This window comes from Nyctibius grandis, chromosome 11 (genome assembly GCF_013368605.1).
Source record: "Nyctibius grandis isolate bNycGra1 chromosome 11, bNycGra1.pri, whole genome shotgun sequence".
Classification (NCBI taxonomy): domain Eukaryota; kingdom Metazoa; phylum Chordata; class Aves; order Nyctibiiformes; family Nyctibiidae; genus Nyctibius; species Nyctibius grandis.
In genome coordinates, this window is record NC_090668.1 from 13857476 (window position 1) to 14112356 (window position 254881).

Sequence of the window (254881 nt, forward strand, 5' to 3'; positions counted from 1 at the left end):
TGATGAAAAAAAGGATGAGAAAAGGACACACTTTTAATGAAAAGTCAAAATTCACCTGTAGTAGGTTAACCTTTTATTTTGCATTGACAATATGCAATGTTTGTATGTTTGTATCTTTAACTTTAAATGACTTCTTCCAGCCATCCTTTTCTCCCTTCAGACTAATATATTAATCTGTTTTGAACAGCAAAGAAGTGTGGATTTTGAATATGTGGTCACTACAAGTCACATCTAGGAAATAAATTTGTATTGACTTAAATAGTCAAACTACACTTAGTCCCTGTATGGATTCAGAATGAAAGTGACCTTAGATTATCCATGCACAACTTTGATTTAACTAAGTCATTCTCCATTTACAGCTTGATCTGAGTTAACACTTCCATTAGGGACACACCTGGAGAAATGCTAAACGTTCATAAAATACGAACTGGATTCCACATGACCTTCTATGCATAGATTAAGAAAGGAGACTGGACTAGTTTTTGAGAGGTTATTTGCTTCTTCTCTTTACTCCTCAATAGGCTCAACCATATAGAATTATTTTTGAAAAATGTTTGAGTGGTTTATGAGGGTCTCCAGTGATGGACACTCCAAGTAATCTCTTCCAGCGTTAAACTATATTTACCACGAGAAAACTATTTATAATGTTGTGGTGGGTTGACCTTGCTGGAAGTCAGATGCCCACCAAGCTGTTCTATCACTCCCCTCCTCAGCAGGACCGGGGGAGGAGAAAATAAGATGGAAAAAACCTCATGGGTCAAGATAAAGGCAGTTTAATAAAGCAAAAGCCACACACACAGGCAAAGGAAAACAAAAGATTTATTCTCTACTTCCCATCAGCAGGTGATGTCTAGCCCCTTCCCAGGAAGTAGGGCTTCAGTACACGTAGGAGTTGCTCTGGAAGACAAATGTCGTAATAAAGAATGCCCCCATCTCCTCCTCCTTTCTCTTAGCTTTTATTGCTGAGCAGACATCCTGTGGTATGGAATATCCCTTTGGTCAGTTTGGGTCAGCTGTCTTGGCTCTGTCCCCACCCAAGATCTTGCCTGCCCCCCAGCCTCCTGGTGAGGGTGGAATGTTGGAGAGACAGCTTGGATGCTGTGCGAGCACGGGTGTGTTATCAACACCTTTGTAGCTACCAATACAAAGCACAGCCCTGTGAGGGCTGCTATGGGGAAAATTAACTCTATCTCAGCCAGACCCAATACAAATGTCCAACTAAATCTTGCTGCAGTTGAAGTCACATACCACTTGGCCTTTTCGCTATAAGCAAAGAGAACAATTTAATTCTTGTATCTCCCTCCTTAGTCTCGTTTTCAGTATCTAAGACAACCCCAGACTGTTCAGTCAGCCTTGCCTCGTAGATCTTGTTTTCTGCACCTCTTATTATCCTGGCTCTTTGCTTTCTTCTTTTGCTTTGAATCTGTCTTGGAAGTGCCTCAAGCTGGATGCAGCATCCCAAGCAGGGCCTCTCTGTGCCAATTAGACTGGCAGGATTGGTTGATAAGTCTTATGGGTTAAAGTCCTCTTCGTACATCCCATTATGATACTTGATTTTTCAGTATCAGGAGATGTCAACTTGCATTCATTGTGTTATCCAGTATAACAGAGGTGTCCTACCTCTGTTCCCAATGTGATAGCTTTCCTGCATGCGTCATTATTGAACTTCATTCTCTCACTACCCAAGATTTTGTTTCCAATCTTCTGTTTGAACTTGAATTGCAATTAATTTCTAGTGTTCTTGTAGCTTCTCTTACTCAATGTAATCTGCTAGTATTAATAAAGTTTATAGTACATTATCTGGGTCACCAATGAAACTGATGAGCAATATAGGCCCTGGGAAGCCCTTTGTGAAACCCTACTAAACACTGCATTGCTGTTTGAACAATCCATAGCCATTTCCAACAAAACTTGCCTCCACCACATTAAAGTTTCATCTAGTTAAGTTTCCCTAATTTGCATGGGGAAGTGTCAGACGCCTTAATGCGAGGAGGCATCTGGAACTTCAGCCACCTTCACCCACTTCCCCACGCGGTCTGTTTCCTTTCGTTAAAGGAAATACGATTGCATGAAACCCTTGTTCTTAACTGTGAATTCATGTCTAGCTACTCAGTTTCTTTTGAGTGCTTATTTTAGATGATTTCTCAGGTAATTATTGATTAGACAGAATAATTATATAGCTTGTATTCTGTCCTCCCCTTACTCCTATTTAAATGCAGAAAAATGGCCAAGCTATCAGTCTCCTGGAAACCCATTAATTTTTCTACAGGTTCCTATATAGATGACCACTAATTAGAGATTGCTTCAGTCAGTTCTCTAAACCCTCAAGGACAATTTTTCATCAAAGTTGAAAATATTTACCAGATAAGGAAAAAAATAACCGATTCAAGGATTCCGTAAACCAATCTTCCCTTATTCCAGCTTGAGGTTATACTCCGTTTGTTATACTAGCTATCTTGATCATGCCAGACTAAACAAAAGAAACATTAAATCATTTGGTCTTTACAAGGTTTGTTCAATAATTTTCAGTAATGATTCTGTGCCCCTTTGTCTTCATGATCTGCTTTAGATGCACATCCTTAAAAAATTGACCTCGTTTCTATATGCTGCTTTCTTGTGTTTGAGGCCATTGAAGAACTTGCGCTTTTCCTGAGGTTCTTAATTTACTTCCCATCATCCTTCCTCTGCACTGTATAGTTTACACTTGTTCCCTTAAAGAAATAATTTCATTAAGGAACTGCTGAATCCTCAAAACTCTGTTTTCCCTCACATTAATTTCCTAAGAGATTTGAAAGAAATTCCTGAAGTTTGCATTCTTGTCTGCTGTCACTGCTTTGTTGTTCTGCTTCAACACCTATCAACTTCATCATTTTTATGATCATTCTTCTATGTGTTGCTCTGTTTTTAACACCTTCAGACCATTTCTTTCTGCTTTTGCTAGAAGCAAATGTGGCACACCCACTGTTATCACTGCTTTTTCTATCATTAGGAAAAAAATACTCGCTAGTGCCTTCTATGATTTTCCTGTGCAATCTGGCCTGCTGAATCCCTTCCTGATGGAGAGATATGCGCATGCCTTGTGTGCCCTACTACTACACAATCCTGGTCTCTGCACGAATCTCTCGGACGCTCAAAAAGAAATGCTTCCAACTACTGGTGTGAGGGGCTTTTAGTAAAATTCAACTGTGGCAAAATAGTTGACTTTACAGCTTCTGTTTTGATTCTGACCTGTCTCAGTCTGTCTTCTGGACCTTAAACACACAAAGCCTGTCCTTGCCCATCCTTCCTGAGCTGTGCTCAGGCAGGTTTACCACGCATGCAAGGTCTGCAGGGTGGAGAGCACGTGCTGGCCCCCAGCCAGAGGGCAGGGTGAACGCAGGCGATGCACCGCAGTGGGAGGGCTGGAGGTCAAAATCGTGGGAAAGCAGTGTAAGGTAATAGGAAAAGACGTTTTGAATAGGAAAAGTGGGAGTATACATTAATTTAACTGAGTATTAAGCAAAACCTATACCTTATTGTTCACATCACCTGGATATTTAGGGACCCCTAAAGATTTATTAATGGTGATCTATTTACACCTCTCCTTTACGTTCTTAAAGTCTAAGAGAGTCAGAGGGAGGTTATTGTTCTGCCAAGAACCAGAGAGTGGAAAGTAGATGGGGAGGGAAGAAAATACTCTATGTAACTTGATACCATCCTGTTAAGAACGACCAAGACCTCCTATCCTGTCAGCTGGTGTCTGGGATTCAAAAAAGCTCAATTAGAGCTGCTGAGGACTCCGCTCCTCCTGTTTTGATGCGTGAAAGCAGCCAAAAAGATCTGGCTTTAGCCAGGCAGCAAAGGTCTTTTTTTTCCCTTTACCCCGACGTCGGGCCGGGGAGGCCGCGCAGGCCAGCCTGCAGGAGCAGCACACGGCGGGGCCGTGGCGGGGCCCCAGCTGGCTCCCGGGGTGCCGCCAGCCAGGCGCCGGGGCTGTGTGGCCGGGCGTCGGCCTCGGCAAGCTGCACCCGCGCTGCCTGCTGGAGCTCGGCCATCCGCCGCTGCTGCGGGCTGGTGCCTGTAAACGGCGGTGCCTCCGCACCGTGAGCGAGGGCCCTTTGCCCCGCAGAGGAGCGGCCGGGCCCGCCGCGCCACCAACGCCCTACGCACGGCCCGCCGGACTGCCCCTCCCGTCGTGCCCGGCGGCGGACGTGACGTCAGGGAGCGGGGACGGAAGCGGCTCGTGGGCCGCGCCGCCGGGGAGGCTGTCCTGCCAGCGGCCGCCATCTTGTGCGGGAGGTGGTGGCAGCGCTGCGCTGAGAAGCCGCGGTCGCGCCTCCCTCTCCCGCCGTCCGGCTGCCGCGGCGCCATGTCTGCAGAGAGTCCCGAGCCCGCCTCGGCCGAGGAGCAGAAGGAGGCCCGCGGGGCTTCCCCCGCCTCGGCCGAGGAGCAGAAGGTGGGTGGCCGGGAGCCCCTGCGCAGCCCCGCCGAGGAGCAGAAGGAGGCCCGCGGGGCTTCTCCCGCCTCCATCTGCAGGCTGAGGCGGAGCGGGGGCGCCGCGGCCGGGCCTCTCCTTCCCTCAGCCGGGGGAGCCTCGTGGGCCGCTGCGGCCCTTAAAGCAGCGTCTCCCGGGCCTGGCCGCCCTCCTCGCCGCGGCCGGAGCCCCCTCAGCGCGGTGGCCCTCGTCGGGGAGGAGCCCCGGCCCTTCCGCGGCCGCGCTGGGGGGCAGGGGGAGCCGGGCGGCTCTCCCCAGCCGCCCGCCACCGGCGGCTCGGGCGGGACGGGGCCCGGGGCCTGCGGCGGGAGCGGCGCCGCGCTGCAGGCCGGGGCGGCTGGGAAGGCGCGGGCCGTGCTGCCCGTGGCTGGCGGAGGCTGGAGGCGGAGAAGCGGCACCACCATGTTGGCTTCTGCACTTGGGCATTTTTATTCTCTGGTAAATCGTTGGCGTGCCCGGGGCGGGCTAATGGCGCTTCCTCGCTCCCTAGAGCGGCCTCGGCCCCGCTCTCCGCCGGGGGCTCCGCCTGCCAGCGCGCCTGGGGGAAGGGATTTCAGCTCACAGTCGTAGCGGCTGGAGACCAGCGATAATCCGGTGGCTGAACTTTTGTTTCACTTGTAGAAATTTTTCAGCTTTTATGTAATATATTTAGGAGGAAAAATCAAAACACAGTGGCTGTGGCCTGTTTTAGTTAAGGCTTTTAGAAAGAATAACTGGCGGGGTTATCTTGTGATGGCACTATTATGTCATCTCTGTAACTAAAAATTGTATAGTTTTTTAAGTGGGATTTGGCTTCACAGATGCCTGTATGCCGTTAGCAGTTTCCCTCTGTTGGTTGTGACTAAGAAGCCGTTTGTGTTTTAGTCTTGTCACTACTGTATGGACTCAGTTGCAATCACCACGGCTGTTTCTGATAGGGAGCAGTTACGAAACACAAGTACTGCTTGGAAGGACACTAAAAGAAAAAGCTTAATCTATCTACCTCAGCTGTTAAGTTTTTGTTTAATAATTTACAATTTGTAATATGAGTTAGTCATACAAGTAGAGCTTTGGGGGTTAATACAGAATGATACCTTCTCAATAGGTGCAGTAATCAGAACCAGTTTCAACGGCAGGTCTGTAATCTACTCCTAGACGCGTGTGTTCTGCAGCTCGACTTTACATTTGTGTTAGGTAGACCACTGAAGGGATACCGTTCCTGTTCAAAGCATATAAAAATAAATCCCTGGCCTATGCAGCACTCCTAGAATAGCTCTGTAATAAGAGCGTAATAAAACATGTGGTAGCAAGTTTATTGTGATGCCTTCTAGTGTGTTCTGATGAAGTGAGGTGACTGGGGCTGATTTTGCTAACTGAGTTTCAGACTGAAGTCTTGAAATGCAGTGCTTAGGCACTGTTTTGAAAAATTACCCTTTATTTGAGAGACGGGAGTCCCTTACTGTTGTGCTAATTTAGTTTTAATCTGATGAGGTGTTCAAGACAAATTAATAACGTCAATAAAATAAAACTTTGTTTTCCGCGAGTTTATATCCTGTTAGGACACTGATATTGCCATATTAACCTTCACTAAAACTGTTTGTCTGGGTGAGCAAAATTGAACATTGACTCAGTTAATGCTTAGCTCTGAAATACTTATATGAACAACCCATTTTGCGGTACCTACTCATATGTATGCTTAAAAACCATGAAGCCCCTAAATGAACTTTCAGGCAGTGTTTTCATGATCAGTCCTCTTTTCTAAACTTTTCTAACATGCTGTAAGAAGCTCGTGCATGTGTTAGGCAAGAAAGGTGTTAAGTGAGTGATGTAAATTGAAAACTTGCCAAAGACCAGCGTTTCCTGTTCTCCGTGTGAGAACCCAGGATACTGGCAGGGGGAAGTTCAGCAACAAAGAAACTTTAGACATTAGTGAATGTATCCTTGGTTGACTGACTCTCTTTTTGCCTTAAAAGCCTATATTTTTCAGGAAGCTGTTAGAGGTTGTGCTTTTAGTTTCTGGACTGGCTTTTGCCACATCAGTTTGCTGTAGAGTTGTGCTGTTGTCATGTTTTTTTTCCATATTCTGCTTTACATTTTGTCTGATATCTTTTGCTAAAGAGGATGAGCTCTTCATACCAGAGTTTGAAAAGTCAGATGGCTCCTTTTTTTTAGCCATGCTGTTCAGTTGTCCAACAGATATGAAACTTTACCCTGCTAGTACCTCTGTAAAGATTAAAAGCAAAAGTTATCTTTAAATGAGTTAGGTAACTACTGCCTTCCTGGTAGATCCTTTTAATGAAGTAAGCAGCCTTCATTAGCTGTGTCAGATTCCTGTAGAGAACTAAAATTGTAACTTTTGTGTGGTTGTCACTAGGAAGAAGAGCGTGGTGTATCTTGATTTCCGCCTCCCCCAATCATTTATTAGTCACTTTGTTGTTGCTTCTGTAACTTAAGGGAGAATGTTGTAAACGTATAAATGGCCTTGCTGGCTTGGGTTAAAAGCCTTTGTGGCTCAACACATCTACAAGAGTCCACAGAAGAATATAAGGTCAGGACATGCATGCAGTGATCTTCCCCAGAAAACTATCCCAGGTCTCAGCAGTCCGTGGTTTAAAAACAAGCCTCCTGAGCTGCAAATGAACACATCGAGTTGCTTTCTGAATCGATCTAAATTCTTGGCACCTGCTGTATACTTTGGCAAGGAGTTCTGCAGCTTAACTATATTTTATATGAAGAACTGTTGTCTTAAGTATTTTTTGAACCTGCCAGCAGCTGGTTTTGTTTGACTTTTAGGCAGGAAGGAATAATTGCCATTGAAATCAGGAGGACCTCACATTCATCTGTGACTAAGGTTTCATAACCACTTAGAGCTGCTTAGGCAGCCCCTTCACACTCTTTTCCATCTGTGTCATAATCCTTTTGCCCCAAGTCTTTGTATTGAAATTCTTTAATTCATCTTACGTAGTTTTTTGAGTCTTACTTGTTCTTGGTCATCAAGAGTAAGTGACCATAGTCTGTATCCTCTTCAGCTGCATTGATGCATAGCACAGTATTTTGTGTTTTGATTGCCTGCTGTGCGATGATTTGTCAGCCCTGTGAGTTTGCATAAATGTCTCCTTTGATGCACCATGAATACATATTTATGTAAGCTATTTGTTGTTGGCCCTCTGTTCTTAAAAACTATCTCCTTTTGGTTAGTATTGGCAAAACATGCCCCCTCAAATGCTTTGTCTGTTGGCTCAACAGTGAGTACCCAGTGATTCAGCATTAGATGTTGAAAGTGTTTAGCTGAAAAGATTGCTTTTGAGAAAATCCAGTCAGTGTCAGCAGGGTAATAAAGCACAACAGGAAGAACAGCAGCTGAAGAATGATCTTTATAACACATGAAAACTGTGGTCTTGGCTAGTATGGTATTATATAGTGAGAAATAGTATAGTTCTATGCTCAGTAATGTCAGGGAAACTTTGCCTTTTATACTTAATTTTATTTTGCATTGTATTGCCTAGTTGTGTTTTCATTGGTTCCAGTCCTCATAGAAGTTTCTCTTAAACTGTTAAGAGAATTTCTATCTTTCCTTGATAGAACTGTTAATTCAGATTCCCACTGTATTGTGAAAAGCTGTCTTTGAGATGTCTTGTCCTAATGGAACAACTAGACAATGTTATATTCTAAATCTGTTGTTATAACCTTTGCTTCTGAGGTTTCTTACCAGAAAGATGTTGAATATTATAGAACTTTGAGCTTTTATAAGAGATATAGGAAAGCACTACGGTAGGCTAGTGTGGTGGCTCTAGTTCTTTGGCAGTTATGGCTTGAGGAGCTCCCAGCTGCTTGTGTTTCTCTGCCCTCCCTGCTGCTGTGCTAACATACCTGTTTGTGCAGCTGCTTGGTGGTCGAGACTGTGGAAACTGATCCAAATGAAACACAGCCCAATGAGGGGAAAAAGAAAAGGTTATCTTCTGTTGAGTTAATTTCTGTAACCCATTCATGTGGAGTACACGCAGTCATGCTGACTAATGCAATGCAAAGGATTATGACACAGATGGAAAAGAGTTTGAAGGGGCTGCCTAAGCAGCTCTAAGTGGTTATGAAACCTTAATCGCAGTTGAACATGAGGCCCTCCTGATTTCAGTGGCAATTTTTCTTTCCTGCCTAAAAGTCTTTCTGTGACTTCAGATGATAATAACAATTAAAGAACTACTGAAATCAAATATCTGTATCAGTATATATTTTCCCTGAACTTGCAATGGTTTGCATGCAAAAAAAAAAAAATATGGCCTTGGCCAAATACTGGAAAGTAGCAAAACAAGAATTTTGAATTGAAGATATTTTAGAAATGATCTAATAGAAGAAATTGTACTTCATGCATCAAGTGGCTACCTGGACCGGAACAGATGAATGTAAAGTAGAGGTCATTGTTGAAAGACTGGATGTACAAATTGATGTTTTTTCCAAATGAGTATCTTCAAATGATTGCTTTGAGCATCCATATTTTACAGTATACTCATAACAGAGGCAATTTATTTTACACAAATGCACTATCCGACTGTCTTCATCCTCATAATTTTAGGATAATTATAGGCATGTATAGAGAAATACAGTATTTTTGCTATTAATATGATAGCAGGCATGTTTTTGAGACTGAGCTACTTTAACACTGTTTCACAGTGAATATCAACATGTTAGTTACAGCAGTCATACAAACTAGACCGTGGCAATGCAAGTTCTAGTCTGTCTGTGCAACTTCATGATCAAACAGGGACAGTTGAAAAAAAAAGAGTCCTGTGGCTCTTGCCCAGCTTTCAACATTTGTTCTTAGTGGAACCCTTGTTTTGACCAAAAAATGTTTTTTATTTGTTTGGTTTTTTTTTTTTCCAAATGGAATAATTTAATTTTAGTATAGACTACTTTTATGTGAAAAAGAAATACATTGGTTAGATTCAAACACACCTTCAGGAAAGGCTTCTAAGATGGGTGGCTAAACTCCCGCAGTTGCTGTCAGTATTCGAGAGAGAATGTATGGAAATGTCTATTCAAATAATGGATATGTTCATCTCGTAGCAGCAATTGGCATGTTGGTGAATTACCTGCAAAAGTATTCTGCATAAATAGTTCATTATTGTATATTTCATTTACAGTATTGCTAATTGTCTTTCAGGAAATGGAGGATAAGGTGATCAGCCCAGAAAAAGTTGAAGAAGCAAAATTGAAAGCAAGATATCCTCATCTGGGCCAGAAGCCAGGAGGCTCAGACTTCTTGAGGAAGAGGCTTCAAAAAGGAGTGAGTTCTTTATTGTCCACAGGGTATGGACAAGAAATTCCAGAATTTCTGTATCTGTGATTTTTTTTCTTTTTTTTTCCACTCCACAGGCCTTTGCATGAGTAAGAGTCCTAAGAAACTTAAACTTTGTGAAAGCACAAGGAAGAGAAATTTGTTTCCACAAAACACGTGCCAAATTGTCAGGTTAGATATTTACAGCATCAATGACTCAACTGCACTTTAAAAAAAAAAAATTAAACTTAGAAGCTGTCTCAGTGCTGCTGTGATAGACTTCATAAAAACCATGGAAGTGAACACTGAGGGTCAAAACCTCATCCCTGTTTTGTACTGATCTTAATTTGCCCATTCTTATGTCCCCAAAACGTATGTCCACTCTTATTATCCGTGTTTTTAGCACACGAAAGCTTAGTGTCTGCTGTGTTACACCAGACACCATCTGACATCAGCAGCTTGAGAGTGGTGGTGTAATTCTGGATATACACCCTAACCAAAAATTAATGATAGAAGATTGAAGAGTGAGTTAGTATTTCAATGTTGTTTCACATTTAACCAGTGTCCCTTATTTTCTTAGTTATTCAGCTGGTTATATTTTAGTTTAATTATTCATGAAGTGATTACGTAATGCCTTTCAGGCATACTAGAACTCTATTCTTAGAATAATCTTAGTATATCACTGTTTCTGATGGTGGTTTCATTGCTGTCACGCTGTTTGTTTTTTTTTTTTACTATTGTCTAGGCCCTTTGAGTGCATGCAATGATTCCAAGTATAAATCCTTTTCAAACCAGCTGTTGGAGTTCAGTGCTGATCTAATTCTGTGCTATCTGGTAACATATCCTGGGAGTTGTTACTGTTGGCAGGTTTTTTGGATAAGCTTTCTCTCATAAATTGGAGCATATGCAGCATAGTTAATGGTTGCTGGGTATGGGCAGGTGGTAGATTAGCTGACTCCTTGTGTGAGTTATGCTGTTATGTGGTCAAAGGCAGCCTAAATGAGACTTCAGTGGGTTCAGTGTACGTGTAGACACAGAAGGGAGAAGTGTATATTGTGATAATTCAGGAAAACAGACCAGCACCTGCTCCCTAAGGATTGATGGCCATAGAAGGAATTACGACTGCTTGCACTCAGTGCAAATGTGAGGAAAACGCATCACCAACAATAACAATCTGTACAATATCTTCATCTTGATTATAGCACTATTTAATGCAAAGGTTGTTGCAGTCTGTATTTTCAAATTTAAGCAGAGTTAGACCAGTGGGCATCTTAATTGACTAAGTGTTTGGGATTTTGCTACTTTGATGAAAGATGGCATAAAGTTGTGAATTCCAATTCGTAATCTGCCTTCTTCAGTTCTCCACTCCTAATGTGGTGGTAATAACTTGTTTTCATTTTATTTTTTATTATTTTTGTCTAGTGTGCTCAGTGTCTTAAATGAGGAAGCATCTTTACTTGATATAGATGCCTGGTGTGCTTCGGGCTGCCTGGACTGCTGAAGTTTAACATAGAGTGAGGATAGTGAGTATGCTTTCAGATAGTGTTTTTGACATGAAGACACCTGGACAGACATAGTCAGTTTGAAAGGGATGATCAAATACAGGCCATCTAGGAGAAGCCAGAGTAAATCAGAGAAAAATACAGGAGTAAGTTAAAGGAAGAAATGGACTCGTACTCTAATGCATGAAAGATGGTAGGTTTTTTCAGATATTTTTCTAAATGTGTGTGGTCAACTGTAGCCCAGATTTTCTTCAATTTTGCAACTAGGACATGCTCAGCCCATTGATGTTTGCTCTCGAGAAATGTTCTGCGTTGGGTGCACACACCATTATTAGCACACTTTCTCCAGAATAATAGGAGATGAGAACCATGCTATGCCATGCTCCTGTAGAGGGATTCTATTTGGAGCTCTTACATGGACGGAAATATATATCTGTTAACAGCCGTAACACATCTAAAGACTGAGCAATTCTGTTATTACCTAGTTGCTGTTTAAAAGTTTCTTTTGGTTTCTTCAGTCTTGAAGGGCAAAATATGAAAGGCTTTTTCCAAATCAGATTATGTTATAACTTGAGGCCTAGTCTGCAGATGCAGTGCTAGAACATTGTGCTGTAAATAGGGATTACACCATCAAAAGGATTGAACTGGGAAGGTTTACGAATAAAAGTGTGTGGGTCAGATGTACTACTGACTGTATGGGAAAACCAGATTTCGTAACTTTAAGGCTCTGGCAGGGAACACTTAAAGCCTTCTTCAGGAGGCCTTACATAAACAACCTCCCCCCCTTAGGTAAAGGCCTGTTAAGTCAGGTGTTCAAATTACTTCTCTCTAACAACTGCTGCTACAGAACATTTTGCAGCTGGTTAGTAATAATGCAAAAGAAAGACCATGGTAGTAATATGCTGCCTGGAAGCACTTAAACATAGTGGTAGTGATGGCTGTTGTTCAACTGACTGAGGAATAAGCCTATATAAAGCTAACTAGGGAGTGTTCTCTTCAGAGATGATTATGATTGTAAGCACCATTTGCTAGTGTAAGTCTTTGTCCTGAATCTAATTTTTTTGGCCTCATATGACAATCTGTTCAAAATCATGGGTTACCAATACCTTAACAGTAGACCTCATAGTAAGATGTGAACAAAATACAACTTCTCCTGCAAAATGTGTCAATGAGCAGTTGAAGACTTGACTAGATAACTTAGTATCTGACAACAAAAAAAACCTGTTAAATGTAATACTAATAAAAATTTGCTGAAATATTAGGGAACCCTGTTTTAGAAGTTCAAACTTAATGTACTCACTTTTGTATTCAGAAGAAACCTGGAGCGTGTGATAAGAATTACCTTCACACGGTGCTTTTCAGAAGGACTACACAGTAGATTTGACTTTACTAAATAATTGGTTTGGGAAATTTAGGGATTATAGTTTACTGTTTTAATGTATGCAGATAAGAGGTTTTCTTGTTAGCATGCAGTTTCATGCTACTTTGATCTTCTGGTATGATAGAGCAGGCTCTGTTCTCCAGCTTTAGTTCATGCATTGTTTGGTTACTTTGCGTAGCAGAACTTGTTCACTGCAACAAAATTCACAAACCCCAAGGTTTCACCTGTGGGAGACCAGAGCTCTTGGGAAAACCAGGGCAAAAATAGTATTCAAGTATGGTGTGAATTTATTGGTACATGTAGAACCTTAACTGTATACTTACCTAATGTTAAAGAGTTTAGCTATGTGTGCTTAATAGTCTTGATAAGATTTTTTTGTTTTGAAGTGACATAGAGCTACCTTGCCAAATCGGGAAGATTTTATAACTGTTTTTAAAATTTTAAAGAATCTATTTAACCACGTAAATCAGTGTGTGCATCTGATAAAATTTCAGGCTTTTAAATATATATGTGTTTTGTCTTCTAGCAAAAATACTTTGATTCTGGTGATTACAACATGGCTAAAGCAAAGATGAAGAATAAGCAACTGCCTACTGCAGCTCCTGACAAGACAGAAGTCACTGGTGACCATATTCCTACTCCACAGGATCTTCCACAGCGGAAACCATCTCTTGTTGCTAGCAAGCTGGCTGGCTGACGAGAACAGCTGAACTGCATGATTATTCTCATTCCTGTTATTTCTCCTGAATAGTTATTTCTCACCCTCACATCCCCCTTTTTCTTTCTTACACTAAGTCATGAGACTGACAGCTTTGCAGGTAGCGATAGCATGTGCTGCTATTGTAAGAGAGTACTGTTAAGAGTAAAACGTGTAGTATTTGGACTAGTTGAGAACAATGCACTGATTAAAAAGGACAAGTTTGGTTAGAGCAATGTAATCTACTTGAAAATGTACATATTGCCCATTTCCTAGTGTAGGACTGTTTCCAGCAAGTGACATCGCAAGTTTTACAACTTCTAATGTTTCTGCTTTTGTTATTTCATCTTAATTACAGCATATTTGTATTTAATATAACCTCCAGTTGTGTTGGGTTTTTCTTCTGTGTTTGGATTTGTTGTCTAAAGTAGAGGTTTAGATCACAAGTTGCTAGATGGTAAAGCATGTATAAAAACAAAGACAGGGCTCTGATTGAATTTTGTTTCTGCTTTTGAACTTGAACGGCCTTAAACCTGTTTCAGCTTTAACAATAGAGTTTTTACTTGGGCAATATTTGCCCATTCTGGTGTAACTCTTGTGAATCTAGTGCTTATTGACAACTGCCTGTTGAAGCTGGTATTCTTTTCAGTTCCGTAGCTTAGGACACACTTTTGTTGGAAGATGTGAATGAAGTGTGCATGTGCATAGACTGTTGAATTCACTCTTGTGCCATTTTTGTAAATACGATAGTTTTGCACAACCTTTTGCAAACGTCTATTAGTTTTACATTTTAAAAAGCAGATAATGTGCCAATCAAAGCACAAGTGATTCTGTATCTTTCAAAGTCTTGTCCTGAAACTAAGAGCCCAGAATCTTGCTACTGAAAGTACAAATTGAATACCTGAAATTTGTGAAACACTTATATTTACACTTGACTCAGCTTTATGCTTGCGCAGTTGTATATTGTTTCGCAACAACGTCCAGCATTCAAATATAAATCTGGAATTTGTACCTGTATTTGGAGGCAAAATGCTCTGTCTGATGACATGGGGAGATGGCTAAATGTACTGTTCTGGAGAGTTTCCTGTGTGGCAAACTCCAAATCTAGGCTTGCTAGGGTTTGATATGCAATTGTCTTTGGGCTATTTTAGACTTCTGGAAGTGGAAGGGTGTAATTTTTTTTCTTTCTTGGGCTCCTGAAGTGGCAGTAAACTAACTCATTTTCTCTTTGTTATACAGCAGCCTCTCATTGGCTTTGGCGAGACAAAGAACTGGAAGTGGTATTTATGTAGTGACCTATTGAGAAATAGGTAACTTCATGTCAGAAAGTAGGAATGAACTCCAGTTCATCTTTATGATGCAGGTCGTAAGTACTAGATTGCCAAAATATGTAGTTGATATTAGACAGGTAACTTGATGCATTTAAAAGCATGTTTATTTAATGAAATCAGAATATTAAAAATGCAGTATGATCCATAATTAATTGATTTTAATATAGGTAACCACAGCCTTGATATTCTTAGGGAGTATAAGAAACTCTTTACAAAGATCAGTTTACTGAATAATTTTTTTCTTTAAAGAAATGGTTCCCAAACAGCTTATTAAAAACAAAGCACCAATGTGGGTATTATAAGAGAAAACACTCTTAAAGATGCATATTTTTAGAAGGATGTGCTTTGTGTTGACATATTCAGAAAGGTCTTAAAAGGTAAAGGACTGCTAGTCAAAAAGAATACTGGCCCATATTTTCTGCAATGCTCTCTGCTAAAGGCAAACATAAGAAAATGATCAAGAGAAAATGAAAAATCTTAATTTGTTTCTGTTTTGATCAGAACACGAGCAAAGTCAGTGGCTATGTATTGTCTTCAGAGAAGTCATTACAGATAATTTCAAAATTGCTAACCTGATGCTTTTCAAGTCTGTATAGCCCTTTTCTAGTCATTAAATGGGCTCTGTCAAGCATGTCTATAATACTAGTGGAGGATAAGGAATAAAGAATTTGTGAGTTTTGCAGAACAGGTTGAAGAGGAGGACTTACTTGACTTCTTTAAGTGAGAAATTAGGCTGGGAGAGTAGGAAAGAAACTAGATATATTGAAGCAAACTGCTTTTTATAGATGTTTGTCCTAAGGTGAAAATCCCTCTTTATTTTTGTATGTATAAATGAAATTGAAACTTAATGATAGGAGTGGGCCTGAAACAAATTTTGAACAATTGAAGGTGATGTGCTGTGTATTGTCTGGTGCCGCTATTCTGTAGCTCGCACAAGGTGAGCTTTCTTGATGTTTGGGAAGGTCTAAAAAAAATAGCCATTTAAATTTAAACATTCCACTCACTTAGCTACAACTACACTTGTCCTGCTGGTTGGACAAGATGAGCTCTTCTGATACTCACTCGGTGGCTTGCAGTTCTTAAGATTACTACAAATTCAGCTATGAATATGTTACCCATGTGTATATTTCAAGTACTGTAATACTCACTAGGTCAATGACTGATTATGAGCCTTGGCATCTGACAGACCCCAGTAGCAGGCACAACTATTTTGATTCTATACACTGTATAAAACTTAAGTCCAATAATCACTTAACAGTGAATCAGACATGACTGCAAATCGATGCTTACTTTCAGCTTACTCCAGCAAGATAACTCAGCTATCCATACTTATGTACATAATGTATTATATGAGTTTTACCATTTGATAATTACCTTTTTCAAAGAAAACCTGTCCACACTGTAGACTGGCAGTTCCTTTCATATCTTGCCTTTAAAGATAGACGGTGTTTAGTTATTAGAGTAGTACTCATGTAGGCTTATAATAGCAGATAGCACCAACATTTTATTCGAGATAGTTAAGTGGATTAATTACAACTTCACAGGTATGTCCCCAAATCTGTAGCACCAAAGGCTTCCCTCTCATTGTTCTTGATGTAGTAGGACAGTGTGTGTATAAAGGCCACAGGAGTACATTTTGTTGGACATATTTACACCCAGTCAAGATGTTAAGGTGATGAAAATGTCGATTGTTCTTTACAAACTTACACATTGTATAGTATACAGAATAAATTGATCTACTTAGTTTTTATTGCAATGTGGAGATTTGTCTTGTCTTTACTGTGGTTTCCTAAAAGATACTGCATACTTCGGTATTCTCTGTGGAAAATTTCTAAAACCTAAATCTTGCTACTCTGTATCATTGAAAATATGACTGGGCTTTGGTTTCTAGTATGTTAGACTACAGAATTACTTTAATGTAATCACATTTATATATATTTCAGTGCTTATTTTTCTAATAAGACAATTAAAGCTTATTGTTTGAAAACTCCGTAACAGATGATTGTTTTGGTCCCTTGCACTGAGTGAAGGGGATTTCTGGGAAGTAGCTTGGCACATCGAAGTTCGTATTGCTATAGACTGTGTTGGCCTGAATCTGGTAACATTTACAAGAAATCAGGATGCTAGAAAAATTCCAACTAATTTCCTATTCAGACTGTGACTTAGGTGCTGATCTTTGCATAACTTCGAGATCCAGGTGGTATATTTACACAATTAGCTCTGTCACCAAGGTCATAGTAACACCCTCTATACTCTGCATCTCTAACAAACTGAGGAGAAGAATGTCCAATTTAAGTACCATCATTCAAATACCACTCTGAGGCAGTGCAAAGGCTGCATTAACACTGGCGTTAGGAACCTAAAGTAACTCCTCTGAATCTCGGTATGGGGAGTTGTATCAATCTTCTGTCAAAGACAAACCACTTAAAGACAGGCTTATTGCCCAAATCTGTTTCTAATTACAGCTGTGACAGGTATGGTCACACAGACCTTCGCTCAGAGAAGCTTTGCATTAGGTGGCTGTGCTTGCAGAACATGACCACGTTATTCAGGAGGGAGGCAAGACTGCAGTAACTTGTTTATTGGATGCCTGGGGGGCTTTCTGTCAGGTTGGGAAGGACAGACTGGGGGACATTCAAGCAGGATGAAGGTTTTTTGTTTGTTTTTTTTTTAACTTAGAGTTGGGCTGAATGTGTGGTTTGATTATTCCTGCATTAGTACAAGTAAGCCATCCTCTTTCAGGATTCGTGTCTTTTGCTTTTTCATCAAAATTTCTGTCATCTATAGATCCAGAGTAATTTGAAATCTCAAAAGTTCTATGCATATTATAAAGCACTTATTCCCATTAAATATTTATCTTGAAAATGTTTCTGGAGTACTAGCACAGAGGCAAACAGCCTTGAGCTCAACTGATGTGCTTGAAAAACCTTTAGTTTAGGGGCAGATGACTAAATTATCCCTGTCTTTCTCAGGCAGTACATCTTTGCTACAACAAAATGTGGCTTGATATATGTTAATGATAAATATTCTTGTGTATTTATAGCAGGTGCAGAAGTCTGTTTACTTACTGCTTTAGAAAACACTGACAAAGCTGCTGCTGATTTCAGGTGGATGATTATTTCACTTTGATTTAAAATGGGAAGATGAAGTACTTTTTGTTTCTGACTTTGGCTAAATTTAACAACAGATTTCAGTTGGGTTTAGTTTTTTTTACCTTATTGCAGAACAGTGTTCTACCTCTTATTAAAGAGGAATATGCTTGGATAATCTGTCAAATTCCTTTGATAATGTTACAGAATAACCAGGTGACTGTCATTGACACTCCTGGCACAGGGAGTTTCCACAGAGACTGGATTCAGCCCCTGCTGGTACTTCTGTCTGTGTTAGTATGGTAGGGTTGTTTCCTTACTGGGTTTGAGGGAAAAACAACTAAGAGTCTTCCTTGAGAAACGGGATTTGGATTTTTCAATGCACAGCATTTTCTAGGAGTTGAATTATATGGCTGAAATTACAAGAATGCTTAAATGCAAGAATGGGTGATGGTTTTTATACTGTTGGAAAAAAATCTGCTAATATATTGAAAAGCAAATACATATGTGATTGTTGTAGAGACAAGAGATCTTCCTAGTATAGGTATAGATGGATCAAGGCAAGCTTTCTGCATGGGAATTCTATCATGTAGGTTAAGAATTCGTTGTGTCTTGTCTTTTCTGTAAGCCCAAAAAACCTGGAAGTAAATCCAAAGTGTTACGGGGAGAATACGTGCATGGTACATGATTTTATAGCTCTATGTATCACATTACATTTCAGAGTTCTTAACTGGTAACTGTTCAGTCAGTATGGGCTGAAACCAGCTCTTGTTTGTTTTCTACAGCTGAAAGTTACAGGCCTAATCCTTGTAGTGTGAGAATATAGGAAAGGGTAGGAGGAGGATTTTAGCCTATGAATTCCTCCATCAGCTTTGTGTTTCCAGTGAAGGCCATTTGGAGTTAAACTGATGGTCAGTGCTGAATGTATAAATGTTTTTCTGAAGGAGTGGATAGGCCTATCCACTGCCACATAAACCATCTCATATTCCTTATTGTTACCACTATGTATTATTTCTGTGTCTCTAATGATTTCCCTTTTTTGTTTGGCCAACAGAGAATCCACCACTCCATTGTGGTACAGCAAGACAACAACAGAATAGGAAGGCCTAATTGAGAAGGGAATTCTTCTGCCACAGTTGAACAGATCATGGATGTAAACAGAACATAGATGTAAGAAAAAAGATAGGACAGATGCTTTGTAGTCATTTGTGGAAAAAAAAATACATAAACTAATCTCAATTCATAGAAGGATTATTTTCTTTTTTTTTTTTTGATTTGGTTGAAATTCAGTATAAAATTCTGCATGTGGACTGTGTCAGCTATATCAGCCATATATTGTCAGCTGGAATACCCTGAGATATATGCTCTGAAATAAATGCCATAAATGATCTTTTTGAAAAGATGCTGTGCAAGATATGAGATGACATTTAAAATCTTGCCAGCAAATGTTTGATGCAGGAGACGCATGTAAAGGTAATAATTAAGTAGTCAGTCTAGATAGTTACAAACAGGTTGTTTCTTGGCAACTTTCAGTGCTCCCAATTCCTATCCTTAACAACAGATTTGAAATCCTGGTTTATGCAAATTGTGTCAAATCATAGCATATTTTGGACTCAGATATCTATTTTTTGCTGGGGCTTATAATTACATTTGGCTCCTGAGCTCCAGCTGTGAATGGCTGCTACAGTAATCCACAGTCCAGGGGAACTCCTGAAATGAGTGTCTTTGAATTTAGTATAGATATCATCCTGAAGAAAGGGTATTAAATATTGGATATAAAGCAGCACATGGTCAGAGGGGAGGTTCAGGTCCCTTCTGAAAAAAAAACTCTGAGATTTCTGTGGTTCATACACCCAGATTCTTAGATTAAGCCTGTTAAAGGCAGATGATCACACTCTTAAATGAACCCCAAATCACTTTTGTGTTACACATGAAAGATGACTCGTAGCTTTCGTACAGATCTCTCTGTTTTGCCGTAGTGTACACAGGAAGAGCAGCTGTGAAAATTTCTTAGCCAAAAACTTTACCCCTGACCTGGACAGCAATTCTCAGGAACCAGTTCTGGGCTTCTTGTAGGATTGAGAGCAGATGTCCAGTTCTGCTGATGGGAGTGAGCCTCCTTGGCACGGGACTGTAACAGTCATCGTGGTTGATAATCCTTGACATACTGGCAGAACATGGGAAGGAAGGTATTTTTAAAATTCAGTTCTCATTGGAGTTTCGACTATGAACACTCCCAGCAAAATCAAGGATTTTTTTAACCTCTTCTGAATTTACTAACCTTAGTTTACTAGCTGTGAAGACCGTGTATCTGTGCCTAATGCAAACAACTCCAGGTAAGGCTCCATATTTTCTTCTTAACTATTTTTCATTTGTGCTTGCTACTTTCTCTGTCTCCTTCAGATAGCAGCAGTAAAGGACAGCTAGATTATAGCATTATTATACATATTATATATACATTTTCTCTGTAGAACAGGTTTGTCTGTTTCTTTGACAGTCACAGCACGTTTCAGGGGGAGTACAGTTACGATCCAGTGAATACAGAGCTGTCATCTAAACAGCTGAGTTTTGTAGAGATGATACCACTTAAAAAGTCAAAGCACTTTGGTGGAGAGTGTGGCAGAGATAACTGTTTCAAACTTGTTTTGTGTTTTGGACCACTTGGACTGGTAGGATGCATTCCTGAGGTGAAAAAGGAAAATACAGAAACATAGTAATAGCTTCAGTTCTGCTGTCAAAAGAACTCTTGCTGTAATGTGAGCTGTAAAAACATCCATTAATGATTCATAAAGCAATGAGGTGCCATCTCAAGACCTAGCCAGAACATGGATTATGCTTTTCGTTCCATTTTGACATGGACATTAAACTTTTCAAAGATGTGTACCTTCATTTCTCGGTGAGAACTGGACTTGCTTGTCAAAGGAAACGTTTTGGGCCCAGTTCTCTTCAGTGTTTTCAGTAGTGGTTTCAGTGCTAAAGATGCAATGAAGCTGCAAGAGGTTGTAAACTATTTGAATGATAGGATCAGAATCAGAGAGAGAGAACAAAAAATGGAAAAGTTGGCCCATGAGAAATACAGGCAGAAACACACAATGGGAATAACTGGGTAGGCAGTAGGGTGGCAGCCAGGCACACCGAGGCTGCAGCAGGCTGTGACCCAGGTGTAAATCCAGTAAGGGGAGGCTGCTGCGCGGAGGGCTCACCTCCTGTTTGTGTTAAGGGGAGAGCTGCCAGTGAGGGGAAGGGATCGTTGCCCTGTACCTGGCGCTGGTGATGCCCGGGCTGCAGAGCCTGCGGGTTTGGGAACTGCACCTCGGGTAGGGCACGGGCTGGGAAGCAACACAAATTATAAATGTCCCCGATGAAGAAACGAGTAATTTTTTCGGTCTAGGGGAGGGGGGGGGGGGGGAAAGGATCAGGAAAGCGGGGAGGAATACCGATTCTTGCAGAAAGCGGGAGGCCGCTGTGGGGCCGTGCCGGGGCGGGAGGAGGTGCGGGCAGAGCCGGGGCTGGCGGCGGGAGGCGGACAGCCGCGGCGGGGCTCTCGCAGCCCCGCTTGTCGGTCCTCCGCCCTCAGTAAAACCCGTGCCGCCACCCTCGGGGGGTCCGGCAGCGCGGAGAGGGGAGCGGTCAGCGCCTGGGTCCGACGCCGGTGGCCCCGGGGCAGCGGCCTGCCCGCCGGTGGGAGGCATCGCGCCGCCACGCGCCGCTCCCACAATGCACAGAGCGGGGCAGCCCCGCCGCCCGCCAGGTAGCAACATGGCGCGCCGCGCCCGGGCCGCCGCCTGAGCATCCTCCCTCCCTCCCTCCGTCCTCCGCCTCCCGCCGCCGGGCTGCCGCAGACGGGCCGCCCGCCCGCGCCCTGCGCCATGGCAGCCTCCGAGCTCTACACGAAGGTAGGGCGGCGGCAGCGCGGCCGGGGGCGGCCGGGCCGCGGGGCGGGCGAGGCGCCGGGGGTGAGGCTGAGCGCGGCCCGGGCGGGCATCCCCGCTCCCAGCGCCGAGCTGAGGGAGGGAGGGAGAGCGCGGGCAGGGGCCGACGCTGCCCCCCGCGGCAGTCGCCCCGGCGGCTCTTCCCAAGATGGACCCGCATCCCGACGGGGCGCGGGGGCAGGTCCCCGCCGGGGGTGAGTCACGGCCCCGCCGCCCCCCGGAGAGGCTCTGCCGGGCGGCGGGGAGGCAGCGCCGCTGCGGCGGCGTCCGCCCGCAGAGCACCGCAGGGGAACCGGCCGTGCCGCCCTTCCCGGCGTGGGCACCGCGGACCTGCCGGGAGCGGGCGGCCGGGGCGGCTCGGCCAGCGCGGCCGTGATGCGCCGGTCCTGGGAGGAAGCGCCTTGGGTTAGAACTGCCGTTCCGGGCGGGTCCGGTTGTCTCCTTCAGAAATACCGTCCCGTTCCTTGTGGAAAAACACCTTCTGCAGCATAGACGCTTCGATATTAGACTAACCTTTTTTGGTGGCACTGCACCTTTAGATTATATTTATTATTTTGGCAGTCGTTCAGAAGCCCTGCAGTCAGCAATGATGTGGTGCGTGACTCTCATATGCTTTTTAAACAGACATTTTTCTAATCTTTTAGTCTTGTGTGTTAGTATCTCATCAGCTTCTACCCGGAAACAGTTACTGCCCTCCACATCTTGATGATGGCAAAGCCTGCAAATCGAGAGCTGTGGAAATGATTGTTTTATCCACTAGCAATGCATCGTTTTCGTTGCTCTGCCTTGATCTAGTGCAAAAATCTGAAAAAAATGAGAGACCACAGGTTTTTAAGGGCAGAAGGGGTCACTGGGGTCACCAGAACTGCGCACCACAGTACAACACAGCAAACTCCAAATACTTCTTTCAAAAAACTTGCACGGTCAAAGTGTGTTTTATTGAAAGCCATGCCATCTCGATCCTTGAGCCACTTTATGATATACTCTGAAATTATCCCCTCTTTGTGTGAGGACAGGAAGGAAAGGAAACAGCCTTTTTGTTTTGTCGTGAATAGTTCACCTTATTTATAGAGTTTTCCCACTTGGATATGGTGGACAGCACGTTGACTGTGCATCAGTACAAATTAAGCTGGACAGTTCTTTCAATAGGCTTGACCATCTCCGAATAATATATTTGTGTAGGAGAGATTGAATGTGAGGAAGTGAGGTGCATGCCTGCACCTGCTAAGGAATGCTAAATGCATTAGTTGATATGAGGCATCTTGGTGTCTTGTGTCATAGAAGAGTATCTCTGTTAACTGTCATTGCAAAAAGGGATGAAAATCAGTGTTCTGATCAAGAGAGTAGTGGTACTGTGGAGTTGTTCCCAGGTGCCCGATAGACTTCCTCTGTGTAAGCAGTTATTTTGGAAAGATATTCTTGATTTATCTCTCTGTGGGTCTTCTTATGGAATTAAAATGTCTCGTAAAAAGTTGATCAGAAATACTTTTTTTTTTTTTAATTTCCAACCCTGTCTGACCTTGAATTCACTTCCTTGAGTGGTTAAGTCCTTTGGTCAGAAGCTGCCCCAAAAATGTGGGTGTCCTGTTGTCTTGGGATGCGTTACAGTGGAAAGCTCAGGGCCCCTTGTAGTTCCTGAGGAAGGCATGGCTCTAAATAGTCTGCCAGGACAGGAAAGCTGCTGGGTGTTCAAGAGAGACTGTCTCTGCTGTCTTCCCTCTCTGCTCGCTTTTTCCCCACATAAAGCCACCATGCTGTTTATATCATGTTCAGTATCTCATCCTTAATTAAGTGACATAAATAATGGATTTAAGGTCATAGCACACAGAGGTAAAAAGAGCAAACACGAAGTCAAGTGCAGGGGTGATCCTCCAGTAGGGACTCGCTGGGTGACAAGGCCAGCAAGATGGCTTCAGTGCATTACTCTCACACCACAGGCTGTTCTTTTCCTCTTTAGAGCCGTATGTAGGCACAGAAAGAGCGACTTTCACATCTTTTTTTATACTGGCAGGCAGAGTCAGGGTCGTTGTTCAGGACAGCTGCTTAAAGTACCAGAGCTCCCAGGATAGCATCAACACTTAACGTATGGTATTGGCATAGATATTTCAGTGGCAAGCAGGGAAGGGTATGAATTTGCAGCACATCGTTGCTGAGTCTGCGTGTGCTGTGTGTGTCTTGAAGCAAAGTACCTGGCAGCTCCCATACCCTATCCTACTGGAAACCCACATCCCACCTTGCCCGAGTGGTTCAGGTAGCTGTGTTCATGTGAGTTACTTGGAACAACAGTTGGTAAAATTATGTTAATGACTGGATGACCAGTGTTGCAGAGAAGTTGTCAGCATCTCTTCAAATGTTGTCTGAGAATGGGAGAAGTAGACTTCTTTCCAGCTATTGTTTGTGGAAGTGGGGCTCTCTGCTGTATGCTTCACTGTGTCCAGTTTTGCTAACATGCACTGGTAAGCCTTCAAATTTGGTTTCTTTGCATGCCAGCGTAAAAACAGCACCCACTGTCCCAACAACATGTGCCATCTTGAAATAGCATAAAGGAACTCTTACTTTCCTAAGCTAAATTAATTTTGTTAGAAACCAGTGATACACATTTTTGAAGAAGTGTGCCACTCCTATGAAAATCCTATTCCTTTGATTCATCCAGGTGTATATCTAAACTCGGTGACTGAATAGACAGCCTCATTGTTGCGCATGGCTGTAGTCAATCTGGAAATTTGGATTTAAATTAAAGGACTGGCTCTAGCACACTCACAAGCTGGTTGTGAACAATGGGCTTGAACCATGCCAGCCTTTGTATTCCTGTGCCCAGTAACGCTGCAAATACAGACTCTGCTTGAAGGTATTAGCTTCAATTTTGGGGTGCAGCAGTTTAAAACTGCTCCATGGGTTATATCCCAGGCATTCTTATTTACAAATATTATGACTATGAGCTCTGTTTAACTTGTTCTGTTGGACATCTATCAATGGCAGGTTGGTGGTCCTGCTGTAAGATCGTTTCTGAAAGTTTTGGTTCTTTGACTTTGGAAACAAACTTAGGAGAATCTTGATGTGTTTTCTGAATCACTGTAGCCATGCCGAGCAGTGCTTGGATGTCATTGATCAGCATTTCAGTAACTGTTTACCAGCAACAGATAGATACCTACTTCTGCTGACCCATAAAATTGACAGGGACAATCTAGGCCACGCATCGGCTTTTGCTAAGTGTAATCTGCTTTCCTTGGAAATTAAGAACAAGTGAGAATGCTTTGCCTAGACCTGGAACTCATCTGACTTCTCTGCACTGGCCGAACTGCCATGTTTCATGTTAGACATCACCTTTGTGAGTTTCAGGTGTGTAAAACCAAGCCCCAGCATGTGCTCTCATTGCCTGTAGATGGAAATTAACAGAGCAGGTCAGACACTGTGTTTATGCCACCTCTTTTAAAGTCAGAGTGAAGAGTTGACATCATTCAGTCATTTTTGTTCTCCATTTCCATCCTTTTTTTCCCTGGGTCTGAGTTGTTTCTCTCACGCTGTGCTTTCCTAGAGCATGCTTTGCCCTCCTGGGATTTCTGTTTCAGTTTTGTATGGCTGTGTGCAATGCCCTTATTTATTTATTTATTCATTCAATCAGACATTCATTTATTTTTATTCCTACTGCTACCAATATGTTCCTCCCTTTCCAGTATCTTTGAGATGAGGGGCAGCTAGCTCCAGCTAGTTTGTACCTAACTTAAGGGCCTAATCCAGTTTCAGTTAAAGTGAGTAGAAATATTCCTTTGAACATAGAGGAATCAGTAAACAGTTTTTGCTGGAGAGCACAGTCTGGGCAAGCTGAACTCGGTAGCTGACCTTCAGTCCTGCCGCTCTCTCCTTGAAGTGGTTCAGTTTGAGGGTTTATAAGTAGCAAATTGAGTTAGGAAAGTGTCAGAGGGAACTGCATAGAACAAAAAACTGCTTGTGCAGTCCCCAGCGTCGCAAGGAGCCCTTTCTTGCTTTCCTGTGGCTGTCTGCAGGCAGCTGCCTCGGGTTTGAAGCCAGGGTGTTACAAGGCTTGGTCTTCCCCTTCAGTTGTGCTGGGTCCTTGCAAGCAAAAATAGCAAAAGGCAGATTCTGACCAGGTTATGGCTCTTCTTGGGTACGTTAACAGTACATGGGGAAGGAAATACAGCAAAAAAACAACCTGAGCATAAGAGAGAAAAATATGATTGTATTTCTGAATTTCCGTGCTTTTCTTGTGTGGGCTTTTCTTGGGGGTCAAAAAAAATCTGCCTTAATGATATAATCTTCTATGTTGCTGTTCAAACTATTGCATGTGACATAAGTGTTTTCTAAACACTAAACAGTAACCAGTTGTCTTAGTAGATCGCTGCTTTGTTCTTCCAGAGCTGTGCTGCCTAGTAATGCAGAGATGGGAGTCATTCATCTCCATGCACAACTTGTGAGTCCCGCTCTGCTTCTGGGTTGGACCCGAGCGGTTCAGAGCAGAGAGGCTGTTGCAGAAATCAAATGTTTATTGTCAAGCAATTACATCTGCAAATGACAGTGAGCCTTTACAGTGTATTTTATAACTGTACCTCTGCCTTCTGTCTTCTAAAAATCTAATACAGCAGCAGAAGAGGGGATGTTTCAGTTGCTTCTCTGCTTCAGGGACCTGCTGTGTCACTGGAATAAATGTGATGGCAGCTGTGCACCAACTTTATTCCTATTGCCTGTAAACTGAAGGTGCTGGAGATATAATTACCCAACAGCCTAACAGTACTTGGTTTAACTTAACCTTGACATTTTCTTATGTTTTTGTAAAAAAAAAAAAGTTTCCTGTAGTGGAGTGCCAAGCACAGCAGCCTAAGAAACTGAAGACACTCTTAGCTTTCTAACGGCAGTTTTGCTACATGTCAGCAATCTGTCATTCTTGTTAAAAGGAACTGTGAGCCTTGGGAAGCACGACAAGGGATGGTTTGAGTCGGAGCCCAGTCTGTGCCAGAGCTGCTCCCCTGGGCGCCGAGTGTGTCCGGAGGAGGAAGCGATACCACCCTGGGCAGGGCGGTGGGGCCGGAGGGATAGCAAGCTCTTTGTGAAAGCTTCTCAGAAGTTTTTGGGAGGGTGTATCCTGTAGGCCTAATGAAACACTGGAAGTGTAGCGTCATTGGGAGCCACTTTTGGGGGAGAGGAGATCATAGCTTTATATTGATCTTTTTCCCTTTTTTTTTTTTTTCTGTAAACTTAATCTTAAAATTTGCGTGAATTCTTTGTTACATGTAAAGAATAATTCTGAAGCTCCCATTTATAACAATTGGTCTTATTTATTTAATTATTTGAGTATCATGTTAAAACACTTACCTAATAATATTGTTGGATTATGTGGGATACCCCCCCAACTGTTATCAGCACTCCTTGCAGCGTAATAATGTCTGTATATTGAGCTGCCACTGGTTATTGGCAGTCTGTTTCTACTGCAGTGATTTTATAGCATGTGCCAGATGGCTTAGGTAATGGTTTAGTATTATTTTTTCAGATAAATGAATGAGCAGATAAAGTGCTGTCAAGCTCCTGCCATGTCAGGAAATGCGTACAGTGACCACCGTTACTTTTGGTGAGCCACAGAGCTCCAGGCTGAGTTGGAAGGGATAGGCAGCCGGTCAGGCAGACATTTCTGCCTCTTAGGGTCTCCTCGTGAGGCCTTTTGGAGTCTAATCCTCTGTGTGTTCTCATAACAAAGTAATTTGTCTCTCTCTTTAATGAGACTCATTGTTTAATGTCTGTAGGACTAAAGAAAGCATATTTGTTATTGAAATTTGTGTATTGAACCAGTTGAATTGGAGGAAGTCACAGAAACGTCCAGTATCACAAGGTTTCGCTGTTTCGGAATGGTCTATTTTTTAATAGGATTTAAAAAAAGCAAGAGGGGATAGTAAGGTTAATCGTAGATGGTGTTTCTGCTGTGAGGGAAAAGCAGCGTGCAGCAGGCAAGTCTGCTGTCCCGTGGGTACCAGTGGAATGGTGCTGGGATTTCTGGCAAGTCAGAACAGCCCCTGCAGCAGACCTCGGAGGAGCCAGCCACTTGGGGTGTCCTATGGGGGCGTTCACTGAATTTGGATTTTGTTACTTGAAAACACAAAACATACACAAAACAAATATTTAAGTATTTGAAGTCTTGCTGATATTCCTGTAGTCTTGACACCTGCGTGTATATGTGAGCATACGTATGGACATGGCCAGCTGGAAAGGCAAAGCCTTGTCCAGAGCCTCTCTTGAGTGGGGTGGTCACGGGCAGCCTGTTTTGCTGGGATGTTGCAGAATTTGGGCTTTCTGTGCTTTGTCCCTGTGGTCCAGCCCCACTCCTTGCCTGCTGCTATCTGGAGGCATATTCGCTGGGGGAAGACGACGGACCCAGTTTCACTTTGTGCTCTGAAGCAGCAAGAGCCCCTCTGATAAGAGCCAGTGGTTTGTTTTATGCCTCTTGATTAAAGTCAGCTTAGCTTGGCTTGCATATGTGAAGTTAGGGACAAGCAGAGTCTGAACTCCTTTACTTGGTGTGTTTTCTTTTCGTGTGCTTGAAGGTGGAGAGGTTATCTCTGATCTAACTTAGTGCTCGCTGTAGTGGAGCGGTGTTTACTGCTGCGTGTATCGTGCTTGACTCTGATAGTGAGTGTTTGTACAGTTCGGCCCAGGGCCAAGAAACGGCGTTTGGGCAAGGCTATTCTTGCTGCTTCGTTAGCAAACTACTCGAATGAGTTGAAGCAGCAGCACACACCTTCTGCTCCTCTTCTCTGCTGCTGAAATAGCAAGGAAGAACTTCATATTTTCCCTTAATAATAGATGGTCCTTGTGGCAGAAAGTATGGTGTTGGGATCAGAATAAACCCATGGTTCTTGGAAATTTTCATCATGTCTGTGACTTTGACTTTTTCTTCTTCCATCAGACTATATCTTTTTGCTCAACTTATAGTCATAGACCATAACCCCACTCATGATACACCACAACAGGTGTATGTTTTCGTTTTGGGGATGATGCTCCAAAGAGTTTGAGTAAATGATTTAAATATGTACAAAACTTTTAAGTAAGTAGAAATGCATTAGGCACAAAATGAGACCTGTTATCTAAAGGTCATGGGAGATAGAGAAAATTCAGACTGTGTTAAATTCAAAGGCCTTTGTACAGTAACTTTTTCCTTTTGTTGGCTTTACTTTTAAGCTGCATCCAAGATGGAGAGTTGTATGATTGCATTGCTAAGCCCTCGTTTACCAACGCTATTAGCAAGGCTTTTAGTGACTTTCCTGGCAGAGAACAACACTTTCATACCCATGCCAGTGCTGCGCTCTTTGCCACCCTTTGCTTAGGACTGCATCATTTCCTCCTCGTTCTCAGTGTTGCTTGGCTTTGCTTAACCCTGGGTTTGCTTAAGCCTGATCCTGCAAAGGATTATTCTGTGTGAGTAATCACATTGCTTAATTTTATGCTTTGAAATCAAGTGTGTAGATCTGAAAGATTGGGCCTTGATTCTCTATTTCTTCTTATTGCAGGGAAATAACTTTGCTGTGATATACCTGCTCAGAGTAATTTGTGCAGGGAAACAAATGAAAACATAACCTAGGGATGGCATCTTGTCAGGTTCTTTGTGTTAAGCTCTGTGACTGTGGTGTTGCAGTAAGTTAGGACCTGTCTACTTAAAACCCAATTTTAATATTTACTAGCAAGAGTATATTTTCAGGAGTAGCTTCTGCTTTCAGGACCCCCACCACCTCGGGGAGATAGTGGTTCCACCCATCTTTTAGCACAGCTCACTTTCTCAGCTTGCTACAGGCAGTAGCCTAATGTGAAATACTGTGTGAGATGGATAACCCGAACTGCCCAGCGCTGCACAAATGTGAAAAGCACCAGTTATCGAGCTGATGATCTTGATGATTTTGGGGTCTTCCTGTTCCTGGCCATTCGGGTCATAACCCGTGCCTTTTCTGTCACAATATAGCTGCTTTGCTGCCTGCTCTCAGTTAATAGCAGTATTTAGTAGTTTTATTTCTATATATCTTTGTCTATTTGTATAAAAATAAAATGAAGAGATCAGGGCTGGCTAAAAGGTTTGTGATTTTGGGGAGTTTTTGTGTGGTTTTTTTTTCTTTTTAAAAAGAGGATAAGTACTTGGTCCGATTACATTAGAGAGTGCCGCCCTTGCTGAATCTTGGGCATTAAGCAGCTGGAAGGTAAGCACAGGAAACATTAGGCACTACTGATAAAGTTTAAAGACTTCACTCCTACTGAATGTCTGTGGATTGCAGATATTGACCCAACTTCAATGTGAGTATCTGAGTTTTAATGCAAATTCTGAAGAAAAGTGGATTACTGACAAAAGCAGAGATCTTGTGTCTTTACACCATCTGTTCTTCTCAGTGGCATGGATTTAATTTCTTTGGCCTGTTAATCAGGGACAATAGCAAGAATTGTCACAGATCTTTCCCTGAACAATAACGACACGGAGGTACTCAAGGCTGGGGTAAAGCTTCTTAAAACGTTAAGGGAGAAGAAGGTACAAACCTAACATCAAATAAGCTAGTGTGAATGAGAAGTCACCGTGCTGATGAACGGTCTGAGGGAGCAGTATGAGATTAAACTGGAGGAGAAGCAGTCAGGAATGCAGAATGCAGCTGTGCCTGAAGGGTCGTCTTTGAGTCTGTTACCTCCATGCTGTTTGGTGAAAGTTGTGGTTATTTTCTGAACATCTTGAAAGCTGTTGCATTTCCCTCATTGCTCATCAAGTCTTCATTTTTGCCTTTTAACCCTGCTTCGGGTGTGGCTGTAGGTAAGGCTGGCAGGGTAATTCACATAGGATAAAAGCTGTACCGGCAACTAGCAAGAGAAGTGGCTTGTTGAGTTTATTTAGCTCTTAGGAGACAGTGGGATGGTTGAGAGCAGGCTCTTCCAGGCTGCTCACACTGTGGTCTGATGAGAGCCCTTGCTTAAAATGAAATGTAAAGGCTAAAGCAACATTGCTTTGAAGAGCTATCATTGTGTCTTTATAGTAGTTAACACAGGGGGAAATACGACGTGTGACTTGTGTTGAGTTTCCTAAGACTGCTGCATGGTTAGATGTAAACCGCACATTTCTAGCTTGACAGTCCTAAGTGTGGAAGAACAGAGACTTCTCATCTCAGTAACTTTCATACCTATAAGGACTCTTTTTTGTAAAGGGATATGAAAAATGGTGAAGTCTTGCTGCAGGTACCGACAGTGTCTTTGAGTTCTTCCATTTGATTATCACAAGACAAGAGAATTTTGCGATTACTTTGTGATTTACAGGAGGACACTCTTGCTCTTTGTAGAGCCAGAGAACTAAACTAAAAATACTATGAGTTGGTCTAACAATGCGGGAATTCATTGCCCCAACATGGCTTGTCACACGTTACTCTCTGCAGACTCCATGGGTTATTCATAAGTATCTTTAAAGCAGATGACCTCAGTTGTTTTGCTGAGGAAACCAGAGAGAGAGATTCCCAAGTTGCCTTATGAGTTAGTGTACACCAGTACATGAAATATGGAAATATTTTCCCTGGAGATTGAGCCTATTTTGCCTGGAGAGGAAACACCAACTGCCTCTGAAAGTGCTGAAAGTCTGTGTTACGAGAGATACGGGATGGAAATAGATGGTTTAGACTATATGTACGTTAAAGTAAGTAGAATATATTTGGTTGTTTTCTTGGTTTTAACATAGGTGAAGGCTGTATAGCCAAGCATATAATAGCTTATTAGTTATAATAGTTTATTAATAAAGGTTTAAAGTAAGTAGGGTTTTGACTTATGATCTGGAGATATATAAAGAAGACTCTTTCAAACATGCCAGACAATAATTTCATTGTTCAGGACATTGTCTCTCTTAGAAGAATCTTATATGAGGAGAAGTGTTTGCAGAAGTTGTTAGAATTTGGTATCAAAGTCCACTTGTTCCTTATGACAGTCTTATGTATTGGAAATACAAAGGCAATATAAACTTTTTGCAAACAATCAAATAGATAACGCTTGTAGAGAAAAGAAGTGGAATAGTTTCTCTAAGGCTAAATATGGTATACAATTTCCAGCTGGTGTGAAAGGTTTTAATTTCACTCCCCTCTCCAACACAGAGGTGTTTTCCATAATTTCTCATGCTCATCAAGGTTAGAATTGCATTAATGAAATGGGCCGGACCAGGCAGCTCCCGGGTCCCGGCGGTGCTCGCAGCCAGCGCAGCCCCGCTGCACCCATCGGCTCCTGTGCGTGCTCTTCACTTGGGGGGTTTACCAGAGCAGGGCTGAAGATCGCAGGGGAAGAAACGCAGCCGCTCTCACCGGAGAGTTTCTGAGAGCAACACTGTGGCCGTTAACCCTAGTTCTGCTTTCACAGCTTCCCCCGACACTTGTGGAGGCTCTTTGGGACGTTTAACTCTGCTCGCTGGTTTTAATTTAGAGCTTGCCAGGTCATTCATACTGTTTCTGGTTTCCTTGCACGGGGACTTGCTGTTAATTTCCCATGAAAAAATGGTGTGACTAAATATAGCTTCATTAGATGTGCTTCACTGATGTCAGGTTGCTCTTACAATATGGCAGAAAGGTGTCTATGGTGTGGACTTGACCATAACGACAGATCTATGTTCTGGGTTAGCCGAGTGAAACTACTTTTCCCTGAATAACTCAAGCTAAGTCAGTGAAAGCGCTGTTTTAATGATGTAACTACATCTCAGCCTGGGGCTTCTGTGTCATTTTAACAAAAAAAAAAAACAGTTAATTTTGGATTTGTAGAACCTCAGGCAGATATTTTACTTTGTGTGACTTTTTTTGGGGTCTAGGATTAAGTAAAAACAGAAGAATGCTGTTTGGGCTTGAGCTCAACTTTACAGAAAGATACTCAGAAAAGTACAACCTATCTACTATTAGTTTATGCCAAATATCTTCCCTTTCATTTTTAACTTTAAATTAAGCTTCCACAGTTAAGTCAGCAATTGTCCATACTCCAGATATTTTACAAATATCAGAAAATTTAGCCTTGTTTCACCTCTGTGAGCTAGGTGATCAGGTATGGCTCCACTGCTTTTTTTCTCAATAACTTCTTGTTTCAAACTCCAGTGCTGTAGCACGGCACGGCGCAGTGCATCTGTCTGATCAATACAGCCCTTTGTTCTCCCTTCCTGCCTAAGCAAGTGCTAGATACACCACATCATCTCACGGCAGTGATGCAGATGGCTCTATGCTGAAGCAGAGACACTGAGACAAAAGACAACGCTTCCTCTTTCTGCGTGTATGAACCCGAGATGAACAACCAGCTGCAGCCAGTGCTATGAGCCCCTTCTGTCCCTCAGCAAAACTTGGGCTGTGCTGTGTGTTGCGAGATGTGATTCCATTGTCCTGCCTGTTATGGGTGAGGTTTCTAGAAACTTTGGGGAAAATAATTTTAAAAAGCTTCTGTAAGATCGTAAATCCATTTAAGAACTAGAGAAGATGAAATAAACATTTCATTGTGTGACATCAGCATGTAAAAACATGTAAGAAACATGAAGGTCTTGACTGAATTTGTACCAGTGGTCTGGAAATAATACTTATTTCAGCATTTAGTTAATTATGCTGTGAAGTCTATATTATGACTTGCATCATCTTAGTGTTAAAACAGAATCCTACTACCACTTGTTTCATTTGGCCTCATAGTATTTGTTTTCTTGGATCTTAAATTCAGGTACCCATAAAGTTAATCATGACATATTGAATGTTGTTTTGTGTTTTCCTTAAGTATTGGAGCTTTTTTTTATTTTTGAATTGGAGTGTTTTTGTAATATACCGACCACATATACTGTAAGCACACAGCATGAAATCATGCATCCTTTTCCTAATATTCTTTCTTCAGTGCAACATGTCTCATTAGCTTAATATTCAGAGGATGGCTATAGTTGTTTCATTGGCCCTTAAATTTCTTGTGGCCACTTTTCTACAACTCTTGTAACATGTTTTTCAGGTTGGATGAATTAGGTGTCTTAAGGCAGGCTTATAATTAACTTTTCTTTTTGAAATCACTAGCGTATAATTCAGTGGTAGCCTTCATATTGCTGGTACGGATCAATGCAATACAGCGTATGCCTCTCTGTGTAGGTGTGACCCCAAATGAAGTTTTACATGAGTCAGAATATTTTCCTGTCGCTCAGTCAGGGGTAGGCGTCACACTTCTGCTCGATGTTTTTGCTGATCTTATTGTAGTTATTCAGCTGTTCTGTGTCTCAAGAAGTGACCAAACCATTGGTGGTTTTGATCTAGCTGTAATTGCCATCTTTTTTGAAGGTCTGTGAAGTACAACAGGAGCTGACAAATGCCGTTCCTGCCTGCAGCAGCTTAGGGGGGTGAATGGGCAACATTTTGATAGCTAAAGTATTGTCTGGGTGAATAATGACTGAGTATAGACCAGGTCTGTCTCCCTCTGTGTGACATTTTGAAGAGAAGGTCAAGTACAATCAACATAAAATGTAGAAAGCTATGTTTTTCAAGATGAAGAAAATTTGCAACTTTTAAACACTTCACGTGTGTTAACTCCTTAAAAATGTTTCTTATAAAAATCATATCAACTACGACCTGGGAATATAACTGTTCTTTGATAGATTTGGTAGCTTAAAGTAAAACACTGAGTTTTCTGGCCTTGATGTCAGGCCCAGTGCACAGTTTTGCAGGGTAATCATTTTCTATGAACTTCAGTGGAAAAGTTGCTAATAATTGTAATATTTAAAGAAATAAAAAAATTAATTTTCTGTTTGCTGATCATATTTGTCTGTAGTAGCATGTATATATACCCTGTCTTTGGGATTTAGCTTTTTTTGCATCACTTTGAAGGAAGGTGAAGTTTCAGGTAAATGTAAGTCAACGTTTTCCCAGTGGCTGAAGACGTAAATCGTGCTGCAGTCATTCTTTGTGGGGTGCTGATAGTTTTTGATTCTACCTTGTACAATAAAAGCGTGTTTGACCAACGACATGCAAGTTGTTTTTGGTGTTACAAGTCACCAGGCCCTAAATAAGAAAGAATGCTTTATAAAAATGCTTAAAAGAAAGAAAAAAAGCCCTGAACTTTTATATCCTTAGGATGCAAATGTAGTGGATATTTATACAGTAGATGAAATACTCAAGTAGAACAGATTTTTTTCCATTGAGCTGCGATTCAAGTAGTTTCCTTGTGTGTGGCAAAGGATACCATGCCTTATGTTCCTAACCTTGAGTGTCGCAGGCACCGTGACCCAAATCTGCAAACCCAGTGTCAGTAGCGTGCAAGCTCGTAGTGGTGGTGTTTTAGGGTGTAGCTCAGAGCCTGGGTCACCACTGTCCCCTGGACGCTGTTTGGGAGCTCTGTGTGCGGCCGGTCAGGGAGTTCCCACGAGTCAGAGCTTTATGTGATAACATGCGGCTTTTGATCTTCCTATTAGGGAAGCTAACTATAGGAGATTATTTTTCAGATAAAACATTAATACAAAGTGTCACGTACATTTTCCCCGCTATATATTATGATATAAATGTCTTTTTAAATTAATACTTTTCAAATATCTGGCCTTAAACTGTACAAGAGGTTTATAAATGGCTGTTGCTGAGCAGCAAGACAAAAAATACGCTCCATGCCCAAAGAATGCTACTGCCTTTAAGAAAATCAATACTTTTTGTTTTGATTCTGTTGCAAAGTTAATGATGCCATTTCCCTCAGGCTGTAAGAAAAATTTAGACGAGTCGGTCAGAGGTTGTGCAGTATCTTGCTTGTCATGGAAATGCTCTGCTTTCCGATCCTCCCTGGTTAGATGGCATTTTTATGAAAGGAGAGTAAAGTCTTGTCTTTCTTTTCAAACTGCAACTGGCAGTAGCACTTTGTTAATAGAAATGCAGGTCTTCCTTGGGACTGCCTGTGTATCGTAGGACACATGGCAGAAATTCTAGTGGTTTCAGCAGTGGAAGAAATGGGACCTCCTCCCGCCTCGTGTGTGAGTGATCAGGATCTCTTTGTCGGGGACCCAGGTTGGTCAAGCTAAGACTTGTGTTCAACCTGTTACTCACCTGGCCATGCATCTGCTTATGTTGTTAATATAAAAACTAAACTTTTCTGTTTCAGGTGTTTCTAGGCTTAGTATTATCATCCATGGTGGTGGCACTGTGAACCAACTATAGGGGAAAACATAAAGCTGAAAGGAAATTATTCTAATAGCATCAAATTATGTTTTCAGACCAACCCCATCCAAGGAAATCACACACCTTGGAAATCCTTTTCTACTAAGTTTTAGTTTTGCATAGATAAGTTCTACACTTGGGCAGTGTGAACTTTTATGACTGTTCTCTGTTTTGTTGTTATAGCATGGACACTTGTCTTCTTCCAGCCTAACAATGCAGCCTGCTCTCTCCAGGTGGCCATGTTCAGTTAGCAACAAGTTCACGTTGAATGATTTTGGTCAAATTTAGCTTTGACTTTCACCAGCTGTTGCTGTTCCATCGGCTCCTTCAGCTAGTGCTGCCAGAATTGACAGTATCTCTTTGACCCAGACATTAACAAGCTGCTTTATTCCTACCCAAACACAAGGTCATTCTTGAAAGAGAGAGGGGCAATGTCTCTTGTAAGTTTTTCGTGGTTAACACCTGAAAGACTGTGGTTTTGGGGCTGTCTGTAAATAAATAAATAGGTGATCTCTGCTGAAGTGAAAATCAAACAAGTTCACTTGTATGGGTGGATCTTGCTGAGAAATTAGGGACAGTTTTTTATGAGTTGAAGTTGCCTTTTTCTTTTAGGATGTACATAATTTCACGAACTCTTTCAGCTCTTATCAAAAGAGCTGTTAAGCTGGGAAGATAGCTGTATCTCCTTCTGCAGTATTTGTGATTGTGCAATGGAAGTAGAAAACTATTTGACTGCTGAGCTGCTTGCACTGGTAATTCCATTCTGTCAGCAATGTCAATTAGTACTTCAAGAGGTTAATATCTCAGAAGAGAGGCTTTGTGAGTCATATGGTCTCATTTGGTAGATAATTATTATAGTCTGCTGATTTTTTCATGTGATCTAAGATGAAATCATGAGGTATGAGAGAATACTGCAATTTCCTATTATATTTTGTTATTATGTAGAATTGTGGTAATACAGCTAGCTTTCTGACCCACCAGTAAAAAATTAAAACTTCTCCCTGTATTTTTTTCTGCTGTTGAACTCTTCTAGAGTCACTATATAGATATCACTAAGCATTGCCTTCAGCAGCCCAACTTGTCCTGCCTTGAACAAAGTGGGGCGATTCCACACTCCCATGTGACTTTGGAGATGGTGGCGTTTTTTATGTTAGTCTGTGAGGCTGGAAGAGAGTCTAGGCAAGAAAGTGAGTTTTGAAATAGTCCTGTCAATGTGTCTTTCAGTATTTGTTTTCCTTCTGAATTTAAGGGTCTCTCATCTGTGTGCCTTATATTTTCATTCTGATTTTTTTTTAAACTAGTTTTGGGCTTGGCATGACATGAAAGGTGGCAATATTTTCCTAAAATTTCATTCCCTGCCTTTCCTTGAGTAAATTGTACTGTTACTTCCCCTTTCAGCAGGTTTATTCTGGTGGTTCAAAGTTTGCATTGAACTATTACAAAGAGTAACATATTCACTGATCATAATCAGGCACAATTTCACTAAAGTTCATTTGATTCTTGCCGTAATTTTTATTGTCATTTTAGTGCATTTTTAGGCTAGAATTTCCTTCCCGTTTTAGAAGGCTAATTTGTAAATCAGTGTCGCTAGAAGTTTATTGTATTTTAGTCTTATTTTAATGCAGTCATCAACTTGATTTTATACACTAGTAAGTAAAGAGGCATGAATAGTAGAGGTACTAGAGTAAGGTATTTCCCAAGAGAGACCCTTGGTCCTGTTTCTACCAGCGGTCGTGGTGCTTTGTTTTCTGCTGTAGGGTTGGATCCCACTAAAGGCCAGACAGCAATGGGCTTTTAACTTCAACTGATTATATAAAAGATAGAATGAAGATCTGATTTTGCAAATCATTCTGCTAAATTAATGAGGTGAGAATGTTGTGAAATGATTCAGTGCTTATATTTAGGAACAGCTCTCTCTTTCCTCCCACCTGTTCTTTTTACCAGGTGTTTTCTTTGGCAGGGATTTAAGGCTAGGCAATGATGGTAGAGATGAGAAGCTACAGCTTAGTGCTGGTGGGATGACTTTAATATCTGTAGGGTTATGTCATGTGGAAGGTTCAGCTGTCTGTAGTAACCCAGTTTCTATGGTGATCTGTTTTCTGCTTTCTTTTTCCCTTCTCTAGACAGTATAAAATGTACAGTTTCAGCTGAATAAATTAAAGGTGCCTATTTCACACTGGCATAGATCACATAGAAACTGCTACGCAGCGTTTGCTGCCTGAAGTTAACAGCGTTTGTGTCTTACAAGGCTGCTGCCTTTTTTACATCAGGAAACTTTTCATTGTGTAGCCTAGAGGAAACCAGCCTGCTAACCTGTTTTGCCAGACAGTATTTAAATGCTTTCCTCTTTCGTATTACGTTTACTTTGCTTTCTGTTAATTCACGTGATGAGAGGGAAGCAATATCCCATCAGAAATATTGAGGATGGGGAACTGTGGCTTTAGCTGGGGCGGGGGTGTGGAGAAAGGTCATAGAAACTGGGCAAAGTCTGGTAGGCATTTTGTTTTCAGCTGTGTAGCATCTTTGTGTTGAACTAGAAATTTCCCTGCTTTCTGTTAGGGTTTTGATTTTTTTTTTTTTTTAAGAGTTCTGCGAATAGGTGTGTTGGGATAAGTTTGGATATATATGCGTTTGTGAAGTTTCACAGGGAATCCTTTGTTTAAAAACCAAGTGGAAAGGAGAGAAGACATTACTCCTGAGCACGCTACTTTATTCTAATACTGCACCTCTATTGTCACATCCTGGTTAATTATTTTGGAAATATTCTGTAATTTTGTAGTTTCTGTAGGTTGGTACTTGCATCAACACATATACTTGTTAGCACACACCTTAATTTTAACTCAGACATAGTTTCTTCACTTGCGGGCTGTGGACACTGCAGTGCTGAGCACAAATAACCCAAGTGCCCCAACCATGGCTTCTGCTGCTAATTTCCCAGCTGCTCCATTGCCTTTTTGTTGGCCTCCATTGCTGCTATATACAGTGCTCTGTGAATGGCAACAGCCCATGCTGAAGGATTGTTTTGGGGATCTTTCATTTTTCAAATGATTCATCCATATTCTTATATTTGGGGTGAGTGGGGAAGAGGGTATGTGCTCCAGGAGTAATACTGCACTTCTGTACTGAAAACAATAGCAAACATATATGACACTAATAAAGCTCGAAGGAAAAAAATAAAAAAACCCACAACCAGATATCTACTACAGAGAGCAAAGTTTCTCGTGTTTGTACAAAGTAGGTTCTTAGGGCTGGCATGAACATCCGATGAAGAAAGACCAGGTGTGGGAGCATCACGTATTCTGTAGTGGGAACAGTGAAAGTGAATTTTTAATTCTTTATATCATTGTTTTTCTCCTTTCACTCAGTAGAGGGAATTGGTTTGCATGTATGGCATAAGCTTTTCAGGAGTTCAGGAGCTGTTTAGATGGAGGCAGCAGCAGTGCTTTAAAGGCTGCCATGTGTTAAAGGTAAAAGCCATTGATTTAGGCTGTTGTAAGTTACTCGCGTGCACTCTTCTTGAGAAGCTTCCCTGGCGTGGGAAGCAAATTGCTTTGTGAAGTTTGAAGTAATTCCAAGCGCAGAGCTTCCTTGGCAGCCTCCAGCTAGGAAGGGTGTGTATCCCTCTCCTGGGCCAGGGGCTGGGCTCCTCGGGTCTCGCTCCCCAACCTGCTGCCTTTGCTGAACACATTTTATCATTTCCTGTCTTGCAACAAGAAGGCAATAGAAAGTTTGGTCTTTCAAAAAAATCCCTAACAGAAAAAGCATTTGTCATTTTAAGTAGTGAGAAAACTGGGTTAATAAGGGGGGGGAAGCTTCAGCATTCTTTAAGGCAGAAGATGCTATAAAAAAACAAGTTGTGTAAGATCAGGTGATGAAGCTGTATGAGCAAATGTGCAGTTTTCTCTGCCATCAAATGCTGTGCTTTGGCAAATACATTGCAGTTATTTTGAAATAATTTAGTGGATTGAGAATATTTTGCAACATGGCTGCACCTCTAAAACCAAGCGGCTACTTTGGTTTCAAAGGTGATGGGTGTGGGATGACCTCAGTGCTCTTTAGGCATTGCAAGAGTATCAGTTCAGAAGTTTTAATACATTCAAAATATTATAACCTTTTCCTAGTGTTACTCAAGAGCTGTTTTCATATGCATGTATTTGCATGTACATGCAACTGTATAAGTAACTATATAGTTTCCATATACTTTTAATTGATTCTTGAGCATGAGATAACCATTAAATCTGGCTTCACTCATTTAAAAATATGAATATTCTTTCTGTTTTTCAAAACAAGTCATATCTTTATTCTGGACTGCTTTTATGAATAAAGTTTGGGTGAAAATGGTCATTAACTGGAATACTAGATTTTTGTTTTTTATTATTTGGAAGCCTTTTCAACCAGATCTTTCCAGATTTTTTTCTTTTGGCATTCTGGAGATAATGCGTTTTAAACTTGCCCTATTTGCAACTACAAAGGAAAGATCTTTTAATGCTTGACATCAGGTAGCTTTGCCTGAATTAACACAGATGTGCCAAAGTGTTCACTTAGGGGAAAAAAAAGCTATATAATGTGATGTTGCAAATTCATTTAGAATCTGCTCAGAAGAGTTTCTCCAAGTAATTTTTTTGATAGTTTGATCTCTCTGAAAATACTTTTTTTTTCTTTGTAGATTTTCAGCATTGCATGTATACCTTGGAACATTATTTTGCATGGAAAATACCCTTTTCTTTCCATGTAGGCAATAAAATTAACCTTGTAGCCTTTTATCAATAGATAGAACAACTTATTAACCTAAGATGTACTAATTAACTTCTCTTGCTTGAGGGTTTGGCTGTTAAACATGTATTTAAAAAATAAAAAAAAAGCTTTTGGTGTCATGTATGTTGATGATTTAACTATGTTGTAACAAAAAGTCACTGATCTTTTGCTGTTGTTTTTGTATTGCAGTATGCCAGGGTCTGGATCCCTGATCCAGAGGAGGTCTGGAAGTCAGCAGAACTTCTCAAAGATTATAAACCTGGAGATAAGGTCCTCCAACTTCGACTTGAAGAGGGCAAGGTAGGTCTACATATAGTTTGTAAGCTGATTGTTCTTGCTCTTGACCATACATATAAAATAGCTTCTAAATAAAATATTTTTCTTGAATGCATCTCAGTCTTTGACTCACTCACATTTCTTATATGGCAAGCTGAGTACAACCTTTTTAATGTGACAAGATTAATCCTTGTCCGCCCCCTGCCATATTCCAGGCTGTGTGGTGATGCTGCACACTTGAGTATTGCATGTAGCAGAATGGGGGTGTTTGCCAATGAAGTCACATTGTGTGGGGGCAAGAGAATAGCAGGTAAATAAAGTAATTTTAAATCTAGAAAGAGATGCAATTAAAACATCTACATTAGAGATTAATTTATATTTGCAAAAATTGCAAGTAGCGTTTTTTTGAGTTTGTGTGTTCTTCATGGCGTTCTGCCAACGTTCTTGTGTTGTATTATTGTGTGTGAAGCTGGCGATAGACTGATGGGAATCTGCTTCCTCTGTCTGTTCAGCTCAAGAGGAAAATAATATGAAAAACTAATGAGATTTATGATATAACATATTTTGTTTTATTTAGTAAAAAGATTTGGCAGCAAAAGAAAGGGGTTTTCTTAAGTAATACTTTAAAAAGAAGATGTCTCTTTATGGTTGCCTGTTGCATATAGAAAACCCTTTTGGGAAATTTTAAATGATGTTTTTGGACAAAGAACTGCTCCCTCAAATCACCAGATAATTTAAATCTTGCGTTGTGTTTTTGTAACTTGGGCATGTTTTGCTGGGAAGAATGGCCGGAGGGACTGAATGAGGAAATCTAAGCACCAGCTCTTTCAGCATGTGTTTCCATTTGATTTTCAGGACCTAGAATATTGCCTAGATCCGAAGACCAAGGAACTCCCGCCCTTGCGAAACCCTGACATACTTGTTGGTGAAAATGACCTCACGGCGCTCAGTTATCTTCATGAACCTGCTGTTTTACACAACCTCAAAGTTCGATTTATAGACTCTAAACTAATCTATACCTATTGTGGCAAGTACTGTCTTTTCATACTATAATCTTTACAGGGAATGCTGTAGACAGGAAAAGGAAAGTTGAGTATTGATATGCGTGCTTTTAACTTGAAATCATTTAATGATAGGACATGTTGGGCAGTTCTTACAAAAGTCCCTGTGTTTGGTCATTAAGTGCATCAAATAGACTTGAAAGTATTAAGGTTCAGAGAAAATTGGCTTTGTTTTGTATCCCTCTAGCTTCCCAACAGACTGTTTATAAAACGTGTATTCAGCAATTTTAGCTTGCCAATGAGATTCCTGGCTGGTTGGTGTTCCCCTTAGGCTTGCTGAGATAGGCATGGGCTGGAGGAGAGCTTCATACAGTGCAGATGCAGGAGGCTACCTGTGTGGTTTGGTGGATTTATTGCCTACCTTTGCATTGAGCTCCTCTATCTCTGTACGGAAGATACCAGTTATTTTCTTTTTCATGTTTCCAATCAGTGCCGCTACAGGAGGGAATTTGTAACAGTGCGTGAGCCAATGCTTGTCTGTTCACAGTTATGAACAGTCTTGATTTTAAAAATACCATTGAACTCACAGTAGAGGTTACCCAAAGTTGTAATTGCCTGTGATATTTTCAAATGGCCAGAATGGGGGAAGTTACTTTAATGATCACGTCGTCATAGGTTCAAAATTGCAGCCGAGTGGTCTAGTTTAAAGAAACATTGTGAGATAGTTTAGGCTTAAAATTTAGATTTCATGCTTCTGGGCTTTTTTCTGTATGTGCATGTGTTTCTTTTAAGTCTGTGTTTAGTCAAAATACATTGCTAACTTTTAATATAACCTGTCAATATAAAAAGCTTTGTTAATTTTTCAAATATTCAAATACATACTTTGGATATTGTGTTAGTGCATAAGAAACAGTTTAAGTCATTGGTCGATTTTTTACATTTTAAGCAGAGTAAAATAAAACATGATGATGTGATTGCTAGAAACCAGATATTGACAATTTCCTTAATTGTCTGATTAAGGTAAAGACACATTCTTCCAGTAGGTGTAGTCAAATTAACATTTGCATATTTATTGTAGCTCAGTTTATGCCAGAAGAAAACATGCCCCGTGATTTCTTTTTAAATATGCAATTTAACTTTGTCTCTAATCAGGCTTTTGTAGGGCAGCCCCAATTCTGGGTATCTCATGCCAGAGTATATTGAGCATTCTTGATGTCATCATATATTAGACTTGCTGTTTATAATTTCATTGTACTTTGTGCTACTTCACAAACTATAGAGTAGGGAAGTCATGTTGCAAGGTGGCCCTTGACAGATATCAGCTAGTCATGACTTGCAGGTGTCTGAAGCAGGAATGTGTGTTTTGGAGCTGAAGGCCTTGTCCTGTCCTGGTCTGCATATGGAATATGCCAAGGGTCAGATTTTCCCCTTCTGGTCACTGTTACAGCTCCACTCATAGTGATGGGTATGGAGAGCGAAGGCAACCAGCACATTAAACATGTTGTGGTGGGCAGACTGGAGGCATTAATGTCCTGCCACATTTTGCTCACTCCGGCTATTCCTAATCCATGAATGCTCAGCAGAGTGCATCTGCTCCCAGACACTCTCAGCAGTGTCCAGACCACGGGGGACTGAATCAGACTTTGCCTCCCTCTGCTTGCAGCCAGCTTTCATTCTTGTAGGAGGGGCAGATGATTCATACCCACATCTCATCCCATCGTGCAGTCAGAGCATGACTAGAGGCACAGAATAATTTAGGTTGGAAGGGACCTCTGGAAGTCTTCAGTGGAGCTCCCGACTTAAAACAGGTCTGACTAGATCAGGTTGCTCAGAGCTTGGACCAGTCAAAGTATCTGAGTATTTGAGTATCTCCAGCGATGGAGATATCACAGCCTCTCTAGGCAACCCCTGCTGAGGGTGCATGTTCTGGTCCCGGCACTGGGAAACCACCTCAGTTCCCCCAGTTCAGACATCGTCTGCATTTCTGTCCCTAGTGTCCCCACAGCAAAGCTCTTGATGGGAGAGAGTTTTGTGAAAGGGCTTTTGTGCAACTGGAGTCTCATGGCCTGAGCCTGTAAGGGGTTTTCAGTGTGAGTTTCATGGTCCCGTGCCTACTGATACCGCCATACTCCTCCCATAAGACAGCCTGCCCGGTTTGCATTTCGTCTGCTTGCAAACATGCTCTGTGTTTAGCGTAGTTTAAGAGGCTTTCAAAAGGAATGTGCTGTATGCTAGTTTTGTTTTGCTGTGTTTGGTGCAGCTTTAGTTGTGGGTTTGGCTGGTTTTATATTTTCTCATAGGGCTGGAAGACCTTTAGCTCTTCGTGGAATGGGTCTGCCAAAGGGCCTGGGAATGGCAGAGCTTGGTCGGCTGTTTTGCTTCCAAACGAGTCTCGAGTGATGATTCTGGGAACTGCGTGTGGGTTTATTAGAAACATATGGATCCAGTAGCATGGGGGGTTCCTGGTGGTCAAAGTGCAGGTGAAGGAGGTTTAACGCTGCCTGGTGGAATACCTGAGGAATGCAGCATGCTGTGAATTTATTGGCTTGGGATGTAGGCATGTGTACGTTACGTTATAAGCTAAGGAAAATGAAGTTGGCTTGTTGGCCTTTAAAAACCTGATCCTTCGGCCACGGATGTTCACCTTTCAAACTGCTCTATCAGTTCCCGTCCTGAGTACAAGTTACTTCCCTTCTGCAAAGATTATTGCCTCAGAGCTCTGCCTGAGGAAGGAGTTGTATTTGCCTCCTTAATCTGATTCACACATTAGCCAGGTTAGTTTGAATACCCCGTGAAGGTAGTTTGAGCTAACCCAGCTGATTTAGCCCAAAGGAGATTAAAAACACTTTAATCCACCAGAAGAATTATGATAACATTATTCTCAACCAACAGAACTAGAACTGGGATGGATGGATGTCCACAGCCCTAGAAATTAATTCAACCATGCTGTCCTTAGTGTAATATGTCAAATGGATATTAGATTCTTTAAAATTTCACTTTGAAGTAATCCAGACTTTTAAACAGAAAACCTCTTGATTTCTTAATTTCAAGTCAGCTTTTCAACAGCAATTCAGAGGTGATTTATAACTTTGCTTTACTGTTGGGAATATGCAATGAAGAATTAATGAAGGAAGTTGAAAAGTTAAAAAGGAAAATTTGAATGCTTGCATGGAAAAACTGGTATGGCTGTGATGAAAACTCAGTGAATACTGCTGGTTAGTTCAGATGTATAACGTACTGCCTGCCTGCTAATTTAAATCAATAAATTATTTATCCAGTTTGTCCATAGATGGGTGACTAAGTTCAAGATAAAAGAATTAGCTAAGAAGAATGGCAAAAAGACCAGCCAGAGTTCAATTTAGTGTAGTTGCAGGAACAAAAACACACAGAAATTTGATTTGGGGAGGCCCATGATATTTCTTAAAACAGCAACATGATTTCGTGGAGATAAAGAGAAGTTATATATAAATTAATCTGGATTATAGTCCTGTGAGACAGGCTGATTTAAAAGTTTTATAGAAGGCGTATCATTCCTAACTCACTTGTTTTGGATATTTCCAGATGGTAGTTGGTTGCTGTTTTTGCAGATTGCTACTGAAGTTAAGTGTTTTAATATGCTGGAGACTTGTCACGGGGCTGCTTGTTTTGAATTGAAGGGTTTATTTTTGCCAGTGTAGCCAAAAGCAGGAGGGAATTGTCTGCAGCCTTGCACAGCTTTTTTTTACTGTCTCTTTGATTAGACTTGCAAGCCTGGGAGGCTTGGCTTGGCGGCGCAGCCTTACTTAACTTTTTAGTACTTTTCACAGTTACAAAGGACGGATGTTGAAAACTGACACCAAGAATATTCCTCGAGTCTGCTGGTACTGAGGTCCCTTCCCCTCCCTAACCCACCTCTTATCTTTTGGCTCATCACTACAGCATTAGAACTTAGCATAAATTTTTAAAGTGACTTTTCACTCGAGCTCCTGAGTCATTTCAGGGAAGTCATGGCTGATGGAAAAACACTGACTCTACTTACATGGGCGTGTCTAGACATACAACTTGCCATATATTTGAGGAAGTAGATCGAGGTCTCTCACATCTCTTCATGAAAGATATTCTATTGTTGTTTAATGTTTTTACTATGGTTTGTGCTTGATCTATAAATGCATGACAGGATTTAGAAATGGGATGATGCTCCCAGCAGCTGTGCCAGACTATAGAATGCTTTCACTTCTCCCAGCTTTTCCATGGAACATTCCTTAGACAGACGTCACAACACTAATCTGCGTGAAGCAGAGGGCTCGGATCTGCATTGAGGAAGTGTATGCGTGTGTGTGTGAATTTCTGAGTAAATTCGGAAGTGAGTTGAGTGCTATGGAAATGCTTCTGGTGCAGGATCTTCAGGGATGGTTTGTCCGGAGAGCGTGTGCAGCATGCTTGCTGTGGTCGCTATGCAGCCATCTGCACCTGCATTGTCACTTTTAGGCACCAAAACATGTATGTAAGAAGAAATTCTATTTTTAAAATGGCCACAGTTAAAATTAGAGTTTTGGTTTTTTTCCCCCTTATCACGTTGCCAAGGTGGGGAGGAATTGTCCTGTCAAGAGAGCACAGTTTGCCTGACATGGCTGGGTCTCACGGGGCAGCGATCAGTATTTTCACCCCTGCACAGAGCAGATAAGTGTTCCCTACCCATTGTAAATGCTGCAGGAGAGAAAGGTATAAGTAATCTTTGTCAAATCATCCCTGTGAGCAGAGCAATCCTCATTTCTCATGAAAAAGAAAATTGTACCAAAAGCATTTGAGATCTCACTTTGTGGCTAGGAAGGATGTACAGGGTAAGACTAGGTTTTCCTGTGCAGGGAGAGTAAAAGGATGGCATGAGTTTAGAAATGCTGTAGTAATGAGTGGTATTAAAAAAGGCAGATATGTGTTTAATTGGGATAGAAAAACTAGGAAATGGAAAGTGTGAGTGGTTATACACACAGATGTACAAGATGAAGGTTTTATGGTGCCTTCTCGAGTTGTAATTACTTAATTTCCTGACATGACTGTGTGCCACTGTGTATCAGCCCTGTGAAATAGGTCTACATGGGGGTTTTTTTGATCCCTTTGAGCAGAAGGTTGTCCTGCCTGACTGGTAGAGATGCCCTGGTATCCAAGTTACACCGTGACTCTATTTTGTTGCTTGTTACAAAAACCGAAGATGTTATTTCTGGGCACAGCATAATGGCCAAAGGGTTAACACACTTCACATATCCAAACTGACAGCCAGCGAGGCCATGTAGTAGTTATAATTCACAAATCACATTATAATTTGTAATTCACAGTAAAACACAGAGAAGTACAATGCATATTCATTGGTGCACTGAACAGGCTTTATTTGAAGTCGACACACTCTGAATCTGGTTGTTTTGTGCATGCTAGCTTTAGAAAAGGAAAAAGTGTTTCCTAAAGCAGGGTAGAAGTTTTTGTACACAACAGTGTGGTCAGAATAAATATCTGTTGAAGTTGGTAATATCAGATTCTTATTCTTCTCTAGTTAATATTTTTAGGCTAGAACAATAGTTGGTGTTAAAGACATTTTTTGATGTATTTTGAAACAACTATTAATAATTCCTTTTGTTTCATTTCCTTTGTAGGTATCGTCTTAGTGGCCATAAATCCTTATGAACAACTGCCTATCTATGGCGAAGATATCATCAATGCGTACAGTGGCCAAAATATGGGGGATATGGATCCGCATATCTTTGCGGTGGCTGAAGAAGCATATAAGCAGATGGCCAGGTTTGTTGACCATGAGTCTTGAATTAATTGTTTTTCTAAAAGGAATGAGACTTAAAATTTCTGGCTGATGGCCTTCCCTTTAATTTATAGCTCATGAAATATTTTGCAAGATCTGTCATTTATCTAGTGTTTTAGTACATTTCACAAGAGGATAAGTTGCCTAAGTTAGTGAACAGTAAAGCATTATGAATGCCATGGAGATCATGGCCCCTGACAGGTAATAGGAATAACCACAGATCTCATAGTATTTAGGTCTAAAATTAGCCCAGTACTTTATAAGATGTTTTGTTTTGATTAGCAACATGTGGAGATATTTTTTAATCATCAGTGGAGTTTTAAAGAGAAAATTGCCACATTCTTAACTGTTTCATATTTATATGTGATACTGACAACAGAAAAAACATCGCTTGGCTCATGAGTGCTATTATAGGCTCCTAGTCATGTTGATAAAGTCCCAGCTACGTAATCTGCCTGTGGCTGTTGATTAGAATTAAGAGGGAGCAGAGGGATGATGGCACAGAGTGCCTGAAAATGGTGTCTCTAAGGACACTGTAACAGCTGCACAGGAAATCCTCATTTCTTTAAATGTTGCATGAAAATGAACTTGTCACCCAAGGGGAGTGGTTATTAGAAACTTCTTCCCCTTCACCCCAAGAACCTGCCAATTTGAGAAGCTTTTGAAATATTTTGTTTCTAGGATAAAGATCTTTTGGGCTACTGTGTGGTCTTTGCCTAGCAAGGTGGTCCCTGGTATCCTCACTGGTTAGCTGTGAGCTATTGATACAGTTTTCCTTGTTGACAATACAGCCCATGATCAAATAAATCAAGTAAAACAGTGGCAGATCTCTGGATTAATTGCGATGGCCCTCAAGCTGTACTGCAGAAGGGGGAGGCAAGGGGAGAATGGGTTGAAAATGAGAAGACGTTCATCTTTGAAATTAGATATCTGTTCATTTAAGAATCCATATGAGAGCTAGAATGAATAAAATGCTCTGTACGCTGTGAAGTTAGTCAGCTGTGTACATGAATATGGTGATTCATGATACCCACGTAATAGATAATTTCAAAAGAAAACGGAACGGTACAGTGTGACAGTTCATGACTTAGGGTAATTTCGAAATACCCAATGTTTGGAAAATACCCTGCATTTGCACTGGTGAATGGCAGAGGTATTTGCCTTACTTCCTTTCTGCTAAAAAAATAGACGTAATCTGGTATGGGAATTTAAAGGCAAAACTGTGTTACGACAGTCACATCTGCATTGTGGCTCTTTCAACCTAGCTCGCTGTTGTTTTACAGATCTAGAACACTATTACTTTAAACAGGCTTGCTACTCAAGTCCCTCTAAAAGCTCTACAAAATAAGAACTTTTTAGCCATATTTTATGTCTGAGGCACGGCACAGTGACCTGCAATTACGTGTCAGTGATGGATATAATCCAAATTCCCATAATTTTTATTTTTAATTTTAAGCAGTGAAGTAAGAGGTTGGAGGGGGATCTCTCACCACTCTCCGGAGCGGGCTTACCTCTTACCTGTGTTGAAATTTCAAATTGCCGCATCGCCTGTATTCTGCGTGCTTGTTAGCTGAAGCGTGTGCGGTGGAGATCTCTATCTGCCACCATCTGCATTCTCTGCCATCAGAGGAAGACTCAGAGGGCTGAGATTTTGGCTAGAATTTCCGATGTGGTTTTTCCGTTTTGTGTTAATTGCCTGCTCTTCAGCTCTTGCTGTGCCCTCCAGCAATTCTGCTGTCCTGAAGAACAACAAATAAGATGTGGGAGAAGTTCCTTTTTGAAACAAATGATGAGAAATTATATATGCATGGAAGCGATCTTAAATAATCCTTTTGCATTAATTAATTCATTCCTTTGTGTGTCTACAACATGTTATAAACAATTTGTTATTCTTTTATGAATAACTGACAGTACTTTCGTAGGTGCCAGATGAAATCTGAGCACGCAATGAAAATGAAAAAAAATCCTCTACACTGAAGTAACAATTTCATTGTTTATTTAGTTTCCTGATGTTTATTTCCTTTTTTCTCTATTTATTTTTTTTGGTTTGTTTGTTTTTAAGAACTTTTTCTGTCATTTGGACATATACTGGGTTTGCTCATTGAATTTCGCTTTCTAATGCTGTTTCCAATTCCTTAATCAGTTGTCCTGCACTTTAACTTCAGTAATGTTTTCTACACTCTGAACAAATCAAAAAATGTGCAGATTTACATTTCTGCAGCTGGTTATTTAAAAATGAAAATCAGATTGTCTGTGACTATTTCATTAACGCTTTAATAATTGCATTAAATATTCATATGGCATTAATCTGCATTTATGCATGTAACTGGTGAGATTTATTTTTCTGTTGTTTCTAATATTTCCTAACTCCATGTTTAAACGATCACTGGAATAATTAGTCGTGATGCTCCTATCCATAAGGCTTCAGTGAGCTCTACTAAATATTTATTCCTTAGGTCTTCTTGTTAATTTGCAATTTAATGATTTAACTTTGTTCTTGCCAGCTTTTTTACTTCATCTGCTGTGGCTGAGAAACTCTTTCCATGCGCATGGTTGTAACTAAATGATCTCTGTGGTCATCTTCAGCCGTGGAAAATCCCCGTGACAACACTCAGAAAAGCTGGTGATTGTACACTAGATATTTGCATTGCGTCTTCAGAAAAAATACAGTGCAAGAATGTTGACTGCTGGAATGACAGGGATGGAGCTCCCATCCGGCTTGTGCAGGAAAAGTGAGATTCAGCAACTGCTTGGGGTTAAGTGCAGTATGAAGCAGCACATAAAGATACTTTTGCATGTGGCATTTTCTGCAGAGAGAGGGGCAAATGATGTGGTATGTGTGGGCTGTGAAGTGGTGTGCCTGTTTGGGCATCCATTATTTCCTCTTTCAACAGCAGTTCTGTCCCCGGTTTCCAGTGGAGAGTTAGTGAAAAGGAATACGGCTTGTCTTTACCCATAGGTGACAATGAAATAAGCGATGACTGTTTGCTCCGTAGCTGCTTGTCCTTTTCAGCACAGGAAAAAGTGCACAGCTCTTTTAAGACTAATCTCATTTTGGATTATTATTTCTTTTCTTTATTTTTTCCTTTTTTCCCCCCACCTCTCTGCCCTCCGCTTCTGTTTCTCCCTTCTCATCTGTATATTTGTGCCTTTTTCCTTTTCTGTCTCCAACTCCTACAGCTCCTCTGCACTGACCGACCGCTTCATTTCCAACACCTTTCCTGCTCTGTGCCCAAAATAAGCAGTGAACTAGTTTTACAACTACACTTAAATTGTGTTAGACTTAGGGTTACGTACGCCTCGTACTTACCAATGACTTCATTGGTTTGGGTTGTATGATCCTCCAGACCTCAGGTGTAATGGTTCCAGTGCAGATCTCTTCCTCTCTTTGAGCAGGAGGAGATCCACCTGTGAGCGTGTCCCAGCGGGAGGGAGCAGGGTCGGTTGGATGGGGATCTGGCCAACGGGCTCCCCTCTGCCTCAGGGCTTTCATGCAGAGAGGTGTGGGGGCTGCTGTGGTTCTGTAGGAACAGCTGTAAAGAGTTGTGCTTTTGGAAAGAGCTGGCACCTGCACTCAGAGGTCTCTGTCTTCTCCCGGAGAGGCAGTGTGTTGTTCATGGACAGCTTGCTTCATTTGGGCAAACGTATACAGGTTTGGGACAATGTTTAAGGCAGACAAATGATTTAAAAGGAGGGAAATTATTATTGAAGAACTGATTTTTGTCTCATAAATATAAACCATAGTGTCAGCATGTAGGTGTTAGCATGCATTGAGCCCTTTGGACTACAAAGCATACCACTTTTGTAAGTCAGCATTTCCAATTTATTAACAAAAAAAAAAGTTCAGTCTTCATGGTCTCGTGGCAACTATGAAAATTGAGGCAAAGCATCAGTTGGCCAGTATTTGGTTTTTTTTGTGGTTGTGGTTTTTTTTTTTTTTGAAAGCATTACAACTTCAGTAGGAATCAGCCATCAGCAGGTACAGCTCATTTTTTTTGTAATATTCAGTAGAAGCCTCCATTTTTAACTGTACGGTTTGCAATAAGAGGAGATGTTGATGATTATACTCTTGAAACTGTTAAGAATTGCATTAATGTATGAGACTTATGATTATCAGTTTCCTAACATCAGGGAAAGAAGTTCTAAATCACTCTTACACAGGATCGCTTCGCCTGCCTAGTAAGGGTATATTGCAGTAATTAAGATAATGTATTTTGTTTTATCAGCACTTTGTTGATCTGATTTGTCCATTCTACTTGTGGTTAATGACAGATACAGCAGAGTTCAGTGCTTTTCAATTTAATAAATTAACTTGGAGATTTACTTCTGATGAATTAGTAAACTTGTCTAGCAAAGTGAAAGTAACGTTTGCAAACAGAATTACATACTGGTGAGATCCCTATAAAACTCAATGTGTACCAGGACAGAAAGCAACGGTGTTTAAAGCGTCAGTCTCCAAAGTTTTGCTTTTTTCTGTTTGGACAAAGTATAATGATTTATTCAATGTTAGTGTGTCTCTTTTTCATTAAATTACCTTTAATAAGCAGGCTGCCTCTCTGTTTTGTCAGATTTTCAGCATGTGTCTGATGGCTCTCAGCTACAGGAAGGTTTTTTTCTATCACTTTTTCTTCAAAAGGAGTTTGGTGAGCTGCTGAGTGGGTGTTTTGAAAGCACCTTGACTGACAGTCTCCAGTTATCCCAGGCATCCCAAGATGATGTCCTCTTATAAAAACGCACGTTTGATCAGCTGCTGCTTTGCTTCCAAGTGTCTGATAAATGGCTACTCTCTTCTCCCCTGGCAGAAGTTGGGAGGGGGATGATTAACAACCCATCACGGATCTGCATCCAGTTATGAAATGAGAGCCTGCTGTGGTGGGCATGATACAAACGTACAAGGGCCTTCTTTGGTTTATGGCTTTGACATATGACTTTTTAAATGAAATATGTACCTTGAAAAGATGATACTCTGGGGGCTCTGTTGTTAAAATTAGAATGAAAAGGGAAATGGTTCTTTCTGGTGAGAACAGATGATTTTGCAATAGTCTCTTATACTTTGGGTCTGACATTTTATGATGTTATGGGTACAAGACAGCAGATGGGCTAATCCACTTGATGTAACATCAGGGACCTACTTGCCTGAGCAGTGATTATTTTTAGGCAACAAAAGGGTTAAGCATGGTCATAGCTGGAAGCTAGAGTTCATGTAAGGTGTCCTGCTGGTAGCTAAGCAATGAGCTTTCCTAAACTGTTGCGGGAGTGACCTCTGACTAATCCCTAGATAAATCAGTTGCATAGTGCTGGCTCATCTTTGTCTGCTCTGGAGTGCAATCTGTCATGATTTTGCAGCATGTGCTGACCTCAGTTTTCTTCATTTGTATGTGTCGAGAGATGTTACTGTCAATTCATTATCTTTTCACCTTTTGCTGTTTTTACAATCAAGAGCTGTGTTTCCTGGATACAATTAAAATGGCAAGTGGTGCGATTTGTTAATTTAAAAAAAAGTATATCTGCCGGTTTTGAGAGTATTGCAGAACGTTTTTACCAAGCTGCTGTTGAAGAGAACCAAAAGATGCTTAAGAACTTGAGGTGTTTCAGAGTGGCTGAGTTTGCAGCTGGATCGGACTCAAGAGAATTCAGGTTATGTGTAATAGTAATATCTCACCTTCGTTTGGCACTTGCATGAGCAGATCTCTAAGTCCTCTACAGAAGGGATGAGTATCATTATTTCCGTTTTATAAGTTGAAACAGATGTGGGGAGTGGGAGAGCAACTTTGGTGAGTTCACCAAGGTGGCAAAAGCAGGGCACAGAGCCCCTGAATCGGAAGTCCTGATCCAGTGTCTGATGACTTGATCACACCATCTTGACAGTAAAATATGTGAGAATAGAGTGTGTAATTGATAGTGCAGCAGTTAAATGGTTTCCCAGTAACATACTTCCAAAGCTAATTTGTTTTCAATATACAAAAATTAACATGCTATATTTTGCATGCCTCCGTTTCCTGCAGCATTAAGGGGTGTCTGTGCCAGGTAACATATATTGCATAATAACGTTTGCTTTCATGGAAGGCTTCATGCTTTCCAGGTGCTTTACAAGCATTCACCAAAGTCTGTCTCCTCTAATCCTGGTATATCAATTTCTGCTTGTTTAGAAGACAGGAAAGGCAGAGATGGTGTTCTGTGGCCATGCCTGGATCAGCCCAGAGTTGGTCCCAGGCGTTGAGCTTCCAGTCCCTGGTCCTGTGCTCAGAACATCCTCTTTTCTCTAGCAGCTAAAGAAGATGTCAGTGAGAAATGCTGTTAGGCTTAAAAAACCGGTTACACTGGAAATATATTTAGAAATGTGGTTAAAGAACATGGTTTGTTTCATGCCTATTAAAAATAAATGATTTGACAAAGAATTAATTTAGTGCTTAGTCGGGAGCAATTGTTATGACTCAAGGTGCAGCTGAACATGTCTCTGAGTTGTTAATGCGTGGAGTCTGTGAAGACTGGGATGTGTCAGGTCAGAGCATGTTAAATCCAGATAGTCAAAATAAACCGATAGCTACAGGGTGTGCAGGTGGAACAGACCAAGAAATGTGGCTGCTGTTCTGTGCAAGAAGTGACTCTTGCTCCTGGAGCATAGCACTAGGAACTCGCTGCTTCTTTGCTTTTCCCGCACACCCCCCCACCCCGATCACATCGCCACAGAAAGGTTCAAAGCACTTTAGTCTCTAATAATAATCCTTAGCGCTTACCTAGCACTTTGCACATTCTGGGTGTTTTATGAAAGTTACCTTGTTAATCCACACAACAGCCCTTTGAGGGTGGAAAAAAAATTATCTGTGTCAGGCCACACCTTTTGGGATGTGCCAATACAAGTGGATTTGGAGGCTTCGGCACTGGGAATGCTGGGGTGACGTGGCTCTGTGGGGAGGGAGGGGCTGTGCCCGCTGTGCAAAGGAGCACTGCAAGGAGGAAACTTTAAAAATGAGGGAAAAGGGTTTCCTGCAGTACAGGGGAAGGTAGAGCGCTGGGGTGGCATTTATCGGTGCTGCCTGGTTGCAGGGGAGACTTCTCCAGAGGAAGGTGACCTCCCAGGAGAGGGGCTCAGCAGCTACGTAAAGGGGGTGGAAAGGTGTGCTTGCGTTATGTGGGCTATAGGAAGCAGCTGGGAAGTAAGAGGACAAAATGGGGATGCTTTCCCATGTTAAGGAGGCCAAGAGCCAAATCCAGAAGCAGGGGATAACGGAACTTATTTAGGGATGCAGATAACTTTGTGATTAAAATAGTTTGTTCAGAAGGTTGAGGAAGGGCAAGATACTGCCTTCTGCCCTCGATGAGAGAGGTCACAGGAAGGCTAGCCAGACCTGGCTGCTGCTGTTTTCGATCGGTCCGAGAGCATTAGAAAACTGCTGAATGAATTCTTGTTTATTTATTTATTGAACAGTTAAATTGCTTCTACTCAAAAAGCAAATTCTGGGTTTGTAGAGTTGCCAGTTTTTATAATGGCTTCTAGCAGATGCTGCGCACCCTGGGCTGAGTTTCAAAGGCCTTTGTGCTGAACAGGTGCTGCTAAACACGTCCAGCCTTGTTTGCTGCCACACAACGCTGCGCTTCGGCAAAGGTGACGCTAAATACATTGCACTGACTCAAGTTAAGCCTTCCGAGGCTGGTGGTTTTACAGCTGCCTTTCATTTTAGGGTAAGTGTAAAGAGCAATTTTGGTCTTTTCTAAAAGAAAATAACTGTAACAACAGAAGCATCACACAAAAGTGGAGCACAATTGCCCAAAGAGTGGACCTGGGACTTGCCCTGACAGGGGACTGGAGAGGCAGGTCTTGGGGAGAGAGCAGGCTGTGAGCTCTGCAAAAAAAAATCCTTGTGTCTCTCCAAAATGATGTTTCGTGCTGAAAAAAGAAGAGTGTTCTAGGAAAAAAAAAAAAACGGACATATTTTGGTTTCAAGTTTACAATCACTGGTATTTTTAGGAAACACAGTGTTTATTTCAACATTTATTGAAGTCAGACCTATTTAGTGAGCCTTCGATGAGGTGTGGAAAATCTTATCGTTTCATCTTACACCACACGTTTGTCCTGCTGCTGCTTTATTCTTTTCCCTGTGTTCATCTGCTATGCACCCTCTTTCCTATGTCAGAAGAGGCCCAGTCCCGTGAGGACAGCGCTCCCTTTAGCCTGCTGGGGCTGGCCGCCTGCGGCTGGCAAGTTCCCTCCTAAATTTCTTACTAAGTTAATCAAGCTGCTTTCTGTGAAGCTCACAAAACATTCGATACTACAGAGAACTCAATTAACTTTATATTGATACCTGATGAAAGCTGATGGATTTCACAAGAAAGAAGTTTAAAATCTTTTGTCGGTAATTATTGCAAAACTGAATAAGCTGTTTGGAATGGGTGGAGTATTAGATGTATTTCTCTATTCCTATAACATCAATACTTCTAAGTTATTTGGGAACATCGATAAAGCAATTACAATGATATTTAGCACTTCCACACTGCTTTTATTTTCAGTGCATTGTGTAAACTCCTTTTATTTCATCTTATCAATGAGGAAGTTACTTGGTAAAATTTTTTGTGCTTTTGTTTTTGTCATAGCTGCCTCATGGGGGGAAACTGATCTTTACTAAACAGATTTATTTAGTCATGCTCTCAGATACAAAGATGTATGAATGTTCCGACTGTAGATACTGCAGGTTATTTTGGTCATATGCTGTCACAAATATGCAACTGGGATGCTGAGAGACTGATTGCAAAAAATAGGATGCTTACTTAGGTCAGAGTTATGTTGGCATTGCTGGAGACCCTTGATCATGTCAGCTGCATGTATGTACGTGTATCCTTGCACAGTTTGCAAATCTGCTTTATAGTGTAGGGCGTAAAACATGTCACTTAGCTTAAACTAGGTTTGTATTGGTCCCTGGTTAATCCTGTGGCTCTCAAAGTAACTGCAGCTAATGGCAGGTACAGCAAGATTTCAGACACGCCAGCCTTGCAGCATGAGTCCTATCTGACCTTTCAGCAGTGTCATTAGTTTTTAAGTTATTTTCTTGGCTTGGTCTTCCTGCTGCTGTAATTCAGCTGTAGGATGGCATATCACTGAGTTCCAATTCTGTCTTTGATGGGCACAGTGCACATTGATGTTAGTGGTGATTACGTGTCTACACAGAGAACAGGATCTGTCCCAAATGTTCCCTGAGTCACAGGTTCCTTCCCTGGGAGTTTCCGTCAGGTTCTTTGATCATTCAAAATTCACTGTTTTGAAAATGTAAAGCAATTTCAGGCTTAAAAGTCTACCTTATTACCACGGAACTGCCGTAGAGGAACAGCAGTGAGGTAAAGCAGACCAGATTATCACTGCTAGATTAAATAAAAGCTATTTATTGTGTTCTTGTATTGAAGCAGTAGGAGATTTCAATGTTTGAAGATCACAGGATCAGGTCTCTAGCAGCAGTTTGTGCTGGTTTGATTTAAATAAAAAATGAAACTGGCGTATGCCATGGGGTTGGTGCCCTTAGCCATAACCTAAACTTATTATTCCAAAAGAAAAGAAGAAACCAGTAGCAACTGCACAAAAAAAAGGCAGTAGATTTGATTAAACCTCTTAGCGCTGGAGCAGTGAGGGGAGAGGGTGTCCTGAAGGTGCTGGCCTTCAAATTACCCTGACAAGAAGCTTCCTTAAAAACATCAGCGCCGTGACAGTGTCCTCAAGGTTAACAAATGTAGATGATTTAGGATCAAAGGCAAAGTAAGTTCTAATGTTCTTCTCATCAAATTGCCCTGGTATTTCGTCTCCTTATTTTCTGTTAAGGATGTCTCACTCTGATCTTTTCTGCCAGTCTCATCTGTGTTATATGGCATTGAGACGACTCAACTTAGAAGTAGTTCATCACAGGCAAGCATTTCAAAGGCCGTATCAGAATCTTCTAAAATCATCTGTCAGTGATACACTTTTGCCAGGTAGAGATGCTGGTGTCTTGGGTATGGATGGATTGATACGAATATTGAGGTTGATGCCAATAATTCTGTATTCCTTTTGTTTGTTTTCCCAGGCTGATGTTTTTGTGGTGTGTATGCTTATATACATCTATTTGACATTATTTGCTGTGGAGTCATGAGTCTGAAAGACAAGATCAAGTGATACATTTGATGTATCAGTCATAGGAAGTGAAAAAACACAAAAACAATGTTGTGCTTTGATGATTAAATTGAATAGTTCTGGGCTTCTTTAATCCCCTCTGAAATGCTTATTGATGGGTAGGTTTTTAACTGGTTTAGAGTTGCTGCTAGAGAGGTTTTCTATTGGTGTAGAAGAAGGTAAACAAAGATATCTGTAGGGATTTTTCAGTCTATATGTCTTGATTATCCTGATTTGTTTGGACAGTTTGCTATGGAAATAACGTCTGTGATGCAGTAAGATGTTTTGGTTTTTGAGGGAACCAGCTTCAGTGGGTGTAGTGATCTTAAGGAATGAAAATTGTTTGAAAATTGACAACTCTGGTTGGTCAACTGAAATGATTAAAAGCTGTCTTAGATAATGACAACTAACAATGATTAGTCAGTGTTGTTGCAGCACTCTACACATTGAAGGTGCCCAGGGACAGCCTTGCTCTCGCTCCCACTGAAGCTGACAGCTGTGACCTCATGGGAGTAGCATTTTCTCCATTCTGAGCCCTTCTGAAAGTATCTCCCTTACATTTCTATGAAATGCAGAATTTAAAGTTAGTAGTAGTCAATGCTATGAAAAGTATTGCATTAAGATATGTGTACATTCTCAACAAAGGTTTTTTTTCACATCTTGAAAACAAGATTTTTTTTTTTTTTACCCACTTTCTTGTTTCTTGTGCATTGTCATTTCCTTCATATTCTGCAAAACCCTTTTCTGTAAGGTTTGCGTGTAAGGTATCTCAAGTCAGTTTGTAGCACTCTTTTTTTTCCCCCGTGCTGAACCTCTTTTGAGCAGAAGCTATCTTCAGTGTTGAATTTTGCAATAGTTTTTCGAAGCATAAAAAAAACCCTGCTGGAATGTAGGTTGTAATCTCAAGCTTCCAGGAGTTAGGTAGGTCTACATCTATTCTGTTTTGGTACTCTTGACAGTGAATTTCCTCATAAACATATTGCTTGTCGACAGAATTTTGTGGGTAAGGCAAAATTGTCTTAAAAATTTACCAGCCTATGCACAAATCTGTTTCTATACTTTACCAGAATTATGATATGAAAAATTAGTGACATTTATTGCTTAGTCTATGGCCATTACTTGTCATAAGGAGTGGAGTTGTATATGGCTTGGATACAGCATCTCTGAATATTACTTTTCAAAATTAGACATCAGCATTACTTTTGCGATAGATAACACTATTTTAAATTATCAGTTATTTATTCCATAGTGTGTTACTGTTCTTCTATTTGACAAGAAATAGCTGTTACCCTCACGTGACTCTTAAAGGACAGGCCTGAGAGAATGGATATGGAAGATTTCTGAATCAAGTCTCCTTCTACTGCAAGCAATCTCAGCGTATCATTTCACATTTCAGCTTGTGAAATGTATGGACCTGTCATCTGAAAACTGAAGTTTTGTTGTGGTTTTGTCATTCCTTCATTCTTCTGCACTGTTCAGAAATGGCAAGAGCTGAATGTGATCCTGACCGATGCCTGAACATAACACTTTGTGTTTCTGTGACTGGTGAACTGCTCCCGGTCAATCTGTTTCACTCTGCTGGGGATGAACACCTCTTGTCAAGATAATTTGACTTAGTATCGTATCACTGTAGTGTAGTTCTGTATCCTGGGGTCCCATTGTTATCCACCTCTGGGTGAAAGAGGACTCCTCCACCTTCTTGTCTCCCAGCTTGCTTTCCCTCATTTCTCCTTATAAAAGCATAATTAAAATGTTCCTGCCATTCAGAAGTAATCTTAATTTTAAAATCATCTAATTATGTGCTTTATTCAGAGAAAAAGCTCCAAGATGATGAAGTATTGCATAGATAATGGATTGTGGTATCAGGCTGCAAAGTGGTGTCACACATAACGCTCTTGCCCTACTTACCTGTTTCATTGGCTGAAAGTTTTAATTATCGCTTTTTTTCTGGCTGGTGACATGTTAAATGCTCAAAATGTCAGGTCAAAGGTTGGGGGCTAATGATTTAGCTACAAATAACTCCAAAATTGTTATTTATACCTGAAAAAGAACTCAGGGTGTCATTACTTGTGTTTTCTGGGGATTTTTCCCTTTGTTTTGTCGTTTTGTTTTGTTTTTAATGCAGCCTGCTTATGAAAATTTTGTTTGGCATAAGCAGAGGTTGTATTTTAGACTGACCATTGCTTATACCAAACCATTAAAAATATTTCTCACCACATTTCGTGCACTTTCCAAGGTATTTTGATTCTATTTTACTTGTTATTTCCTTTTCAGTGTGGCATTTTGTTTCTTTAAAGTTGTGGCAGTAACAGCTCATCCCCTGCTGCTGTTGTGTTTGGGGTGTTGTGTTACGCTGTCCTTTCTCCTTCTTCAAGTGTCACGTGTGATCTTGGCTCTTCTGTTGTGTTTTCCTTTCTCTCTGCCAAAAAGCAGAAAGAATAATATGCTAGAGGGTGGTCACTCCAGTGTGTTAAAGGAAAACAATGGACTAATGTACTTTTGAAGACAAGAGTGGCTCTGAGCGTGGATGGAGCGCTGGCAGGGCGATGTGAGAGGACTCCCCTGCAGACAGTGAGCGAGCCCTTTGTTTCTCATGATTGCCATAGCTGCTGCAAACACAAATACTCATTGCAGAAGAGATGGCAGCAACGTTTTCAGCTTGCACAGAGCCAGCCGTATCTTCTCTAGGCGAATTTATGAGAAGTGTTTGTGTATGTGTACTTATACAGTAATACAATAATGGATCCCTTACTCCTGAGCACATGAATGAGTGCTAAGGAGAAGAGTACGTCTTCGTATCTTATGACGTTAGGGAAGGAAACTCTGGGCTAATTAGCAACAGTATTCTTAAGGAGAAATTATCTCAACCTCGTTTTTTCATTACTGCCTTTGAAAACATGGAGCTCCCTCCTCTGCAGTGCTGTAAAGAGATGAGTGCTTCCTACTGCTCCTGAGCTCCCAAGGAGGGACTAGGGACTGCAAAACCAGCGTGCGCTTTCCACGCTCCCACACGTCCTTCAGGGATGTGACAATTAGAATGAGACACATTTATTTTGATGTTCCTCTCTTGGCAACAGAGCTAGTTTTTTGTTGACAGTTTTGTAAGAAGTCTGTAGTACTGAAGCTGTGTTACTTTGTTTTCTGAAAGCCTTCTGTGCTTTGGGAACTAAACTAAAAATAAGCTTCATCATCAGAGGATACATTTCATAGGACTTGAGCTTTATGAGTGTTCATATATTTAATGATATTTAATACACGAAACAGAGCTGGTGATCTACAAATGAAAGGCTTGTTATGTCGTTGCCCATCTCCTGTGTTAGGCAGCTCCTGAAATCAGACCAGAAGTTTCATATTTCATAATGATATGGTTTGGCTTTTTTCTATGTGAAAGAACACATGAGGAATAAAAGAGAGCGCACTGCCAGTCCTATGAGGAAATTGTTCTCTGGTTTTGACTCACTGCAGGAACTGTCTGTGTGTAAGGAAGATTGATTGTTATCGGTTGTCCCATTTAAGCCTAGATGTTATGCCTTTGGTTGGACTTGTCCCATGTCTTTTTGCTGCTCTTTTTAACGTGAGCATCCATATAACTTACCTCCTGACATGCAGAGCTACAGGCTGTCCCTCACACATGTCTCTCTAGTGCTGGTGGACTCTGGGAGGGGGAATGGGGAAGAAGCAAGAGTGTTTCTTCTTCCTTTCCCAGCTGGAAATCTTCATCGCTGCTGCAAGCCTTCCCAGGCACCACAGGTCTCACTCAGGAGCGTGCATGGCAGGCTTGATGGCCGCTGTAACAAGAGGTCTCATCGGTGGGCATTTTCATTTCCCTGTGGCCACGGCTGGCGTCTCTGGCAGTCCAGCCTGTGTACCCTGGACTACACACAACCTGGTACCAAGCTGAGTAGTTACACTTTCCCACAGCTTTCCCATGGAGACTGACAGCTTGGTGTGTGTGAATGTGTGAACTGTGCTGCAGTCATTCGCACCTACCGCATGTGTTAAATGGGAGTCGAGAACACAGAATTAGGTTGCTTTGATCTTAACACTTTTCTATTAAATTTACATCAGCACCCAGCCATTTCAAGTAATTTGCTTTTACCAAAATGTGGAAAATCTCTTCCGCCAATGCCTTCGTTCAGTGAAATGAATCCCACCTCTGGCCTCTCCCGGAGATGCGTGACGCAAGCAGTGGCTCCTTTAGCCCACATCGTCGTTGCAACACAAAGTAGATGCTGGAGTTGTGCTGTTATCTGGGGACTTGGCAGTGTTTTAGAAGATAGGTAGCAGCTTGAGAGTAACAATGTGATCTGTGATTTAGCTTCGTAATATCATCAGCTGCTTTTTTTTTTTTGACCATCTCAGAAATAGAACCCCAGATCTGGAGGACTTTAGGCTACAGAAACCACAAATAGTTTTTCCATGCATAGTTCTTCCTTCCCCCTGTGTAGAGTTTACTGGTGGCCTCAAGCAGGCATTCAGAGGCAGTGCAGACTGTTTATGTGCTGCCTTGAACATGTGTGGCCTGAAATTTCATTCACAGTTACTGTGCTGTAAGTGCAGCCTGGTCGGGGCCTTGGCCATACGTTCTATGTTCCAGCCCCAGCTCTGAAGATCTAGGTTTTCTTTTAGGGTAAAAATAGATACTTTCCTTCTTTCTCCACTTTTCCAGTATGTAAGATAGAGTTAAGCTCACACAGCTCATAGGAGTATTTTGAAATATAATTAATTTTAACTGCTTTTGCTTTGGAAATATAAAATACTGTATAAGGCATTTATAGCCTGGATCTTTTAAAATAAAAACCATATAAATGCTAATTTCTATCCTTGTTATTTTGTAGTGTGTTTATATTTGTACAGTTGGGGTTATGGGTTAGAGCCCCTCTTAGAGATGAGAGAAAATTGTTTTTAGTAGCAGATGGAGATTATTTTTTTTAAATGAGAAGGAATTGCTTCACAATGAAGGGATCGTCTTTGCTCCAGAGCTGCTATTTATGTCCTGAACAGCCCTGCTTGTATTTTTCAGGTTCAGAACAATTCTGGGGAAAGTTGGTGATTAGATCAGAAGGATGAAAGGTTTCTGTTGCTGACTCTGCTGTTGATTTCTCTATCTGTAGGATGGCATTAATGATCTTTACTAATGAGTGCTGATAATTTAGTGGAGCGCTTTAGCAGAGGCTCTGGATAGAAGTAGCTGCAGGAGCATGTAGTGAATAGTGGTAACAGGCACTTTGCTGTAGCCAGGTTCCCTGGAGCGGCTCTGCTGGCTGGCTGGGCTGTGGCGGCAGCGTCAGCCCTGACCGGGCACCCTGGCCGCCGGCAGCCCAGTCAGCCCTTCAGGCAGCTTGGGCACTAACAACCTTGTTTCTGCCACGTGCATTTACATTACTGCTGTATTGCTAACATTTATGGTGCAAGGGTTGTTGCCAAGTTGGGGACACAAAAAATAAGTGGCCTTGAGAGAACAGCTGGTAATTAATATGTCTTTGTGTTTCAGAGATGAGCGGAATCAGTCAATCATCGTCAGTGGGGAATCTGGAGCAGGAAAGACTGTCTCTGCTAAGTATGCCATGAGGTACTTTGCCACGGTCAGTGGATCTGCCAGTGAAGCCAATGTTGAGGAGAAGGTCTTGGCCTCCAACCCCATCATGGAGGTAAGAGAGCTACTGCACTAACCCCCACCCTCCAGCTGCAGTTATTATTCTGGGGCTAACATAAGTTTTCAATAGGGAGAGCAATCCATACTTTTTTTTAAGGATCAAAGAATCTAGAATAAATATATTTTAAAATTTTGTTTTTAATCCATTTACCAAGAGGTGTTTCAATATTGTTAATGTATTTCACATAACAAAGTAATTTTTACATGAATACTGCTTTAAATCTATTCAGCTGTGTAACACTGGTAGTTCCCAGACTGCTGACCAAATGCAAGCGCAGAAGTATGGTTTTGTGTGTAAAATTCCAAAGAGGATTAAAACTTCTGGTCTTACCCACCGAACATGTACATCACACAGTGGGGGCAGGTAGATTATACTTTGAAGTGAAGAGAGTTGTTGAATACAGCAAATGTTCAATTATAGGAAATGTGATTAGGGAAGATAGACTGCGAAAGCAAAGTTACATGAGATGCACACAGTTTCTTTCAGAGGGGGAAAAACACGACAGAAAGTGTAATTTTGCTATATTTAGCTCAGACAAATGTTTCAGTTCTGGAAATATGTATAACTAACAGTAGTCAAGTCCCAAAGCCTTTGGCTTGGGAGCACAGGTGCTGGCAGTAGACTGTGAGATAACATGTACAGTTCCCTCCTGCTGCAGGATCTCTGTTTTCCAGGAAGCTCAAGAGAGGCTGTAATTCTGATGTCGTGGCCAAGCAGAAAACATTTCTTAGGCTCATCTGAATTGGTTTTTGTGTCTTTGCTTTTGTGTAGATTCAAGTTGTAGCTGAAGTTAAGGAACTATGTTAAGAAATGATTCACCAGAGAGAAACAGTCTTGGGGGAATTCCTTGGAGGGAAGTAGTGCTGTCCATAGGCACGCACATGTGCCTGCCTGTAGACAACCTAAGAAAATGCTTAGGACAACTGATGCCTGGGTAAATGTTTAGCATCTCTATGCAATAGTGTGAAGTATTAGTGGATAGACATGAGTAAATGGAGTGCACACAGTGAAATGTGAAATGCAAAATGCTGCCATTGTTTTATTTCTCAGGTGTTGTTAAAAATGACCTATATTTTATTTCTTCTTTCCTCCTGGTGTGAGGAGTTCATGATACTCAAACTCTAGCTGCCCCATCACAGTTGTGTGTGTTCTGTCACAAGGTAATTGTGCCTGGTTTGTGGTGCTGTGTGGTGTTTTGAAACTGTTTTGTGGGATAAAACAAGCTGTGCCATGATGAGCAGTGGACTCTGCTGTTGTGGGATCTAAATGCCCAGCTGTGGGAGGAAGCCAGGGGACCTGAGCCTTGTCTTGAGCTGCCCTTACCCCAGCGGGAGCAGCCTGGGCCTGGGGGAGCAATGGCAGTTTTGCAGGTGTGAGCTAATCCCAGAGTACTCCTTTCAGTGCTCCAGCGTTTGCAGTGTGTCCTACCATCCTTGGCTACGTTGAGATTTGGTGTGTGGCTAACATGACCGGGGTGCCGAATGCCCCTTCTGCCTTCCCCTGCATGCCACGGCGGTGGTACCTGGGGCCAGGCAGGCTGCCGTGTCCTCACTGTCTGTCTGCTAAGCAACAGCTACGGTAAGAGGCTCTGCAGGAGGGGTGTGCAGTTTGCTGTTTGTTTGCTGGGTGAAATACAAACCATCTGCATGTTTCTCTGGGCCACTTCTTTTGTTTGGTCTCAAAGCCTAAACCAAACATCCTTCTCTCTCACTCCTTGGACCCCACCTCCCAGTCAGTGGCCATCAGCTCACCACTAATTGTCTGGTTTTATTTCCAGAGCAAGGAAATTTAAACTGAGGACTAGAAATTAACTTTCCATCCATACCTTTTTTATCCACTAAAAAACAATGGTGGTGCTTTATTTTTATTTTCTAGGGATAGCAACAACTTCATGAACCTGGGTATAACTAAAATTTCAATTACTTTAAACATTGCTATAATTGGATGAAAGTTATCCTTTTAACTTCAAACACTTGAACTTTAAATGAGCTTTCGAGTGAGTGTTGTGAAATCTAGTACCGAGACAGACTCTAGAATAGCAAAATGAATGTTTCAAACTCTTCAGTTGATAAATCAGCAGAAACACAAATTAACCCATGTAGATTAGGAAGAAAATGAGTAATTCATTTTAGAAACAGGAAACTCCTCATTTGCTAAGTTGATTATAAAATCTTAGGAGCAGAAGGTCATTTTATTTTTTCATTTCTATTTGGACAACCTAAATATCAGCTCATTTTATGAGCTACCATCATTAGCGTCAGAATTTCACATCATCTTTGCCTACTAAATACTCTCTAACATCAAGTGGCCACTATACACTATACATTTCTAGCAACTATTTGAATAATTAGTTTTGTAATCAATAATTGTATACAGTTTTCCTACTGCAAATGTAGAAATTGTCAAGTCTTAAAACACATCTTTACATGTAATTTCCTCCTCACATTCTTTGTTACCCTGTGTAGCTATGCAAATTGTAGAGCTTAGTATGTACTCTGGTAATCAATCTTATAATACCAAAGACTTCCTTAACTGTTTTTGTAAGTAATAATTGGTTTCTGAAAATATTGCAATATTATTGCTACCACCACCACCTAAATATGTCACAGTAGCAATAATTTTAAAGCACCAGAAATCCAGGTTGAGTATGCTCAGTTTGAATGAATTCAGTATTTCTTAGAACTGCAGAGATGGAATTTGTTCTTACATCCTTTATAGCAACTGTTCATGTGATACCCACTTTGACATCTGCTCAGCCAGGCGTGCGTGCTGCTGTAATGGGGTTTCTGAAAGTCTAATCCCCGCTTCCCGTGCTGTACCCTGCTAACCCTTACCGAGTCACTGGCCTTTTGTTTACAGATTGGAAGTACCGATACTCAGCATTGCTATTTGGTTTCATTTGTTTTTCCCAAGGTTTATTTCAGTACAGAGTTCCTATGGATGCCTACATGAACTAGGAAGCTAGGACATAGATACAACTCTGCATTCTTTAGTTATGGTGCGCTTCAGAGTTAGGTACGTGGTAACATACACATGGTGGCACATGATAAAAGGAAGTGTGCTGTATCCAAATTACTCCGAATGCCATTCCTTCTGATACAGAGATATCTTTAGGATTTTTTTTGAAGGTGAATTGCTCTATGATGACTAAAACATGATCTAATTGGGAAGAGAAAATGCTTTGAAGTTCCGCATGTTGTAATTTGCATACCTCAAAGTTCTGATATTTCCAGCTGGTACCCATCACGGGATGAATCCTAACGCTGACGAGGTAAGGCAGAGGTGCACCAAGACCGTTTAGGAACCACAGTCATCATTTGCTCTGGGCATCCCAAGACCACATACTATAGAGGAAATACATTAAATATTGTTTATTGTATATGAAGCTGTACTGAATTAATCTAGGAAAGTTAGGCACATAGGGAAGCGGTGAAGACTCTCTCTGAATCAGAAATCAAGCTGCCATGGAAGAGATTCAGTTTCAGGCAAACGATGTGAGTCTGTACGTGCTAACGTTTAGATTATATTTAGGCACACAGTAAATATTTTATTATTATATGTTTGCAGAAGTAGTTTGGAAATGTAGTTGATTATAGAGTAATAACAACAGTAAACTTAGACAGAACATAGCAGCTGTTTGCTGGGCTATGGATTTATGATAGGTAGATTTACAGAGGTTGCAAGTACTATACATATGTCTGTACACATACATATATGAATATATACAGTGCGAAATAATTGTTGTAGTTTTATTAAGTCCTTAGAAGAAATCTGGGTGTATGTGAACATACTGTTAGACTCTAATTCCTTTTAAGAGACTTCAGAGAGGAATAAAGGATTTTTAGCTGGAAAACTGGACTATGTGGAAGTGAAAGAATTGCTAGGAAGATCAGCTCCAGATGTAGCATCAGTGAAATAACCATATGTTGATGTAACTTGCTGATCAGGTGGAGATTGTTCTTTAATAAATTCTTGATTATTTTGAAAGCAGGACGGAATTAATGTTGTTAAGTGTTTGTGAGCCACATAGATGATTAAGTAGATTTCATAATTTCTAAAAGCTGTTTAACCTTTACAATATTCCCTTTTTTTCAGTCTATTGGAAATGCCAAAACTACAAGGAATGACAACAGCAGTCGCTTTGGGAAATACATTGAAATTGGTTTTGATAAGAGGTATCGAATCATTGGTGCTAACATGAGAACTTACCTCTTGGAAAAATCAAGAGTGGTGTTTCAGGTAATACTGATGCAGTCTCCTTATTGTATATTTGTGTGACTGTGCTATAAAAAAAAGCTATTGCTTTTGATATTAAGTATTTCTCCTAAGAGATGGCTGTAATAGTGTATTTGTAATACAGCACGTGTGGGAGCAGGGAGAGAAGGAAAACCAAGTCAGCCCTGCATTATATGAATTATTTGTAGTTGTAAAATGTGTATTAAAAAGGCTGTGTATTTAAACATGAAATATCTTCAGTGCACTACTAGATATGAGTTTGTGCATACCATAGTATTATAGAATGAATAGGCCTTCAAAACCTAGCAGAAAAACCACTCATGCTCAAAAAGAGCTCTGTGTTGTGGTTTGTAATCTCTTGTTAAAACCCACTGCTGTTGCAATAATTATGGATGAGTCTTAATTGCCATTATTTAGGCAAATAAGAATATGTAGTTTCATCCTTCTTGAACTCTCTTCATTTTGGTATTTCATACGTGGACCAATCCGCAACCTGTCTCCCACACTCCCTCTCCATCTTTGCCTACCTTATAGTCTAGAGCTCAGTAAAAACGGACTTATCCTTGACTGGCTGCCTAAAGGTATAAAACAGATAATTACAGTTTGCCTTGTGTAAGCGTGTTACATGAAGTACCACGTATATTTTAAAAATAAGAGATACTTCTTGCAGATGGTTTAGCTGAGAGTCCTTTTCTGTTTTTTTTTGTTGTTGTTTTGAAGTTATGAAATTTAGAGCGCTTAAGTTCAGAATTGTGGTGCTGGTCGTGAGTCATAACCTTCTAAGCTGCGTTTGTCCTTCATTTTAAAATTCCAGCTTTGCCTTGGCAAGAAAGATACTGACTTCACCAGCTTACTATAAATGCTGGTATTAGTTATTTTGGGAAAATGAAAAGCTTTTACGTATGATCATTTCACCCACCCATAGAATCCTGATCTATATTTAATAGTAATCCACAGTTCTGAAAAGTGAAATCATACATTTTTTTGAAATGAAAATGTCTGCATGCTTCTTGCTGTTGAAAATGGATTAAATTAATCAAGAAGGAAATGATTGATGCTAATTTATCTTTCCTTTTTACATGTGGCTTCTATACTCTTAATGTAATGCTAGAGAAAGCATTAAACATGATAGTTCTTTTCTACTCATGGATGTTTCTGGCACTTGTTAAGTTGTGAAAAATAATCAATTCCTTTCTTTTTAAAGGCAGAAGAGGAGAGAAATTACCACATCTTTTACCAACTATGTGCCTCTGCAGCATTACCTGAGTTTAAAACTCTACGATTAGGTATGAAATTCATGTTAATTTTGGTGTGCAACTGCAGCTACAAAGTAGCATCTCTGAGCTTTTTGAGCCATAGAACCAAAAGAAGAATTGCTGGCTTTTAAATTCTAAACTTTTATACCTTCAAATACAAAAATATATTGAAAATAACTAAAATTGCACATCTCAGACTTTACTTTCCTTTCATCTAAAAAACACAACGGATTTGTTTATTCAGCACACTCTTAACATACTGCAGTTGTAATCACTAGAACTTACTATGTCCTGGATTCTAGAGTAGCTTTCTAGTGGCAAGGGTGAAATTCTCTTCTCTTGGTCGTTTAAAACCATTTTTTCATGGCTCCAGCTACTAGAGAATTTGACCATTTCTGGTATAAACACCTGAAAAGCTTATTTTGCATCTGCGTACTTTCACTTGGGCTGTTACCAACAACTACTTTACCATCTCTGCTAACTTGGTGATCACAAAACTGATAAGTGAAATTTTTCATTTTTCATATTAAAATGTTGATAAAGGAAAGGTTTCTTATTTAACAGGAACTCGTACTTTGTAAAAGAAAGGCATTAGGATGATCTTGGGACAGGCAATCACCTCATCATTTTTAAAATTCAATATAAATTTCAGTGCTGCTTGTATATTTTTAAAAGTTGGCTTCACAGTGGGAAAACTGCACAGCCTGTCAGTACTGATTTCTGAAATATCGTTCTGGTTTTAAAGCATTTCTCTGCTCTTCTGCACCATCCTGGCACATTTAGGATTCACATCTGCTGACACAGGAAAGAAAGGAACTGATGTAATTATAACTAAAGAAGCCATTTAGCGGACTCCTCTTTCAGCATTCTTGAAACCTTATCAGATCAGAAGAAAAGGAGTCTGTTACTGCAGCTGGAAGCATGACCACTGAAATCATAGAGATTCACACAGTACCCAGGAGAGCTACTGCTCTCCCAGTGAAGCCCAGGGCTGTCCCCAGAGCGGTATGAAGCTGTCAGTTCTCCAACCACGACTTCTCAGCCAGAACAGATCACAGATACTCATCAGACTAAACCATACGGTAAACTAGAAATGGGAAGAAAATGGGCAAAATAGAATTTTAAAGATATCCTGATGCAATAATAGCATAATAATACCTGCCACATAATCACAAAGTGCTGCTGCTGTCAACTCTGCACCTGCCCCCTGGCTAGTTGGCTCAGACTTGGAGAATAATTGCTTCCAAAGTGATTATTCCACAGGTGTGGAAGTCTGAACCGAGGTTAGGTAGAGAATATGCTTGAGGGCATATTGTAGGAACCAGGTAGCTTAAGAAAACTTATTTGCACGGTTAAATCTTGAAAAAATTCTTCTCCAGAATAAGTGGGTCCTATGAGCCAGGAGAAAAAATATACTGACATATTTCAAACCATGGGTTCTGCCAAGAGCAACTTAATCATTACACAGCTTTGCAGATGTGGTGTGAATTTCTGCATCAGTGTTGTGTAACAGATTTGTTTTTTTCTCTTACAGGGAATGCAAATTACTTTCACTATACAAAGCAAGGTGGAAGCCCTGTGATTGATGGTGTTGACGATGCCAAGGAAATGGTAAACACTAGGCAGGCCTGCACTTTGCTAGGTAATTTGTAAAACACAATCATATCCCAAATCCAATATACTAGCAAGCATTTTCTATATGTTGGTGTGTATTATTTTCTTCATACTCTGATGTGCTTAAAAACAGGAGTTTGATAAACTTTGGGATTGAGATACTTTTTATTGCATTAAGAAGGTATTTAAATTGCAGTGGAGTCACATATCTCATGTAGGAGTAGGACATGTTATCTGAACATAAATAAACGGTTGATTCCCTTGGTGTAGTGTATACAATATTGGAGGTCACTGAGAAAGCACTTTGAAACAACAAGTTAAATAGTTCATTTTAATGCATCTTTTTTGCATCTGGTTGTAAAATGTTTTTAATAGAAGTGGAGCCAAGCAGTACTTTCAAATACCAAATTCTCTGGAAAAAGAACGTGCACCGGTGGCAGTTTTTGCCTTCTTAATAAAATTTTTTCATCAACTTCAGCTTGTGGTTCTTTACTTCTTTCTCCATTCAAAACATTTTATTCATCATTTTTCAGGGATTAGCGATTCCTACCAGATGGGAATTTTTCGAATCCTTGCTGGCATCCTTCACTTGGGCAACGTGGAGTTTGCATCTCGGGATTCTGACAGCTGCACTATTCCTGTGAGTAGCAGATGAGCTGAAGGGCATGGTTTCTACTCTGACAGCTTCTGCCTTCTGCTTGTTTGCAGGGACCTCTTCTGAAAAAGAGTAACAGTATAAAACCAAAAGCAATGTGTTTATTTCTAATTTGTTAACATTTTCACAGTACTTTGCAGATGGATTCAGCTCTTCTCGGTTTAGAGCCTTCAGACAGTACTGTCTGTGTTACAACACTGGCTGCCTTAATTTCGTTTCAAAACTGTAATTGATCTGTCCTAGAAAAGCCTACTAGACAGGCTAGCTTTGAAGTCCTGGGCAGGTGTCTAGATCTTTATATTCGCACATGAATACATTCCCTGCCCACAGTAAATGCTTTGCAGGATGTTTTTCTTAATGTTAAATGCCAAACTGGCCTAAACAATTGCAGAGCAAATGCTTCGCAAAGTCCTCTGGCATGTATAGGCAGGAGCATAGGATACAAAGATATGATTCGTGTGACTCATCTAAGTGTTGTGGTTTTATCAGTCTTTTTTTACCTTCGTGGAGGTCAGCAATGGGGACTGCATAGTCTGATCTGAAAAAAACCTGCTCATTCAGTGAGGACCAAGGCTTTTTACTGAGTTAAAAATATTATATATTCTGGAGATGAGAAACAAAAAAGATGTGGCTTGTCACTCCTCTTCCTTGGGTTCAAAAGTGACCAGTTTCTCCTTTTGCCTTTCCCTGAATGTTTACTGCTGAACTACACAGCCTTCATCTTTCTCTCTCTTCAAATAGAAGCAACGGTTGCAGAGGTTTTTTTCTCATTTTACTGTCAGTCACTTTCTCAAGAATCTGCAGTAGCAGCTTCTGGAGCTGAGATAACAGGTCCTTCATCCGGCCACAGATGATCAGTGTGCCTGGGCTGATGCCGTGTGTCCCTGGGGTCTAATGGATAGCTGCTGTGAAACCACAGCAACAGTCTGGCTCTATGGTGTGTCTTAAAAAGGTTTTCACTACAAAGAAAGCGTCATTTAATGATCACAGGTAGAAAGCTGATGAGCCCCAGGACATGATGAGCTAGCCTGTGTTGTAATGGATATCTCCAATGCAGGAATCTCACTGAATGAGCTAGTACAAAGCTGCAAGTTCCTGTGCAATCCTATCCTGACGTGGTAAACATCTAGCAGGCAGCGGTGAATGTCTGCTCAATGGCATTGGCTACCTGAGCCAGGCTGTTCTCTGACAATAGCCATGTCATTGCAAAGCTCTGTAGCCGGGCAGACTGGTCTGCCTGGGAAGCGCTGGCATGGTGGTGCATTGGTGGTGCTTCAGGGAGCTCAGCGAAGGGCTCTGCATGGTGCTGTGTGAATGAATCAGTTTGTTTAATGTTGGCTCGAGTAAACCTAATGTGACACTCTTCTGTGCAGTGTTCGTCATTATTATTACTTTATTATTGTCTTCTGAGCCAGTTAAAGTGGTATGGCTAAACTGAAAGAAGACATGCTCAGTTAACTGGATTTTGGAAGTGTAACAGCACTGCCGTGGGATCTGTGTGCTGTAAGGACTGGAAGAAGCCCTGGAGAAGTCAGAAGGATGTGGAAATAGATAAAGCTGGTGTACCCTGAAGCTACTGGGCACGTAGTTACAGTCCCCTGTAATCTGTCCTTGTCAAGACGCTGCTTGTCAGCGTGCTGTTGAGCCACTGGGTGCAAAGTGAGCATGATGAGGAAGTAGTGTAAGGGGAGTTCCTTAAGAGGAAAGACCTGTCTGTCCTCCTTGATTTCTAGCTATCGATTTGCTTGTTAGTCATGAGGTGTAGTACCTTAACTCATTGAGTGGTAAACACACCATGCTGATTTTTATGCAGAAATCTTGTATACCATCTCAGTGTGCAGGCCTTGCTAGTTGATTTTACCCAGTTAAATGAAGGTCAGTTTTTTCACTTGTACAGTCCAATTTGAGAGAACATCATTTGTGTGTTCCAATCTCTTAGCGTTTGACTCCAGAATTCACTGAGAAAATACTGTGTTAAATACTGAGACCGAAGTACTAAAGCCCTTCCATGCTCCTTCCTCTTCGTTCTCGGCTTGGGTTGTGATGTCTCATTACCCATCACTCCCTGCCAGGGATGTATATGAGCAGAGGAGAGCACTGGTCAGGAGCTGTAGTCCATTCTGTCCCCAGCACACAGCTGATTTCCTGTCCTCTGCATTTCTCTAGCTTCTTCATTCAAAACTGAGACAGTTAGTTATAAGAATTCAAAATACCAAGTCCACCCCTGAGAAGCTCAGTGATTCATTTTTGCAAAGGTTGCAGGTTCCCTGCGTGGGGCTTTTTGGTGAACACAAGTATAGTAAAATGCCTTTGGGGAAACTGTGATTCAGCGATGTGAATGTGGTAAATGGATAGGGAACTTGTTACATTTTGGAGGAGGAAGAGCTGCAGAAGCTGCTGTTGCTGCTTATTGTGGGATCACTGCAGGCAGGCAGTTCTTCTGATTGCATGATTGTGTGTGTGCTATTGGCAATAATGTTTCAAGACCGAAGGAGATTTTTTTTTTTTATTAGCCCAAGCATGAACCCCTCACCATCTTCTGCGACCTCATGGGTGTGGAGTATGAAGAGATGGCCCACTGGCTTTGCCATAGGAAGCTTGCAACTGCCACTGAAACCTACATCAAGCCAATTTCTAAACTTCATGCCATCAATGCCAGAGATGCACTCGCCAAACATATCTATGCTAATCTCTTTAACTGGATTGTAGATCATGTGAACAAAGCCCTTCATGCTACTCTAAAACAGCATTCTTTCATTGGAGTGTTGGACATTTATGGGTGAGTCTTTTTGTCAGAGATATGACACCTCTTACGTAATTATCTTACTGCAAAGAGTCTTTGTCGTGTAGCGCTGTGTGGATTGCACAAAAAAACCCAAACCCTTAGCAGCTGCTTATTCCAGCTGAATGAAGTAGGTGTTTAGTTTTGACATGCTATCTAAGATCTTTGTTTTGACTTTCAGGTTTGGCATTTATAGTGGGATTTCAGATTTTTGCTGTTGATAGTTCCTTTATGCATTGCATTGGGGAAAGTTACAAGGGACTTGTCATCTCATAGTTCCTCCAGGGTGACACTTCTAGAGAGGACACAGATAACTACCATGCTGTCCAGGAACATCAGTCCCTTCCCTGTGTTCCTCATCCCTGCCTAAAGAGGGAACATCACTGAATTGCCCATGTCCTACAGTTTGCCATTTTCCTGTGGGCTTTGTTGCTTGACTGTGGTTGTTTATGCGTGGAATAGTGCAATGAATTCGACTGGAGGGAGGGAATTGAAATTATGGGGTCATTTAAAGTGTTTTTTTCACCGCACTAGTAATTTTGAGTATCTGCATATTTTAGATTTGAGACATTCGAAATCAACAGTTTTGAACAGTTCTGTATCAACTATGCCAACGAAAAACTGCAGCAGCAGTTCAATATGGTAAGTAGGAAATGACTGGCATTTCCTCTTCCCTTTCCTCTCACCCAAGTCCATTCTGCTAATTGGGTCCCCAGTGGTTACGATGAATTCCTTCAGTCTATTAACCAGCTGTCCTGGCTGTGGGCTTTGGGGGATGGGGAAAGATCGACTATCTCCTAGAAATAGATTTTATGACTAACTGCTGCTCTGGGACTATTTGAAATTCCGATCACACTAACAATTATAAGACAGAAGCAGTGCTTGGCAATTAAGACCCTGAAATTGCCTGTCAATGTGAGCACCATGTGGATGAAGTTGGAGTTAGCTGTGTCTCTGTAACTTCCACGAGAGCCAGTGCCCGGGCAGCAGAGAGCAGGGCTTTGCTGCTGGAAATCTGCCACCTGCGCTTCCTCTCCGGGCGTTATTATTTGAAGGTTTTCAGCCATATCCTGTAGTTGATGACTGACATGTGGCAAGAAACGCCTCTTCCTTCTCCTCCAGAGAGATCACGATTCTCTCTCTCCTCAGCCTTAGTGACGTTTGTAGTTATATATCGTACCTGCGTAATGATGAGGCAAGTTATTTATGCCAGGTCTGTTGCTAGGCTGTGCTGCAGTACGGGAATAGCTTTGAACTCTCTTTACAAGTGTAGCTCCACAGCAGCAGTGTATGCTCGCAGGCCTGGATCCCCCCATGCCGTTGTTCACTCCAGCAGTGGAGATGCCTGTGGGGGAGTAAGCTGGGTGCTGGAGCGGAGGCTGGGCTTTCCAGCCCCGACGTGCCCTGTCCGTGCTGGTAGTGCCACGGCTTCAGCTCCATAAGCAGGATGTCATAACTGCTAAACACAAGGTATCTCGGAGTTTTCTCAGTTCTACAGCAAAATCTAGTCACTGTAAGAATTGTAAGGGTTCACTTCTTTAGTAAAGGTCACCGTCCCCGTGCTCCCTTCCCTCTCGCGCTGTTGCTCTAAGCACTTGTCTCACAAAGGATGGGGCAATGGGGCTTTTGTGTTGATGCCCCGCCAAGCTACCAAACCCAGTGCCAGTGGACACGGACCCATTGGGCTGCCATGCAGGTATGCGGGGTGGAAGTTGTTTTAAATTAAAGCCCCGTGTCTGTGGCGGTAGCCAGCAAGCCTTCACGTGCCGCCTGGGGCGGCCTGCACCCAGCTGAGGGCAGGATGCTTGGGGATGGCCCGGCCGCCTCGTGCATCTCTGTGGCCTGCCCGGCTTCCTGGCCACCCTTCCCCTGCCTGGCCACCCGCTGCCCCTAAGGAAAGCTAAGTCTGAAGACATTTTTCACCACGTAATTGCTAATTCCTTTACAGTGAAGAAATAGTTTTATGTTTTCTTTCAGGACTTAGGTCGGATGTGACTCGCCAATAAAGACGCTACCGTTGGCTTTCCTGTCAGGAATTAACTCGGCGCCTAACGCTGCCATGAAGCGGTGGGGCGGGAATGGCTCCCGCGGTCGCCGTTAAGGAGCGCTGCTTTGGGAAGGATGGCGTTAAGCTAATGAAATAAAAGGGATGAACTGCTTTGTCAGGGTAGTTTTCTGCTGTCTGGCAGATGCGTGCCAGAGAACTGCGAGGCCAGATCCGTGAATACAGGCGTTCGTGGCGGCCCCCCAACCCTGCCCACAGCACGGCTCCTCGCTGCTGGGAAGGGCACGCTCCAAGTTCGGTTTGCCTGCCGGAGCAGTTAGTAGGCATTAAATTTAAATGGAAGATAATATGTCATTTAAAATAACTGGAGTCAGCAGTCTTTTTGTTTTTAAAAAGAGTGCTTGTGCTATTAAGACCACAGTTTGCCTGTTTAATATCTTATAATATTTTTATCCTGTAGTTTTAATTCATCTCCTATGCACACTTCATTAAAGCTGTGCGTGTTCTTTGTGATAAAATTTTTGAATAAATATACAAGTACATTGTTATTGGTCTTTGTACCAGATAAATCTTCCACAAAATTTTGCTTAAAGGATTTCTTGTGCTGATACTCCTGGAGATACACTCTTCAACAAAAATCTGCAAGAATATTTTAACGCAATGCGTCATCTTAGAAAAAAATCGGCAGCCATTTAAGAGGAAATGGAGCTCTGTTCTTTTACAAGGAATCAGAAAAGTATTTATAGTGAAATTGTACTTGAAATAGAGCAGTATTCGTAACTTCGAAATCATAAATGCATGGCATATCCCACGTTATAAGTTACTGTTCCTGCACTTGAGGCATGTTCTGGGTTTTGTGGTGTTTTTTTTATAAGAGAAAAGAGCTTGTAGTAATTGTGGGACTATACAGTTAAAAGATAGGAACAAATAGACCTTATTTGCAGAGAATATGGATGAGCGCATTAATTTGTCTGTTGTTTTTAGGCCAGGAAAAAAGGTTAATTTATGTTTCACACACTTACTTGTTAAAGGGTTTATTCAGTTGAACTAGTGTGTCACTTGACAGCCTGGATTAGAGTGCCAAGATGAATTCAAATGTGAGTTCAGTGTATTTATTCTGCATTTTATTTCACAGAAAACTGTTTTCTTTTTTCCCTGTAGCATGTCTTTAAGCTGGAACAAGAAGAATATATGAAGGAACAAATACCATGGACCTTGATTGATTTCTATGACAATCAGCCTTGCATCAACCTCATAGAGGCCAAAATGGGAGTTCTGGATCTGTTGGATGAGGAGTGCAAGGTGTGTGTTTGAGGGCTTTCATAGAGAAAGAAGTCATCAGCCGTCCTGCTTCTGGGACCTCACAGGGAATAGTCATCTACGTACAGCTATCGTTTTGACACTCGGCTGTTGAAAGGATTTGGAGAACCTACAAACAGAATTGGCAATTACAGGAGGAGTAAAAGTGGTTTTAGTCATGCTTTTTTTTTTCCTCCTCTCCATCATGTGTCTGTTTCTGGGTGTCTGATCAACCTTTGTTTTGACTCTGGCAACTTTCCCAAGCGTAGCAAGTGCAGTCTTTGGTCCTGTCAGATTTCTCCAAGTTGTCTCTTGCTTGGTGTCTTACCTTTTGTCTTTCATGGTAGTTTAATTTATGCCAAGTCACGTACAGGGGATGGTGTGTGGTGTCTACTTCGGTGGAAACCCAGCTTGGGGTTCCTGTGTATCACAAAGCATCACAAGCAATCTCTAATGGTGGTGGATGAGTTCTGACCCACTGAGATGCTGCTCAGCCAGTTAACGTCTCTCTTGGATCCCTGCCTTCAGATGTGTGACACTGGAAGTGTTACTAGTGTTGTGTGTGTCACAGAGCAGCTACACCTGCTGCTGGGCTGTGTCCAGTCCAGAGTGTTAGAAAGGCAAGCACGTAGCTGGTTGCTGGCTTCCTTGCTTGTGGCAGTGTTGGAAATCTGAGGAGCTGGAGTTTGAAAGCAAACCACAAAGTGTCGTCCCCTGTCTTCTTAGTTTCTTTTGCTACTGAAAAGTTTTCAAGACATTTTAAATGGCTGTGTGTTCTCTTCCATAGATGCCAAAAGGCTCGGATGACACTTGGGCCCAAAAACTATACAATACTCATTTGAATAAATGTGCCCTCTTTGAAAAACCGCGTTTGTCAAATAAGGCTTTTATCATCAAGCACTTTGCTGACAAGGTAAGGGCTTTTCCTCCTGTACCTCCTTCTGTGGCTGGTGTTGCTGAGTGTGTGCGCAGGAGGGGATCCTGGGGTGGGCGGCTGTTGCAGGCAGCGACTGGGCAGTGGCATCCCCAGCTCTACTTGGGTTCTTGCAAAATGTGTGCCTGCCTGCACACCCGATCAGGAGAAGAAAGTTGACCTGGCAGCTGTGCAGAGCCAGGAACACAAACAAGAGCTCCTGATTCCTGTCACATGCTGTAACCACCAACCATCCTTTTTCAAAACATGACAGCTTAGTGTATTTGCAATTCACAGCATAATTGTATCAATTCCAGTTATGCTACAGACAGACACAAAATAGAAAATCATATATCTCACTTTAGTTTTAGCTGAAGAGCAAGAACAAAACGATGTTAGTTTTGCTGCCACCTTAATACGCACACAGGAAAGAGGCTAACACAGCCGCCTTCTCATCACTGGAGCAGTATGAGCTGCTCCCACCCTCGCCTTTGCCCAGCAGCGAACAGCTGTTTCTAGGAAGCTGGACGAGGGGTATCTCAGTGGAGTGCATGTGTTGTTCAGCTCCCACAATGCATCATCAAACTGAGAAACTCCTCAGGTTAAAATAAAACAAAAAATTTTAAAATCCTGTTTAAGATAATTGTCCTGTTAAACAAAGAAGCTGCCTTAGAATGTTGTCAGCTTCGTCAAAAAGTTTGGAGAAGCTCTGGGAATTCTTATCAGTAGGTCTCTATGTGCTGACGTGGGGTTGGAGGCCTGTAGTTGCTCCCACTTGATTTCTCCCAGGTTCTTGAATTTATGCATAGAAGAGGGGTCCAGTTCTTGTTGTGCCTAGTGTTACCTTAATGAAAGCAGCAAGAACATCTCTGTAACTGTTTATAGATTAATGAGTTCTCTTTTATTATTTATTTAATTAATATTTCATATACTGTTCATTAGGCTAAACTTTGATATTTGAAAACAAGGCTCTCCTATGCCTACTCTGAGCAGCGAGGGCCAAGGAAAGCTAAAAGTAGCTCCAAGCAGGTACTGGCAAGGCTCTAAAGGTCTGATGTGCTGTCTGCGCTAAGCATTTCATGCTTTCCTGTGTGCTTACGTGAATGCATACAGACATCCTGAAGGAAAAAATAAAGCTGTAGCTGGCAGGTTAGTAACCCCTGTGCCTTGATGTTGTCTTCTCTGGGAGAAGGCAGGGATTCTGCTGCCCTCTCGTGGCATTGTCTCCAGTGGTGAGAACAGTAATGGTACCCCGGGTATGTTCAGAGAAGGCTTTCAGCTGTGGGTAGACCCTGGGGAGATCCTCTGCCTCCTTTCGCCCTAGGGATTTTTGGAAGTGTTTTGCAGCTCGGGGTATAGTGTCATTGTGTAAGCACGGATAAATGGCCGTACTGAAAGAGGGGCTGCTGATGGCTTTCAGTCTGTTTGCTCTGGCAGAATAAAATGACTATAAGGGTCAGCTCTTCTATTTTATAGTCTGCACTTCTGCTGATACAAGAGTGAAGAGTTAGTGTGAGACACTTCATGAGAGCATACTTATGTTAATCAATATCGAATTCTAAGGTACACACTTTTGACAATAGTTTTTGGGTTTTGTTCAGCCTTGAATTAGGACAATGAAATAAATACTGCGTTTTTATCTGATGCTCTGGCTGTTCTTTGGTCCAGAAGACTCCTGTATTGTCACAACATTCAGGCTTTTAGTGCTTCTGGTAAAAATAGTCTTTCTGAGTACAAATGAGACATTTTCATAATAAGCTGCAGGCAGCTCTACTTATTGCCTCTCAGCTGATGAGATGAGATACTTTGTTCTCAGTTGCATCTGGATTTCACACAATTTTGCAGCCCTGATAACTTCGATGAAGGAGATGCTCAACACACATTTTGATTCTTCACCTTTACAGTAACGATTCAATCGTTCTGTCTTACCACAAGCATCTCTCAGCAGTGAAATATATCTAGTATCATGGAATAACGGTATTCATCTCTATATGTTTTAAGGTTTTATATTTTACTGGAAAGCACTCTCTTTGAGGAAAATCTATATTTAATGAAGACGCACTTGGGAGCTGACATTTTCAACATCCACAAGAATTATCTGTTTTAAATGTGAACGTTACAGCTGATGAATTCTATGCAAAATATTCTTATTAAATACTTTTAATACTTATTTTTTTGTAAAATGATGGGTTTCAGGTGGAATATCAATGTGAAGGCTTTTTGGAAAAGAATAAAGACACAGTTTATGAAGAACAAATTAAGGTCCTAAAATCGAGTAAGGTTAGTATAAGGCTTTTTTTTTTTCTTTTGCAGTTATGAATCCTTGAATTAAGGGTCATATAAAATTTCTTATAAACCCAGGAAATATTTCTCCCCTAGTATCACATCAACTGAAATAGAACGTGGTTTGTGTTTTACTTGGCTATCTGTATGAATTTAGAAAGTCCTTTAGCCTAATTTTGCTCCGTGTAAGATCAGTCTATATTTAGCCACAAAATTTCACTGTTTGTTGTTTTTTTTTTCTTTTGGTTGGTTTTTGGTTTTGTTTTTTTTTTTTTTTTGCATTTCACAAACCTTTGCTATATTTTCTGTAAAGGCATCAAGAACTTCTAATATACTATAGTAGTATAAGAAGGCTTAACAGTTAAGCCCTTAATTTTGTAATCTGAAAACAGAAGCTCCTTGTTTATGGCCTGACAATTGAGCAGAAAATTTCTGGAGGAGAGACAAGTTCTGTTCCAGAAGCAAATTGAGAGAGGAATGAAATGTATAGACCCTAAGGACACGAACCAGAATTTACAGAGTCTTGCCTTCTTGACATCTGTGAAAGAAAGATAACATCTGAATTGAAAAATACTGTGTGAAGGAATATTATAGAACAGGCCTTTAGTGGCATCATCTGCTTTTTTTACTGGCAAAAATGCTGGTTGTGCTCTTCTGAAATGTAAAGGCAATTAACTTGACACTGTGCTGTGATGGCTGTTGGGAATTTGCTGGCTCTAATGGCCCAGGAAGCTGGGTGTCAAGGACAGGCTATTTAAAATTATGCCATTCTATCAGGAAAACCAACATTTGTTGCTTCTGTTTCTACTCTGAGCAGATACATGAAGCTAAATGATTAAAACATGTAGTATAATGAAAAACCACAGCAGACTTTCTACGGAGAGAAGCGTTGCAGTGGTTTGAGTGAAGTCAGTTGGTGTGTGTGGGAGGCAGGTGGCATCCTCAGGGAGCTGGCAGGGACCAGTCACCCTTTGTAGCTCCAGCCCTGCCACGGCAGCGCGCAGTACACGGCGGGGGCGCAGGGGTGCTTCCAGGGATGTAGGCCACTAAGGGACGATGGGGACATAGCTGCCATAAGAGCATGATGGCAGCTCGGGCAGGCTCAGTAGGCTGAGTCAATTCAGTCTAAACACTAAGAAACAACGTGGTTTTCCCCAATGGTAAATTTTACCCAAACCAATGTTTTCTTAAAAAAAAATCAACTGTGAAGAAAATAAATTTTCAGAAGAAGAATGTTTCATTTCTGTTTTTCAGCAGGCCCTCTTCATTAGTAATTGTAGTGGGATTGCATTTCTGATTTTTTTTTTTTTGTTGTTGTCGCTGTTTTCTGGGTTTGCTGTGCACATTCAACAGAAGGTAATTCTAAATTGAATGCATCATCTGTCATCCTGCCCATTCCTACTCTCAGATACAGCTCAAATGCTGCTTTGCTCTCCAAAGTGCATGACACACACTGCTCTTGGCAGGCACTCTAGTGTTTAGCTATTTATTTTGGCCTTCTCTATAAATCCACCCACAGGACCTCTTTGAACTAGTTCAGTTTCCATGCATGTATCATGAAAGCAATGCAAGAGTCCTCAGCTTTTATGCTTGCTACTGGCGTGTTCTTAAAATCTTCTGTTGTGGCTCTGTATTGAAAGAAATGATCTGTAAGATTGTTCGCAGCATGTCTGTTAAATCGTCTGAAAAAATTACAGGGAAAAAATGGCTGCTTGCTTATTTTCTGCCACGTAAATTATCTGCCCTTTGATCAGTGTTTTCCCTCTCTTTGAACACTCCTAGTGTTCTGCAAAACAAAGAAAATTGATAAGATACTAAAAACCAAAACCAAACGAAAACGTGAATGTCCCCACAGTGTGGATCACCTCAGCAATGCTCTCCTGGTGTCGACCTGTGCTGCAGAAGGCCATCCACTGCTCCTTTCTTCTGCATGCAGTAACTGAGGCAGTGGCTATGGAAATGGTGCCTTTGAAATGCACTTGCCCATTTTTACAGGCAGATTTTCCCAGGGTTGGAAAAAGGGAATGAGACTTACGTACTGATAGCTTAGAAGAGCTCATCCATCTGCAGTCCAGACACTGGAGACCCCCTTCTCACCCCCACCCCTGGTGTGTGAGAGCATCGGGAGACAAAGCATATTGCATTCAAGTAAGTTTCTGTATGGGATGAAAAGACTTGGCTCTGTAGCTCAGATGCCTGTGCATCCCAACTCGCTGCCTCTGACTGCGGGCAGCTGAATGAGGTGGTGGCGGCCCAATCATCCTGAACTCTTTGTTGAGTCAGTGGAAGGAGACGGGCTAAATCACCCTCTGGAAATGTCATTCTTCCACCAGCTACAGAGGTAATCTAAGGTGATGGTGCTCCTAACCTGGCAGACTCAGGTGAGATAAAGCTAAGCTGCGATACTGCTTTTTTAGTTCAGGAATTTAGGATACCTTTGTAGCATTCATAGTCACTATATTATGCTGGAGTGCTGTGCTGGATGCTACTGAGGAATGTTTGATGCCTTCTGCTAGCCCATCTGGCACAACCACAGAGCACAAGTACCATTTTGTTGCGCAGCATGTTTCATTGGATATTGTGCATGCTCACCAAGTTTTATAAGGCAAAACCAATTTTTTTATTTTTTAGGTTGTACTTAGCCCAAGCACTTTCTAGTACTGAAAATTGAATGCTCCTATCTCTTGGGAGAAAGTGCACAGATGCTAGATAAAAGATTATTCATTGACAGGTAGAGAAGTTCAGATTTTCTTACTCTTATAATGCTTCTGAAGTGCTATAGTTGTCAGCAGAAAGACCTGGTGGTGTTAGTTATAAGTTACTTCAAAGCAGCTATTATATATGGGTGTATTTTGTAGCCATTAGAGAAAGGGAACCAGAAGCCCTGAGTGGTATTTGGAAAGGTGTTTCAGAATTTTCCTCCACTCCCACTGGCCTGAGAGTAGATCTTCAGACAGATAAATTCAGCTAATGGGTTTTTTTAGTTGATGGTTCCTCTTTTAAGTTGATTATTCCAATTTAGAGTGATAAAGTGATAAATATTCTTTGTTGCCTGCTGGGTTGTTCAGTGTCCTAGATATTTCTCAACCACAAAGGAGTCTTATGCACCACTGGAATATGAGAGGACCCTGTTGTTTCCTCCTTAGATCAAAACAGCCATATATAATTGCAATTGGTACTTATGAAGCTGCTGTCAGTATGTAACAGTTTCACATGGAAGCTATTGCTGGCTCTATGAAAAAAAAAAAAACTCCAATCAGAGTATTATCTTCAGAAGGAGACTCACTGATCAAACACACAAAATTTTTAGTATTGAATCATGGCCCACTCACTTATACTACTAGCTTGAATGCTTTTTTGCATTTGCCCCCGTGTGGAGTTCAACAAAAACCCAGCGCTTACGAAAACTGAGCCTGGATTCTGACTACCGTAAGCACAAACGGATGCAATCACTTGCTGGATTCTTACCCTCTGTATTTTTTCTGCTGTTATACCAGTTTAAGCTGCTACCAGAGTTATTCCAGGATGAGGAGAAGGTCCTCAGTCCCACGTCAGCAACCCCTTCAGGGCGCGTGCCTTTGTCTCGAACGGCTGTAAAACCAGCCAAGGCCAGGCCAGGTCAAGCCAGCAAGGAGCATAAGAAAACTGTGGGACATCAGGTGAGTGTGAAGATGAAGCTCGATTAAATAATCTCTCCCTCTACCTCCGTCTGTCTCATAGCTCTAAAGGTGTGCTGGTGCTTCTTGGGATCTCTTGTGATTTTGAGACAGGTACAGCTGATTATGACTTACAGTTTGGAGCAAATATACCCTAATTACTAATAATTTTGGGCCACAACTTCAGGGTGCTCAGTGTAAGTTCTTTGTATCAGGGTCCCCTGCCAATTCTTGAAGATGAACCAGCCACATCTCTCGGGTGCTCAGAGTTCTGATAAAATCACCAAAAATGCCTGGGCTTTGTCCAGTACCTTGGATGGTTGTTGGTTCCCTAACAAAGGTATTAGCACAGTGTCTGTGCAGTGTCATGATCTAGTCAGACCGCTAAGTGAGAATCAGGGAATTCAGAGAATGTTTGATTTGGATAGTCATAATTTCTCTATAACCTTCCCCAAGCAAGCTATGTCAAGCTCTGGGTGGGAATAGGAATGGTTATTCATGCTACTGTACAGAATGCCAATCTGCTTGGCATATGTTCATGGTACAGTCTGCAAATTCCAATCTTCTGTAATTCATGCAAGAGAACCCCTGCCCAGTTATCTTTTTAATTTGAAATTCATTTCTGATTTTGCAAACAGACAGTATCCTGAGGCTGGTAGAGGCATAAGAGTTTTGTTGTCAGACTGAAACTATGAGTTGAAGTGATAGAGGTACTCTCATACTATTCCTATCAATCAGTGATGTATATTAATTTATGAATTTTTTATAAATTTTAAAGAAAGCTAATACAAAAGTGATTTTATTGTATTCTGTGTAGAAATAGAGGTTGTCTTAGAATCATGAGTTCAACAAAAAGAAGGAAATCCATACCAATATTTTTAAAACATCTAAGACGTGTTTTCATAGTTTTTTTTATCTATTAGGGTATTCTGTGGTTAGAAGGATATACTGCAGTATGTTAGGTATTTGTGGTCCTGATACTTCTTTAAAAGTAAAGCTCCTAAAACTCTCAGATATTGGACTTTCAACGTTCTCTTCAGTAGGTGTGACATTGGGATCAGTGGAACTGAAGAAATGGAGACTTTTTTTTATCACTCTGTTGATTTTAAATTTGATTTAAAATTTATTTAAAATTAAATGACTACTTAGTAATATGCCATGAGGTTTAGTCATGGCAATCAATTAGGGTAGATGAGACATACAAAGGTTGAAAATAACTCAGTCTATCCCACGTTTTTGTAGTTCATCACATGCTGATATGGGAGCTTTACTCCTCTAAATTTAGAAGTCTCACTGTAACATAATTCACCCAAAGATGGTATCTGAAACTAAAATCTATTGCCATAATAAAACCAAGCTGGTGTATATTACCAAAAGCATTATTACAAATAAGCAAATATCCCTTGGTCGGCTTCCTGAGGTTATCTCAAACACGACTGAGCTTATTGAGGCTATTCCCTGATATTTTTCCCTTTTTCTTTTTCAAAAAGTTTCGAAACTCTCTTCATCTGCTGATGGAAACCCTGAACGCTACAACTCCACACTACGTGCGCTGCATTAAGCCTAATGACTTCAAGTTTCCGTTCACGTAAGCTGGTTCCTGTAGGGTCCGTATAGGCTGTGCATGGGAGGGAATTGCCCAAGGCCTCGGCGGATCGAGGTTCTGCTAAACCTTGCTCACTCAGGAGTGGTGTGTCTCCTGTCTCTTGTGATGGACTCATTGTGTGTATGTGTACTTACAGCAGGAGATGTTTTGGCATGAATAGAGGGAGAAATACTTCCTGATGCGCTTTTTTTTTTTTTCTGGTGATATATGAGAAAAAATACCAGCGTTTCACTGATAGCTGTTTTAAATGTGACTGGCAGTTTGCTTAGAGCTTTCCTCAAAAGTCTGCTTAAAACCCGGGCACACAAAGACTGCCGTGGCTATTGGGCAGGCCAGCGGGAAGCAGGACAGGACAAGCAGCTTGCAGCAGCCGACGGGCTCGGGCAATTCCCCGGTCAGGCTGTCCTTTGTTGTCGCTGAGTTGCAGAAGCACTAGCTGGGCTTGTTAACCACCCATCACATCCCACCCCTGCTCCCCCTCCGTGCCACTCCCGTCCTGGGTGTGCACAGGGCCAGAGGTCCCATGTAATGCAAAACTAGCCCCAAACTCTCAGGCTCTTTTTATTCCTACGTAGATTTGATGAAAAGCGGGCAGTGCAGCAGCTGAGAGCTTGTGGTGTCCTGGAGACCATCCGAATCAGTGCAGCTGGCTTCCCCTCCAGGTGTGTTCACTGCTTTTTAGATTGCTTTCAGCTGTAGTTCTTCTTTTTAAGAGAATTATTGATTGTTGAGACTGACACTGTCTCTGTTTTTGGGACAGGTGGACATACCAAGAGTTCTTCAGCCGTTACCGTGTTCTAATGAAGCAGAGAGATGTCCTTAGTGACCGAAAGCAGACGTGTAAAAATGTCCTGGAGAAGCTGATTCTGGTACTAGACTTAGTGCTGAGCGCATTTGAAATCGGAAGGATTAAAGATAGCGTCCCTTACTCCCTCATAGCCACACTATTCTAGTACTACTACAAAGTACGAAACCACCAATATTAGCACAGGAACTGTAGAATTTCCCAGTGTATCACAGGAAAGGAAGACTGTGATTTTAAGTGTGGGTGGGTTGAGGGTGAGCCTTACCTTGCTTAACGGCAAGACGTATTAACCACACCTTAAGTAAGGTATAGTTATCTGGAGGTTTTCTATGTGGAGGTGTTTCTGTCTGTGTTTGTGTCTTTCACACTGCTCCTCTCAGCTCCTGTGCTGAAGTCAACCTTTTTCACTCCTTTTGTCCTCGTGACATTCTCTCCCTGCTTAGCACTGTGGCGGTCCTAATACCTTGGCAGCCTCTTGCTTTGCCTCCTACCTCCAGTTGCAGCCCTACATTCCCAGGCTATGCCATCCACACCACTGGCGTTGCACCTGAACTGATGTGTTTCTTGGGATTTCTTAGGGACTGATGAACAGCGGAGGGCAGGCAGGCTCCAAAGAGACAGTTCCAGCCAGTTCTCAGTAGAAGGTGGTTAATTGAGACGTACTCAGAAGTGTCAGCTAGGAAGAGAAAGAGACAAAGTTTGCTGAGGATAGAAAAGCAAGAAAGGTTACCTTGCTGAAGTGCAATGCCCCTGTTAGGATGCATGTGGAAACAAAAAAATACTGTGTAGGCAGGTTGGGGCTCGGGTTTTTAAATTCTGTGTCATTAGGTGGACTGAACTAAAATATTTTGGTTTATATGCATGTGTCTGTATTTATAGTGTTAATGTATAGTGTAAATGTATCCTAAGCTATAGCTCCTTGACTGCTGTTCCTTTTAACTTAACACCAAACAATCAACAAAATTATTTTTTTTCAATGTACCTTTTTATCTTCTCAGTTTTTCCCTCCAAAGAGTACTACAGCCTCTAGAGATAGAATATTATTCTCTTTCTGTTTTAGTTCTGAAATTTCAGATGTGATTGAGCAGCAGTGAGATGCTTTGTTCTGGCTCAGTCCTGATGCAGTAAACGATGCGTACAGGTTTGAAGCCCCAGCTGCTTTGTTTGTACTGTGTAATATGGTTGAAGATGGACAGTTTCAGTGGGGTCATCTACAACTTAAGCAGGAAATTGTACATATGTGCATTGCCTGTACTGCTTTCATCCTCTGGGCCCCTTCCTCACCTCCTGTAGCCTTCCATGTCTCTTATAATCTTTGTGGCATTCTTGTCTAAGCAAAAATCTCATGTTACTCGTTTAGGCCATGCTTGTGGCCTTATGGTATTATTTGTTAACAAAATCACACAGAGAAAATACTCTCCTCCACTACTTAATTTAAGTCTAGGTTTACTTGAAATATTACACAGATAACTTTGCCTCTCTACTAACTGTACTTTCATTTAGCCCTTCATGCCTTTTTTTTTAATCCACTAACATTTAATGCTGTAACTGATCCTCTTTTTACCTCTGAAAATAGGACAAGGATAAGTACCAGTTTGGTAAGACAAAAATATTTTTCCGGGCTGGTCAAGTAGCCTATCTGGAAAAAATAAGGGCAGATAAGTTGAGAGCTGCCTGTATCCGCATCCAGAAGACGATCCGAGGCTGGCTGATGCGAAAGAAGTACGTGCGTATGAGGAAGGCTGCCATCACCATTCAGAGATATGTCAGAGGGTACCAAGCACGATGGTAAGCAATGCTCGTGGGAAAACCCACACTAGCCTCAATTCAGATCCCTTTAAGTAGGACATTTAAATGGGATACATTTGTTCTTCCCTTCCTTTACTGGCTGAGAGGAAATGATTTTCCAGGGAAATGAAGTATATTAAATATAATGAGTGTGTCTGTCCTGCCTGTGTTTGACCTTCCTGAGAGGACAGTAGTGCCCTGGCTGTATGATGCTAGAACAGTACGTTGTTAGTGGGAGCAGAGTACAAGTAGTACTAGGAGATATGTTGCAGGTGAGGTAAAGCAGGACTCTTGGCTGAGTCCTTATTGCCCAGGTTCCATGTGCCCTCCCAGCTGGGTCTGTCTGTCCTGCTGGAGAAGCCATTCCTCATCCAGGGTGCAGCCGTGAAGGGAGATACATTAGAGTCATTTGTTTGGATTGTCTTCTGAGGGATGGCCATGCATGGGCCAGATAAAAGGGTAGGCGTACAGGTGGTGGTGTTCAAAGACAAGGTGGTTGTGAAGACTGTAAGAATCAACCTTCAGAAAGAGGCTTATGTCAGGATGCTTTGTAATTGTCTTGCTGAGAGGGCCAAGAATGAGCAAACAGTTTCTATGGGTTGAGGTTAGGAGAGGAGATCTGGAAGGTGGCATAATGGAAATAGCTTTAAAGCTGGAGAAAAGATGATGAGAAATTAAGCTGAGTTTATCTTGTCAGTTCTATAGCACAGTTCTCAGAGGAAGTGAAAACATTTCCCCAGAAAACCTTGCAAGTTTTCTGTTAATCTGTCATTCTGTTGTACTGCCATACAGTAGAATAGCAAGTAAATATGCTGTATCACTGACAACAGTAGGAAGAAACTGAAGTAGAAAATGTAGCTCTTGAGAAAGAGGGTAAAGTTATAGGAGGTAAAAAAATAATATTCAAGCACTGGAAAATAATTACAGGTATTATTTGTAATCTTTTTCTTGCTTAGCTATGCCACGTTCCTGCGGAGAACACGGGCTGCCATCACTATTCAGAAGTTCCAGCGCATGTATGTGGTCCACAAAAGATACCAATGCATGCGAGCTGCTACTGTTGCTCTTCAGGCTCTCTTGAGAGGTTACATGGCCAGGAACAAGTACCAAATGGTAAGAAATCATAATGTTTTACTTCTTCACTCTAGCTTTATTTCCACATACCTTCAGGACAAAGCTGCTCTGCAGTGGCCCCTTGGGAATCTGAAATGTTTGTGTGTGTGCTGTTAACGCGTAATGCACAAAGAAAATATCACAGCATGGATTGAAGGACAGTGCCTGGAAATTAGAAAGATCTGATACTGCAGTCAATGAACTTGTCATTTTAGAGATGTTCACATTGTCATCTAACATGGATGTACATAGACTTTCAGTGCAGTCAGTGGAGAGTCTAACAGGGATTTACAGCATTTCTCTTGAGAAACTTTTTCATTTGTTATATAGAAAGTTGAGGCGCTTAAATACTGAAAGTGGCCTCGTGTGAATGCGCCTCCATGAGTCCAAATCAGTATTGCTCACATCAATATACATATGTGATGCACTACTACTCCTATTCCATCCCTACTTTCAGTGATTCTGAAATGGCTTATGGAATATACTGAAGGAGATTAATGTTAGCAAAAAGATACCTACAAAAATAGGAGATTAAAACTTAAGCATGCGACGGGGTGGTTTGTTTTTTTAACTTATTGATGTTGGTTTTGTTTTGGAGAGAAGTTGATACAAGCTTGTCCTAGTGATATTGGTAATATTGTCCTGATTGTGCTTGATAAAAAATAAAAATTCAATTGAAATTGGGATTTGCTCTTCAGTGATTAGAGGGCTGGAAACAGAATTATGATTCAAATGGTTAGACTACAAAATGCCAGCATGTTTCACTTGTTTTCAGTTGTTTTAACTAGGCTTAAAAGTCACCTTAAATTACACTGAAAAGTTAGCCAAGAGTTCTGTTTTTTTCCTAAGCAGGTAGATATGGAAGGCATATAACCAAAAGCCAACTAGTGCTTGTGTTCCATGTGTTTCTCTTCTATATTTGAAGTTTGTGTATATTTTTCATTTGTATTAAAGTTGCATGCACAGTCACAGGTGAATGTGTTTAAGATACAGCTTTCTAACATATACTAGCTAGAAAGTTTGAAAACAAATAATCCCTGAGAAGAATTTCTAAGTAGTAAGATCCCCATGCTTGACTTGGCTGTTCCTTTGTGTGGGTATCTACTTGCCTTTTTATTGGAATTCTTAGCATTTTCGTTATTACAAACCGTATTTTATGTTGTGAGAGTATGTAAGATGTTTTTAACAGTGGTCTGTCAGATGTGACAAAGTACAACATGGGTCACAGCAATATGTGGACTAAAATCGATCCTTAGGAAAATGGGAGGTGATTCTGTATGCCTGAAGTTAGACGCGTGAGCGATACACATCGCATCTGTCCTGTAGCACAGAGTTCTATAAACCTGTTATATTCCCTCTTAATAGAGATGGCAGATTTCTGGAGGGGTCCATGTAAGGGATGGTCAGACTTGCCTGTCAGGGAGTATCCCCCTCGAGCAGTGAATTGTTCACCGCATTAAAACATGAAGTTCTGTCAAGTGTACCTGTGGTGTGCTGTGTATATGTTGTCCTCCTAAGGTGGAATTTTATTAAAACTGAGATACAGGGATGGCCAGAGAGAGAAGCACAAGCTCTGCATGTCATGGGAAGGTAAACACGGTTATTCTGAAGTTCGTGATGATTGCAGATGAGTGAAACCGAAAGGTTGCGCGATGACAGCACACTTGGGCTGAGCCATGACTCTGGCAGTAACACACGGTACACGTGTTGTTCGTTAGGATTGTGAAAGGTACCTGTTGTTGTTGTCAGAAGAGAGGGCATGTATTGCAGTCACATGACTAACACAAGGAATTTAAAATGGTTGAATCATCTATCTTGCACATCCTGGGGAAAGCCGCTGCCCGAGACATTGTGATGTGCTTCTCAGCTTAACAAGGAGTTTAGTTCCTCCACAGCTTTTACATAAGCTTTCCTGGGAAATACCTGGTAAATTAAATAACTTTCCTGATACTCTCACCTTCCGTTGGAGTGACCTGTGTCCTCACTGGTTGCGTGGGTGTGAGAATTCACTGACAGATGAGGACCATCGCTGCACGATGGAGGTATTTTATGGGACTTGTTGCTTTCAAACTTGAGGTGAAAATGTTGTTGAAATCTAGTTGTATTTGAGCTGTTCAGGCACCCGTGGGTGACCTGAAGGACTATTCCAGAAAACGTGTATGAAGGAGGCAGGAATGCTAACTGCATGACATGCAGTCAGAAGGACTTTGGCTTTTGACCTTGCTGTGCTTTTGACAGAACCTGACAGATTTCCTTACCTCGGTGTGCTATTTAACCAAGTGCTGGTGTTTCAAGTCTCATTTTTTCTTCAGAAATAAATGCTAAGGGAGAAAGTTTGTGTATCTTATAATCTTGCCACTTTGCCAGTGAACCTTTTAAATTCATTGATCTGGAAATGCAATGCTTCTAACACAGTTCGTTTGCTAAGAAGTATAAAACAAAATTGTTGTTACCCTACTAGTTTGTCTTATCAGCTTTGTAGTAAATCAGTGTAAGAATGTGAACTGCATATGATCTTTAAACTATCAAGTCCAAGAAGTAACATAAAATCTTAAATAGTTTTGTTCTTTAGAATAAACTGTTTGATTTGCAGAAGCTTTATTAAGTGAACTGTAAAGTTCTCAGAGTCCTGGAAGCCTTGTGGGTTTGGGCAGACTCTCCGAGCATAGCTGTGGTCTGCTGGAATTCAGGTGCTCCAGACCTGGGGGATCTCTGATTGAATCAGTGAGTGAAGGATCCAAAAACAAGTAGTAGACTCTTCCTAGTGGAAATCTCTGGCTAACACACTGATGAAGGTTGCTGGCATTCTTGACATTTTTTTGTTAAAAATGACTTTTAAAAAATTATTATTAATTTTGTTTTACACATCGAAGCTATGGTTGAAATTTCTGCCATGAAATAAATTGGAATTACTACAATATAAAATTTCTGATTTAGAGTAAATGGAGATTTTTCTATGCTGGCGAGTCTAAGATATGTCAAAAAAGGAAAAAAAAAAAAAGGAAAACTGACTAGAACTTGTGGTTTGGTCAGCTAGACTGTGGCTGCTGTTTTTAACAGCTGCTACAATTTACTCTGGGTCCTAGTGTGTACTAGCTGCGCTGCATATCAAGTGCGGTAATTTTGAACTTTGTATTGATGAATCCTATGCAGCATATGTCAATGATTCTAAGATGTTTCAAGATAAAAGATGCAGTAAAAAAAAAAAAAAAGGATTGTATTTGTAATCTGGCCACCAGGTACCATGTATTTTTGTAATTAGCTTGGGTCTGACATCAACACAAAGGAATGCCTGGTTCTTCAGTGTGCCTCTGGTTCTTTCTTTCCATGTTTTTCCTTCTGGTTCCTTTTCATTTTATTCCCTGTCATCATCCTTATTCCTGTCTTCTTTTCCTTTTTTTTGTTTAAATTAATTCAAGATTCATTTCTTGTTACTCTTCACCAGAAGTTTCTCTTTTCAGGCTAAGGTGTCTCTGTGTGTACATCACCTTTACACCTCTCATTATGGAGTTGGTTTAACTGAGCAGGTGCAGTTTGCAACTCTAATACCCCTTGTGGTGTTTTATTCTTAACTGTAGATGCTTCGAGAGCACAAGTCTATTATTATTCAGAAACACGTAAGAGGCTGGCTGGCTCGAGTGCACTACCGTAGGACCTTGAAAGCAGTTGTTTACTTGCAATGCTGTTACCGGCGCATGATGGCCAAGAGGGAGCTAAAGAAACTGAAGATAGAGGCCCGGTCTGTAGAACGCTACAAGAAGCTTCACATTGGCTTGGAGAACAAGATCATGCAGCTGCAGCGAAAAATTGATGAGCAGGTAAAAGCTCCCTGACCTCAGGGAAAATATTTCGAAATCTTGTATTACCTTTCTCAGTAGCACTGTGGGCATTCACAGAAAAATGCACTGAATTTTCATGGTAAGGTATCAGTTCTGTTTTCTGCGGAAGAACATTGATAGAAGAGAAAGGGAGGCCACAGTAGAACTGGAGCAGTAAAGCATCCATTGGTGTCTCTCAGCAGCACTGAGAGAAAACATCTGGTCCCTTAATGTCAGTATTTCATTTGAAGCACATCAGTTGCTCTGTTTAAGGGGAAAGTGAGGTGATCATGTTTGATGCATGTGGGCTTCCTGTCTGATTTTAGTTTGGGATGTTAATGTGCAGGCTTAGAGACTGGACTGTTCTGTCACCTTGTTAAGCAATTCTGCGAAAACAGACTGAAACTTCTTGGAAATGGGGAAGCTGCTCTTTTGCTCCTGTGTCTGAGTATGTTCTGTAGGGAACTAGAAGGCTCCCTTAAACCAGAACTTCTCCAACAGCTTCTATGTGTTGTGTTTTGCAAAGAACAAAGAGTACAAATCTCTGCTGGAGAAGCTAAGCAACCTGGAGATCACGTACAGTACGGAGACAGAGAAGCTGCGGAGTGATGTGGAAAGGCTTCGGATGAGTGAGGAGGAGGCTAAGAATGCAACCAACCGTGTCCTCAGCCTTCAGGAGGAGATTGCCAAGCTCCGGAAGGAGCTGCACCAAACTCAGTCTGAGAAAAAGACCATTGAGGAATGGGCAGACAAATACAAAAGTGAAACCGAGCAGGCAAGTATGCAGTCTCAGATGCATGAGAACATTTACAGGGGCCTGGTGTCCACTCAGGTTTTGGCCAGGCTTAACTGCTTCAGTTGTCTGGCTGATACTTTTACAGTATTTTTAAGCAATGTTATACCTGTACAATCCTAAATAGGCTTGATACCTAAATAATTACACCTCTGATAGAAGAATGTACTAAATCTATATATTGTATGTAAATATATGTATTCAATCTATTCAGATGTTGATATTGAAAGTATTTGCAAATCCAAATACTTAAGTTTCCTCAGTCAGAGGTAGTGCATTCATAAAAAGAAATCATCTTACCAACCTAGAGAGTGTAATCACATAGGTATCAAAAATCTGTCCCATACGCAATATTCAAAAGTACCTGCTTATATCCTACCTGATTTAAACAATTAGCCTACTAAACACAGGTATGTGTGCACAGTCTAGTTCAACAGGTTTTGCATAACCCCTTATTTTTGCTTTAACCATGAACATATCAAACAGGTTGTTTTCTGTCGAGTACTTGCTGATAACGGTGCAAGTTTCGAATATTGGAAAACAGCCTCATTCCAACGTTATGTGATGCTGCAGTGCTAGGTTTCAAGATCAGATAAACATAAGGAAAAATATAAATTGATTAAGCAAAAGGAATGTGTAGTAACCGTAATCAGAGACAAACGAGTAACTGGCAAACCTGGGCACTGTTAAAGTGGCACAACTTTTGGGCAGAGGCAGGATGTTAGATTATGTTGTTACCCAATGCGACGGAATATAGAACAGAACTACCAAATTTGTTCCTATTTTAAGAATATTTCTATTTTAAGGAATAAATTACATCTTTGGAACTTTACTGAAAAATATGGCACACTGGAGTGGTTCAAGGCAGTTTTGGCATCTCATCAGAAACGGAGTGCAGAACATACTGGGGAATCTGCAGTGGGACATATTTAAGGCATGTCATTTGGGAAATGAAGATGTAACTTAGTTCACTGATTTCATTCTCTGAGAAAAAGTTTAAGTATTTGAAGTCTTACAACAAGGATGTAGTAGCTGTTAGAGCTACTGAGGAAAGATGAACTGCACTCTGAGTCAAATATTTTATTATCTCTGTAGCTGGTATCGGAGCTGAAAGAGCAGAACACGTTACTGAAAACAGAAAAGGAGGAGCTGAACCGCCGCATCCATGACCAGGCGAGGGAAATAACAGGTTGGCTCTGTTCTCTTCACTCCAGTTTTCTACTTTGTGTTGCCTTGTAAAGCAACACTCTACTGCATAGATTGGGCTAATTTGCCTTAGTTTGCATTCCTTTTTAGTTTAATGGTTTCATTTCTTTGTTTTAAGAACTCACATGCATCAGAATTATTTACTGTTTGTGTTTCCTTGAAGTCCTAAGGTTTTGGGGTGTTTTTGGTGAGGATGACTGTTACAAAGCATTTTACGTCTAAAAAGAAGGCTCTGATGTTTAATACAATTAATCTACTGCAGCTCTTCTGGCTGCTGTGACTACCTAGACAGCAGCCAGAAGAGTGTAACTCCAGATGCAAAGGCTGTGATGGGGGCAGCTGTGATGAGGAGGGTCAGTGTGCTTGAGGCGTACAGCATCTCACATTTTGCTTTTTACATAATGCAGCACTGGTCTAGCGCCCCTTCTTCCTCCCTCCTGGAATTGCTAATGCAAGGTATTAGCAGAATAACTGACTGACTGAGTGAATACTTCTGTTGTTACCACAATAATGCTTTGGTCCTTCATATGTTTGGCTTAATGTTTGCCTGCAGCAGCACAAATACCCCACACCAGCTTCAAACAGCAGACTGTTTCACCGTCTGTGTTCCTGGTGCAGACACGTGCCTGTACCTCCAGGATGGATGCGCTGCATGGTAGGTAGAACTGGAGTTTTCACTTTGGGTTCCTGTTCTCCTTTGCAGAGACGATGGAAAAGAAGCTAGTGGAGGAAACGAAACAGCTAGAGCTAGATCTGAATGACGAACGGTTACGGTACCAGAACCTGCTGAATGAGTTCAGCCGTTTAGAGGAGCGGTATGATGATCTCAAGGATGAAATGAACTTAATGGTGGTAAGTGGCTAAACATTAGAGAAATCAGAAGCTGTTCACAACTGTGTTTAGGCAGAATCTAGTGGTATGAGTTAGTAACTGATTCTCCTGTCAGCTATGTGGTGGTGACCTGTACCTGAAAAGAGAATTTGTCCTTTTAAATATTGATTAATTAGATTAAGTCAGCCAAAACAAGTACATTTAAAATTTGTAGGTTTTTTTTTTTTTAAATTTAATTGTATTTTTGTGTTTGTGAAGAATGCTAAATTTCTCCTGTGAATTTGCTGGTGGTATTGCACGTGCCGTCTACCCTTATTTTGCCCTGGTGTTATTCACATGTGCCAGCGCTGTTTGTACCGCATTCATCCAGTGTTAAATTTTAAGTAGTTCTAGGAATGTTTTATGTGGCAGGAAGAAAAAATGTTCCTCAATACAATGTCTGGGAAGTTAGATAATTGCTGCCTGTGCTTCCTGTAAACAGCGTTTTCTTTCCCACAAAATGCTACGTTGTTGCTTGATTCTGCTTTCTGCAGCAGTACTTGACGGTGTAGGATCTGACCTGTCTCCATAGATTTGATTGTGAACTACATCTCATAGACTTAGGTGACACGAGAAACCAGAATCAAAAATCTTTTCTTATAAATTTTGATAGCTGTGAAATAACACCAAATATTACAAGCTAAATTATAGGTTGTGAAGAGACAGTCACAGGGAAAAACATATAGTGGTATTGATTTGTTTCATTTGCACTCTAGAACATCCCCAAGCCTGGACACAAAAGAACGGATTCAACTCACAGTAGCAATGAATCTGAATATACTTTTAGCTCTGAGATCACAGAAGCAGAAGACTTACCAGTGAGGATGGAGGTAACGTTAAAAAAAGCCCCCAAATTTTCATTGGTCAATGGTTGAACTTATTCCCATCTCTTTTTTTCGTATTTGCTTGTGAACACCATATCCTTATATTGAGATATCTAATGCTTCAATCCAGCTTTTTCCATTTCCTTCTTGAAAAGAGCTCATTCTCCAGTTAGTTGGGTTCCTATGTAAAAAGACTGTGAAAGTATGCTTTGCATACTTCTGCATTACAGTAAACATAGACTAGATACTTTGCCATCCAATTGATTCTCATCTGTAAAACATTTGCTTGACAGTGTTTGTAAGCACAATCACTTTTTCAGCACAAAGTGGGAATTCAGAAAACCAGTGAGACTTCCTGAGAAGTCTGTATACTGTATGTTCAAGGACTGAAAGTGCTAACGTGGCTAGCCACATTCTTAGTAGCTACATGGAATGAGTTCCCTGTTAGGGGTGAGAACCTCACGTTGATTCATTTCTCCTCTCTTTCATAGAGACAAATACAACTCCGAGAATGTACTATCCTTTTGCATATGCAGTGATACAAATCTGAGGATATTTAAAAATTTTTAGAAAGACTACTCACTTGGTTCAGCTGATGAATAATAATAATGAATAATTTGTGGTGCAACTCCAAGCCATTCTTAGTATTTTCGAAGATAATTCCCCCTTTTTGCCCCTCCCAAAGAAGTGGGACTGCTAACACAGCAGAGAGCTGGCAGGTTGGTGGTCTGACTGTCCTTGGCAGTTTGCAGATGCAAAGCTTTTTCTGTGCATTCTAGAGATCTTAACTGTGAGCCATTGCACAGCTCACTCCATTTGCCCTCTGTCTAGGTTAGTTATCTCCACAGTTGCTTTTTGCAGGCTGTCATTGCTGTTTTTGAAAGCCTCCACAGAAAATTATTTTCTACTGTGGATGCAAATACCCCGACACGTTGATGCGGACACATATTCTACGCGGACTCTCATAATTTGGCTTCTCATTTACATTTTTCACCGTGCATAATTGTTTCAGAAAGATGCTCCTACCTTCATGGATAATCAGGAAAAGGACAGTGCAACTACATGTGATTGGATTTCACATACAGGCCAAATGTCATCTTTTCCTTTGGCTGATAGGCTTACTGAATTGCTGTTCTAGAGCCAGTTTTGGTTTTTAGGATATATGAAAAAAATTAACTCACACAAGAGCGTGAATAAATGCAGCACTGAGAAGATTAGATCTCTATTTGTTTAACCTCTTAAGATTTCAAACTCCAGTTTGACTCTAGACTAACAATCTAGATCAATGATACAAAACCACATTAAAAAATAGGGTCCATCTCAATATGAACCAGTAAAACCAGAAAAGTCAAAGACTGTTTTCTTTTTCCTGAGCTGTTGGTGTGGTTTATGACTCATCCTCTCAATAGTAAAAGGAGATGAAGTGGAAATGGCTGTGCTTGCTTGTCTGCTACAGTCATTAATATTAATTTTCTAGTTCCTTTTCTAGGCTATGAAATTTTATGGTGCACTTCATAGTAAATGCTTTGATCTTCTTGCTACATAAAGTACAAAATGGCTTATGGACAATTTCTGATGCACAAATGCTGACCTTGCCCAGAAAATAGTGAGAAAGCTAGTGGATTAGGCCCACAACAGGCTGTGTAATTGGAATAATAAAAGGAAAAAGGCATAAAATATGTCTTCTGGTACCTATTTATGTCACGTCGCACTAAATTAACCTGTAAATCTACAATCAGCAGAGAGATTTCTCTGTAGCTGAAGAACTTACTGCAGAAATAATTTAAAACTAAAAAAAAAAGAAGTCTCTCTTTACAGTTGTTTCCAGGTGAGTCTAACCACAGACTTTTTTTTCTCCTTTCCCCCTCCAAACAAGTAAGAATAAAAGGTATGCTTAATTATAGACCTCCTGTCTGCTAGATAGTCTCTAGTGCTTTCTTTTGCTAGGCTTTAGGCTTAGATACGTTTTATACTAGTAGATCCTTTTTTAAAACAGCGTTTGACAGCTGATGAAATATTTTAGATGCCAATAGTCAGCTCTCAGAACCAAGTAACATTTCTGTGTTCCCCTCTTTCCCCAGTCTGTTTCCTGTCTTTACTCACCGTAGTGCTTCCTTGTGATGTAGAAGGGGAATACTTCTTGACTTCCTTCTGTTCTTTCTAAAGCAGGAACCAAGTGAGAAAAAGGCACCATTGGATATGTCTCTGTTCCTCAAGCTGCAGAAACGGGTTACGGAGCTGGAGCAAGAAAAGCAATCCCTGCAGGATGAACTGGACAGAAAGGAAGAACAGGCTCTCCGTGCTAAAGCTAAGGTGGACTCCGTCTAGCTGATCAAATGCTGATGCCAGAGTATCTCTTCTTGTGAAATAGTAGCTGTGTGAATGCTGACTGGCTTGTACTAAATCTTTATCTTCCTCCAGTCCTTGCTTTATTTAGCGACAAGTTTTATGCCTGGTGCTTAGTACTAGGGATTGGTTATTTAGTTTTCCAAGGTCCTTGAGATCCTCTGATGGAAGTCAACAGGAACACAGAGGGCTTGGGACTTCGCTTAACAAAAAGGTCTGTTTTTATTAAGGAACAGAAATATAGAAATTCTACTTAAATGATGGGGAGAATGACTAATGGTTCATTTTAGGCAGAATAAGAAGTGTTTCAACCAGGATGCAGAGCCAAAGCACTGGGATTAGACATGTTTAGCAGATTTTATTTGAAATTCTCCTCTGATTTGGTCTCCTTAAGTACTTACAAAAATATGAAACCAGTTCTTGCAATTGTTTCTTATTACTCTGTCACCAGTGAATTTCTTGAGCATCCTGGCATTCATCCTGCTCTGTTTCGTTACCAGTGACAGTACTGTGATTTGTACATGATTTTATTTATACTAACCAATTATGTGTCATAAATTCATAAGTAAATGAAAGCAGACAATGGCAATATTCAAACTAGAGCACTCAGCAGTACCAGAATGAGTGTTTTCCAGTTTTATAGGAAAATAATTCCAGCTCCCTTTCCTTTTCCTGCCTCAACTAAATTAAAGAATAGAAAGGATTGGATTTTTATTTTTCACACTTGTCTGTATTCTTTCATAGGAGGAGGAAAGGCCTCCAATAAGAGGTGCAGAGTTGGAGTACGAGTCGCTCAAGGTAATTCTAAAAAGGAGGTTTCTGTTATTTTACAGTGAGAATGTTGCCACCAATTGTACGTGCTGGCATAGAAAATTACATCAGCCCTCCTGTTTCAGAATATTAGCTGGAGAAACTAGAACAAAAATTCCCCAGGAATTCTTTTATTGTAGGATTGTCCTTTTTGAGGTGTAGAATAAGTGGCTGGGGCTGCAAAACAAAAAGATCCTCTAAAACAAGGGGAGTTCTCTGTTGAAACACTTAGTACAGCTTGCAAGTTAATTTGAGCAAAAATGCAGTGATAAATGTAGCCTTCTTCTCCAAACACATTATTTAAATTAATGCAGACCTTAGGCCACTAAAACTAAAAATACTTCCTAATATCACTGAATGATACAGAATCTTCTTAGCCTGCTGACCGGTATTTGTTGTGAAGTTTTGTGGGTTTTGGTTTTTTTTTTTTGTTAAAGGGAGAATAAGAGGAGAAAAAGATTGGTAATTTTTTTTCCCATCAAATCTGTGTGATTTGTGTATATGTATTCTGATTTTGCACTTCAGACAAAAGGTTAGCCCCATTAGTGAAATCCTCCCAGGCACTATTCACTGTAGTCAAGAGGCCAGGGATATGGGAGAGATTGATTGATCTGTTGCGGGTACTCATCATTTTGACCTGTGGGTTATAGGCATGTTGGAATGCTGCTGGTGACGGAATTGTCCCTATTTCTTGCAGCGTCAAGAACTTGAATCTGAGAATAAAAAACTGAAGAATGAGTTGAATGAGCTGCAGAAGGCCCTCACAGAAACGCGATCTCCAGAGGTAACTGCTCCTGGGGCCCCTGCATATAGAGTCCTCCTGGATCAGCTGACTTCAGTAAGTGAAGAGCTTGAAGTACGCAAGGAAGAAGTCCTCATCCTGAGGTCTCAGCTTGTTAGCCAGAAAGAGGCTATTCAACCCAAGGTAAGTAATAGTCAGCAGATGCACTGTGTAGTAAAGTTACATTGCATCACTGATGTGCTTTATGTAATTTAACAATGTACTTGAAAAGGCAGAATAAAATGGTCTAGGTTTGAAAGCCTTTCTAAGTGTGATCCATTGTTAGTGCACAAATTGCAGCAGTCCCAATTGGGAGATCCTATTAATAAACCAATTTTGGGTTTGTCTACCAGCATTCATGTAAAGATACAATACTGATCACACTAGGCTGGCAGGTACCAATGGTCTGGCCAGGATCTCCCCAGACTCCTTTAACAATACAGAAACAATTCTCATTTGAAGCAGTATCATTTCTCTAATGAGTATATAGTTTGACTGGAAAATTTATAATAGTTCTCAGGAGTTCTTTTTAATTAATAGTTCAGTAGGAGGTACGAGGAACAATTTCTTCTAAATCTATGTGAGGTCATAGATGCTTGCAAATAAATAACATTTCATAACGATGACCTATGAAGATATGTAAATTCCATATTATCGCTTGATAGGTGCTATGTGGTTTTGTTGAGAACGGTAGATTACAACCACTGAAATGCACATCTTCTAAAAAGCTCTAATTCTGGTGAGATAATTAGGGAAGTAATAGCTTTGAAAATAAGTGTTTTTCAATCTGAAAAGGTAACATGTAAATCTAGGAACTAGTAATTCCCATTGAACTGAGCTATCTAGTGTTTCATAACCGCAGCAAGGAATGAACAGATATGTCATCTTTCCTTTGCTGCTGCAAAGTTATGTTTACATTTGTCCTAAATAAGTTGAAAGTCTGTGGTGCCTGAAGGTGTACGTATCTTGTTTTAAATGATTAATTATAAAGAAAACAAAACTAGCTTTCTACAATATTTAGAACATTGTAAATAAATACATGAATAGTAAATCCTTGAATAACTTACTCTCAGCAATAGTGGAATACAAGTATTGTTTTTACAGCAGTTATGAGTATAAGGGAAATACGAAGGTGACCTGTGGGATGGCTAACAGCCAGTTTGCAGATAGCTTCTGCCTGTTACGTTGGACAGCTGCAGCACAGAGATTTTTTTATTTTTAATGATTTGTTTTTCTTCTTTCTTGCCTTCCAATTTGATTGCCAGGAGGATAAGGTACACGTTTTATTCTACAGTTATAAATCAGAACTCTTAAATGCTAAACAAACCTCAGCAATACTTGAGCTGTCATTTCCCTGCCTCTCATAAGTAACCTACATGTATTTGAAGTTGTTCTTGCGCTTTACTTTGCTGTTATTGAAAAACTCTTCTCATTATCCTATGCCCCCCGCATCCTCATCTTCCTGCTCCATGCAAAGCAAAAAGTTACTTCAAAACTTCAAAAGCAGATTTAACAATTTTGAACTGTTGGTTTATGGTAACCTTAACATGAAAGGAAAGATTCAGAAATTGGTCTAGTCAGCTCAATCAATGTGTCTTGCAGAGTGTGTTAGCAGAGTAAGAGCAGCACTCTGATCCAGGAATCAGATCTCTGTTAACTTGCAAAATCCATAAATTTCACAGAAAAAAGTCTGGTATGAAGAACTACCTTACTTTATAGTGTTTGTTATCCTCATCATACAGCAAACATCGAGGACTCGTGTTGTGATCTCTAAATACTAGATAGGATTTGCTGAATGTTTGATTAGAAAATATAGTTGGACACATAGTATTTAAGAGTATAAGAAACTGAACTGACTCTAAATGAAGGCTGTTAATTCAAATAGTACAACTACAGCAGGCAGGGTATTCTTGGAGATATAAAAGTAATTAGCATTTCTTTCCATCAGCACAAAAATAATAAATGTGGTCAGACTGCTGAAGCTTGATAGAATGGCAGGTGAGATACAGCAGTTTTACTGTGTAATAAAATAATAGTAGAAAAATCACAAAGCTCACATAAGGATGTTGGGAATAAATCTTTGAGGAGCTTATATATTTTACTGGTTTTCGTATTAGATAACACGAATCGTACCAGGCATAGAGACCTAGGCTGCAAAATTTATGTCCACAAAGATGTTATTGTAAATACTTTGCAAAATTCTACTCCGGAAAATAGCATTTGATTGTTTTGAAAGTCAAAAAGAAAAGTCAGAATTCCATCTCTTATGTTCATTAGAGTCCTGTGGTTCCACTGTAATTATCCGCAGCAGTGACTCAGATCAGACTGGCCGAGGTGACTGTAAACATCTGTTAAATATTTCAAGTTTTATTTGAAGAAAAGTTGTATTTGAAGAAAAAGCAAAAGCGCCATAGGAAACATGCAAAACTGAAACAAAATAGTATTATGATGATATCTAACTTAAAAAATCTCAAGCCCTTGTAAATTATTTCCTGCTTTGCCAAACTACTTAAAATATATGAAGTGAGGAATGGACCTTATTTATGAGATTTGCGAGACTACATGTAATGCTGTGTTTAACAAATATTAATAGAATTAAACTTGCAAAATAATGCTTCTTCAGTTTCAGTATTAGCAGCTGTTCCTGGTAATTTGAAATTAAATGCAAATTCATCATTTCATGAAATTTATTTTGTTCTATTTACATGATGAACAAATGAAAAGAGTTTAACATATGTACCTGCTTATTAGATATACTGATATTTGACCATGTTGCATGCTTTCGTTTTAAAAATACACCAAATGGACATAGAAATTATGGGCCAACCTCCTGCTCAGGTATCCCCACTGATTTTAATGTGGCTACTCAAGGATTAGTGTTTCACATGGGTAAAGTGATGAAAACATGGATTCAAAGAACAATTATGTTGTTAAATTTACTCTGGAAATCATCATTCTTTTTCCAGAATACCATGACAGATTCTACAATCCTCTTGGAGGATGTACAAAAGATGAAAGACAAAGGAGAAATAGCACAGGCGTATATTGGACTGAAGGAAACAAACAGGTACAAGTTCTCTTTCTTTAATCTACAATCAGTTGGGGTCTGCTGTGACACACTGCGTATATCACATTCAGTAAGTTGCATCCATGTAAGTCTAGATACTTAGAGAACACCTGTAGCTGGGTTTATAATTTGATTTGATTAGTAAAATTGCTGTATGCAATATTTGAAAGGATTAGGAAACAATGAGGAAATGCAAAATCAAGCTTCCTGGATTTACATAGTCTTAGCCTTTAATTGCTACATTGCTCAAACTGGGTGCCATTCCCCATGCTCGTTATTTACCTTTTGTCCAGTAGTTGTCACAATAGTCTGTCATAATACATTTATTGTAACAGCATGAAATGCTGGAACCAGTTGGGCTAACACCGAGAACTGAATTTCGTCATTAAGGAGAAATACGTATAAACAAGAGAAGTAATTTGTGAAGTTGTTTTAGAGCATTGTTTGTTTCTCTTTTATAGTAACTGTAATTTAGTGTGTAACATCCTTGACATGTCATCTCATCACCATCACGTATCTCTCTTGTATTTTTTTTAAACACTTTTCTTGAAAGGCAATCTCCCCAGGACTATCATATGCTGAATGAGGATGGAGAACTTTGGCTGGTTTATGAAGGGTTAAAACAAGCCAACAGGTTACCAGACTTCTCAGATTGGTTTTTTTTTCTTCATTTGCATCTTCTCTTCTAGCTAACTGTGCCCCTTGCTATGGGTTTGCTTTATCTACAGTATTTCTATTGCTTTAACAGTTAGAAAAAATATTCATCACAAATTAAAGAGTTTCCTCAAACTTAGACCCCAAACCTTTCTATTTGTCAACTTATATCATTTAAAAAGTTAAGATGGTGGCAACAACAGCTAATACATAATTCATAAGAATACTTGCACAAAAATAGACAGTAAAATACCAGAAGCTCCACAACTGGAAAATATTTGTATCTGTGTATTATTTGTCTGCCTTTTTGTTGGATATCAAAAATAATGTCACTGACAGTTTTTCAGCCTAAAGAAGTACAATCATTTTAGTAATTATAAAACTATTGTTTGAATGGCTTCAGCGTACTTTTAACTTTCACATAGTTGTGGGTCTTACTCTCCTTGTTGCGACAAGTTCAGTAAATTGAACATTCTTTTCCCACATCTCTCTGTGCCAGATTCAAAATGTAAGACACAAAATAACCAACGAACAGAAGCAATCTGTAGTTCATCGTGGCGCCGTTCAAGCCTCAGGGCAATCACTGCAGTCTCTGCAAGGACTGCATGCTGCTCATGGAATGGGCGAGACTCGCCTCGTTAGGAAATGCCGTTCTGGCCCTGTGTGCACGGCTGGGCCCCGTATCCGTACACGTGTCCCAAACTTCCAAAATGGTTCCTAGTCCTGCACTGGCAACTAATTCAATAGATCAGGAGTGCTGATCTTTGATGTACAGGTTTGGTAGCAGTAACAACAGAAGGAGGTATTTTGCAATGAATGCTACTAACCCAAGTCTTTCCTTTTCTTGTGCTAACAAACTCTACACCTAACATTGTTCTGTAAACCTGCGAAGATCTAGCTTAGAGCAAGTGTTCTGCAGAGCAGGGTACGAGTGTTTGCTCTGTGCCACTCATTTCTTGTCCTAGCACTGTAGAGACAAGAAGCTTTATATTAAATGGCAGAGCAGTGCAGGTAAATGACTATTTGCCCTTGCGTGCTTGATCAGTCTAGTTACTAATAAATGTGCCTGCCTTATGCATATTTAAACCCTGAAAGATTGTCTAATTGAACACTAGCAGTCAGTAGTAATGTTGTTTCCTGTGTGTGCGTATGTACGAGATGATGAGTCAGAGCACTTGGACAGTGCCTTGCACACAGGAGTAGATCCCCACAGCACTGCTCGGGAGGAGGCTGGTATGTGTTATCCCCATTTTACATGAGAAGAATTTGAGACATGAAGTACCCAAGGGGAAAGAGCGAGTCAGTGGTGAGGATAAAATATTTCTCCCAGATCCCAGTCCTGAGTTTGGTTGTGTTGTTAACCTTTCCTGCACTAATGACAGCCCTCTGCAAAATGTTGGTTTTAATGTAAAAATAAAGATTATTTATGTGCATTTGCAATTAAATGTTTTCTGACTGAACAGAGTTAATGATAAAAAGATTTTCCTGTGTTAATACCAGGGTTCTAGCTTAAGCGAACACGGTGTCTTCTTCACCTTACACAGTCTGTTTGATTTGGTTAGAGGTAAAACCTCTTTGAAGCCCCCTTAAAAGCAGTGACAATCTGTGAAGACTTAGCAATACATTTATTGCCACATGTTCTCAGTGGCACCACACACAGTATGTGTTCAGTCACAAAGGAAATGCAAAGCAGTGTCACAATTAGTGTCCGTCCACTTTTTGATCATGCAAGCTTAATTTAATTAGAAGGCATACTGAAGGGTTTAAAGAGTACTCTGCCCTTTTCATTTTCCTTTGCAAGCCATGGCTAATTGTTCCTGAGCAGCAGCTAAAGCTTTACACTCCCTCTGAGAATTTGGGCTGTAGCTTTCTAAGTGTATTCACACAACTTGTTGCTCAACTTCTTCAGGCTGCTGGAGTCTCAGCTTCAGTCGCAGAAGAAGAGCCACGAGAATGAACTGGAATCACTGCGAGGTGAGATCCAAAGTCTGAAGGAAGAAAACAATCGCCAGCAGCAGCTCCTAGCACAGAATCTGCAGCTGCCTCCAGAGGCCCGCATTGAAGCCAGTCTGCAGCACGAGATCACCCGGCTGACGAATGAGAACTTGGTAAGGGAAATGATGCTGCAGGAGCAGAATAGGCGGCTTACGGACTTGCTGCGCCCGTAAGTCCTTACAGTTCTCAGATGGCAACCTCCTGCAAAAAATTGCGTGAGTGCGGTATTTTTTTTGTAGGTAAGCTGATGGGGGAAGAGAGTCTTATGATTGCTGATGGAGTAATAATATTCCAGGGAATTTGTTTGAAGCTTGTGGCATGGAGAAAGCTTGTGGATCCCAGCTTTCAACTGATGAGTTTAATCATCACTAAACAGAATGATTGATATCCAGGGAACTCATAAAAATATTAGTGCCAAGTAGTGGTGTTTCCTCTGTAATATATTTGTTTGTTTATTTTCTTGAAAAACTCTGATGTAGTTCTGCAATTATTTAATGTCACTTTTCTTCCCATTTCCCTTCTCGCTGCCTGAAGCTACACAAATAATCCACAGTGTTATGAGTTCTGGCTATTCAGTGTGTTTTGAAGAAAGAAATAGTTTCAGAAAAAGAGACTTGGTTAGAAGGCGCTTAGCTAGTAATAGATCTTCCTTGTTCACTGCACAACAGTTTTGTATGAAGGAAAGATGGGGTGAAACTCCTTACCTTCCCCTGCAAAGGAGTATGTTCATCATGTGCAGGCTAGTTCATTTCTGGGGAAATTTTACAAAGAGGCCTGTGTTGGAATATCATTGACTTAGCGCTATTTATTGGTAAAGGGAACCATGCGACTTCATGAAGAGCAGTCTAGCTCTGAGTGTCATTGCTTCCTCTACACAAGCCAAGGTGTAGTCTTTCCTGCTTATGTATGTTACAGAAGTTATCATTGTTGGGCTCTTGTCTTAGTACCAAAGGTTTTGAGGAAAGCATCAGATAATTCAGCTAATAGATGTTGGAAAACAGCAATAGATGTTGAAAGTATATTACGTTTGCCTCAGCAGCAGCTGTCTCACTGGCAAAGGTAAATGGCGAATGTTTCTGTCACTGACAGCTCCCTCCTGCTGCTTAGTCATGTGTTATGATTTTTAGCCTATTTTGTCCCCCAAAATACCTACTCATCACATTCTGTGTTCCCAAGACAACACACAGTCATGTAATTACATCTGAGAGGAGTCCTCTTTATTTTCAAATACAGTGAATGCAATTTTACTTGTTAAATATAGACTCATTCCTTAGTATTTCACTTCTTATGTTTGAGTATTGCAAGTCCACTCCAAGTCAGGTATGTGCTTCTTTTCCACTCCTAGCCCTAGAGTGGAAATAATTTACAGGCTTTCCAGATGGGATATTAGAATTGCAGTATTCACTGCAATCCCATCTTGATTAGCATAAGAAAATGACCTGTCTAGGCTCTCACAAAGGTTATATTCCAGACTTTCGCAGCATTAGTACTGCCCATTTTTAAAAGATCGGACTGTTCAACTCATCTACATCAGCTTCTCTGTGGGAGAGGCTGGCGTGAACACCACAACTAAGGACTACATTACCTAAAAATTAGAGATTCTTGATCTTATTTTAATCTGATTTAATTTATATAGTGCTTACTGAAGTATCAGTGTCTCAAAGGGAGAGGGAAAACCAATCCTGTACCTATTTTTACAGTTTTATGAGGAGTTGTATGCAGATGATCCCAAGAAGTATCAATCGTACCGGATTTCACTTTACAAACGGATGATTGTATGTAGATCACGTGAATCCTCTTTCTCTGTTGTCTCGTTCGCTATTTCTGGAGCACTAATTGAAAAGCAGGCTGCCTCCCTTTCCCCCTTTCAAAGGAAATCCCCTGCAGAGAGCTTCACGATGCCAATTACTTCCCTCACTGCTTTTTTTGTTAGTCTTAGTGTCCTCTGTGTAATCTGTGTCTCTTTTTGATGCACAGTTTTGTTACTAATACAAGTCTCTTGCACTATGAGCAAAGCAGTTTCTTTTTGAATACTACTTAATACTGCCCTGAAAAAGAGGTACATGATGCAAAACTTGCTCAATTTTCAGAACCACTCTTTGCTTTAAAACTTTGATACATTTAAATTCAGTTCAGCAAAATAGAGGCCTGTTAATACAGATCCTTATCAAGGTGAATAATACCTGCAGTCCAGTCATAGCCTGAATTTTTTCATAGATCTCTTTACAGTGCTGACATCTAGAATGAATAAATCTATCAGAATCAAAATACATAACCTTTTAATATTTTTCAAAAATGCAAAATATGAAGGGTAAAATTTGAACTAATATTTCCTTAAAAATTAAAAATAACAAATTGAGATAGCACCATACATAAGCTTGAAAGAATATAATTTGTGAGATTCTGAATCTTCATGAGATGTGAAATCTGTTCGATTTGTTTAGAGGAGCCATAGAAGGAACTTTATTCCTCCTCACATATTTGTTGTTCAGAAATCATATCCCTTCACTGATACATTCAAAACAGTCTGTTGGACTTACATGTACTTTTTTTTATTAATTGTAGGAGAAATTGTTATATTTGGCAATAAGTATATTGTGTTATTAACAGGATTTCTGTTGTAAAATTGAACACTGCTTTGAATGTGAAGCATGGCCTTGATTCTGTTCTTTCAACAGGCGTAATTATCTTACTGCTCAAGTGTATTATATTAGCTTGTAAAGTCTTTGCTACTTGATTAAGAGCAATTTTGTGTTAATTCTAAGTTGTTGCAAATACTGCACTAATACTTTTCAATACTTTAGGGGAGGTGTAGTTTCCCAGATGATGCTTATGGTGCAAGGAGCTCACGGTCCCTTATTTTCTTACCAGCGCCATGAAGAATCACGCTTACGAAAGAGCGTTTTTCTTTTAAGCTGCTTTCAAACCCTTAACCTGGAATGGCTTTCAGGTTTTTTGAGCTTGAAGTTTTGCTTCCTTTAGAAAGACTTCCCCTTTTTTGATTAGATGATTATTTTATGAATGCACTACCATAGGTCACAGCATTATTCAAAGATAGATTTCTGGGGAGTGCTCCTTTGAAAGAAAAATACAGCTTTATTGCAAGAGTAGGACTTTTAGGTGCTAGGTGTTGGTCAGGTACAGAATGAAAAGATGTAAGACCCCAGTTTCAGTCTAAGGAAATGTGATGACAGCAAGCAATAGGGAAATGGCAGAGCATCACAAGAGAAGTCGTATGTTTGGATGTTTGATTTTGGTAAGTTTGAGTGCAAGTTATGGTCTTTCTGCAGATCTCTCTTTTATTGTCTTATAAAATGGATGGGTCTGAATAACGAGCCAGTCCTGAAGGCATGAATAAATGATGCAGAAATACAGGCTAGCTGTTGAATAATAAAGAAAATTATTTCCGTGAGGCATTTGGAAGGGCAGGGAGGAAGCATTAGGGAGATGTGTTTGCAGCAAAATGTCTTCTGCCGTAAGAACTGACCTAGTTCTGAGTGTCTGCAGAATATACCTGCCTAAGAGCTTTGCCTTTGTCATGCTGCACATAATATTTGCGATACTTGGCTTGTGTTATAGGCAGCGTACCAGCTTGCAAACCTCAGCCAGAGGATGGCACCACTGTTCAGCTTTCCTCACTGCCTTGTAATTCTAACAGCACTGATTTTTGTCTCTGTCACGTTGTGGGTTTTTTCTCGTATCTTAATCTTTCTCTCATTTTAATTTACAGGATTTAATGGAGCAGCTTGAAAAGCAAGACAAAACTGTTCGCAAGTTAAAGAAACAGTTGAAAGTATTTGCTAAGAAGATCGGTGAACTTGAAGGTACTTTTATAATTTGCGAGAAAGAGAAAGATTTTGGTTTACTTTTTGTGATCCCATTGCCATCAGCCTTAGTCGTCGGGTGGGCATGAGGTCTTCAGTAGCATTAGCCTCTTGTTAATTGATTCCAGAAACAGAGGTACGCTCAGAGCTCTGTGAGTTCCTTTATAAACCTTCAGAAGATTTGTCATATTTTGAAGTGATGAGTAAAGGAGATTGATGTTTCTCTGAAGGCAGAAACCATTTGAACATAAAGGAATGTCACCTGGGCTGTTTGTGTACTCAAAGATAGTATCTGGTTTTGTTAAGAAAAAAGCAATACTAAATATGAACCAGGCAGAAATAATTTCCCCAGTTTTCCTTTGTGAGTTTCCATATCACTGGAGCCAAAAATGCTGAGACTGTCTTTCTTTGCTTGAGGTTTCCTTTCAGAGCTGCTGGCCAGACTTGAATATGAGAATGCTGAGATATGGACTAAGCTAATTTTATTTTTATGAGCGTTAGAGTGAGTTCCCTTAGGATCTTAGGACTGAGAGCTTCTTGTATCTCTGCATAAGTAAAGTTATTTTAATTGCTAAAAGCAATTAATAATGTTATAAAGTTGAAGTATGAATTTGTTTTTAAATAATCCTAGTCCTAACCTTTCAGAAGCTTTCTATGGTCATCTGCTTTTTCCAGAAATACGCTTACTGCCTAATGAGTTGTTTTATTGAGTGCTAAGATTGAAATCAGTGACTGTGTAGTTTTCAGTGTTTGAAAAGAACAGTGATACCAAGTTAAACCTGGGTTAACAGGAGTGTATTATCCTTTAGTTAGTGGCAGCTCTCCTTGAGCTCCAGTTTGGATTTCTGCATTTTCTATCCTAGTGGACAGGTGCACACATTTAGCACGCTTACAGGATGTGCAGCAGCTTGTAACTGCATGCAGCTAGGAAGGCTGTGAGAAGAGGATGTAGCTTTCATGAGATAAAACCAAGTTCTGCTTTTCAAAAACAAGCATGCAACCTAATCAGGTGGAATGTAGGTGTTAAATGTGATACCGTGAGGCACTGTGTGCAAGAAGGTGGATATTTCATGCATCCTTTTGTAAGGTTACTCAAACTAAGTTTGTTTTTAAAAAGTCTTTCAATATTGTTTCGTTACTACTGTGGACAAGATCACAGTAGTATTTCATATGCTACATACACAGTAGTATTCATTCCCACTCAATACGGAGTGGGAAAATGTTTCTGAAAACATAGTTTTGTCTGTGTTTATTACCTAATTAATTTAGAAAGGTGTAGTAGGTCTGGCTGGGATGGAGTTAACTTTCTTCATAGCAGCCTGTATGATGCTGTGTTTTGGATTTGTGGCTAAAACAGTGTTGGTAACACACCGGTGTTTTGGCTGTTGCTGAACAGAGCTTGCACAGCTTCAAGGTTTTCTCTTTTTTCCCACTCTGCCCCCTCAGTAAGGTGTGGGGTGGGAGGGCACATGGGCACACAGCCAGGACAGCTGACCCGAACTGGCCAAAGTGATATTCCGTATTCCACACCACCTAACGTCAGGAGCCAGAAGAGGGTTTTTTTGCATACAAGGTAGCTGTTGTTTGGAGGCTGGCTGGGCATCGGTCCCACTGCGGGGGTCGTGAGTGATTGCCTTTGCTTTGCTCCCCCCTGCGCCGCCCCCTTCCTTCACCTATTAAACCATCTTTATCTCAACCCATGAGTTTTCTCACTTTTGCTCTTTCTTCTCTCCTCTGTCCTGCTGGAGCCAGTGTGGGTGCTTGGCTGCTGGTCGAGTTAAAACTACCACCATAGGCAACAAACATCAGGCTTGAAAATACTGGTGTTTTGCAGAACAATTAACAGTGACCTTTGCAGTATTAATCTGAGATTAAGTGATTAATGGCCATCGCTTCACCATTGTGCTTTTATATGATAAAATCCAGGAAATCAGCAGTAAGTCTGTATTAATGGATGCTATTCATACACTTCCACTCTTCTTCAAAGGAAGAATGCCACGCAAAGATGCATTTATCAAAAATTTATCCTTCTGTTTAATGGGAGTTTTGTTGACAACTGTTATCCTGAACCAAAGAAAACATTTCTTAGTTCTATATGCTGGAGTTCTTCCTTAGAAATGTCATAGTTTCCTCTGGTATGCATTGGTTTCACTGGAAAATATTACATAGTTTCTTTTAATTTCCCTGTTCAAGTGGGCCAGATGGAGAACATATCACCTGGACAAATCATTGACGAGCCTATTCGTCCAGTTAATATTCCACGGAAAGAAAAGGACTTCCAAGGGATGTTAGAATATAAGAAGGAGGATGAACAAAAACTAGTCAAGAATCTTATTTTAGGTAAGCATCTTTCTCATTTGCAGCCTCCTCTGCTCGCATACACTCTGAGAAATTAATGATAAGAACACAGAATTTGCATTAAGAAATGAATAGCTCATTTTGGTTTTGACAGCACTCAGTTTATCTAAAATTCCTAGATGTCTATTGTAATCTAATCGTCCTTCCTGATGAGTGTAGTACATATTAATGTGTCTGTGTATTTTTTAGCAGGTGGTTATAGTTTTTTATTCTATTCTGATATTTTACCAAGAAAGATGCTGCTCTTAGTTTTGTTCTTAGTTTTCACTGGCCGTATGTAGATACGTATGTACTATTAACTGGGGAGGTTGTGGTTACCTCATATAATATCTTCCAATGCCTTTACACTTAACAAAACAATGTGCATTTGTTTTTCCCAAGAGCTGAAACCACGTGGGGTAGCTGTCAACCTGATTCCAGGACTACCAGCATATATTTTGTTCATGTGTGTACGCCATGCGGATTACCTTAATGATGACCAAAAAGTGCGGTCATTGTTGACTTCCACTATCAATGGCATCAAAAAAGTGTTAAAGGTTAGTTAGTCTGCTTGGTTTAGAAAAACATTAATTTAAAATTTGCTTTTGATTTTATGTCAGAGGAGTGAGGAAAAGGCTTTCAGTGAATTGGTTCTGGATTTCTGATCAGTAAACTCCTCCCACTGAGGTCACAAAAGGTTGTCTTAACAAGCAACAAATTACAGTTATAGCATTTTATCCATATAATACAATAGATGGTTTGAATTAGTGGAAAAAGAATTACGACCTTCTTATTTTGAATAGTCTTCCTCCTCTGAAGCTATGCTTGTAAAGTTTTGGATGTAGTCAAAGTTTGCATAGTGAGTCTTTGTTAATCTTTTCCAGAACACTTAATTAAAATGTTTCATTTGCAGTTTTGGTTCACGGATTTGTTCATTTGCTTCATCTACAGCTTACATTGATGATAATATGTTACTGCCTTGGCCAGGAGAGTTTAAGCCAAGGGTATCCTGAAGGCTTTATTAAGACATAAATATGCTTCATGCTTCATGGAGTTTTTTAGTTTTTAAGTAAGACAGATGTGCTCAAGAACCAAGCATTTAATCAAGCTACATGTTTTGAAAAAACCTTCAGTAAAAAATCCTGCAGGAGCTTAGATATTCGTAGAATTTTAAAGTGAAAGGAGTGCATGCTATAGAGCTCTAGAAATTTTATTTACTCAACATATACTAGATTCTGTGTTCTTTGGTGAGGAGGGTTTGTTGTTTTGTTTTGTTTTCCATATCAGGCTGCCAAAATGGTTATGATGTAAGTGACATTCATCAAAACTGAACTGTTCTCTGCTCCTCCTGCTGCCTCAGCATCATTCCCATCCTCCCTGCTGGGCTCTTCACAAGAGTCACTGTGCCACAGAATGGATGCTTTGGGAATAGTCACGTTGCCCTGTGATTTCTGCACAGAGCAGTTAGGATGGGTCTGTAAAACACAGAAAGATCATATCTGTGGAGGAAACCATATTCTGAACGTTCTTGAAAAATATTACAGAAAACAGGGAGGGTGCTTAATGGTATTTTGTCAAAAACCTTGCTTTTCTAATACGTTACTGAAATACACAAATCGTAATCTGGGTAGCTACGATTCAGTGTTTAATTGTTTATCTAACATTTTATTATTTTATTCCTCCTACCAGTCTTTGTTGAAATGTGTTTGTTTTATCTTCAGAAAAGAGGTGATGACTTTGAAACAGTGTCCTTCTGGCTATCTAACACCTGCCGTTTTTTGCACTGCTTGAAGCAATATAGCGGAGAGGAGGTAAGCAGTGCTCCTACTATGTTTTCTCTTGCTCTACAATACTATTGTGAACACTACTCATTAACAAATTCCTGTAATATCTCAAAATCTAGTCAAAGTCTCTTAAAATGGCCACACTTTTTGGAATGATGGTGATGAAATCAGTGGAAGGCATGGGGAGAAAAGATTTGAACCAGCTTCCCTTTATTGCAGGCTGGGGGTCCAGAGGCTAGATGACATTGTGCTCCCTAAAGTGCCTACTCAGATTAAGTATAAGAATTTGGCTGCTACCATGTTGTTTAGTAATGATTCACTGTACTTCCTATGAAAAAGGCTGTATTAAGCCCTTTAACCATAGTATGGCAGACCAGTTTACGTCTGGAGGCTGTGGCATGCCTAATTTCTTCTTCAAACTTAACTGGGCTTTTGGCTGTATGTGGCCAGGTGAGGATGCCCATGCTGGAGTGGAAGGGAAGGGTCTTACCTGCCAGAATGTTGGCAGAGTTTGTTTCTGTGTCAGATACTTGAAGTTTCAAGTCAAGGAAGCAGATGTTGCACAAATCACATTTGAAAAGCAAATCCGAGCATTAGCCTCAATCAGAACTTGCAAATTAAAGTTTTGAGGGGCTGTGACTATTATTTTGAAAGTATTATTTGTCAGTTGCATGAAAAAATATAAATACTGGGTTTGTTTAGTATTTTTGTATTCCATTGAAGCATTCATTTCTGTTATTTTATGAATTCAGGGGTTTATGAAGCATAATACACCTCGTCAAAATGAACACTGCCTCACTAATTTTGATTTAGCTGAGTACAGACAAGTACTGAGTGACTTGGCTATTCAGATCTACCAACAACTTGTCCGAGTGTTGGAAAACATTCTGCAACCAATGATTGGTAAGGCAAAGCTGAATTCCTTAAACTCCACACCGTAGTACCAAAAGGAAAATTGAGATGGTGGTAATATACTATACCTTGTAGTTCTTGTGGTATTCTGTTTGTAGATGACAAGGACTACACTGGACAGGTTGGATTAGAGGAAAAACTAAACTCTGAGTGATTCTTCTGGCAGTGACAGAATAAATTAATTTACCTTATTCGTGCTTGTCATAAATCACACATTTACAGGACGAAACTGTTAGGACAGTCTGATATTTGTTGCCCTGTCTGTTGGGAAATATCCCATGGAAAAATTAGACTTTAATTACATGAGAACTCATAATTAAAATCAATATGGAGAAAAATGTTGGCTGTTATTCTGGACAGCAATTAGCAATGAAATAGCTAGCAGTGATGAAGCTCACATTCAGAAAGATTCTTTTCATTAAAAGTACTTTTCATTTTTCTTGTCAGACAGTACTCTTACACAAATTTTCATTATGCTTTCCAATCACAACATTTAGAAGAATGGAACAGCTCTTGGTTTGCTGACTCTACTGCTCATATGACTGTCAGAGGAAAAAAGTATTTTGCTGAGCTAGAGTTAGACCTTCCTTTCAAACACACGTGCTCGAATCTTTGTAAAAACCCTGTAAGTTTAGATTTTGCAGAACACAGCGTGACACAGAATTACTGGAAATCATGGTGAAGTGTGGCTAGCAGAAAGCCCAGCCTGCTCTTTCTGTGTAAATACTGTTTTGTTGTCCTCCACAGTATGCTTGCATATTGTCAATTTTCAATCCTTATGATAATGTTGTCAATCAAATGCAGTTTCAGGAATGCTGGAGCATGAGACTATCCAAGGTGTCTCAGGGGTGAAACCAACGGGGCTGCGGAAGAGAACATCCAGCATTGCTGATGAAGGAACCTACACTTTGGACTCCATTATTCGGCAGCTGAACTCTTTCCATTCAGTGATGTGTCAGCACGGAATGGATCCAGAGCTGATCAAACAGGTTGTCAAGCAGATGTTCTACATCGTTGGGGCTGTAACGCTTAATAATCTTCTCCTGCGCAAGGACATGTGCTCGTGGAGTAAAGGAATGCAGATAAGGTGGGAGAGCTCATTTTATACTTTTCTTGAATGTGCTGCTGGAAATCTTAGTGAACTCTTGACACTGCTGAACATCATTTTGATGGAATAGCATATACATTTTGAATATTTATTTTTCTGCACACAGAGTTGTGGATGCTGTTAAACTGATTTTGTGAGGTTCAGTTAAAAAGAGCTTGGTTAACTTAGGCCAAATCCTACTTGGCTTTCAAGGAAGTGTGGTAGAAGTGAGACAACAGTATTTCATCATCAAGTAGGAATCAGAACTGTAGGTGAAATGTTGGTAGTTGCTTTCTCAGCTTTTAGAGAACAGCAAACATGCCTGCTGTGTTCTGTGTATGTTGGTGGCGCAGCGGATACCTGTTGTGTTCATCCACACTGTAGTTTGCTGCATCCTGCGGTAAAGCCATCTTGTTCTATTCCTGCATTTGGCGTTAGTTGTCTCATGCGTTCTACTGGCATATGCCAGAAAGTTTAGCCAAGGCATTCCAGTCCCTCAAGTAACCTTGAAAAGCCTCACTGTACATTTGCATGGAGAAAAATCTCATTTGCCTTTCTTCTTATACTCGTTACATTCCTGCAATTAATAGGAACAGAAACAAATGGGAAGAGCTAGTTAGTGGAAGTCTTTGGCCATAGTTTCTGTTTTGAAACTCAAAATTTCCTGACTTAGTCAGAAGGAAACGGTATGAAGACAAAATTACAAGAAATGACAAGTGTGAAGGAAAAACATGTAAGGACAAAGAAGAAACACTGGGAAAGAGAAATTGCACATGCTTTTGTTTTAGCCATAATCAAGTATTATTGTCTTGATACTCTTGCCTCTTTGTACAGATACAATGTGAGTCAACTGGAAGAATGGCTACGTGATAAAAATTTGATGAATAGCGGGGCTAAAGAAACACTGGAACCCCTCATCCAGGCTGCACAGTTGTTGCAAGTGAAAAAGAAAACGGATGAAGATGCAGAAGCCATTTGTTCGATGTGCAACGCACTGACTACTGCCCAGGTAAGCAAATTCTCATTGTCTGTTCTGCTGTCACTTTTGAGCAGTTCTCTGCTCTGTTGGTGTTTGCTATGCCTGCCTGCACTGCTGTCACACATGGATCAAAGATTTCTTACTTATTTTTCCACTAGTACAACTAAAACAGGTTAAGTTGGAGGGGTAAAAAAAGGACCAGACCTTTTTGAGGTCTGATGTTCAAGATAAGTTTTGAACAAATGAGAGGAAGCGCAATAGATTGTGCCGTGTGTAGTCCTACACATAGTCTCTCGGTTTGTGAAAATCCTTAGAGAAAACTCTTCACTCAGAGTCGTCTCTCTACTCCAGACAGCTCTGCCTGGGACACTGGGGAAATGATCTTTCTGCAATCAGAATTAGTATCCAGTTAAGTTAATGGACAATTCACACAGAGCTGTTGTCTCAGGGTCTGCAAACAAAAGTGTTAAGTTACTGTACCCATTAGCCTCAGAAGGCTGAACCAAGCGTATCTCAGTAAACAGCTGAGGACTTCTATTTATGAAAGCTTAGATTTTGTACAGATAAGTTGCACTTTTTTTTTTAACTGTGCTACATTTGCATAGGGCTTGTACAGGATTAAATGAATCCAAGCATCTTTGAGGATTACTGACCATTCCCATCAGGAAAAGGAAGAAATTTCTCCATTTGTTTCACAATGGTGTCAGCACTAGCAGTTGCATTGATGGAGCCATTTTGATTTAGTAATTCACATTGCTGGAAAATCTGTTAGTTTTGTACTGAAATAAGAAGTTAGAATTCTACATGCTTCAAGTGTTTTAACTTTGTTTAAAAGTGGTGTGTTTTTTTTAAGAGAGAATAGTGTAAAAAAACAAAGAGAATTGTTTATAAGTTTTACAAGTTTAACCCATATTATTTAAAGTCTTTGTGATGCAGTTGTTCCCTTTGGTGGTTTTAGCCCTGTTTTCACAGAAATAGCTCACTCTCTTGAAAAGCAGTGAGGTCATAAGACTCTCTGAATGGAAGGTCATAATTATAGGGTCAAAATTAGGCTGAGAAATACAGCACGTTTCCAGGGGTTGTAGGAACACAATCAGTTACTTATCATCTGATTTTTTCTATAGTTTGGTATTTTCCACACACATGTAGAAACTTAGAGTTTCTACCTCCAAAGAACAGATATTGTGAAGGCAGCAGTTGTATAACACAGTATTAAGCAGGTGATGGAATTCTGTATGAATCATTAAAGCAAAAAATCACAAATACTTGTAAACAATTATCTTTTTAAAATAGCTAATTTAAAAAGTATATTATTAGTAACCATGTTGTTTCATCAGTAAAATGAACCTAAGAAGGGTTGTTCTTCTTCACAGATTGTAAAAGTTCTGAATTTGTATACTCCAGTTAATGAGTTTGAAGAGCGAGTCTTGGTATCGTTTATACGTACAATACAGGTATGGCTATATCTTTTCATCAAAAATCGTTTGACTATTTCTAAGAAACCTTCTGATGAGCCAGAATAGCTTGTGTCCTGAAAGACATTCAGGAATCGGAAGTAAGCGAGGCTTTTTATCTATCATTTTTTAGCTATGTTGAAAAGGTCATGTCAGCCTTAAAATTTTAAGCAATCACAAATTGCTGCCTCCAGACTTGCATGAAAATGTTAGTTTCCCTGTCAGTATGTATGAGATTTTTGGAAGGTGAGAGATTTTTGTGCTTATACGTCTTTGTGTATGTAAACACACTTGTACCGCCAACTTTTCAAGTGGTAACATTTATTTATGCAAATTTACTTTTGTCAGACCTGTGTCTACATGAGACAACTTTCCAACTGCTTTGAAAACTGAGGCCTATGTTCATTCCAAAGGTCTTCATTTAGCCCTTCTAGTTTTATATATATATTGATGGAAATGAAACGTTTTGAAAACTCCAAAGAAAAGCAGCCAGTAGAGCAAAATAAAAGAAACAAAGATGATCTTTCTGGTCTGTTAGAAATCAAATTACATTACTAGCAGGATGAGGGAGATTGGGAAGGTAGAGCAGAGATTAAACTATAATTCCACTTACTGAAAAAATGCAGTTACCAGATAGTGGGCAAATTCTTCCTTTTGCAGGGAATCTAAATATCTTCAGATTGCATTGTAAGGGGAAGATATGCAGGACCAAAAATGATGAAAGTAACTACAGTTTAATGGCACTATTGTTGCAAATATGTCAGCTCAAGTTAGCATAGAGCATGTGCCTGTACACACGTGTGTCTGTAAGCACAGATGAAATACTACTGCTTTGCAGGATGATTATTATCAATGAAGTGGCTAAATGCTAATGTAATCACTTCTTTATCTTTGCAGATGCGTCTGCGAGACAGGAAGGACTCTCCTCAGTTGCTCATGGATGCTAAACACATCTTTCCTGTTACTTTTCCATTTAATCCATCCTCTCTCGCATTAGAAACCATTCAGATCCCAGCCAGCTTGGGCCTGGGCTTCATATCACGTGTCTGATCCCAAGGATGTACCATCAGTGTTAGACGGAGAATCAGTTGCCTGATACCTTTCCTGTTAAAACATAGTGAGCCCCTGAAAACACATTTTCTGAACCTGTAGTAAAAGTAGCTGGAAAACTACATAACAGCACCACAGATGGAAGGCTAGTAGAAAGATGTGCATTTGTTTTCAGTCATTGCATTTATGAGGACATCACTGATTCATACGTTTCCAGAATATGGAAATCAGGCTTGGACAAAATTTATGTCTTCAGCTGTCTAGAGACATTTTTAGATCTTTAGTAACATATTTAAATAGTGTAAATTAAACTCCATATGTAATCTTCTCATAGGCAGGGACCAACAGGGACAGTCACAGTCCTGAATACAGAAGACTTGAAAGTAAGGCATTTTGTAGTAGAATACACAGTCACTTGGGAGCCTGTTACATTTAATTTTTAAAAACTGGAATGGAGAAACACAAACTGGCAATATATAAAATATAAAATGATTTCTTAAGCCACTTCCTTATTTGTGTCACTTTGACATAAATTCTAATGATAAGTCTTATAGCTCACTATATGCTGTAACTTAGGTGTTCATTTGTTAGTACTGTGGTTTACCAAGCATACTAAATTGCTGCTGCATATTGTGTTCTTTTAAATGTTTGACAGTATCATACTAGGCACTAAAAATAAGATATTTCTTTTTTTGTTGTCAACCTTATTTACAGTCTGATGCAGTCTGTTATTTTAACTGGATTTTTGCAAATGGTATCAAATAACACCTGTAGAGGAAAATGGTAACTAAGCACAAGTAGCACACTGGAAATTACATGTTTAGTTATTTTTAAAAGTAGTTAGATAAAAATACAGAATCTTGAAGCAAATTATCAGAATTCAATAATTAATTTAGTATTTATTTAGATGTTGTAGTCTGTCTAATGTTCTTCTTTGTTTGTAGACCCCAGAGATGACAGTGTGTATTTTGAGTATAACCTCTTGTTTTGTTGCCACTTAAAAAAAAACAGAAGTATTCTTTCATACTGGAATTTGAGAGGAAACTTTCTGCAGTAGCCCAAGGCTCTCATTCTTTGAAAAGTTGACTAGCAAGAACGTTAAGTAGGTTACCTGTCATTTGACTATCACAGAATCACAGAATCAATCAGGTTGGAAGAGACCTCTGGGATCATCGAGTCCAACCGTTGCCCTGACACCACCATGTCAACTAGACCATGGCACTAAGTGCCATGTCCAGTCTTTTCTTAAACACATCCAGAGATGGTGACTCCACCACCTCCCTGGGCAGCCCCTTCCAATGTCTGATGACCCTTTATGACTATGATTCATGCTGATTTAATGGTTGGAGATCCAGAGTGCATAATGAGAAACTGAGTTATTTTGGATATTGCACATCTTACTGGAAAGATTTTTCTGTCTCACACCTCTTGGGTCTACTGTATAGAATTCACATTTCAGGATGTGCAACGTAAGTGCAGAAGCCTTGCTTAAGGTTCCAATTCTGAACTTTAAAACAGGTAGTTTGTGGTGTATGGCTCAAATATACATGTAAAAAAAGCCACACACATTGCTCAATTGCATTGTGCAATATTTTTTATGTATTATAATAATTAGCAACGTAGCATTAACATTAATTTCTTTTAAAATATTGAGAAATAATCTAGAAGTACACTATTAGACTATTTGGTACTAATCTGTTTGCCTGCAAACTCACAAAAAGAATTGCTGTTAAGCAGACTGAAACATTTCAGTTGTGTTTTACTTGAGAGGTAGACATACTGTTCATATGGTTGCTAAAATCGGTAGTAAAGGCAGCCTAAACTTTGTATCATTTTAAGATGCTCCTGTCATCTTATTTTCAAATGTGTACGCCCCATATTACGTTAGATGGACCATGCCAGTACTTCCAAGAACCTAACACTGCATCGCATAAATGTTTTGAATCATCTTTGCTAAATGTTTTAGATTGTTTTGCTGTGCATGGTATACCAAACACTCTTTTTTCAAACGTTACTTGATTTCTGAAACTACAGCTGCTCTTAAGTGGCTCCAAATAAGGTATAATGTAGTTTTCAGACTGTTAGGGGTACTGTACTTGTGAGAATGTAATGGGAAAGCTTTCACATCCAGTAACAAGGTTAGGAAAGAAAATACATAAGAACATGCTGACCTACAAATTTTTTCTCCTATTGAAAAACAAATTGGCACTACAGTATGTTCATACTGTAGATCAGGAAATGTATCCACTACTTAAGCATTAGTGTATTAAAATGTATGCCTAAATGTATTTTTGTTTATTTTTTAAGTTTGTTTACCTGTAAAAAGCCTTATTGTATCTTGTTTCCTTAAAAAAAAGTAGTGTTTAGTAATTCATAGGTATTATCCTTAAACTCAGTGGTTTGACTGGTATTACTTTTATATCACATTAAAAGTATATGCTGCTTGACATGTTTTAAAGGAAAATACTTTTAAGTTGGAATAGATGTGTAATTGGTAATTCATCTAACATTTTACATGGCAGTATTTTACATGCACTTTTCAGAAGTAAAATTTTAGTGTCAGTGTATAATATATCTTTCACCTTAGGACTAATCTCTTTCACCATGGAATATAATGCAGAATTATTTTAACAACATTTTTTTTCCTTTGAGTCATTGTTATGCTCTTTTAATGTGGACATATCTTTTATATTTTAATTTATTATCTATTGCTATGATAGATTTTATTGGATGCTGGAAAAATACTTGTCAATGACCCCTTAGAATTATATACAGTTATTCTAGAGATTTTGCACAATAATTACCTCATTCAGTTTGGTGTATTTTTATTCCAGTGGTTGTTTTATTCTGCTGTGTTAGACACAATCTTCTATCCAAATTTTGAAAAATTGCTTCTCAGACTTCAATCTGGGATGGAACATGACAGTGCTTAAGTCTGTTAAATGCAATTAATCTATCTACCACAGGAAAAAAATAGGATCAACTTCAGTGTTGAAAAGTGGATTGATAGCCAGTAACATTTGTTCCCAACTTGGAAACACCAGCATTTGCAATTTGAAGGTCTGTGTAATTTGTGATCTAAACTGAACACATTTCAAATACCGTAAAAAAACTCTGAGTATACACTTGTTTTTTTAAGATGCTGATACTTCATGTGATAAATAAAAGCCTTTAAACATAGGTTTTCACTTGATGCCACTACAGTACATAGATGAAAACCAAAACATTGTCAGAATGACCTGAGCTCTGATCTCTTCTAGTGTTTGATGTTGTACTTAGTAAATGTATGCATCATAAAAACTGTAGCCTAATAGCTGTCACTGGAAAATGTTCAAATAAAAATACAACTGTAAGATTTGCTTTGGATTTGTTTGTTTGGTTGGTTGGTTGTTCATAAGCTGCGTGCTGCCATAGTCCCCAGATGATCACACAGGTTCCCTCTACCTTCATGGCAAGACTTGGTGTTGACTGCCAAGGGAGTGGGTTAAAATCTGAGGATTGTATAAATACACACCCTGATACCAACAGGACGCCAGAAACTGCTGTGCGTATTCGAAAATATTTTGTTCGACATAACCCACTTATGTTGGGATATTTTGTCACCACATATTGTTACTGAAATAAGATTTGTACTTTGCTAAAACATTGTCTTCTGTGCCATGAAAGCTCTTTGGAGGCAGGCAGGGCTGGTGGGCCTCTGGGCATATATCCACCTGCCAAAACCTGGTACTGTGTTTATTCAGATCTTCCTCAAAAAGGATATTTAAATATAATATCTATTAGTGCCCTAAGCTTACTGAGTGCATTCTGAGTTGTCTTGTTCTAAGTTTGTTAGAGAAACTCCTTCATGGTGTCTTGGGAGGAAGGTGACTAATGTTTCTGTTGTTTTTCCCGACTGGCTCAGGCATGGCTCCCCTCGTGATCCCTCCGGCAGCGAGAGTGGCCACTATTGCTAATCCCTAAAGATGTCTCCAAGACGCCAGCCTTGCCAATACGGTATATACCTGTCAAAATTAGGAGTTAGCGTGCCAGCTGCCCGCACAAAAAGCTCCACACGTGCAGGAATGCGTTACCCGGCTGCTGCGGGTCACTGAGGCGAGCAGAGCCGCCTCAGCTGTGCCTCTGGCGGGGCACCGCCTTCCTCCTCCGCGGGGAAGGGCCGTGCCCGGCTGGGACAGGCCCAGGATCCGGGCCGCTTCCCCCCGCTTCGGGGCGGCGGCCGGGGGCGGACCGCGGCGCCGCGGCCACCTGCCCGCTGCGGGACCTGCCGCACCGCGTCTCTCCCCGCGGGCGGCCCGGCGCGGCGGCGGCTCTGCCCCCATGGCGCTGGCCGAGCTCTACACCCAGGTGAGCGGGGCGGGAGCGGCCCTCAGGGGTACCGGACCGCCATGGCACGGGCGGCGCCTGAAGGGACGCGGGGGCGCCTCTTCCCGCGGCCGCTGAGGGGGCGACGGCCGCGCCGCGAGGGGAAGCAGAAGGAGAGGGGTGACCAGGCCGGGCGAGGAACGCCGACCTGGCCGGAGCTGTGCTTGCTGTGCTCTCTGCGGTTGCGGCGGCGCGTTGAGGTGTTGAGCCCCTTGTGTCGCTGACAGAGCGGGCGGGTTTGGCCCTGGCGGAGGGAGCGTGTGCCCTGCGTGTGCGGGTGCAGCACCTGTGTGGGAGAGCTGAGCTAAGGCACACCTGAGCGGCTGTAAAATACCAGCGCAAAGTGGGAAAATACTTCTTTTTGAGAGAAATACTTCTTTTTTGAGGCTTTTAGCCTTCTTCAGGTGTAGGTCTCTGATGTGCTAGCCAGCGATTAGGCAATTCTAAAGTTTAACAGCACTTCCCTGGCCGCTTAACCGCGGAGTGCTCGCTCTTTTTGTTATGCAAATATTGAATATGTTTGGCAGAACGTGGAACTAAAACAAAGATTCTTCCTCCTTAATGCGGCTGCTGTATTTTTTGCAGTTTCTCACTTCTGTAGTCATCAGTGTTGTGATGTATTGTTTGCTTAGCTTTAAATGACAGAAATAACATCCATATGTTACTAATTTGTAAGCTTGTATCTCTTCTATCGCAGAAGCAGCTGCCATAATGAATTCCTGTTTAGCCTTGTGCTGCACTGGTATTGATTCTTGTGTTGGTACCACGCTCGGATCAGCTCTAAGTACAAATGCATTTTTTTTAATCAGGAATAATGTTACAGCAGGTGAAGGGGAGGAAGGAGTGTGGGTGTAACTTGATACGAAAATGAGCAAACTCTCTTCTGTTTACTTGCAAGGCAGGGTTTGGAGAAAGCGAACGTCGGTAGGCCGGGTACATTTGCCAATGGAGGCTCCTGGAACTGCAGGGACCTTCTGAATAATCAGTATCACACGCTTTTCCTCCCTTTCTCGTCCGTGACCTACTGCAGTTCACTTTCTTACATGGGAACGCGTTATGTGCCCCTGAAGCTATTTGGTGGTGATATTCTTGACTCACATAGAATAACAGCAAATACAGAATTCAATTTAACAGCTGTGAATAGGTATTTTATAAGCCAGGAAATCAGCATAGCATTGGGAATGACATGAAAGTCAATTTATTCTTAGATACACATGGAAAAAGCAAAGTTAAAACTGATTTCATTTAGCCATGTCTTTCGTTTGCCCATTAAATAGATATTTGTGAAACTGTGTTTTTCTCCCTTTGGTCGGATAGATGAAAACATTGTCATCATAGTGGTTTGGGGTTGTTTAGAAAAGGTCTTTGTGATTTTGGATATTGCGTGAAAAAATTCCATCATGCTGAAGGCATCAGCAAAAAGGTATCATGAAGGTGGCTGTGGTTTCGATCAGTGTTCATCACCTGACATCCGTGCCAGGTTGGCAAATGGTTGACCACAAAGGTCAATCTCCATCCTTAGAGATAATGAAAACTCAACTGGAGAGGTAACTGAGCAACCCAAACTAACTTGCAGGACATCTCTGTGAGAGTCCCTCGTACCCTAAATCATTTGGTGTTGATCCTCAGGGGTTAGAGTTGAGAAAGCTGCTGTTGAGGTATGGTGCAGTTTGCGGGGAAGTCTGTAGGCACCCACCGTTGGCAGTGTGTTCAGTGGGGTTCATGGGGCAAAGTGCCTCATGTTCTGAGGGTCTGCTGGAGCTTCTGGGGCTTCCTCCAAATTAGAGAGGAAAAAAGTCATTTGTGCCAAAACCAACAGTTGCAACACCAAAGTCAGAAGGTGTGTGAGTCTCCAGGGTATCTGTGGGTTTGCTAACACTTCATTAAATCCTTGACTGGTGTTAATTTTTCAAGTAAGCAGCTGCAGCAGTTCTCATGGGTTTATTTAAACACAGTTGGTTTAAACTGACCGTGAATATAGTTAGGGTAGGGGAATTAAATGAAGGGTTCTGGCTATCAAAATCGAAAGATGCTGGAAGAAGATGATACAGCATGGTTGCTTGTGCAAGTAGGGACTGAATGGTTCTGTGCTCTCTAGTGTTACTTTATCACAAATTAGAGGAGAAATGGTGGTAAGAAACTCCGTACTAGTATGCACTGGTGATTTTCAGGCTTTTTTTCTGACATCAGTGTCCTTCCTCCTGTTCTCTCCTTATAGTCCTCAATGCTATCATCATTGCCATCTGAGATACACACTACACGGTATAAAAAATACTTTGCACCAAGGTTTAAGGAAGTTGGTGACGTGTCAGAAGTGGTCTTGAACTGCAAATCTCTGAACAGAAGTAATTTCAATGTTACTAAAACCAGTATCTATTAGTGCATAGTTGATGCATTAGGGAGGCTTTTAGGGATGCTGCTGCTTTGTTAAACCCTGGCAGGATGAGAAGGACATACTCTACATCAGAAGAAATTCCTGACTTACTGAGGTTGCCAGTTGTGTTATGTCCATTTAAGGAAGCTTTTAGGGCGTTTCCTGTAGCTTCTAGGGCAGAGCATTTAAAGATGTTGCTAACGCTTCAGCATTTTAAGTTCAGCATAGGAGAACTAGATGGTTCGAAGAGCATAATTTACATTCAAACATTTACGCTTCAGAAGGCTACAGGTAATTCTGTTGTTTCGATTCTTCAAATACCTGAAAGAAAATTACAATTCATCTGCATCCATTGGAAATAAGTGCTTTTAGGAAGGCTGTTTTCTTCCTGAGACAGAGCTAAAGTACCTTACTGGGACTGAGCTCAGCTAAGCCAGCTGATTGGTTGTGAACAAAGAAACCTGCCAGTAGTCTTTGAAGTTCGCCCTAGAACAGGGGAAGATGTTGTTTGGAGGTCGCGCTTCAGTCCCGTTAGAAGAAAGGTAACTGCGGAGTCTTTCTTGTGTATGCATCTGTGCCCATGGCAAAATGCTTTCTACGTTCAGTATCCTGTATTTGAAATCAGGGAGGTGATTTTCTAAGTTCTGGTAAATGAGATGCTTTCTCTGGCTCATCTGAAATCTCCTAGAAATCAGGGCTCTGCCTTAAGTGTATTTTATTCTCTTTGTTCAGTGTTAGAGGGTTTGAAGAGCCTGGCAACAGTCTGGCCCTTGGTCACCTTCCTGCACACTGTGTTGTTCTGCAGACTTTACGCTAAACAGGAGCAGAACAAGCATGTCTGAGGTTAATGAATCTGCTCTCATTTTTTTCTTTCACAAAGAATAACTAAAGCACAAAAATACATCCCACTGAAAGGGTCAGAGCTCAGGATAATCCACAAAAGTCCTGGCATCCACTTCAGCTTTTAGGTTGCACTTGACTTTTGAAAACTGTCTTTTTATGCTGGTCTGGTGTTATGAAAATAGCTAAGCTAACTATTGTCTTGTTTTTCTGTTGTAGTACAATAGGGTTTGGATCCCTGATAATGAAGAAGTTTGGCAGTCTGCAGAAATCACAAAAAACTACAAAGCTGGAGACCGTTTTCTCCATGTGCAATTAGAAGATGGAACTGTAAGGAGAAAAGCCTTAATTATTGTGGGGTTTGCTGAGATCCTTATGTAGAAACATAGGACTCATAGGACTCACTGTCCATATTTTCTTTTATGCTAACCCTGCAGTGACCAGAATTTTGTCATTGAAATTTGTACAGTAAACAGCTGTTACCTAAAAATATGAAGAGTGCAATTCTGCTATCTGTATAACATTAATATAGAACATATACCTCGAAGATCACTTCACTTTTGAAACAAGCACTGAAACTCATCTTAAGTTGAAGTAAATCAGAAGTGCAAGGCAGACATAGTTATCTCTCACAGAGCCAGCTGTTGCTTTTTTTCCTACAGTTGTTGCTTTATGTAAGATCTGTTAATTTTAGTATCTGAGTTGTTTACAGATTTAATATTTTGAAAACAGTATTTCTGCATCCCTGTTCTGTAAAGACAAGTATTAAATGCGTGATTAAATGGTTTTGTTGAAAGAAACAGAAGCGAGTTTTAAACTTTATGTAAAGAAAACTGAAGGGTTGCAAGTAAGGATAGTTTTAGAGCTGCCTTAAGTTCTGACCAGGTGTTTACTTTCATTCAGTTGCAGCTGGTCTACCGTTTTCATCTGTAGCTGAAATATGCATCTGTTTAGAGAGCTGAACACATTTCCAATTTTTACAGATTTCAATACAAAATATTGTAAATACAGAGAACGTAGCTTTCTTTTTAATAAACAACAAAGAGCTCCATCTTAATTTCATGATCTCCAAGTCCCCTAAGTTCAGTGGGATGAATGGAATTGATGAAGTACAAGATCAGACAGGGCTCTGTCAACCCTGTAACTTCATCTATAGGTAGAAGATCAGTTTGTGTTTATGCAAACAGAATGCATTTTATATATTTCAAGTAATTTTTGTTGACAGGAACTGAATTACCCTGTTGATCCAGCTGCTTTGCCACCCCTACGAAATCCTGACATACTCGTTGGTGAAAATGATCTCACTGCACTTAGTTATCTCCACGAACCAGCTGTTCTACACAATCTTAAAGTTCGTTTTGTGGAGTCTAAGCTTATCTACACCTATAGTGGTAAGCAAAGTAAATTCAGGGTTTAAAAAAATTCTTACAATAACAAAAAATAGTCTTGGATTTGCAATATGATGTGAGTAATGTTTTCCTCAAGTGCATTTTAACTCATTCAAGTTAACTCATTTTTGTATGAGTATGGACTTGTTTGTTGATCAGGATCTCCTGCCTAGTTTAGAAAATATTGCTACTTTGTATCAGTTTAACGGTTGTTGCCGAAAAGTGTCATTTCATTGAAGTAACCTATGTTTTGTTTCTGTTTTGTACATTTGGTTGTAGGAATAATTTTGGTTGCAATAAACCCCTATAAACAGTTGCCAATATATGGAGATGCTATTATCCATGCATATAGTGGGCAAAACATGGGGGACATGGATCCACATATATTTGCTGTGGCAGAAGAAGCATACAAGCAAATGGCAAGGTTCAGTATATTGCTTAATGTCCATAAACCACACTTCAAGTCTAGTGGCAGTCAGTGTTAATTGTAATTTAATTTAACTGTGTATATGCCATTGGCTATTAAGAATACCTTTGAATGGTTAACTTACCTAGAGGAGGAGTAATTCCTTAACCAGCTGAGGAATTTTTAGAACTCATAACTATTTTCATTCTTGTTACTGTGTGATATGGTCTAGGTAATCCTGCTGCGGCAGGGGGATTGGACTAGATGATCTTTCGAGGTCCCTTCCAATCCCTAACATTCTGTGATTCTGTGATTCTGTGATGAGGGGCAAAACACTGTCTTAGCTGAGTGAATAGCAATGACATCAGCCTAGAGGTCACAACCAAAGAGGAGTGAGAGAAGAACAGATGAAAGATAGAACTGATATGAGAGTTGACCACAGCTGCATTTTCATACATTTGTTTCATATATATAATTCTTATATTTATACATGCATTTTAGACATCTCTGATTTGAACTGTCTGATTACTTGGTTTTAGAAATAACAAAAATCAGTCTATTATAGTCAGTGGAGAATCAGGAGCTGGAAAGACTGTGTCTGCAAGATACGCTATGAGATACTTTGCCACTGTGAGTAAGTCAAGCAGCAATGCACATGTGGAGGATAAAGTATTGGCATCCAATCCAATAACTGAGGTAAGTTTCAGAGAGTAACTGTCAAGTCTGTACACATCAAGCAAAGAATTCTGAGAGCTGCTGGGAATCTTTGTTTGAAATCTTTAGGGATGTTATGGCTGCCTGAGTTAGATATCTGAATTAGAATTTTAGCCTCTGAATGTTACTGATGGAAAGAGGTAGTCAGCTTCAGGAACACCCAGGCGCTCTGCCTAATTTACCAGTGGCCCTTTGGAGGCACTAGTTTGCCTCCAGAGTTTTATCTGACCACATCCTGTTAATTAGATGATGAGAAAACAATATTGAACAAGTTGTTTGTTTTTATTAATTGGAATGGAAACTGGTTAAGGTTCCTTATGGCGGGAAAACATATTTTCTCTAATACTCAGTTTATGTAGTGTTATACTATCTGAGTTGAGGCTTATCTTGAAATTTGGGCCTCAAAATTTAAATCTCTCAGCTCAATGCTGAGATTGATCCTTGAACACCTTTGATTTTAAGAACTTGTAGTCGAGTCATGTTTTGACAAAGTTGTTCTTATGAAAGATGCAAGTAAAACAAATTCTAAAAGTTTATAATTTTTGTAGGCTGTTGGCAATGCAAAAACCACGCGGAATGATAATAGCAGTCGATTTGGAAAATACACTGAAATCAGTTTTGATCAGAGTTACCAAATCATTGGAGCTAACATGAGAACATACCTGCTTGAGAAATCCAGAGTTGTCTTTCAGGTGGGTAAAATAAAGTTAAAAACAGTCAATGTCAATATAGCTACTGTACTATCCTTTACTAGTTTCATATAGGAAATGTTATGTGGAGTTCTGAATAGTACGTCTAATCAGTATTTGATTTATTTTTTAACAGGAGCTAATCTTATTTATAATAAGAAACTAATTTATTCCATGTTCTTCCTTATGTTGAGTGGAGGATATGTCTCGGGGATAATTCCCTGAGATAAGTGCAAGAAGTATTTGAGAAATCTGTGACTTTCAGTTGCAATAGTAACATGTGCCAGTTGTATCTGGAAAGGAACAGCGTACGTAGGGCAGAGGGAGGCTCAGTAAAAAAATGGCTGAAAATTTATAAGGCCAGGGCTTATTGCATGTGACTCATTAAAGTTTCAGAGCATAATTGTGATAATCTACTAAAGAAAGCATTTAATTTTATAAAACTTTTTACGAAGTTTTTAGTAGTGGTGTAACGTTCTAAGTACTGTGAAAAATACTTCTATATATCTGCCCCCTGAAGGATGTTTTGGAAATAGAGAGTTTTCTGAGTTACAACGGGGCAGTGTTTCAGCTGGCACTCCTACACAGTTGTTCGTTACAGTATTTGTCAGTTCTTATTAGTAGATGGTTGTTCAGGCTGAAGAAATTATTAGAGTAACAGCCTTGGGGAAAGAACTCAGCATATCGGTAATGGAAATAAAGTACACTTGAATTTATCACTTCCAAAGCTCTTATTGAAGTCTAAGATGTGCCATTTTAGTATTGGGAAATTTCTTTGCCAAACTTTGTTGCAGCAGAGTTTAGCGTTCAGGTATCATTATCTCTTTATAGTAGCGTGGAATATTGAATGTTTTTGTTTGGTTGGGTTTTTTTTCTTTTTTTTTTTCTTTTTGTAATGGTATTCTTTGCTTTAATTTACAGTCAGAGAATGAGAGAAACTACCATATATTTTATCAGTTGTGTGCATCTGCTATGCAACCTGAATTTAAGCATCTTAAATTGGGTAGGTCTCAAGAAAATAACGTACTCTTCATTTTTGCAGTGCAGTATTTTGAAGATTGGATTTTCAAATGCTAGGATGCTAAGTGCTTTATAGGATAAATCTCACAGACTTACAATGGGACTTGCATTTTTAAGTTGCTTAACTATTAACCCTGCTTGTATTGAACTTGGTAGCCAATCCCTAGTAACTTCAATAGTGCATGATCAAGTACCTAAGTGTCTTTGAAAATCTTATTCTAATACTTTCTGTAGTGACAGATGCCATAATGACAGTTTAGGGGCTTGATTCATTTATCTACAGAGAAGCTTTAATGCCACCTGGGAGAGGCAGACCTTAGGTATATGTTTACTCAGTTTTCGTTCCTGTTTGTTTATTAGATCAAGCATTAAGATTGCTAGGAATTATGAATACTAATTTGTGTCAGCTTAACTGAGTTAGGCACCTGGATTTCTCTCGGAAAAGGGGACCTCCAGCTCATTGCTGATGAGCTGTCATCTGACAGCATCTTTTATTTTCTGATATTACAAGAGTCTTTAACAAGTGGCTATCCTCAGTCTCGAATTTTCCGGGATTACAAGTTTTGCTTCTTATTTACAGGAAGCGCAGAAGAATTTAACTACACAGGAATGGGTGGCAGCACAGTAATAGAAGGAGTTGATGACAGAGCAAATATGGTGGAGACTCAGAAGACATTTGCCTTACTGGGTAAATTCTTGGGAATACCTTTTCTATAGATTTAAAAATTGTTTTTTTTTTTTTCTGAAATGGGCAAAGGCAGACTGTTTCTCAATGTCAAAAACCTAAGTAGTAATAACCAAAATAATTTCTTTCATCGCTTATCCATTGCACTGTTGGTCTATTTTAAAAGTACTAGGCAGGAGCAAATGGCTGTTAGCAATTGACGTTCACTGTTAATGGTCAAAATCACTAAGGGCTGGAGTCTTGGCCCTTAAGCTACATGCTGTGACAGAACTGGAATTGAAAGCTTTGCCCCTATGTGACTTACGTGAAAGCCAAATCAGACTTGGGCTGGCACTTGGGGAGGTACAGGAGTTTATGCCTAATCTCTCATCGGATCAGACAGGCAGAAAGTAGGCGGAACCAAGGCTTTGCATAGTAGGCTGCAGAGATGCTATAAAATTCTTGGCTACACAACAAAGCATGTAATCCAGCATTGTGCTGTATTAATCAATTGTACTGTTTCTGAGTATTTAAAATAATCAAGAATTTTTTTTTTAGGTCTAAAGGGGGATTTTCAGATGGATGTTTTCACAATGCTGGCAGCAATCCTACACTTAGGCAATGTGGCAATAACAGCTGTTGGAGATGAAAGATCATCCATCAGTGTAAGGAAGTAGCTCATTCACATACCAGCATTTTCTTTATATTCTATGCCAGAAATCCTTTAGCAATAGTTTTACTCATCTCTGGAGCTCAGAGCAGCATTAAATCTGGTGTACTACACTTGAGATATTTCTTCATCTTCATCTGTATAGAATGACAGGGAGTGTCTATGTGAATCCTGTTTTGTGCCCAAGATCAGAAAGTCCAAACAAAATGCAAAATGTGGCTTAAGAGACCCCCATATCCAACTGATCCATAGCTGTCGGAGAAGCCATTTAGGGCTATCTGCAGGATACAGGAAGCAGAGCATTGTCAAAGCTGCTCAGAATGTGTCCTGGCAGATTATGCAAGTCTAAAAAGCAAGGACACCTGAACATAGACTAAAGTAACTTTTTCCTTCAGTGTCTTAATCCAAAGCATCTCATCCAGTCTAAGTTTTTCTCTTCTATATCAGGAGCTCTATCCAGTATTATTTGCTTTAGCTCTTCTTGATGTTTTGCCAGACGAAGAAGTGAACAGAGCCCCTTGTCTATCTAAAAATAAAAGTCATAGTCTGATGTCAGTGGTGCCAGGATTTCACTGTCTAGACAACAGCTAAAGTATTAAATGTAATCTAATAATATTTATTTATCTTCTTTAAAGCTGGAAGATAAACATCTCAATATATTCTGTGAACTTCTGGATTTAAACTGTGACAAAATGGCACAATGGTTGTGCCACCGAAAGATTATCACTACCTCAGAGACTGTAATAAAGCCAATGACAAGAGCTCAGGCTGTTAATGCAAGGGATGCTCTGGCAAAGAAGATCTATTCTCATTTATTTGACTTTATTGTGGAAAGAATTAACCAAGCTTTGCAGTTCCCTGGCAAACAACATACTTTTATTGGTGTTTTGGACATTTATGGGTAAGAATGTCTCTGGAAACAAATTTACTTTAAGTTGTGCCTTTTCTTTGGAGTTGATAAGAGGCACTTTTCAATTTGTGCTGCTAATGAATTTGAAGAGTTTTGTTCTACTAAAAGGTCGTAGTCATGTAAGTTCTTTAACATCCGGAATAGTGGAAGTGTTCGGCAGCTATATATATTAGTATTTTTTGTGAATGAGGTTTAAATTTAAATTTTGATATGATACTTTTAGATTTAACTCTGGATTTTTTTTTAGCTCTGCTGTGTCTGGTAACATTAACTTCTAGGGAAGTTTTGAAATGCCATAGCATCTTCGTTAGTCTTATGGCTATTTAATTTTCTTAGAAATATTAGGATAGCTCAAAAGTCTTACAAGGATACTACCATTTGTATTTAACTGTCAGGGTTTTTTTTTTTTCTCCAATACCCTTGCATCATCTTATTTTTTTTCTTATTCAACATATGTTTCAGCTTTGAAACGTTTGATGTGAACAGTTTTGAACAATTTTGCATCAATTATGCTAATGAAAAACTACAGCAGCAATTTAACCTGGTATGTTCTTTTATTTGTTACAGTTCCTTATCTTGTGTTGCTTCAGTTTTGAAGTTATCAATGATGGATATTAGCAAATGCTATTTGTATTTGAGTAATGGATATTTCTGGATAATGGCTATCCAGTAATAGATAAAAATATTTTTGTATATATACATACATACACTTATATATAAATGAAAATTTCTAAGTTTATTTTCTTACAAGATAAACATACACTATACCACAAAATATAAAAATATTTTGTTTCTATGTTATATATACAATCACACACTTGCACACATTGTATATATTTGCTTCTTTAATCGTACCCTTACATTTTCGTAATTTTCACATATCTAGCATGTCTTTAAACTTGAACAAGAAGAATATATGAAGGAAGATATTCCATGGACTTTGATAGACTTCTATGACAACCAGCCTGTCATTGACCTTATTGAAGCTAAAATGGGGATTTTAGAACTTCTGGATGAAGAGTGCTTGGTAATTTAAAAATTCTTGTATTTACGAGCTCATAAAAAAGCTTGTGGGTTAATCCATATTTTGTTCCTTATAAATGGGAAGCAGAGCAATTTCCTCATAAAAGAAGCATTAATGTGTTTGGCCTCTATTTGGTAATTTTAATTGTAAGCCGCTTAAGTCTATTGTTATCTTATAAAATTAAGAACCTAAAGCTAGATTCTTACCTAGAATCTAACCCAGCAATGAGATTTCTTCACTGTGAGGGTAGTGCAGTACTAGAAGAGGTTAAGCAAAGGTGCAGTGGGATCCCCATCCTTGGATACTCACCGGATTTGAGTTCAAACAGAAGCTTGGTGTTGGTGGTAGTCTTGCTCCGACCAGGAATTTGGAGTACTCAGTCTCCAGGGGTCTCTTCCACCAATATTTCTACAATTCAGTTATTCCATGAGTCACTAATTCTGCTACAAAGAAACAGTCTTCCTTTCCTTTTTTTGTAAGTTCTTGTTGAATGCACCAAACTTACATCTTCACTTTTTCTTCTTTAGTCTTACTGTTTTTTCCTCTGTGCTTCTCTCCTGACTGTAGCAATTCCTGAATCTGTATTTTTTTCTATATATGTAGTTCCCTTAGGCTTGCGAACATATTGAAGTAGCTTTGTCAGTGAAGAACAGGGCAGGAGAGGTGAGCGCTCTTAAAATAATCTCTAAGAGGTGCTTTGGTGATATTGGCAAGTGGCAGTTCTCAGAATCCAAACCATGGAGTAATATGGGAGAAATTAGAGAATATTCCCGAACTCATTAGCTTATCTGTTGTTCTGCTCATTAGCATTCTTAGGGATCAGATTGTCCCTGATTGCAGGTAGCATTCTCTTAGGACAAAATGATTTATGGCTCATCAGAGACTTAACTCTACTTAACATAAGTATGACCTTCTTAAAATAATTTGCTACAGGGAGCCACTGGCTATTCTGAAAAGACAAAACCTGGTTGTTATCAGACCTTGTAACTCACTGACGGTGCATTATTTAGACAGGATTTTTTGATAGTAAGCAGTTCTGCTGTTTTTAACAGTCCAGCAGAGTTTTATTAAAGAGATTGCCCTTTTCATTTTCACAGTTACCTCATGGAACAGATGAAAACTGGCTTCAAAAGCTATATAATAATTTTGTCAATAAAAACACACTCTTTGAAAAGCCGAGGATGTCAAACACATCTTTCATCATTCAACACTTTGCTGATAAGGTAGAGTGTAAACAATCCAGTATTATTGCATCCTGTTTCTAGCAGTAGCTCATTCAGGAAAGAAACAAACTTATGAAATGGAGGAAATATAGTAACCACACTTGTTTGGAACTTCTATAAAATCTATCTTCAATGCATAGTACTATTTATTTATTTATTGGTAATCCTGCCCGTAACATGCCATTTAAACATAAGTGCTTAAGATAATGAATTTGAGAGTATAAAAATCAATCATCAAGGTAAAGAGGCAGAAAAAGAGTGCAATGTATAAATAAAATAGCTAAGATGGTAGTCTGTACACATTTTAGTCTGTTATTTACATTTCAAATGTAGTATTCCTTTTTTGGTATTGGATTTGAAATCATAGAATAATGAAGAGATGAGGAAAGAAATTCCTAACGAAGGCAGAAGGAAATCACAGTTGATAGTGGATTCTGACAGTTTGTCCTGCTTCTAAATTTGCAGTATGCATGTATGAATGCTTGCCATAACGAAACTGGTAAAAGCAGTGTTTCAGGCTTCGTGTTTAAGACCTGTTGGCCACCACAGCTTAGAGAGTAAAAATTATTGTTTTGCTAACTGTTCATGTATTGCTGAAAAGTTAATGATTTCACACATTTGCACAGGTAGAATATAAATGTGAAGGATTTCTGGAAAAAAACAGAGATACAGTACACGAAGTATTGATTGGAATCTTGAAAGAGAGCAAGGTTTGTGAATAATCAGTAATGATTCATTTTCTGAATACCTTATTTTAATGGAATTCGTTCAGATCTGATTTTAAAAGATTTGTTCTGATAAAAAGATTTTTTCATAGGTTGAATCAATTAGTTTAGTCTTAATTTTTATTAATATTCTACAAGTGTGTATTTTTAATGTCGAAATAACATACAAGATAGAAAACCACAGTATTCAAATTTTTCATATATGTGCATTTACTTTGCTAGTTATCTCAGTATCTTTTGTTTTCTTAATGTCTCCCTTGAATAGCGTTTTGGAATCCCTGAAACTGAACAATTCACTTAATTTTTTCTATTCTATAGTCATTATATGCAGCTTTGATAGGTGGCGTATTATTAACAGCTGCCTTTGTTTATTCTTCAAAAGAGATTAAGAGAATGTCAGGTCAGGGAAAACATCAGATGTCTCGTAAGTGCCTGCCACTTCCCATCTGCTTGAAGTCCCTGTCCCTTTGATGTCTACAGCCTTGAGACTGCAGGATTACTATTAAGAAGATAACTTAATCTGACCAAAAAACATATTCTTAATTTAAATCAAACATTGCGAAAATGCAACATTAAGTGGTCTTATTTTTTAACTCAGTTCTGTGTTTATGTCCATGTTTGCTCATATCGAAATAGCTTTTGCAGGCCTACCTAACAGCTGTTGAGTTTTGTCTGTGAAATGTGGAAGTGCTTCATAATAGACTCAGAATTGTTGCAACTGTTTCTTCAATTGTTGTTTGTTTGTGGCTTAAAGATCTCGTTCCAAGTCCTGCAATACCTGGCCTAAGCATTAAGATGGATGGGTTTTGCATTTTACGTTACAGTAGGTGTAATTTTTATTTAAATGTTATTACAGTTTCATAGTATTTAACTGTGATTCTTTCACCACACTTTTAGTTTCATCTGTGTGCAAATTTTTTTCAAGACAATCCAGTGTCCATTTCACCTTTCAGTTCAACTATAAACATCAAATCTGCAAGACCTGTTCTCAAGTCACCTAACAAACAACTCCGAATGACTGTTGGCAGTAAGGTACTACATAAACATGCAGTTATGTGATGCTCATACTTTCAGGGAAGTGTACTGGGCAGTCTGAGACTACGATGCTGTATTCTGTTACTATTCACAGGGGACTATCCACTTTTCAGTACAGCAAGGGCCAGCCACAGTGCGGTGCTCCAGGTCTGGGTATAAGTAGGTGTGTTTAGTTTATATCTAGGAGACTGTTAGGTACAGCAGAACTGTTACATTTCCTGCGTTTAAGATCTAAACCCTAAGAAAATCTCCCAGTGTCCAGCCAAAACCTAACAAAGAATTAAAAAACTAAGATTTTACTTTTTCCTTAGCTGTAAATGTTTCATTAGGAAAACTGTTATGTCTGATATTTTCTAGTTCCGGAGTTCTTTGTCTTTACTGATGGTGACACTCAATGCAACCACCCCTCATTATGTACGATGCATAAAGCCAAATGATGAGAAGTTGCCTTTTGAGTAAGTATATAAGTGATATGAGCTGTTACATTACCTTTAAAATTAAAAGAGTATTTTTCTGTTTCACAGTAGCTGCATGTCAACAAGCTAAATTCTTATTGTTGAACAACTTCCCATACTGAACATATTTTTCCTTTCAGGATAGCTGGAGTAAAAAAATATTGTCGTCTTACAAAAATAGAATCATTCAGTAATAGGTATTGATACCTTAAAAATTCTTTATTATCCTAAATTTTTTCAAGTCAGATATTAGTGTTTGTGTCTTTGTCATAACATTTTTAGGGGAAAGGTTATCCACCTTTGATTTAAGTTAATGGATATTTTATTTAGGTATGTTTGCTCTTGTACAGTATGGATTAGCACCAACTCTCATTTAAGGAATAAAAGCCCCTGCCATTCTCTTTTTGAACTTCCCTTTTGTCCACAGAAATATTTAGAGGAGCTTTAGAAGTCAGAAAAGGTATGAGCAATGTTGAACATAGCCTTGGCTTTTTCCCACAATTTTATGTCATTTTAATATTAGAATACAATCATATATGCCAGGTAGTTTTCATAATTCCTGTGTCTAGCTTGATAACCCCTGACTGTAAGTAGGAGTTAACCTCGATGCAGCTATTGGTCTGGTTTGTGGGCAGACATGTGGAATCTAGTTTCAGTTACACGGCTTTTAGCTGGAAGGTGGCATAATGACAAATGAAATAAAAGCTTTTGTTATATCTTAGTAGGAGGGAAGAGGCAAACTTTGATTCTAAATTAATTTTTTTTAATTGTGTTGGTCATTTTCTTGAAGCCAGAGAAAATCTGTCCATGCAAAACATGTTACAAATGGCACCGTTTCACTATTGCTGCAGCGAGACCTTATTATTCTGTGTAGTAGCAATGGGGGGGGAAATAGCTTGGATAAGATAAAAACATGTCTGAATTAGACTAGAAGAGCTTACCATAAGTTTGTGAAAGAACAATATGGTCATCTGTCAGCCACGGGGATCTCTTAGCCTAGTACTGGATCGACTGGAGCGTAATGCTGTGTGGGCATATCAGCTCTAGTCCAGAATTGGAAAGGATCTTTCCATGCCTTGGACCCAGATATTCATGAGTAAATCCTGGTTTATTAATAATCAGTGTGCTAAAGAGTACCTAGAGGGAGTTATTTCCCAATGGACTGCTGAGGGAATTTATTTCTGTGTATGTTTTGAGCTGAGAGTGGCATGATTGTCACTTGGTGATATGAGCTTTCACAGTTAATATTGAAAAGAAACAAGACTTTTTGTAAGAGAAAAATAAATATAGTCTTCCTTTTGTTTTGAGGCAGAAAAAGAAAACCTAGATACTCCCTATCACATATTAAAAAAACCCAAGTAAGACACCGTATAAAAAGTAGGCAACCCAGCATCCTACAGGCAGAAATAGAAATCCAGCTAGTAGAATGGTTATAATTATTATAGCATGCCAAACCCAGCAAAAATGTAAACTATAACTCTGCTTTTTTAGGTTTGATTCAAAAAGAGTGGCTCAGCAACTGCGAGCATGTGGTGTTTTGGAAACTATTCGGATTAGTGCACAGAGCTACCCATCCAGGTAGAGAGAGCAGTGGGCCTCCATATGTCAAAAAATACTTGGGTGTCTCTTAAATGAATTGCATTTGCATTTGCTAACTTTTACTTTTTCAGGTGGACTTACATTGAGTTTTTCAGCCGTTACAGCATTCTTATGACACAGCAGGAACTCTCCATAAATGATAAGAAGCAGATTTGCAAGATTGTTTTGCAGCGACTAATCCAGGTTAGTTTCTGTGCACTGACCCATTATGTATTCTAGCATCGATTATAAATAAAAGGTCTCTTTTGCCAAGAGTAGTATCTCACTCCTCAAATAGGAAAGATATTTACATTACGGCCATCTTTCCTGAGTTATTGTGTTGCACATAGACTTGCGAGTCAGTAACCTTGTGTTGTGACACGGTCATGACTTGGCTGTAGACAGATGATTTAACCTCTGTGCTTAATATATTCAATTGTAAAATGGAAGATATTCTATCTATATTTATAAACCAGTGAACAGTAAATGGTATACATTTGTCAAGTATTAGATGTTTACGCACACAAGAGGGCTTTTGGTGGTGGAATGCAGCATATTGGAGAACTGTTCTAAAAATGTGCTATTTTGCATATTGCTTGTGTTTTTTAGACAAGTCTGTAGTGACGAGGGTGGTCCAAGTACAGCCAGTGATTCAGGTCAGCATGTCAGGACTGAGTTCAGACTCAGGGATGTATAAGACCAAACACAGGTGTACTTACAACATAGCTCCGACACGGGCCAAGGGTGAGAGCCTGAGCTTGAAAGCAACTTCTCCCCTGAGTTTTTGCTCACATAGCTTGCTGATTCAAGGCCAGACATGCACCAGAAGATAGCATTGAGCCCAAGGAACCAGACTTATAGGAGGGAGTGAAGAAGTTGCTTTCAAGGCCTTGATGATAAGTCCAGATCCTCCCTTTAATTTGAGATCTCTAGGGTGTGATTTTTTGGATGTAATTCTCTGGTTTGTTCCTGCTAAGTGGATTTTCCCCTCATATACTCTTATCAACAAAGAAGGTAGAGAGGATATTCTTATTCAGCAAGATCGTGTAATTTCAGAAGAGCTTGCCTGAAGTGGCAATTCATAAAAGGAAGACAGTGTCTGATCTACAATAATAAGCTAAAAACTTAATATACCTATTGTTTTCTTTTTCAGGATTGTAACCAATATCAGTTTGGGAGAACAAAAATTTTCTTCAGAGCAGGACAGGTTGCTTACTTAGAAAAACTGCGATCTGATAAACTGAGACACGCATGCATCATGATCCAAAAGAGTGTTCGAGGGTGGCTGCAGCGGAAGAAGTTCCTTTGCATAAGACAAGCAGCTGTTATAATACAGCAGTATTTCCGGGGGCAGCGGACTGTACGGTACTTTTGGCTGATAAATGAATTTGCTGTTAGGGCATGCCTGAAGGAATAAAGAAGGTCAAACTAACACCCAATGCTAATTTGGAAGTGTAGTTTTTATGAAAGAGCAATTCAGCTTGTATTTCCATTTTCTCTTGATTGTAATTATGGGCTTGAAAATGTTCAGGTTATTCAGCTGGTATGAAGAAAGTACTCCAGCAGATTCAAATGTTGTCTGCCGGATTCTGGAGAGGCCTGTCTATCTGTAAGCTCAGTCCTTGGCTAATGATGAGTGACACGGTTGTTGGCTTTGGCTTACTGCTTAGCTTCAGAGCCAGAGAAGAAATCAGGTAGCAGAAAGGAAAAGTAATTTACAAGGGTCTACAAATTAGTATGTACAAATTATTACGAGGAATTATGCAGCAGAGAAACTGCACCAGTCATTCACAGAGCAGATTGAGAGGAAGATGGCTCTATGTAGGCTTTGAAATTTTCGGAGAGACCATCCGAACAATTGCTTGTGGAACAGATTTCAAAGATTGTGGATAGTTCCCTCTCTTTCACTTTGATTGAAGAAAAAGCTGTGTTTTAGATAGTGGATGTCTGTTTTCAGTGTTTTCTTTTTTGTGTGTGTGATTTGGCTGACCAAGGGAATGAGCATGAGAAATCTAATGTGACCTAAGTAACCTTTATTGTCTTTTGAATTAAGGCAAGCTGTAACTGCAAGAACTCTGAAGCAAACATGGGCAGCTATAATTATTCAGAAATACTGTCGGGGTTACTTGGTCCGTAGACTTTGCCAGCTCATCCATGTGGCTGCTGTAACAATTCAAGCTTATACAAGAGGATTTCTAGCAAGAAAAATATATCGGAAGGTACAGCCTATCAAAAATTTTATTTCGGTAACTGGAAACAGCTACTGCTCTGTAAGAAAGATGAAGACAAGGGCAATGATCCCTCATACTTTACCTTTTGCATGTCTGGTTCTCATATCTTCTACTCTGTTTTTATATTGTTACTATAAAAATACTGATACACAGTAGCTAGATCTAATCTCTGAGCTCTGAAGAACTCTGTCTGATTTATACTTGGTGCAGATCATTTAGTGTGATTACTACAGTGGTTCAAATGTGTCTGCAGCCTGGGTATTTCAGTATTTTGATACTTCCTTGAAAAGCATTGTTATTACCAGTGCATGTAGATTCACAGAATGTTATAATTGATGCTGATTGAGCCATAGATAATTACAGACAGATGTTAATATTTTACTTTAAAGATGCTTGAAGAACACAAGGCTGTGATCCTTCAGAAATATGCCCGTGCATGGCTTGCTAGGCGCAGATTTCAGAATATTCGGCGGTTTGTATTGAATATGCAGCTTTCCTACAGAGTTCAGCAACTGCAGAAAAAGATAGAAGAACAGGTGAGGGGCACCAGTCAGTTTATGATTTGTACTCATTTTTTTATCATATCTGTTTTACTCGGAGAGTTGACTAGAGGCTTACATGAATTACAATATCCATCCTTTACTTGACAAGACAGGAGATATGTAAGGGATATGGTCCTTTATAATAAACCACTAGTATTCTTCCTACATCGAGGGTTTCCTTATATTTTTGGGTTAGTTGTGACTATGAGAAGAGTCTGCAATGAACTTTTTTTTTTTTACCATTTCTTAAGTAGTCCATCCAATCTCTGGATGGGATTACTTGTATTAGGATGAAGGATGTGTGAGATACTGCTCTGGTGCAACATATTTAGTAACTTTTGGGAATTCCGTATTATGTTTATTTTGCAGCTTAGTTTTGAGAGCCATACCAGCCAAATCATCTTTAAGATGGTAGCTTTAATCTAATTGATGGAAACAATCCTTGGTTGAAATAATCATGACTGATATGGGATGGTCAGCAAAAATAGGTCAGGTGCTTCCTTCAAAATTCTATTAAACAGTTTTAGATGTGCATTTTTCTGTTTTCTTTTGATCTGTCTTGCTCGTTGTAGAGTAAAGAAAATCATGGTTTGCTGGAACGATTGACCAGTCTGGCTTCAACTCATATGAATGATGTGGATACAATTCAGAGACTCGAATTAGATCTTGAGAAGTTAACTGCTCAGAAGAGAACATATGAAGAGAAAGGGAAAAAATATAAAGAGGATAGTGAACAGGTAAATTTTATTTGCCATCTGGGTGCTTTTATTTTAGTTTAAAGAATTTTTTCAGTTACGGGATTTATCAAATGCATGATTGGAGAGTTACTAAGTAACTTCACTTTTGGAGGGGGGTGGTAGGGAAGGAAGGGAGTCCATATATGCATGTTAAAATGTAAGACCTTCTGTGACCTATTTCTTCCTCCTTTGTAATTTGTATATTATGCTTACTTTTTGTGTGTACAGAAAATCTTAAAACTTGAGAATCAGAATAAAGAATTACAAGAACAGAAAGAGATGTTAGAAATAAAGCTCCAAGAAAAAACTGAGGAAATGAAAGGTACAATAACTAAAAGGAGTTTTAAAGAAGTTATAAAGGAGTTATAGTGGGGGAAAGTTGTAAAGTCAGGTTTTCAGCAAAGGTAAATTACTTTTGTTCTAATAAAAGCAATACAAATGCTGAATTTACAGCAAATTAAAAGTTGGTCCTAAGCTTCTCTTGCTTAGAATGTGTAGTGCAAATGCTTTTAATTTAATAATTAAATTAAATCTGTTCTTTCCATAGCAAAAGCTCTCTTCCTATTATGTTTCCTGTCTCATACACATGCATTCCTTCAAAGTGTCGCTTTGTCCTTGGTTCCTTTATTATACTGTTTTTATGAATCTGATTTCAAAGGACACAGGCAGCACATGAGATCAAGTATATTTTAGATGAGTAACACTTTGGTGCTTCAGAATCTTTCTATTCTATAGCATTACTTGTAAAATTTACTGTGATGATTTTTGGCACTTGAGAGTAATTTCAGCCTTAAAATATGTTAAGGATTGCTTACTAAAACAAAACTTCTCATTATGGTTATACTGTTTTAATAAATGCACATAGTTGCATGAAGTTCTTTGAAATATTGGAATTTTTTTTGACAGAGAAAATGAATGACCTCACGAAGCAACTCTTCAATGATGTACAAAAAGAAGAAAATCAGAGAATGTATGGAATCTGAATTTTATTGCTTTGAAACAGCATTCATTTTTTTTTCTTTTCCTGCCTTTCTTTCTCCTACTGTAAATGTATTGTGCTCACATTGCTTATAAATCTGTCAGTGTTCTTGGACATTAATGCTAGGACTGAAGTACTTCATGTACAGTTGAGGAAAAGCAGATGCTTGTTTGTGGGTCAGTCACATGCAGGAAATTATATTGTAGAGTTGAGACTGTTCTTGCTTTTGCAGTTTCCTGTCTTTTCATGTGCCTTTCTGAGAATAGAAAGGCAACCCTTGATCATAATGGTTTCTTTGGAGATACCCTCAGAATTCAGTCAGGGCTGGAAGAGCAGCTCATGACCATACCAGTCAGAATTCCTGTGAAGTGAATATTAAAGGACAGAATTGAAAGATTCAGCTTGAAGGAGAGGCAGTGTTTGTAAAGGACATTTGGTTAAAAATATAGAGGAAAACCTCCCCACCCCCCCCACTTTGGTATTTCATTGCAATATTAAAAATCCTGGTTTTTAGCAATAAATGGATGTCACTTTGCAGCATACTTTTCTCAGATCAAGTGTTTATTTCTCAGGAACTCTTTTCCAGTGTAAGACAGAGAGCCTTAGGTGCCACATAAATGCTGTTCTCTGAAGTGTGAAGAGTGCAATCAGTTACTGTTCCCTAGGGTTGGAAGCTGTGTAGTGTTTCAGCTCAGTCTGATTTCAGCTGCAACAACTTCAGACTATACTAAGAGGATTTCTTTGCTAGTTTTTCTGCTTTGCCTGTTAGCTATGTTATGTTGGAAGCCAGTTCATTCAAGCAGGGACTTGTAGAAAATGGAAGGCTTCTTCCGATGTGTGCCTGAGAAGGACACAGGGCTTTCTGTTGCTATGTTTTTCTTCAGTGCTGATTGTGGCCATAAATGTAGTGGAAAGTTGCTCAGGTAGGCTAGCTCTTGAAGAGTTAGAGAATTAGCATTTAAGTGGAAAAAACTCAGTTTTGCTTTGAATTCGGTCCCAGTATCTGAATTAGATGTCGTGAAATCCAGGGACATTCTCATCCCGTTATCATCCACTTTGTAGATTGATTCTGAGGATGCAGGATAGCATTTTCTAGTAATTATGGTTCATTTAAGTTTTCTTCAATGTCCTTCAAGTTAAAAACAAAGCCCACTCTTTCACTTATGAATGTAGGAAAATAAAACCACCTCTTCGTTGTTTTGTTTAGGATACTTGAGAAAAATTTCCAAAATCAGAAGCAGGACTATGAAAAGGAGATTGAGTTGCTCAAGGGAGAAATTAAGATTCTGAAAGAAGAAAAAACTCAGCTACAGCATCAAATTCAGCAAGAAATTGTCATTCAGGAAGGCTTGAAAATGGAAGTAGGACAACTTACAAAACAAGCACAGGTAAAGTATGACACATTTAATTTTGGAGTCTTTGCTAGGTAAAGCAAGTAGAAAATGTGGGTGTTTTATTTATAGACGGTCTTCACCATTTTTTTTATCTCCAGTGCATGTTTAGAAAAAGTTGTTGTCAATAAGCTATATTTGATACACCACTATGTTGCGTCGTTTTCATGTAGTACACAATAGGAGCAAGTTACCGCTCGCAGAAATAAGTGCATGTTTTGAAGAGTAATTGTGCCTGAATATTTATACCTTTAAATGTGTGGATCTTTTTTTCTTCCTTTTTCCAAGAAAGTATTAATTTCTCAGGGGATTTTTCATAAATGTAGTTTATAAACTGACCCTGAAAATACCACTTTTGTGTAAAGTCACATTTTTTCTCTGAGCCAGTTTCATGACATAAAACACATATGTTTTCACTACATCACTTTACTGTTCTGCTCTGATGCCTGAGAACGGGGTGCTTTAAGCACATTTCACGCCTTTTACCATATCAACTTGTTCTTAATTATAATTATCTTTATGATTTAACTGATACTCAGCCCTTGTTATTCACTGCTTGTCTCAGTCTATAATTTTTGTCTGATTCAGAAAATACCTGAGTTGCAAAAGGAAATTGAACTGCTGCAGACACAAAAATTGGATGTTGAAAAGCAGGCCCAGTCACAGAAGCGAGAATTGAGGGGTAAGCTACATCTAGATAATTCAGAGAACTTAGCAAGTACAATGTGAACTGATTTCTTCCACGTTAGCTTTGACAAAACACAGTTCTCTTTCCCATCCCATAGTGATTTCATTCTATGCATACCTTTACTCGCAAGGGGGGAAAAACCCAACAGGTGAGTTTTACAAAGTGATCACTGAATACAGAGATCTGGGATACCCCTTTGAAACAGCTCTGATTTCAAACATTTCTCCTTTGTGTTTAAAAATCAATACTAATAATTTAAACTTCACTTAGAATTTAACAAATAGCTTGTAGGGACCCAAGAATACAGAAACAATACATTATCTAGCTTTCATTCATCCTGTCTTTAGCCTTAGGTTCCAATAAATGTCAAATACACTTAAATAATGTGCTGAGTTGGGTTCTCTTTGGGAAAAGGTACTTAATAAGAAGCACTACTGTTGTGCGGTTTGTGCAATGCTAACAATGGCATAGAAGAGCAAGCCTGTATCTGCAGCATTTAATGTAGTAACCTAGCACTAGATGACAAATGATCTATACAATTCTAGCAGTTGTCCAGATTCAGAACAGAAAGATGTAATTTTGCACTGAAAGCTTGATGTGTTTAGAAAAAAACAGTATTGGTGGTATACCTATCTCATGCACCTTACATGTCCAGAAGTAGAACCAAGTCCCTCATTGTATTCTTGTAGTAAATCTGATATATTTACTGAGTACTAGGAAAGAACCTTGTAGATTTAGGAGGAGGTTGCTTTGATTTTGATAATCTAACTTAATTTGAAATGTGTGGAGAAAATTATTCATGTAATAAACTTTGTTTTTTCCCAGAAAAGATGTCAGAAGTTACAAAACAGCTTCTTGAAAGTTATGATTTTGAAGATGTAAGAAGCAGGTAATTTTGTTCTAAGATCTCTTTAAAAAAGCTTAAGAAATGCATTTTGTCACCTGCACACTAATGATACTGCCTTGTATTCTAGACTCTCTACAGAGGATTTGGAACACTTAAATGAGGATGGAGAACTGTGGTTTGCTTATGAGGGCTTGAAAAAAGCTACAAGGTTAGTTCAGTTCTTAAGTGTTTTCATAACTCCAAGCTGTGATCTAGAAAATAAACAGAAAGATCAGTGGGTAACTAATTTGACAGTGCAATACTGAACATCTGTTTAAGAAATGAACAAACATTACATGACTGGCTGAGCAGCTTAAAATCAGTTTAATAAACTTTTAGTAAGTCAGTGAGATGTGTGTATTTGTTAGTCGGGGAAGTGTGTTTCCTCTGAGATATCAGGAATAACTTTCAACTCCCTTAATGCACAGGTGAGGTAATGGAATGTCTGCGTGTTAACCACAGTACTTTGTTTTCACTTTGTATTAAACTTGACCCATTGCATCAAGGTCATACCATATCTGCCATGTTCTTTCTCCATTTTTTTAACAGAGTATTGGAAAGTCACTTCCAGTCTCAGAAAGAGATATATGAAAAGGAGATTGAAGGTTTGAACTTTAAAGTTGAACATCTTAGCCAAGATATTAATCATCTACAAAAATTATTTCGAGAGGAAAATGACATAAATGATGGTATTCGACTTGAAGTTAGCAGGCTAACTTCAGAAAACCTGGTAAGGACAAGGTGTAGTAAAGCAAAGTATGTTTTTGTTACTTAGTAGTACAGTCCAAATGTGTTTGTGGCACAAAGCCCTCAAAATCTTGTGGTCATGTCCTTGAAATCTCAAGGCTGGAACAGATACGGCCATCTAAGATTGCACATCCATACAGGCTCTTCCCCTGCATGCTGGCGTAGTGTATTAGGAGACAGACAAATTTATTGTCTGAGTGTGCAGCTTATTGGGCAGCCTCACAGAGGTTTTTTCCCTTTTCTTTTGCATAAACCCAAATTGAGATTTGATTCTAATCATAGAATGGCAACCATTTTACAAATCTGACTTGGTGCGTAGTGCACACACAGGCTTTGGCTTCTGCTGTTGTTAGCTAGGGAGACGCTGAGAGTCTTCAGAATGCATTTGAACCCTTGTATGCTTATGTGACTGAATATTGAGATTTTTATAAACGATGTTTTGAACTTCAAAATGTTGCCAGGGTGTCCATTGCTGAGCTCATACAAATATTTTGGTTGTGCTTTTTGCAGTTTCTCAACAATGCGAGGAACTTTTGAGGGGTGTAATAATTTCTACATATATGCAGCTTTATACTGAAAGTCATGAAGAAACAAGTATTTATTCAGGTTTTTAATTTACACAGAATTTTAACTAAAAAATGAATCAGAGGTTTAGCAGTGACCAGAAAGTTAGCTCACCATACCTTTTTTAAATACCTACCTAATTTAAACTTCTTGTCTGATAATTAAAAAAAATAGCTATTTTATGGTCAGGCCATATATTTTTCTGATGGAACACTTCTGGTATTTCAGACTTCATTAAAAGCATTTTTGTGATACTGTAACTTTCTATGGGTCAATATTATAACAGTGTACTGGGTGTGTCTGGGATGGGCTTAACTTTGTAGCACTCTGTATGATGCTGTGTTTTGGATTTGTGGCTAAAACAGTGTTGATAAAATGACAGTGTTTTGGCTGTTGCTGAACAGAGCTTGCACAGTGTCAAGACCTTTTGTTTTTTCCTACTCTGCCCTACCTCAACAAGTTAAGCTGGGGGTGGGCAAGAAGTTGGGAGGGCACACAGCCCGGACAGCCAACGTGAGCTGACTGGAAGGGTATCCCGTACCGTATAATGTCATGCTCAGCTATAAAAACTGAAGTAGAGGAAGAAGAAAGGAGGTGTTTGGCTTTATCTTGACCTAGATGTTTTCTCACTTCCGCTCTTCCTATTCGCTTCCCTGTTCTGCTGGGGCGTGGAGTGAGGGTAGGGAAGGAGTGAGCATCTCTGGGTGCTTGGCTGCTGTCCAGCTGGGGTCAACCCACAGCAACCAGCTTCAATTTTCATTGTACTGAGGCATTCAAATTCAGAATTTAGTTACTTCATTCTTTCTCTGTAGTCAGAGGACAGAAATTAGCATCTTTTTCTCAGAAGCCTCTTTAAAGCTATTTCTGTCTCTCAGGTTGACAGGTTCTATGATTTGATAGTGAAAACCAGATGCCTGTGGGATTTATGGCGGTTACAGATCTGCGCCGTCTTGAGGCTCTCCCCACCAGAGGGCAGCTAAGCATATCAAGTTGCTAACAAATTGCAGGCAAGGCTTAAGAGTCTAATTATTAGTACTGTGTAAAACCTATCTAACACAAGGAAGTGCTATTATTCCACAAAATAGTATCTACCATATTATTTTTCTGCTGAGTGAACAATAACTAAAGAAATATTTTCAAAACAAAGTTACTAAAATTGAAAATATAACAAAAAGTTACTTACAATGTTATTTTTAAAAAATGATTTTATAACATATTGAGTTTTTTTTCAATGTTAATTGAGCTAGGGAAATTAAAGTCACAGTATCGTGTCCTTTAAATTAGAACAGAAGAATGGCAGTACTGGGCCAGTCCGAACATTTAGTTAGCTCACTATTTCATTTTTAAGAGTGGCCAGCAGCAGATACCTCCAGAAAAGTTAAACAAGTCAGGCAAGCAGGTAGTACTTCCTCACATGTCTCCCCAGTCTCTGACTATTTGCAGTTGAAGGTCTTCCAGTGTCATAGGAACTACTGCAGACATTTGAAAAGAAGAAAGGTGCTGAAATACACAAATCTCCTTTTTCTCTAAAAGGTGATCCCAGATCTTAAACAACAAGTTTCTGAACTTGAAAATCAAAAATTAGATCTTGAAAACCGTCTTCAAGAACAGACTGTAAAGTTGAACGGTAAAGTACCAGTATGGTCCCTAGACTTATATTTGTTTAAGATGATCATGATGAATTCTCTATACTTGAATTTTTAAAAGCTGAAGCGATATAACATGGTAACTTCATTGCTTTATTACTTACTTTCCTGCTAGTAAAATGTAAGAAACATGATGAAAAAACGTGTTGTATAGTTTATATCTCTGTTATTAAAGAATAAAATATATGCAAGTATGTGTATTTTTTCTTAACCTTTTTTAGGTCATTCAGTTCTATGATTTGGATGTCTGCAAGTGTATTCAGTGGGGCTCTGCTAAGAATATGTGTAATGGAGTATGCCCTCTGGAAACAATCATAAAAAGGAAAAGTGTTTTGGAGCTTAAGGCTGTACTCTATGAGGTGGACTTCAGAGGGTGTTGAAAAATTCAGTGTGGGAGACAGAGGGAAAAGTTCTTGCTGAATTTGCTTGTTTGAAAGTTCTTCTCAATTTAGGAAAGCATACTTAGCTGAGGTTTCTGAGTCTCTCTAACTCTGGTGTCTTCCTAGGCAATTGATTTAAAATTTGCAAGTAGTTTTACTGCCAACTGCAAGAAATTAGTAGTGTCAAAATTCCCCATCCCATATAATCTTCTGGGTGGTGTGGAGTAGTCAGATATTTCTCCGATACATTCTCTGGCATGTCATTCAATTTCATTAGATGAAACAAAATTATGAGTGTGAGAAGAGATTTACTGAATACTAGGAGAGAACAGTAAGTGAATGTGATTTTGTTGTTTTTCTTTTGTTTTGGGTTTTGTTGCTAATTATTACTGAAAAAATGAAAGAGATGTCTAATCGGCTGCATTATGAGCTAGAAGGGGATAGAACAAAAAAACGGTAAATATATATATATATATTTCTTTTTTTTTTAAGTAAGAAATGTAGTCACCATAAGCTGGGGTAACAAACTCACTTAAACTCTTCAAAGTACTACATCCAATGTAAGATTTGCCTTATAGCCTTGCCTACAGTTAATAAGTAATGGACAGGTATGATATGACTATGCTTTAACGAAAGAATAAGAGACAAAGCTTCCTATCTATCTATTCTTAGAAAAAATGAGGCACAGAATGAAGTAGACATAAAAGACAAAGAGAGACTGAAAGTCACAACCCAAGAAATTGAGGGGCTGAGCAATGGTTTGATGCAAGAGGAAATCCAGGATGAATTAAAAAGCAAGATAAAGCAAGAAACAACTCGGCTTACTGTGGAAAACATGGTGAGGAAACAAAACTGTTATTAAGAAACTGTACCTGAAATGCAGGATAAAAAGAAAGAAATCATGGTTTCGTGGTAGGGGCGGGATGTTTTCTCAGTTCATTGGGGGAGAAAAAGGATATGAAGGTTTCATGTTTCTTCCACCAAATATAAGTAAAAGCATATCACAGTGCTCTTTAATTACGGCAATAACGTGCAGCAGTAGGAGACATTTTTTAATTGTGGTTGGTCTGAACTCGCTGTCTTTGATTATTACAGGATCTTGAAGAAAAACTAGACATGAAAGATAGAATAATAAAAAAGTTGGAGGATCAGATCAAAACTCTTACCAAGACTATTGAAAAAAGTAAGATATTGTTACTTGATTTTTTTTTTTAAATACAGATTTGGATGTGCAGTGTGTCTTTGAAAGAAAGAATGTTTTAAAAAAAGAAAAAGGTAGAGTTTGGGGTGGGGTTAAACATTTTAAAACCTGAGGAAAAAAGTGCCAGGGAACCATCAACAGAAATTATGTAAAAGCCCTTTCCTGTATTTTTTTTTCCAGCTAAATAATGAGTACATATGGGACCTAGACTGTACGATAAAAGATTAAGCCAGGCGCATCAGGTTCTGCCAACAAAAGTTAATACATACCCTCACACAAACTGTCTCTGAGCCAACAGAATGGCAGTTTGGCATCAGATGAGTGGTTCCTCCCATTACCTTCAAATGGCAGATGGTTCCTGATTTGAAATTAGTTTGTACAAAGCTCTTATATAGCAAGTAATTCTTCACTACAGAATAGACTTCAAAACATTGCAGAGGTGACTACTGTAGAGCAGTATTGTTGCTGTTTATTTGCCTTACTAGTGCAAGTAATTCCACTGAACCCAGTGAAACTAATCACATCACTAATATAAATGTTATTTAACTCAGAATGCTTGGAACCATAAGCTAAGAACGTTATTGTGAACAGGGCCCATGTTCTGTTTCTTACAGAGAAAACTGCTGTTGTCCAACAGTTTGTTCTAACGTGAACATTAGCTTAGCTGTTTACCTGCAGGTAACAGTGCTTTTGTGTTTGACAGCTGAAGCTCATGTGCCAGCTTGCCCAAAGAGTACATTGGAATGATGGAGTACAAAAAAGAGGATGAAGAAAGGATCATTCAAAATCTTATCCTCGGTATTGTAGTAACACTTCAAATTTTATCAGTAGTCATCAATATTCAGTGTAGAACACTACAACAAAAAGTACAAGGCGTCATATTTCAAAGTTGCCTTTTTCCCACTCTCTTACCACCAATATGACTTGGAGGCTCTGTATTGCTCTTTTTCTACTGCTAGTTGTTTCAAATATAGAAGTGCTTTATCTGCGTAAAAACTATTCGTCTGACTCTATATAATGCTGACTATTATCTTTCTTATTATTTATTCACTTACAAAGCTATAAATCTCAAGAGCATGCCAGGGACTTGCATTTACTTCATTCCTGGTCATCTACTAAGTCTGTAAGTCACTGGACTTTTATCCATGTGTGATACCTTACTCTCCTGTCTGTCCTTGCCATGTCATTCTCTTCGCTGAAGGGAACTGTACTTTCTTGTTTCTCTTGTAGAAAAGGAATGTTGTCCTTCCTCTGAGTTACTTCACCATATCAATCTTAACTGCCAAACCAGCTTTTTGCATTAGCTTACAATTAATAGTAAACTGGACCTCAGAATTTGCTACAATACTCTCCTACTACTCTGGAAAACTTAATTAATACTCTTACATGAACAATGCTGTTACAGAAGTTTTCAGAAAAAAGCAATTAATCAGTAAATCCATTATCAAGTGACTGGTCACTGAAGAAATAAAACCCATAGTGCTTGTCTTTTTCAGAATGATACATTGAATCGTTTAATTTTTATATAATAAACCTGATGACTCTCCGTTATGCAGATTTAAAGCCACGTGGAGTTGTAGTTAATATGATACCTGGCCTTCCAGCTCACATCCTATTCATGTGTGTGAGATATGCAGATTATCTGAATGATGCTGATATGCTGAAATCTTTCATGAATGTAACCATTGATGGTATCAAACAAGTTGTTAAGGTAGGAATTGTGTTTGGTTGTACTGTACTTTTTGATTTGTAATATAAGGTTTACAAGATGAATGCATAATAACTGGAGAATGCTCACACTTTCATTTGCTAGTATTCCTATAATAGAATAATAATTATTAGTGTCACTCTTCTGAAGTTTGTAGTAGTGTCCCTGTAAAGCCTCCAGGTAAGGTTTTACTGTGCTGAACACAGAATGCATTAACAGAATTTTTTTTTATCTGAAGAGCTTGTTGACAAAATAATTTAAAGTATTTTACAAGGAGTAGCTAATTAGGTGAAGCGCACCTGTGCTTTCAGCACTGGTGAAAGTCGCATGGACAGAAATAAAGGTTAGTATGTTTGGCAACAGGCAGAAATCAGAATTTTAAGAAGTTTTTACACTGCAGTTTACTAGTGTAATGTTTTTTTGACATGTCATTTGGTATGGCAGCATCAGTACCCAAATGATTAAAGTTATGTTGCCAGCCAGTTTACAAAATCAGGTTATAAATGAGAATTGTTAGTCTGTTGTCTTATCCACATAACAAATTCAGCTATGTGAATGCTCTATTATGGATTTATGATGCAATAAACCACCAGGCATGCTTTGTAGCACAGGCAAGAATGGACTATGGTTTATGCAGTTTATGGTTGTTGTATAGAGAATGCCTATAGTTTGTTCGCAAACAAATTTACACCACCCTTTATCCATTAGAAAAGCTTGTCCTTACTTACCTAACAAAAATAAAACATACATGTGCATAGTAGTTCAGTTTCCTTTGTGTATACAGGTGTTGTCCACACTTTTTTGCAGGAAGGCCCCCAGTACACTACAACACTATACATAGAAAGGTGTAAAACTGTTTGGTTCAGACTTACTTAGCCAGTCTGTCATTGAAGAAGACTTAAACAGTGTTTACCAGATAAAAGAGGGATCTTTGCTGTGTGTATATTAGCCTGAAAACACAGCATGATTTGTTCAGCTAGCACGTTATAGATGCTGTATGCTACTTCTGCTATATATGGGCCCTATTATACCAATTCTGTAATGGTCTTAAGTTTAGTATTAAATTAATTCGTGAGACAATACCATTATAAGATTGTGTTACTTACAATTTTCAGGAGCATTCAGAAGACTTTGAGATGTTGTCCTTTTGGCTTTCCAATACGTATTATTTTCTTAACTGTTTGAAGCAGTACAGCGGGGAAGAGGTAGGAATGATTTCATCAAATGATTCCATTACTTTACTTGTGACAGGCTTTAATTGGAATTAAAAATAGTGATAGTAGATAATTATTCACCAGCTCACCACTGTTTGTTCCAGATATTTAGATACTCGTATTGTTCTGCAGTGGTGTTATATGTCTTACACAATAATAAGACAGTATAGAACTTACAGATCAAGTGAAATCAAGGAAACATTGAAGTGCTGAAGTAGGTTAAACACATGATGTGGAAACTGCTACTTAATTTGAACTCTTGCACTGGAGTTTAATGAGAGCTGGACTTCAGATGTCCAGTTACATACATACATACATATATATATATATATATATATATATATATATAAAACAGTTCTGCTATTTTATAATTGTGACCATTCAAACATCATCTGCACCCAATATGAGATTACAGAACAAAACCTCAGGAAAGGAGCAAAACAGTAAGATACCCAATTTTTTTCCTTATTTCACTTGCTTGTTTAAGCTAAGTTTTATCCTGAACTACAGAACAGAAGTCTTTAAAATTATTTTAAATTGCAAACTCTTACTATATTTTATTGCTAGGTTTTATAAACCTGGTAGACTGAATTTGAAATTGCATAGGCACATAAGAGTATAGTCTTTCGGATTAAAGCAAAGTACCATGAAGCCTTGGAATCCCAGTAACTTTGTACTATCTAAACAACAATACTCCCTCTTGTGGTCATATCGATAACATCTAAAGAGCAGTGGAGAATTGAAAACGTCTAAACTTGATTAATAAGAGTCTTTGATAATTTAGTTGCAACGGTAGGGAAAGGTCTGAATCCAGAATTTAGAGTTTTAATCTATATTTGTAATGAACATTCAAGACTTCACACAAGTTAGGATTCAGTCTAGACTTCTGAAGTCAGAACTTTCCTGATGAAAAGTCCAAAAATGAGATTTCTTTGCCTCAATAAAATGGTATTTTTTTTTCCCCAACATAGTTTAAAAACTGCATTTTGTCTTTTTTTGGGGGGGGAGGGGGGGGGCGTGATGGTGGTGGAGTTTGCTTTCTGTTTAAGTGACCTAGGAATTGCTCCAAAGTTCGTTGAAATCTATGCATGTCTTTCCTTAGGCTTTAGGAACAGAGTAAACATCAACATAAACTGGAAAATTAAGAACAGGGAGCCCAGAACTGGAAGGATCCATTAAAGTTAGCTGTATCTTTGACTCATTCTGTGTTCAGCCAGAGATGGAATGAGTTTATAATGTTATATGATTTCTAGTAACTATATTTACAACTTACTTGTAGGAATTTATGAAGTGTAACACTCCACATCAGAATAAGAACTGTTTGAAGCATTTTGATCTCTCAGAATACAGACAGATTCTTAGTGATTTGGCCATTCGTATCTATCACCAATTCATTATTGTAATGGAGAACAACATTCAGCCCATGATCGGTAAGACAGCAGCAACCCAAACAGACTTTAATGTAGCTTGTGAAGTATACGAATAAAGCTTATACATAGAGACTTCTTTCTCCTGTTGATTTATACATATGTGTACCTGCATGTGTGTTTCTGCACATATAAATTCCACTGAATGGTATAACCCCACAGGGTTTGGAAAGACTTTTTTCTCACATTTCCTGGTGATTGTGGGATAATGCTTTGAAACCAATCAACATTCTACAAAAACAAAAGGCGTTCTAAAATGTATGTGCTCCAGGAGCCTTTGTCAGTATCTTACTTTTCTTGTATCATTTAACTTTTAAAATATCCTGAAAGTAGGTTTTGTTCAATAATTAAGTTAACATAAGTAAAGGAGCCTTAGGAGTATTGGTCTTATCAGTTATTTTCTGTTGTCTTTCAGTACCAGGCATGCTGGAATATGAAAGTCTTCAGGGAATTTCTGGCTTGAAACCTACAGGGTTCCGTAAACGTTCTTCTAGTATAGACGACACGGATACCTACACAATGACCTCTATCCTGCAACAGCTCAGCTATTTTTATAGTACTATGTGCCAGAATGGCTTGGACTCTGAGCTTCTAAAGCAGGCAGTGAAGCAGCTTTTCTTTCTGATTGGCGCTATCACCCTCAATAGTCTCTTCCTCCGCAAGGACATGTGCTCTTGTAGAAAAGGAATGCAGATAAGGTAAAGCCAGTAAAGTTTCAACAAGCAGTTGCTTGAAAATGACTTTTTAACACTTTTATGCAATATCCTGTATTGATAAGTCACTGGATATTCTGTAACTGTTCTACTGGAAGTAGCTAATTGTTTTTTATTCTTTTTGATAAAAACAGATCTTTGCCTTTTGAGCTGAGCTTTCTCAACATAACATATTGCAAATTGTTCTTTCTGTGGAAACGTAATGGAGGAAAAGACAGAGAAAACTGCAGTCTGGAGTTTAAAGTCAGACATGATTAGGATTCTTTCCATGCTAGTTCATTCATGATGTGATGAATAGTATTTTTAATTCTTTCTTACTATAGTAAACAGGTGCAGTGTCCTCTGGCTGGCAGACAGACAAAAGCTGACTTGCATTTTTCATACTCTGTGACGAGAAATGCACTAAGACAGAGCCTTTGAGGGTTTAGATTGGGCATCATCCGTCTTTACGAGCATTGAGAGAACATGCTCGTAACTGTTTTGCAGAAGATTGTTTGTTCTCCATTAGACAGTCTGCAGACGAAGGTGAAAGAAAATCAGTAAAATCTTGACCCATCTGGGAATACGACTAGAAGAAAGCTGCTTTCGCCTTTAGGTCATCAGTTATAAGCCCGGTGCTGCTTTGTAGTGCGTAACGATTGTTCTCATTTCCTGTATTAGCTCAGCTGTAAATGAATATTTTAAAGATACATTAGTGCTACAGTGTAATTTTCTGTAAACAGCACCTAAACTAATAACTTGCTTTCTACTATCCAAGAAGTAAAAAAATAAAAAGTATTGAAATATACAAGGGATGAAACTTACAGATCAATAAGCTATTAATTGTTTGATTTTTATGATCTACGGGTATGGTTTTTAACTTAAAATGTATGAACACTGCATTAGAGGAGCATTCCTTCTTTAGAAGTCTTTAATGTAACTTGCTTGTTAGGGGGAACCTGACATTACTGTTGTCTGTTCATGGTTTAACCCAGATGTAATATCAGCTACTTGGAAGAATGGCTTAAGGACAAGAATCTTCAAAGCAGCAATGCCAAAGAAACTTTGGAGCCTCTATCTCAAGCAGCCTGGCTCCTTCAGGTCAAAAAGATCACAGATGATGATGCCAAGGAAATATGTGAACACTGCACATCTCTTTCTACTGTGCAGGTAATGAGCCATCTGTTTTCTTCTGGCAGCACCAATTGCAGAATCTTAGCTATCTAAAATAATTTGTTGCAAAGAGCTATTGGCCTTTCATTTGATAAAAATAGCATTCCTCAGCATTCCACATCACCACTGGTTAAACTGAATTTTTTTAACTCCTTATTCCTGATTGTTAGCATTTTAACTGCTCCTGTGGTAAATACTTGCCTGCTTTGTTCTGTCTCCTGTTTTTATTCCACAATGTGTTTTCTTTACTTTGTCACAGGCTTTTTTTTGTTGTTTTCCTTAATCGATTCAGCTTTTTCTACATCTCCTTGATCCTGCTGACACCTCTGCAAATGAGTCATAGCAATCGTCATATATGTAAAAACTCATTAAGTGACCAGTCAAAATTCTCTGTGGTAAAATTCTTTACTGAAACTTCCATTAAATATCAATAAAGATGTCACATTAATGCTTTCTTCTTTTTGTCTTCTCACTTTTTGTGACATACTAAAACAGTCTTTTGTAATTTGAACAGATCGTTAAGATCCTCAACTCATACACTCCAATAGATGATTTTGAGAAAAGAGTGACTCCATCATTTGTTCGTAAAGTCCAGGTAAGAGCTACAACTATTATTTCTCATATTCAAGTTACAGGATACTTCATACACACAGGTTTTGATGCTACATAGTTATACTTGACCTTTACATCATATTACTAAGTTGCTCAGCTTCTAAACATTTGGAACTGATCAAAACAAGTCTCCTTAACATCATGTGAAAGCAACATTTGCAATGGGAAGCAAACAATGTACTGTTTTTGATTTGATTCTGAATACAATAATTTCTTACCCTTTCTGTTATAATTTCAGGCTATGCTAAACAATCGTGAGGATGTTCCACAGTTGATGCTTGATACCAAATATCTCTTTCAAGTGACGTTTCCTTTCACCCCCTCTCCACATGCCTTGGAAATGATACAAGTCCCCAGCAGCTTCAAACTTGGCTTTCTCACAAGGGTTTAATAAAACCAACGCATTGGTACTTCCTCAGAGACTGTATAAAGACAGGCAGACTTTCATGGTTCCAGCGGGTGGATAGTATGGCAGCTTGCAGTGAATTAAACTGTTAAAAAATTGTTCCTGAGTCAAGACTTTAAAAGTAGGAATAATTTCAGCTTGTGATTTTATTCTCTCTTTTCTTACTTGTCTCCCTTCATTACAGTTCTACAATGATGACTTTACATCACCAGCTGGACACAAAGCTAACCATACATTTTTTTAGCCCAAACCTGACAAGAAAAGCATTTATCTGACAAGTTTGCGTTGGTGCCCTGTCAGCACCAGTCAGAGGTGAAGGCTGCCATGTGATAAATGTTATTACTTTACAATTTTCCTTGCCTTCACTTCCTGTAACAAGAGATTTTTTTTCCCAAGGTAATTCTATTCATTGCCTTGATATACTGGATGTGTTTTACAGTAGCTTTCAGACTTGTATACTTCTTATGCCGTTATTCCTTTCATAAAAGAAGTCTTCTATAACAGTTCCTCCAGAAGACTGTAGTAGGAGGGAAGGGAAGGTCCTTCCACAATTGTTTAAAAAAATCAATATAAATAGCTACATTCAAACTGAGGAACCAAGATCAGTCTAAGAATTGCTGTTACCCACCCACATTGTCTTTTTGTTGGCGTCCTGCCTTGGCTCACTGAATTGCTTGCACTGTAGTTCAGGCACACCAGACGGATCTGGGAAGTACTCAGGTGCTCTTCTTGAAGACAGATTTCAGTTTTGTTCTCTGCAGTGACAAGTCTGGATTTTCATATCAGTCATTATAGTAGAAAAGTCAGATATGAAATTCATGTCATGATCCAGGTTTGAATTACAAGCTTGTTTCTCTGAAAACCAGGAGTCATCTCCTTGTTTGGGTCCATCTCAAGTGCAGCGGATTTCAGAATATACACTGAGTATGCACACACGTGCACATCTTCTTTCTCCCTTTCCTTTTTGCTGGTTTCCTTCTTCCAGTTCAGACACTTCGTAGGCGTAAATGCAGCTACTGTGGTCTGGTCTTACTGATTAAACCAAGCTTAATTCCATGCATTTTATCTTTATTTCATTTCAATTGTAGGATCCTTAGAAGCAGAAGTGGTCCTCTTTTTGCTTTGTTCAGCCTTCTCCCTGTAGTCAGAATGCAACAAACAGTAACTTTAAATAAAGCACTGGACCCTGTCAGAACAACTGGAGAAACAGCATTCACCTCACCACAATGATGGCTGTACTTAAGAATCCCTCAGTGAATAATGCTAGTTTTCTAGCTAGTCTGTTAGACATAGTTATTAAAATTGAGTACGAAAGCTTTGAAATATTTAAGGCATTCTAATTAATTTAGTTAATTTAAATATTATAGGAAGGAACAATTTATTTTTTTTTATTACACAGTGTTAGTACTGCTTGTTTAATTTCACAGAAAAATCTGTAAGTGTAAAGAAGGAATCACTCTTGCTATTCAGTGGTCATGGTGTTTACGATGTACAGTGAAATACTCATGGTGATATCCACAGAGATATATTCAAAATATATGAAGGAAAAAATTTTGTGTTTTATTGAATAAAAATAAAAGCTGTACAAAATATCACAGACATGTAGGTAGATTAGTATTTTCATCTGTTAAATAAAGTAGCTTTTAAATCAATCTGTAGTGCTTTGAGTGATGCAATAGTGTTTTCAGTGTGGAATCATTTGAAAGAAGTTACTTGGCACTATGTGAACATTAGTGAATGCTGTCAGTCTTGTATTGCACCATAAACACTTAATGGTCCAGTTGCTTTGCTGTAACATTGTGTATCTTCCTGTCAGAATGGTATGCTGTCCTTGGCTTCTCATGAATTTCTGTAAGTATTTTAATGCAAGCAATTTTGTTGCTCTAATTTCTATATAGCCTTTTTTTTACAGTTACTGGAGCTGTATGTATGTTACCTGGGACAGTATGAGTAAAATCACAGTCCACTCTTACGTCTACATCACATAGAAGTGTCAGAAGGCATGTATGTCTTTATGACAAAAATTGCTGATCAAGGAAAATTGTTCTGACAATTTGATGCTAGGTTAATTTTGAGAGGTTTGTGTGAAGTATGCTATTAGCACTGTATGCAAACAACAAAATACACTTTTTAAAAAGAAAGTTCAAAATAATCAGTGCCTACTGTATGCTCCCAGAAAGTTATCTTGCTTTTGCTGACATTAATGCCTTCAGCCAGTGTACAAAATTCTGTTTGTAATCTGTAATTCTTCTAGATATAAGGAGCAGTTTCAGTGAAGGCAGATACATGAAAGAGGCATAACTGAGGTTAACTTTCCTAGAACGATAGTAAAGGAGAAAGTTATTTCATTCAGATGGGAAAACGTCGAATGATGATCCTCACTGCAGTGGGAAAGCACTGAAACGGCTTGGAGAGATGCGTAAGATGCTATTGGCATCTTTGGATGTGTTTAGACACGTGACTCCTGCAGTTTCTGGGAACAGAACTCGGCAGCATACATGGGTCCTTTTCAGTCCTGTGTTCCCATAATAGTCTAATAAAGAAGATTAGGACAGGTTACTTCTATCCAACCCTGCTGGGCTGATTTTTTTTCTTTTTTTTTTTTCCTTGTTTTGTCTCAGATCCTCTTGACTATCAAATGCAAACATCTAATGCCATGAGTTCAGTGACTTCAGTAGAGTCTCAACAGTAGGTGTGACCTTCAGCATTTCGTAAATTTTTCAGACGTGTTTTCATAAATTTCCCCCGAATTTTTTAAAAGAGTGAAAAAACCCAGCAATTTTTAATCTTACTGATTTTAAATGTATTCTCTTAAAACAGGTGAATAGTAAAAGAATATCCAAGGAAGAACCAGCATGGGCACTAATCAATTTGTTTGACTTTTAAATTTTGTTAAGAATATGAGATAGACTTAACATTGACAGTGTTATTTGTCAGAATGTCAACTCGATAATTGGAAAAATCAGTTGTCAGTCACCTCCCCAGGATGTTTAAACTTTAACATTTGGAAACCATCCAAAAATTGCTGCTATATGGAACAGGCAGGTAAGATCTAGTTTGCCTAATAGTTTATGTTCTTTAGTCTATATTCTGAAAGAGGGCAGTTAAAATAAAGCCTTTAAACTGTAATCGTCAGTACGTAACTGACCTGAGGTGATAAAACCGGAGAGGCTAAGCTTTAAATACTCTTTAAGTAGACTTAATAGGAAGGTTGCCTTTCTACGTTAGCAGTTGCACACGGCTTATTTAATCATCTTGAGAATCTCCAGGTTCTTGCTGTTTGAAAAGGTGGGTCATTTTGGATATTTATCAACAAGAGTCGTTGTACAGAATTTCTCTGTAAGTAATGTATTTCTTAATGTTTCACCATGCTACCATTTTTAAATTTCTACTGTAACTTTGAAAACCTAGTAAGTTTAAAACTTAAGGCTACAGCACAAGAAGTTGTAATCTTTTTAGACTGTTTTGGTTTAAATGGTTTATATCTTTATAAAAACGTATACAAACCCATCATTATCAAAATCAATCTCAGGTATAATACTGCTTTTTAATTATTCAGAAGTTTTGTTGGCTTCCCTTGTAGCAAAATTTTGTAATATGTCATAATCTCATCTGAAGTAAAATACTGATAGCAGGTATGATTCACCTTGTATGTTACTCCAGCAAATTCTTGCACTTTATCGAAGATTAATTCTGCCCAGAGTATTTATTCCAAGCCTAATAGATCCCTGTCTGAAGTCTCTAGATCGAGTAATGATATTTTGTTCAAATAAGACGGCATTTTTCCTTGTAATACCTTCATTTTATACTTCTGAAGTGAAAGTTTTCCTCCCAAAGTCTAGTTGGCCTAGTGTCTTGAGGCTTCACACCAAGTATATAAATCTGTGATTATGTCACCGGAGTTGCCCTCAGTGGGAACCACTAATTCTAAGAATTTCGGAATAACAGGTTATTGAGTTGTAAATGGCCAATTTTAAGAACCCAGCAGAACCGAGCCCTGGTGCCGTAGTCACTTTAAAGCTATGAGCAATACTAGCAGAGAGAAGCTCCCTGAAAGGATGGCAGCTTGTGGTCTCAGGCTCATTGTTTGCAAAAGAATGCATTTAAAACTTCAGGACATATTTGTTGCTTTTCATCAAATGGCATACAAACCTCCCTGACTGCGGGCAGCTGATTGAGGGCTCCATGCAAATTTCAGGTTAATGCGCTTGTAGCTCCTTTCAGAACAGATTGCTTCCCACATTTTTTGGGATGAAGTTATGCATCTCCTGGAGACAACAGCAAAACTTTTATTGACTTGAGTGTGGGCAGGATTTCTGAGTTTATCATCTCATTTTTCAAGTAGTCCACCGAAATACTTAAGAACAAGCAGCAGAATGCAGGCAGGTGCATAGAATAAAGTTTGGTTTGGTTTTCGTATAATGTCCAGCCAAACAAATTCTAAAATCTGCATAGCTCATTGATTTTTTTTTTTTGCTCCATTTAAATCTCTCTTTCAATAGCTTCTTCTAATTGTTAACCATAAACTCACTATTTATGTACATGTCTAAATAACGTTAAAAGCTGTCACGTTAGAAGTGGTGACAGGTTCCATTTTTCCTATTAAAAACGTACAGAGAAAAATGACACTATGGTATTATTCTTGTTTGTTTTTCTGACTCTCAAGTAGTTTTTAATTCTCTGTTGATGATAGTGCTTTGATCCTAGAGATGCCTGGCTTGAGAACAAAAGTGGGTTCATAATGACCCAGCTTTCAGTGTGCTTGAAGCATCAATTTCTGCTCAAGCAGCACATTGTTCATAATATTTTTGTAGCTGCTGACTGAATCCTAGGTTATCTTTTCAGCTTTAAAAATAATGCATAATATTGACTATTTAATAATGCAGTGGAAAAACAATAAATATTGATCAGTGAGGATTTCTCACAAATCCAGCTGCTGTTCCACATTTCTGGTTACTGTCTGCTGACAGTAGTTAAGTAAAAACTAAAAGTAATTTCCTGCATGTAGTGAATCCACATGCACAGTGCACATTGTAACGATGTGTAATCAGTGCACATTATAACACAATATAGACTTTGCTTTGTATTTTTCTTCATAAAAATATAATCTGTGGAGCATGTTATTGTCTTGCATATAGTGGCAGCTCGAGAGATTAGTCAGGGAGAGATTATCCAGCATACAGATGTCTATATAGAGTCTAAGCTGCATTAGCTAGCAGTAGTGTGGGAAGCCCTGCACTGGACTGGAACGCGTTCTTTCCTCCTTCTCTGTCTCTTTCAGGTCCCTCAAACCGCAAGGATGTGTGACCAGACCTTTTTAGTGGTTGTATTTGGTCCATGTGACAACTGCTCCAAAGACAAGCCCCTTAGGACTGTTTACATCAAAAGAAAACAACTCAACTACTGCTCACTATGTGTGGAAATGGTACGTTATTGATTTTATCAGACAGAACGTGGGAAAGACTGCAAAAAACGGGTTGGATGTATTAACGGTCTGTTACGTTGGATTTTTCTGGACAGCAAATAAGCATTGCTAGGCCTATAGACTGCCAAACACCTCTGCAGACACCTGGCATTTCCACAAGCCTGTAACAGAGGTGATCCTGGGGTTCAAGGATACTTTTTATGATTCTTGATTGGAAAATGACCATGAGCTTTTTCCCCTAGGGTACCACGTTCCTCAGCTGTGCAAATGTTATGTGCCTGTCTAAACTCTGTGGTATATGCATGCCAGTCTGCTTGGCCTACACTATTGAGTGTTTCCCATTACCTTCAACAGAACTTAACAAAAAAAAGGTTAAACCATTGCAAACTCATTCACTAGTGACTAGGGGATATGAAGTTCATCTAGTCTGTCTCAATAAAAATGAGACACAAGTGAAGAGCTGTCAGAACTCCTTCATGGCCCACATTTTATACTGAGACCGTGTTGTCTCGTATGCTATGTGCAGTATTTGGGTGAGAGCTGGAAGTAGCTACAATGAGGAAAAGGTGTGAAAAGGTTGCACAGCATTGGAGTGTCTTCTGTCACCATTAGTGCATCACCACAGAAGGTGGTAATGGGGGAGATCAGCAAACCTGTTAGCCTGACCAGCAGGTCCTGCTAGAAGATCTGCGTGAAGAAGGGATGATGTTGGAGGCTTTCTAATCTCCAGCAGTTACTGGTGAGGTGATACCCCACTCTCCTGGTAGGGAGCACTGTTCTAGAGAGATCACGGTGGGGTTTTTTAGATGAAATACAAAGCTAAGGTCATGAGCCTATGGGGCTACTGAAGAGCTGGTCTCCAAAACTCCTTTTGTAAACTTAAGAATTTTCTTGTCCTGATTATACTCCAGTTTGGAGTAGTTTTATTTTATCTTCCTGAACCATTATGTATTATCAGTTGGAGAAGACATCCTTCGCTGTTTCCTCCCCAGAACTGGTCTCTACCATGACTGAGCAGGGTCCAATAGTTTGTTGCATTTGAGCGTCAGATGAAATGATCTCTGCAGGAATGCGAAAAGGTTTAACTAGCTGTGTTTACAAAACACTGTTTTACAGGCAGATGAGAGCACTGATTTGGTCGTTGTAGGTGGTGCAGTGTGTACAGTTCACTGGCCGACGCAGCACATTCTCATGCATTACATTGTTTAGGAGGAAATTTAGATGTAATGGCTACAAGACAAAAGATGGTCCCTTCCCAGTTTATTTGCTTCTCATGACTTTGAAATTACTGCTTTGTTCGGGTCGTTCTTGGCCAGCAGCCTATAAATAGCTATTTATCCAGTAAATTTTTGTATGACTTGATAAATGCACACTGGAATTGCAGGAAACTGGCTGTTTGTTATTTACGGTTCCTGCAACTTTCTCCTTATTATTCTCACTATGGAAGTTAGACTCCTACCAACTGAAGCAGCTGCTAGGTGGAAGCAGATTGAGACTTCAGGAAGAATTGCGTCAGTACCTAACAGCCTGTTAGGCTTCCTGTTAGCATGGCAGTAGGATCTTGGGCTGGTAGATCTGGCTTTAGCTTGCTTCTTCATATTTATTTTGTAAAAGATTTAAAAACAAATACTCAGAACACAGAGAGCTCTTTGCACTAGCACCGAAATACATATAGGTAGGGAAATTGTATCCTTTACTTTTTTTAATTGATTTTTCAGAGCTATGGGTATGCTTTGGCTTATGTCAAAATGCACGATACATCCTTGCCACACCTGTGCACGTGTTTGTGGATGCATGTGCATAATGTGGTGTATAGTTGGCTGATCCTTTTGCAACTTCCTGATTTGCACATGCAACTCCTAATTTCAGTCCAGGAGATGCACACATGCATTTTCATCAGCCAGACTTTGTGATTTCCCCAAAACCAACATATGTTGAGGGATAACAGAATTAGGAATTGCTGATTTCCAGCGTTGAGATCATTGTTTGCCTTTTAGACAAAATAATCTTTTCCTTGTGGGGTTTTGCCTGCTTTGGAGATTGGTGTTAATCAGTAGAAACTCAATCAGTGTTTACTGGTTTAGTCTCCCCACAGAAGTATTAGTAAATTAGCTTACAATTTAAAAAGAGATCAGCTGGTGAATTAGTGAGTGTGAAAACTTATTTTAAAGACTTAGCTTTTGAGATAGGCAACAATTTGTGACACTCTGTTAGACCCTCCATTTTCCCCAGTGTCCTTATCAAGGGAACAGGTCCAGCTTGCTTTCATGCATCCCCATGGCTACAATCTGGTGCATTTGCCATTTGTGGAACGTAGATTTATGATTGCAATAATGACTGGTTTTGCCACAATTCTTGGTGATTGATGTTTCTATAGCAGCTCCATAGAAAAATGTCCTCTAGAAAGCTGACTACTTTCAGAGTGGTTAATTCAAAATAGCCTCAAAATATACGAAGCCAAGGGTCAGCTTGCCTTTGCTCCATGAGGAGGAGTGAGAGAAAAAAGCTGTCTTATAAGAAGTATCCTTGTTTTGGGCAACTTGGAGGCTTACTACTGCTGAGGATGTAGCAGCTATTCCAGTTTGGAAGTGGTCAGTTTTCTAGGGAATGCTGGTGGTCAGTATGAAGCAACAAATACTTTTATGTGCCAGTTGTTACTGCACAATTAATGGATCATACCATTACAAAGTGGAGTTCAGTTACTTGTTACTGCTTTTCCATATATTCCGCATACCATACCTCCTGTGCAGGATGTTTTCACAGCCTTTTGTCCTGTGGTGATGTGTTTTGAAACTCATCTGAAAGCAGGGACCAGACTAAGAGGACCTATACTTAGTCCACTGCTGCTGACTGAACTGCCATTTCAGATGAAACATGCCTTCAGCATAGTGAATTCTAACAGTGTGTTAACAGATTATTTACTGCTTACAATTTTTTTAAGCAATTGCTAATACATTGTTAAAAGTACATTGCCTTCATTATGGTTAGATTTTATGAAAAGGGAGAAACAAAAAGCCTCAATTGTTTACTAAATGGTAACATTTTTCTTCTTTAGTTGACCTAGTGCTATGTTATCGTCTAAATTAATCCAACCCTGGTTCATTTTATTTAAAGCTCCCAAATGGCCTTACTCTAACTCGTGTTTTTTGCATGGTTAGCTAACAACTATATGGATAGTTAAGCAGCTTGGTCACATGAGCTAAATACTTTTTAAAATTTAAACTAATGAAATACACGTTATGTATCTCACACTTCCATAGCTCCCTCTATTCTGTAGAGGCTTCTCTTTTACCTCATGGCTCTGCTTATCCCTGTCATCTTAGGACTAGTATCATGTATCGGTCCGAACATGTATGGTTCCCAAAGACTCTCACCTTCCATGCTGTTCTTTGTAGACTTTTTAATCCCATTCCCCAAGGCAGTGAGACTGTTCACATCAGTAAGGCAAGAAAGTCTGGGTGTTTCACTGTCAGAACTGTGCCAGCTATCTGAAGTAGAGGTGTTACCTAAGCCAAATTCCTTAGAGCTGATGTGTTCCCATCAAGGCAAATAAATGTCCTACGTTTTTTGTTGGACTTAACTTCTGGGCCCCTTCACACTTATCCAGTGTCAAAAATAGGGCATTTGTCATAGATTAAAATCCTTCAAAAATGAAGTTTCTTCTTCAAAATCTTCCCAGGACACAGCTGCATTATTGAGTTTAATAAGTAGGTTTAATTTTTCAGGCATGAAGATAACACACTAGAAGCTTCCTATCACTTCCCTGCTAAAAGGTGCTTTTTTTTGCTCTTTTAGTATCACTTTAAAAATACTGTCTTTTTATTTCCTTGGCACTGTCCGTGTGCTAGAAGGCATTTCCAATCTGCTGTTTACTCTGAGGGGCTTTGAAGGATGTTCCCATAACCAGCAATATGTGAACTCCAACGATTACATTACCTACTTTTTCTTTTGTGATACTGAACGTTAATTGGATCGATTCAGCTCCGGGTTGCCTACATGGCCATCAGGCTGGCAGGGTTAAGTCACACTAGTTGCTGCGAACAACGTGAAGAATGGGAAACACATCCACTGTGTTTGACTCTCCAACGAAGCAACCCAGCTCCTGCCTGCAGATTCATTGACTAAGAAGGACATTGAGCACACGGCCAGACCAGGGCCTGAATTCAGCCTCCCGAGTGACAGTGAAGAGCTCAACAGCTCTGCCTGTGCATCCCAGTCAGACAAGCCCAGTGTGGGAAAGGACTTTTGTTTTCCCCGGGACCCACACTGTGTCCAGGATGTGCCCAGAGTCTAAACAACAGCTGCAAACACGTATTTTCTTATCTCCTTTTCCAGTCTTGGCACATCTCCAGATTGAACAATAGCCATTGGATTGTCTATTTTGTGGCTGTGTAAATCAAGGACAATTACTGTAATAAGAAGAGGACATTTTCAAGGAACTCCCCAGCTAGGGAACAAAAAGCACCAAGGCCATATGCCACAGCTCTTTCTCTGGAAACGTCAGCTGCTGTGTGTGCCCAGCACACACTCTTGATCTATACCCGAGCAGGGTCTGCAGAGTCATGGAGCTGTGCCCCAGGCTCACACCAACACTAAACTGGCGTGTTCTTCATTCCCTTTGGGGTTTTGGAAACTGGTCCCTTTCAAGGGCTGGGAAAGGCACAGACCCTAATGTGCTTCTCTGGGTACAGAGGAAAGAGGTGGCTGGTTTAAGGAGGAAAAGAAAAAAAAAAAAAAGAAAAAAATCCCTGATAACACAATTTAAAAATGAGGAATTCAAAGCATAGTAGAGAGAAGGGTTTACACCGCTGCATCTGTCCTACTGGCACAGGAGCTGGGCCAGAGACCTTCTGAGTGACTGAGTGTCCTAGTCACCCCTACCCATAGGGGCATAAGGGAATGATGGAGCCGAGCTGGGATTTCCTAAGCCTGGACAGGATCTGTCTTCCCAGTCTGGTATTTTAAAATGCTATTGGAGTGACCGATGACTTTTTTTTTCCTCCTTCCCCCACCGACTGTGCAACTTCTGGTACAAACAAGTTTGGGTACAAAGCAGAAACGCCTTTTTGCATGTATTTCTGGCGAAGTGAAGCCTTTGGGCTGTGAAAATGGCTTGAGATGTACAGCAAGTACCTGCTGGTGGAAGCCTGGGGGTAGGAGGACAGGAGGCGAGGCTGATCCCAGGTGCCTGCCTGGAGGCCGGCGGGGATGCTGAGCCTGCCGTGCTGCCTTGCGGCGCGGGGCTGGCCAGGGCTGCCGGCTCTCACGGGTGTTTTTCCGCGCGGTGTCTGGTCAGGTGCTGGTTGAACACGGGGCTGGAGGAGCGGAGCATCCACTCCGGCCCTGGACGTCAGCATGGGGAGGGGGAGGGAGCCCGGGCCGGCTCCGGCGCCGCCGCTGAGGCAGCAGGAGCCTCCGCAGCATCCCTGAGAGCCAGGCGAGCAAACTCCTCCTCCCTCCCGCGCTCATCTTGTCTCTCTCCCCGCTTCCTTTGCAAAGATGGCAACCGATGCGCTGCGGGAGAACGAGACCTTGGCATCGCTGAAGAGCGAGGCCGAGAGCCTGAAGGGCAAGCTGGAGGAGGAGCGGGCCAAGCTGCACGACGTGGAGCGTGAGTGGGGCCGGGCGTGGGGAGGGCCGGGCACGGCCGGCTGCCGCGGGCAGGGAGCGGAGCTGCGCGGGGCTGCGCGGGCCTGGCCTCGCCGGCGCGCAGGGAAACGCGCTGCTGCCGCCCCGGCGTGAGAGCGCGGCTGGGAGCCGGGTCCGCCCGCCCGGGGAAGGCGGGCAGGGCGCGGGGAGAGCCGCCCCCAGCGCACCCCGCGGCGGTCACGGCACGCGTGTTTCCGCGTTTGCTGAAGCCCACGGTGGGTGGGAGCGCTCGGCCAAGCTGCGCAAACAACGCGCAGCTCCGCGCCGGGGCAAACAGGAGACGGCTGGGGAGTGCGGGCGGCGCAGCCTCCCTGCGCGCTGAGGGCCGCGCAGCACCGCAGCACCGCGGGCGCTCCTGGCCTGGCTCGGCTGCGCGCGCCGCTGCGCCTTCCGCGCTGCCTTTGGGGCGTGGGAGGCCGGGATGGGAAGAGACCGTGAAACATCCCCCTCGGTGGGTCCTTTCAATGCGCAGCTCAGTGGCAGAAAGATTAAACCCAGCCTTGGGAAGGCGGTGGGAATTTGCCGTAACGAGGCCAGGATTTCACGTGAGGTGAAAGGGCTTAAAAAGGAACATCGTTTCCAAAACCAAGCTCCTTCTCCCCCCCCTTCCCCCAAGGAAGCAACTTGCCGGGGTCCAGGGCTGATTCAGAGGTGCGGGGTGAGGCAGTGCTCGAGCTGTCAGTGCGTACCGCTGTTCCCAGCTGCAGTTTCAAGATCTGTGGTTATCGTTACAGAAATGACAGGGACAGATTTCAACCCTGCCCTCCCCTCATGCCCACCCACCCCTGTTCAGGAAAAAATAACCTAACCTTATTTTTATGGAGCTTCTCAAATTCATATTAATTCATCTATCCTAAGGTATAAAAATCCTTTTATTATTTCATTTTTATAATTACAATGCTATAATTTATTGCAGGGATTTTTTTGAGAAAAACAAATGTAAATTACTGTATTCATCTGAAATCATATAGCTCACTTTATTAGTCATTGGAAGTTTTTATTTCATCTGTTTCGGTGCGTTAATTGTTGAAAAGGAATCTGAGCCTGTATCCAGTGATTTAGCTCTTAAGTGTTTTGTAAGACTGAGGGACAGGCAAACATTCTCAAATTTCAGGTGGGAGAGAGTTAAAAGATTTTTTTTCTGGAGTAAATAGAGCATTTTCTTGTCTAAATTAGACAATCATCTGTTATAGGAGTGTCCTGTTAATAGGAATCACAAAACAAATGGAGATGGCCTCATTACAGAAACATTACCATAAATCGCCATATTCCTACAGTATAATTTCTGTATCAGAAGTAGTGGGGCCTCTGCGTAACAGGCCCCTTAAGCACATGCTTAAATCCATTTTTTGCTCACAGAGAGTTTTACCTGTGATTGCAGTGATACCGTAACTGTGTGTCATTGGTAGTCATAGGATATTTATGTCTTTGTCATGTGCAAAATCTGTAAACTTATGTGGGGAAGGCTTGTGTTTGCATAGCCATAGACATGATTCTAAGACAAAAGTCTTGTTCTGCTGTAGAACAGTGCTCCCTCATAATTTATAACACTGATTCTGTATCGGAGCTTTTTTGCCCTTAAATTATCCCCAAGAATGATTTCTGTAAAGATTGTAAGTTTCAGAATAAAGCATCTCTTCTGTTTTGCTTTGGTTTGTTTTTTTTTTTTTCCCCCTAATCTAAAATTGTATCTTTCACATTTTTTTGCTCTGATCATGACTCTCCCTCTGTGGTTCCCAAAACAAACAGCTGGCTGAACTAGGATTGCCCTTATTTGTTCAACTGGTTTTGAACAGCAACTCTCAAAAAAGTGGATAGAAAAAGGAAATACCAAACGTGCATTTGATTTGCAATCTTACAGTTCTAAGGATTCGATTCTATTGCTTAAAATTTTAGCTGTAGATAAAAGTTTGTTCTGTTCTTGCTATCCATACATTCTTAAGGCCAGAAGAGACCGTTGGGACTGACTGACTTCCAGTACAGAAAAGATCAAAGACCCAATGGTATCTGCATCAAGTCCACATCTCCTGTTGAGGCCAAACAATATGTTTTATGATTCTCTGATTCTGTTTTAGAAAATTAGCCTGTTTTATCTGGACCTTTGTAAAACCACTCAAGCTACTTACTGGCTTCAGCTGATCTACTTGCCTGAGTGCATAATTTTCAGCTGTCTTGAAACAATATTCAGAATAATTATCTGACTCTGAAACCGGTGCTAGGCGGGTGCAGGATTATTATGGCTATGTTTGGAGATAAGCAACCTCAGAGAATCAGTAAGGCTAAACCAGACAATTCCGCAGAGTCTTGGCTGCGGTGATATAATGGAAACACTTTGCCCATTGTCCGTGAAACGTTTGTTTTTTCAGATATGTTCTGGACACAAGCATCTTTCCAGCTGCCATAATAACCTCCTGTCCTGTGCTTTCATGTCTTTTGATTGGATCATTTGGCAGATTTCCACGGGCAAAAGTAGGGGGAAATGTATCTTTTCCTCAGTGGGTTTATACGGTACTTTCTCAGAAACTTACTTCTGACCTCCTCTTAGAGATAGCATGGAAACATTGTCAGGAATGGTGGACAGCACTTGTCCCCTGGCTGGGTGAGACTGGTTGAGCAGAGATTTCAGGTGAGAACATCATTCTGGCACAGCTTGCAGGGCTGGCGGTTTTGAATGGCAACTCTTCAAAAGCTAATCCTCCAGCAATCAGTCTCTGCCTTAGGCAGAAATTGCTCCCCTGACCCTGTGCCAGGGAATGATCTCAAAGCTAAGGATGCCTGCTCTCTTGCTGTGACAGTCCTTCCTAGCCCATGAGCTTTCTTGCAGCCCTAGAAAAGTGACGAAGGGTGAAGCAGCAATACAGCTCCAGAGCAATCACCTGCCATGAAGGGTCTGGAGGGTATGACCTATGAGGAATGGCTGAGGGAGCTGGGGCTGTTTAGCCTGGAGAAGAGGAGCCTCAGAGGTGACCTTATTGCAGTCTACAACTACCTGAAGGGAGGTTGTAGTGAAGTGGGAGTCAGCCTCTTCTTCCAGGCAACTAGCGATAGGACAAGAGGACATAGCCTCAAGCTTCGCCAGGGGAGGTTCAGGTTGGACATTAGGAAGAATTTCTTCTCAGGAAGGGTCATTAGCCATTGGAAGGGGCTGCCCAGGGAGGTGGTGGAGTCACCATCTCTGGATGTGTTTAAGAAAAGACTGGACATGGCAATTAGTGCCATGGTCTAGTTGACATGCTGGTGTCAGGGCAACAGTTGGACTCGATGATCCCAGAGGTCTCTTCCAACCTGGTTGATTCTGTGATTCTATGTGGAGCTCAGCCTCCAGCATGGCATTGAAAAGCTTCAGATTTCCTCCACTGGCTCATTAAAGCATGTGAGCTTCTGCATTTATTTGGAAAGGTTTGAGTCAGGCGTTGCCCCCTTAGCTAACAGCAGCTGGATCATCTTAGGTTTCAGAGGAGAAATCTCCAGCGCCAGTGGCTAGTACCTGTATCACACTGCACCACCCTGCAGTGCCGAGAGCCGACTGTGGCTGGAAGTCTCAAATCTTGAACACGTGTTTTACCGTTGAGACTTTGGAGATTTGATGCTTACCCCTTTCTTTTATATGATTTTTCCTCCAAGACCCAGTGGCGGTCTTCACTTCTGCTGAGTACCTCGAGGCATGTGTTAGGCTGGAGGCTGTCTGTGCACTTTCAAGCCTCAGTCAGACTGCAGATTTCCCAATAAGAGGGGGTAAGGGGGTAATCTATTTTCCAGTTATACTTGGGTGTGATGATCTGCAAAAGGTTCAGCTACTACAGCCCTGGAATTCAAGCCCTGAGTGAATTCATCCTTATCTGGCGAATATGTTCATACACTGCCCTCCTTGGTTCTACCACCTGCCAGCTCTGAAGCAGAGTTTGTTGGCTTGCACCATAGACTCTAACTTTATGGATTAATTCCTCCAAGTGACATTACTCATAAACATAGAGATTTGCCAGGGCAGAGCTTTGGTGCAGGGCTCTCTAACCATCAGCCATTTGCAGTTCATCAGGTGGCAGAGCGTGTGGAGGCGCTGGGCCCGTTTGTGATGAAGACCAGGAGGACCCTGAAGGGCCACGGAAATAAAGTTCTCTGTATGGACTGGTGCAAAGATAAGAGAAGAATTGTGAGCTCTTCCCAGGTATGCTGTTGGGCAGATGTTTTTCAAAGGTACTGTTGGGCACTATACAGACCTTTTGGCTGTGCCATGTGCCGCTCGTTGCAGATGATACCTGTGTTTATTGTAAATGTTTTCAAGATGCCCTTAAAGCAGTTCATGGGCAATGTCTTTGTTCAGAGAGCACAAATCCAAGCTTCTGATCATCGCTACACCTGTTGTAGCTAATACGCTAAATATTTCTTGTCCTGTCATATACAGATCTTCTTCGTATTCCCTACTACAATAGAAAATAGAGAGAACTTACCTGAGGCCACTTTTATTTCCCTGTTCTTTACAGATAAAATATTTAGTAACTATTTCAGTTTATGTGTTCAGAGAAAATAATCAGGAAAAGGGTAGGGGAGAAATGTTGATTCTTCTAGAGATTTCTGTGCACAGGAATTTCTTCTGCAGTCTGTATGATCAGTGAGACCTTGAAAGCCTGAAACATCCTGCCAAAATTACTGCATTTACTGGGGCATTTTGAGAAACAGTTCTAACACTTGCTCAAGACCAGTCTCATGAGCTGAAGGAGGTAATGAGATCATTACTTTCTAGATTCCCTGGTTCGTCCTGAGCCCAGTATGGCAGTGAGTGAGCTTGTTGCATCTCACAGCTGTTCAGTGACCTATATGAAATCTGTCAGGGGTCTCACTTGAGGGATAAAAATAGGCAATCTGCATTGCAAGCCACCTTCAGTTACTGTGAGCTTTTACCATTCATGGTAATCTCAGCAAAGGAAATAATTTTAAATAATTAATGTCACATTTTTAAAGTGGTTAAAATGTCAGTGTGTAGATCAGAAAGCTGAACAGGCAAGCTGTAATACATTTTTGCATTTTTTACTCTAAGAACTGTAGTGAGTCCACGTGCAGCAACAATTGTTGCTCAGCAATAAACATTTCGCTTTCATGATAGGAGGAGGATAGCAATATTAGGTGGATAAGGCAAAGTAGCTGGCCTGAGTGTAGCTGGCATATACAAAGTGATTGTGTTGCTTTATGTGGAGTGTTCTTAGGATGGCGATTTAGCAGATTGTATCAATGGATAATTGAAGGTTAAGTACGTGTAGTGAGAAGTAAAGGGAAAACCAGGAAAAGACAGGAAAGGGAAGATGAATAAACAGTGCAATGTCCATAAATAGTCCCCATGAGTGCTGCCAGCTCGGCAAGTGATTTGTAATACAGGTCACCTCTTGTATTTGTAAGGCCCCGTACTGAGCCACTGACAGATACCACTTGGGAGAGGTGACCAGCTTTGCAGGTGGTGATTACAGGCTGGGAGAAACACGCCGTGGCTGAAGGGAGGCAAGTGAGGGCTCACTAGTGGCAGTTTCCTGAGGAGATGGTCCTGTCCATGGCGTGTGCTGCAAGTGAGAGGAGTTCTCATAAACCTGCTAAAAGGGAAGGGAAAAAAATTAAAAAATAAATCAGTCTTTTAAGCCGACATCAGTGATCTCAGTGAGGAGAAGATACGCTTTTTTCCTAGTCAAAGACACAACTCACACTACTGAGGAGTGTCTCCTTGGTGCTTCGCTGTGACCATTGTGCTGTTGTTAAAATGGAGACGAAAATTTCATGACATAACAGACTGGGGGATGGAAATGAGCAGCAGAGTTTTCCCCAAATCTCAGAAGTAGGCTGACAGCCATGTCTCTGGAAGGCCTCAGTTTCCCTCTCTGTGTGCTTTCGTTTAGGATGGGAAGGTGATCGTGTGGGATTCCTTCACTACCAACAAGGTAAGTGAAACTTCAGCAAAAGTCAGATTTCTGTGCACAGGGCAAATGATGGTGGGATAAGATGGAGGGCTGAAGGGCTTACAGGTGTCACAGGAGGCAGTGGGATGATGGGATAACACATGCAAACCTCCACCAGCACCTCAAACCAAGGGGCCCAGGGCAAACCAACTCCCTTGACCTGTCTCTGAGCAAAGTCCCCATCAGGGCACTGGGGTTTGTCGTGGCCTCCAGCGGGAGGCTCTGATCCAGCCTCTTTGCTGACAGGGAGGCCTTCCAGCTGGGGTCAAAGCCCAGCCAGCAAAACAGAGGCCTTCCCTGGGTAACCCCTGTACCAGGTGCCATGTGTGATTACCCAGGATCCTTCAGTGGTGTTCACTGTGAAACGGTGCCGCTGCTCCTCCGAGCCCTTTCAGGGCTGCCTTATGGCACCCTGCTCCACACCAGCTTGTTTGTAACTCACTTTTACACGTGCAGCAGTGGGGACCTTCTGCAGCACTGAGTAACACAAACAAAACATGCTCTGTGATTAGTTTGGGGCTCATGAATAAGGCGGAAAGTGTCACGGAGGGACTAGCCATCCTCCTGCAGCTCTGCTGGGTTCTGCAGTAGGGGTTTTCCCAGCCATACATGTGAGTTATGGCTGGGGGAAACACCTGTACCTTTCACTGACCCTACGGATGTCCCACAGAAACACTGAACTTACTACTGTACACTGTTTTCCTTGCATCAATTAGAGAAACAGTGACATCCCAGTTTAAAGAGATGCTGTGTTTCAGGAACATGCAGTGACGATGCCGTGTACCTGGGTGATGGCGTGTGCATATGCCCCATCCGGATGTGCCATTGCTTGTGGGTAAGTTCCCAGTTTCCACAGCTGCTTACACAGAGCAGCTTGATTTGTAGTGGTGTCCAGGTGCCTTCAGATGCTGACAGCTAGAAGTTTGCGTGCCTTGATTGTGGGTGGAAGGACTACATTCAGTGCCTCTGATTCTATCCCATAATGGCTCATACACATTATCTCCACTGACTTCAGTGCAATAACATTTGTTGTGTAAGCATGGAAAATAATCCTCTTTGAGCATTTATATCATGGGTTAGGAATTCTGCACGCATGCAACTTCCCTGTTCTAGTTTGGTTGTGTGTGTTGGATATATCTTCTAAGGGAGAGTGGTTTTAACCCTCTTCTTACTTTGCAGTCTTTCTTCCACGACATAGAGAAGGTTAGTCATTAATGATTACCAGCACATGAATAGATCTTGCCAAGATAGGGTGGAGGGAAGTAACCCCATCCTTGATAATCTTCTCCAAGTTTTCTGAGGGCTCAGGTTTGAAAAAATTGAGTTTATGCAGGGGAGAAAACAAAGAGATGAGATGTTGGCAAAACATCTTTTATAAAGGGATGGGGTGGATCAGACAGACTAAGCAAGCTTGGGCGAGAGAAAGGAACAAAGGGAGACTTTACTGTTCAGCTTGCAAATCTAGAAAGCAGCAGACTGAGACAGACAGGCAGACTCCATAAATGTGTGTGGAGAGGGACTCCGGAAACTGCATGTTTTTGACTAAAACTCGCTGAATGGCAAGAAGGCTCTGTCTTCACTCTTGTGAGAGAGACAGGGAGGGCATTGCACTGCCTAATTCTGTATTTCTGTTGTGGTGTCGGTTGAGTGTTGTGCATGTAATAGAAGGCACAGAACCAGCACCTGGTGGTGTGCCGGCATCCCAGGGACCAAGGCAGGGCTCATCTATCACGGCTCTAGCAAAGGGGCAGACACAAGTCAGACCCTTTTGAAAAGAGTCCCACATCTGGCCTGGGAGATGCAGCTCAACTGGTGTAACTGTCCAGGAGGGACACACCAGCTACAGAGGTCAGTGCTTCTGTTGCTTTTTTTCCAAACCCTTTTAAAAGCCCTGTCTTCGCCCCCACTACTTGCTGTACCATCTCTTCCATAAGAGTTAGGTCAAATTTATTAAGGTAGATAAATAATGATGCTTAAATACTGATCCTCGCAACGATGGATGGCAACAGAAAAGTGGCAGTTTGGCTGTATGTGAAACATTAACCCTGAGGTGACTGCTATGTCACCTCCCAGTTTATGCTTTCGTGAGGTTTCATTCAGTGCCATTTATAAACTCGATGAGGGTAAAAAATACTGAGGCGCAGCTGTTCAAGTTCTGTAAAGCAGCCAGCCTGGTGAGGCAGCTGGGGCTTCCCTGCACAGGGAGATCCCGGACAGCACAATACAGGGAAGTCGGTACTTGTAAGGGTTTGGCAGCGCAGCACTGACAGGTGGTTTCCTTCTTATCACCACTCGCCTTTTGTCGTTGCAGTTTTAACCAGTTCTCCTCTCTCTGTTATTGCTATTATTACTCTCTTTAGTGGCCTGGACAACAAGTGTTCTGTGTACCCTCTGACATTTGACAAAAATGAAAATATGGCTGCAAAGAAGAAATCGGTTGCAATGCACACAAACTACTTGTCTGCCTGCAGCTTCACTAACTCAGACATGCAGGTAAATGCATTCCCTACCCGCTGCTCTCCGTCCAGCGACACCTAACATGAGCTGCACTCGTACGAGCTGCAAGTAACCTTCCTTGCACCTGGGGCACCCAGGGCCATCTCTTGCCCCGTGCAGGGGCTGCTGGAAAACCCTCACTGAGGGCAAGGAAGGTGCTGCAAAAGCTGCTGTAAGGAAATGCTGTCACAGCCCATGGCCAGGCTGTCGTACCTGCGCCCTGCAAAGGCCTGTCCCTTCTGCAGAGGGAGCTCGCTAGTACCTGTGTGTTCTCTGCTCACTGGGTCTGTGCTGGCTTATGCTTTTAGGAGCTCAAACTAATACAGATAGTTAAAAACCCAGCTGAGACAGGACTAGGTCGGTTATGTGGTACACCAACCGGTGGAGGCTGTGTTGTTTGCCTGCTTTGTCCTGGACATCCAGCCAACTTTGCTTTTGCTTTCATTCTTAGTATTTTTTGTTTGTACCAAGTGAGATATTTGGGCTTGAGGATGGCCCCACAGGGCCAGCCCTGTTGTCCATACGCACAGTGGTGTGTTCCCTCAAGGGAAAGGAGTGACACTATCTGCATCTTGCAGCTGGAGGTTGGAGAACAGAGGGCCACAGTGGGAGACGATGGCCAAGCCAGGAACTAAATGGGGATCTTCTGAGACCAGGCCAGCCTTCCTCTGTAGTGAATATCTCAAAGATCTCTTTCTACAGGAACACAAAAGATGATGAAAGGAGCCAGGATAATCCCCTTGTCCTCTCTGGTTCTTGAATTTAATTGAAGCTCTGCTCAGTGCAGCTCTGCAGCAAAATAGGTGGCAGAAGGGAGCATTTTCATTGTGCTCTGTGTCAGCAGAGCTGCTGGAAAGGGAATACCTTGTCCCCTTCTTCCAGATATTTGGAGCTCTTCTGAAGGAAGTATCAGCTCTCACCGCTTCTATTTCAGGACACGAGATGCCCAAGAGTATGTTGTTATTTGTCATTCTATGGTTTCTGTAACGACTCTGACGTGCTAATTTAAGTCCACTGCCATGGAAACAAGTGGTGGAGGTAGCCAGTGCTCAGGCTTGCTTAGCTCTGACCTTACTCTGCAGGAGCCCTGCGTAATTAGAGCAGTCTAAATTAAGTGGAATGTTTTTGATGAGATAGAAAACCAGTATTCTCTTTTTTTGTCCATAGCTATATGTATCGTGATTAAGAACTATGAAAGGAAAAATAGTTATTTATTTTTCATAATAAAAAAAGAAAGAAAAGTTGGGTCTTTTTTCTCCATATTAAATACAGCAAACTGCACTGATATTGAAGGTAATGTATTACTATTGTTAAATAATACCACCGTGGAATTAGGTGCTTTACATCCAGTGATTCAGAGATTTTTCTGAAGACTTTAAAAAGAAATTTTCTGGTGATTGATAGGCTTATAAGTGATCATTTATAGCACTGCGTGCTATTATTGAAACAAATACAGGCAAGCGGGTTAGCCAAGCTTCTGTTAGGACACTGTTATGTAGGGGATCCTAGAGAATCCCAGATTTCTTACGTTTTTCCTTTTTGTAACAGCCTCAGAATTAAAATTACTCTTTAACGCTGAGGGTGCACAGTGCAACAAGCACACTGTGCAGGAGCTTTCCCAGGCGTGTGCGGAGCTACTCTGCTCTCCGCTCACGTCACCGAGGGATGTGGTACCTGTCCTGGAGCAGCCCTAGCGCATGGTGAAGGTGTCCCCCAGCCCAGTGCCCCCACAGCACCCAGCACCCACTGCTAGGTGCTGTGAAGGCTGCTGCTCTGCCTTGGCTGCTCCCTTAAACTACAGCTCGGTTTTCCCTCCGAGGAATGAAGGACAGGGTAGGAGTTCAGGGGTTGGTGTGCCCATGGGCACCTGGCGGTGAAGTGAAAACAGAGGAGATCTGGGGATGGTTCATCATTAATTAAAGCCACTCTCAGGCTGTGTGGGTGCTGAAAGAGGGGGTCCCATCCTTGCGCCTCATCGTGTTCCCACCGTGGGCCAAGACAGGCGCTGAGCTGCAGAGCTGGGCAACCCGTGCACCTTGTTCTCAGTGCCCCAAATCAGTCTTGCCAGAGAGAGCCTCCCCCGCCTCAGTACGCGGAGAGCCAGGGAGCTTCGCTTCCTAAATTAGGTATCTGCAGCTCTGCGGTGTGATAGTGCTCCCCACGTGACAATGCTCCGTGTGTATTAATAGCAACAGTTAATTGGGATTGCAAGTGTTTTGCATAGGGCAGGCAGCCATGCTCCCAGCGCGGCCGGGCTGAGAAGCAGGGTGAGGCCAGTGGCGATGGCGGAGGAGGCAGAGGGCGGCCCCTCTGCCCTCGCCGCTGCTCCCAGGCCAGTGCGGGTGCTTCTGGCAAGCAGGGGCAGTGTCCCTGCTGTCCCCTGCCCTGCGCAAGTGCTGCCTCTTGCCGCCAGACAAGGATCCCCATCCAGCACTGCCCAAGCCCCTCGGGCAGCAGGCTGGGGTCTGAGAGCAAAGATCCTTAATTCCTTCTGGTCTGGGATTTTTGGAGTTGGTTTGGTTTTCAATAGCAATACCCTGAAGTTGAGTCCATAACGTTTCTCTTTAAGCGTTAGCTTGAGCTCTGGGTTGCCAACACACCCTTCCCTTACACCTTTAGCAACTCCTATTCCCCTCATATCTTTCTTAAGTGCTATTGCAAGAGCAAATCCTCAGAGCTGAAAGTCTTCATTCCTCAGCCAAGTACAAATGTTCCTCAGAACAGAGAAGTTCATTGATCTGGGCTCAAAAGCTGGCCAGAAAGACAAGTCAGGACTTTCTTCTCCTATTATCATCTCAGACCATTAGCGTCTCTCTACTGCAGGATTCAGAACAGTCTGTTCTGCAGCTTTGCAGACCTCTGTTTATGGGAGGAGTTTTTGGAGCATCTGTCAAACATGTTCAATGTTTAACCTTTATGCAGCTCTGTGAACGGTTTCATGATTGTGTGATCGTTTTCTTCTTGAAGAGTATTTTCTTTTTAACTTCTAACTACCCACTGGGATCCCTTGAGTTTCCTCACTGATCATGAGAAAAACCTGTGTACAAGACTTAAGAGCCCTCCAAAGTTCACCCTTGCCTCCTTCCACGCCAGTGCACAGGGACCCTTTCAACCTACAGAATATGTGATTGCATAACAGCTTCGAGTGCCAAGGGGAAATTTTGAACAATTGAGCATCATCAGGATTTAGCCACAATAACAAGCTGATCACGTGTGCCTTCTACAAGCACTGTAGCAGATGAGGGAAGCTGTGGGCTATGTTCGGTCAGTGTATGTTCAAGCCCTTTCACACACAAATGGTTTTGGACAAGTGAGAGGTGATGGACTTATCAAACAACTGTCTAGACAGGCTTACTTCCCTTTCAGAAAATCCATGTCTTAAGCCTGATTAATTGTGTTTAACCTGCCTATTTCAAGCAGAAAAAAATTTAGAGAGTTAAACATGTATACTTAACTCCAACACTTCTCTTTACCCGGGTTGAATTCCAGCAGCCTAAATATGGATAGGGTTAAATACAGACAGGAATACCAGTCTGGTTCTACCTCCTTTTTGGAGGATATGGAAGTGCCACCAGATCCTTACTGCCATCAGTTCTCCAAAGCCCACTGCACAAAACTGACCATTATTGAAACACTGTGTAGGTATAGCTGTGTCAATACAGCTCTCCTTTCCACTCTAACTTCCTTTCTCAAAAATAAAAATCATAAATTGTGCTTAGATTCACATTGTTTTTATGGCTTTGATTTACTGCATAATATTTCATTAAATTAAAGCTGTCCTTGGTGTACGTATAGGATGTGAGTTGTTTCTTTGTAAACCCAAAGATCAGCTGCTCATTTTTGTATTGTGACTCTTCTTGCCACATCCTACAGATCCTGACAGCAAGTGGAGATGGAACCTGTGCTCTGTGGGATGTTGAGAGCGGGCAGCTTCTACAGAGTTTCCATGGTCATGGAGCTGATGTCCTGTGCCTGGACCTGGCCCCTTCTGAAACGGGAAATACATTTGTCTCTGGGGTAAGCAGGAGCTTCTTGTCATAATATAAAATTAAGGAATGTAGAAGGGGAAGGGCAGCAAAGCAAGAGGCTCGTGATCTTATTGAGAGACTGCCGGAGTATGTGTTGGAAGCCCAAGTGCAATCCACTTGTTGCAAGCACATTTTCCAAGCTGGAGCAAATTAAACCCCTGACTGTGGGGTCAAACCCACCCAGCCAGTCTGACTGCAGTTCTGCTTACTTAGCAAATTCCACCCCACACCAAAGCAATCCAGCCCAAGATCAAAACAACGCCTCTCCCGGGAAGGGAAAGGCTCAGAGTTAGAGCAGCGGGCTCATACCACAACTGAGGTGTGAGACCCTGTGGATGGAGCCTGGCATGCAGACAACTTCCCACATTTGGCTCCTTTCTCGTGCCCAGCTCTATGGAGCCGGACGGGGTGTGCCAGGTGGCTGCTCAGGGCATCGAAGTGGGGCTGCAAATAACGTGCGTGCCTCTGTGTCCCTCAACCGCTCCCCAGAAGCCAAGGGGTAGCTTGGACGCTGGCTAAACCTTCGTACAAGTTGGAGCAGGGAGATGAGGTGTGGCCATATCTTCAGCTGTTGCTGAGTCCCCTGTGCCTTCCAGTGGTACCAGAGGCATTTAAAGCCACTTTCATCAGTCGGACGCTGGCCGCTCCTTGTCCTGGCCGAAAGGAGCACACAGACCTCACTGGGGCTGCAGGACTGGTCTGGAAAAGTACCCAGGGCATCTTCCACATCTTCTCCTGCTGCTGAGGGATCGCTGTTCCCAGGCAGCCAAGCCATTGGCATGCAGCTTGGCAGTGGGGCAGGCAAGGCATAAAGGTGAGTGGGACAGGGCTCCACTCCTTTTCGAGGTGGTCCTGGTCTTTGCCAGATCAGAAACTGAGTGTGCAGGTGAGAGCTGGCAGGAGCTGAGAGATGATCTCTCTTACTGGAAGCAGGTTGTTACCAGTAACTTTGCTGAAGGTACCTGGTTTCTGAGCCCCACCAGTGCTGGCCCAGGGCTGGTCCTGTGCTTGCTGATGGAAATGGCCCGTGTGCCAGAGGGTACCAACCGTGGATTAGGGGATTCTACTTGTTGTGCTTGGAGTCATGGTCCCATCCCTACACAGTAAAGCTGGACCTCTTCTGCTATGGCTCTTTTATCAAATTTGGCTGGCCCATCAGGAGCAGAGCCCAGCAGACTGGCCCAGTTTGCCTGCTGCTAGCACAGCTGCTCCGAAGCGTGACTGAAAGCTAATTCCATCCAAGTGCATTACTCCTCCTGGGCTTTCCTGTCATCGAGCTTGCTTCCCAGAAAGGATAGATTCATTCTCCCTGGGAACAGCTCAGCTTATTATAGGGCAAAGAATCACAAGCAGCTATGGTACTGCTAGGAGAATATATCGTACTTGTGTCAATATAGCAGCTTGGGCATGTCTATACTTACAGGGACTTGCTTAATTCATCACATGCAAAATACCACTTCAGTGAAGATCTGTCTTGAATCGTGTCAATGCAGGTATAGCCAAAACAGTGCAACCTGAAGGTATGGTAGCAGAGAGAGACTCCCTGTATATTGTGCCTGTGTAGTACAGTAACCTTGAGCTGGAATAAGCATTGCCAGTACATCAGCGTGTAGACTGGGTGCTGTTACATTTAACGACTTAACTGAAAATCCCAGCCCTCCTGGGTGAGCTCAGGGCTGCGTCCCAGGCTGTTGTGCTCAATCCCCTCTGAGCGCAGCTCCTCGGGGCGAGTTGGATAGCACTCAGGGGGCCCATCTCTTCGCGGGTGGTTGCTGGTTTTTCCTTCAAAACCTTAGAAGTCAAAGCACAAGCTTTCCAGATTGGTCTTGCCCCCAAACTCCCAGAGAGGTCAGTAAGAGCAGTGCACGTGGAAGCAATACAGAAGGCTGGGCTTGGGCTGTGGCGGGGCTTGAGAGGGAAATATGCTGAGTCCAAAAAGTTCTCTATCCTGTTTGGTTTCCCCTGCACAGAAACCACAAGTTGGTACAAAGGAACATTACCTCTTTTAAATAATTACATCATTAGTAAAAAAACTGGGATTTCATTTTAACAAGAGAATTCAAAAAAAAAAAAGAGAGAAAGATGTGAATTGTGAAGAGACTTTAATTTAATTAGCAATCATATTTGCTTAAAAAGAAATAACGTGTGGCACAGTCTGCTGGGCAGGATGCACTAGCTCGGCAGAAGCAGCAGCTGCCGCCTGGCCTGCGCTTCCCACGCAGCCTCAGAGAGGCTGAGCCCACCTATGGCCTGCCCCTCAGTAGCGTCATATTGATTAAAATCTCCCGTCACTCTTAAAAGTCTGTGTTCTTTTTCCTGTCACCGCGATTGTGACAGCAGCAAGACATTGCAGCTGAGAGTGTGGCCCTACAGGTATGAGATGGTTCCTGCCCCAAGGATGACGCAGGCTACATGGGCTGAGCCCCTTGCCCAGAGCATTCAGGGTGCTGAGCACCTCGCAGCAGGCACCAAGTGTTAAATGATCTTTTCAAAGCACAGCTTGGGAGGGCAGGTTAGAGCTTGACAATGAGGTGAAATGCTGTTGTGCTTCTTTTCTCATCCCAACTGTGCCACAAGCACGTGGGCGCAGAGCCACGGCAGGGGTTAACTCTGGTAGAATGCCGGGCAAGAGACCCTCCGGATGCACTTATTTCATTTTCTATTTCAGCGTATGAAAAGAATTAGTTATAAAACTTTAAATGCTGGGTATTAATTTTTCATATTGGGCATGTTAAGTGGTAAGGGAATGAGTCAGTTGTGCAGCTCTGTGGCATGGTGGGACTGCAGACACAGGGACGGCAGCAGCAGAAGCAGAGCAGGGCTGCGAGTGCCAGTTAGTACGGGACTGCCTGTGCAAACACCCCAGGCCTGTCTGCACCCTGCTGTGCTGCACGGCAGCACTGTGCCCGTGCTGGGCTGTGGCACTGCTGAGGCTCCAGCCACAATTGGGGATACCGGTACAGCCAGTTCTGGGGCTGCTTTGCTGGTTAAATCCCCTCAGAGCTCTGATGTTCAGAGCCTTTGAATGTAGCTGGGCTTGGTGACATATATCAGGCACATGAGGGGTGAATGTCAGCATTTGCACAACTGTAGTGAATTTTTTTGTCTTATTAGGGATGTGACAAGAAAGCCATGGTTTGGGATATGCGGTCTGGTCAGTGCATCCAGTCATTTGAAACCCACGATTCAGATATCAACAGTGTCAGGTCAGTATGTTTCTGGGAGAGGACACATTTGCGATGTTAAGCAATGCGCTGGTTCTATTTTTGAAGTCTGACCTCATCCAAGTAATGTAATGTGTTTTGGTCTTTTTTTGCTCATGCACAGATATTACCCAAGCGGAGATGCTTTTGCCTCTGGTTCAGACGATGCCACGGTATGTTAATTCAGCAACCTGATTTAGGGAAGTTCTGTTACTTCCCAGTTCAGATTTTCCTAAAAGACTAGGTCACATCCACAGAGGACTTAAGTGACTGAACTGGGCCTGTGACACCAAAGTTGCAGAAATAATAATGCTATATTGAATACTTTGTATAACGTGATAGGGAAAATCTAGTAACACTTTGTAGGTCACTTCTGCAAACTTTTCTACATGAGGTACTGTCCAAATATTCATTTCAGATTTTCTATGTTTTGAAGTTTCATGATCAGAATTAGTTGTCTTACTAGAGATTTGGCTTCATATAGTTGTTGGTCACAACATGGGAGGAACCAGGTGAAATGCTGCAGCTTGTGTCAGAAGGAGCAGCACGGCGCAAGGGCACAAAGGGAGCCTGTACAAGCGCACGTCTTGGCGAGCAGAGGGGCCGTGGGCGCCGTGCGGAGCTGGGTGATCCCGGTCAGCTGGCCTCCACAGCCTGTGCATCCTGAGAGCGTAGCCCCAGGGTGGCCTTGGCCACGTACATCTCCTCAGCCTGACTCACTGCCAGCGCTCTTCACTGCCATGAGTCACCGCATCCAGGTCATCCGAGGTGGTACATTAGCTCTTACTGGACCTTGCTTATCTATGAGAGCAAGCTCCTAGGAGGGGCACAGTATGTATTGACAGGTAATTTCGGTCAGCACATTGTATGCAAAATGATACTTACCTCCTGGTGCCTTCAGCCCCTGAGTGATGCACATGGCTGGTGGCTCTCGCTGCAGCTGGTGAGTCCCCATGGGGGACCAGGCTCTGCCTGTACCACAGCCCTGCAGGGACACTGAGCTAGCAGTTAAGTGTAAGAGAGAGCAGACATTTGGGAGGCACCCTTGTTTCTCCTGTTTATTCAAACATCACAGTGAGTGGCATGAGGGTGAAGACTCTTTAAAGTACTCTGCCCTCAGAGCATGTTTTGAGTCTGCTCCAATACTAACTAAGCTCAATAGAAACATTCCCTTTGTCTTCACTGGATGTGGAGACCTTCCAAGGCTCTTCTGGAGACAGTGTACACTGCTTTTAGGTCTTAAAAGCTGAGATTATAAATTAATACCTCTGTGGTGAGCCCAATGCCTCTGCACATTTGGATGCGGTACTGTGAGCACTTGAGATGCTGAGGGCATGAGATGGAGAGAGTGTCCATCATTAAATTCCAATGAGAGCACTCTCTTTTTATGCCCAGTACCACAGGCTCTGGGCTCCTGTGCTTATTAATTTATTTGATGGGGTTTTTCTCTCCTAACCATTCCTGACACCTCTGACTTGAGCAGGAGAATGGGAAATTCCATCTCTGTACTTTTGACAGAGGCTTTGGCAATTTCCATCTACTTTGTTCTCTAAATGAAGAGGTCGGTGTTTTCAGCGTTATGGATTGATACACTGACTGGTATCCTTGACCTGATTTATATACTGAGGGGCTTCAAGGAACAGATAATCCTGACTGTCTGGAGGGAAACCTTAAAAGCATGCTCACATGGCAGTGCTGTCACCTGCGGTGACCCCAGCTCCCTATCAGGACAGTCTGGTGGAATTATGCATCAGCGTGGAGCACTGGGAGACCTGGACTTCACATACGTGGCAGCTCCGCACCACCCTGCAAATGAAACAGCCTCTCCTTTATGTGCAGGCTTGAATACCAGCCATTTTTCATTAGTGAAGTCTTAATATTAGCAAACCCATCTGGCCAGTGTTTGCTTAAGCTTAACTTATTGAGGAAGGTTTTCAGTTCAAATAGTTTCAAAAGTGCATTTTGATTTCAGGGCTAACAGACTGCCTTTCTGCATGGCAATGAAGTCTGGTCTGTCTATACGTTATTTCCGTGTTAAACAAGCCTAAGTGTGCTGGCAAATGATAAAAACAGGAAGTGCATGTTGTAGAGGTGATTGGGGATTTTCCATGAGAAATGAAAACCAGAGATCTGCATAAAAATGTATTATTTCGCTTGAATTATTTTCACGTAGGTTTTTCAGACAGAGAGGCCTCGCGGAAGGGCAGGGGCCATTTGCTGTCCTGTCTTGCTCAGAGCAAGGACTACCATCTAGGATTCCCTGTGCCAAGGGACTGTCTGAGCACCATGCCATGTGGCCTGTGTTCTCAAAGACCACTAGAGATTTAATCCTCTGTCTCCCAGACTCCAGCTGTGGCTAAACTGTTGTCTTTCGAGGCTGTCTCCCCATGCACCCCCCCAGCAGCAGGATGCCCTAATATGTGGAAAACCACAGTGGGGAAGCAAAAGGGTGGGGGAGCTTTCAGTGGGTAGCCACAGTCCAAAGCCCACCACTCATCTCATTATAGCAGGACAGGCAGGAGGCTTAGAGAAGTGGTTTGGAAAAGGAAGTTCACTCAATTTATAGAAAACAGCCTTGTGTCGCTTAGGTCCCTGTTAGACTCCAGAGGAGTCCCAGTTACAGCAGGCAGAAATAGCAGAAGGAAAGAAGCCAAGTAGCCCATGATGCCTGTTAGGCTGCGGTCCTTCCCACTCCCATTTTTTCAATGAAATGTGGTAGCCTTTGACTCCAGCCTTTACTGAGGCATGTGTGTTGGTTTTGTTTTAATCCTAGTGTCGTTTGTATGACCTTCGTGCAGACAGAGAAGTAGCAATTTATTCCAAAGAGAGCATCATTTTTGGAGCATCCAGTGTGGACTTCTCTCTCAGCGGTGAGACCTGAACTTTGGAGGTTATCTTAGGGTTGGGATTTGAGGTGAACTGTCAGATTTTGCCAGTTTAATTTGATAAAGCATTTGTTATTAAAAGTTATTAAAACTAATACTAAGTACTAAAAGAAACATTTAATGTATGGAAGTCTTTTTTTGCCTCTGTAAAAATAATTACTCTTTAAATAGTAAAATAGCCTAGCTGGCTATTGCTTCGTTGTAGCAATGAGAAGTATTTTCCTGGCCCTACTGAAGGCAGGAAATACTTTGCCATTAACTACAGCTGGGCTAGAATTTCACAATAATGATTAAAAACATTTCAAAGGAAACATGAAATGTAACTAGACTATTAAGTGCACTTACATAAATAGTTTATAAAAGGATAATAAATGATTAATAAATAGTAAAAGTATGTTAGAGGAGCATGAAGACATTACTGTTTTTCGCTACTGATCCGGAGACATGAGCTCGAGTTTTCTCTCTCCTGCCCCTGCACAAATGCAGAGCCCTTCCAGTCACACTGTGGGAATGAGTGGGTGGTGAGCTGCCCTCCACTCAGGACGGAGGCAAGTGTCTCTGTCATGGTCACAAGCACCACAGCTTGTCCCGTTGGGGACAATGAATCACTTACCAAATTGTCTACTAATTATTCAACCATTTGTATTCAACTTCTTGCGTAAAGTCTGAGCAAAATATTATTACCCTGCATTAGCTGTTGAAGTGCTCTTCAGTCTGTCGTGATTTGGAGTCATCCCCCATCTCTAATGATTGAACAGATTATAATTTAACTCAATTTTAACTGTATTTTTAACTAATAAATTTTAATTTGTTCAGCATTTAGTATGATAGCTTAGCAGTGGAGCAGGGGTGTCTAACAGGAGCACAGCTAGCCTGGGGGCAGCAGTGGTCAGGGCTCGCTGTGTGCAGAGGGTGGCCCGGGAAGGCTGGATTGTGGCTCACTGGGTGATGAACATCTTGCAGAAGGCCCTTGCTGCAGTCAAGGCGTGTTACCTCCTTAAGATCTCACTTTGTAAAATCTCCTTCTCTTTGTAGGTCGCCTACTGTTTGCAGGCTATAATGATTACACCATAAATGTCTGGGATGTGCTGAAAGGGTCCCGTGTATCCATTCTGTTTGGACATGAAAATCGTGTCAGCACCTTGCGGGTCTCTCCTGATGGGACGGCGTTCTGCTCGGGCTCCTGGGACCACACTCTGCGAGTAAGTGCTGGGAGCACCTGGCTTGGGTACTTCTTTCTTTCTTTGACTGTTTGAAAAAAGGGGCCGAGGGGGAAGGGTTGTTACAGGAAAATTGGCTCTAGAGGGGACTAACAAGGGTATAAAACCACAGTTTAAAATATGAGCAGAAAATTCAGATTAAAAAATCCCCACAAAGTGCTAGCTGAACTGTTAAGGGAATTTTGAACTTACGGGTTAAAAACCATCATTGCTGCTGATACACTGTACCACTAATCTATCTGCCTTGCCAAATTTTAATTAAACGTTTGATAGAATAGTCAATGTCATAAATGATTGTTCAACTCTCTCTCTGCAGATCTGGGCTTAACCTGAGATCCTGTTTGCAGACTCAAATGAAGACTGAAACCCTGGACTACCAAAACTGCATAAAAAAGCCACCCCTCAAAATCAAATATTTGCTACACTACAAAAGAGTGACACTGAACCCACAGGTTAACACAGCTAGGTAGAAAACGTAATCTGCTTGAACACATGGCAAACATCAACTTGTAGTAAAATGAAATGTTTTTAATTCTGTTTTGAAACTATCTTCTTTTATTAGAACTAGTTTAGATAATTATAAAGGGACTTTTCTCTGAAGTCACCTGTATCATAGAATTGAGTATTTCAGTGCACATTATGTATTTATTTGCATGAATTGAATTCCTTTTTAAAGTAAAAAAGGAAAAAAAAAGAAAAAAAAAGATTCCTGATTTTATCAGGATGTAGCATAAGACTTTGGAAACATTCCATAGTAGTGCATTGAATTTTGGTGTTGAAAAGTGGAAAGAAAACCAATTCTGATACTTACGATGGCATTATGGATGACTGAACCTTGGTAGTAAGCAGAGGAGCAAAGGACCTCCTGTGAAGGTGCTGGCTGCTGTCATACAGATGTATTTTTTGTACGAAAAAGGAATCCTTTCAATCCCTGTTTTTTCCTACTGTCTTTTTAGATAGACACAAGTATTTCATCTCAGTTACCTGAATATAAAGAATCTAGATATATACAAAATGATAAACTGCAAAGATGAGGGATATAAACATGATTTACATAATCATGAGGTAATACTTAACCAGTAGTTTCTTAGAAATTTTTAATTGTATCACTTGGTGAGTGAATTTTCTTTTACTTAAAGGAATACTACACACTAAGCACTAAGGGATACGACACGCTAAGCACTAAGCACCGTTATACTGATGGTCAAATCTTTTCCAAGTCAGTCATAGTCGTTCTGTGGTCATGGTTCTTTTTGCACCTTGAGCAGTTCATACCACTTTGGCAGGGCAGTGTAGCTTAAATGTGTATTAAGGCAGTATACGCGCATTTTAAGGTCCTTCTGCAATGTCAATACAGTGTAAGTTCATGCAAATGCGGGTCAAACTTTACAAGCCAAATCCTATGGTCCTTACTCTAATCTCCCACTGGCATGGAGGTAGTTTTGTCATAGTTGGACTTCAGAATGAACAACAGTGAGTTGTTGAAAACCTGCTGTGAGCCACAGTCCTGCCAGCGTTTGATACTGTGCTCACCAGACCCTCCAAGCCCATCTGATCCAGGAGCCGCTGGGTTTCAGGGAAGCAGCACAGCCAGCCACATTGCTGGCAGCACCCAGCCCTCTGTGTGAGCATCGTAATGCAATACAAACTGGCAGGACTACCCCCATGCGGAGCTGATGCTGTAGAATTAAGATTTAATCAGATAAAGCTGAGATATAGTTAATTATAGAACTATTGGGAAATTATATCTGCATTTATACATTGAAAACTATTGAGACTGGAGTGTGTGACCTCTGCTTATTCTGACAGGTACCGAGTTTCACCTGAGCAATGGCATGTAGGGAGCAAAGTGCTGGAGTAATGCTGGGGGCTTGCACAGTCTGGCCTTTGAAATGCAAGTGGTGAGATACATCTCTGAAAAGATCAAAGGTGTGATTTATATTTAGATTGAAACAAGAGAATACAAGCTCACTGGAGTGAGCTTGCTCACAAGCTGACTGATCACTGGAGTTGGCTGTTCGCATAAGCCTGGTGATAATATCCTCATTCTATTTGAAAGTAGGAGTTTTTCACAAGTATATAAAAACTGTATTAGAAACAAAGTCTCCTCATTCATGAAAACATTAGGTTCCATGAATCCATAACCAATTAACCTTGGACACTGGCGTTTGTATCAGCCTTCAGTCCCTAATGAAATAGGGAGAGTTCAGCTAGTCTCACTTGGAAAAGTCACCTCTGATGCTTTGCAATACTTGTGGCAAACTATCCCTGTAACGAACTGAATGCACTATGGAAATGTCATACAGAGCTCACTGTGCAATACTGCGTCAGTACACTGTACATGTTTGATCAAAAGATTAATATTAATGTTTAGATAGTATTTATTGGTAAGATGTTTGTTTCAAACATACTACATTGTGTTGATAACTTATGAATGGCCTAAATACAATAAATTGTATTTTACGTATTGAGAACATGTATGTAGTCATTTTTCCCATTGGTTAGGTACTTGTAATGGTAGCTATTGTTTTGGGGCTTTTGGCATTTAATTTTTGCACCATCCCGTTTCTTAGATTATTTGTCCTGCAAAAATCTAGGGTGAAATCCAGATCTACCAGAAAATTGGTTCTGGAATATTTTCTGGAAATACCCAATGTGAGCGAGAGCAACTGCGAGCGAGCAGTCCTTGAAAGTACCTGAAACTCCATCTGAGCTCCTTCTGCATTCAGGAGGCTGGAATTCAGGTTGTGTTTCCCTGCTCAGAAGGATCACAGCTAACATGTAATGCTTTCTTTCCAGATCCTGATCGCCATACCCAGGAACGCACTGGAAAATGCAGAGTATGTATTTTGTGGGAGTGCAGGATTCTCCTCGCAATGCAGTGGGACACCAGTGAAAGCTGGGCACTGAAACGCTGTTGAGGGCTCAGGCTGTCACTGTTCGGGTAAACCATATTTGCAGATCACCTTGAGATGCAGCAGCTCAGCTTTATGCCGTGTCAGTAGAGAGCTGTGCTGGGGTCAGCTGTCCTCTGCTTCAGTGTAGGCTTTGTGGTCAGCGTGAAGGCGGTTGGTGGAAGTGCTCAGTTTAGACACCGAAAAAAGCACCTCCTTCATTTAGGCTCATTGTTTCGTTTCCCTTCCTCTGAGGGGCTGGGGAAAGTGCTGAGCCAGCTTGTTCTGAGTGACATCGGTGCCCAAACCATCACCAGTTCCAGTGAGAATGAGGTTAACACCGCATCTTGCACTTCTGTTCTTGCAGAGAGAAATCCTGTGGTTCTTGCATTTCAAAGCCACTTCCACTGCCTGTGGACTCGTAAGTTGGGCTGCAGGGACTCGGCACCTGTGAATCATCTTTTTGTTCTGGAGGTAATGGTGAAAGCTGGGAACTAGGACGGGCCTCAACTTCCTGTCAGATAAATGAAGCTACAGGAACAGGACGCTGAAGTATCCATTGCTTTGCTTACTCACTAAAGGCTGGCCAGGGAGGCTTTGGAAAACTCAGCGTTTTGAGGACCCCCCCCCCACCTTTGGTCTGTCAAGCTGTTTGTGTCTTGGAAACACCTCTATTCCTTTCCAGAGGGAGAGGTTTTAACCTGCTGCTTATCCTTTCCCCAGCGCATCCCAGCCTTGGAGAGCAGCCATGCAGCTCTGGGTGCAGCAGGGAAGCAGCAGTGTCACATCAGAGCCCCGGTACTGGCCTGGCGCTGACCTGCTCCCCAGTTCAAGGCGGGAGGTGAAGGAAAAGCAGTCCCAGAAGGCTCTGCAAGCAGGCTGTAACCAGGTTAAACATATGGAGAGCAAGGGAGCTATAGGTGGGGCAAAGTCACTGTCAGCCAGCCCTGTCCTGTTAAACAAAAATGCTATATAAACAGGAAGGGTGGAAAAGGATATTGCTAGAGAAAGAGCAGCCTCTCCCTCTTGCTCTCCTGCTGTGAGGAATGCAATAGGAAATTCCTGCTCCAGGATTAACAATCATAAGGAAAGCTGTAGTTAAAAAAGCATGTGTGTAAAGCACTGGTGAGAAGTAAAGATATCATTCCAGCTACTGCCCTAGCACATAAACACAGACTAGATTTCCCAGCTTAAAAACAAAACAAAAGCCAAATATGGGGATGTAAAATGAAGAGTTTGCCTCAGGAATGACTCTAAGAGATCAGGACAATTCTTGATAGTGATCTGAGAAATTGCAATAGGATTGATTCCAACCATCTATTTTTAGATTTTCTAACGGGATGTAAGATGGAGACAGAGCTGTAACTCAGGATAGGTGGAGTGAAGCCGAGCAGTCTCGTGCTGGCGCGTTGGGCACCTTGAGCCGGTTGTGTGACGAGAAGTGGGAGTGTGACCCAGTCCCAGGCAGCTGTGGCAGCAGCTCTCCCAGCACTGGCACGGGGCTGTGCGGTGACAGTGCAGTCACAGTCACGCTTTGCACCAGGCTGCCATCTGAACCTCACCTGCAAACTGGAGCTGAGCAGGAAGCACCAGTTGGGTGTACCTGTGCTGGGCCTGCCATAAATCTTGGGGTGGTTTTTATGGGAGTTTTGATGATCTGTTGAGCAGTTGATGGCACTCACAGCTCGAAGGGCACAGCTGGGATGTGGGGAGGCCTCTAGCCAAGATGTCTCCCTGGTGCTGTGCCCCGTGCAAATGACACCCCTCGGCTGGTGTTTTCTCAGCCGTTTTATTTCACACCAGCAGAGTGAAGTGCCCAGCCTTTGCACCACGAAAGTTCTAATCCTAAATTTTGTCCAAGTGTCCATCAAAAAGCGAACACTCTGTTTGCTCGGTAAGTACGGAATACACTCATCCTATAGTCCTAGAAACCCCGAGGGATCTCTGATGCAAAGAATACAGGCTCAGGCCACCAATGGGGAAAAAAAAAAACGTGAAAAAAGTCTCTCTCAGTCAGCATCTGGTACCACAGCGTTTTGCTTGAGCGAGCAGGGAAGCCCGCGGCTTTGTGCGGTCGGTGCCCTCCCCAGGGATGCAGCCGGACCTTCTGGGGAAGCCGCGGTCGCCCCTCGGCAACGATGCGGGACGTGCCGGCCCGGGGGCGACGTCCCCCCGCGCCCGGTTGGGCTTTGCACCGCGCCGGGCCCCGCCCCGGAGGAGGGGAGCGCGGGCCGCGCTGGGCCGGGCCGGGCCGGGCGGAGGGGCCGCCCCGCCTCTTAGTCGGCGGCAGCTGCTGCTGCGGGGCCGCAGCCGCCGTGGGCCGCCGCCATGCCGGGGTCGCTGAAGGAGGAGACGGCGCTGCTGCTGGAGGACTACTTCCAGCACCGCGGCGGCGGCGCCGCGCTGCCCCCCAGCCCCACGGCGGCCACGCTGCGGCGGGCGGCGGCCGAGCTGGAGCGGCGGGAGCGGCCCTTCTTCCGCTCCTGCGCGCCGCTGGCGCGGGCCGAGCCGCGGGAGGCGGCGGCGCTGCTGGGGCGGGTGGCGGCGCAGCTGGAGGCCGACGGCGGCCTCAACTGGGGCCGGCTGCTGGCGCTGGTGGTCTTCGCCGGCACGCTGGCCGCCGCGCTGGCCGAGCGGGGCTGCGGCGACGGGCCGCGCTGCCTGGCCGCCGCGCTGGCCGCCTACCTGGCCGAGGAGCGGGGCGAGTGGCTGGAGGCGCACGGCGGATGGGTGAGCGGGGACGGGGCGGCGGGGGCGGCCCGGGCGCGGGGTCTCCCGAGGGTGGGGAGCCGGGAACCCGGCCCGACAGAGCGGCCTGGGGTGGGTGCCGGGAGGCCGGGCCGCCTCTCGCCGGTTAGCAGGGCCGGGCAGCCCCCCGGCGCCGTGCTGCAGCTTGCCCGGGGGCACGGCCCGGGCAGCATGCTGGTCTACCCGCCGGTGATGGGCGTGTGCGGCACCGGCGGGGAGGTCTCCGTGGGGAACGGCTGCAGACCGCCCACGGGTCTGGATAATTCGTAGCGACGTGCGGTGGGCACGGACCGGGGTGTTTGAGGTGCCTGTGGGTGTCCTGTGTTGTGGCTTAGGCCAGCTCTCTAAGGGTGCTGGTGGCCAGCTTTGTCAAGACGCAGCCTCCTGACAGTACAGGAGCGATGGTGCTGGCTTGTGGAGGCCAAGGTTTGCCTTCTCAGGTCCACAGCCTTTGGGTTTTGGAGGGGAGACTGGCACAGGTCTCCTCCCAAGTGTTAACAGAAAATACCGATGTGCCCGCTCTTAAATACACCTGCGTGTGAAGCCATCCGTCAGCTAGACCTGCTGCTCTGGTCCTGAAACTGGTCACGTCGGGGCCCCGGGAAGGTGTGGGCCATAACGTTAATGTACGTGGCGATGTAAAGCGATGGCTGCTATTGCTTTTCTGCCCCTTGAGATGCATGCTGAAAGTACGGCTTTTAAGGCATCTGTGTGGCTCTGCCTGTGTTTCCGAACAAAACGTCAGCTGTCCCGCAGAACTGCACGTTTCCCCTTGTCAGTCCTAGTGGAATATTTGATGCCAGTACAAATAAGCACTAAAAATAGAAAGGGGGGGAAGCAGCCACTGGTTTCGTTGACTTTTCCAGAGACCAAAATGAACTTGCTTTTCCAGTGGTCGCTGGTCCATCTGACTGCTCAGAACAGGACGGTGCTTGGCTACAGCATTCACTGTCACTTGGCAAAATCACATTGCCTGTTCGCACAAATTAAACTGTAAAGAACAAAGTTCCGGAAGAAATTAAGAGTATAACTTGTTTACATAGACATCTGCGGAGCAGAGTTCAAACACGACCATCTGGAGCTGTATTGCTGCCACTTCTGATTATCACAAATAACGATCTGGGAGAGCAGCTGCCAGCTTTGCTCTGTCATAGGTCAGCTCTGAGCAGTGTCCACTTGGCCCTTCCAAGAGAGTGTGTCATCAGTCCCGCGTCCACCAAGATGCGACCGGCTTCAGGCTCCTGTCTTTCAAGTGGAAATTTCCATATCCTGTGTTTCAGATACTTTCTGAAACTTGAATGAGGGGGAACAATCCTGGCAGCTCCCATCAGAAACTCACCTAAAAGGGCGAAAATAACATAATGACATGCTGAGCATCTCGATAGGAAGTTTGCAATTGTCTTTTGAGCGAAGCTTACAAACTCTTGTAGCTACTGCTTTTGGTCACCTTGTGCAAAGGCTCTCACAAAGCATTTTTGTATGCCAAAAGCAGCAGGCTTAGACTTTCATAATTAAAATAGAGACTTCTGCAGCTGACAAACTCAGTGCTGGGAGTGTGAACCAAACTGTACTCAAAGACTTGTTAAGAGAAATCTGGTTGATTGTAAGCCAACCAACTCAATGTCCTTTCTTTTGCTTTTCTAGGATGGCTTCTGTCGCTTCTTCGGCAGACACGGCTCCCAACCGGCTGACCAGAGCAGTACCATCAGCAATGCGATCATGGCCGCAGCGGGGTTTGGAATAGCAGGATTGGCTTTTCTCTTGGTGGTGCGGTAGGCTGGTGAACGGATCTTGCCATGGAAAAGTACTCTTGAAACTGACAATTTACCAGATTTCACTCTATTTTCTATAGGACAGACCCTCTAAGAAGAAGTTTATATTTTTAAACTGGCTTGGCAAACTGTCTCACCAAATCCTTGGCTATAAACTGCTTCACTTGCTACCCAGTAACAGCACAAACAAATGTGTACTAAACCACCATTTGTGCATGTTCAAAACCTGTCATCTCCAAACATCCTCTGGACTTTCTTTTTGAAGGTGTATCCTAAGCTTTACCGTGGTTCATGTACTGTAACTTCTGAGTGCTTGATGTTATGCTAGGAAAACGTTATGGTGGACTTGCTACTAAACCCTCTGTTCGAGACGTCTTATTTACATGGAGGCAGGTCTTCGAACCTGCCTCCCATTAATACTGTAAAGTGGGCGAACGTTGTCTGTGATTTAACGTGGTTTATGGCTTCAAATGTGGTGCACGGCACTTGTTACCAAAAGGCAACTCGTTGGTTGATTTAGAGCAATTAGTGCCTGTGATGCGAGAGGCATTAGGGCTTAATATAACGTAAGGCTGATTTCATTACACTACAAGAAGATAAGTATTGATACAGTAATGGCTGCAGTACTGGTTCTTACTGAAAGGAAAGGAATTTAAATATTAAACCTTAATTGGTATATTGAAATCCAGTGGAGGCTGGAATTTCTCTGGATTTCCTTGACAAAACGAGAATTTCCATATATCTTAATATATTTTTGAAGTATTTATCACTGTATAATACTTGTAGCCATGACATCTTTATTTTTGTTTAAAACTTAACGCTGGTTCTTGTCACTCTAGTGCATATGAAGCGTTGTCTTGTTTGAGTAATATTTCACCCTGTTTTCGACATGCTGTGTATTTCTTTCAATGGTTGTACAAATTGCCTTATGTTTCTCGTAGCTTTTAATAACGTTCCTGGGTTACTCATAGCGTGTACAATTTTACGATGGTCACTTAAAAGGTGAATAAATGTTAAGTATTTTTATTTTCAAAAAACTTAACTTCTGCTTATTTAATCGGATGGGTGGTGGTACTCAGACAGTGAGTGTTCTGGTGGTTACCTGGCTGCATCGGTTGGTGCCCACCTTCCTGGTGCTTTGACGTGAGATGAGGAGCTGTGCAGCACCAGAGCAGTGCGGTACCAGTCTTCGTTGCAGAGGAGTCCTGCAGTCAGAACTGGGGGTAAGGCAGCCTAAGGGGAAAATCCAGTCCAAAAGGCCCATCTTCACCACTGCGACGGGAAATAACCCGGTGGTTTTATAGGCCAAAACTTTACAAAATTTACTGACACAGCTGGGTACAGACAGGCTCCTCTGAGAGCTGCTCCTGCTTGTAGAGAGCGACAGAGCTCTTGTTTCTGCTCTGCCAAGACTGGCTGCTGCCTCTCTCTTTCACACATGCACGCTTTTTTACTGAAACTGGAGTTTCTGGTAGGAGTTACGGTAACAGCTGAGCAATAGGTGACGGAGTTCGACCCTTCTCAGATTAGTAATACTGAGCAGCTGTAACTTTTGAGGGTGTTGGGCTTAACACTTCTAAAAAGCCACCTCATGCTCCCGTCTCCAAGTCAGAAGTTTCTGTGGCACTGGTGGCTCATGCCGTTAAACGGTGCAAGCCCGTTGTTAAGCCTCGCTCCCTGGCTGCACGTCGAGAGGCTGTGACCTGGCGTGGGAAGAGCACCCAGCGGGCGCAGGCATCCCTCTTGGGAAGGATCAGCCTGGCAGCCGGGTCGGCATCGCTGCGGCCGGCAGTGGCCACCCTGCTTCTCCTTCGTCTGGCCACCGGCCCCCGGGGGAGGGCTGTGGCCCCATGCCGGACAGAGCGGCGTTGTGCTGACCGGCCGCAGATGCGGGGAGAAGGACAAAAAGGGACATTCAGGGACGGTAAGTCCCGCGGAGGCGGGAAGGAGCTGCCGGTCCTCCCCCTCGCGCCGCCTGCCCCGAACAAACGTCTGCTTGTTCTCTGACTTCCAGTTCTCTAAACTCCGCTTGGCTCCTCTCAGCAAAAGGATTAAGAGCCCGCGGTGCGGGACCGTCATGCTCGGTTCCTCTCTCGAGTTCCCACAGCGATGGTGCCTGCTTCTGCAGCAGCTGGATGCTCCTGGCTGTCTGCCTCCAGTCCTCCTGGGTGGCCAGGAGACTGTGGTGCCTGAAACTTTGGCTACGGTGAGGGTGAGGTGGCTGGTGCTGGGAAGTGAAGGTGGTTTCCAAAACGTGGGATGCTTAGGGGAATGTGCACTGAAAAGCATGGCAAATGACAGGGCAAGAAACGCTCTAAACAGAGGTCAAATGTTGCATGGAAACGTCCTGCTGCGGATCTCAATGTCTCCCCAATATCAAGCAGGGCAAAGATAAAATATAAGTATCTTGATTTCCAGTGTCACCTGATCTGGCAGCCCACAAAAGCAAGAGCAGAGAGGATATTATGCTGGCTTTTACAGTATGCTCTGGAAAAGAGAAGAAAACAGTCTGGAAAGGTCCTTGAATAAAGTCGCATCAGCCTTTGGCATAAACCTGACCCTTTACAAGGTGCAGCTTGGAGAGTGTCTGCCACTTCCTCGGCCTGGGAGAAGCTGGCAGTAGGTTTCCTAGGAGCTAGAAGAACCGGGGATAGTTTAGGAAAGCTGTAAGGGTGAGTCAGGAGACCGCAGGGCAGCTCAGCAGCGTAGCAGCAATGCTGCCTGGAGGTTCCTGATGCCTGGAGCCAGGCTGCTCCGGTGGCTGCTGGCAGCCCACACCCGAGGGTGGTCCGCTTAGCCACCCAGAGAGCAGTGGGCCCAGCCCAGGCCACCGGCGCCTGGCACAGGGGTGACCTGCCCGTCTCAGCCAGAGCCGTGCTCCCCCAGCCATTCTCTGCTGCCGGGGGGACTGTGGAGATGTAGGATTGAAGACCAGGGCTTAAATCCCTGGAGCCCCATTGATTTCAGGTAAGTTTAGACTTAACTTACATTTGCATGACTCTTCTGATTTTTTTTTTTCTTTTCAGTTTCAGCCTGACCATTTGTCTCAATGAAGTCCTGTATTTCAATTGAAAACTGCTGCTCATCCTCTTTTCTGCCTCAGAAAAGGGAAGCAAGACTCTGCTGTTCCTTTCTTTAAATGCAGAAGGTGAGGAGGTGGTGTTTAAGCACAAGGCTGCGTCTGATCCTCATGACAGCTTTCAGGCGAGTGGTGGATGCAATGGGCCCTGTCCCGTCTAACGATTAGCATGCGGTAATTGCTGTGGGTTGTGCTGGGGCCCCAATGTGCCTGTGCCTGAAGGAGCCATCAGTTGTGGGTGGCTTCGAGGCGCCCGAGTGCTGGGCAGGGTCTTGCATTCAAGGGAAGTGCAGGTGCTGGCTGAGCTGCGGCCGTCGCCGGGCTGCTCACACCAGTCCTGAGCCTTCCTTGCTCTGCTGGGCTGAGGGGCGGAGAAGGCGACGTTCCCAGCTTATACCAGTATTCACAATGGTCTCACTGGAGCCATTAGCGTTATCTGCAGGCCCTGCACCTGCTCCCTCCGCGGTTCCATTCTGAAGGGGCGTCTATTGTAACCACGGGCAAAGGCTGCAGGGCTGTTGCAGGAGCCCAGCTGCCTTCTCATTAAAGGAAAGAGAAATCTATTAATCAGGCTTCGTAAGAGCATTGAACTAGCCAGTGGGTTTCTGTTTGACTTGGAAAAAATGAGACACTCTCAGAGCTCAAAAGATGTGAGTTGCAGAATGGTGTTATATGGCAGTTTGTGAGCTGCTTTGCTGTGGTATGCCAAAAAATCTGGTCTGGCATGTTTCGCTGAAGGAGTTGGTGCTGGTGCTGCATCCTTTTCTGCCCATGCATGCTGCCATCACGAGGGGGTATGTTATGGGTCTGACCTGTCGGGTGGTACTCAAGCCCGGGCAGGACGGGAGATCCCTGTTACAAGTGATTTACTAACTGGGCAGCCAAACCCCCCCCAGAGAATCATTGGAAGGAAAAAAGATCAAGTGTGTGGCATTTATTCACATAATTTCACTTCTTGTATTCATTCAGTTTGGATAATGAAAACAAACTTCTGGGTTTCACTTCTGTTTCCCTGGTAGCTTGCTGTACCAGACCCGAGCTGGGTCGTCCTTGCAGTGACAAGATGCAGTGTGGGGAGAGCAGGCGCAGCAGGGAAAAGACTTGCTTTCAGGTTTAAAAAAGAGTCAGTGTAATTCCTTCATAAATGCTGCTGTTATTAGGAGCACTTAAAAAAGTTACTTTCAAACTTTAAACAATTATCTTGTCACAAACTGAAGAACAGAGTTAAAAATAAAAAAATCCTGATTTACTTGAAGTCAAATGTAGGAAATCTAAAAATGAGCTTTGTGCTGAACTAACAGGATTGTTCCTTTGGATTTGTTCTCTGCCTGGGCTTGGTCTATTTGTTTTATTCAAATGAGACGAGGAAAAGAGGACCTTGTCAAATAGGTCTGCTTTCACACAGGCCATTTGTTTCTGCCCAGCCTGTGTTACGTTTCTAGCTCCACAGCCTGTAACCGAGACTCGCAAACTGGCAATCTCATGGCGTCTGGATGTTCACCCATTTTGCGTCAGAGCTGACGTGCGTTACATGTTTCTGTTAGTTAAGAATTAAACCTATTAAAATGGCTGGTTTAATTCAGTGGGGGCCCATGCCAGCTATCGGGGTGACTGAAATCCATCGTGTCCTGCAGTAAGAGACAGCACAGCGCAGGAATTAGAGAAGCCTGTCTGCAGAGAGCCACTGTGGGCAGTGCAGAAAGCTTGTGCTCTCTGGATTTAATCCCTTTAATGATTCTGACCTGTGACAACAGTTCACTTGAGGGAGTTCCTGTGTTCGACCCAACCTGCTCTTTTGTTTGTCTCTGAACAGCTCAGCACATGGTGACCAACGGCAGGAACCCCACACCCTGCTTACAGCTTTTTTATTTTAAATCTGGCTTGTGCCCCGCAGGGTCTGTGGGGGGTGATGGCCTGGCTCATCTCACGGCGGGGAAGCTGTCCGTGCTGCATCGCACCTCGGGGAGGATGAGGCACGGCATCTGGAGCCCTGCTATGGGCAGCCTGCTCTGCAGCCTGATGTCAAAGCCAGGAGCTCTTGCCGGCGCTTTTAATTTGCAATGTGTAATAGCAAGAACACAGAAGTGCTGGGGTTCATCGAAGTGTGAGGGAGAAAGCGCTGTCTGTAGCGTGCTGAGCTTATAGGCTGCTTGGCTTCTTCCTTGTAGCTGTTTGTATCTTTAGAAGAACCCCAGACTGAAGGACTGCCGGCTGCAGAACCGCGCCGAGATCTGCTGGAACCAGCCGCCCTCCATGCCCTCAACTGCGGCAAGAGCGCGTCAGCACTGCTCTGGCCCCGCACGCTGAGTGAGGAGGGGGTCCCCGTGAAGCGACGCGGCCCCCTGCAGAGCAAGGAGGGGGTCACTGGGGCCACGGAGCTGGCTGCAGGAGCTGGGCGCCAGCCTTGCCGCTCTCCTGGGAAGCACCCCGGTATTTTCGGGGCGCGATTCGGTGGCCGAGCGGCATCGGGACATGCTGGCTGCCCTCTTCCGCCGGCACTGCATCCTGCCTGACATCTCCTTCCTCCTGGCCCACTGCGGTCGGGGGGCGGACACTGCCTCCTGGGTATGATACCCTACAAAGGGGTTGGGGGGGTAGGTTCGTGCCCCCCTCCCCAAATCTGAGCTGTGTTGCCCCCGACAGGTCGCTGGAGCCCCCGGACCCCTGAGCAGGCGCCGGGCGGGAGCGATTTCGGGGAGCAGAAAAGCGGCTGGGACTCGATACCCCCCTGCAGCAGCACCCCCGGCCGCCTGCGAGCTGTCCCCCCCACTCCCTGCTCGGGGAAGGCTGCCAGGGCGGGACACCAGCACTAACAGGGCCGAGGCACACGCGTAACCCGGACCTGGGCTCCTTCCCGAGGCGTGAGCCAGTGCGCAGCACTGGCCGTGGGGGAGAGCAGGAGAGGGGCCGCTTCCAGGTGCTCCCCGTCCCACCGCCCCGGAGACAGGGCTCTCGGCTTCCCCTCACCGGGGAGCTGCTGGGTCTCCTGCTGCGCCCGGGCGTGCTGAGGGCCTCAGACAGAGCTCTCACATCCCATCGGAAGCGGTGGGGGGCCGGTTTCCCCTTTTTCTGTTTTTACTGGCAGGACCAACAGCTGCCCTTTTCCCCGCCGCTGACAGCCCTTCTGTCGGGCCTGACTTCTGAAAGCCTCCTCGTGGTGGTTCCCGCTGCGCAGAGACCTCACGCCTGTGACCTCGCGCCGCCACAGTCCCCTTTGTACGGCTGCTGGAGGCCGTAAAGCTCTTTGTTGTGCACAATAACGTGAGTCATTCGGTTCGAGCGGCATTGGATGTTTTGGACGGGGCTGATGTGGGGTCCCTGGCCAGCGCTGGCTTCCTTACAGGGTCAACATAAGCCTTCAGGTTCCTGCAGCCGAGGAGGTGTCCCGAATAATGCCGTGTGCTCCGCTGTGATTCAGCAGTAAGTGCAGCAGCTGTCAACAGCTGAACTTGATCACAGACACCTTGTGGTGGGAAGGGTGCTTACACCAAAACACCCCAGTCCGGCTCAGCATGCACCTTGGCTTGGTCTCTCCGCAGACTGAGCGGAGGCTGCTGATGGGCAGCAGAGCCGCGCGCTGCTCCCCGCTGAAACCGGGGCTGCCGCCAGGAAACCTCTCGGCGAACGTGGCTGCAGGGGATGACCATGAAGCAAGCGCCTACAAAGCCATTCCCTGCCTACTGCGGGGTTAGGCAGCCTTCCCAGGAACTGGGAACTGGGACTGCAGCCTTCCCAGCTTGTGGTGGGTGATGGTCTCGTCCGGGCCCTTGCAGAAGCATTGGGTGCAGGATGCACACGGGGCAGTGAGAGGATGCTGAGGGAATGGAGATGGCACGTGTCTAGGGACCTTCGTCAACCAGGTTCAGCTGGTGGTGATGGCTTGGGGGCCCATCTTGCAGGAGATTTGTCTAGCACGTGGAGCGGTGGGAACTGCTCTGGTCTGTGTGCTAGTTTGGGTGCTACTGAGCTGTGGAGCACTGTGTGCAAGTCATAAATGATCAGACTAGTTATAAATGAGGGCAAAAAACAATGGATTTTGTTCAGTGAAATTCTGAAGTTTCCCTTGTTGAGAAGCTGTGGGGATGAAGGCTGGCACAGGGAAGAAAAGTGGAGAAAGGTTTATTGTTTTAGTCAAATCCTTGATGTGGCTGCGGCCAGCGCGTGCAGCAGCGGGGTGGAAACGTACCAGGTGAGAGGCAAACACACCCGCCGGGATCAAGCGCAGCAGCAGGCAGAGCTAAAGGGCACTGCGAGGCCGTGTCTGCAGGGGCTGCTCCTTATCGTCGCGCCTGCTGACCCCGTTGCGACAGCAGCCCCTTTGGTAGCTGGGAATTTTTCTGAAGGAGCCGGAGCTATTGGGGCTCCGACCGTGCCCAGCTGGCACTGGAACAGGGCCAGCGCTGGGGCCGAGGGAGCAGTCAGGGCTGCTGGGGATGCCAATGCCCACTGCTCTGCTGCCGGCTGGGCGGGCGGCGTGTGGTGAGACCTTAAGGAAACCCTCTGCGGTTCCCCCACCCTAAGCTGCCCAGGCTCCCCGAAAAGGATAGCGGGCGTGCTTGGGGCTATCAGACGTTCCCCGCTCCCCGGGTCAGCAGGCAAACTCCTGCCCTGTCCCACGGCTGTCAGCAGAGGCAGTTACCAGATTTGCTGACTACCTGCAAATCGAGGGGCAAACCGCTGCCAGCGTGTAGGGCGGGAGGGCTGTGAGTGCTGGGGACACTCAGACACACGCTGAAGGTGGCCGGGCACCGGCTGTGAGGTGAGGGGTGGCAGGGGAAGGGTTTCTGTTCTGGGTGCTCTTTGCCAGGGTTTGCACAGTGTTGGCTGGGTGCTGAAGCATCCTTGGGACCGCAGTAAGGGAAAGCATGGCTCGCTTCGCTGCCGCGGTGCCCAGCGCTCGCCTTCCAGTTCCCGCCTTAGCTGGGGGCAGTGGAAACCCTGTCCCATTCTGCTAATCTTTTAAACAGGCATCTTTCACCAACGGGATGTCCCAGTTATCCTTTTTTTCCGCCTGGGGGAAGCTGAGGAGAGCAGCAGGTCTCTGCTCACGCTGCCTGTAAGAACCCGGCGCACCTGACTGGGTCCGCTCTGCGCACATCTATGTATGTGTAATGCTGCTCCTCACTAGTGGCATCTCTGGCATGTTGCTGCCAGCCAAGTACTGGTGACTTGCCTGGCCTGAAGGACCAAGTGTGACCAGCCCCGTGCCGTGCTGGGGTGCAGAGCAGCCCCAGTGGGTGCCTGGGGAAGGGGTTTGGTGGCGCTGCTGGTGAGCAGCTCTCCAGTGTCAGACCAGCGGTGTCCCAGTTCCCTCAGGATAAGCCTGGGGCTTTGACGGGTGCTCATGCCCCCTTAGAATAGGGAACTGGGCATCCTGAGTGAAACATCTTCTCTGCCTGGGTGTCCCAAAGGGTTAATGATCCCAGCAGTGGATGGATGGGTGGTCAGGACATTGATTGCCCCCTGCAAGGTACATAGAGTCTTGCCCTCCTGCAGAAACACACCACTTGTTCAGCCAGGTAAGTAACTGGTTTAAAATCCCCTCTCGCAGCAGCTGACCCCACACGTGTTTATCCAAGTGACTGGAGTTGTTCCAGTCTCTCTGGTAAGTGACCTTTCCCAAATTTTTCTTTTCAAGTTGACATTTAAGAAGGGGCGGGGGAAAGTCACAGCAACAAACGGTGTTTTAACAGCGATAAAGCTGTGCCCTTTGACAAAGCCAGGAAAGCCATGCTGGAGCCCGCACTGGCAGCTCTACCGTCCCCACCGCAGCCCGTACGGGCAGTGCTGGCCCACGCGTCCCGACCGCCTTGGGTTTGCAGGGCCCGTGGGCCGCTCCTGCTGCCGGGGCTGGGCTGGGCACAGGGCAGCTCTGCAGCTCCCAGGAAAGCATCCCCGGTGCAATTGAGTCTGAGCCAGCTGCTGGCAGCTGGAGGCACTCACAGTATTAGTTCATTACTGCAATTCAAATGAAGAAGGGTCTTAAATCTTCTCTGAAAAGGATCTGGGTTTGGCAGTTAGTGGGGCGCTCGGGTTATTTTGAAAATGCCTTGGATAATTTTGGTAAATGTTTTACCGTGTGTTCTGGGGAAGTAAAATTTACCCCTAGTTTTCATGTTCCTTGGTTCTTGGCTTCAGCCCTGCCGCGACTTACCACTTGCCCCCAACAGGGAGGTATTTAAGCAGTGAAGTCTCGATGCTTTGGAGGAGGTTTAGCTCCTCAGCCCAGATGCCTGGTACATGAGCTCCTCTTCCAGGCTGGGAAGTGCCGAGGGCATCACAGGAGGCTGCTCAGCACTGGAGGGCTCCCCTAATCCCACTCTCCCCACGTCCTGGCTGTTGCTGTAGCTCCGGCGTGCTGGCTGCCAGCCACTCCATCTGCACCGGGCTCCACGGGATCTCTTGGGTGTCCCTGCCTTCTCTACCTGCAAAGCACCCCACAGCCCTCCTGGCCTGGCCCTGCAGCCCTTGCCCAGGGCTTTGGCTCAGTTGCAGATGGTGAGCAGGACTGTGAGCAGCAACTGGTCTGGGGTGTTGAAGTCTCCCTGCGATCCCCCCCAGCTCCTCTCCTCGGAGTGCTGCTAGAAATTGTTCCTGCGGGTTACCCCCCGGGACAGCCAGCCTGGGGCTCTGCTCCGCGCCTACACAGTCCTGCCTTGAGAAGAGAAATCGAAACAAGGACTTTCCAGCAGTTGCGTTTCCCATAGCAGGAGGCATGGGCAATCCCCAGGAAGCAGCGGGGATCCCCTGGAGCTGGGCACTTTCTTGGCATTTCTTGCAGAGAGCCCGATGAGAGCGGCTGCAAAAAGGCAGGAGGCAAAGGCACGAGGACTGGGTTGGGGCTGTGCTTGGGTGGGATGGTGACATGCTGCCGGCTCGGGGAGAGGCTGGGCAGCCCTGCGCCAGAGCCCTCCTGGGCAGCCTGCAGGCTGGGGCAAGCTCTGCTTTCGGCACACCCGTGTGCTGTGACAAACCTCAGCTGAGAAGCCCTGAGGCAGCCCTGTCAGGACAGGCCTGGTCGAGGTACCTGGCTTTGTGGCGATGCCGTTTCTTGGATTTAATCTATTTGTGCAAGAGGAAAAAACAGTACCCACCCCCCCGCAGGTAAGTCCAATAGCGAGGATGGCTTTAGCAAGCTGACAGCCAAGCCCGGCCTTTGCGGCCGCCCGCGTCCCAGCACAGCCCCAGCCCTGGTGCCGGGGAGCCAGGCGCAGCCAGCACGGCGGGCAGAGGCAGGGCGCTGCAGCCCCCGGCTGCCCCAGGAGGTCTCTAGCCCTGAACATTAACATGGGACAGCTGAACGTTTCTGCTGGGATGTTGCTGGAGCGATGCTCGTGTGAGCCTCTGTGGCTGCTTGGGAGTGACGGGAACTTTGGGACCTCGCTCAGTGAGTTATCTTTCATCTTTCATCCAAGCCTGCCTCATTGTGCTTTTGCTCACAGCAGGTCCGGGTGTTGGCTTGCTATAGGGTCGGGACGTGAGCCCTGGCACAGGACTGCCTGTATCCGGAGCCTGCCTTCCCCCCGATAACGTCAGCGCTGGAGAGCAGGCAGCTATTTTGGTCCCAGGAATGCCAGCGGATGATTTCACTTTTGTTTTGTACCCGATAACCTTTCCCATCACAATGAGAGACGACGTCGGCGCTGCCTGCACTTCCGTGTGCGAGGGGAAAGCCATTGAGGTGCCTCTTCAGGGGAGAAGACAAAGCCAGTTTAAAATTAGCTGCCGGATTGTCTGTGGAGCCTGGGCACAGGAAGGGCAAAAGCCTCCCCATGCCACACCGTGTGCCGGGACCGGCCTCGCTGGCGGAGCCGAGCCACGAGGTCAGCGGCCGTGGGAATATCTGCTGTGCTGGCTTTTCCCATCGGCCTCGTGGGGATGGCAAGGTCTGGGAGAGACTTTCTTCTCCACGCAGAGCTGTCCAGATATGGGGCTCCAGGAGAGCTACAGTAACCCCCTGTGCCCCCCACCTGCCCGTCTCTGTCCTCCCGCCCTTCTCTGAGTCCTCTCCCTGCTGGGTTCATGGCTGGGAGCTCAGGCAAGGGCGAGCTGAGACAAACCCACCCAGCGCCTCAGGCGAGATAAGTCTGATCAAACCCAAATTGCTAAAGCTTAGCTCCAGTTTTTATTTCCTGTGGGGAAGGAGCTGGCTAAAGTAACTTGTTTTTTTTTGTTTTTTTTTTTTTTAAGCTTTCAGCCTGCGACTTCCCACGAGCTGCTGACCCATCATGTGACAGGAGCCGTGGCGGGGCCGCTGCAGTGAGATACGGTGTCACCGGAGGATCCAGCCACTCCGGGCAAACCCTGGCACTCAGGTGGGGACAGGATCCTGGCACCCACGTGTGCCGGGGCATGGGCAGCACCTGCCCTCTGGGAACAGGCAAACCCCCCGTGCTTTAGGAGGGAAGGCAGCAAGCTTATTCAATGCCAGCCCCCTCTCCGATGGAGAGATGCTTCCCTGGGGTGGAGTGGCCCCTCTCGCCAATGCCCACCCTGCCCTTCAAACTGCATTATAAGCCATTTTGTGGGCTATTGGCCAGCGGGGTGGCTACCTGAGCTCCTGTTTGATCGGTCCCTTTGCCCAGTGCGAGGGTTTTGCTCAATCCTCCAAGCACACGACTTGCAGGGTGGCTCCAAACCTGCCCTTGCCCTTCCTGAGCTGCAGCCTGTTTACACAACAGCAGCTGAAGGCTGCTATTTATTCTTACATACACATTACACTCAGAGTTGCTAAACAGGCAAAGCCAAAATGAAAGTCATCTGAGTTTTCTTTAATTAGAATAAGATCCTGATGAATCATGAGGCTCTTTACCTCAAGGATGCACCAAGAATTGACTTTGGCAGCCGACATCAAGGTACAGCAGTCAGCGGAGCTCCCTCCCTGCGTTAACATCTGCAGGGAAGGCTTGTTTTTCCCTCTCAAGTCACATGCTAGCTTGTGATCTGATCATGAGATACAAAGGATAACCTTCCAATATTTATTTTTCTCATCTAGAATATAAATAGGCAGAGGAAAAGAGTAAAAAGCAGTGTGAGGGGAAAAAAACCCCAAAGCCCTTGCCTTTTTTGGTTAGCATTGCTCTAGGTGCTCTGCTGGCGGCTGGGACAGGGCAGGAAAACGTCCCCAGGGTGATGGGCTGTACGTGTGCCCACTGCAGCCATGATGGACAACGTTGGTGTGGAGAGCACATTGGTGGGGAGAGCATTGGCGGGGGCACAGCCATCGTTGCTGGTGTGTTCAGCCATGTGGGCATCCTCCCCTCCAGCACAAGCGCGTCTGTGTGCAGGCAGAGGTGGGCAGGGGCTGCCTGTCCCAGTGTGACCTGCACCGGCATGGGGTTGGGGGAGCTTGTCCACCCCCGGTGGCTGCCCAGCATTGGCCCTGTGCCATCCTTCAACATGAAATGTGTGTGTTTGGTTATAAATGTCAAAGTAACATTTTTATAACAATATCCCAATGTAATCAGCTAAGCAGGTGGAGTTAGCTGATACGCGCTCTAGTCCAAAGGTTTATAGTGAGCCCAGCTGCAAGATTAAACCAGAATCACCCTCAAATAAAATCCCCCATATAATCTTCAGGGAATTTTGCTTGAGTATGTTTACTTCTGAGAGATGATGTCTATCAAGCACCAAAAAACCCCAGAAAACCATCATGGTGCTGACACGGGGGCTGGTGGGAAATGAGCGTTCAGGCTGCTGAAGGCTTTGCCGTAAGAGCAGCTCTCGCTGCAGAGACCAAGGCGAAGCAGTGGGGCAGGGGTGTTTGTTTTCCGAGACGGGGAGGTGTGTACTGTTGATCACCAAATCTGCATGAGGAGGTTGCTGCCCACGGTTTGCATACGTGCAGCAAACCTGACTTACATGTACAGCAGGGTTACTCTGGGAATGGCAGATTGAGATCAGCAGTGTGTGCCTGTGTCTGTCTGTCTGTCCATCTGTTCAGTGCTGGGAGCCATATGCAGAGCTGGGAAATGCAGCAGCCCGTGGCCATACTTTCCAAAATCCCACCACCATGGGATGCCCCCAGGCTGGCAACCGCGTTCCTGGGCAGAGCCGAGGCTGGGCATCCTCTGCAGCCACGTGCGGGATGACCGGCCTGGCATCATCCTCTGGTTACCCAGTACTTCACCTCCGGCACTGCTGAGCAAATGTGCACTGTGCCGGTGTCCTGCGGTGCTGTGCCACCATGCACTGGGGGGTCCCTCGGGGGTCCCTGCGTGCCCAGGCTCAAGATGGGGACCGAGGAGCATGGGAAGGTAAGGATCGTGTCTGCAACTACAGCTCGGTGAGTGAGGAGAGGGATTGAAGCAGAAAGGTGCTTGTGGTTTCCTTCGAAACTAAAAGGCCCCATAATATTTCTGGAGGCTGGTGGCATCCATGAGCCGCAGCAGAGTACTCCGTCCCGGGGGTGTTGATGCGTGCCGAGCCAGCCAGTCCATGGAGGCTGAGCCCCAGGTCCTCAGGAGCATTCAGAAACTTCGTGGTCTTTTGGGAGGGAGGCGTGTAAGCCTCATACGTACCTTCCTGGCTCAAACCTGCTGGTGTCCCGACTCTGCCTGTCCAGGGAGGGAGCTGCAGGTTTGCAGGGTCATGGGTGGCTGGACCTGACCCACGCCCCGGCCCCAGGATGGGCAGTGGAAGGGGAGATGCTCCAGGCAAGGCCAAGGGTGCTGCACCTGCGTGTGACACTGTGTGTCACACAGCGGTAACAGGGTGAAAAGGGTGAAAAACTCCACCGTAGCTCCCCTGGAGATAAGTAACTGCAAGGAGGAACATAAAGGGGTGGATGGGGCGCTGGAGGGAGCAGCCAGTGCAAACCGAGTTACGAAAGCACCACCTGCCAGAGCAGCGAGCCTGGCCACAGCCTGGCCACAGCCTGGCCACGGTGATTTCGGTGCTGAGGGGGCTGAGTGCTGAGGTGCTGCCAGTAAAACGCACGCTGGTGTCAAGCAGGGAGGGGAGGAGGTGGGATGGAGGGGTGCAGCCAAGGGACACCCCACCTAACAGGGAGGGCACGAAGGGATGGTGCCTGCTGGGTGCCTTCGGTGTGGTGAATGGCGTTCTGGCTGCAGCAGGAAGGTAGAGTTTGGTGTTTCGGGAAGGATGGCTGCATGATGGGTTTGCAGCAAGAGGTGGATAAACTCGGTCCTGCGAGGCCCAGCTGGCCCCTGCACCTTCGCCAGGACCAGTGTTTGTGAGAGAGGCTGGGGATAGCTGGGACCTGCTACGGTCCCTGGGCTCAAAGTTGGGAAGCATGCACAAGAGATGACTTTAAATTAAAACCAAAGCAATCTGTAATAAAGAGCTGTTGCTCCTAAGCACAGTTATTTCTGATTTCAGGTTTTGAGAAGTCTTGAAACTGTTTAGGTCCAAGTTGTGTGTCTCCTGCTGTTACATGAGCTTTACTTTTCAGTGTCCTAACCCGCCCTTCCATCACCCCACTTAGTGCAAAGAGCAATATTTTATTCTGAAAAGCAAACTATCCTCTTTCCTTAGGCACATATTTCTGTGGCCCCTGCAGCAGCATTAGCCAGAGATGGTTATGGGCACTGTGACGAGCTAACAAAGGGGTCGGTGTGCAGTCATCAGTGGTCCATGCAGGAGAGCGGCATACCTGCCTCCAGCTCATGGGCATTTGGAAGGAGTTTGTGTTTTCTGGACCTGGCTGACCTGTTTCTGTGCCCCAGGGGCATCTCTGAGAGCTGCGATTTCCCGGTTCGCCAGCCCTTTGCCTGCCCCTGATAAAATTAGAGCAGGCCGGACCCAGAAAGCTGGATGCAGAAGTGATCAATAGTGATGGTAATCAGTTGGCAGCGCTGCCTGGAGGCTCTCGGTGCCTTGATCCCAAAATAAATAAATGGGTTCAGAAAAAAATGTAGGCATCTGACTGCTGGCTGGGGCATTGGCTGGAGGGGGCTTCAGCCTGTGGTCCAAGTGCTGCAGAGGGCAAGGCTGCTGGCAGGGGGCTGAGCTGGCCATGCTCCATCCCTGGTGAATAACTTTGGTCCTTCTGGTCTCCCTTAGCGGTGATGGTGTGTCTGCAGTGGGTTCTGCTGTGCCAGGTGTTTGTCCTGCAGCAGCAGAGCATGGAGGGAGGCAGCTGGGACAGGTGCCACAGGAGGGGGGACACGTCACACACAGCTCTGGGTGCAATCCCTCTGTGCGTGGGTGCCCGGGGAAGGAGATGCATCTGCTCATCCCTGAGTGCGGTGTAGGCACTTGCTCCTGGACCAGAAAGCAGTCCCTGTTTTTAAGGAAATGAACAAATCCCAAAGAACATCCTTTTGGAGCGGCCCCCTCCTGCCTGCTCACGTCCCCAAGGGACAATGAGGGCTTTGTAAGTGCCCAGGGCTCTCGGGAACCAAAACAACCTTGGTGTGAGCTCAGCGGCTGTAAATCAGCGGGCTGCGCCGGGTGCTAGTGCTGGGGTAAATTTAGTGCTGATTGCTTTGATCTGAAATGCTTTTATTTCATACCCTCTACAGAGATAGACACAAGGTCAGACTAATGGCTGATACATGAAAAACGTATGTGGCCTTTATCGATTTTTCAGTGATTAATGATTCAAAGGGAGGGCTGGTGATTCATGCACACACAGACGGTGCCCGGCAATGAGCAACACTGACCAAGGCGGCCTTTCAATTCCAGCACCCAGCCTGCTTCCCGCTGCTCGGGGCTTCCGGTGCCGCTCTCATGGATGTCCTTGCACTGGGCACGTACCCGTTTGTACGCGGTGAGCTCTCACACCCGCTTCTGAGTTCAGTTTGCCTTGCTGGCGCTGTCCGTTTTGGAAGGAGATCAGAAATAACCGAACCGAAACCCTTACTGTAGCCTTGTCGGCAAATCCTCTTGAAGCTTTCCTGCTGCTGCCCCAGGAGGTCCGAGAAGGGAGCCCTTCAGAAGGGCACGGCACAGCGCCTTGCCCTGGCTCGTGTCAGGAGGCATCGCGGCGGAGTCCCTGCAGGAGGCATCCCCCGGCTCAGCCCCTTGGTTACCAGTGCGTGATCTTCCAATAAAGGAGCTTCAAAACTGTTTGCTGTGATCAGCCTTGTAGGCGATGGTTTTTGAAGTGCTTTTCCACCCGTGCGAGTGTGTGGGACCCCCCCAGAGGCCGCTGAGCCACGGCTATGGGGTGGGTGCTCTCCTCCCGCAGCCCCTGTCCCAGCCCACCCCATGGACAGGGACCGCAACCCCCTGGTTTGCTCTGTGCCACAGATGCAGCTGGAAACTGCATGGGGAAGTCATCCTGATTTTGGAGAGAGAAATCAGGCCCTGTTTGAGGGCTCCGGGTGGTGGTTATGCAACTTTCCTATCTGGTATTTGAGAAAACTTCCCCCTCCTGTCTGTTTTAGCCTTGTGACTATGACTAAAGTCGTCGTGTTGCCACCAAGACTCCTTCTGCTGGGCTCACTGCTTTTACACTGGCTGTCTCACCGAGCGGGACAGAGACCTGCTACACCTCTTAGGGCTTGAAAACTCACTGCAGTTGGGGTTCCACTTGTTGCCAGCTCTACTGCTTTTTTTTTCCCCTCTCTTGCAGTTGCCGATGGCTAAAGGCAAAGGTGTGTTCTCTTTTGGGCAGTGTCACAGAGGAGGCGATGCTTTGCTGTAAGATCAATTGCTCGGTTACGGTGGGCACACTCCTGGGACCATGCACCCATCACACCCCTGCCCTGGGGTGGAGAGCATGGAGGCCCAGGCAGCAGCATGGGGTTAAATGCAGCACAGTCACTGGGGACAGGGAGTGAGATGGGAAACACCACCATGGCGGGGGTTCCCTGTGGATGGACGTGGGAGGAGGAATTTCAGAGTTGGTGGTGATAGCCACGTGTGTGTGTGCGTGGGGCAGATGTTGGGTCGCTCATCACCCAGCTGCCTGGCTACGCGGGGCAACGAAGGATGGTGTGTGGCGGTGCCATGCTCCGGTCCCCAGGGAGCCTGGGTCCCTCTTTGCAGCGGTCGTTACATGACAGCACAAACACGTGCACAGGTGAAGGTCCACGGGTGCAGGCCGAGTTCAGGCTGCGTGGATGCCAGGCACAGAAACCCACAGCCACCTGCAGGGACGTGTAAGGCTGTCCGCAGCTCGCTCAGCCGCAAAGGCTCCCAGCCCCTCTGTGGTGGGACCTGAAGGTATGTTCTGAACGTGCCAAGGAGACGAGGGAGCTGCGTACGTTGAACTCAGCCCATGTCCTCACGCTCCCCCAGCCTGGGCTCCTCAGCCCTAACCCAGCACCCGCAGGCTGGCAGCACCTCCTGAGAGCACCTGGGCAGAGGTAATCCTGTCCCAAGCAGCCCCCACGCCACGGCAGGGCCAGGGCCCACCGCCCAGCACGTCCCCAAGGTAAGGGCACGAGAAAACCTTCCCAGTGGCAGACCAAGGTGACCATGCCCACCCTGCGAGTGGCTGCGGCGCAGCACTCACGCTCTCACCCTTAGCTTTGCCTGCCCTTAGCACCGACGCCGACCGGCCCCACACGGGTGTGACTGGTGACAGTCCCAGGTGTGATTGGTGACAGTCCCGGCGGGGTCTCCGCCCCGGTTCAGGAGTGGCCGAGGGCTGTCGGCTCCCTCCAAGGGACACTTTGGGGACACGGGGTGTTGGCCCCAGTGTCTCACTGCTGCCCATGGCACGGCAGGAGAGGGCGGGAGGCATCCCAGGGAGGCACACGGAGAAATGCTGTATGCTCCCAAATTAGCTACCAGCCCAGGTTGGTTTTCCTGTTTACTCTCTAAGTGGAAAATATGAAGAGAGTAAAAAACCTCATCCCCTTGGCTATAAACAGATCTTGCTGCGTGGGCACAGCAATTTTACCTTCTAATTTTTCTTCCAGCCTGGCAGAGCCCCAGTGGCGCCAGGTGCGTGGCATGGGCTGTGACACCAGCGATGCACACAGAGAGGGGTGCCGGGAACAGCAACTCCTCTGCAGGAGACGTTTCTTCTCGGGCAGGGAACCCGGCCCATTCACCAATCTGCTGGTGAGCAGCTGTATTGCGGTTTTGCAAAGCACGAGGATCACAGAGGAGATGTGCAGGGTTGTGTTGGGGGCACAAAGCCCCCACCGGGTATGCTTGGCACGGAGCCAGCCAGGGTGCAAGGCAGCGGAGGGCCACTCACAGCTCCAGAGAGCGGGACAAAAGGTGAAGAAGCCACATCATCCCTCCAGTGTGTCAGGGGCAGATGGCAATAACAAGGTCACCTGGGTGGGTTTGGCCAGCCAGAGTGAGGGGTTGGAGCAGATAAGACACTGCCACGCTGGAAAACGGGCCAGGCTGTGTTTCAGGTGTACAGCGTGAGGATGAGTTATTGGGATCCTAAACCCTGCAAGCCCAGGGAGGTTGCTAAACCTCATTTGCGTCAGATTGTTTGTCCAAAAAGATACTGAGAGACGAACTCTTTCTTCCCTTCGTAATTGGCCATAATCTTATCTGAAGCCTCCAAAGTGTCCTAGAGACTCCTCAAGGAGATAACAACCGAACAAAACAGAAGTCCAAGAGCATTTACTTCTGAGGCTTAAGACTGGGAATAGCAGAATTTTCTTGGCCAGCTTTGGTCACCCTTATTTGTCACAAAGAGAAGGAAAGTACACCCAGAGCTGCCAATGTCTTGCTTTGGTAGTGACTGAGTTTTCTTGCCTCCTTGCCCCTCTGGATAGCTGAAGCTGTTCCAAGGAGGAAAAATCTCAAAGTTGATTTAGCTAATAACTGGGAAAAACACTGCATGAGAGCAGTAGGCTACTGCAGCCTGTGTCTCAGGTGCCCGGCTGCCTGGGCCAATATGGTGTAACTGTCCCTACAAAGGGTATTTTTCTTCAGGCGAGAGGCTTTCTCATGGATTTGGTGGTAGTTTCAAGGTACCTTCTGCTCTGCATGGTTTGTGGCTTCTCACTTGCCAGAGGAGCCTCTAATATTCTCACTAACTTTGAAAAGTACGTGCAATTGTAAAAAAGATCCCCCAAACATAGTAGTTCCTTTAAAATTCAGTTCAGTGTCTGTGTGCCTGACTGGTCTTAGCTTGTCTTGCCATAAATATTTTACAGACTCTGTGGCTGTTTTTTGGGGACTGTTTCTGCCAGTGCCACCTGTAGTTGTCCATTTGAAGCAGCTGAGTGTCATTTGTGATGTTGCCTCCCCAGCCCAAGGATCCCCCTGTGTGCTCAGGGCCGTGTGGGCTTGCTGGAAAGCGGGGATGTCGCCTGAGGGCTGGTGACCCAGAGCAGACCTGGTGGGTCATAGGTGGCTTTGTCCACAGTGCATGTCTCACCCCCAGCAGCAGAGAAGCTCCTGTGCTGTGCAGCCCTTCCCATCACTGAAGCTCTCTGCTGGGGAGGGGTTGTGGACACCAGAACGGGTTGTGCTGTCCCAGCAGCACTCATACTGGGCCCTACGGGGGGTGTTCCCACTCAGGGGTCTTTGCTCATAAATTGGATGAGCCCTGTTATTTCCATGAGGTCCATCACACCCCCCAGGACTGGTCCAAACGCCATGTCCCATCCCAGAGTCTGTCTTAGCTTTACCTGGGATTTTTATATTGTCCGTAGCAAAACATGTACTGCGTGTCCAGTGAGGCCAGCTCTGTAGCCGGGACCTGGATTCTGTGTTCATTATGGTGGTTTCATCCAGGTCATGGATTAAAAATGTGGAATTTTGAAGAGGGAAGAAGAAAATTCTTCTCTGACGCTGCTTCACAACTTATAATTCATTTTCAGACCTATGAGTGGCCAGGTTTTGCCACAGCTATTACGTGCTATAGTACCTGTTGCATTATTCTGGTTCTCAGTCAAAACACACTACCAAGTAAGAGGGGTACCAACGCGTAAGCATCCTGTATCAGCACCACAGCAAGTTACTGTGACCAGATCTGTTTTCTGTCAACCTTTCTTGATTAGCAGAAATAAACCATTTAAGGGAAGGGAACTGAGTTAATCAGCACGTGCCTGGGCTCCAGGTCATGGTGACTTGCCTCTAGCGTTATCCTGTTTACTCTTTTAAAACACTGGCATCTTACTTTTCTTTCGTCTGAGTCCCTTGGCAGCTGGAGCGCAGGACACACAGCCGCTCCCTGCGCCAGGGCGGATGTCCTCAGTTACTCCAGGTACAACGTGTATTTTAGGAGTGAAGAAAGTGGATGCGTAGGGTACATAAATGTTGGGTTCTTCTGAGCAAAGCCAACTAACGAGAGAAATGAGCAGTTTGCTACCCTGCTGTAATGGTTTTATTAATACAAACCAGTTCAGAGGCAGGAAGGACACTGTCAAAGCAAACTGATTTTTTCCTGCTGTTTTGCTCACCCGCTGCAAGCCTTTGGGGAGCCCCTAACGAGGCTCTTCCCCGGCTAGCGAGCGTGCCCTTCGCGTTACTGCGCTCAGCCCTGCGCTCCTCCAGGGCTCGTTGTCCCCAGCTGGCCCCGCTGCAGGGTTTTGCCCACTGGCGAGCCGCAGCCATGTCCCTGTGGGACTGGGGCCACCCGCACTGCAGGTCACCTCAACGCAGGTCACCTCTGAGGCAGCTCGGCTGAAACCCGGGCGCAGGTCCCCAAGGGAGCGAGGCAGCCGCAGGAGGTGGCTGGCGGCCGGGCGCGGGAGCGCAGGGGACAGGCGCAGCGGAGTTAAAGCCCTTAGCCTGACTCTGCCAGAACCCCACGTCGCGTGGTTTGCGCGCACAGGCTGCCCCAGGTCGCCTGGGGTTTACCGCACATTTTCCTCGTGCTTGCAAAAACGCTGTTATCACGAATTGCAGAAACCAGCCTTGTCCTGAAACCAGAGTGAAACCAGCGTGGCTCTGCGTAACGTCTCCGGCGTGTCCGGTCTGCTGAGCACTCCTGCAGGGCACACGGTTGCTGCCCAGAGATGCTGCTGTTTGCTTCTTTGGGACTGTTTTTTTTTTTTCACTGCAGACTCCTTGCCCTTGGCCTGTGAAAGCAGTTGGTAACCACTGCAGCCAGGGCACGCGCTGCCTCAGCTGCTGGCCGGGACATGGCTTCTTGCTGAGGGCTGATGTGGCCTTTCCCTATGCAAATGTGCTGCTGTAAAGCTGAGGGTGTCAGGGAGCCTGCGCAGGGCTGCTCCTGGGCAGAGGTCTGGGCTGCCACCAAAGCCCTGCTGAGCAGAGGCGCGGACAGAGCCGGTTGTGGAGCCTGTCACAGCCTCTCCACTCCCTGTCCCGTCGGGCAAGCAGCACCCATTTTTGGGGTCACCCTGTCCCACTGGGGCGAGGCAAGTAGGGCACCCGCTATCTCCCCACTACCAGTGCCTGTGTTTCACCCCAGTATCTCCTGTCCCGGTACCTCCTTGTGTCCTGATAGCTCCTTCTGTCCCAGCCCTTGTCTCCGTGATGGGATGACGGTGCGGATGAATGAGTGGGCCCAGCAGGCAGGCAGCCTGGGAGGATGGGGGCATTTCCCGGGAGCAAAGCCGCTGGTTAAAGTAGCGTGTCTGATAATTATTACAAGTCCTGGAGGCTGTTTAACCTCATGTGGAGGGCACGAGCTGGAGGCACCGCACGGCTTACCAGCACCAGCCCCTGTCACAGACCGCTTTTGTGTGCCGCTGGGCTGCGGTACGGCTGGAGTGGAGGATGGCGTGCAAAATATTGGGGAGCACTGCAGGTTTCTTCCAGTGGAGCTTACCAAGCGTCTTTGGCTGTAAGCGAGCCAAGCTGGAGCTCAGTCCCTTCCAGCACCCGCAGCCCTCCTGGGTGTGCCACCGGCGGGGGCTCTGCGGGCAGCTAGGCAGCGTGTCGGTGCTGGGGAGAGGAAAGCCCAGGTAATGTGCACAAGAAATTAGGGCTTTCACAGATGCCATAATGAATTGCAGCCCTGACTTACAGCCATGCTCTGCCTACACCCCCAGCGTGCTGCAGGGTCAGTGACCCAGATCCACCCCACTGCCGCCGCAATGGCAGAGCGTCTGTGTTAAGGGCCAGCGCGGGACTGTCAGTGCTGCGGGCACTCGGGGCCACAGCTCCCCACCTTCAAATGCCATGTCATATGGTGAGATCATATGGTGTGTCTTGCATCAGTAATCAAGTGACTCTCAAAATGAGGACATGAAAGTGCTTTGGCAATGCCAAAAGAAAATGTAAGGGAAAAAAGTTTCCCCTCCCCTTACTCCAAGAAGGGTCAATATTGCACAGATGATATGAAACTTTTTGAAGTGCTAAAGGGTGACTGAGGGACATAAGTATTTTACATTGGCTAGAGGGATCTTCTGCTTCTAAAACAGATGAGATACTTCACAGGGGAGTCTTTAGACTTTCCAGAGAAGAGATAAGGGCAGAAATCCGATATTGTTGGAGGCTGGCAGGAGGAAATGCAATTGCTAATGGCTAGTCTTGATGTTCTGCTGCACTTTGTACTTAAAGGTTTGTGTTTTATCACGACAAGTGAAGGGAAGCTGACCGTTAAAGGCTTGCCTTGCTGTAGCAGGAGGCCTCCAGGTGGATGTTCAGCTTGACTTCAGCCCAGGTTGTGATGCTGGGCAGAGGCTGGGGTGGTCCCACTCCCTCCCAGATTCCTGGTTTTGCACCTTTTCCTCTTTGCAGGTTCAAAGATTTTCTTACCCATTTGCAGGGAGTTAATTTTCCTGAGGCCTTTAGTGCTTTGCCTGGGTGCCTTTGGCACTATCCGTGCAGGCATGACAGGCTGGCATTTTTGCTTTGTCCTGCAGGACGGAGCCAGCCCGGGTTCGCAAGCCGCAGCAGGGAGCTTTCTGGGGCGCTGGGCTCGGCGAAGCCAGGCTTCACCCTGCTGCCTGGTTTGCAGCGGCTGGGGCGCCTGAGCCTCCTCACTAGGCATGTGGGTACACCCCACACAGGTCAGGGACGGGCCAACCCTGCCCTGACACAATTAGCGTTTCTAAATGAACACCGGGCTAATCATCGAGGCTCATATTTCCATTCCCGCCTGTCACCTGTGTCAACTCACGTCTCGGCGACACCAGAGAATAATTAAATGAGGAGGGTATTTTGTTTGGCGTTACGCAGACAGTCGAAGCAGCAGCTGAGTGATGGCATCACAGGCTTTAAACACCTCTGCGCTTGGCAGAGCTGCCTCCCTCCCTCCCCCCCTCCCTCCGCCGGCGGCGGCCGCGGGGCAGCGGCACCCCGCGGTGGTTGCGGGGGGTGCAGCTACTGTGAGGATACTGTAAGGATCCCGCTTCCACAGCCTGCTCTGCCTGCAGAGGGGAAATGCACAGCATGGGCCGTATGGAGAAGCAATTTATATATACATATACACATAATTTATGTAGATATACATACACGTGTGTGTATACACACATACATATGTGTATGTGCGTATGATGCATATAGTGCATACATGCGTTCAATTTACATACGCATGCCTATGTATATAACGCTATATATATTTTAAAACTGTGCTGCGGTGGGCGGTGCGGGGGCCAGCCACCCCCCGGGCCCGGGGGGTCACCGCCAGCTCTCGCCCCCGCAGCCCGGCGCAGCGCGGGCAGGCAGCGGCGCTTGCCGGCGGGACGGGCAGCGGCAGCTTCTGCTTCCCTTCAGCGGGAGGAAACTGCGTTTAAACAGCTTTTGAGCTGTGAGAGAGTGCACAGATGCCGGGGCATCCACAGCCCGGCTGAAAGCGTGCCTTTCGTTGGGCCGTTTTGGGAGGAGCACATCAAAACCACGTAAAAGCCTGGCCAAAGAGTCAGTTACTCTCGCATTGCGGTGGCAGGACGCCTTCCTCTGTAGAAAAGGCCTGAGGAGAAGAAGAAGATGATACAGATGCTTAATACAGCAATCTCAGTTTATACAAGTGTCTTCTCAACCCCAAAGCTATTACCCTTGTTTAGGTTGCTCCACAGTGAAATCTAGATTGGTTGAGGAGGGAACAGGATGTGCATGATGCCAGGTCAGGTATGGCTCTGAAAAGATTAATACTTAAAAATCTTATATGATTCAGCTTTAAAATACGTAATGGAGAAATGGGAAGAAAATACCTTCTGGAGTAGTACACAATTTTAAAATTTATCTTTCTTAGAAATGAGTTTTCACATGCACACATCTTGCATCCCATTAGAGTTGCTCTGCTTATGCTTTTATACCAGATGATAATATCCTAATAACTTGTAAAATTGAAGTCAGTTGAGGAATATTTCTTGTGCCTGGGAAGAGTGAGGGGCAAAAGAAGCAGAGGTAAAGGAGGGGGTGTCCTGGCTCGGACCAGGACTGGCACGCTGTAGCTGCAGCCTGGCAGCAAGCTGGTGCAGAGCAGCATTAGACTGGAGCAGCCTGGTGGGGTGGGTATGGGCACAGCCACACAGCTCAGAGTGGGGACTGCAGAGCTGCCCCTTGCTTGCCTCCTCCCAGGCTTGAGTTTTGGGCTGACCGAGGCAGGGCACCATCCACCTGTGTCTGAATGGTTTGCAAGGTGAAGGTTTGGGTGAGCTCTGCAGGGTGATGAGAGCACTGCCTTGCAGAAAAATTGTAATAAATGATTGACTTTGATCTCAGTTGAACTGAACAAGCTAAAAAAAAAACCCCCAACCCCACATAGCACAACACAACAGCCATGGATTTATGTCTGCTGCTGATTTCACAGCACCATACGAGTGTGGAAAAGCTGCTGGAGCTCCCATGTGTGCTGAAGCACAGGGGCTGCCGTGGATGTGTGGGGCCACAGCATCACCGTCTGTTAGCAAAATCCCGGCCAAATGCAAACCCTCCCTGTCGCTTCAGCTAACACTCTGCTCCGGAGAAACAGCTAATCTCTGCATGCCTCAGCCTTTCCCAACACATCCTGGTTCACAAGTTCAGCAGCTTCAAAGTTGCATCTGATCATTAACCCTGAAAGATCAGAGATTACTGAAGAGTTTAAACTGCATGTTTGAGATGGCTGAGAGGCACAAAGGTCAGGCACAAATCTGTGCCCAAATCCCAAGACAATCTTCCCAGAGTTCAAGAGGCAGATTCAGACCGAGGGTTTCAGTTCAGCTGTGCAATGCCTGAGCATCGCGTAGGTTTGTGTCTTCATTGCTTATAACACTGCTTTCATGCAGCTGCTATTTCAAAAGTGACTGAGTTTTGGGTGCCTTTGGTCTTGCAGCCCGTGGTGAGCGTGGCTGGGCTTACAGCTCCTGGGGACTTCAGCCAAGTCGAGAGAGTTCAAGTAAAAGCCCTGCAAGTCACAGTTCTTCACTTATGCCAGAGACTTTGCTAGAAAATTACTCTTTCCTTGTGTATTTTCTCTGTCACTTTTATTCCTGATAAGATAGGTGCAGAAGAAAGTGCTGTTTGTGACCACATTGTATGTAAAAACAGCAGCAGAAGACAGAAGCTTCATCTATCGTGGGTAGTTTTCTTTTCAGTTTGTTGTTATTTCCATGAGAAATAACAAAAAAGCTTTTGGTATCACAGCACCACAGGGAAACTTATGTTGGAAGATGCCTCCCAGGTCCATCTGGCCCTCCCTCTTACTCAGCATGGGTCCAGTTCCATCAGGCTGCTCAGCAGCCAACGAGCCCCTTGAGCCTGAACAGTGTGAACCACGGCACTGCGGTGGTGGTTTCGGAGGGATCTGAACGAGTGCCGAGTAGCAAAGACATTGGTATTCTGCTTGGTGGATTTTAGTCTTAATGCAACTCCTTAGTCTTCATGGTGGAAGACTGATGGTGCCAAAGGATTAATTTAAATCTAAATTCCTCAGGTGTCACCTCAAAGACCGGGAGGTGGAGGTCGTGTAGTGAAGGAAGCCCATGAATACAGCCCTGTCTGTAACGCTGGCTCCTGCAGCAGGTAGAGGTCCAGCCCCAGATGCCCCAGGGCAAAGCTGGTAAAGGGCCAAACCCTTCCAGCCCCACCAGTGCTGGTGCTCCTGGAGGTCAGCAAGGGTCTGCTCCAGGCAGAGTGGAGCCCTCAGCTCACCCTTCAGGAGAAACTACCATGTCAGCCAGAGTTGAGCTGAGGTTGTTGCTGTTTTCATTTTCTCAGCTGTTTAAATTGCTGCTACTCAGCGAACTCTGTTAGGAGCTGATGGAAACACAGGGTGGGCTGGTCAAGGGCTAGCAACGCTGTTTGGCGAGCAAGAGACCATCTCGTCTGCAAACGGAGGCCCCATCTCCCGCACGCTTTGTGCCAGAGCTGGGGATGCCGGGGCTGAGCCAGCCAGCAGAGCACGGAGCGCGGTGGCCAGCCTCGCACCACGCCGCGTACAAAGCATGAGGGCGTAGCTCCCTTTCATCTTTTGTCTTTCAGCTCCTAAAATCAAGCGATGTAGTGAATGTCGGTGATGTTCATGACTGAGCATAGCATTTTGACTATTTTATGGACCTGGAGACTGAATCTGTCTCATTGAGCATGGAAAAAGAGAAACTGAGGCTATAGGAAATACCAGTCACACTGGCATCCTGAGGACCCCAATTATCCGCAGTGCTGATGAGAAAAATAACTTGCAGGTACACCAGAGAAACCCCACGGAGCCCAGCTTCGCTGCTGCAGGACCTGCACGGTGCTGGGCAGACTGGGAGCCCACCATTTGCTGAGCTTTCCTTCCTCTGCTGAGAGGCCATGGAGATGGGACTGATGCCTACCTGGCTGTAACACCCAACGGGGAGAAGACCAGATGACCAAGAAGAATTGCTCTGGGATAACCACAGCCCAGCTGATTAAAATGGATGACACAGTTCTCACCCAAGGACTGTTTGCATCCACCTGATTCTGCATTGCATTGCATTGACAAACCCCGGTGACTTGCAGTGTGCACAGCAGATTGAATTTGACCATGGACGGTAAATAAGTGGATAGCAGCTTGGACTCATGGAAAACAGTAATGTTCATTTTACCTTAAAGAATATTCCTTGATAATAACATGATTAAAATACGCAATTACATGTACTGAAGCAGTGAGAAGCTTTAAAACATTAGTAGTTGATTTCCTTGCTAATAGTCCGGCATTATTGATACCTCAAGCCTTCAGACTAGAAGCTCAAGCTCGTGCCTGTCCTGTCCTATGCCAAGTTTTCACCTGTGAAGAAGGCTCCCCAGCCTTCTTCATGCTCAAGCTTTATGCCACCGCAAGGATAGCTGGCAAGAAACTGTAAATGGAATATTAAATCCCTGCATAGTATCCTTTCTATTCTCATGTCTTACCAAACTTCATAATGTGCTTGACATGACTTTATTGAGCAAACAACGAAGCAAAAATAGCTACTTCTGTGGCATGCCAAGGGGAGAGAAAGGCCTGAATAGGGCGGCTTTGATTTTTGCATCAAAGCTGAGTTTTACGACAGGTCATAGAAGGCAAATGTGTGGAACTCCATCTCTATTTTTAGTACAAATCAAAGCTGCTCTGGACTAGGATAATAGTGTTTGGAGTTGTGATAGTATGAGATTAAAGTTGTATGACTTTGCCAGTTAAGATACTGACTTATTAGGGACATTTTTCACATCACCAGTTTTCACTTTACCAACGCATAAAAACATCCAGAGCCAGTGTATGCTGTTTGGATCACAGTATGACATAGTCTTAAGTCTCCCTCTTTGAATGTCACTAACTTAAACAGAAGTTAAGACCTGAATCTTCGTTTTGTTGCTCCTGCATCTTTTGTATGTGTCTGAAGCAAAACTCTGAAGGAAAAGGGGAAGAAAAAGGGAGGTAATTGGGTGCTAGTGCAATAAGCAAGTATCTCAAAATCTCTTGATGTGAGAGAAAGCAAAGAATCCAACTAATTACAGATACAATTCTGATACAATGCATCGATGCATTACAGACACCAGACATTTTCCTAGAATAAATTACAGCCATTCTTCTGGAGCCAGAACTAGGATCTCAGTTTTTGGTTTCTAATATTTATGTGCCATGACTTAGTTATTAATGTTGCTTTTAGCCTCTGTGGACCAGCCATCTCATGTAAAGTACACTATCATCTGTGTGGAAGTCTTAGAAGAAGTAACTACACCTAAAAAAAAAAAAAAAAGTTATCTTAATTTCGAAAGTTTGCCAATACTGTTCTTGAGGAAGTTAATATGAATTGTCAGGCACATTCAGAGTTGTTTTTTTTTTAATTGTTTCATGCCTGTAAAAATGCTGAGGAGAATTGGTTAATATCTGTTCTGATGGTTACTAGAGACCCTTGGAAAAAATAACTAATTTTGCCTGTAATGTCACATTTACAAGGCATAGCGTGTTCGTGCTTTTTCAAAGCTCCTGTAAATTTCACTGAAACACATTACCACATGTATCTGTTTGCTTCCATCGACGAAAATGCTGTATCAAACGACCCCGATGCTTCTCTCCTACCACAGCTTCCATTTCCTTCTGCTAGGGCCGGCAGGCTGCATTGTTACTGGGGGCAGCTCCCTCGGGGGAGCTCCTGTGCGAGGACCGGCGCGGTAACTCGTGACAATCCCCCCCAGCTGCTCTAACACGACAGATGCTCGCGCCATCCTGCCAGCTTTCGTCGTGACGCAGTCGTGAGAGCCAGCCCCCCGCCGCATGACGTCATCCTGCCGGGCTGTGGCCTCAGGGCACCTCTCCGACAACGCCACCGCGCGTTGCCTGGCAACCGCCACGTCTCGCTGCGACACGGCGCCGCCGCCACCCGCGCCGGACACCCCTGCGCGCGCACTCTCGCCGTCACGGCGAGACCCCGCCCCTCCGCAAAAAGGCCACAGCCATTGGCCGACCGCTGAGCCAATCAGCTAGAGAGGCATGTTCCCGCGGCCATAGGCGCCTGCTTTCAAACAGCCAGCGGAGGCGGTTGTGCAGCGCAGCCGAGCGCGACTGGGGCGGGGCGGGGCGGGGCGAGACGGGGTGAGCGTGTCGCCGCCCTCCCGCCTTCCTGCGTGGCGAAGAGCTGCTGCGGCCGCCGGTTGGCGCCCGCGGCTGTCAGTCAGGGCCGCGGGCGCACGGTTACGTTGTCAGGTGGGAGAGCGGCGGTTGCGCCTTCGTTGTGCCCGGGGAAGGCGGACAGCCGCGGCGCCCGGCAGCTCCGGTGAGTCTCGGCGGTCGGGACCGCGCTCTGCCGCCGCCTCCTCCGCTTCCTGCCCCGCAGTAGGCCGGGGCGAGGCCGGCTAAGGAGGCTCCGGCGGGAGGTGCTTCCCCGGCCGTGCTGTGAACAACGGCGCTAATCGTCCCCGCCCGGTGCCAGCGCCGTGCGGCCGCCGCGAGGGGCTGAGGCGGCGGCTGAGGAGCTCGCCCCGCGCGGCCTGTGGCGGTGGGGGCGCCTCGGCCTGCGCTCCCCGTCAGCCCCGCCCGCCGTGACTGACTGCGGCTCTTACAGGCTGGTGAAGGGTCTGGAAAAAAAGTCTGCTGGGGAGCGGCTGAGGGAACTGGGGTTGTTTAGTGTGGAGAAAAGGAGGCTCAGGGGAGACCTTATCGCTGTCTGCCACTGCCTGAAAGGAGGCTGTAGCGAGGCGGGCGTTAGTCTCTTCTCCCAGGTAACAAGCGATAGGACGAGAGGAAACGGCCTCAAGTTGCGCCAGGGGAGGTTTAGTTTGGAGATCAGGAAAAATTTCTCCACGGAAAGGGTTGTCAAGCGTTGGAACAGGCTGCCCAGGGAAGTGGTGGAGTCACCATCCCTGGAGGTATTTAAAAGACGAGTAGATGTGGTGCTTGGGGCCATGGTTTAGTGGTGGGCTTGGCAGTGCTAGGTTAATGGTTGGGTTTGATCTTCAAGGTCCTTTCCAACCAAAACGATTCTATGATTCTACGAAACGGGGCTGTATCATCTTGTCCGGTTGCCTCAGCTGGTTGGTTTGGGAGGGGCTTTAAGGAAAGAGGGGAGGGAGGGTGGGTGTCGGGAGGCCAGGTGGTGGTTTACAGCTGATGTGGGTTTGGGGGAAGATGTCTGTGCTTCAGTATCATTCTGTGAGAGGTGTTGCAGGCGGTCACACTGTGGAATCTGGTATTTTAGGAGGTGCACAGAGACAGGTACTTGTGTTGTTAGGATTCCTACTAACTATATTAGAGAGTTTCCTTGAATATCAGCAGGCAAGCAGGGCCTTTAAACATAATGAAGTCAATGACACATTATGTCTTTTAAGTTTGGAATAATGCTCTTGTAAATCTTACTTTATACTGAGTGAAGACTTCGGCATGTGCTACACCTGTATGCCCAAAGAATGTGTCATTCTGTAAAATCTTCATCAGTCATTTCTAGTTCATAAGTGCCTGTCAGGAGTATGTCTTCATCGGAGAGTAACTTACCTTGCAACCAAATGTGGGCCAGCGCTTACGCACGGTAGCTTACTGTGAACTCACTGCTCAGTGTAGACAAGTCCTTGGGAGTCTGAGTCTCTTTATTAAGCAGTTAAATCTGGAACTGACATGATGATACTTTTCCTATTTTTCCTATCACGGCTATTAGCCAAATGTGTAAGCAGCAGTATACTTCCAGTATAAAATATAGTTATTCTCTAGAAATAAATGAAGCAAGATTAAAAGTGGGCATAACTGTCAACATACATCACAGCATATGTATAACATACAGTGTTAGAACTTGAAGAAAATCATGTCTGGTTGTAAGGGAACTTCAATAATTTCATGTCAGCATATGAAAAGCCCAAATAATCTGTTTTAAATGCTAAGTTCTTAGAAATGTCAAGCATTGGATATACTGAGAAAAAAAGTTCAAGTGAATGTTATAGATAATGTGCAATGTTTGTTTCGAAAAATATATTTTTGTTTGTGTTTGGCTACTTAACTCAGGAAGCGAGGGTGGTACTTTCTGGTCGTGTGCGTGTCCCCCCTCTTTTGATCACGTGTGATGTTTTCCTGTCTTGCAATAGGTTTTGATGGATGCTCAATACCATTATTAGAAAACAATGTCCCTCGACTTGGATAGTGGAGTTCTACAAACTCAACATGAAGACTATGACCAAGAGGATCATGCAAGAGAACAAGAGGTGAAAAAGAACAAATTATTTAATCTGAACGCTTGTGTATCTAGCTGCTTCCCATTTTTCTCTTTTAAGTGCTAAAAAAAAAAAAGTTTCTTGCTCTCTTTGGTAAGAGCGAAACAGAGTGCAGACTCTGCTTTGCAAGAGTGGCATAAAAAGTAAAGAGATACTGAGATGCTGCATCTGAAGAGCCTTGCAGTGTCGTATGAAGTGGCTGGAAGACTGTTACTCCTTGCCTATGCAGTAGATGAAATGCAAAAGGCTGGTGTTACCTACATTTTGTGTTTCTTGACAGCTTTTTGACTTATTACCAATACTTAGAAAGCAACAGCTCTCTTTCACTTGAAAATTTCATTAGCTTAGAAAAGATAATTATAATCAGAATTTAAAAATTACATACTTTAATCTCTAGAAAAATATATTGAAATGTTTTGGGGTTTTGAGTTGAATACTTTGGGTGTTTCTGTTCTTTTTGTTTCATAAAGAGAATTGGCAAAATGTATGTTTAATGTGAATGTGCAGAATGGTTTCTTACAGGGTGGTGAATCATGTTCACGTCAGGTAACCTCCCTAATATACACTGCAGGGATCCCTGTCTAGAGTGTAGGTAATGTAAAGACAAACGTTCAAAAAAATATGTAGTAGAACAATAGCTGTTCAACTTGGAAAGATGCTATTGCAAACACTGTAGGGAATCCGATGTCTGCTCCAAGCCTTTCTACCCAGATAAAGAATGTTGTGCTTGTGCAGGAGAACAAGGAGTGAAATAATTGTAGGGTTGTTACAGTGAGTGCGCAAGAGAGTGTGTAAGTAGGATTAGAAGTTCGGAGTGTTGAGGGGAACATCTTTTCTATAAGGAGAGGCTGGGAGAGCTGGGGCTGTTTAGCGTGGAAAAGAGAAGGCTCAGGGGGAATCTCATCAATGTGTATAAATAGCTGAAGGGAGGATGTAAAGACAACGGAGCCAGGCTCTCTTTAGTGGTGCCCAGTGACAGGACAAGAAGCAATGGGCACGAACAAAGCAACTTCTTTGGAGTAAGTTTGTGATAATCCTTGTAGGTCATACGTGTTTGAACTATAGTAGGGTGGGGTTCACAAGACTACATGTTGTAGATATTTCGGCGGGACATGACTCTTAGCCTGCTAACAGGAGGCTAAAACACAGGCTCTGCTGTGTTCCCTGGTCATGATGCAATCCAAGACTTTCTGCATTAGTTAAGTTTTTCTGCCACAGCAAACCAGGTGTTTTTTTGTTCAAAACTGAGGAGGTCTACATGGTAGGAGAGTACTTTGACACTAACTTAAGAATTGGGTAACCCTTACCCACATCTGGAGGCCTGTGCTAGCTAACCTGGTAGGCTGAGCTTGGTTTAGATATGAACTCCCATGATGATGTTTTGTAAACTGTGTGGGCGCTCCTTTCTCTTGACTTTAAGTTTCCAAAGCAGTGCAAGACCAGCGAAACCTATGGTGCTTGAGTATGTCCTTGGTTGCAAGTAGGGCAAAGGAAAAGGGATCTTTAGTGAATGATGATGCCTTTCCTTTCCTGCTTCCTGGAGCTGAGATGGAATGAAGCTAGGGAGTGCCCTAATGATAAGGAAACTTTTTCACACCACTAGTGAATTTCTAGGAACAAACTCTTGGTGCTCTGTTTTTCTGTAGACATTTAGAAAAGTTGTCCTTAACTTCTCACCTATCTTATGGTCCGCATATAATGAATGTTGTTTGTTCTGTTTCAGTTGCAACAACTAGTGACAGACCTTCCCCATGATATGCTGGAGGACAGTGGAGACCAGCTCTCCAGCTATTCGGACTGTGGCATTCATGAGACTGAGGAGCAGTAAGGCATTTTGCACCATTTTTTATTTGTGTTGTGCTCTTGAGAATAGAGCAAAATCTCAGCTGATGAGGTGTGTAAAAGCAATCCAAGTAAAAGGGGAGCTGTAGTGCAGTTAGCAGTATGGTTTGTATTCCGTGAGAAACAAACTAGACGGCATTTAATTTAGCAAAGAGATGGTTTGGTTCGGTTTGTTTTTTCCTGAAGTTATAAGTGCATAATTAAGCTGCTTGTCTTTCTCTAGATCACATGAGCCTGGGAAGCATGATGGAAGGTGGAACGATCATCCATTGATAGGTGATCCTCAAAATGTAAGTTTGTATGAGCAGTGATGTAACTAGTAGGAACTACTTGTTCATAACAACATGCTAAATATTACTTAAATTCGCTAGAGAAATACTTTTCATGTAGGTGACGTGTTTTGCTATTCATTTGAAGTATTTGTAACTTGAAGGCTGGTAACCCCCGAAAAAGGGGGTTAGGGGGAAATCTGAGTTTTGAGAGAGCAATTCTAAACCTCTTAGGGTTATGAACAAGGACAAAATCTGTACCCTGAACAATTCTTGTGTGACCAGCAAAATGGTCATGTCGAAAAACATGGAAAGAATTGGAATGGCCTACATAACGATGAAGAGAAGAAACATTTATATGATATTAAAGATTACTGTGGCCAGAATGGTCAAGAGGATCCTGATGACGTGTATCTTGGTAGAGATGAGTTTAATGCTCCAAGTTGCTACCAACAGAACAATGTGTATCATCTTCCTGAAAACTTCAGGCCGTATACAAATGGCCACAAACCAGAGTTTAACTATCAGCAAAGTAAAACAACAAATTTTCCAGATGCTCCAAGGGAACATCTTAAGGTATTTCAGAAGCTGCTGCATTTTTCTGTCTCTTTTGGAAAATTTTCACAGGTCTTTAACTATTGGTAGTAATGTTTCTGAATGCTTTCAGTCTCTTCTTATCAGTTTCAACAGTGATGGGAGGCTTCTGTAGTTTATTTAAAACAGCGAAGAGTTAACTTAAACATCTTGAAAGTGTTACACTGTCCCGCACGACATCCTTGTCTCTAAATTGGAGAGACATGGACTTGATGGATGGACCACTTGGTAGATAAGGAATTGGCTGGATGGTCACACTCAAAGAGTTAACAAAAGGTTAACGGCTCCGTGTCCAAGTGGAGACCAATGACAAGTGGCGTTCCTCTGGGGTCAGTATTGGGACCGGTCCTGTTTAACATCTTTGTCGGCGACGTGGACAGTGGGATTGATGCACCCTCAGCAAGTTTGCCGACGACACCAAGCTGTGTGGTGTGGTCGACACGCTGGAGGGAAGGGAAGCCATCTGGAGGGACCTTGACAGGCTCGAGAGCTGGGCCTGTGCGAACTGCATGAAGTTCAACAGGGCCAAGTGCAAGGTCCTGCATGTGGGTTGGGGCAATCCCAAGCCCAAATACAGGCTGGGCGGAGAATGGATTGAGAGCAGCCCTGAGGAGAAGGACTTGGGGGTCATGGTTGATGAGAATCTCAACATGAGCCAGCAATGTGCGCTTGCAGCCCAGAAGGCAAATCGTATCCCGGGCTGTATCAAAAGCAGCGTGGCCAGCAGGCTGAGGGAGGTGATTCTGCCCCTCTACTCCGCTCTTGTGAGACCCCACCTGGAGTACTGTGTCCAGCTCTGGGGCCCCCAACATAAGAAGGACATGGAGCTGTTGGAACAAGTCCTGAGGAGGGCCACGAAGATGATGAGAGGGCTGGAGCACCTCTCCTGTGAAGACAGGCTGAGAGAGTTGGGGCTCTTCAGCCTGGAGAAGAGAAGGCTCCAGGGAGACCTTATAGCAGCCTTCCAGTACCTGAAGGGGCTTACGGGAAAGCAGGGGAGGGACTTTTTACAAGGTGATAGGACGAGGGGGAATGTTTTTAAACTGAAAGAAGGTAGATTTAGATTGGATGTTAGGAAGAAATTCTTTACTGTGAGGGTGGTGAGACACTGGAACAGGTTGCCCAGAGAAGCTGTGGATGCCTCCTCCCTGGCAGTGTTCAAGGCCAGGTTGGACGGGGCTTGGAGCAACCTGGTCTAGTGGAAAGGTGTCCCTGCCTGTGGCAATGGGGTTGGAACTAGATGATCTTTAAGGTCCCTTCCAACCCAAACCATTCTATGATTCTATGACAAATAATTGGATTTGCATATGTGCATGTTATGATTTTTTTTCTTTTGCTGTTCTTGGCTAGGTAGAATGCCATGAGGTAGAATGAATGTGATTCACTTAAGTGTGTGCTTACTCTATGGAAGTTGATGCTTCACCACTCTCCTGAAGTGGAAGCTTTCATGAAAATTTCTATCACACTTAAATGGTGTGCTGGATTGCAGCCTGAAAAAAAAAGAGCTACTAGAGCTTTTCTTAACGTCAACCTGTAAAATGAAAAATATTTTCACCGTGCAAGACTACTGTTGTAGTTTTAATTTATTTCCCCTTGTGTATATATTGTCACAACAGCAATTTGTTGCATCTGACGTCGGTAACCGATCGCCAGAATCTTACAAAGTGACGTACGAACCAGACCAAAGTGGCGTTCACCAAAAAATTCCAGTAATCCAAGAAGGAACCAGAAGAAACGAAGTGTTTGAGGATTTGCAACATGAAGTTTTGGGCAATGATGAAAGTAAGTGTTTGCTGTTTAGAGCTGAAATAAACTTGTGTGAAAAGTCCACTGGAAATCAGCAACAGAAACCCTATTAATTTCGGTAGATTTTTAGTAAGACAACTAAAGGTATGTTGATGTATGTGATCTTTTATTTTGCTCTAAGCTAACATTGAGATGGCCCTATTACTAACACAGTTATTATGTCTCTCTCTTAAGATGAAAAGGATGGTTTGGCTGTTAGTCTTCGTGAGTCTCAAAAACTCTATCAGAATGGAAAGGAACGGGAAGTGCATCTTGAAGGTGAAATAAAGGCCCTTGAAACTCAAATTCAGACTCTTACTACCAATGAGGAGCAGGTACTATAAACAGTTTTAAAATGTTTATTGTGGAAGATCTCTACAGTTATATTTGTGGTGCATTTGCATTAAACTAAGCTCTAGTTTCTTGCACTGTTCATGATCATTGCAGAAGCTGAATATATGATGAATGAATAGAATGCATTGGTGGAAAATAGTTTGTATTAAAATCCAGGCATTATCTGAGGACTTTTAGCAACTCTTGCACGAAAAAAATCCTGAACTGACTTACAGAATATTGGAGCAAAAATAAAACATATGTAACTGGGAGCTACTTTAATACTGTTCCTGCAGATATTGAAGCAATCCAAAGTGGCAGAGGTAGCCATGGAAAGCATGCAGGAGCAGCTGTTAGAACGTCAGCGATCAGATGCCCTTCAGCGTGCCAGAGAACAACACGAGGCCGTTATTTCGGCTCTCAAGCAGAAGTATGAAAAGCAAGTATTATCATTAGAGCAGAAACTTGATATGACAAAATCTGCAGTCCGAGAGCAGGTGAGAAATTGTTTTAGGATGCTGAGTACTCTACTGGAGAGTCTGTAGAGCTCCCCATGTTTCCTAAACTGCACTTGTTGACCTATAATTCTGATAATTCCTTCTAGAAGCTGCTAAGCAAATGGAATGGAAATTCTATGTAAGTCTCAATATTATGAAGCCTATGTAGTATAGTTTTTATAAACATGGCCAGGCAGTTGTGAGCTCAAATGGTGAGTTTGTACATAGCAGATGCAGAGGAGGCAAGAATTTATTGTCTCAGTTCCTCTACTGAGCTTTCATTCTGTACACAATCCCTTTTTGAAAGGGTACTGGGAAAGAAAAGAACTAATTTGGAAAGCATGTAATATTTTTGCTGCAAGAAAATCTGTTTATTAACCAGTCTATTTCCAAGCTATAGTCTCAAAATGATCAAGGATGTCTAATCACTGAACAGTCACTTTATTTTAGAAGTATGGATTTAAAAGGAGAGAGGCAAGGAAAAAAGGCTAGCTTTAAGATGGAGTTTGATAGGGATTGTGTCACATGGTTATAGAGCTTATTAAAATTATTCTACCTGACATGTGATAAGAGTCCATTACACTATTAGAAATATTCAAGCAATGTAGTCTAGGCAGGCCTTAATAAATTGTCCTTCTCTTTCACATAAAGGAAATAGAATTAAATTTCTTTAATTCTAGGTCTGTAATTCTTGTCTCAACATAAATATGCATAAAAATAAGCGGGTTGTACGTTTGAAGAGGTAACTAGCACTTTCTTGTAAACAAGCACGCGCTGCTAAATTTCTGTTTATTAGTACCCCAAGAAAGCTTACACAGCTTTGTCTCTACTGCAAAAAAGTGGTTTTTTATGGTAATATGTTTGGGGTATTTAGAAAGAGGTCTCCTGTTTTTGAGCGAAAATGGAAAAGTGAAAAGGTGTAAAGACGAGGTACTGTGCCTCCCAGGTCTGTGTAGGTAACTGTGAGTAGTGCTGTATGAAGGTCTACATGTGTATCATGTGAAAAAAGTACAGTTGTTCTTTTATAGAGCATTCGAACTGGCTAGCTTGGCTTAAGCTCAGTTAAAATAAGTTGAGTTAAGCTCAGGCTTAATACAAATAATGTGAAGGCTTGATTTTTCTGCAGTAGACTGACTATATGTGATTAATTACGGAGGATAATGTGACATGCTGAAAACCAACTGCTTTAGGAAATACGAAACGGTGGACATCCATGTATGTTTATATATGAGTCTACTTACTCTCTCGTAGTGAAAACTTAACTTTGCTGTAAGAGATGAATTGTCAGCCAAGGATAGCATTTGATCTATGATTGATTTAGCTGGCCTCTGCCCCTTTAGGTATCCAATTGATTCTTTTCTCCTGTGTCTTGTATGTATTGACTCTTCCTGTATCTGAAACTGTCCTAGACAGCTAGGTATTTGTAACATGAGTAAAAGTAATCTCTCTTCCTAGAAAGAGCTTTGCAAAACTCTAGGAGAGCGTGTTAAAGAACCTGAAAAAATGTTGGAAGAAACCAGATGTGAAATAAGTGAAATAGTAGATCGACTGAGGAGAAGCCTAGAAGAAAGCCAAAAGCAATATCCATGTTTACTGCAAACAGGTCAGCCTTTTCTTCATACCTTGTCTTTCCTTGCAGAAATGGCTCCAGTATTTTGAAGTATGAAATTGCACAGCTATGTTCCTATTGAAATGGAATCAACATCAAGCTAAATGTGTACTAGACCATTTCCTATGCAGTACATTAGTCAGACTTAAATGAAATTTAGTGAAGTCTAGACTGAAGTGTAAAAAGAAAAATGGTAAAAATAAATTAAAACCAAACACCCACCCCCAAAAACCAAACCAAAAAACCCCAAGCAACAGCAATTAAACTATTTTTGTATGCGTTTTGTGCTGCATATGTGTAAACGTAATTTTGGACTAAATAACAGCCCTTGGGAGCAAGCTGCTTATTCTTATGTTAGGCATTTGACTCGAATTGCCGTTCTCAATTCAAATCTCAATGAGAAAAGAATTGTTTTTGTGGCTGGAGGCTGGTTCTTGGAAACTTCTATCAGTAGGAACAGCACATGAAATATTGTGCTCTTTGTGTATTTGACTTGTGCCTACCTTTACACGTTGAAGCCTTTAAATAGTAATGTACGTCTTTTCAGAGAATCCAAACATCTTAACTAAACAAAATGTCTGTCTTCCTGGATCCAAATTTAAGAGCGTGTTCTCTTTGAGAACTGTGGTAGTCTGGAAGAAAAATCTCTCTAGAGAGAGCCTAAATGTCAGGATAGAGAAGGAGAAAAACCTTATTAGATCTGTATTATGTAGTAAATAAGTAATGATAAATGTTATAGGATATTTAAAAAGAGTGCAACTGCCAGTTGAAGAAATGCCATGCTTTTTCTGTGCTATATTCATCAAATGCCTTAAAGCAGTAATAAATTGGCAAACTGATAAAACTAAACTTTTCACCTGGGGAGGAAGGGAAGGTGGCCTGTTTTCCAAGGTGGTCCTGTTCCTGCTGGACTTCTGGCACAATCACACGATGTCACTTTTTGCTTCAGGTGAGCTACAAGGAAAGCAAACATTTGGCACATCTTGCTTCTCATGGTATTTATCTTAAAGCTACTATTAAAAACTCTGAAAAAAATAAAGCCACTGTAGCTCCCAAACTTTAAAACACACTGCAGTTTAAAGTGGAGACCAATAACCTTCACCTGCTCAATTCAGGCAGAAATATTCTTGCTTTCATTATCTGTATTTTCGGTTAGTTGAGCTCAAGGAAATAGAAAGAGAGCAATGCCTATTACCAGAATCAACATCGCTATATTTAACAGTGATGTCTGTCAGATTGCATAGTCTTTCTTGCATATTTATGACTTGCTCTTTCTCTCCCTTTTCTTTCCTGCAATAGGCTCGATGCAGGAGACAAATCAGATACAGTTTCAATTGCAACAAGCTCAGTCAGCGCAAATGGTAAGCAACAACATGAACAAGGCTTTGCAGGTTAATTGATTTTATTAAATGTTTTGCTGTTTTGATTTTATGGGAGCAGGCATTATTGCTAAGAGGTTGGTAGTTGAAAATCTCTTTATTTGTTGGGGAATCAAGCACGTCTCCTTCCAGTAGAGGACTACCCACTACTTCATCTCCCAGTGTTGCATGTTGGACACTTCTCTCTCTCTCCCTCTCTCTCCCTCTCCCTCCCTCTCCCTCCCTCTCCCTCCCTCTCCCTCCCTCTCCCTCCCTCTCCCTCCCTCTCCCTCCCTCTCCCTCCCTCTCCCTCCCTCTCCCTCCCTCTCCCTCCCTCTCCCTCCCTCTCCCTCCCTCTCCCTCCCTCTCCCTCCCTCTCCCTCCCTCTCCCTCCCTCTCCCTCCCTCTCCCTCCCTCTCCCTCCCTCTCCCTCCCTCTCCCTCCCTCTCCCTCCCTCTCCCTCCCTCTCTCTCTCATTGAAACACAACGGGGCGTATGTATTGGCACGAGTCTGTTACCATACATCTATCTAACCTGCTTATGGAAAAAGAAGAATGTAAATTCGACTTGCTGGGGATCTCATAACTGAATTAGGCTGTAAGGATAGTTGGAGATATTATGTTCTGAAATTTACCTTTTGCTAGCAAAAAGGAATGCTAAAGAGTCCTCTGTAAAATACGAGTGAAAGTCTGTGCTTCCAGTTCAGTTCATATATTTGACTTAAATCTGTTGTCTTGGAAATTATGAATCCTAATAAGTACTAGGCTGTTTTTCGAGCTATGTACTTTTCTGTTGTCATCTGTTTTACTCTACAAGGGCAGCAGGAAAGAAGTAAGAGCAAAAGAAAGAATACTGAACTTCATATATGAACTGAAATAAGAACAATAGGATATGCTGAGCAGCAGAAAATATTGCCTAACTAATTTGTAGTTTTAACATGTGCTTTGCTAGAAGTATCAAAAATGCTGGTATATTGAAAGAAAATAGGTTTAGATTAGATATTAGGAAGAAATTCTTTACTGTGAGGGTGGTGAGACACTGGAACAGGTTGCCCAGAGAAGCTGTGGATGCCCCCTCCCTGGCAGTGTTCTCAAGGCCAGGTTGGACGGGGCTTGGAGCAACCTGGTCTAGTGGAAAGGTGTCCCTGCCTGTGGCAGGGGAGTTGAAACTAGATGATCTTTAAGGTCCCTTCCAACCTAAACCATTCTGTGATTCTATGAAATAAATAAAACTAGTGCTAGATGATTCAGGTAAACAAAGCTAAATACAACTATATTTAGAAAGAAAAGCTCCATGTATTTGTTTTCTTTGGAAGAGTTATCATGGGCCTGATATGTTTGCTTGGACTTTCGTGGCTTGGTGTAATTTTTTTCTGTCTTCCTTTAAGGAGGAATTAATGGAACTGAAGGAAGAAATGAAGAGAATCCAGACTGCTCAATTACAAAATGATCTTCAAGGTTTCCAGAAGATATTGGAGGAAAATAAGCAGCTGTTGAAAGCAGAAGAAGCATCAAAAGAGTCAGAGGTTTGTTCTTAAAAGTAAAGATGCACTGGATTTTAGTGAATGAAACCAACAGTTACGCTTCTTATGAAAATGGACCAAAGAATTTACTCACAGCTGAGTATTCATAGCAACTAAGTAAATCTTAAGGAAACTATTGTCATTTGGATGATACCTTGTTTTGTATCTTTGGTGAAAAAGAAACAAACTGAATAGCAGCACTTGGGCAGCAGATGCCTTATTAGGTGAGTTCTGATGTGATGGCTTGCTCGGTAGCACATAATGGCCACTCTGCTTTTTTCAGAACTAAATTTCATCGGAGAAAGTAGGTTTTCTTTAGCCAAAAAGACCTCGTAATTTCTCTGACAAAGCTGATAGTGTCATTAGGTTATACAAATGGAACACTAAATAGACTGCCTAAAGCAGGTCAACTGTCTTGCTAAGCAAGTACAGTAAAGAGGTGCAGCTCAAAATATGCTGGGAATAAAGATCCTTGATAAGAAAACTTATTTTAGAGCAATAGCCTATAATAACCTCTGATATCATGCCCTAAAACACCTCCTTTTGAGAGTTGAATCTCTTGTCCTCCTGTCGTCAGTAAGATTAGTACACAGGCTCTTGAGAGTTAACCATGTCTCTTATGCATTCCCATCACTTTGTACCACAGCAATTTTTTTTCCTCCTAGCTCAAGAAACAGCTACTAAAAGAAAAAGAAGACTCTCTTAAGCTTCTGAGGGCTGAGCTTGAAGAGAAATACAGCAGTTCTATGATAGCAGCAAAGAGGTGGTGGCTGGAAGAAAAAGAACAGCAGGTTGAAGTGGAAGTTTACTGCATACTCTTTGTCGTCTGTTTCCTATTTTTCTGGTTCTGTCTTTAGATTCACTTTGTACTCTGCGGTCTGTTAATTCTTGTAGCCACCTGGCACGAGCTTGGGTTAAAGTTCATCTTCCTACAGGAAAATAAAAACCTACTCCAGTCACCACCACCGAATACATTTTTATTATTACTTTCATGTAGCACTGAAAGAACAGACTTCAGTTTGGATTGCCTATGTTTACAGAAATAAGAAGAATCAGACCAGTAGCATCTGATGCATTTTTTGATGCAAAAATTATACCAAAATGATGAATACTCAGTTACTTGAGGCCAGTCATGCATTGACTTTGGGGGACATCCACCTGTTAGTGGTGGATGCAAAGCAAAGAGAAGACTCCTTCAACCAAGTGGTTGATGAAGACAGGAATGACCTTAAAAAAATAATATGAGTTTACTTTTTAAAATGAGATACTGATATATCTGATGTTCGTTGGCTCTTTCCAATAAATATAGAAGTCTGGAAGCTCTGTGAGTATCTTAGACTTTCTGAAGATCGTTCACAGTTAGGAACAGAGCAATTTAATGCTTCAGTAAATATTACAGGAATGCGTTAAAGAAGAGAGAACCCTAGATGTACTGAAAACTTGTAAAATCCAAAGAGCAACAGAAGAGTAATACCTGAGAGGTAGGGTCCGTAGTAATATCTCCAGAGTTGTACAAAAAATTAAGAGAAATGAAACACACAAGTGTTAGCATCTCATGTACTTTATATTGGTGGGTATAATATATATATATTTAATAAAATTATACTTGCTTAGTTGAAAACACTTGTGAGCCAAGGTTAGATCATTTACCTTCTTGGAAAGAGATGTTTCCTACTTCTAGCAAGAGGTATTGAATACATGAGATAATTCCAGAATTCTGGCATGTATTCTGTAACATTTCAACAGAGATAGCATCAGAGTTAAGTAGTGCACTTTATTACCGTGTTTATTTTTGGACCACAGTCTTAATGCAAATCCCATATATGTGGTTATGCAAAATGAGCCAGATTCTGGTCATGATTACACTGGTGTACACACAGAGTGATGCCACAGTTTCACTGAGGAAGGAATCTGATCCTGTAACACAGAGGGTTGCATGGTATTTCAGTTAAGTAGTTGATGTGTTTCACTGTAGAGTTAGAGGTGAGATATTAGTGTCCGAAGCAATTTTTGTACATTATTGACTTAAACTTGTAACACTTTCTGAGATTTTTTTGAGGGGTTATTGTGCAGTCATGAAATGAAATAATTGTTACAATTTCTGTGAAAAATCAAAACACCATAAGTTGTCATTGTTTTTCAGTTTTTTTTGTGTCTTTCTAGCTGGCTATTTACAACATAAAACTCTGTGTTACAACCTTCCTCAAAAAGAAGAGTATTAGTTATTCCAAAGTTTTCAGGCTAGTAAAAAAAAATTCAGTATTTACATCGTATCAAATCTGTCATCACTAAAATCATATCACTAAAAATACACATATATGAGAAGTATTGAGAATACAAAAACCTGGGCAAGTCCCTGGCTGAAGAAATTTGGTCAGGGGACTGTCTGCTGTGTGGAGAAGAGTCTTCATGGGAATACAGTCTGCATGCCCCTTGCTTTTGTTCAAAACTTGCTTTTTGTTAAAGAGCTGCCAGGACTTCAGAAGTTTTACATTCTATTAGGACCACAGAGTTATTTGTGCATGTGTCATTATGATAATACATGCTTACCAACACCCAAAACATCGTTATTACATTTACTGCCTTCCCTTTAAGGGATCCACACTGAAAGCAAGTCGACTTCTCACCATTCCTGCTGTATGTTTACTCATTGTATTTCACTTAGCTTCAGCAGTGAAATTGCCTCCCTTCCTCCCTTTTTTATTTATAACTCGTTTTCAGTTCTGGACTGATTTTCATTCCAGTGCTCTGCAGTTGTATTGTGTTTTGTGACACTGCAGAGGAACATTTATATTTTAGAAAAAAAAAAAGGTTATTTCTAATGTATTGTACCACTCCCTCTCCTTTTTAAATGTGAGCGCTCTCTCTTTAAATCCTGTGTGTCGCGTTGTCTGAAAGCATTTTCCCTTTCTTTGGATGTTGGTCTATTTGATATACTGTAAGTCATTAGGATCTGTTTTTCTTGCACAGGTTGCACTACTTTTGGATAGTCTCAGTTATTTTACAGTCAGTGTCTTCTGGAGCCAAAGAGAAGAAATATACAGAGCTCGTCTACTAGCTTTGTCTTTACCTTGCTATTTAATAGTTAATACTTTGTGGTATGTTAAGAGCTTTTCTATAACGTGGCACTTTTTAAGAACTCTCTTTTAAAAAGTAGTAATAAACTTCAGCCAACTTGTTCTTTTTAAGTGAAACTTCCAGAGTTCTTCAATTGAATCCATTATCCTTAATAATCATCTGGTCTTGACAATAAATATGTCACCAAAGTTAGTTACTTTTTTGCAAAAAGAGAGATGGAAATCAATTCAGAATTGTATTTCATTGTTGCTAGCCTGTGAAAGAAATTGGCAAAATTAAAATCTGCAAAGAAATGTTCCTTTATAGCTTATACAGCAAAGTAGGGCGGGTTAGAGTTTGTCAGGTAACTGATTATTCAGAAATGAGAAGTTATTCTGCATTTAGCTGCATTGCTTACTGTTTTCTTCATCGTGGAAAAGAATAAAATGCGGTAACAATTTTCTGTGTTTGGACTGCTGCCGCACATAATTGGGAACAACAGAGCTAAAGCCTTGATTTTGGTGAAGTGCTTAGTCTACGTGTTGGATTAAGATGTGTGCAACAAATCACTCCAATTCTATAATAATTTTTTGAACGTTATTTTTTTTATTTTATTACTGTAATGTTATTACTTTGCAGTTACAGACTTCGAGAACTGGGTCAGTTGCAAGAACAAAATTGGCATGAAGAGAGTTGTATATTTGTTCTTGAAAATGGATTGCCAAAATACTTTTGAAAATGGTCAGCCTGAATTGTTCTGTACGTCAAATGCAACTGGTGATGTTAGTCTCACAGGGTTAGTAAGCTGTTATTTAAAAGTCCTGTTCTTTAACCAGTATCCAAGGAAGGCTAGATAATATTTGCTAGATAGACATGTTAAACAGATCATCTGTGCAGAAATGGGATTTGTGAAGCAGCTTACGGAATGGAAAATAAATTTAGGCTGAAGTGTGCCAGCAAGTCAATATATGAGAACAATTTGCAACAAGCAAAGGTGAGGAAGACATCACAGAATCACAGAATGTTAGGGATTGGAAGGGACCTCGAAAGATCATCTAGTCCAATCCCCCTGCCGGAGCAGGATTGCCTAGACCATATCACACAGGAACGCGTCCAGGCGGGTTTTGAATGTCTCCACAGAAGGAGACTCCACAACCTCTCTGCGCAGCCTGTTCCAGTGTTCAGTCACCCTCACCGTAAAGAAGTTTTTCCTCATATTTATGTGGAACCTCCTGTGTTCCAGCTTGCACCCATTGCCCCTTGTCCTGTCAAGGGATGTCACTGAGAAGAGCCTGTCTCCATCCTCATGACACTTGCCCTTTACATATTTATAAACATTAATGAGGTCACCCCTCAGTCTCCTCTTCTCTAAGCTAAAGAGACCCAGCTCCCTCAGCCTCTCCTCATAAGGGAGATGTTCCACTCCCTTAATCATCTTCGTGGCTCTGCGCTGGACTCTCTCTAGCAGTTCCCTGTCCTTCTTGAGCTGAGGGGCCCAGAACTGGACACAATATTCCAGATGCAGCCTCACCAGGGCAGAGTAGAGGGGGAGGAGAACCTCTCTTGACCTGCTTAACCACACCCCTTCTAATACAGCCCAGGATGCCATTGGTCTTCTTGGCCACAAGGGCACACTGCTGGCTCATGGTCATCCTGCTGTCCACTAGGACCCCCAGCTCCCTTTCCCCTACGCTGGTCTCCAACAGGTCTGCCCCCAACTTGTACTGGTACATGGGGTTGTTCTTGCCCAGATGCAGGACTCTACACTTGCCCTTATTATATTTCATTAAATTTCTCCCCGCCCAACTCTTCAGCCTGTCCAGGTCTCTCTGAATGGCTGCGCAGCCTTCCGTTGTGTCAGCCACTCCTCCCAGTTTTGTGTCATCAGCGAACTTGCTGACAGTGCACTCTATTCCCTCATCCAAGTCATTAATGAATATATTGAATAGTACTGGTCCCAGTACCGACCCTTGAGGGACTCCGCTAGACACAGGCCTCCAACTGGACTCAGTCCCATTGACCACCACTCTCTGGCTTCTTTTCTTCAGCCAGTTCACAATCCACCTCACTACCCGATCATCCAGACCACACTTCCTCAGTTTAGCTGCAAGGATGCTGTGGGAGACCGTGTCAAACGCTTTACTGAAATCGAGATAGACCACATCCACAGCTTTACCATCATCTATCCACCGGGTTACGTCCTCATAAAAGGCTATCAAGTTGATGGGGGTCATCCCTGTGATGGGGGTCAGCTCTGCATATTGGGCCCTCAGATCCCTTTAGGAAGGAGTCTCCAACCACTAAAACTCTTCTCTTCTTCCTTGTGGAGGAGGTAGCTATACGCCTCTCAGGTTTTTCTGACTGTGGTGGGACCTCTGATATAGGTTGCCTCTCCACCACATCCCCATTGGACCGGCTGTATTCCACTAGGGCTTCATATCTATTGCTCAGAGGCACCTGTGGAGGCAAGGTAGGCAAGGAGGACACTCGCCTTTTGCCACGGCCATAGACTTGCCTCCACTCACTCCTCTCCTCTAGGTTATTGTTTTCCACCTGAGAGAGGCAGAGTACAGGGGTCCCTCGATCCTGGGAGCTCTCCGGCAGGTGCTCCCATTTTTGTTGCAGGGAAGGCAGAGCCTGGCTCCACCAGTCTATCTCCGTTTCAGCCTCCCGAATGCTCCTAAGCCTTTCTACTTCGGCTTGAAGCCTTTCAACCTGGCTTTGCAGCTGTGCTGCTCGGTCGAGCAGATCATCTACCTGCTCACAGCGCACACAGCCCCCTGTCACCACAGAGACGCTGTAGCATTCACTGCAGCCTGCGACCTGCACCATTGCCTCCTTCCGTGGGAGCTCTGTCTGGGTTCCCACATCCATTTTGGTCTTCTTCCGCCGGGTAGATACCATTGTTCTTTCACTGAGCTGGGAAATACCTCCTGGTGACACCCCTGGTTCACAGCTCCTTGGCACCTTCCTCGCCTTGTGCACTGGGAGGGAGTCAGCGCCCTCCCCAACGAGCTGTAAACTGCTGCGGCCTCTCCTGCCCTGGGACACACACAGTCACTGCTGACTCACCCAGTCACTGCTGAGTCTCCCTCTCCCCTCTGGGCAGGGACTAGTCCCTGTCCTCCAGGAGGCTTTTTATCACCCAATCAACAGGGGGTGGTGCATTTAAATTGCCCGCGGTGCCTCTGGCTATGCCCCCTCCTCTCCTGATTCGTTGCTGGGAACCTCCGGGTCCGGGGTGGGGGGGGAAGCAGCTCGGGGCTGCTGCTCGGGGGGTCTCGGGGGGAGCCCAGGGTACGAAAACCGCCCGATTACAGCCCGATGTCGCCCTCACCCCCGCACTAACCTCAAGTCGCTGCCGCTGCTGTCGCTGCTGCCGCCGCTGTCAGCTGTTTGTTCTCAAGTCGCTGCCGCCGCTGTCGCCGCAGGGGAAGAAACGTGTATCAGATATTCTGATCTAAAATCTGAAATAAATGGTGACACAATGGCAGCATGGATATGATAAGAAATGCCAACTGACATGCAGAAATGGGGTCATCAGAATCATGAATTAGAGGATAATATTCCTGGGGCTGGAATATATGAGGCAGTAACTAACTTTTGTGGCTGACTAATACAGAATAAAGAGTTATGATACCAGTGGAAGTTATTTATTGCAAGTGTTAGATATGCTTCCATGGATGTGTTTTACTCTTGTTAAAAAAAAAGGAGAGGCAACTTGGATCTGTGATCTGTGTCCGCAGCACAGCTGTGGTATTTTGAGACATTTCTGCTGCCAGATTTATACCCCTGCCAGGAACAGTGCCTGAATGGTTGCACTCTGAGTCCCCAGTTCCAGGGACACCTTAGCACTAGCCAGTGTTAAATCCCAGCAATTTGAGCTCGGTGCTGCACTGTGTGCTGAAGCAGCTGGGAAAGGGTCTTGTTAATATGTGAAGCTGTCTCTGGCACTGGACAGGAGCAGACAGAAGTGGCATGGTGATAATTTCTTGACATACCAGAGCTGAACCTACCAAACCTCATTGGTAAGAAGTGTTAGATATCGTAGGAAATAACTTTTTAAATATTTACAAAGTTTTGTTTGCTTTCCTTCTGAACACCCTCTGATATCTTTGCCATGTACTTTCTAATGATGACGCACTGGGATCTGGCTGGGGTGAGTAATGGTGTCTGGCTGGGGAGGGGAGAGGACAGGGAGTGCTTAACTGCGGAATTATTTAAGGAAATGAACTGTGTGGGAAAAAGAGTGTTGTGATTGGATGCATTTATCAACTGGCATTTCAATGCCACCTGTGGACGGAGGATTATTGTGTCTGACTTTTTAAATGGTTGGAAGTCAGTGCATTGAGCTAACATGGGAATATTGTGTTGTGTGTCTGGTCTTGATTCAGTTTGTGAAGCGAGATGTGCTACATGTCCCCTATTAGGAAAGACGGAGGCAAATAATAGTTATCCAGTGGGCTCCTGAGCGTGGTTATTCACTTTTCTGACCAGGATTTAAAAGCCACAGAGTCTTGTATGCAAAACATGATTTTGTCATAGCCTGCAAGCAACTGGAAGAGACATTTCGCAAGTGAGAATGGATTTACAAGCACATTGGCCTTTCCTGTTTCTCTGGTACAGTGGCACACGAAGGTTTGCATTCAGCTTTTGGGAGGGATATGTGTGTGTAACGCATTCTGTTTCTTCTCTGTGTCCTTATCAGGAGATGTTAGTATGACTGAAAATACCCAGAATCACTTTGAAGGACATTTGGAAATTGAGTCTGAAATGCTAAATGTTTGTGTTCCGTACCTCTTCGTGCTGTGGTGGTACTTACTGCTACAGTCAGATTGGTCATGGTGTGCTCTTGTGTGAGTTCTGAGACTCTCTGTAATTCTTGGAATTTTGCTGCAAAAATTCTCATTTGAGGCACAGCAGATCCTGCCTGCTGAAATGAGGCATATGGTGTTTTTCTCCTTCATCTTTAAACGTATTGTACCTTCTCTGAAGAGAGTAAATTGAAGTACAGTGAAACATGCAGTGATGGAAGCCGTGTTTTTCCATTAACAGTATAGTTGTTTGTATAGTGAAAGGTATCGTGTGGTTTCCAATCCTGTCAAGAAACACGGCTTTCTCAAAAAACTAAAATTTTAGGAGTTGGCATTTCTTATCATATCCATGCTGCCATTGTGTCACCATTTATTTCAGATTTTTAGATCAGAATATCTGATACACGTTTCTTCCATTCCTGGTTTTTAAACTCGGGACAAGTGATAGGAGTTTTGTGTGTGCAAGCACACCTGAATCAGCTTAGGTAAATATGATTATATGTGCATATTTTTAGGATTTGTTTAAGATTCTTCATTCGTGGTCCAGTGAAAACTAATTTTTTTATAACATTCTCTTTATCCCTGTTCCAAAAACATAATTTGCTTGATGTCATTCTCATATAATTCTTAATGGTGACATTTGAGTTGATACATTCAGAGTTCCCTTCTCACCTATTAATTTTTCCCATATATGTGTCCAGCCATTGGACATTTTTGGAAACTCCTTTGGAAATCCCATTATCTGTTTTTCTAATCCTAATCCTACTTTTTCTAATCTAAAAGTTGCATTTAAGGCAAATTTTCCACCTCTATAACAGAGATGTAGTTTCTTTTCTTATATATAGCATTCTCAGCACCTGCCGTTCCAGGCCAGAGAAAGATGGAAGCTCGATTTCTCGTACTGTTCCTGCACTCAACTGCAGAGTGCTGCATTTTAGTTGTTCAGTATTTTTTTCTGCTTGTAACTGCATAGTTACTAGTTCTCTCACCATTTAAAATTCCTGTTTATACTTTAAGAGTGCCATTGAAAAACAGAATTGCTATCAAATTCTTTTTTTTTTTTTCCATTAGAAATATACATTTGGATACTTCAGAAAAAAATAGTTGAAATTTGCCAGAAGTCATGTACCACGTTAAAAGGATTCTGCTACTTGAAACTCAGACCACCAGTCTTTTAGCTAGCATTATTCTTTAGCTGTGTGAGAGCAGTTTCCAAAAGAGCATTCTCAGGTACAACTGGTTGTGATTCTCTTTCCTGGTGGCTGGCCAAGCAGTGCCACGGGCCATCAAGTGCAGTGGGTCACACGTGAGCAGCGCTGAGCAGGCTTTGCAGAAATGAGACTGTGTTTCTGCCTTGTGCAGTGTCCCCAGCTGGTAAAAAAAAAAAAAACAACAACCAACCCACCAAAGAGTAGAAACAAAAATGCTGCTAGGCAGGAAAGTAAGTGGTAATAAAGATCAGCTTTAAGGTGCTTCACTTGCCTTAGAGCCCTTTCTGACCTTTCTTTCATTATTTGTGTGATAATGGAATACGCCTTTCTTTCCCTTTTCCCCTGTACTAAAGAAATGGAAAGTTGCCAGTTTGCGTTGCTGAGGGTGGTTTCAGTTACACAGCAGTCTTGGCTGGATTTGGGGGTTCATGCAGGATTTACCCGTGTGAAGTGCTAACAGCTAGGAGGAATGCTTCCCCCCTCCAAGCAACGTGCCGTGCCTTGCCGGTGTGCGGCACAAGGTAGTGTGTGAGCTGTGCATGCTGTGTGCTGAGAACTGGAAAAACAGCACTCATTTTATCATTATCCGTTTCTTTGTGGTGGCAAGAGATGGCATTTTCCTGTTCAGTAATGAGATCTTGATCATGATAAGATAAATGCTGGCTTGCTAGGGTCCCATCCTTCGACATTCAGTTTCCATTTGTTTTAACAGGTTATCAGTTTGCAAAATCAGGCTGTTAATTTGAAACATCAAGAACTCTTTCTAGATTTGTAAGGAATGAATCTTGAAGAAAAGAGTGACCACAATTTCATCCAGCAGCCTTGCACTACCATAGTTGGTTAATCTGGGTTCCATTAGTTCAAAATTTTTTAAAACTGTATTTTTACATTAAAAACTAGATTGTGCTTGAAAACAAACAGGTTAACATGAACTGAGGGCTTAAGATGTGCATCTGACATTGAAAGTCTTGCATTATCCTGGTGCTCGGAGTCCTTTTGGTGCTGTCCAGCATTACTTGGAACAATTATCATTATTTATTGCTGTGCTTGGTTTTGATCAAAGCATGCCATTACTACGTATTTCAGCAGCCTCTCTGGTGCTTTTAGGAACATAAAGGATCTTTTGAGAAGATAACTGAAATTATTGGATGATTGTGGCTGAAACAGGAACGAGCTGTAGATAAAAATGCAGCTTGATTCTTTCCTGTGCACTTAAAAAGCTGGATTCTTGCATGGTGTAAACCAGCCTCATTCTATTGCCCTCTCGCTCTTTTTGACAGTATATGAACTTCATGTGGTTTTACAGTTTCTGCCATTTTCTCAGTTGTCTGAGGCTCCCTGTGGAATTATTCCTTATCAAAATAGCTAAGAAGTATGTGATGAAGCAGATAAAGTTGTTAGATAACCATGACTAATGCCTAATTGAAGACTGCTTACACGTGCTGAAATTTGCATTAGAAGTGACTTAAAACATTTGAATTATCAGTTGTACATCTTTAAAAAATCATTTTACTGAAATAATCTCAAGTCTCAACATTCATCAGTTACAATGAAATAACCTCTGGAAGAAAAAAACAAACAAACAAACTGTGCAATAGCTTTTCTGGCTATATTTTTTCCCCTTTCTCTCTTTTCAGCTCCTGACTGATCACTTGGAACCTTGTGTTTGAGCTTTACTCATTGAAGTAGTTTGAGTAATCACAAATGACACCAACGTGTAAGGAAACTTTGTTGTTACAAAATAAACATTGGTGTTCTAAGCTCATATCCCAAGTCAGCATCTTGTAGCATAGACCCTAGGGTTTACTGCATCTTCTGAAATCAGCATAATTCATAAACCCAAACATCTTCAAGGAAAATGGTGTAAATCAAGGAGATCTCTTTACATGTGATACCATTCTTTTTTCATTTTGCCATTGTGTTAGTGGAATCCCATTTCCTTCTCATAGGCCTTCATCTTGTAATGTGTCAAAAAATCTTAAAGTCAATATGAAGAATGCTTTAATTTTAGAGCTCTTTTTATTAAGCCTCTGTATAAAAGAAAATGGACTTGAAGTGTGGATTTCTCTGTGGCCATAGCTTGGCATGTATGTCCACATGATCTTTTTCTTATGTATTTTCTGACCTTTAGAATTTTCCATTAAGAACACAAAAGAAAATCTTACTTGTGAAAAGGTGAAAGATTGTATTTGAGAAAATAGAAGGAAAGCTGTACTCAGTAGAAAACTGAGCGTTAAGAATAAAATGTATCTAGGCAAAAGATTAGGTGAAAATAAAGTCTGTAATTCTCCATACTAAAGTGCTATGAACTTGGATAATAACAAACAGAAGCTGGATTTGCTTGGTTTTGAGTGCATATTTGACCTACTTCTTGTTACTGAAACCTCGTAGAAAGATTTGCACGATTATAAAGTTAACTTCACTGGGTTCACCATATTTCTAAGTTATATTAGCCCCTGCTAAGTCATTTATAGATTGAAAGCAAACAATTGTAAATGCCGATCCATTCATATTCTACCATAAAATACAAGATGAGTTATTCACTACTGTCTGACGCGTGCTTCCCGCTGCCACACAGAACAAAATGACTCCTTTTTAAACCATCTATATATAAATGGCATAGGGACAATCTACAATGAGGGATTTCATTCTGAGGAGGTACACTGGAGACTTCCTGTTGTCAACACAAAACTGTGGGGTTTCTAAAGAAATTGTCATCTACTGTTTTGATATTAGGAGTTTTAATGTTGGGAGTTTTGCGTACAGCAAAGGAGATAGCTCTCTTAGACCTCATTTTGTTCAAGGATCAAGAATCGGTCTTGGAACTAAAATTTTTTAATTGATAGGTATAATTGATCACAACTTATTTGTATTCATTTGTGGGTGGAAGGAGTAAGATAAAGCTGGTAACACTTGGTTTTGTACTACATGCTTCCAAAGCTGCATTTCTACAATGAGAAAGAAGGCAATGTAAGTTTTGACAAAAGCAAAACAAGCCCGTCTAGCTAGGAAAATGAAAGCAGTTATAAAAATGCTTAAAAATGGGAAAGAACTTGATAGAAGCTGTAGTGTAGAAAATTAATATGGGAAGTGAAGGGACACAATGAGAAATACCAAGCTGAAAAAAGTTAAGGCAGTGAAAAAGAGTTAGGTAACAACGGGTAAGAAGGATGTTACCAGAGATTCTGACCCGTTTCATGATGAGGCTAACAGAATTTCTAGAGAAGAGGAGGGAGGAGTGTTCAGTAAGTGTAGCTGTACTGTTTGGAGGGGATAGGACGGAAATTTTATATTTGTAATCTGATAGCGTTTAAGGATGACATTAAATAGCAGTAATTGCATTTACATGTTTTTATACAGCTAGTTCAGCTAACTAGCACAAGAGAGACTGAAAAGAGCTGGCTAAAGGGTTCTCATACCATGCAGGTTAATTCTCCATAAATCTGGAAATACAGGACAAATTGCCAGATGCTGGAAGAAAATCATAGTTCCAATCTTTTAAAAGGAAAAGAGATGGTATGGGTGATTACAGGTCTGTTAAACAGGCAAAAGATCGAATAGCAATTATAGAATATAATACCTGGTTAATGAAGAGTAAATGGTATTTAGTATCATTTAGTATGAGTTTGTCAGAAATAGGTCTTTCAAACTAACTTGATACCCTTTCTGAGAAGATCATGTTTAATTGATGAAGATGATAATAGTAACAATATAGGACTATTGTAGAGCTTAGAGGACTTCTGTAGGCCATTTTATGTATTATATCAAGGAGTGGCTTGATTAATCAGCAGAATTATAGCATGTGGACACAGCATCCCTGGATTGGAGTGAAGATTAGTTAAATGACAGGTTTCAAGGTGCACCTGATGTGTGGAGATGGGGCAGATGGGAAAGGCATCCATTCTTACTTCTGCCCTATGTAACACTGTAGTGGAAACATTATTGTTCACAAAGTTTGGAAGTGGCACGAAAATTGGAGGAATTTATAATGTGATGACTATAAGGCAGCGTGGATTACTTAGTGACCTTGGCTGCGGCACCTGGTAACTATTTCCGTACAGACAAATATCAGGTTCATCATTTGCTGGGTATGCTTGCAGGATGCCGGACTCTGTCCTGGTGCACCATAACAGAAGAACATTTTAGGGTCGCTTATGAAGAATTAACTGGAGTGCGCACCCCGGATGTGCAGGAGACAGCAGGAGTTGGCAGTACCACTGTTTGGTTGTTGCCCTTGGAGAATGGAACAAAATAAAGCTTACTAGTATTTTATCAACATCTTAGCTTAATTCTGTCTGTTGGCTAAGTGGTCTGTCCTACCATAAACAAATCAAAGCAGATGTGTTCCACATGCCCTCCATTCAGCTGTAAGCAGAGTTTACCCACATATCTGGTACAGCATATGCCTGAATAACAGTGAAAACTGTCCTCAAAAAACTTCCTGCAGTCTGTATTCTCTTCTCTAGAGACCTATTTGAGAACGCTACTTGTGGAAATAAACGTATCCTAACTCTTTTATCAGTGTTACTTTAATTAATGCATTGACTATTTAAAACAAACTGATGAAAAGGCCTCACAAAGCATATTACGAAAGATTAAACTAAGTGGCAAAGGGGACCTGCAGAATTGTAAGTATATGATACTCCTGGTAAAATAGTCACAGTGTATTTATAGAGCTGCTTATTTTCACTGGATTTGAATGAGAAGACTTGAGGGAAATCCTCTGCAGGACACTGGTGGGTAATTCATGTGTAGAAGACTTGCCTAAATGTGTTGTTGTTTTGCTTTATTATGAGTTTTGTTGTGTATTTTTATTGTGATGCTGATGAGGTTTCCTGTCTTTGGCGCAGATTACAGGACCGGCCCTTGCTTCACTTTGATAACCAACCAGATGCGCCAGGGACAGCTCAGTGGAATAGTCTGCACAAAAACCCTTTGCTGTGCAACTGTTGGGTGAGCATGGGGCCACCCCTGTGAAATGTGTCCTCCCCAACCGCATCCCTGCCGCCGAGGCTTTATTCCAAACATTCGAACTGGGGCCTGTCAAGGTAAGTTAGCAGCAAAGCTTCCCCAAAAGCTGCTGAAATTGTTACTGGATTAATCTTAATTGAGTTACACTGCTGTGAATAACCTGCCCTAAGCCATTCTCAGCTATATGTGTGAAGGATGGAAAAACATTGTCAGATGCATTACTTCATGATTTGGTGAGTGCCTGATGTTCAAGTGAGTACATTAGTAACTCAGGCCATGTGAGAGCAGCCAGCATCTTAATGAATTTCTCACTGCCAGCAGCCCTTTCCCTTGGTTCTGTAACGGTGTTTTTCTGAGTGATCATTCCATGGAGACATTTATTCTATTTCAAAAAGCACTCAAAACATGCAAAAATCAGTCTGAGGTAATACTGTTCCATTTATCTGGTGTGGGATTTTTTTTTAGCTAAAATTTGTTGACTTTGGTTTCATCTTGGGTGTCTTATCTCTTGAGCTACACTGCTTCGACCTGGAGAAAAGAGCATGTCGTGCCATTTGAAATGCCCTGTTATATGTTTTATACAATTTTGGAAATGCATTTGCATTTGTTTCAAATTGTAAAATCCACCCAGATGTTGCTTACTTCTTTCAGAGCATGCCTTACCATAGAAAGCCCTTACACTGCTTTTGGGTTTTATTCTAATACTTCCAGCTGTATAAATCCTTTTATTGTCTGGATGTCTGGCAGGAAACAGGAGAAAGTTAACAGGGGCAGCTATGTATTAAACTGATGTGGATTATACATTCCCAGGACCATATCTTTGGGGCTAGTTTGTTTCAATCTGTCTTAACATTTTCTAATAAGTTACAGCATTTTTGAAAATAGGGGAGATAAAGATTATAAATCTATGAGTAATTTCATTTAGTCATGAAATTCCTTTGAAGGACTTCAAGGCATTCCATTGCATTAAAAATGTAGATATTCTCTGTCACAGGCCAAGTCCTGGCTGGTGCCTGCAGACAGGCATGATGAACTTTGAGATGGGCATGTTTGTGTATGCCGCATAATGTGCATGTATTTTGACCTCAGCTTTTCTGTTCCCCCTCTCACTGTAAAGGTCAGAACTAAATTGTGCAGAAATCTGTGAGTCGAGGTTCTGGACACTTCTGAAATCTTACGTGCATAAATATGTGGCCCACACCCCTGAACTCATGCCACACCTAGTTATATTCCTCTTGTTTGTGTCACAGAAAAGCTGCAGTGACCTCTCTGATGGGTTTGTGCAGTTCGGAATAAGGCTACTTCTGCTTGCTGCACATTTCTCAGCATTCAGCTATGTTTATGCTAATCTGTATGCAGTGCCAACACAGTTTTGGCCCTGTATGTTTGACTTGTCCTTTCCAGTTTTCCCTTCTCTTGTAATGTGTTCGTAATTTCAACAGATCTGCTATGGAACCACATATTAGCTTTATTTTTCATGCAGTTGTACTAAATCCAGTCCTTTTGAAATCAGATAACATCCATTCAGGCTGAAGGCATTTCAGGGATTTCACATCCATATTCAATCTAAATAAAGGAAAGCAGGTTAAATAAAATCCAGGTTCTCTGAAGAGAAAAAGAAACCGTTACTATTGTGTGGAGAAGTCAGAAAAGATAGAACGGAGGGGAGGGCAAGCTTATTTTAAAAAGTAAATAGAATATCGCTGCCCACAGTTTAACTTTGTCTGTCTGGCCGAAAGTTAAATTAATATCACAGCTGAGATTTTTAAAGGTACAAAGGAGGAAAATGGAAGCCAAAAGGTGGGATTTTGAAACAGACATCGTGACTCAGGAGCATGGCTTCGATTTTTTTGATTTGATTTTTTTTTTTTTTTTAAAGTCAGTACAGTGCCACGAAGTCTGGCTGATTACTGTTATTGAAGCACAGCATATTGCTGTAGCTCGAGTCCCAGCAGCAATGGGGCTGTGTCAAGGGTGCTGAGGCTGTGGCAGTTCTCTGTGCCTCCCAGCACAGCAGTTAGCTCAGGCACAGCACTGCTCTGGCTCTGCAAGAGGCCAGAGAACAACACGAGGCCAGAGAACAACACGAGGTCATTATTTCGGCACTTTTAACTATTTGCCAAAACGCATTTTGAATATTACTAAAATGTCATCTGCTTTCGATAGACACTAACAATTTCATTTTGCTTGTAACAGCACTTTACTAGCTTGAAATGAATAGCATTCACAATACAGAAAGGTTGTCTGGTTTCTTTTAATCATTTTTTATCACTGCCAGACTACTCAAAGATTTGAGATTATGCAACATTTGCAAGGTAAAAATTAATATAATTTTGGAATAGAACTCGTTAAAGGACAAGCATGCTAGATCCTAATATTTTTGTTTTGCATATGATTTTACTGTTATGTCTCCAGTATTAATTGGTAATCTCTTTTCAAAGGTAGGCTAAATATATTTTCATTGATTACATAGTTGTTTACAAACTAGAGAAACTGAATAAAAGTAATGA

General features: G+C 42.4%; 6 protein-coding genes across 7 annotated transcripts; all 6 read left to right on the forward strand.

The window, feature by feature from the left end:
• Positions 1-4237: 4237 nt before the first annotated feature.
• Positions 4238-16633, forward strand: ARPP19 (cAMP regulated phosphoprotein 19). Its single transcript, XM_068410357.1, has 3 exons — positions 4238-4435; positions 9612-9734; positions 13135-16633. The coding sequence occupies exons 1-3, from the start codon at positions 4349-4351 to the stop codon at positions 13303-13305; spliced, it is 381 nt and encodes a 126-aa protein (XP_068266458.1). The 5' UTR covers positions 4238-4348; the 3' UTR covers positions 13306-16633.
• Positions 16634-21575: 4942 nt separating this feature from the next.
• Positions 21576-119997, forward strand: MYO5A (myosin VA). Its single transcript, XM_068410860.1, has 42 exons — positions 21576-21621; positions 40734-40844; positions 41676-41847; positions 47446-47590; positions 63233-63389; positions 67491-67634; positions 68836-68917; positions 70422-70529; positions 71035-71141; positions 73670-73935; positions 74499-74580; positions 77105-77245; positions 78030-78155; positions 80352-80435; positions 83936-84097; positions 85585-85682; positions 86276-86362; positions 86461-86569; positions 88082-88293; positions 89250-89406; positions 92985-93224; positions 93751-93999; positions 95113-95206; positions 95927-96075; positions 96810-96923; positions 99087-99230; positions 100008-100061; positions 100771-100998; positions 102120-102128; positions 103821-103921; positions 104475-104555; positions 106485-106683; positions 108271-108345; positions 110301-110394; positions 112588-112734; positions 113134-113288; positions 114453-114542; positions 115268-115418; positions 116232-116514; positions 117349-117523; positions 118867-118947; positions 119845-119997. The coding sequence occupies exons 1-42, from the start codon at positions 21595-21597 to the stop codon at positions 119995-119997; spliced, it is 5643 nt and encodes a 1880-aa protein (XP_068266961.1). The 5' UTR covers positions 21576-21594.
• A 4320-nt stretch (positions 119998-124317) lies between these two features.
• Positions 124318-159286, forward strand: MYO5C (myosin VC). Its single transcript, XM_068410958.1, has 42 exons — positions 124318-124344; positions 127796-127906; positions 128802-128967; positions 129244-129388; positions 129910-130066; positions 130633-130776; positions 131695-131776; positions 132374-132481; positions 133016-133122; positions 133763-134028; positions 134500-134581; positions 134924-135064; positions 136159-136284; positions 136911-136994; positions 137907-138041; positions 138402-138499; positions 139991-140077; positions 140170-140281; positions 141231-141442; positions 142131-142296; positions 142698-142844; positions 143423-143587; positions 143816-143909; positions 144494-144557; positions 145774-145954; positions 146546-146639; positions 147471-147534; positions 147620-147700; positions 148081-148261; positions 150376-150480; position 150861; positions 151273-151324; positions 151541-151706; positions 151964-152061; positions 152779-152867; positions 153626-153780; positions 154893-154982; positions 156271-156421; positions 156834-157116; positions 158106-158280; positions 158798-158878; positions 159134-159286. Exons 1-42 carry the CDS (start codon positions 124318-124320, stop codon positions 159284-159286), a joined length of 5226 nt encoding a protein of 1741 aa, XP_068267059.1.
• Positions 159287-170158: 10872 nt separating this feature from the next.
• Positions 170159-192580, forward strand: GNB5 (G protein subunit beta 5). 2 transcript variants are annotated; one of them, XM_068409993.1, is made up of 11 exons: positions 170159-170337; positions 174404-174540; positions 176255-176296; positions 177073-177149; positions 178675-178807; positions 182684-182827; positions 185953-186044; positions 186166-186214; positions 188815-188911; positions 189962-190128; positions 190463-192580. In XM_068409993.1, the coding sequence occupies exons 1-11, from the start codon at positions 170226-170228 to the stop codon at positions 190472-190474; spliced, it is 1062 nt and encodes a 353-aa protein (XP_068266094.1). In that variant the 5' UTR covers positions 170159-170225; the 3' UTR covers positions 190475-192580. The 2 variants fall into 2 exon arrangements, with proteins under 2 accessions (XP_068266094.1, XP_068266095.1); XM_068409994.1 differs by lacking the exon at positions 176255-176296.
• Positions 192581-195292: 2712 nt separating this feature from the next.
• On the forward strand, positions 195293-198597 carry BCL2L10 (BCL2 like 10). The gene is made up of 2 exons (XM_068410446.1): positions 195293-195770; positions 197433-198597. Exons 1-2 carry the CDS (start codon positions 195369-195371, stop codon positions 197562-197564), a joined length of 534 nt encoding a protein of 177 aa, XP_068266547.1. The 5' UTR covers positions 195293-195368; the 3' UTR covers positions 197565-198597.
• Positions 198598-226448: 27851 nt separating this feature from the next.
• LOC137668829 (centrosomal protein of 152 kDa-like) lies at positions 226449-239280 on the forward strand. The gene is made up of 11 exons (XM_068410637.1): positions 226449-226588; positions 228384-228500; positions 230233-230333; positions 230575-230641; positions 232831-232996; positions 233195-233334; positions 233629-233829; positions 235285-235432; positions 236738-236799; positions 238184-238321; positions 238984-239280. Exons 2-11 carry the CDS (start codon positions 228420-228422, stop codon positions 239173-239175), a joined length of 1296 nt encoding a protein of 431 aa, XP_068266738.1. The 5' UTR covers positions 226449-226588; positions 228384-228419; the 3' UTR covers positions 239176-239280.
• Positions 239281-254881: the final 15601 nt, after the last annotated feature.

What these genes read in the sequence shown, in the direction of transcription:
- MYO5A (XM_068410860.1), top strand. Translation starts at nt 21,595, where the DNA reads ATGGCAGCCTCCGAGCTCTACACGAAG. An exon ending in GACTTCAAGTTTCCGTTCAC is followed by an intron (nt 85,683 to 86,275) that starts GTAAGCTGGTTC and finishes ATTCCTACGTAG; the next exon opens with ATTTGATGAAAAGCGGGCAG. An exon ending in GCATCAAAAAAGTGTTAAAG is followed by an intron (nt 113,289 to 114,452) that starts GTTAGTTAGTCT and finishes TTTTATCTTCAG; the next exon opens with AAAAGAGGTGATGACTTTGA.
- LOC137668829 (XM_068410637.1), top strand. Translation starts at nt 228,420, where the DNA reads ATGTCCCTCGACTTGGATAGTGGAGTTCTACAAACTCAACATGAAGAC. An exon ending in TTACTACCAATGAGGAGCAG is followed by an intron (nt 233,335 to 233,628) that starts GTACTATAAACA and finishes CTGTTCCTGCAG; the next exon opens with ATATTGAAGCAATCCAAAGT. An exon ending in AAGCTCAGTCAGCGCAAATG is followed by an intron (nt 236,800 to 238,183) that starts GTAAGCAACAAC and finishes TCTTCCTTTAAG; the next exon opens with GAGGAATTAATGGAACTGAA.
- BCL2L10 (XM_068410446.1), top strand. Translation starts at nt 195,369, where the DNA reads ATGCCGGGGTCGCTGAAGGAGGAGACGGCGCTGCTGCTGGAGGACTAC. An exon ending in TGGAGGCGCACGGCGGATGG is followed by an intron (nt 195,771 to 197,432) that starts GTGAGCGGGGAC and finishes TTGCTTTTCTAG; the next exon opens with GATGGCTTCTGTCGCTTCTT.
- GNB5 (XM_068409993.1), top strand. Translation starts at nt 170,226, where the DNA reads ATGGCAACCGATGCGCTGCGGGAGAACGAGACCTTGGCATCGCTGAAG. An exon ending in GAATTGTGAGCTCTTCCCAG is followed by an intron (nt 174,541 to 176,254) that starts GTATGCTGTTGG and finishes GCTTTCGTTTAG; the next exon opens with GATGGGAAGGTGATCGTGTG. An exon ending in GGATGTGCCATTGCTTGTGG is followed by an intron (nt 177,150 to 178,674) that starts GTAAGTTCCCAG and finishes TACTCTCTTTAG; the next exon opens with TGGCCTGGACAACAAGTGTT.
- MYO5C (XM_068410958.1), top strand. Translation starts at nt 124,318, where the DNA reads ATGGCGCTGGCCGAGCTCTACACCCAG. An exon ending in GGCTTGAAAAAAGCTACAAG is followed by an intron (nt 147,701 to 148,080) that starts GTTAGTTCAGTT and finishes TTTTTTTAACAG; the next exon opens with AGTATTGGAAAGTCACTTCC. An exon ending in GGCTTACTGTGGAAAACATG is followed by an intron (nt 151,707 to 151,963) that starts GTGAGGAAACAA and finishes TGATTATTACAG; the next exon opens with GATCTTGAAGAAAAACTAGA.
- ARPP19 (XM_068410357.1), top strand. Translation starts at nt 4,349, where the DNA reads ATGTCTGCAGAGAGTCCCGAGCCCGCCTCGGCCGAGGAGCAGAAGGAG. An exon ending in CCTCGGCCGAGGAGCAGAAG is followed by an intron (nt 4,436 to 9,611) that starts GTGGGTGGCCGG and finishes ATTGTCTTTCAG; the next exon opens with GAAATGGAGGATAAGGTGAT. An exon ending in GGAAGAGGCTTCAAAAAGGA is followed by an intron (nt 9,735 to 13,134) that starts GTGAGTTCTTTA and finishes TTTGTCTTCTAG; the next exon opens with CAAAAATACTTTGATTCTGG.